Genomic DNA, 260899 nt, shown 5'->3' with positions numbered 1-260899 from the left:
CTCATCTACTAAAATGTTCATAGACACTGATATAAATGCCTGTTCAGACAGCAGTTAGTACAGCAAGGATCTGTTTGTGTACTCCAGGACTTTGATTCCATTAAAGATCTTTCCCTTTTCCTTGAAATTTTCCACGCTTCTAATCTATTACTCTTTCTAGTAACAGCCCTTCAGACTTCTACAAGTTAAAGAGTAAAACTAAAACAGTGTAAGCCTGAAATACAGTTGAAGTATACAGTAGATTTGAGTTAGTGATATCTGCAATTTGATATCTATAAATCCATCCACCACACAAATGTCCGATACTTGTAGAGAACACTCATTTTAATAACAACTAGATTCTTCCTTTTTATATAATTTTCCAAGAAATACTCATTCTTTTATGGGGATTTTGATAGATTTTATACCTCATGTTTGTAGGAACTTGAGGGCAAGATTGAAGTATTAATTGAAATCAGCAGAATGTTCTGGCCTGCCTTCAGCCAAACACTTCAATATGTTCTTTAACTGTAAATGCAAGGACAGACTTGATTTTGTATGGTTCAACACAATTTAAAATCAAGCATGCATTTAAATAAAAACTTAGATAGAGCCCCAATTGTTCAGTTGGGCTCTGAGTAATAGGTAGAATTGTAGGTTTTGTAACCAGAAAACAGATATAGGTTACTAGATACATTGAATAGTATCTGTCATTGTAGAAGATGATAACTTTAAAAAAACATTCGGAAGTTTACCGTACTTACAGTAGTAAGGAAAACACATGGTGGTTCTTTTTTTTATTATTATTATTTGGTTTTATTTTTTCCCCCTGAAAGAATCTTCTACATCCAGTCATACTTGCTCACACCAGGACAATAATCTTGTGAATAGGATAACCAAGTGGCCTGATCCAGAAGTAGAGACTATTTACCATAAGCTATTTTTGAGGTCAGTTTTCTATGCTAGCGTTATAGAATTAGCGAACCATAGAAAAATATAAGTGGCAAAACCTCTTGATGGGCAAGCCTCCGTCTTAAAGTGGGTCTTGTGCTCTATAGAATGGGATCACAGTCTTCAAAGTGCTGGTAAGGTTTGAATCTCATCTACTGGCCCATCTGCAGACTGCTTGTAATAAATATTTTATAAATTTTTGAGGTGTGTATGTTGTGAGTAAAAAATCCTTAGAAGCTAAGCAATATTATAATTTGATGGATTACGCGTGTAGCCTGTCAGACTTACTACCTGCACAGTGCTTCTATCTAATGAAGTGCAAAGTCTGTGTTCAGGATATATCACTGTAAATTTTTATTCCATTGAAATTTCATGAACTGGCAATGGTATGTAACGTGTTGCAATGGGACAATTCGCCCTGCAGTTTGGTAGGGATTCTTGGCTCTACTTCTGTCTTCTACAGGCATTTAGCTGCTTTTACTGTACTCTTTCTTTTTAGGGTTGCTGTACTTTTAAAGTTGTCTAACTAGCATTTTCCTATTAAAACGGGATTGGTAAGCCTAGTTACTAGTTCTGCCCCATCTGCTACCTTTCTTGATCTGTTGTTTCCTGGTTATGGGTCAATATGATGAAAGGTGCATAATTTTAAATACATGCAACTTACCTAAATTGTTGTGAGCTAGCCTGAAGATCTAAGAGCCAGTTTCTGAATGAGCAGCAGGTATGTACTGCTATATATCTGTATCCTTTAATAAGCATCTGTCATAAAGTTTATCGGAAACATTTTACACAGCAATGTTTTGACTACTGAAGTACTGACAGGCTTGATTGGAGTGTCCCATAGTGTGATCTACTACTCATCAGAAGCCCCAGAGCAGTCTTCCCAAGTCCCTTTTAATTGCTAGTCAGCCTTACATACCTGATTGTTGTTTTTTTGACCTCCTTAACACTTATTAAACTAAATTAGAGGTAAAAATACATGGGGTTCAGTGTCTTAGCTCCTAGCTGATAATGAAGGAAGATAGCAGGCAGTATGAAGTGAAAAGGCAGCAAAAGCTCTTGCTCAAAACTTGCTCATAGTAGGAATAGGAGGAGTTTCAGTAGTTTTTGAAATTTAAGCCACTTCTGTTGCTAAGTCATGCAAGATAGTTCTATACTGATACAGCCATGTTTGTTCAAGAGGAAAAAGTACAAGTAAAAAGACTAACTTTGTCCATCTCATTGCTTCCGATGCGTATTTTTTGTTCATTTATTAAAAAATAACAAGCAATCGTTGGCATGTACTTTTTGAATCCCAGTAAAATAAACGGCAGTTTTCTGCTTTTTATTTAAAAACAAAACCCCAAACCAAAAAACAAATGCAGATTGAATATCTTTGTATTATTTTCAGAATATGTGACTTAGAATATTAATACTAACATTTTCTCATTCTTATTTTGCTACAATATGTTACAGCATATATAAAAGTAGTGCATTATTTTTCTCCTGATATATTCTTGAGGGTATATAACTGGTTCAATGGCAGTACTTCTTGCAATTTTTGCTGTTTTACCTGCTGATTAAGTGGAAAAAGGAGGAGAAAGCTTTTTCTAGAACTAAGATTTTTTGAATCCATATTGGAAGTAATTATCAAAGTGAAATAGATTGTCCATATCTAAAACTTCTTCCTTAGTGTAACTTGAATTTAGAGTTGCTGACAGTGACACATTAGTTAACCTACAAATGCTGCTTCTTTGTTTTCTATTTACTTTTCAACTGTCAAAATGTATTGCCTTTTTACTACTTGTTGTCTCTTGATGGTATCTTTAAAATTTCATTTTAAACTCCACAAGCTCATATATCATTTTTTTTACCTTCTTATCACTTTTGCTTTTCACTGTCTGGTTTGTCCTTCATTGGCTTGGCCTTCCAATACTGTACCTCGTGCTTTTGAAGGCTACAGAAACTTGAGGAAAGCAGTCAAGAAGAAAGAAGGTTGGAATATTTCCCAGGTTTTTAATTACCTGTCATTTCAATTAACTGGTTGTCATATGTGAAAAGAAGTTGGGCAGATTCATGGGTACTTCGGGAGTAGTTCATTTGGCTTTTCAAAATTCTTTCCTGTTTTTTGACTTTCAGCAAGTGTTTTAACTGGAGAAGAAACCTATGTTGTGGAATTGAGGTTGACTCTGGATTGCACAGTGTTGAGCAAGCGTTTGCGGGGAGGTGGTGCCTTTAGGAATTGCTATAGAATTAAGTAAATTTCTTCCATGACCTGTATGGAATGAAAGGCAGGGTAAGGTGCAGTAGCTCATATGGTATGAAATGTATAGCAGGTGGTATATGACAATAATAATTTTGGCATGTGAGACCAAGAAGGTCTTGGACCTTCACACCTCATTTAAGTCTGCTTTTTTTTTTTTTTTTTTTTTAAAAGCATGTAACTGAAGCCTTGACCATTCCTTCTGCTGAGTTTCGGCCAAAGCAGTAGGTAGTTAGTCATAGAGAGCAGTTAAGCTGAGGGCTCTAAAAAGAGAAATATACTGTCATTAAAAATGAAAGTAAAGGAGCTTTTATTTTTCAGCTGTCTACTTTGATCCGATCCCCACCCACCACCCCGAAATCCAGAGATCGGTAGTACACAAATTAAGCAGTACAGTTCTGCCTGGGAGAGCCACCAGCTCTCTTTCCTCCTGCCTCTCCCCTTTGTTAGGCAGAACACAAATTCCCTGTAGTGTTAGCTCTGTGCCTTGTGCAGGCGGAAGGGAAACTGGGGATTTGCCTCAATCTGCATGAAGATTGCAGCTAGGATCTGTTATCATTTAGGCTTATTAACAAACATAAACCAGAACATGTGGGCTGAGTGAGATGAAGATCTGTGGAAATGAGATTGCGTGGCTCAGCGTTCCCTGTTCGACTCTTTTTTTTTTTTTTTTTTTTTTTTCCCTGTACAAATCTGGTTAGGCTTTTTACTTCCAGCCTCCCCAGCTGTTGCGTGGATACAGACAGTCCAGGAAAAGCCTTCTGCCTTGCGCATGGTCAGCTGTAGTTGGGTTAGGATTCACTGGTGATGAATGAGGCAGAGGGAACCCGTTAGCACTGAACAGGTTAAAAAATACCGTAACAAAGGATCGATCACGTGCACGAAGCAGCACTGTGTTACTTAACTGGCACTCTTCAGAGTAGAGCTTTGTTTTAAAGGTGGCTTTTAGGTGTCACTTGCCAAATTAGTGTCTCAAATCTACTGAACATTTCTTGTCGCTACACTGAGTATTGGATTTGTCTAAGAGTTAGACCTTGAGTCTGAGGAGCTTTTGATGTCAGTGGAGGAAGATGTGTGTTTCTAGTTACCCTGCCTGGTCAGTGACAGCACGTAACTTGCCAAACTTTTGTGCAGCTGAGGTTAGGTGAGGTGGGTTCCGCATTATGCAATCCTAACCACATTTTTTCATTATTACCCTCTATGGTGTCTAGCCCTGTTCTGTCATGATATCCCATCTATTGGGGGTGGTTTGGGTTTTGCATATGTTAGTGCCAGAGGAACTGACATTTGGTCCATGACAATTTGTGTAGTGCCGTTGATTTTTGAATTTTACATTTTGCATGTGATGTGTCAAACATGCACTTAAAACCAGTCCAACTTGTCCTAATAGGTAATACACTAAACCTTTAAAACAAAACACACAAAAAATCCTACTGTAATTTGCATAAACCTTCACTACATTTCAGGTTGCCAAAAGAGGAAAGAATATAGAGGTACTTTGGCTAAGTTTTTAGTATATTTTCATACTATGGTTCAAATCTTAACAGCTGGGGAAATTTTCTTTTTGAGACTGACAGTCCTATTGCAAAAAATTAGTATTTCTCAACTCTTTTTGGTTTTCTGTCAATGCCTATTTTGAGCATTCCTTTGACGTCAAAGTAGATAACTGATCAAAAGAGTAGTTATAGTATGATAAATTAGCATATTGTTTAAGGCTTATACATAAATTTTTCAGATGATTGTAAGCACAGTAGGCTCTGCTATAGCTTGAGAGTGTAGCCATACCTGTAATGTTTGTAGTACCTGCACACAATGTTCTTTCTTTGTTTTGTAAATGCTGTCCTGGGTACACTGCAACTTCCATGCAAAATGAGTACTGCTGCGGTATATGAAGATATGTATTCTGATTGTCCCAGTTGTGCAATATGCCCTAAATCAATGTGCTGATCATTAATATTATGTTGCAAGCTAAAATTAAGAGTAATTAAGCATTATTGTATTACCTGCCAGAGTTTGGAAGTTGTGTTTTACCCATGCCCAACACCTGTATCATTGTCTAACTAAACTTTGGTTTTCATCTTTATTTGGAATTACAACTTGTTGGTTTGGGGGATGGGAAGCCCGTGTCATTTCAGGTTGTGAATATTTTGTGTCTGCCTCTTCTGCTAGTGTTAAGGAGGATAACACAGATAACGAACAGGAGAAGAGAGATGAAAAAGGCACTTCGGAGAGAGAGAATAATGAATTGGAAGCAGTAAGTATTTAAAGTGTTTGGTTTACTTGTTCGTTGTCTGTTTAAAGATTTGCAAGGTTATAGAAAGGAAATTAGGAACGGGTCAGGTGGATACTGTGGCTTCACAGGGGTGGAAAAGTGTGGGTATGCTTCAGCATCTTTTATTTTATACATTTTGTAGGAGGAAACTCAGGAAGTAAGTGAACATGAGGATGATGAGGAAGAAGATGATGAGGATGAAGATGACATGGAAGTTGTTGAAAGTTCAGATGAATCAGATTCTGACTCTGATGAAAAAGGTGATGTCAGTGCAATCTTCTGTAGACTTTTACAGATATTATCTGTCATTCCTTGGGCTTTGGTAGGACAAGATAGCATGTTGTCAACCCACGGTCCATAATTCTCAGAGTTGCATGTTCAATGAATTCTTGTACTGTTCAATGAATTCAGTACTGGTGTCCCAGTACTGGCTTTAAAATTGATCAGAAGCCATCAGGTGTTTGAAAACATGTTTTTCTTGGTTAGAATATTGGAGTGTAAGGTTTGAGTACTGGGTTATTTTAATGTCTCAAGACTAATCACCAAGGTGATAGCTCCCATTCAGCTAATTTGGAAATGGGTAGAATTTAATTTTGAAAGGCTGGAAGACCATTAGCCTTCCTTATTTTCATGTGGCAAGCAAGTTAGGACTGCTAGAGTCAGAGACTGCATCACCAGCAACTCTCTCGTGTGAGTCAGGCCGAATGGGAAACCAAGTCTGTTGGTTCCTTCTTGTTTGAAAGTCACACAAACCATTAGCAGGAGTTGCAGAACCTGAAAAAAAATCGTCAACTGATCTCTTTATTCTGGAACATATAATCTTAAGCCAAAAAATGACCTAATTGACTGAAGAAATTAAACATTTATAAACTGATCACGTGGGTTAGTCTTTTTTCCTTACTTTTTCCTCCTACTTTTCTTATTCCCTTCACCATTCCGCTACCATGACTGAGGTGGCTCCTCTCTTCTCAGAATTTTGGATGTGTCTTTCTAAGAACTAGAGAAGGGAAAGTCTTCCCTTGCAGTCTGCCAGCAGTCAAATACTCCTTTTATAACCTGATGGGTTTCTGAATGACAGTTACTCTCCAACCCTGAGCCGTGACTGAAGTCTCACAGTCTTTTATATAGGGAAGGACAGATTACTGATGTTGACATTTAAATGTGAGTAATTACAGCATATGGACAACTGTGATCCAATGAGAGATATCTTTCCCTACTTCTTGCCCAGTTCTAGGATGGAGAGTGTTTAAGGAGCAGACTTTATTGTGAATGGCAGATGATAGTTTTGCTTGCTGAATTGTGCTTTGTGTAGAATTCTCCTATGCAAAATTTACACGTCAGGAAATGACCCCTAACATTGCAGGGGGTATCTATATTTATGTGATCCTCACTATTACTTTAACAGAAGTCTTGGTTTTTAATTACTCAAATCTTTTTATTTTAGAAAATTATCAGGCTGACTTGGCAAATATCACCTGTGAAATAGCTATTAAACAGAAACTGATAGATGAGCTAGAGAACAGCCAGCGAAGGTTGCAAACACTGAAAAAACAATATGAAGAGAAACTAATGATGCTACAACATAAAATTCGAGACACTCAGCTTGAAAGGGATCAGGTTCTTCAAAACTTGGGTAAGAAGTACAAAGTCATTTGATTCTAGATGCTGTGTAAGATATTAAAGTTGAATTGTTTGCTACTTCCCTCACTTATAAGAATTTGCAGAAAACAAAAATAAGTTTGTATCCGTAATACTAGTGAATCATACTTTACTCATTCTAGTTTCTGCCAAAATTGAGATATATTTTTTTAAAAAAGATATTGCTGCTGTTAGGTATTTGATTTGGTTGAGTAAACCTTTTCAGTTTCCTAGAACCTCTCATTTTAGCATTGTCCTTGAGAGAGTTCCTGAATTTAAAGTTCTTTCCTGCTCCTCCCTTCCCGTTTCTTTTCATTTGCATAAAAACAAGAACTGGGATCAGCAGCCTTTCAGAGATGTTTTACTGACCAAACTTTTTTGAATATGTAATAATATTGAGATGAAAACCTAAATCTTGACTGAGGAGGTCCTAAGCCTCAAATAGTTTAACTTTGGGGGAGTACTAGGGGAAGTGTTTTGTTTGTTTCTTTCTTTTTATAAAAACATATGTGCTTTATAGTAATATACTGTTATGCTTTTGCTGTTCCCTTATTCTTCCTTAGACCTTCCCTTTTGATCAGTGCCAGAAAAGGTATGCTAGGCCTGATGGCTCTTGGGACTGTCATTACGATCTTATGCACGTATGTGTGTATCTGTGTCTTCAGGTGCTCAGATATTTGTTGTCTAGTGCAAAGAAATCAGAAGGAAAGTGTTAATACCTGATCTCTTAGCTAAGAATGTATACAAGGTGGAAAGTTCGAAGCAGTGCAGGTGACAGGAGCTAGAGACAAATACATTTTTTCAAAGACAGTCCAGGTAATGCTAAAAGCAGGGGGAGCAGTCATCTGCTGTGGCTGGCAAAGTGAAAATGTCCCGAACAAAAGCAGATTAAGTATACCCTTTTGCTCTAGGTTCTGTAGAGACCTACTCAGAAGAAAAGGCAAAAAAGATAAAGTCAGAATATGAGAAGAAACTCCAAGCCATGAATAAAGAACTGCAGAGACTTCAAACAGCACAAAAGGAACATGCACGATTGCTTAAAAATCAGTCTCAATATGAAAAGCAACTGAAGAAACTGCAGCAAGAGGTGACAGAGATGAAGAAAACCAAGGTATGTTTCAGTATATTGGAGTGTTGTACAATGAATGCTTACTGAAAAGTGGGTTGAAATCTCCTGTGCATTTATCTACTGGTTAACTCTGTTCTTGCTGTCAGCTGCTTGGAAGTCTGAAAACAGAAAAGTTATGAAGACTAGGCTATTCCTGGGGGAGAGGGGTGGCTTTTAGGCTTAATGAACAGAAATTATACAGTATCAAACGTGGAGAAGCTTGCACAGCTTATTAGTTGTTTTTCAGCACCGAGTGAAGAAGACACAATAGGTAGAGGAGGTATGTTGCTAAAAGCATGTAATATACTGGAAGATGGCAATTTGAGGAGAAACTATGTGAGTCAGGGCAGGGAACAGCACTTCAGTGTAAACAGCTTTTCTAAGTGATGACCTCTTTACAGGTTCGCTTGATGAAGCAAATGAAAGAAGAGCAGGAGAAAGCTAGAATGACTGAATCTAGAAGAAATAGAGAGATTGCACAGCTTAAAAAGGAGCAACGCAAACGAGAGGTGATTGAGAGATAAAGAACTAGATAAGCATCTATCATTATGATGTGTATCTGCTTGCAGGCACACACCATGTGCATATGCATTCACTGTATTTTCAGCAAACATAATTTGGTTTGCCTTCTGTAACTCAGTTCCTAGCTTCAGGTGTTAAGTGCAACAAAAAATAAAAAGCTTATTGAACATGTATATCGGTATTTTTTTTTTTTTAGTAAATCTTAACAAAACTGTTGCTACCACCTTACTTCCATGCAAGTATTCTTTTTGGTAGAGAATTCACATAGTGAAACGCTTATTATCATTCTGCACCAGAAAGAGCAAGAAACAATTGTGGCTTGACCACTTCACATCACAACAGTTTTGCAAACTTGTTTTAGTATGTAAAGGTTTTTTTAGTACAGTTCAGTCCTTGTGGCAGATAATGGAAAAAATATCATGAGCTGCTTGTATTTTTTCACAGCATCAACTCAAGCTTCTGGAAGCTCAGAAAAGAAATCAAGAAGTTATCTTACGTCGCAAAACTGAAGAGGTATTGTGGTAAACCAGCAATTATATACATTGCTGTGACTTATAATGCAGTTTTGGGGAGAGGTAATTCTGCCTTCACACTGTTTCAGGTTACAGCCCTTCGTCGGCAAGTAAGGCCTCTGTCTGATAAAGTGGCAGGAAAAGTAAGTCGAAAGCTGAGTCTGCCTGAGCATCCTATGCAGGAAGCAAGTTCTAGCTCATCAGTCGAGCACGATGGTTCAAGAACAGCAGCGCAGCAGAAGATGAGAATTCCTGTTGCAAGGGTTCAAGCATTATCTGTAACTGCAACAAATGGAACAGGGTGAGGATTAAAACGGTTTAGTAGTCTCTTATGAGAAATGAAAATTGCATGGACGTCCTAGCAGATAATGTCGTGGTGATACATATTGTAGTTATTTTTCAAACTGCTGTCATGTAATGCTCATAAAATGGGGCATTTTACCAGTCTCAAATGCAATTTGAGTTTTGTGGGTGTAAGACAGTGTGGGATGATATAAAATGACATTAAAGAACATTAAGAAACCCCCAAATTTCAAAATCCAGTTAATCTGTTCTTCAAGAGTAATGCCCATGGTGGTCCAATGCCTGCAGTGTTCTTAAGTACAAAGAAAAATTTGTTGGAAAGCACAATTAACGTATTTGGTTTATTGGTGATCTTTTACTGTGGTTTGAAATCTTGAATCTGATCTCCTTGTTAAATAGGGAACAACTCTTAGATGGCATTTGATTTCAACGGTGCATCATATAGGATGCCACAGTGTTTGATACCTGTTTTTCAAATGCAGTGTATTAGAATGCAGTAGAGCTCAGGGCTGGGTGATGGTAGCTGTCTGACGCAATGAAAAACTGCAAGAAACTCTGCAAGAAATTTAAGTTGTCTGTGAAAAATATTCTGGCCTGTTCATGTCCACTTTCAAATGTGTAACTGGACTACTTTAGACTTAGCTATATGTTTCTCTTGAATTTATCACAGGAAGAAATATCAACGGAAAGCAGTGACAAGCAGAGTTTACTCCTCAAAGGCAGCCAGGATGAAGTGGCAGTTACTTGAACGCAGAGTGACAGATATCATTATGCAGAGAATGACTATTTCCAATATGGAGGCAGACATGAACAGGTTACTTACGGTGGGTGATCTACTACATGCTGTTGGCTGTATCATCCTATTAAATAAAGAACGAGCCGTGCATTTATGTTTGCTGTAAATGAGGTGCTGAGATGGTGGTGTAGGCAAATTGGCTTGGAACCCATTGCAGTCAATGAAGATGCTCTTAACTCCAGAAAGCATTTGAACATGGGATTGCTGTGCTTTAGTAAGAAATAAAAAGCAGATTAATGGGATCTTACGCAAATATATTAATATATTCATCTGTATAACTTCCTCCTATAGAAATAATGTTAGTTGAAGTATAACAAAGAAAAGAAAAGAAAACAAAACAATTCTGTGCTTAAATGCCCTAAGTGTTTACTAATTCCTTTTTATGTAATATTACGTCTTTGGGGAAAACAGCAACGTGAAGAACTTACAAAAAGAAGAGAAAAGCTTTCAAAGAAAAGGGAGAAGCTCATCAAGGATGGGGGTGGCAGTGAAGCAGATAGAAATGTCCAAAACATAAATGAAGAGATGGAATCACTAACTGCGAATATAGACTACATTAATGACAGCATTTCTGACTGCCAAGCAAACATTATGCAAATGGAGGAAGCAAAGGTAGGTCAAATATAAATGCAAAAATGGTAAAATGCAGAAAAGAAAAAACAACAGTGTAAGCCTTAAAAATGTTCTCATTTAAAAATGAATTTTGTTTTGGCTGTATAACTATTGAACGAGGAAGTAAAAAATGGTGAAAACTTAGGTGAAGTTTCAAATGAGTTTTCATACAACTGAACTTTGAAATCTGAGTTTTAGTGTCAATAGTGTAATGCAAGTTAAGATTGCAAAGCATTTAAATGGCAAAGGTGATGCTTTCTTTTCTGCTGCCATTGAATTAATATTATTTTTGGGACTGAAGGCTAACAGCTTGTATCCTTTTCCTGCATCTGTTGATATGCTTCCACTACCTTGAATTGTTTTTGTATACTTTGAGTATATTTAAATAGTTTTGTATGTGACAAATTATGTAAATTATTTATGTTGCATTTTAGTATATTTTCAATTATGAACAGTGGCTTTCTATAACTATAAAGAGCCTTTTCAGGCAGAGTTAAATGTTTAGGATTGACTTGTCAAATAGTAATTTAGTAAAAGGAAATTGTCTATTACGATTGACGTGGAAGTTTTAATATTGCCAAAAGCTGTGAAATCCATATGTGAAAATTCTTATAATATGCATCATACCTTCATGATCTGGCAGGAAGAGTCCACCACATACTACCTCATAGGTCTTGTGGCACATGGTAGCATGAAGTCTGAATTGTAATTATCAATATTTTTATATCATAGAATAATTTAGGTTGGAAATGACCTTTGAGATCACCAAGTCCTACTGTAAAACTAATACTGCCAAGTCCACCACTAAACCATGTTGCTAAGCACTGCATGCATGTGTAATACCTCCAGGGATGGCGATTCCACCACCTACCACCTCCCTGGGAAGCCTGTTCCAATGCTTGACTGTTCTTTCAGTGAATGTTTTTTTCCTAATATCCAATCTAAACCTCCCCTGGTGTAACTTGAGGCAGTCTCCTCTTGTCCTGTTGCTTGTTATCTGGGAGAAGAGACCGACCCCCCCTGCCTACAGCCCCTGTCAGGGAGTTGCAGAGAGCAGTGAGGTCCCCCCTGAGCCTCCTCCTCTCCAGGCGGAACCACCCCAGCTCCCTCAGCTGCTCCTCACAGGGCTTGTGCCCCAGACCCTTCACCAGCTCCGTTGCCCGTCTCTGGACACGCTCCAGCGCCTCAATGTCCCTCCTGAAGTGAGGGGCCCAAAACTGAACACGGGATTCAAGCTGTGGCCTCACCAGCGCCCAGTGCAGGGGGACAATCACCACCCTGGTCCTGCTGGCCACACTGTCCCTGACACAAGCCAGGATGCCGTTGGCCGCCCTGCCCCCCGGGCACCCTGCTGGCTCCTGCCCAGGGCTGTCACCCAGCCCCCCCAGGCCCTTTCCCCCCAGGCAGTTCCCAGCCCCCTGCCCCAGCCTGTCGCGCTGCGTGGGGCTGGTGTGACCCAGGGGCAGGACCCGGCGCTGAGCCCTGTTGAACCTCCTACAAGTGGCCTCGGCCCATCGGCCCGGCCTGCCCAGCCCCCTCTGCAGAGCCTCCTGCCCCCCAGCAGATCAGCACTGCCCCCAGCTCGGTGTCACCTGCAAACTGGCCGAGGGTGCGCTCGGTGCCCTCGCCCAGGTCATTGATAAAGGCATGAAACAGGGCTGGCCCCAGCACGGAGCCCTGGGGACACCCCCTGTGACCGGCCGCCAGCGGGATGTGACTCCGCTCAGCACCACCCGCCGGGCCCGGCCGGCCAGCCAGTTTCTGACCCAGCAAAGAGCGCAGCTGTCCAAGCGTGAGCAGCCAGTTCTCGCTCTCCCACCTTGGACTGAGCTGTGCTTTAGTGCATGTTACATCACTAGCAGCTTCTACTGCTTTACTTACATCAGGCTTTCTTGAATTTTGAGCAGTATAATGCAAGGTTACAGGACTCTATGAGTAAAGAAGTAGTGAACACAAAAGGCTTAACAATTTTTAAGGGTACCAGAATTCTTAATACTGACCGAGCATAATCAAAAGAAAAATGAGGAAAAGACTGGGGGAGAAGTCTTCAAATGCGTGAAGGCAGCAGGGAGTAAAGAAATGCACTCATTTCTGTATCCACTGTGAATAGCTTAACCTGCAGAAAGAAGGGCTCTGAGTTGGAGCTTGGTAAGAACTTTTGAATAGGAAAGGAACTGAAACGCTGGAAAAAGCTGGGAAGGCTGCAGAGTCTGCACTGTGGGATGTTTTGAGGATAGTCTGGAAAGTAAATTTTTCAGGTGTGGTTTAGGGGTACCAAGGGGGGATGCACTGGGTGATATTGCAGCATCTTCACTGTTTCTTTTTTCTATGATTACTGTAATGATATTTTTTTAAAGCATTTTTTACAATCTGGTTTTATTGTTGCACGTGTAGGAAGAAGGAGAGACTTTGGATGTAACAGCAGTGATTAATGCTTGCACTTTGACAGAAGCTCGATATTTGCTTGATCACTTCCTCACAATGGGTATCAATAAGGTAATGTATTAAGTGGAATCTTTGTGTGCCAGGACTATGGCATGTACCACAAGCACAGCTGTGCTGACATAAAGACTGACTAATGCACACTAGACATAGTAAAGCTGGTCAACACTGTGGAGTCATGCAGGTTCTCAGTGTGAAGGCCCTTGAGATCTGTTGTCCCCTTCAACCTGTTGCCGTTTTTTGACCCTCAGTAGAGCCTACTTCACTGTACTAATTACCTCATGTTGTTCCCATAACAGCAGTAGCTTTTCATAATCAAATAAACCTCTTTCTATGGGTTTCAACAAGCTCCTAAAGAGGGCTTTTTTTTAAAGACTAACTCAGCCATTTCCTTAGATATTTTTTTTTTAAAGCCTCGAAGTTTGTTTTAATGTATATATTGATGCATGGCATACTTGAGTTGAGCTTCTACTTTTGAGTAGAGCAATAGGGGCTTTTTCTGAAATCTTTGGGGATTAATATTTTCAAAATAAGTATTTGCAGTTTATAATACTGTGCACACATCATGTGCTCTTGCTGCTGCTTTTCTTTCTGTTTGGAGGCCACACTCAGTGTCATTGAATGAAATGAATGATTTCAAGGGTATTGGATTGGGCTTTGGCACAGTCCCACTGACCCATTCTGTTCTTTTTTTTGCATTCTTGATTAATCACTATGCAGGTAATCAAATTCTGTGTTTTTTTTAATTTAAAAAAAAGGGGGGAAAATAAAGTTCCCACAATCACACTGACTTCTGCAAATTTTAGTCTTTTGATTTTTTTTTCATCTGCTGGGTGAGTTGAATGGATACCTAATTCCTGGCAGTAGCGTTAATGTGAGAAAAGTGCCCCTGACTTACTCTGTTAACAATTTCTCCTTATCGTGATAAAAAGCTGCATTATTAAAGGTTTCTCCTCTTTCTCATAAGTAATTGTTGTGTAGAAAAAGCGAGAGTGCATTTTTTCTGCAAAATTGGTCATGTCTGCTGTCTATTGTTTGTTTCCACATGCAAAATGTGTCTATTGTTGTGTTGTTTTGGTTCATGATAAAATCAGAATCTAATGTGTGAGTCCATAGTACTACACTTCTCAAGTGCTAGCACTCAGTCCTCTGTTAGCCTACAAGTCTTTGAGAAGATGTGTTGTACCTTCCTTTTTCCCTACTGTTTCTCCTGTTCGGAAAGCATTCTCTCTAAATTTCTTTGGCTACGTTTTCTACAACTAAAAAGTTTCTACTAATCCGTGGTTCTAGCAAAGTTCCGTTAGAACTGATGATTAAGTCAGGCATGAGATCTTTCAGCAGAAGCTGGAGGTTCACTGAGTGGTTCTGTAGGAAAGATTGTGGTTCTGGCTTTGGGTGGGTTTTGTTTGGTGGTTTTTTTTTTTCTTTTCTGTTTGTTACAGATTATTGTAGGTAATAATGAAAAAAAAGTACTTGTTTGTGAAAAATAGAGCTTTTTTTTTTTTTTCCCTGATGCTTGCTGCTATTAAATAAATCAGTCTATAAACTGTACTTGGGAGTAATCTCCAACTTGGCCATTAGATGGATATTTGCAAGGCAGAGTCTGAGGAACACAAGTTAAATGATTGCTTAATAAGTCTTTTTAAAAGAAAAAAAAAGCAAAACCTTTTAGTCTTTTTAGACTTTTTTTGTAGTTGTTTTGGACACTTGATCTTCAAGATGTGAGAAGAAGGTTCAATGTACATATTTGTGTTGTAATTTTTAAAAAGCTTTGGCAATTCTCATTTTGTAACAAAAGAGTTGTGATAAAACTTTTCCTTCTCTCCTAGGGTCTCCAAGCAGCTCAGAAGGAAGCTCAGATCAAAGTTCTTGAGGGACGCCTTAAGCAGACAGAAATTACTAGTGCTACTCAAAACCAACTGCTGTTTCATATGCTAAAAGAAAAAGCTGAGTTAAATCCCGAACTTGATGCTTTGCTGGGTCATGCTTTGCAAGGTAATTTTGTCATCTTGTATTCTGAGTAGTCAGCTGCATGTCATGTTGCCTTTCCTGCATGCTATACTGGGCATTCTAGGCTATTTCTTTTCTGAATAGATGCTGTATTTTAACATCTTAAACGCTATTCACAATTGATGTGCATGTATGTAATTTTTAAATATAGCCCCTTGGCAGTGAAACGTAGGAAACAAAAAAGTGTTTTTATTATTGAGCCTTTTAAAATTCAAATAATCTGCTTGTTATTTTTACAAAAGACTATGCTTTTACAATTTGGTATGCTTTTAACTTCTGAATGTCAAATTCTAAATAAGCATTCTGTTCAATCATATGCTAGTGATTTTGAAAGTGGCATCATATGCCTGTTACAGCATCTATTCTACTTTTCATGAGATGATATTAAGAGAAATTTAGACTGCATTTGGGTACTTTTGTTTTATTTCTCTTTATAAATGGATATGTTTTGATTGGAATGTTGCTTTTGTTTCCTTGTTGCTGTTGTTTACACAGACCTAGATAGCATACCGCTGGGTAAGTATGTTTAGCTTTCTGTGTACTGTACAGCTGCATGAGTTACTAATTTGTTCACGTTCACTAACTGGTGCATCTTAGAATTTGTAAGCGGTGAAGTTTGCATGACCTATTCTGTAAATGTACTCATTATCATGAGCTTACAGAGCATTTCTTCCTTTCTGAAACCACCCATAGCTCTCATGTTAGTTAGATTTGTCAGATAAGAAGTGAACACAGTAAGCAGAGCTGTGTTGCAAATTTAGGACTTGCTGCTTACAAACATATAGTATGTTTAGACAACATAAATCTCTTTTGTGATACGTTACTGCTGTAGTTGTGACAAATTCTGCTTTTTTTGGTGACAAAATCTTTTTACATCTGAAAGACTAGTAATTCTTAACATGCGGGTAATTTTTAACCTTTTGCAGATAGCTCCTTTTGTCATGGAAATATTGTACATAATGCAGATTATATCTCACTCTTTCAATTGGGTTTAGTTACTGACTTCACTGATTTTGAGGAGATGAGTCTATTTTTTTGTTGTTGCTTTTAAATTGTTCCCAAATAAATTATACTTATTTTCTCCCCTCCACAAAATTGGCTATGTTTGAAACTTGAAAAAAATATTCCTGATGTTGGTAACAATTCTTTCTGTATTGTCTTGTGTTATTTCTAATCCCCTTATGCTGTCCTGTGCTAGTTTGCATAGGCATCTGAAACACGTCAAAAGCACAAGACTGCTGGAAATCATGTAGATCATCATCGAGGGTAAGCTGGTGAGAACTTTGCCAGCTTCCTGACAGGTGACACCTGAAGATCTGTCAGGCATTTTGCTGTGTACAGCCAGTATTTATTCAGGAACCTCAAAGGTTATTAATATCATAATGTATGTAAATAGTCCCCTAATGTGTGTGCATGTATGTGCTCACCCGTGTTTGAGTGAGAGCAATGTTTCTCCAGCCAGGAAGTTTGCATTTGCATTTTCTTTAGCTTTGGACAGCCTTTTACTTTTTAACAGCACCCGAACAGTGAAAAGACCCTTGTTAAATGCATTGAGACAGTAGCTCTATCATCAAAACTTTTCTAGAGTATGTCTCATTAAAGAAGCTTTTTAACACTTTGCAAGCATGATCTGAGGTTTTTAAAACACCCAAGCCACTCGAGGACTATGCTAACACTTTACAGGAAGGAAACTTTGCTGTCGGTGTATCTCAGCTGCCTATCCTGTACTAACCTCAGTCCACACTGAAATCCAAACGAAGTGAAAATGTGTGTTGCGCGTCACTAGTGGCTAAACCATTTGAGCTGCAGGGAGCTCAGACACTGCTGTAGTGAGGTTCTGAGGCTGAGACTACCGGCCTGGTTAGCAGGGACTCTGCTGGTGCAGGGGCTCCCTGGTAACCTGACGTGATTCCCAGAGGTGGAAGTGTGGGTGGCAGCAGATCCTGAGACTGGTTTCACCAAGATGCCTGACAGCCAAGCGGCAGTACCCATCCAGCCCCATCTCAAGGAGAGGGGTTGCACTTCCAAGGTGCTGGTGAACCCCACTCCCTTGATGCCTACTTTCAGCTCTGATACCTTCAAAAGTTTTTAGCCATTTGATTACACTTGGCTTGAAAAAGTTTGGGCATTCCCTAGTGTAGTTGTGCACCTGCATTCAAGCATAGATTTAAGAAAAGGGTTCAGTCTCCAGAAAAGTACATCAAGGGTGCAGGCTTTGGCCCTCAAAATGGGATTTGAGTGCACGCCTACCTTGTTTGTGGATGAAGTGGCTGCCGTTCATTACCCCATCTGCTCTTGTGGAGAGTTAAAATGACAGTGAAATTGAGTCCCGAGTAGTGCTGGAGTGACTCCTTCTTAAAGAATTGAGGGAGCTGCTTTTCCTTCCCACCTGTGACATCTGGAGGTTCATGGATGTGACTAACAACCGTCTATGTGCAGATCTTGAGAGGGCTGGTCAAGTGCTGTTTCTTCTGGATGAACTATGCTGGTGTGCTGCATTGTGCTGGTATTGTCCAGTTGTCTTTGCATGAGGATGAAGACAAATAATTAGAAGAGCTATCCACTGTTCTTCAATCATTGGTTTATTAGCAGTCGTTTCTGCCGCTCCTCACAAGCAATTTCTGCCTTTACTAACTTTATTGCTCCTTTCATCTCTTCTCACTTCTTGCAGAATCTTGCTTTTCTGCTTGTTCTAATTACTTTTTGTTGATTCTGTCTGCTGTTTTCTACCTGGGGGTTTTGTGCAGTCTTCCTGGGGCTGAATTGCAGACAAACTGAAGAAAAATACCAACGCATGTATTGAGCTTGGTATGAGCTTACCAAGAAAATCTCACATTTTGTGGCCATCCCCCACTTTCTACTTTGTTACCTGTAAAAGCTGGTCACAAGTTCTTTACAAGAAGGGGATGAAGTAACATCACCTTAATATTAATCTTATATTAAAAAAAAAAAAAATTATTTTATTGATGCTGCTTTTGTGCCTTGCTGAAAGGAGCAGTGCTCTAGTTCCTCTCTTTTGCAGAAGACCTAGAACAATAATGTGTATAGAATGGGTTTTATGTGGGCTTGAATCCAGGATAGAACAAAAAAGAAAATTCGGAGTGCTATTCCTGTGACCCTGCTTTCTTTATAATGTTGTATTTCTGATAATTAAGGTTACATTCTTTAATACAGCAGTTGAACACCTCTGAAGTGCATCATTGTTGCTAGATTGATGTAATGTTCTTGCCTATTTTTAGATGTAGCATACACAAGAAAGCAGCATTTTCCTTTCCTTTTCTTCATTCCTTCTCAGAATTCAGCTGGAAAGTATATGTTTCCTTCCTTTCTCCAGAGTGCGAACGTGCATTTAAAACATCTAGATGGACAAACCTATTTTAGTATAGGTACCCAATACACTGGTTCTGTGCATTACAAATGGTATCTGCTTTCTGGCAGAAATAAAGTAAATAAAGCATCTCTAATAACAAAGAAGAGATGTAATGGAATGTCACTAGGAGGTTATTTAATCCTTAAAATTTCATGAGTATGTTCAAAAACAAGGGACTTTGCTTGCAAGAATGCTTTACGTGTGTCCCTTAAACTTCTTAAAATGTACTATTCGAATAATATGCAAGTTGAGGGATTTGCTTACCCAGCTGTTTGGAATTGATTGTACATATGTACAATGGACTGATTGTCACAGCTTAATGTTTTGCACTGTTTGCATGCAGACGTTTAATCTGATGTCTGATGTTAGTGAGACGCATGCTGCTTTTGTCTTTTGTGGGCAGGTTTGTGTACCCATTTTACTTCAGGAGTATTTCTACTTAACGGCTTCATTTTACAGTTTACTTCAATACAATTAATCTCTTTTTTAGGAAGCAATTCTATAGCATTGAATGGTGGCATCATCCTGTTTTGAAATCTAAGTGCATATATACTAATAAAATGCTTGCTTCTTGTCATCCCAAATGGTGCTGTTCTATATAAGCTGAGGCTGAGCCTCTGCTCAGTAGGTATTTAAAAATACACTTGTTTTTTTTTTTTTCATTATACCAGGCTGATTCTGTCTTAGAGCAAGATTATTACAAAAAAAGAGGAGGAAGAGACATCCTTGCTGTTTTACATCCTCTTTCTTCCGTGTCTTGCAGTTAGTGTCCTTTGCTTTATCTCCTTTTCTTCCAAATTTCCTTCTAGAATTTATTTCTGGTCTTCTGTCATTCCCATTGCTCTGGTACAATAGATAGAGGGCCACATTTGGCACAGTATGCCTACTTGTATGATTTATTTAGATTGTATGAAAAATCTTAGTTTAGATACCAGGAAAATTCAATAGGGACTGGCTAGCAAATGTCAAGATGTTTTGAAAATACCTACCTTTTATATGCTGTCCATCTACATTCAGCATTCTGAGCTGTTTTGTATAGCACTTAAAACCTGCGTGTCTTGTTGTAAACAGAAAGACTAACATTATTTGTTTGGAAATTTTCTAGAAAATTTGGAAGATAGTACTGATGAGGATGCCCCATTGCATAGTCCTGGGACAGAAGGAAGGTAAGCAGTTTTTGTTAACAGGTAACTGGAGCTGGTTCTAGAAAAAATACTGTTACTTCCTTGTTTTGTAACACATCATGTATCCATTAGAAGATACCTCTGAGATTGTTTTGGTTTGTTATACTTTGTCCCCACGATTTCAGTAGACTCAAATAAAAATACGCATTCTGAAAAAATATGACTATTTTCTTTCTAACTGTGATGCAATTTTTCTTTCAGTTCGTTATCTTCTGATCTTTTGAAGCTTTGTGGTGAAGTCAAACCCAAAAGCAAGGTAGGGTGTACGATGATGATAATTCATTTACACATCTTTAAAATGATTCTGTGATTCTATGGCTCTATAATAATCCATACTTTAATGACGCCTTCTGGAGAATGCTCTTGCTTTGCTTTAGGGATATTAATGAACAAAGACATGCAAAAGATGAACTGACATACTGTTAATGTGATTTGTATGTATCATGCTTTTGTGTGATATTTTTCACTGAGAAGCAATGATAAAAATGTACCTTTTCAATATTTTGTGGTTGAGAATTTTTACAATTTTGGGAAGAGATACATTCTCCAATTACTAGCTTTCCAAACTGGAGTAGATTTGCAGTTTAGTATTAGTTAGGCTGCAGTTTAATGTTAATGGCAGTGGGAACTGTGAACAAGCTTATTGTTTATGATTTGTTTCTGTGGTCGTAGAAATCTAAGGGAAGTTTATAAAATAAATACAAGTTTGATCTCCAGGCTCTTAATTACAGTTGTCATTGGGGGAATATATCTAGGCTTGCTGCAGTTTAATGTTAATGGCAGTGGGAAGTGGAAGCATGTGCACTAATTGCAATTTTGCTCCCGAGTTTGCAAAGTAAATAGAAGCTCAGCCTCTGCTCTTCTTACTGCAGTTGGCTTGGAGGAATGCAGCTAGGCTGACTTGCATTATTTGTTGTGTTCGTTGGTGTGCAGCTCTTTGGGCAGTTAAACTGAGGGAGTCTGGTCTGAAAACGTTGGCATAAAATAAATGCTTCATTTCTGTAATGGCTCTGTTCAAACTGGCGCTTTGTCTTTGCAGTGGCCTTTCTTCCCCTGAGGAATAGATGATAATTTCACAGCATCATCACACCTAATATGTATGATCCATTTTTTTAAGAATTGGTGTGTTGCACAAAGCTTAGCTCCTTTGTGAGGTTTTTCCGTTGTTTTCAAATTGTTGAAATGCTGAGTGAATCTTAATTCATGTTGGCCTAAACTACTTTTGACATTAAGAAGCAGAGTTTGTATATCAGAAAAGTCACGCAAATATAATTGTAGCTATTTAAATTTACACTTTGCTTTATTCTCTGCTTTATAACATTTCATTTGGATAAACCTTAGGAGAATAATATTGTGCTCCTGTAGTACTGACAGGCACTTGTAATTGGTTGAAAGGATAACCTTGGAAACTAGCTGTCAAATCAGTGTTTCATGCTGTTGAATTTGACTTGCCTTCTCTGAAATCATTGCCAAAGAGTGGAGGTGAGCTCCTTGATTTTGTTTCCAAAGGTAGTTGCCAAGTCACTGAGGGGGATGCTAATTACCAGCTAGCGATAAGCTTAAATGTAGCACTCTTGACACATACTGTGAAATGTTTAAGTTGCAGCTTGGTTTTTATTTGTCTCCAGGCCCGCCGGAGGACCACTACCCAGATGGAATTGCTATATGCAGACAGCAGCGATTTAGTATCTGACATTAGTGCTGCAGACTCTACTTTGGCTGGCCCTCTTGCATCAGTTGCAGAAACCCAAGAAAGTGGGATGGCTGCTGACACAAATGATACTTCTGCTAGGGACAGAGAGTTTATTTCCCCACCATCTGGCTTACCTTCTAAGATAGGCAGCATGTAAGTTTGGCCATGCTGTACTAATTATCCTTTGCTTTTAAAAAGTGCATGTTGCCAATTTCTTGTAATCTATTATTTTAACTTTACAAAGGAGGTTGACATATTTGAAGCTTACTAAATAATACTGACAAAGCTCCTCCTTCTTTTCTACCACCACCACTCTAGAAAGTATAAATGCACTGTTGTAACGGTTTTCTTACTGAAGATGTAAGTTCTGTTAAGTTGCTTTGTCATAGTAAAATTATTGCAGCCTTGTTTCTAAGTAGTGGGAAAAACCCATCAAGTACCTTGGATACTTGGCATTATTAGCGCTGTGGGAAATGCACGTTCTAGGGAGGTAGTGAGAATCTGCTTAGAATAGCAGACAGATTAAAATAAAAAAACACCCCAAAACATAATGTAGTAATAGTATCTGTATATGGTCCTAATTATTAGGTAGAAACTTTCTGTGAGTCATTTTGTGTGGACCATGCTTAAAATGAAGTAATCTATAACAGTAAATATGCAAGTATAAAGTTGAAAGAAACATGTTGGATATTATGAGTCCTCAAAAATCCTTTCTATTTGCAGGTTACACTTACCTGCAGAACAGTTTTACTAATTCAAAGTAATACTTGACGCCAAATAGAATGAAAAAGATTATTTTTTGTTGTTTTACTTCGGGGCCAGCAGGTCTCTCTCACACTTTTGTTCCACTTGCTTTGGCTGTTGTTTTTATATCTGCCAATATCACTGTTGGTTTTTAGCCATTCAATGCTAGAAACCCTTTTCTTGGCTTTTTAGGTACTAGCTCCTGCAATGCACAAACTCACACGTGAACTGAATGAGCTTGCTACATTCAATGATACAGAAAAACTGTCCCATAGCTGTCTTCATGTTACAGATTCTGGACTTTTTCACTATCTGTCTATCCTATTTGCATAATATGTTTACAGCAGTCTCCATCTAATGTACATTTGCGATTTGTATTATTTTTACTATGTATTTCTAGCATGTGCTTGAGGTGGCAATCATGAACAGTAAAACACTGCTGACAGCATTTATTAACCCATGCTGATGGCTTCAGTGCATTTTACAAATAGAATCTGCTTGGAAGGGATGCTCTTGGGGGTGAGGATAGATGGAGAAACCCACTTGTTGCAGCAGTTTAGTGTAAGATCACTAGAGACATTTGAAGCTTCAAGATTTAAAACATCAAGTGTTATGACCTGGCATCCGAGACTCAGGTAATACCAACTTTTGCCTCACTCCATCTTCTAGAATGTATCCATTTAAGAAAGTGAGCTAGCAATGAGGCAAAACAGGATTTTCCCAAAACTGTGTTCTCTGAACGTAAAAGAATTACGTGCTGGCAGTAAATCAATTCAGTCAGCAGTAGGCTTCACATATATTTTGATTATTTTATTGGTTATCTTTTAGCAGATAAATGATCAAAAATTCCCACAATCGGTCTGAGCTAACTTTTTCAAAACTAGAACTCAGTATGCTTTATACAGATTGCTGATTTTGCTGGTCACTGGTCATTCTTGAAGAAAGGTTGCCTTTGTGAGCCATCTGCCCATCCTGTATGGGCCTGCAGTGCCATCATATCTCTTGTAATAAAACACATTCTTAAGGAGCAGATTGTGGTCTTATCTGCAGTAAACATTATCTCCCTTGTGCCACTTACTGAAGTGGTAGTCAGGGATGTAGAAGCAGTAACAGTGATCCAAAATATGCATTCTTGAAGTAACAGAAATTAATTCCATGATTAGGTGCAAATCTAGGTGTCTGCATATGTACAAACTGCTCCACTCTGGAAACTCCTTGGTTTTCTCAGATCTCTGGTGATTCAGGGAGGTATCTAAATGCACTTGAGCAACAGTTAGTCGGGTTGGAATTCTGTTTACAAAGATGGCTAGTGCTGTTTGCTTTTGATATGCTCAAATTGTCTACACCAGCCTCTTCAGGGTAGAGTGGTCTCCTGTAGGTCTTGTGCCAGCTCTGTTCAGATGTCTGATATCCTGGAAAATCTAAAAGGGCACTGGAAACTTGTAACTGGGTGTGTGCCTTGCTCCTTTTCATTCAGGTCATTGACATCATGCACCATTTTTTTACATCTATGCTTAGAAAGTTCATTCCAGCAAGACTGCTGAGTTTTTAGAACACCTGCATTTCCAGGCTTTCAAAAAGAATTCATGATGATATGATAAAGGTCTTTACACTTTCTTCTGAGGATGTGCCACTGTGGAGTCAGAGATGGAAGACTCAAGGGGCAGGCAGAGAGTGAAGAAGAGGGAACTGGCTGGATGTCTGAGCATGTAGGATGCTGGTGTGAGGCAGAGGAGCTTGGGTTCCAGTTTCTGGTGTGGTTTGTTTAATCTGGTGGGTTCACAGTGGACACGTAGGAAACCGTGGCAGTAGGGACTATAATCTGTTTGTCGTCCTTGCTGAAAGATCTAGCTGTCAGGCTGACCATAGGATTTGCTTTGAGAGCCCAGGACATTTGCCTTCCTAAGTGCATACTGGTCCAGCATTAAAGAGAGGGAGGCAGCGCGTCCTGTTCCACCTCTCTTTATGTCCTTTGCAGAGTATGCCTAGAGGTAAGGGAGGCCTGCAGAGAAATGGGTGCTCTGGCCTTGAGGAGGCAATTAAAGTACACAAAAAGAAGGTGAGAAAGTGTGTTCAACTGCTAGGCTTTTGTGGAAAACCAGCAGGTTATCACTCATCCTCCTTTTTCTGTCTCTTGAAGACTGTCTTGGCACTAGGTCCTACAGGTAGAGCCTTCGCCTTCCAGTTAGGGCTCGTGTTCAGTGTGCATGTGATCTCCTGAGGCAGTCAGTCTCAGCTACTTGAGTCAAGTAGCTGTCCTCATTAAATCATGTTACTCTCCATGCCAGTCCCTGGGTGAATTTTACATAGCATAGCCTTCCTCCCACGGGAAACTGGTGCAGCTTTTCTCATGTGGAGAAGTTGCAGCTAGACAGATCCAGAGCCTGCAGAACTCTGGCCAGATGCTAGTAACTGTGTCAGGCAGGTGTCCTGCCAACTGAACTTTGCTTAATAAAGTTGTGTGGCAGAAAAGCACCTTCAGAATCTGCTTTTTCTCTTTTAGTGAGTTTTTCTGGTCCTTCTATTCATAGAAACATCTTCTAAACACATGACAAAAAGGATAAACCAAAGCAAATGTTGATTTTCTGATTGTTCAGCTAGTGAGAAATGGAGTTCAGAAGAGTGGAAACCATCCATCCAGGTTCCCTTCTCTCTGTTTTGTTTTGGGTTTTTTTTGTTTTTGTTTTGTTTTGTTTTTTAATCTTACTGATGAAATGATGACATTTGGGTGTCAGCATTAATATTGCAGTCCTGAAATTTTTGCTATTTTTAACGGGGACTAAGAGGTTGGGAGAAAGACCACAGTGAGTGTGAACTGGAATTCTTTCAGAGCGAGAACTAGAGAGACCAAGGAGGGACAGAAAGCAAGGAAGAAGGGAAGGGTGGACAAAGAGAAGCAACATTATAGTCAGGCTGTCAATGGGAAATACTTTTTCTCACTTCCTAATTTTGAATGTGATAATGAAACATGAATATGCTAATGCAAAGTTTAATTCATATGTAAGAGTCATTGTGATTCTGTTTTTCATGTCTGTAAGTAGACTATTGTAGATGAAATACGTGGAATCTGCAATTGTAGATCTTAGTCAGAACTCCCATCTTCTCTGTGGTCTAAATTTGAGATGCATACTCTACTGTATTTTTATTTTTTTTCAGTCAGTCTGTTTTATTATCAAATTGGTGAATCTCCTTTGCACATTCAGTATCTGGCTCTTTATATGTTGATGAACTGTGTAGTTAATAAACTTGATGTTTTTTATGGAAAAATGTGAGAACAAATTCAGAGTCTGTAGACTCGAGAGACAGTAATAGATTAAGCACATTCTGAAATTTGAAATCTGAGTGGGAGAATGACAGCTAATGTAAGAAAAACAAGTTTGTAAAGCGCCTTAAAGTGAGATAATCATTGCTTTTACTTTTAGTTCTAGACAGCCATCTCTGTCAGAGAAGAAGATGCCTGAGCCTTCACCTTTGGCAAAGAGAAAAGCCTATGAAAAAACAATGGAAAAGACAAAGGCAAAAGAACAAAAACTGTAAGATTCTTTTAAATTTATTTTCTTTGACATAATTTAAACCTTGGGTGTATTTTCTTAGAAAATAAATTGTGTTTTTCCATTTCTTTAATTCTAGGACAGTTTTTATTGTTGACAGTGAAATTATTCGCTGCTCAACTTCTGTGTGTGGCTTTTTTTTTTTTTTTTTTCCCTAGAGAATTTTTATGTACAATATAACTCAGGAGCAGAGCCCTACAAAACTGTCCTTTGGAGCATTTGCAAATGATTATTTTTTTTTAAAGGAAGCCATCAATTTCTTTAAGGAACTGCAGCTTTGTAAGAATTTCTTCATTTTGCATATGTGTGTTTTCTGCCTGGAGCTTTCAATGTTAGCGCATAAACTTTGAACATTGTGGCATCTTGCACTCTGCAGCAGTTTGTAGTCTGAAGTTTATTACTTCTCTGGGGAATACCTGTAGCTAGCATTATAATTTTATTTATTTGCTTAAGAAAAGAGCATCTAACATTTGAGGCATGTTGCATTTAACTTCTCTAACCATTCATAACCTGTTAAAGAAGATGTTCTTTTTTTCTTGTAGCTCAGATTCTGGAGCCCCAGAGGCTAGTCTGTCACCTCCTACTTCCCCACCAAGCCGGCCCCGTAATGAAATGAATGTTTTTAGTCGTCTTACTGTTTCTCAGGGAAACACATCAGTTCAGCAGGATAAGTAAGTCGCAGATGAAAGCCTCAGCCCCCAACCAGGGAATTACAAAGTGTGCTCAAGTTATCAGTGTAGCATCTGGTAGATATTTTGCCCTTCTCCTGCAAGACAGGAGGAGACATTTCTCATGCTTTCATGTAGTTTTCGAAGAAAAATATTGCAAACCTGTGGAACGGTTGTAAAAATTCAAGAAAAGCAATTTCCTGCTGAACCTTGTTTCCTGTTGTCTAGGCCATGTCTGGTATTTCTAGTTCTAAACCCCAAATAGAAAAGAATGGTAGAAGTCTTAGATGTATGTGTATTTGTGTGCGTGTTTACACTTGAAAATAGGATTTAGCTGACAATATAGGAAGTAGTGCTTTTGACAGTTATTCGGTTACTCCAGCATTGCTCTGAGTGCTGTCACAACAGCACCCTGGAAGGACGGGATGTTGAAATGGATGGAACACAGTTGGCTAGAGATTATCCAAATTACTGAACAGACTGACTTTAGGAGGTGGTCTAGACAAGCAGATACTCGTACATGGTGAAGGTGAAGTTGAACTCGGTTTCCCTGTGTGTTAGGTGTGTCTTGAGAACCTTACTCCAAATTGCAGTGGACTTGGCTTTAGCAGGATCTTTATTGCAGGTTTCAGTACCGATACTAGTGCCACACAGTGCTTATGGACTGCAAGACAAACTTAGAATAAACCTTCAGTTCTATCTGTAGCAAGACGAGGAATTGATCTTACTGGATTATGCTATTTTTTTTATAAAAAATGTTTTTTTTCAGTGGCCTATAGTGTCACCACATACCAGGCAGTAGCTTGCAAGGCTTTCAGTAGTTTAACTGTGCTTGTAACTTCTTCATCTCAGCTATGTTACCTTTATCTTATTGCTAACTCTCACCTAACCCTTTTCATTTTCTCTGGAGTGACTTTGAAATCAAGCTGAAACTGCTGAATCTGTTTGATTTGAGTTGAAAATGAAGGACATCTTAAAACATACTGCAAATATTCATGCCGGGGGGGAATTTTTTCTTCGTGTCTGTTTTCTTTTTTTTTATTTACTTATTTTTCAGTGCTTTTGAAAATGAGAAGTGAAGGATTTTGAACGTAGTAACGTTTGCAAATTGCTGTTCTTATTTCAGTGGGCTGTCAATACATTTAATATTAATATTTTTATGATTAACATTTTACATGTTTCTTCTACACTTAACAGGCATCGATGTTCAAAATTTTTTTTTCCTTTTGATATTTTCAGCAAGTGCTATGTTACGGAGGTTAAATTATGCATCCATCTTCTTTTCCTTTTTTTGACTTCTGTAAGAAAATGTTTAGGAAACAAGAAATGGCTCAGCTGGTGTTACTCCGCTTCTTGGGCTGAGACAGTCTGCCAGGGTAACTTACTGCTGAGAGTGTTATTTTAAGATTATTTTTCCCTGCCAACCCCCACCCCCAGTATTATCATGGATATAAGGTATACCCTGAGCAATGCTGCATACTGTATGTGGATTTGCATTGCTTTTCTGAATTGGCCATGCTGTTGTTTGTTCTTCTCGTATGGAGGCATTACTTTGCTGATACCTATATTCTTTCTCCTCACAATTCCATCACTGTTGATTGTAGGTCTGATGAAAGTGATTCCTCTCTGTCGGAGGTACACAGGTACTCTGTCTTTCTCTTTTCTGTTTTCTTGGCATCTGTCACTGAAGTTATTCCAGTTCTTAGGAAATTTCATTTGGCTGCATGAATTTTCCTGATACTTGTGCTTTGTGTCTTTTTTTGCTTTTGCCAGAAGTTAAAAAACGTGAAATTTTGGTCAAGCATGTCTCACCCCTCTCCTCTTTTAGGGTGTTTTTATTGTTGTTGAGCATGTCAGGTTTTTTCTTTTTAAGTGAATTATGGTGTAAAGCTTTCCTTAGACATATTCTTTCCCTCTTCGTTTTCTTTAAAGAAAAGAGGGGCAGACATTTTCTTTAAGTTTTATATGCTTCGCTCTTTATTTTTCTTGTTCAGTTGTATGCTTTGATCACTAAAATGAAATTCCAGTGTAAATAAAAATGAGTAAGTATTTTATTACATCTTTTTGACAGAACATACAGAGGCTTAAGAGATGAAAGAAATGTCCCCTGTCATGTTCCCAAACTGTGGTTTAGGATTTTGGTCCTTAGTGAAAAATCAGTTTATCAAGAGAAGGGCAGTCAAAGGGCTAATAATAATGTGATGGTGGCTTTGTCAGGTTATTGGCGCAGTCATAGCATTTTTTTGTGTGTAGATTTCAGAGCACTGCACTTAGGTAGATAAGTAGATAGCTCTGGGACATGTATTTTACATGGCTCATCAAGGAAACGATTGGGTGAGAATAACTCGGTGTAGAAGCAGCATGATCCACCAGGGAATACTACAGAGAAAACCATTTTAGTTTTGTATGATGTTAGAAAACAAAAGCACAGTGACCTAAATTAATAATAAATTGTTCCTGTATTCTTGAAAGCATAAAAAGGTGCAGATTAAAAGGTGAATGCCTTTCCAAAATGAGGAAGTTAATGTCAAACAATTTAAGGCAAAATTAGTAAAATCTATAAAAGGATAGTGGGGGAGTAATGAATTATATGAATGAAGATGTCCTGAGCAGTAAAAATGTATAAAATAATAATTTCTAAGACTATACTGGATAAACCATCTACTTGTCACGAAGTTAGATTGTATCATGAAGGGCTTTCCTTCCTGTAGCAAGCTTCTGAGCAATATTATGGAATTTTTACATTTTCCTAAAACATCTGACACACTTTTTTGTGAGAGGGGGCTATGTCTTTGTTCCTTTTCCTCACAATTGTGTGTAATCCCCAGGAAGGCATCACAGCGAGTCTTAACTGCAAGCTGGTCAGATAACAGCATTGTGTTGCATGTTTTTGGCATTACTTTGAGGCTTTTCTACACTTCACAGAAAGGATTGGGGTTTGTGTGTGTGTGCAGTTGTATGCATGGGATTTTAGATTGCTAATAGATTTTGGTTCGGTGATGAATTCTGGTGGGGGTTTTCCAGGCTGAGTTACAGTCTTTTGGCATCACCACAGAGCTAGCTACAAATCCCCAGGAAGATTCCTTTGGGGTGTCTGTACTCCAACCATACTCCCTTTTAGCCATTTGAGTACAAGTGTGGCATTGGGTACAGGGTGCATTAGGAAACTTCGTCAGGCACACAGATTAGCAGCAGTTCTCCAAGCCTGCTTATAGAAGGCAGTCGATGTGAAATGCCTGCCGAGTTTGGAGTTGGCAGTGTACATTACACTTAGTCCACTTTTCAGGCATGCTATTTAGACTGAGGTGTCTTTATGGTATTTGCAATCTTAAGGTTGGTCCTACGCATTCAGGGGCTTTGAGCATCCTGGTTTTTTCAGCACTATGCAGACTTTCCCATGTAGCCAACGTTCAGCATCTTGTTGTCTTTTCGTTTGTTTGTTTTTGTATGTGACTTCCTCTAACTGATAGTCCAGAATTGACACTTGTTGAAGCTAAATAGTAAAAATCCTTACATAGTTTATGAAAGACATTCAGCTGTTCTACACTTAAGTGTAAGAAAATTAGGTTAATTTTTCCTTACGTCTAAGTAAATTAACTTTATCTGTAACTATTACTATGCCCAGCTCACGTTCTTTTTTTTTTTTTTCTTCCTTTAGGGGGATAATTAACCCATTCCCTGCTTCAAAATGCATCCGATCATCCCCACTTCAGTGTATCTATACAGCTGAAGGACATACCAAGGCTGTGCTTTGTGTTGATGCAACTGATGACCTTCTCTTCACCGGATCTAAAGGTTGGGCAAACTCCATCCATATGTGCTGCCTACAGAGGCTGCTTTGACAACTTGGGTTATTGTGAAATTCTCAGTTTGTGCTAGTGCTGTAAACACAGAAAATTGTAGGGATCCATTTTTGAAACATAAGCTGAAGAAAGGTTTACAGTAATTTTCTACAGGGTTTTCATTCTGATGTGTAGTATTTGTAGTGGAAAAAGTAACTATCAAGAATAACATTAATATTTGTTGAGTGATATGATGGAACCAATCATGGTAGTGTGCACACGTGATGTGCTGTGCAATTTGATAGCCTCAGGGTAGAGGGTAGAGGTGGGAACCAGCACATCTTTGGCTGTGCTACCTACAGAATTTGAATAGAATTCATGTCATAGTTGATTTTTCAAGTAGAGCTAAGAAAGTCTTCTGCTTCCCCTGTGCATCTTGTTGCCTGTCTCTTGTGGGTGTAAGCATTGTATGGCTGCTGTAGGAGAGGATGGATTTTTAGTAGTCACAAAATTCCTTACTGGATGGTGCAGACATTCTATGAACGCTTCAGGGTGGTAGAAACAGTGTTTTGGAAAATGTTTTCTTCTTTCTTTCCTGTCTTTGGTGACTTTCCATTGTAGTCACTCGGTTTCGCTCGAAGGTAACATAACCAGACATCAGTGGTCATTGATGAACACCTTTTCTCATGAACACCATTTTTAACATCACACACAAAGGTTTTTTTGAATGTTTTCTTTTTCTCTGGGCCTTTTTATACAAGTCATTTACAGTAAAGGACTTGCTATATTCTCAGTTGTGCAGCTGAAACTGTGGCAGACTCTTCTTCTCCCAAATAGAACCTGTGTGATAATTTGTGATTTCTTTTTTTTTTTTTTTAATTTCTTTGACGCATCAAAACTAAGGTGAACTAGAGTGGTGGCTGGGGAGAAGTTAACACCTACTGACAGGGAGACTCATTTCACTAGCTGACAAAAGAACAAACTGAAGTTTCAGGGCATCCTTTTTATGCCTATATTAACATAGTGATAACCCCGTCAGGTCTTCCACTGCTAACGTTCAGTTATGGTTTCTGTGGCTGTTCTACTACCTGGCTGTTAAAAACACCAAGACCAACTCTTTACAGTGAATTGGTAAACTTTTGGTCTTACAAGTTTTAAGCTAACATTTCAGCATTTGTGCAAGAGTATACAAATGCCAAAAAGGACACACATTTAGTTTCTGTAAATGTCGCTTAGTTGATTTGTATTGAGATTTTGTATTTAGTGGCTATGTGGGGGGAAAAAAAGACTTTTCAATTTTTTTTATATTACAACTAGATTTGTGTTGGTTGTTTTTTTTTAACATATGGATGCTTGCAGGTGTTTTAAATATTTGCTTTTTCAAGTCATTGCTAGCTTCCCATACTTAGGGAAGAATTATTTCTGTATATATTTTGGTAGGGGATATGTTTACAAAGTACGCTTGTACTCAAGAGCATAGAGAGCTGTTTATTTAAATAAGATTAACTCTTTTGGAGATTGTTGCTGAAGCAGAAAGTCTGAGCTCACTGATATCACATAATACTAGCAGCCTGTGCCAATTCAGGAATTGCAATAAGCTCTCAGGTGCCTTGCAGATATTAGGCTTTGGTCTTGATAGCTGGTATTTTTAAAGTGGCTGACAGTTCTTAGTATACTTACCACCTTCATTCCGTTATAAATACTGTCTACACATGAAGCTTTCTTTTCATCCTTCCAGTACTTACTCCAGTAAAAAAGTATTTTTAAAGTATATGGAGTGATACAGACATGGTGCAACAAGGAGAGTTTCCTGTGCTTTCCATTTGTGGAGGAACTTCGATGTGTTTGGGATATTGGTGCACAGAAGGTCACAGTATTTAAATTGTTTGCTACTGAATGAAAACTGTGACTAAAGAACATATGCTGGGATTTTGAGAGGTTCCTAAAGCACTGAGTAGTTTGGACCCCTTCTCACCTTTGTAGTTTTGTTGTGACAGTCAGCACTCTGTCATGCTGAGCCTCAAAACCCCTCCTGAACTATATAGTTGATGAATAATTCTTGAATTAAAAATTTGATTCTTCTCTTGATTTGTCATCCAAACTTTACAGCCTCTAAGCTGTGTGTAATTTTACTTCATTTTCCATGAGATTGAATTTTATCCTTTTAAAATGCTATAGGAGCTAATATGCAGATCTTGCACGCACAACATTTGATGATTAACCTTGTTTAGTTTTGATGATCGTGCCCATGTGTATTCTTTAAGACCTATTTAATTTAGTTGTTTTTCTACAGTGCTTGCCTAAAATGTAGCGATATGTATGAGTACAAATGAATGCACATACTTTCTTAAAAATTAGTGATTTTGGGGAAAACATGAGATTTTTCTGTTTGTTTCTTTTTTTAAATTATTTTTCCTCCTTTCTGTTTGCCTTTATTTAGACCGTACCTGTAAAGTCTGGAATCTGGTAACTGGACAAGAGATTATGTCTCTAGGGGGTCATCCAAATAATGTTGTTTCTATAAAATACTGCAACTACACTAGCCTGGTCTTCACAGTCTCAACCTCCTACATCAAAGTGTGGGACATCAGAGACTCTGCTAAGTGTATTAGGACATTGACGTAAGTATGCTAAACCTGAAATGCAAAGAGTTCAAATAAGTCTTAATTTTAGATAGATTTTATTAGATTTAATTCAGTAGTGCAGCAGAGTGTAATTAAAGTACACTGTTTCTTGGGGCTGTAAGCTTTCTTTACATGTTCAGGCTAAGTCAGTATGGGGCACTGGGAATATATGGAAACAAAACAAATTGCATCCATACTTACAGTGTTTTATCAAATGTTCAGTATTCATAATTGCCATATAGCTTTTTAGCTTAGGTAAGTAGGTTTGGTTTTAAATCGTGTGCAAAGCAGGGAGAACAAAATGTAGGGTTTATTTTGGATTTGATTTTTTTCCCCCTTTCACCCCCCCCCCCCCCCTTTTTTTTTTTTTTTTACTCAGGTCTTCAGGCCAAGCGATGCCTGGTGATGTCTGTTCGGGAAGTACTAACAGAACAGTCGCAATCCCAGCTGGAGAGAACCAGATCAATCAGATTGCACTAAATCCAACTGGCACGTTCCTCTATGCAGCTGCTGGGAACTCAGTGAGGATGTGGGACCTGAAAAGGTAGTAAGCACCAGCAGAAGAGAATGTTCTTTAGGTGGTTATATGTGCATATGAAACAAAGTCAGCGCATGTGAAACAGTCAATGAAGTGTTTACTCTCTATGTAATGTCCATAACCTGGGCAAAGTGTGGTCAAGATATGGATCAACTAATCCATAAGAAGCTGTGGTGGTGAACTGAGATAATGAAGGTGCTCATGATTTCCTCTTGTGTTAAGGTTATGGTGAATCATTTCAGGAAAAATTATTGGAAAGCACAAGGTTTTGTTTGACAGGCACTATAAAACAGGCTCTTGTAAGGTGACAGATGCATGAATCCTGACTTGTAATTGTTGATGAGATGATGAAAGCCAATTGATGTAATATAATATGGGGCTATGATAGCCACACTATATAGCACTTTTCCAAACAGAACCTGCACCCAAAGAGTGTGTTCAAAATACAGAGAATGCTTTATGGGGTCTGATTTGTCTTTAGTTTTCATTTTTTAAATTCTTATTTTACAGAAATAGAAGGTTTTGTTTACATTTAACATAATTTTACATTTACCCGTGGACAGGAGCAATAGCATATATGTAAACCGGAGGACGAGTAGTGAAAACATAGGGGAAAATAAAAAGCTCCATTGTGGCAGAAAGTGTGATATAGGTTGTATTGAATACATGGGGAAAATAACAAATCCTCATTTCTTCTCTTATCCTTGAAGATTTCAATCTACAGGAAAGCTAACTGGTCACCAGGGCCCTGTTATGTGCCTTACTGTAGATCGAATTTCCAATGGACAAGATCTTATTGTCACTGGTTCGAAGGATCATTATATAAAGGTAAACCGTTAGTATTTGCTTATTTTTTTTAATTCTTCACATCAGCATGGGGCGCATGCTTCAGCGGAAATCGCTCACATCTCCATATCTGATACATGATAGCCAAGATGGAGGTTCTTTCATCAGTTACAGATTGAGTAATGTTCAGTCTCAATAAACATGTATCACTTCAGCACTATTTGAATTTCATGATGGTACGTGGATGAATGGTTGTCAATAGTTAATTTTTTTCTTAAACCCCAGTAAGGTGGACATCAGATGTGTGAAGTTTTGAAGAAATATTCATAATACCTACTCCTAAGTAACATTTAGCTCTTGGAAAGTATCTTAAGTCAGTACCTCTCTTGGAGTGCAAGACCCAATCGCTTCAGCAGAGACACTCCATGTGCTCCCCACAGAAGAGAGTGGGATCTAGCGCAGACTCTTGCTGAAGTGTTGCCTGAGTTCTGAAGTGGGGAAAGAGAAAAAGGTCAGCGCATCTCAGCAAAGTGCCCAGTCTATTTGGTTGTATTCATTAGCGCGCAGGCTGCTCGGAGTTGTGTTCAAAGCATAGCCAGTGGTATTACAATACTTTCCTACTTCTTGGTATTATGTATTCACTCAAGGATAGGGAATCTGACTGGGGTGGGGTGAGAGTCTGGTAGTTTGTGTTTTGGTTTTTTGCTTGGTTGGTTTTTGGTTTTGGCCCATCTCAGCCAGTGAGTATTTGAACCCACAGGCTCCTGCTTCTCAGGACTATGCCCAAACCACCAGCCTATGGGAACTATACCTCATCTTCCTCACAAAGCTGACCCTCATGCTGCAAAGAACATGTGATTCGTGAGGCTAAGCAAAGAGTGAACAAGAGACCCTGGCTTGTTGTGAGGGGGTACCCTTCATTCTGGTCTTACGCTTCTCACACACTGCGTAAAGTGTGTAAACACAGCTGGGAGCAGAGCAGGAGCCAGAACCTGAGTGAGCTTTCTCACTGACCTGGGCTTTCTCTTTTTGACATTATCCTGCAATTTATGGATGCTTGGCTGTGCACTGGGCCAGCCTCAGAAGTCTGCCTGGGAGGTGGGTGCATAGCTTGATGGTTTGGGCGGTGGATTTGTATCTTATCAGCAGTTCCTATGGTTAGAGGCCAGATGATTCTTAGGCAGTGGGGCTACAGAGAGGCACTCTAATAGCTGCTTCTCTGCACAGCTCAGAATATTGAGTTAGTTAAGAGCTACACTGGCACAACTCCTGGCACAGTAATGAGTGTAGGACCTCAGTGGGGACAACGGGATGTGATCGTGTAATGCAAGTTTGTCATGCTACCAACTCATGTTGGCAAACAAGGAGGTGGAAGGGCTTTTGGAAAACTCTTGACTTGTACCACTAGAATATCCAGGAATATTTCAGCCGTGTATATGTGCTGCAGAGTAGTAGGTGTTCTGCAAGGTGAATGCCTCCAGAATTGTTAAGCCAAACAAACTAAACAAAATAGTTTAGTACATAAATACAAACTAAATGACCTGTATGTGCATGGTCAGTGCAGCAGTTAGGGAATTCTCAGTACTCCTCTACATGGGTAGGTCCACCGGGGGTAGTAGGACTGGTCACAGATACTGCTTTCCACTGCCCCAGGAAACTACTGTCCTGTCTACTGAGCCAGGAATATTAGTCACCTCTAAGTACCTGATTTTTCTGGTGTGTCACTGAACTCTTCTGTTACAACTGGAACTGATGCATGTTAATTCAATGGGATAACTTTTAAAATAACTTTAACTCACTTAAGGTATTCTTTTACACTACCAAGCTGTCCCTTTTTTACTGCCAGGCTTGTTCATTTTAAAAGGTCAATGAAGAGCAAATAACAGGGGATAAAGTCTGCCATTTGCTTGTGAAACAGAGGTAGCGGTTTAAAAAGTTATGGCTCATCTGTTCCCCTCAGCTCAGTCTAACTGGCTGCGTTCTGGCTCGGTACAATGGAAAATGAAACGGGGTTGCTTACACTGCTGCTCTGGGGACAAAGACCTGATGGGGTCGATTATGTCTCAAATTGTTAAACGGCCTCACTTAAAGAATCTGTTTTAAGATACCTGATTCTTGGAGCACAGGCAAGGAGAGAGGTGTGTCTAGTCCATGGAAAGCATCAGCATGTAATGGTGTGTAATCCTTGCCAAAACACCTTGTCCAGAAAAATGTATCTGTGGCTTTTCCTGCAGCTGCCTCTGCAGTTCTCCAGTGTGAGTCATGTTTCCCATGCTCAGGCATGAGCTTTGTTTCTCTAGCCCACCACATGGTGTATGTATAAACTCTTCCTATATAATCAAATATTAGCACTTCCCGGAGCAGTCTTCTCTGTAGTCGGTGAAGCGTTCTTGCTTCAGGCAAGAGGTAAAAGAGGAGAAAGGAGTGGTTCTGGTAGGTAAATTCTGATAAATATACATCACGATACAGTGACCTGTAATAACACTTTCCAAGTTTTTCCTCTAAAGTTGTTCACTGCATGTCTTCCAAGCTGGTTAGGTGGCAGATAATTTTGCTTATATTTGATTCTTTATTTATTTTAGATGTTTGATGTGACTGAAGGGGCTCTTGGGAGTGTAAGTCCTACACACAATTTTGAACCTCCTCATTATGATGGTATTGAAGCACTTGCTATTATGGGAGACAACCTTTTTAGTGGCTCCAGAGATAATGGAATTAAGAAATGGGATTTGACTCAGAAAGACCTTCTCCAGGTAATGGAAAAAATATCATGCGGCTAATGTGACAGTCGTGCTGTAGAACTGTTTTCAGGCTGTGCAAATGTTCCAGCTCATACAATGACTATTCACCGAGATACTGATGTTTTTAATGGGGAAGGCACAGAACACTAAGAAAGAAATTGAAAATGTACTTGATCTTTACACAAGGACACAGGTGCTTTTCTTTTCAGTGTATGTAGCGTCAGGAAATTCTGATGAAGTAGTTAGCCCTGTTTTACCTCTGAGTATGTGGGTTTTGGTTTTTTGCTTCAAAATGAAGGCAGCACTTTCCTCCTTTCTGATTGGAACCATCAGATATCATCCTTGCCGTTCACAAGTTGGTAAATTTTGGACTGGAACTCATTAATGACAAACAATGCTTTAAATTAGGCTGCAGAATATTTTCCTGTGGAGAGGGTTGACAATACTTACTCCACCCCATCTTTTTTGTGGAAAGCTTACTCCTTAGATCTGTTTGTCTTGTTTTACAATGCATATATTATGTAACATATACAGCACACACATAAAATCTGTTTGCTGTTGGAACATATTTGCTGTACGTTTTAATTGTCAAAAGAAAAAAAGGGCCGTGGGTCTAAAAGGACCTTGAATCCTGGGAAACTTTGAAATTCATTGAATTTGTTTGATATGGATAATTTTTTGGTTTTTACCTACCTGCAAAACAAAAAACCCAACTCAAGTTCTTTTAGATCTTATGAGAGGTTGTTGAGATAGAGATACAATTATTTAAGTTGAGACTGTGTGAGAAATGGAAGGCAGAAAAACAAATGCCAGAAGATATTGCTGTGTTTGCAAAGATTTGGTTAGATACCAGTCATTTAATAACTGGGGGGGGGAGGAGGAGCATGTCTCTTATGTGCATTTAATGTGCAGACTGATAGGAAGGAAACAAATAGAATATTAAAGTTTTGGGACGTGAAAGAATAGCGGACTTGTCACCTTAAGACGAAAATTTCTATATAGGCATACTTAGTATTCCATAAATGTACGAACTTTCTTTACCTTCTTTCAAAATTGTGCTATTGGGTGCCAGTTCCTTTTCAGAATGCTATTAAAACTTCACAGTTAAAATAAGGATTAAGACATTCAGCTTCTTACAGAAAATTTTCCCTTGTCCGTATTAGGATAGCTACCCTCATATCTGTCTGTCTAGGAAGTGTGCTAAGCAGCTTGTTAGTAAAAACAGGAGGACCACGGGAACAGGAAAGATTTTTTTTATTTTTTATTTTTATTGTCAGAATTACTTTACTAAAGTTGTAAGAAGCATCTTCAGTCTGGCATTTTAGGCTTCTTAAAATATTATGCAATGTGCGTTTTTGCTGTTGCAATTAATTTAACATCAGGAAGAATACAGGGGCAGGGGTGAAATAGTATGTAACAGTGGACTAGTTGTATTCCTTATTCTCCTTTTGATATATCTGCATTTCATAATTTCTATACTTCATGTTCCCCTGTTTATTTCTTGTTTTTAAAAGTGGAACTTGATAAAAATGATCTCACGCTTCCTTCTTTCTTCTTATTTTTATAAAGTGGTGTGTGTTTTTCAAGGAGGTGAGACTAAAGCATTTGACAAAACAACATGAATTTTTATTCACTGTTTCTTTCAGGGAATGAAGAAAAGTGCTGTTACTTTTGCTAATCCTGGGCTGATTCAGGGTAGAAGGGCCCACTGGAGGTCACACAGTGCAAAGTTGGCCCACTGGTCCAAGCAAGGCCAACTGTGTAGTTAGGTCTGGTTACTCAAGGCCTTGCCCAACTGAGTTTTCAAAATCTCCAAGGTCACAGATTGCACAGCTGCTCTGGGTGACCCATTGCACTCCTTAAATTATTCTTGTATTAATTTCCCCCTCACTCATATCCAGTCAGAATTTCTGTTGTTGCAACTTGCTTTTGGTGCGTACACCCGAGGGTTTCAGACAAAGGAAAAAAAAATAATCCTGAAATAGAGCTGAGCTGCTTTAAAGCACAAATGCTAACATTTCAACAGAGGTCCTGCTCTGGCATGCATGTGTTAAACAAGTCTGATCCTCTATAATTGATGAAAATCACTTAATAAACATGCTAGTCATCTAATTCTCTTGGTGTTACACATCCCAAGCCCCAAAACAGTGCTGTGACAAAATTAAGATTTGTAAGAACCATTCTCCCTCCCGGCCTTTTGAAGTGCTGCAGGACCAGGACAGCAGTGTTGCGACAGCAGTGTGTATTACAGATAAAAAGCCAAGATCATCCTAGAAAGCTGAATGTACTCCATAATATGAGCAAGGCAGCAAAGCAAAGCAGGTCCTACCAAACTGAACGGAAGAGCTGTTCTTGGTCCCCTTAAAAGACAGCAAACTTGGGCTATTATTGCCCCAGCGTTGGTACCAAATGGATGTTGTTCTCAGCTGGTCTGTGCAGCATTTTACTTTCTGAATTGGCAGCAAAATGCTAGTGTCCTTCCTCAGTAAAGAATTAATGTATTTTTGTGAAGTGCTACATCACCAAATCAACTCATAATGTGTAATGGGAGAAGAAGAAAGGAGAAGGGCAAATATAGAAACAGTTTCTGTCTCCCTGGTGTATTTTTTTGAGCAGTATTTTGGATTTTCTTTTTGTGTGTTTTATAGCTGTTTTACAGGCAGACTTGAAACATATACAGAGACCACGTGTTCAAATATACGTTCAAATATGCATTTGAACATATGCAGATTTAGCATTATCCCAACATAATTTCAGTTCCACGTCAGGTCAGTTGTGCATATTGGATTTTCTTCTTGTTTTGCAGTACTATTTCACAAAGAGAAACAAACCTGTGGCACAGGAGTAGCCTCATGGAAGATGGCACCCTCCTTCCTCTAAGGGAGGAGAACCCACAGGGCTGGGGTATACCCAGAGTCACGTGGCAAATCTGCTGCAGGACAGGAGTCAGGCTTAGAACTTGGGATTTTTCCATTTCCGTGCTGGTTTCTCCAGAAGTTTTTGCAGCCCTGTGAGACTTGCCTGCCTTCTCTTTTTTTTTTCAGCAAGTTCCTAATGCTCATAAAGACTGGGTGTGTGCTCTTGGCTTGTTACCCAGCGCTCCGGTTCTGCTCAGCGGCTGCAGAGGAGGCACCCTCAAGCTCTGGAATGTGGATACCTTTGCACCCATCGGGGAGATGAAGGGACACGACAGCCCTATAAATGCAATCTGCACCAACTCCAGCCAGATTTTCACAGCAGCAGAGTGAGTTTTTCTTCTCCATGAATCTTTCTTTTCTGTAGCTCCTGCTACAGTTCCATTCACGCAAATGCATTTAGGAGATCTTCAGTTCTGTAAGTCACTTCATAGCAAGCGTGGGGAGACGTAGTCCATGCCCCTAAATGCTAATAATCTACTGCAGTGATCTCTGAAGCGGGGTGCATGCATGCATAACATGATCCACTGGGGCACAGGAAGAAAATATTAGAACTTCAGTGGAGTACATGTGTGTAACTTATAAATCAATAAATACACGAGGGGGTGTGCTCGAAAATTTTTTTAGTGGTGGGATGCATGATCAAAAAAGTTTGGAGAGCACTGGTCTTCAGGATGGCAGGGAGAATCTGGAAGTAGTTGAGAACTTCACTAGTTTGTCTCTGCAGCTGGGTGATTTACTGCTAGGAGATTCTTGACCTGTGGGAATTTTTCTAAAAGCTATAGAATGTGGTTGTTTTTTTGGGTTTGTCTGTTTTTAAGTGCTGGTGAATAGCAGAAGCTTTGCAAGCTATCCTATTGTCCTTTAAACACCTTGATTTGAATATTGGCTTCCTTAGTGAAAGCAAGAAAATTGAGAACCTGAAACCTCAGGGAACTTAAGCAAGAAAAATACCTCATTCTGGAGAAAGTGCAGGACAGCAGCTGAGCCCACTTAGTGACATAGTCTGAGCACAGGAGAGCTGTCCTGTTATCTTTTAGTGCCAATTGTGGAAGTTTCTGGCCTTCTGAATTGAAAGCAAGTCTTTATGAGTCGAAGCGGCATTTCAAAGTTGCCAAGTTTCCATGTTTGGTGGCTGATTTTTATGTTTAAGCCTTAATAGATTGGGGTAGAGACTTCAAAACTTGTCTCTGTTTGCCTAAAAATTATGGTTAAGTTTAGAACATACATGCATCTGAAATTTATTCTGTATTACTAGCGAAAGACAATCCCAGCCTCTTGGCACTTATAACATTCTGATGAAGGTCTACAGAGCTTAGGGTATTCCTGACATTGTGCAGTGATGTGAAGGCACAAGTCAGAAAAACTCTGTACTGTGATAAAGTCTGTCCTGATTGCTGCCCCCTGGCTTTTTCTGAGGTGGTTATTTAAGGAACACGAGTCAATATTTGTTAGTCACAAAAGTAAATGTTTATGAGAAACTCTTAAGTTCTACATCTCTTTCACAGGATAAATTGCTATTTCACAAGACTAATTATTTTACTTTTTAATTATGATAATAGAGCTTTGTAACACAGTCCATCTGATAATTTATTTACACATACTTTAAAATTGTGTAAATAGTGGTGCCAAAAGTGCAGAATTATAGCATACCCTTTCTGGGCTTCTGAATACCAGCTCACTGTTACATGCTTTCCAGCACCTGGCAAAGAGTTTTAGGGGTTTTTTGGGGGGTGAGGTTAGGACTTTGTATCACCTTGTGGTTCTGTGCTTTTTTTACCTTTTCTCATTATAGACTGGCACCTCTTGTGCAGATGGAGCAGGTTTCAGGTCCTGTTTGATTTACCTCGTTGTAATTTTTCACACTTTTTTAATGGCAGGAAATAGTCTTACCCTGTTGAGCCCGTCTCTCTGATTCTGTAGGCACAGAACTGTTCTGGCTGTTTGCCTGTGGTTTCCTGAGTTGCAAACAGTTACATGATGGAAGCTCTTCTGTGATGTTGTTATAATTAAGCCTATGACCATTAGCTGTATTTTAAAAAAATAAGTAATAGCAGAGTAGGATTTTACTTTTCTGAACATATTAATCCTTGTACTTGTCTAGATAGTTAAAGGTAGTAGCCAGTGCTGTGATAAAGTTCGGGAATCTTAAATGTTGTGCATCTTAGATTACAAAGTCTCCTGGGGCTGAAATTACCCTTGTGTATCCATTAATAATAATTAGTTTCTGAATAATTATTAATAAATAATAATAATATGTCTGAATAAGACGCCCAAGCTATTAAGAAAGCTTCTGGGTTGTGTCCATCCCCGCTCCATCTCTCTCCCTCCCCAATTTAATTACCTAGCTCTAATACTGCTTTGTTTTGGTTTTCAGTGACCGGACTGTGAGGATCTGGAAAGCTCGAAATGTAATAGATGGACAGATCTTGGATACAGGAGATGCAAGTGAAGATCTTGCCAGTAATTGAAATAATGGGGATAAATGAATATATTGATGAATTTGAGGTGCACTCTATGCAGTTTGCTGCATGCTTATTAGGTAAAACACTGATGATGGGAATGAACTGAAAAATAAGAGTGAACTCTTCTACTAGACCTGCTGTCCTTAAAACATGTACTGTATTTAAGAAAAAAATAACCTCTTGGTAACATGCTTGTGTGTCAGTGGTCACATATATATGTCTATATATTATGGCTGAATTTGTGTGTGTATGTACCACTTGCAGTTTAACTGGAAATCAAGTTTTCTCTAATGGCCATCTCAAAGTTATGACCTGGAATATATAACAAAAGTGCTCTGCCGTATTACACTCACAAGTACGATCAGCTGTTTTGCATTTTAGGGTAGCAGGGGAATGATGATGTCTCGGTAATAAGCCTTGGATTACGACAGGCAGTTTCAAGATTCTAAAGGTCGCTTACACTGTTGTTAGGAAGGTAGAGTGAATAAAAGATGGAAAGGAGCTGTTAATGACATATCTATCTGACGTGGCTGTGTCCCGCTAACAGCGAATGCCATATGATTTGTGTTAATGTTAGCATATAACCCTTGTTGACCAAAGTTGTGCAGCTATGTATACTCTGTGCTCAGGACTAGAACTCAAATGCTCATAAATTGGTATGTTTTATTAGTGTTTTGCCTATATTCTGTAATGACTAGGTGTTCTTAATGTCATGACAGAAATGTATCTTAATCTATTTTTCTTATCGATTTGTTTCTATCATCTCACATTTTCTTTTTTGAAAGCAAGATGTCTTTCCTTTTTATCTAATTTTATATGCTGCTAAATGTATTTTAAATACACTGTTTTGCAGACCTTGGCTTTGAGAACTGAACCACATGTATTGGAAAAAAGCTATGTAAATAGATGGTTGTACAAAGAAAATATCTTATCTTGTGCCTGTATGACTTTTAAAGCTCTTAGAGCGTGGATATTGAGAGAGGATGTATAATTTACCCAACTTCTCTGAATATTAATTTGTAAATTCTGCAAACTTAAAAAAAGTAGATTCGGATACAGTGTTTGGATATTGAGGGGTTTTTTTTGTTGTTTTTTTTTTTTTTTTTGTTGGGTTTTTTTCCCCATAAAATATCAGTCTGTAAATTATAGTTTACGTAGGTAACACTTAAATAAAGAGGTGAATGTGAAATACTTCTCTTTGCCTTTTTCATCATAATTCCTTATGAAAAAGTCACTTCCCTTGCAAAGGCCCCGAATATAAAATGCACAGTTTTACACAATACAGTAGAATAGCTTGCTGAGTAGTATAGCCCATAGGTTGTTCTGGTATCCTGTGCCTGCATTCTTGTTGGCCGTTATTTGTGTTTTGATAGTACTTAGGAAGCCTAGTAGGATTCCCTGGTACTAAGTACTGTACAGACTTCAAACGAAGCAGTGGCTCCTGTTCCTAAGAGATGACAGTTCTTACCTTATTACATATGGTCTGTCAAAAAAAGAAAAGTTCTGATGCCTCTTACTGATCTTAGAGGAATTATTTCCTTCTCAGCTCAGCTCGAAAGGAAGTGAAAATGCATACTGCTTGTGGTTTGAGGTTGTTGATTTATTCCAGGTTTTAGCAGAAATGAGTAATGATACATATCGTTAAGAGCAGCGTACAGGTTAGTTAAAATAAACAGCAGCAATACCAATTAGTGTTTATCTGTCCTGCTTATTGACTGCTTGGGTGTACACACAGAAGACTGGGGAATCATATCACAACTTTGAGCAAAAACCCCAGTGGCAAAGGGGATTCACATGCAAGACTCACATGAGGGGCTTTGTGTGCATGGTGGAGGGTCCCTGTTCTGCCTGGCCTGATGGGTGAAGGCCACCCGCTGTCCCAAGCTACACAAATGATGCCAACAGCTTGGCGACCCGTGGTTTTGGAGCTGAACACTCATGGTTGTCATCTGGGAACCCTGGGTGGCTGCGGTTTTTTTTTAGTGCGTGTGTTTATATGTGTGTACGATACATCGAAATACTGTGTTTTGCAACTGCAGGAAAAAATTCCTTACAAACCTGGGAAGTGGCTACGTGCTGTCAGGCTGCCCGGATTTAACGGGTCCTATGGTGAGGGGCTGCCGTGGCAGCAGTCTGAACTGCAGATGCTTCTCTCTGGTGATGCTTGGCAGCACAAGGTGCCTTGTTTTAGGAAGCTGTCTCCGGGTAGGCAATACCAATATAAGTTAATGTATGTATAGATTATTTTTTTTTTTACCTTCAGAAAGAAGTTTCACCTAAACCAGATCTTGCCGTAGAACACAGCTTTGCTCTGAAAGTAATTGGAGGAAAATTGTCCTTTTGTAAAGGTCACAGTATCGGTGTCTTGTTTTAATGGAGAATTCTTCAACTGTTTGTTTTTCTCCAAACTTTTCATTTGTTCTATACAACTACATCTGTGACAAAAGATAATATGAAATTAGAAAAAGGTAAGCACTGTACTCCAATCGTCTGAAGACGTTTGTTCAAAAAAACCGGTGGTCTCTGAAAAATCAATTTTCTAAGAAGCGATGGGAAAATAATGTTCTTAAAGTTGGAATTCACAAGTGGAGCAAAGTTTGTGGACAGAACACTGACTATATCCCATCTTACTTCAGATACGTTCTTAAATACAGGCAAGGTCATGTGTTACAATTAACCTCATGTAAGATACGAATGCTGAGAAAATATTTGCAATGTTTCTTATTATGTATTGGAACAAGTGCTTATCGCACCCCTGCCTTGTATAAAAGGCTCCACGCCGCCTGCAGAGATCAGCTGTTGACTATGGAGCGGATCAGGGGGCTGTGCTTCTTGGCGGTTGTGCTAGCAGGTAAATGTATGGCCGGTGTGTTTTGTCGTAGGCTTTGAAAGCAAGGTATAAATGTGGTAACAACAGAAGAGCCGCTGGGGAGGCAGTTGTGTGATGTGAGAAAGGAGAGAACAGGCATGACTTGAACTCCACCTGAGGTGGCTGTGGGCAGCCAGCAGGGCTGGCTTGTTCGGGGCCGTACCCCCACCCAGCAGTGTGTTCGGCTCGTGGGCACCAGCGCGGGCGCGCTGGGGGCAGGGGGCCATTCAACTGCAGAAAGTTATCCTGTGATTTGCTCCTTTGTTTTCTGTGACTTTTACCCCAGTATATGAGAGGTTAATTCAGTCCAGAGTCTAATAAAAGGAGAATTTCTCTTATTATGTTGCTAGATAAAGGAAGAGGCAACTTCTGCAACGTGTCTTAGTAACATATGGATGAACCCAAATTGCAAAGACTAATACCATTAAATTAAAAGGTGTGTGGATTACCTTATTGCAGCATTTTCTAATCTAATTTCACAAAACTGAAGTCAAGATTTTAAAAAAATCAATGGGGATAATTTTTCACGTATATCTTTCAAACTACCTTGCTTTAGCTTCTGTTCCCATGGAAATTATCATGGAAAAGTAGCAAGTAGCCATAGCTGTTGCTATACTCAACTGTTTGTTTGCATTTCATCTTCTATGTGTGTTTACAGACATAGGCCATAAATGCAGTGAAAACGATGCAGAAATTTTAAAATTAAAATGCTCTTCAAAAGGAGGGAAGGAAACGCATCTTCCCTCTTGCTACTCTCCATTTGTACTGTAATAGAAGTAAATCCAGGAACAAGGGGTGAATGAAGTTGCAGCCTTGTTCAGCTGCTCATGTCTGCAAGCGCTTGTTTTCAAAATTTGCTGGAAAAATTAAGCTTCACCTTAAGGGTGGTGGGGCGGGGGATATTTCTTAGCTCCTGCTGGGGCAATTTTTTCCCCTCAAACTAGTTTTTTTAGTCACGATACTCTTCTTCTGAAGTATTTTGACAGTACTTTATTATATGAATGAGTTGATAAGTCTCCCGTGAACCAACGCTATGCAAACTGATGCCAAAGTTAATAATCTGCTGTAGTGTGTTCAGAATCACGTTCTTTGATTTCAGCAATAAAACCGCTGATGCTGCATTTGACTCCCATTAGAGAAAAAAAAAAAAAAAGCCAAAACCGAAATGAAATGGGGTAGGTTTACTCTATTTTGTGCGTTGTCTGCCAAGGTGTTAAACGTGCAAGGCACGGCGGTGCAAAGCTGCAGGACAGAAACCGTGCATCGACTGCAGAGGCGGTGCTTTGGACGGCACTTTGTTTAGCCTCTGCGGTTGCACAGGCTTAAGGACCTCAGGATCCAGAGGGCTGCAGGAAGCCTTTGAAATCCTTCCACCTCCCTCCGTCAGCGGGAGTATTCAGCGCACAGTGGCACCACGGCAGGGCAGTTATTTCCATGGGACTTGCAGTCTGTCTGCCTTTCCCCCACATCTGCAGCAGGGACACGGTACACTAAGTTAAGGCTTTTCCCACCCAGCCCAGAGCCTTCAGCGGTTCGTCAAAACTGATGAATCCTCCCTGATTTCCGCTCCAAGAATAAATAATTTAGGGATTCCAGAGGGATGTTCATTTTCCTACTATGTTTTGGGTGAAAATGAGGATCAGAATTTGGGGCTTTCCTATGTGACAGAACTCAGGGGCGGATGCTGGACAGGAAGCAGCCGGCCTGCGGGGCATGACTGGCCACTGCAGAAAAGAAAGGTGGGGGCAGCCTGTCTGTCCGGCAGCTGGCAAAGGTGAGCGGGATTTCACCTCTTAACTCCTGCCTCTAGAAGGTGGGATGGGGTGAGGTGAGGCGGCGCGGCAGCAAGGAGCAAGCTCTGCTGCCCGTACCGGCAGCACCAGACCTGAATGTCAGATGCTTCTGCATCAAAGTGGGGATGAGAGTTTTCTCACAACACAAATGTAGATGGCACTCAGCTCCTGCTTTTCTGCCTTCCCATCCCCTACTTGGAAGTCAGCTCTGGCATTGCAGCGTGATGGCATTTTCTAGTGATTCTAGTGAATTATTGTGTACATCTTCCCAGTATATATAATTATTGCTTGTGCACAACTGCTTGTAAAGTTCTTTATATGGATAAGCCCAGGCTGCATCAGCCATTATGTTTTAAGCTTTCAAGCACACAACAGTCCACCAAAATAAATAAATAAATTTAAAAAGCAGAGGTATTAGTCGTTTTATGGAAAAGGCTAATTATCATTCAAGTAGATTTAATCTTTCAATATTGCTGTGATGATTAAAACGACGTAAGTTAACTTCAAATTAAGTATGCTGCCTGCAGTACACCTGCTCTCTTTAAGAGTATTTGATAATTTTAAGAGTGTTCTGTTGGCGCAGCAAGGGGCTGGTCTCACGGTCCCCCTGCTCTTAGGAGGCTCGCTCCGTGCAGGGGAACCACAGGGCTTGACCTGCAGCTGCAAAAAGGAAAAGATTTAGCACCTTACTAAGAGGTTTTTGCCAGGATGATTCTGTGAATCGCTCATTTGTGCCTTTTGTTTTATTGCTAGCATCCTCCCTTCACTTGTAATCGTACCTGTATTAACACAAACTACTAATACTACATATACATAGTGGTTGTACAATATAGAAATGAAACTCTACACGAACATATACGAGCAGTATTTTTATATTTGTATATCTTGTACAGGTGCATGCTGATTTCACGTTTGTATCTATCTAGAGATAGATAACCTCTGTGTGTAATGTGAGAGAGAGAAAGTATGCAGAAAATGTAGCATTTTAATGTTGGTAACAGTTTTAGACCTTGCTGGAGGTCTTTAGACCTGTTCAGCTAGCCGGAAGCGTTGATTTCATGCCTCAGCGGCGGTTTCCTCAGCCTGCTGTTGAACTTCCCATGAGTATTTTGAGCAAGTTGTGCTTCAGCTGAGCACCAGCAGCTCTGAGACCTGAACAACACAGACCCACTGCCTGGGTCGCAAGCAGGCACGCTGCTCTGCTGTCACCTTAATCAAAAGAATCATGTGTATCGGCCCCAACGTGGGGGGAAAAGCACGCACACAAAGGTATAACTAAAGAAATCTGCATTGTTGGGGTTTCTTTAACGTGGTTCTTTGCTGCTCTGACTGCTTTTTCCCCGTGTCCAGCCCCAGGCGGGTGCCTCGGCTCGGGCCGGGACACGCAGTGCGCCGGGGCTGTGGCGGTGCAGAAGCGCATCGACTGCCACCCCCAGCCAGGTGCTTCCCAGGACGCCTGTGAGGCACGGGGCTGCACCTGGTGTGCCACCGACGTGGCCAACGCGCCCTGGTGCTTCTTCCCCGAGGACAGTCCCTTCGGCTACTCCCTGGGTGGGAACGCCGAGAAGACGGCCAAAGGCTGGAGGTAAGCGTGCGGCGGCTCCTTCGGTGCTGCAGGCTGGCCCTGCGTGGTGACCGCGCCGACCGCAGCTGCCGCCCTGGGGGCAGCTGGCCCGAGACCTTCCCCAAGCGGCTTCGCTGCCCTGTGCTCAGCTTGCAGCAAGGAGGGTGCCGGAGGTGCTTTCCCGTGTGCAAGCCACGCGGAGCCGGGGTCCTGCGCTCACACCGTGCTGCTGGTGAGGCAATCAGGTGTTGGCACACGGTGGTCCCTCCCTCCCTGGGATCTGTGTCTCAGGAGGCCACGAGATCTCCTTGCTTTGGTAGCACCTATTTTTCCGTTAACAGCAAGGAGAACCTACGCTAACCTCGGAGATAATGTCTCTCGATAAGCCAATGGTTTATTTGTAAAGAGCTGGCAAGGAACAGCTGAGTTGCTCCCCCCGGCTGGCGCCAGGGCGGTCGCAGGCAGCTGGCGGTTGTGGTGGGCACCAGCGCGTGTTTCCGCCGCAGGGTACCGCTGACCAAGCGCCAGGCCTCATCCCTCTTCGGAAAAGACATTTCCCCCGTCATCTTAGAAGTGGAGTTCCAGACAAGGGACAGGCTTCGGTTCAGGGTGAGTATTTGGGGGGGGGAATCACTTAACTAAAGCAACACACACTGACAGGTGAGCTAACCTGCCCCCTCCCTGCTTTGCTTTAGCTCTACGACCCCAGCAGACAGCGGTTTGAAGTCCCACTCCGGATCGACTCCCCTGGGGTTACCTCCGATGAGGCCAGCTATGATGTGGAGTTCACGGATGATTCCTCGCGCTTCAGGATCAAGAGGAAAAGCACCGGCACCGTGCTGTGAGTACCAGATGTCATTCACGTTGTTTTTCACAGAAATTAAGTGTGACAGGGCAAGCACTGTTTCCCCACGCCCTATTGCTTGGGTTGGCGTCACACAGGCTGGGTGTGGCATAAACACAGATTTTTGCCGTGTGTTTGGAAAACACTCGTTATTAACAACAGTGTGTACCTGTGCAACAGACAGTTATCTATGTGCATGTATGAAAAGCTGTTCAGCAAATCAAACAGCTTTTGAGGCTATGGTTTCACAGCTTGGGATGCTGGTAGACTCAACTCGTGAAAGCACTGAGCTAAGATTTTGAAATTCGAGGTGTTTTACTGCTTCAGGAATTGAGCACCAGATCTCCTGCCGCTCTGCAAGAGTTAGGTCTAGGAAACTAAAGCTCGGAGGCACAGGGGCCATAAGCCTCTAACTTGCGCTGATTTCAGTGAACAGCATTTGTGAGTCTAGTTTGTCACTCTGCAAAAATGCCAGTTGTATTCTTAAGCTGGTACTGGAAGTTTACCTTCAGCAAAAGCTCCCCTCACTAGCAGATGTCACCAGGTGTCATGTTTTCCCATTTTCTTGGCTTCCACCAACACATCTCCAGTGTGCAATGCTACTTAGCGAGAGTCCCAGTCAAGGCATGCTCCCGCTGGTTGCATTTGGGGATGCTACAGCGTGGCGTTAGCAGCAGTCTCTGGCTGTCTATGGTGACAAAGAACAGTGTTACAGACCGCTCTGAGCTATCACTGCTTGGCTCAGGCGTACGAAGGAGATGCATAGAACGCAGAAATACGGGTACTCTTTGCATCAGGCTGTGGTTGGGTCTATATTAGCATTTTAATTCAGATCAGCAGCACCTTTTGTCGTGAATCTCTTGATTATACCCACCCCTCGTGCATTGGCTAACCTTGCAGTGGTCCTGAGGAGCACGGGTTAGGTCCCTTCCACAAGCCCTTCCTGGCAGGCGTGCTCTGGGAGGACGTGATCCGGCTGCTGACAGGCTGCTTCAGAGCAAGCCCCCGACACGTGTGCGGCCGCTGGGTCCTCAGCACCAGCTCTGCCCGTCTTGCACCCCACCACTAGTGCAAGCACATTCCCAGAAGGTCGTTGGGATCCAAGTGGTTCGTTTTACACACTGGAAAAATCTAACAACCAATCAAGAAATGAAAAAATCAGCTCGGGTTTCCCCTCTCCCAAGAAATTCTCTGTTAAACAGATTTGAAACATAAGCATTACCTTGTGAGCAATGCGAGGCTGGCTTAAAACGTGTGATGCAAGTAAGACAGTACAGCCTCTAGAATGGTTTGAGTCTGCAGATGGAACCACCACACTGGGATTTTAATTAGCTGCCCATCCTTTCAAATTACGAACTTGTGGCATCTCTTTTTGTACACAACGCAGTCAATTCTGTGAAGTTTTCTTATTGCAGGCTATTGTAAGTGAATGCATTATGCATTACTCCGATAAAAAAAATAATTTAATTCCTCATTAGACTTAATAGCTTTGCAAAAACAGTGGGCTTACATTAAAGAGCCAGTTTTCTTCTCTTTATATTAAGAGATTTTTTTAAAGGCTCATTAATTGGAATGGTGATGTAAGAGGTGAATGCATAATGAGATATGGCGAGTGACGAGCTCATAGCCCCTTCCCATCTTCACCCAGACCCCAAGGGTTTAGCCGCGTCAGTCAGGGCATCCTCAGGCTTGGAGGTCCCAGCTAAGGGAAGGGCCCTGCCGTGGGGCAGACGCAGGGTTTGACCCTCCGAGTTGCCAAACGCACAACTCCAGCAAGGGGCAGAGGAGCACAAGCCAATCCCCCCTGAGCAGGTTTCCAGGAGGGCACACACGCTGGCCTGCCATAAGCCCAGGGAAGGCTCCCCCATACCCCGGCAGTGGGGTACCCCTTGTCCCCCCAAACCTGCACCCAGCAGCGGTGCAGGTGTGGGGTGCAGCAGCGATGTGCTGCAGAGGGCACTTGTGGTTAGTAGCACCCAGCACTTGGCAGCAATGCTCTGCTGGGGAGCATCAGCGCTGGAAAAGCATAGGCTGCCTCCAGGCAGGTTGAGGAGTGCTCCTGAAACCCATCTGACCCCAAAAAGAGGAAACTGGGGGTGAATATGATGTGCAGTTATCGGGTTTTATCCTGCAAACAGTGGCAGGGCTGCTACTTAAAAGGCTTTCAGCAGTAGAGACAGAATTTTGCATATAGAAAGGGAAACGATATATTCTTGGGAATTTTTGTTTCGTGTGAAATGGCACAGCCAGTACTTACAGACTGAAGGATGACATCCCAGCAGGGAGCCGTTCCTCTCACAGCTGAATCGTATTTGGAGTTAAATTCCCTGTGAGGAGCAAAAGTGCTTCCCTTTCATTTCCTTGCCTGTCCGTCCTGTCAGAGTGAGTGAATACAGATGCGAAGGGAAACCTCCCCAGCCTGACTTAGAGGGATTGGCAACATCCTTAGCCACCAGAAGAGCTGTGCAGGTTGAAGTTTTCTTTCAAAACAGGAAAGCAGGTTATATATCTTGGCCTAAAAGCTGTGGGCAGCTGCATTTGCTTGACTGGGGAGGATGAACCCTCAGCAAGCCGTGTTACAGGAGAATCCCCACCAGAGACTGCACTGGCTGGCTGGGTCTGGTGGAGCACTGGTGGCACGTGACATGTTAAGTAGATTTTCATGTTACTTCAACCTGCCCAAAGGCAGGTTTGGATGCGTGGGAGGTGGGTCTGAGCGTGCTCCACAGCTGCAGCAATGGCTCAGCAGGACCTGCTGCGGACCATCTTCATCATCGCCTTGTCCCCATCCCTATCCCGGGTGCAGTCACAGAGAAGGTGCTAAAACTCCTGCCTTTTCCTTTGGGCTCCGTCCAGAGGCGGGAGCTGCTGCTCCAGGGCACCCAGCACGCCTGCAGCCAGGTGCCAAGCTGCACAGCCGGTGGCCTCTGTGGCTGTGCCAGGTTGGGGCAGGCTGTGTGGGCAGGTGCCCCTGAGAAACAGGCAAGCACGTAACACCTGGAGGGACTTCACCCTCCTGTTTTAAGATGTGAACGGCCATGGCCTTGCTGTCCCAACAAACAGCTGACTCAACTGCTAATCTTCATATGCACACAGATATTGCTCAGAACAGCAGATGTGGGCAAATAAAGCTGTTTCAACAGGCGCTGCAGTTGCACTCCCCAGGTGGGGGTGGGGGGGAGTAATAACTCATGTCTACGCCAAACTGGGTCCGAGCGCTCTGCTGGGCCTTTCTAATGTCTCTGAGGAGGGCTTTCCCATGGCAAAGCAATCCCAAATCCTCAGAAATCTGTTTTACATGGTACTCCTTGTCCCTCACCAGAGCTTTGCACTGCTGGATGACACACCCTCCAAAAAAAAAAAAAAAAAAAAAAAAAAGCCTAAAACCCCTCATGATCTGTAGCGTGCTCTGGCACAGCTGACGGTCCACGTGGGGAGGGAGCAGCCTGTCCCGAGCAGAAATGTGGTACAGGTTGTAGTTGTTCTTTCAAAGTCCATGCTTTTATTTCTCTCCCCTTCTTTCCGTGCTGTAGTCCGGCCTGCTGTCAGCATCTTTGTGCCACAGACTTGGCAGTGATGGGGTGCTTGACAGCAGGTCCCCATCTGTCTGCTCCATGTAGAACCCTATCCCAGCTATGCCACTGGTGCACAAAGCCTCCTCCTCACGAGGAACGGTTTAATACCACACTGGGAATGCTGCAGGGCAGAGGCAGCGGAGACTCTGAGGTATTCCTGAATGTGCCTTACAAGCACTTCTCCTGCTTGCTGCATGTTGAGGACCCTTTGCCGTAGCCAAGCCACCCAAGCGCCAGCTCAAGGAGGGCAGGACAGATGCAGGGCTCCATGTAATCACAATAACAGGAGAGAGGAATGAATTATGTGAAGGAGAGGCATTAACAGCTGATTGCAAACCTCACGCAGAGCCAGGAGCAAGAATAAAAGGCTGGGTCCCACTACATTTTCAGCTTGCTCCAAGGTAATCAGGTGACAGCCACTGCTTCGCCTGCATGGGGTGAAATTTAGATGGGGCCATGCAGGGAAATGATCCAGGTGCTGCTGGGGGGTTCTGGGACCAGCAGCTCTTGGGCTGCGTCCCTTTCTCCTTCCAGTAACGTTTCTTGGCTTACTCCCTCTTACCTTTCTCGTTCTCCTCCACTGCTGTCCTTTTCTCCGTCCTACCTTGCTCCTGCTCCTCTTCTGTACCCTCTCCAATGCTCCTGCTGTTTCACTGGTGGCCAGGGAAGGTCCTTCCCCACGCCATCAGCTCTCCAAAACCATGGGGCTGAAGAGGGGCCACCTCCACGTGGTTGCTGGTGATGGGCCAAGGAGGTCAGATGAGACCCAGGGGCTGGCAGAACCCCCACTCCCACGCAGATGTCAGGTGTTTTCTGTTTTGCTGGGAAAACCAGAAACCTGCAGCTGATTTGAGGCTGCAAGTCTTAGATCTGAACCATGAGGGACAGGGACTGGGGCCTGAGCCTCCCACCCCAGAGGCAAAGCTCCCAAAGTACCAGCCTTGTGGGGCAGCGGAGGCTGCAGGGAACCTCTCCCCACTCCCACGATGGTTGGAAAATACCTGTTTTGGCAAATCGGTGTGATCAAGTGGCAAAATGTTTTGTCAAGAAATTTGTAACCGGCTTTAGTTTCATATACCCTCTGTCATGCTATCCTAGCTGATCTTGCAGCTCTACCAGTAAACTGGCCTGTCGCTGGCCAGGGCCCTACAGGAATAAAACCAGGAGAGAAAAGACTGGGTCGTAATGAGGCAGGTGAGGGAGCAAAAGAGACCCTCGTGTTGTTTCATGGCACGTGCCCTCAGGTTGAGTGCTGTTCTCCTTTCTGCTCCTGCCACTCGCAGCAGCAGCCGCTGGAGGAGAGGCAGTGTCGAGTGTGAGCATGAAGGCTTCAAGAAAGCACAGATTTCCTCAAGAACAGAGAGTAAAAGTCTGGGAACTGTTTGCTTTAAGGCAGCGATAAATAACAAAGGCATCCTCATGTTGCAGTGTGTGGCTACTCTGTGGGACTCGTTGCCCCAGGGCAGTACTGACACAGGAGGCTTAGCAGGGTACGCGTTCATACATAATAGAAAAGTCATATGTATCCAAAAAAAAAAAAAAGCCCAACTATTTTTGTCTCTATGTTTCACAACATGAGCTAATTCTATCAAAACGGCCAGAAACTTCCTCCATAAGGAGGTTATTGCAAGACTGGCTCTGAGTGACAGCTTGTGCTTTCCTCTGTGGTATCTGGCCCGGGCCATTGCTGGAGACAGGCTGCAGAGGGATGGACTATTGATTTGATTCTCCGCTTCAATATCTTTTCCTTCATGATGCCATACAAATAATGGAAGGTAGAACATTTTTTCCAAGCCAGATAAGTGCTCCTTTCTCTCTATTAAAAGTTTGGAATACCTCGTTTGTTATCACACTTGGAAAGATACGGCAGAAATAACCAAAATCTAATCAAGATTTTCCCTAATTTCCAAAAAGGCTGCTGCAGAGTTCAGCTGCCTTTTTTATTGATTGTGGTAGTAAGCACAGACGCCACTTACCATGAAGATGTTTTTACATAAGAAAGGCTATTAGAATGATTTATAACGCTATTGTCTTAAACTGTAATTTTGCTGAAAGCAACAGGAGCAAATTGTGTGCATCATGGGTAGCTTGAGTTTGCTTCTAGTTTGTAACAGCCATTATTTTAGTCTTCTAATCATTAAGATTTATGTTATGTAGCCGAGAAGTATTATAGGTATATTGCAAGTGTTTTTCAGAGCAAAACCAAAGAATTATATATCCAGCCACTTATAGGAGATGCTCTGATACCGTGATGATGAATACAGTAGAGGCAGAGCCAAATTGTGTCAATAAATGTAAATATACCTTGTAATTCTTTTTTTAAAATGTCATGTTTGTGGAAAATCTGTTGGTTACTCATGCTGACTTTCTCCACCTATTCCATAAATCACTGTAAAAGTAAGATAAGCATATAAAAATTCATTTTTGCTGTCCCAAACCCAGTGCTGCCCCCAGACTTACAGCTAATAAGGCTGTGGTGACACAGTGTGTCATGGTTTAAGCCCAGCTGGCAACTCAGCATCACGCAGCTGCTCGCTCACTGCCCCCTCCAGCAGGATGGGGGGGAAGAGGATTGGAAGGGTAAAAGTGAGAAAACTCATGGGTTGAGATAGGAACAGTTTAATAACAGAAATATTATTGTATTAATAATAATATAAATAAAAATAAATCATAATATTAGTAATGATGATGGAAAGGAAAATAACACAGAAAGAGAGAGAGAAATAAAACCCAAGAAAGACAAGTGATGCAAATGAAAGTGATTGCTCATCGCCAACCGCCTGATGCCCAGTCAGTCCCCGAGCAGCAGCCCCCTGGCCAGCCTTTGCCATAGTTTTATTGTTGAGCACGACACCGTATGGTCTGGGCTATCCCCTTGGTCAGTCGGGACCAGCTGTCCCAGCCGTGTCCCCTCCCAGCCCACCCGCTGGTGGGGTGGGGTGAGGGGCAGAAAAGCCCTTGGCTCTGTGCAAGCGCTGCTCAGCGGCACCGAAAACATCCCTGCGTTATCAACAGTTTCGAGCCCAAATCCAAAGCACAGCCCCACACTGGCGGCTGTGAAGGAAATTAACTCTATCCCAGCCAGAACCAGCACACTGTGGAAACATTTTTCAGCAGTCTGAGAGCAGTGGAAACTCATGGACATCTGGGCTCTTAAGATGATGCTCCCCAGCAGCTGGAGTGAGTCGGGGCCAATTACGTCTGAGGCTCATGTGAAAACAGGACCTGTGCTCGTCAGTCCTTAAGGTGCTTTACTGCTTTATAGGTGAGCTGCACATGGCCTGTGCCCTCTGAAAAGGTATGCCCAAGCTCTGCCAGGAGGCTGAGACCCACTTTTCTGAGAGCCATGTGAAGTGTCCACCTGAATTTGCACACAGATACTATATTCATTGTGCTCCCTTTCACAAGGCTGTGGTTTTCAAAGGGTCTGGAGGCCAAGAAAAAGAGATGTTAAGAGAGGACATTTTCTGCAAGTGCCTGAGTGGGACAGGCGTTCACACCTTAAAGTAATGAGCTAATTTCTCCAGGATGCATTGCAAGAAGACGAACAAAAACCCTCTCCCAATCTAAAATTATTTTCGAGCATCCAGATAATGCATGATTGCATGTCCTGACAACGTGTCATATATGTGTCCCAAGTCTGATTCTGGAGGTTTTCTAAGACCGCCTTTATACACACCACCAGCTGCTTGCTCACAGCAGGCGAGTCAGTGCTCCGAGCCGTGGCACACACTGCGGTTACTGGTCTCCAATGACCTTCAGCAAAACGAACTCATTCAAGCAGGTAAATTGTCACGACCAGTTCGTATTACAAAGGGCTGATAATTGCACTTCCAAAAACCATTTTATAGGGGCTTTTAGTCATCCCCCCCCTCAAACTTTGTGACAATGTTAGTCATAAGCTACACCCTCAGCATGAATGGGATGTTTTTTCTATCTGCCTACCCACCTTCCTTTAATGTTAGTTATTTCCCTGGTCCATCCCAGTTACATCCCGTTCCGGTGGCCTGGGTGCTGACTGCTGGATGTGAGACTGGGTCACTTGCTGGCCAGAAATGTGAATTTTCATACAGACCTTTTCAATCCTGAATGATTCTTTTTCTTCTGGCAGGAGGTAAAAAAATAGAGGGGCTTACTCTCAAGTATGGTGCGTGGTGTTTGGAAGAGGATGCTCGCTTTTGTCGTTCAGCCTTCCCAGACAGGCAGCAGGCAACTGCTTGCAGGCAGTGGGCCAGGCAGACGTGTGGGGAGGCCAGTATTTATTTCCACAGGCAGGAGTGTTCCCACCACAGAGGCACCAAAGGGTTAGGACTTTCAGCAGTCAACCCAAGTGCAGCTATTACCCCTTGGGCAAAGAAAAGCTTCTCATCTTCACAGGCTTTGCCATGTCTGCCGGCTGGTAGGGGCTGAATTTTTGACAGTGAAAACCACTCAGCTATATTTTTAGCTTTTTTTAGATCACTTCTGTTGTCCGTCCTGTGACACACGGTAATGGTGTATAGGACTGTTGGAGGAGAACCACACAGATCCCTGTGTACCTGGTGGCGTTTTATGCTCCCTCCTGTTTTGTTCCTTCTATCTGCTTTAAACCAGCAGGAGGGGAGGTGGGAGAGATATAATGTTTTCTTTTATTGTCTCCAAGGGTTTAAGGAATGACAGAGATAATTTTTTTGTTTAAATGGTTGCTCTTGGCCAACACAGCACAAGCAAACACATAAAGTAACACAACAGCTTACCACAGTGTGCTGCAGAGCACAAGGGCAGCCACTTGGGAGGGGAGGCAGAAGGGGAAAGCCTGTCCATGTTTTCCCTCAGATGGGGAAAACATAATGGTGCCCAGAAAAAAAAAAGAGCGCACCTTTACCAGTCTTTTTATGTTGTAGTTAATGCTATATTTAGTGCATGGCTGTTCTGGCAAGCAGAGATCTACTGAAAGATGAGGCTGAAGGAGAGCGATGGCTGGCGGCGCAGCGCGGGGGCTGAGCTGTTGGGAGGGGCAGCCCCCGGGGAACTGAGTGATGGAGGGGTGGGGAGCGGGGCGCTGTTTTGGTGATGCCATGCAGAAGCTGAGTGCGTGACCGTGGCCTGAGGGAATGTATGACATCTAAAACGGTTTCTCTGTGCCATTTAAAGATGCGGTGGGGCAGAGGGGTTGTTCCAAGGGTAGTGGTTTGCACCACCCCAGTGACCCTCTTGGGCAGGGAGAGGACTTGCTGAGTGGAAGGAGCGCTTTTAATGCCATGGTAACACTAATTGCTCTCTAGGATGGGAAATGTCAGCGCCATAATGTGGGTACCACGAATGTACGAAGCCTCATGTCCTCTGAAGAGACATCATGGAGAGTGCTCAATGAGTTAGGACAGATATTTAAGCTCTTCTCAAAGTATTTCCCCTCTGGCATCCTTTGCTTTATGCATAACCCCATGGTCTGCTCAGAGCAATGACCATGCCTGCCTTGGCACAGAGCAGAGCTACGTGACGGCGTTCCTTTGGATAGGAACATAGCTCCAGAGCCCATTCCCATCTGTACACAGCAGCATCCTCTTGCAGAAAGGCCTCTGTTTGCCAAGGGCTGGGTCCGATTCTCAGGGATATTTTGCAAGCGTTAACCTTGCTATAAGAAAATAACCTTATTCAGTACAGTGTGTAGGTGGAGGAGATGATGGAAGGGAGGGAGGGAGGGTTGCTGCTGGCAAAGAACCAGATCAAGACTTAAATACAAATTCTTATTTTTCCTGCTTGTGAGAAAGGTCAAATAGGCTTTTTAAAGAATGCATAGACCTTTCAGTACGTGTGCTTGGCTTAGGATTTGTCTAGGACACTTTAGGGATAAGACTGTGCCTGCTTTTTGCAAGGAGAAGCAGGAGGGTGCCTTGGGTCTGTCTCTGGGCATCGCCATGAGTGGCTGTCCTTGCTTCCTCATGGGAGGACAGAGCTGCCTGAGGCCAGCATGGTGGGAGCGGCGGTGCCTTCCCAGCCCTCCCAGCAGTGGGGTCTTGTCCCCCAAGCGGGGGTGCCGGTGGCACGGGTGGCAGCCAGGTCTCACCAGAGAGCGCTCCCCTCCTGGGGGTGGTGCTGCTCCCTGCCAACACAGCCTGTCTTCCACTTCTCTGATTTACCGGTCAATTTAATCAACCATTTAATTTTGTCAAAATCATTGACAAAAGACCATTAAAAGGAGAGTTATGCCACTTCTATGCTCTATGGCTTTGGCTCGTTTATTTTAATTAGCTGTAACAAATTCATGGTTAAACAAGGCTCAAGAGGGTGCTATCTAAATGTGGTACTCATGGCATACACGGTACCATTAACAAAACACTTCTCCACAGCTTGACTACGCTCTCCTCCATCTAGCTTGCAGCTCATTATAGCACTAGAGATAGGAAACAGAATGTAACACCTAATTAAATGTGAGCCTGTGTCTACAGTTGATTCGATAGAAATAAAGGCATTAAGCTGGTGAGAGAAGCAGGAGAGGGCCATCACAATAAAAACACCTAATTCAAGCAGAGTCTGGAGGAAGCTATCCCTCCGCTTTGGGCACCTGCATAAAGTCGGGGATAACAAGAGTATTCAGGTCCTGATCCAGCAAAACATTAAAAAGTAAAAACTAGTAACAACTAAATGTCTGCTGCTCTCATTAAGGATTCTGAACCCCACTGTGTAATAACAATTTTTAGCTGCCCTGTTGGTTGTCATAGAAATAGCACAAGCAACCACTTATTTTGGTAATAGGATTATAGATAGTGTCTTCTGTTATTTTAGTTGTTCTTTTCAAAATTATACTGATGCATTCTATTGTATGAGTAGATGAGATATCTGCAGCCATTGCAAGATGAATTTAATGTGTGATAGGTTAAGTATGTCAGAGGCATGCACAGAATTCAATGGGTTTTTAAACAGAGTTACTCTCCAAAATGCATAAACAATATAAATAGCCAAACGTGAACTTAAAATGACGCATACCAAATATAAGCAAATTAATCGTGTCTCCCTCTATTTATCACAGGTGGGACAGTCCCCTGGTTGATCTGTTTTTCTCCAACCAGTATCTCCAGATTACAACTACTGTGCCGACCACTTCAGTGTATGGGTTTGGTGAACACGAGCACCCATCTTTCAAACACAGCATGGACTTTGTTACTTATGGCATGTTCAGCAGGGATCAGGCACCAACGGTAATTCACTTTATGTAAGGTCTTCCCAAGCTTTTATCACCAAAAGAAGGTGGCAAGGCACAGCTTTTGCCAAGGGAGCACCTCTCTCTGTATGGTAACACCGCTAACGTGAACCAATGGTGAACACAGAGTGTCACAGGTTTTGCAAGTTTTAATTAAATGACAAAACCATGAGTCATTTTGAGGGGACTTTGAAACGTTTCACCAGAATCTTTCTCACGGTGTAGTTTTCAGATAAAAGTATTTAATGTGCCAAGATCTTTGTTCAGGAAAGCATTTAATTTCATGCTTGCATCAATCCCTGTTCATCTGTACAAGCTGGACTTCAGCAGGACTCATTAGATGTTTGGCTAAACTCTGGCCAGTGGCTGATAAATCTATTTTAGCTAGCAAAGCAGTTTTTACCGGTGCCATTTTGGAGGGTTTGGCAGAACGTGGTAGGTTTAAGTCAGGGAGACTAAAAAAGTAGCATCTTGATGAAGCAGGAAAAGTAGCTCTTTTCTATCAATCTGACTTCACACCAGTTTAGATGAAAAAATCCCCAACTTTTCAAAACGAGTCTCTAACTATGAATGAATTTATTTCCTTGAATTTGCATATGTACCTAGCTGACAAAACCTATGAAGAGTAGCCAAGTCAAGCTATACCTAATGCACTGTTTATGTTTCAGCCACTTGCCAACCTCTATGGAGTTCATCCTTTCTACATGTGTGTAGAAGCAGACTCCAATGCCCATGGTGTTCTCCTTCTGAACTCCAATGCACAAGGTAAAAAGATGTATGGGTTCCCTGTATGGGCAGAATATAGAAAGATGGTAAATTAGTAAATATAAAAACCTGTTTTACTGATTGCTTTTTCAATGTGGTACAAATATGAGTGACTGTTCTAACTGAGGTTCCAGGAATTACTATAAGGTTTTCATAGGGATGTCATTAGAATGACTGTTTGACAAGGTAAAGTATTTTCAGCAAAATATATGATTATTTTTTTTTTCTTTTTAAAATAGATGCACACACAGGGAAAGGTGAAGGTAGAAGAAATTTCCTCTGGGATTGGCATAACTGAATCAAATCAATTTAGGTTAGCCTTACATTCTGTCTGTGGAGAATAGTTTCATGTGTTGCCATGGTCACCTTACAGTATTAATCCAGTGGTATAATTTCAGAAAAGGGGAATCTTCACTGAGTCTATAAAATCAGTTTCCCCTGGCAGGCAATGACTTCCAATAAGAAGATTAAAATAGCATAGAGGAACCCTAAACACAAGCTTGTGGTTTCTTTTTATATAAACAAAACGGAGACAAATGGATCTGCGCAACCTACTCTGTGTAGGGTTCTGTGATTTATTGCTGCGCAGTGCCAATCTGAAAGCAGAGATTACAGAAACACTGGGCAACTGCTAGTCTATGTACAGGTCCTGTTTGCTCATCAAATCGTACCCACAAGGTGTCAGGTCGTGACTTGAAGCTGTAGCCATCTCTCCCTGGGGAAATATTTATGCACAGCACAGCCCAGCACGCATACACCTAGGGTAGTATAGGACAGGACAGGAGAGTTCAGTTGGAAGGGACCTACAGTGCTAAAGCGTATTATGAAGGTCATTGTCCAAATGCCTCTTCAACACTGACAGGCCTGGGGCATCAACCACCTCTCTAGGAAGCCTGTCCCAGTGTGTGGCCACCCTTTTGGTAAAGAAATGTTTCCTAATGTCAAGTCTGAATCACGCCTGGTGCAGGTTTGGACTATTCCTATGAGTAGTGCAGAGCTGGTTTGTACTGAGAGCCTGTTTTTTTCCTTCCAGATGTTTCTCTGAGTCCAAACCCATCTTTAACTTTCCGCACTATTGGAGGGATCCTTGACTTCTATGTCTTCCTTGGACCGACTCCCGAAAATGTTGTTCAGCAATACACAGAGGTTAGTAGAAAAGTGCCTATGTCACATGGAGCAGTGCTTTGTAACGAACTCCCGCCAGTATCTGGTAGAATCAGCCGGCAGTGCAGCCAAGGCTTTGTCCTGGGCTGTTCATACAGTCCGTAGCTTCGGGTCTGTGGGCAACCTGGTGGGTGCTCAAGTGTGTGCGGACAGTCTGTCTGAGTGCAGCAGGCTGGCCGGGCTGGGTGCTCAGTGCACATCTCCAGCCTGTCCTACCGCATTGACAGCATGAGTGCATTGAAAGGTTGCAATGATTAGAAAGAAATTTCTCCAAGCTTACTCTTGTCCAGGCTGTGGTAGATTTGCGGTCTTCACTACAACACTGTAACTGTGCTTCGACACTGTGAACAGAGAAAACAAACTAGGCAGAGCACAGATGGGAATATTTGGGAACTTTACATCTGCTGGACTTCAGAGATGTTGAATGAACTTCAAAGGCTTCAAGCCTCTATTTGCCAGTGGAATCGCTTGTTGATTTTGAAGCCATCAGCCCGTTTTTGCTAATGAAACCCCATGTAATTGCATTGGAGGGCACAGACATGAAAAAACATATACTGCTGTCTCACAGAGCATAACTACTTGCTTTCCAATTGCCCAATGTTTCCAAAGAACTGAGACTATACATGCAAATAGCTGTTCTGGGAGTGTACATGCAATTCTTACCCAGCAAGGGCTGCCCAGAAAAAAAGTAGCAGGTAACATGTTCCTCCTGCTCGCCAAATGCCAGGTGATGTATTAACTGGACCCTTGCACCCAAAATTGCCACCTCAGAACCAAGCTCTGTAGATAAAGAAACCAGTGCCAAGCCGAAAGAGGATGGAGCAAAGCTGAGAAGGGCACGTCACTGTGAGAAGGGTGATTCATGAGTGCAGATGTTGGGGATTAAGGTGCAACTGGAGGTGCTGAGCAGCCTGGAGCCGGGCATCCCGGAGCGGGGCATCCCAGAGCTGGGCATCCCGGAGCTGGGCATCCCGGAGCCGGGCATCCCGGAGCCGGGCATCCCAGAGCTGGGCATCCCGGAGCCGGGCATCCCAGAGCCGGGCATCCCGGAGCCGGGCATCCCAGAGCCGGGCATCCCGGAGCCAGGCATCCCGGAGCCAGGCATCCCAGAGCCAGGCATCCCAGACCCGGGCATCCCGGAGCCGGGCATCCCGGAGCCGGGCATCCCGGAGCCAGGCATCCCGGAGCGGGGCATCCCGGAGCTGGGCATCCCGGAGCCGGGCATCCCAGAGCCGGGCATCCCGGAGCCAGGCATCCCGGAGCCGGGCATCCCGGAGCCGGGCATCCCAGAGCCGGGCATCCCAGAGCTGGGCATCCCGGAGCCGGGCATCCCGGAGCCAGGCATCCCGGAGCGGGGCATCCCGGAGCTGGGCATCCCGGAGCCGGGCATCCCCAGCTTGCAGGAAGGTTTGCGTGTGCTCTGCCTTCCCCTCCGCCACCCCACCAAGGGGCCTGAGCTCTGATTCTCAGCAAACATTTTGTCTTTCCTGGCTTTTTAAAGCCTTCATTTCCTATGCTTGTCTTCTTTTCAAGTGTCTGAAAAGGGAACAGAAGTATTGTGGTTTGGACTGAGGGAAAAAGAGGATTTAGGCCAGAAAGAAAGTATTGCTGGGTTCTGTTCTGGTGATAGAAGGGAGAAGCAGCCTTGCTCATGATGCTGTTCGGGGAAGGCTGGAGCCTCCCCAGGGTGGTGGGCTCTGCTAGACTTTCCCTTTCCAAGCAGAGGTTCAGGTGTGCCTCCCAGAGAGGTGCAAGGCTGCATCCCGGAGCGACTGCTCTGTTGCTCAGAGGTTTCCAGCTCACTCTGCATGTCCTCTCCACCAGCCGCTTATGACCCCAGTGCCACAGGCCAACCAGCAAACCAGTTCTTGAACTTACACGTTGGCAATCCAACAACAAAAAAAAACACAAAGAAAGAAAGAACAAGTACAGTGACTCTCCCCCTCGCTACAGCTTTGATCCCTGCGATGAAAGCAGGTATTTCAGGGGAGTCTCTGTGGCAACGCGATGGAGATTAGAGCCATCCCTGTCTCTTTTCAAAGTCTTTCGCTGGTGTTTGAAGGCAGCATTTCTGTGGCTTAGCAGGTGGCCAGCAGCTGAAAATAAAATGAGAGAGTTCTCACTCCCCAGCTGATGGGTACTGGCAGTTCACTTTCCACCCCTGCCTCTCTGGAAATGGAGCTGGAGTGAAGAAAACAAGGTGAAGGGGAGCCGGTGGGTGTCTCCCAACCCGACATGTCACATGCCAGGACAAAAAATTCCCTGTTCTGTATTCCTCAAGCTTGCGCTCAGCTCTCTAGGGAATCTTAAAGAATGCATGGTAGCAATTTCACCGTGAAATAATAACTTCTTCAGTAAACATCCTGAAATTCCCAGATTGCAAATGCTACAATTACCATACTATTAGTCTCTAGGGTAATGATTTGACTTTTATGTACAGGATATGTGGGAAGGTGAAGAGGACAGAAAATACTTGATTTTTCAGTTGTATTTTCTGTCACACCAAGAGGACTCTCCCATGCAGTCATTGTCACACCCTGGGGAAGGAGAGGGGGTGGGAAGGAGCAGTGTGACTGATGTCTGCAAGGCGCTGACTCAGCAGCTCCCCTCAGTGAATTCAGCTGTTTGCACGGGTCTCCTCTGGGAAGTGGTGTTTTGGGAGCACCCAGCTGCAGGGGACTGTGGTAGGGCCAGGCTGCTCTGCTGCAATGAGCTGCTTGGGAGAACAGCACCCATCTCCTGCCTGTGCAAACATCTGCCCAAAACAGCTGCACGGGGCTTTTTGCAAGGACCACCCATTGCATCCTCTCCAGGATGGCCTCAGTGGCACTGCAGGGCGGCCAGGTGTCAGCTGGTGCATGGCTGTTGAAAACAAGGGGGCTGTGTCCACAGCAAAGTGCTCCACACCTTTCTCAAACTTTTTGTGCTGTTGCCTTCAAGTGCTGCTTCAAGACCTGAGCAACCCCCCCGGCCCCTGCCACGCTTGTTTCTGTGAAAGATTTCAGAGCTTAGCTCTGCTTAGTACTTTTATGCAGTTCCCTCCAAATGAGGCAGTTACGACAGCACTGTAAGGAAGCTCTTTACTGGGTCTCTGGAGCGTGCAAGCTTTTGCCGTGCACCTCACCAGGTTGCTGCCAGCACCCAGGGGTGGCCCACGGGCTCTTGCCCAGAGCCACGGCTGCGTGGCCAGCCGAGGGCAGGCAGGCTATGCCAAGAGCGGTGCTCCCTGCGTGGTGATCAGGGATGATTGCTGCTGCCCTGCCAGGGCCACCTCTCTGTGCATCCTCAGGGCAAGGTCAGGTGGCAGCAAAAGCTGTGGTGGCTCTGGGTGCCAGCCCGGCCCAGGCTGATCTGCTTTAAATGGGCTCCCAGAGCGATGCAGAGTGGGAAGGGAGCAGGGGACTGGATGCTGGCACCTCTCTTCCCCCTCTGCTGTCTTGCGTGGAGCAGAGATGGGCTGTAGGGTGCATCCTGCCAGCGGCACCACAGCCCTAGAGCAGTGACGGCAGTGACAGGGCATGTGCTGGGCATTGTGCAATGGGAAGGAGAAATCTCCATCCCGATTCTTCTGCTCCCTCGTGTCCCTGAGCCCAGCTGCGAGGAGCACTGCTCCTGACACATCAGACAGGGTCCTGTCACAGCTATATATGTATTTGACAGTAATCACACTTTTCTCCTGCCTCACAGAAGAGGTCCGGTGGGCAGAACAGTTATGTAACAGAAACCTCACTTTTTACGGCAAACGTCTCGGTTTGCAGGGGGATAGGAAAAAGCGGCAATAAGCTGAAGAACTCGGCCACTGAGCAGAGCCTAGCTGAGGGTTACGGCCAGACCTAATGCCAGGCTACCACTGCCAAGTCCACCGATGGCGTTCCAGGACAGAGCAACAGTGCGTAGCAGTAGTGTGTGAGCTCCATAACAAGACACTCAGGAAAGTAATAACTCAACAAATGGACATTTAACAGCTGTTGGGTGGAGTGAAGGCCATGAATTTATTACAAATTATCCAATGATAAGCTTGAAGAGAGCATACTGCACGTCTCCTGATTCTGTTTTGAAAGCAAATTGCTGCTTGCTTCTTCCTTACAGAACCGTAGGATAGTTCTGGGTGGAAGGGACCTCAGGAGGTCTCTAGTCCAGCCTTCTATTTGAAAGGCAACATGAGGAACCTGTTTGTACCTAGAGTTTATCACAGATGATTCAGTAAGAGTCTTGCAGTTGAATTCTTGGGTTCCCCAAGAAAGACTAAGCAGCTAGTAAGTGTTTGTGCAGCAAAGAACAAGGTTTGAAGACCTTGGGATTGAAAGTCCTTAAAATTTTTAAATTCCTGAGGTTGTGAGCATCCTTTTAATGGTTCAGCAGTTGCAGAGCCTTTCTTCTTGTGCTCCTAAAACAAAGTTCAGCTTCTGTGCATAGACTTTGAGTGAAGGTTACCCCCTGCCTGCCTAGGTGCTCACAGTACTCACATGCCTGCTGCAGCCACAGGGGATGAGCTGGATAAAGTATCTGGGCCACGGGAGCACCTGTGTCATTTGGATAGTTGTGTGACTATCCAAACACACTATTTCTGCGTCTAAATCCAGGGCATTAGCCCACTTGGACTTTTATAGTTTCCTCCTACAGTTCTTCCTTAAAGAAAGGAAGTTTAAGCAAATATCAAGCTTCAAGAGTCATTTTATATGGCTAATTAGGGTGCAAGATTAGCAATCTTTCATGGTGAGCCCCCGTACCTGCGTTCCTTTGTAAGCATGGGAAAGAGTATCTCTCTCTACAGGTTCTGCGACCTATAGGACATAACTCTTCAGCCACCTCTCTCGCATCGAAGTCTTTGGTCATGGTGTTAACAGAATAGGATCCTGGTTTACTATATGGCATTTTAAACTTAGTTGGTAACCTTGATGCTCATAGTAATGCTGTTCTTTGTCCCATAACCCAACACAGGGGAAAGTGAATACCCATCACCTGGGCACAGATTTTAGCTGCTAGGTATACATGTTTTCACTGAACTTTGTTCTTGCTACTAAACACTTCTAGGTTAGCTCCTAGATTCATCAGGTCTCAGGTGCATCTGAAAAAAGGGGAAAAAAATATGTAAAGCCAAGTTATGTAAACCTGGAAAAACTAATTTATTAAACACCAGGAGCTATTTCAGAACTAAGTGCAGGAGGAATTGTGGAACAGAAAATAGGATTATTTTTTTTTCCCCCACTTCTGTACTACTGTATCTTCCCATTTATTTTTCTCAGTTTGGATACCCCATATGTTTGCTGCTTCTGCATTTCTCATGTTTTCCTCCCTCAGTTCCCCTGCCATACCTCATTTACCTTTTCTGATTCTATGGAGTCAATTTTGCCAGGCAGGCTTTCTCTGCCTACTGCATTTTATGATCATTTGTATGCAGAGTGCAATCTATATGAATTAACTGGATCCTAAATATATATCAAATCCAACATGAGTTTTCAGGTTTGCAAAATTACATCCCTGCCTCTGCTGATCCATCTGTGAGTAGGTACCATATGTCAGTTACTTTATAAGGAAGCTTCAGGGGGATCCATTAGAGAGCGTCCGTAGCATAATTAGAAAAAAGAACATTTGTTTCCCCAGCTGCCCTGTTTTCATCCTTCCTCTTCAGATGTTTTGCTGATTTCAATTAAGCTCACCATAGATGCAGAGGCCTGGTGAACCTGGGGAACTAATTGCTTTAAAACTTAATATCTTGCTTGCAAGGTAGATTTTCTTCAGTTGGTTCAGCTGTAATCCCGAACATCCTCCAGGAATGCTGCCATGAAATACTGCCTTGCCATGGGGCAGCTCTGCAGTTCGCAGGTGGGACAGCACTGTCATGTAAGGGTGAGCAGCTGAACCTCAGCAAATGCCAGCTCTGGGGACGTGCCTTTTGGGAAGGACCCTGGCTGGCATGCTGGTGGCTACACTTCCACCTCCAGCCCCACTGGCATCCTCCTGGGTGCTCAATAGAAGCAAATCCCCACCCAGCTCTTGAACTACATTGTGTTGGCAATGTCCCAGGCTGACTGTCCTCCCCAGCCGGGAGTGACCCAGAATATCGCAGGACCCAGAGCAGGGCTGCCCAGCGGTTCCTGCTTTCTCTGCCCAGGGTGGTCCCCCCCACGGTGGTCCCCGTTTCCCAGCCCGCTCACAGGGAGGCAGCGGATGCCACGCAGACATCCTGCCAGGGCACGGGGCTCTGTGTTCAGATGAAGGATTAATATTTATCAGCTGGTTTTCCCTCTTCCTCTTGTCCAAGGGGAGAAGCCTGTGTAAAAACCGTTTTATTGCATTAGGGAGTTCTTTTGTTTTGGTCTGTCTTTTAAACCTTGTTTGTAGAGGTCAGTCTCTGTTTACAGTAGAGAAAGCAAGGGCAAAATATGCATCTGCTTTAGGAACACAAAGGGGTGGGCATCACAGAGCTCATCTTGCAGCCTTGGCTGGTCTAAAACAAGCTCTGCTGCTGCCTTAGATGAATTTGTCCTTAATATGGTGAGTGCAGTTGTGACGGAGGAGCAGACTTCTTGCCCTGAGGCTTGCCGTGCCCTGCTGGACACCTCAGTGGCAGCTCACCGGGTGTCTAGGAGATCGTCCTGAGCCACATTCAGCTCTCCATGGGAAACCCCAGCAGAGCTTGAAAGATGGTCTGGGGGACCAGGTCTATCCACACAAGCTGGAAATAACTAATGGCACGTGTAACCAGACGAGACTGCACCGTGGTGGCAACAGCATGTCTCTGCTCACCGCCCCCCGCCATGGTAGGGACCACCTAGGGTCTTTCCTGGCAAGGGTGCAGTGGCGTGCAGTGAAGCCTAATTGCAGCTGCGTCATGAGGATGCTGCTGATAGCTGCTCTTGCTTCCTCTGAAGGGCTTAGCCTCCAGCTAAGTTGGAGGTAAAGCAGGTGTTGAGGAGGATGAAGAGACTTAAGCCTGGTGGAATGGGACAAGTAGTAGGCATACAGGGCAGCTGTGCTGCTCAGCTGGAGCATCCCTCCTGGAGGGACTCAAACCATCAATTTCACCAGTTGTTCTGGCTTCCTCCTGCTTTTCCTGAGGTGAGACAGCAGTATCCCAACAAGCAAAAGCACATTGTAGCCACATTTGTAATTCCTAGTGCTTAAAATTTGCCTGTCTGTCCACAAGCCATTCTCATTAGGAAGCAGTTTACCCTGTTGGGGTGCATTAAAACACCCTCTGCTTTTCCCCACTTCTCTCTTGCATCTGTTTTTCTGACTGGTACAGTTTACACATCCCACCAGCTCTAGCATCTGTGACGTATTTTAGAGAAATTTCAAGTTCAGCATTGCTTTCCCAGGTCAGATCCTTACTTCCCATAGGAAGATGTGCCTTTATGCATTGCGATCTCTGGAGAGCTTAGCAACGCGATAGATACAGAGTGCCAGGAGTGCCGTGTCTTATTTAGTTAAAGTAGATGGGGTTTAGCTGCCAATATGCAAGTTTTCTTCTTTTTCATTTCTTAGCGTAATTACCGAACTATGGAGCTCCACAAGGAAATAAAGGAGAAACAGTTACTTAACCAAAGGGAGTCAATAGCTACAACTGATTAATAAGCCACAGGTGCTTACTAGCGACTGGATTTTCATGTATTGCCTGCAAGGATGTTAGAAATACTGGTCAAAGGCTTATTTTATGGGATCTGACTGTTTAAAACTGGAGCAAGGATTTCGAGCGACTTCCCCCAGAAAACACCACGCCAGTGTTTGCTAATGAGACATTGCTGGATCTCTGCTTATTTCCAGAACAGGCACATTGTGGTTGCTCGCTGCTTGTCCAAGGTTACCCGAGCAGCTCTCACCAGGGGAAGCAGAGCAGGATGCCTCAGTCTCCTGTGCTCTCAGTCGAGTTTCCTCATGCAATTTACAGCTGGATTATGTGGAGCCAGTGGAAATCAAATATTTATAAAACCATATTTGACTCATTACCTCATGTTTCAGTTGAGAATTTGTGGACCGAACAGTAAGTCTGACCTTGAAGAGGTCTGTCAATGCCTGGCAAGGCATTGCTGTTGGCCAGCAATAAGAGCAGGGGGTCATAAGTAGCAGAATTTCATCAGAGTGGTGTGTAAATATAATTAAAACTTCAGCAAGCTCAAATAAACATCAGACTCTGGATGAGTTAGTTCAGCTGGATGTGGCAAGAGCTGGTGTTGCTGTGCAGCATCAGGGATTTGCCTGCTGTTGACCAAAGGGTTAGTGGCCTCGGCATGGGTCAGGCAGGGCAAGGCTCCACGCTGGGTTTCTGCCAGCGGGCACCATGTGAGCGAAGGCACATGCTACTGTGTGGAGGCTGAGGCCTCAGCGAGACCCGTGTTTAATGTTAGCCTGGGTTTCATATGCCGTGTCTTCCACTGGGGCGTTCTTAGAAGTGATGCTCAGCGTGGGTGACACTCAGGGCCTCTGCTAAGGACAAGGGTCCGCCAGAAGAAGCACTTTTTTGAAGCCAGGCACGCTGTACAGGCAGCCGTTCTGAGAAAGGAAAGGGCATTTCTTGGGTATGTGATACTTGTGCCCTGATCTTCATGACTTAAGTGAGCTGGGAGCCTCTCCTGGTGGTTCAGAATAACTTCTTTTCATCTCACCCTTTGCATTTCTGTATTCCTCATCCCTGCTGTAGGCCATTGGACGCCCACACATGCCTGCCTACTGGTCTCTGGGATTTCATCTGTCCCGATGGGGTTATGGCAGCATTGATGTTTTAAAGAAAACTGTCGATCGCATGCACTACTATGATATCCCATATGTAAGTATGATTTTTTTTCACTGTGTATGCTAATTTTGCAATCCAAAGGGAGATGAATAAAACTGTAACAGAGGAAAAGCAATTATCCTAGAAAGAGAATTGTAGAATAAAAGATTACTCATAATCTTATGTAGTGGTTTTGCATGTAATATCTTTATAATGCTTAAAAGAACATTTAAAGCGGGCTTTGAACATGAGGTTTAAATGCTGCTCTTGCTGCATAGCATGCAATTCTGGTGTGGATTTACTGTTATGCAGTAACAGGTGCTAGCATTTAAAAAATAAATTATGGTACTTCATGTCACTGCTGAACAGCTGCTAAACTAGGACTTCAACATTTCCTTTTTGTCCATTGCTACCATGTAAGTTTATAGGAGCTGAATTTGACCTGACAATTATTTATTATTATTATTATAGCCAATCTCTTCGGTTTCATTTCATACATTACCTTTTAGAAATGCAGTTGCATACATTCTGATTTTGTGTATCAAATACTTAAATCGTAGAATAGTTTGGGTTGGAAGGAACCTTTAAAAGTCACTTATTCCAACCTCCCTGCAATGAGCAGGGACATCTTCAACTAGATCATGTCGCTCAGAGTCCTGTCCTACCTGACCTTAAATGTTTCCAGGGATGGGGCATCTACCAAGTCACTGGGCAACCTGTTCCTGTGTTTCACCACCCTCATCATGAAAAATTTCTTCCTTATATCTAGTTCGAATCTACCTTCCTTGTTTAAAACCATTACTCCTTGTCCTATCACAACAGGCCCTACTAAAAAGCCTGTCAACAACTTCAACTCTCTCAGCTTTTCCTCATAGGAGAGGTGTTCCACGCCTCTGATCATTTTTGTGGCCTCCTCTAGGGCTGCTCCAACAGGAGCTCCTGCTCCTGCTCTTTCTTTTGCTGAGGACTCCAGAGCTGGACGAAGTACTCATATAATGTTTACTTTAAAAATGTTTAGGATGTCCAACATCTTGATATCGACTACATGGAACGTCGCCTGGACTTCACCTATGATAAAGTGAATTATGCAGGTCTGCCAGAGTATATCCAACAGCTGAAGAAGGAAGGAATGCATAATGTCGTGATTCTGGTAAATTAACAATGTTGCTAATTATTTCTCCATTTATAAGAACTATTTACAGCATTGTGTTCATAGTAGTATCTAGGTGCTAAGGCATGCATGCTATTGTAGCAGGTTTTCCATTTTTGTCATTTGTTAAGAAGAGCTGAAGAACAATTTTCCCACAAATTTCATATGTAAATGTGTTGCATTTATCAGATTTCTGTGTACCAGCACCCTCTCTATACCATAACATTAATTCTCTTTCACTTTTTCACACTCAGTTATAAGAAATTTTGCCTCTGTTCACAGCTGAGTTGAGGTAGGATTGCTTTCATGCTATTCTTTTCCTGAAAATGAACAAATGAGTTTATTATACACCAAAAATAGCTGAATAATGGATAAAAAAAAATATTCGTAATCATTCTGGAATGTTAGAAACTACAATCCACATTGCCTTATACTTACTTTTTATCTAAACTAATGTAAAAGACATTTTTTTTGCATGAAAATTTGTTGAAAATGTGTTGAACCTGTAACCAAAATTGATGTATGATCAAAGGAATTAATTTGGGCAGATGAGAAAATGGGAGTTTTCCATCTTCCACCATCAATTTTCCCAACAAAGTTTGCTGTTTCTCTCCAGCAAGTCCTTGTGCCGAAATTACTCTTTTGTCACAATAGCTAAGTGCAGGCCAGTGGTGGCAAGGGATTTGGAAACCAATTAAATGGAAATTTAAATAAAAAAAATACAGAAATTAAGAAATGAATAAAAGTTCTTGACAAACGTGTGAGACCTTGCTCTTGAGGGTCCCCCGTCAGTGCAGCACTAGGAGGGCAGCAGGCCGGGGCAGTCACACTGCCTGGGGAGGACTGGGGTGGGAAGGCTCAGGAGTACCGGGAGCCAGAGCAGTGCCCGCAGGGTGTGAAGCGTTGTGCTGCTGAGAAGTGGCATAGTTTGCTCTTTATAGCCACTAGGACGGGATAAGAAGAAAAGTGCTTTAAATTTCAGCGGAAAAGCTTGAAGGCAGACATTAGGATAAAGCTGCCTGTCTGCAAGCGAGCGGAGCAGGGCGCCTGCTGCCCTGGGGCCAGGGTTCCCTCTCTGGGCTGGTGCTGCAAACATGTCCAACAGATGCATCAGGGATGGCTCAGGCTGAGCTGACCTGTAGGGGAAGGAGGAGGACACAATCCCACAGAGTCCCTCTCAGGACTTTTTGCTGTCGTTGTGGTCTTCTATTTTCCAGCCTAAATAGTCAGCACCTTTCTTTTGGGTGCTACTATTCTTACTTACCTCAAACTGCCAGCTTCTCATCCTTCTACTTTCTTTCTTGATAGACTTAATTTGAACAAGTGTATTCTCCCTTAGCCTTTTTTGCTAGGCTAAACAAACTGAAGTATTTTATTCGCTTTTTATCAGGTGAGGTCTTCAGATCTCTTTCTAGTAGCTGTCCCCGACGTGTGCCCCAGTTTGAATGCATTTACCTGTGTAGCATGTAACTGGAATTCACAGCACTCCAGGCGATGCCCCCACGGTGTCTGGAGAATGGCAGAAATATTTCCTTCTTGCTGTTAAAAATTGTCTCATAAGACAAAGCCCTGCATCACTTTTACCTACATTATATTGGTGGCTCATACTTGTAAAGAGACTAAATAATCCATCTGAATCATAATGGAGAGGCCACTAATGTTTGGGCCCTAAGATGATACGGTCTTTTTGTAACAAGGGCCATGTTCCTCATCTTGTCAAAGGCTCGTGGGAAGAGAGCCTAAACAGCAGAATCCTCAATTGTAGGACAGTTCCCTTTTCACTTGTGGTGGTGTATTAACTGAAGATAACCAAGAGCTGCTGCAGTTGCATCATCTAAAAATCACATTATCTTGTCAAATAGATAGATTTAGTCAGAAGTGCCTCCCTTCCTTATGTTTTCCTCCACAATTTGTTTTAAAGTTTAGCGTATGACTTAGGATGGACTAAGCAGCACCACAGGTATCCATATCAGCATTTTCTTTTTAAAATACCACAGGTATCCATATCATCATTTTCTTTTTAAAATACAGTTATGAGGTTTACTGTTCTTCAGTCTGCTGTGGGTTTTCTGGTAGTTTCATTAAAAGTACTGGCTCTGTATTTATTATTGGTCTAATCTTCACTTTGTCGTACTATAATTGCATTTGCTGCTATGAATCTCAAACAAAACCCCACAGCCCAAGTGATCAATCACATATTGGTAATGGAAATAGCAGCCTATATAGTGAGCTCTCTTTGCCAGCAATCTGTCCTCAAAGATACATTCCTATGATGGTCCCAGTTCTTCTGCAGCTGTAAATCATGAACAGCTCCAGAGTGCAGCTGTGAAAACAGTTTCCATCAGTGAACATCCAAGGCATGGAGTTTAAACAGGAACAGATTACTCTGATAGAGATCACTCAGATAGAGAACAACTTCAAGACAAAAATAGTCCAAAATTAACTGGATACATCATTGTAAATAACTAACAAAGTGGTAGATGAGCATGTCCGCTGCCAGGACTGAGTGCTTTTTCCAAATATTAGGCAGTTTAGGCTCCCTGTATCCTCAGTACCTCTCTAAGAAGTATCTAATCTCTTAGAGCCATAACATGAAATACCACCTGCCTGTTTATTGGTTTGCCTCAAAAAAGTTTGCAAGACATGTATATATCAGCAAAATGCCATGAGTTTGGGGTAGCTTTTCCCATGCACACTCTTGCCCTTCGGTAAATACATGGTAGTCACCCCTTAATCATCAAAGCTAAGATGCTTCCAGTTGTTTTGCACTTGCTGCTGGGTAAGAAGCTACAGGCAAGCAGTCATGGTTTAGTGGATGAGCTACATTACCTTCTTACTTGTGAGTTTAACTTCAACAACATTTTTAAAGCCCTTTCAGTTTCTCGGATGGCACGTGCTAGAGCAGTGTAAGGAGTGTTGCTGTATAAATATGGCTGTTAGGCAGATGCAAGGGATATAACAATTCTTAATTCATGAAATGAGCTAATGGGAATTCAGATAGGAATTCCTTCTTTCCTCCTTCCACTAACCTGTAACTAAGGACTGACTTCTACTCTAGTTCTTTAGATAAGCTTGTGAAAAAGAACAAAAGCTGATCCAGTTTGTCCTCAATTTTTTAAAAGCTAACAGGAAATATAGGTTGCACTGGTAGTGAAGTTTTTTATTTTCACTTCATTAAAGTTGCTGAAATTTCTGTCAAACTCCAACTGTTAGCATTCTTTAGTGATGTAAGGCATTCCTGTAAGTTGAGTCATGAGCTGGAACAGTATGAAGGGTTTAATTCCCAAGTGATGGCAAAGTCATGCTGACTGCAATCGAGGCAAGTGTAGCCTAGTTTGATACTGAAAGAGCAATTTTCTATTTACATTCCCTTTGGGTACTGACAGTAATGAGTGAGTTCCCCAAGTGTAGCAGATTGTTGCCTCCCTCATGATGACTTCAGGAAATGGGCTCTGATCGCAGTCACTTAGTGTCACGTAAAACCTCCAGTAAACGGATTTAGGGGAGGTGGGTTCAGTCCACCTTGTCTCAGACCGCTATGGTCACAAGCAAAACGCAGATCCTGACAGCCAGCAGTGTTAATACTGGTTACCTGCCTGAGGACGGGACCCTGAGCTCTGTTGTGCCACCACTGCTGGGGTGGCTGATTCCACTTCCATCAGGAAGTCCAGTCCCCGTGCTTGCCACTAATGCTGAGAGCCCTCCGTGCCTATGGCCACCTTGGTAGCAGTGTGGTCCCATTACGGGAATCTCTAAATGCGGTCCTTCAGCACTTCTCTCTCCCGATTTCTTTCAGAGGCCACCTCCATTTAAGGGAAATTTTGCCTAAGAGTGTCAGTACTTGGTTATCATTATTACGCTGTAAAATGTGCATGCTTCAGCTGAGTCAGAACAAATACATTCTTCAGAAACAAAAGAAGAAGTTCTAAAAGTAACAATGACTACAATGTAAAATAATAAATGTTATTACTGAAGAGGAGCTTTAATAAAAGACCTGGTATACCTTCCATTAAATCACACTAAAAATAGAAACAGCTCGGAATGACGTGAGTGACTAATTACTTAAAAGTCAATAGCAACATGGTCATGATTCAAAATAATGTTTGATAGCTTTAACATTTCAAAGTCCAGCTCTATGAGCTGTACAGGCTAACATTTCCAGACATGAGTTTTTATGGATGTGCATCAAAATCTGTCTTTGGGGCTGTAGGTAGAAGTGTGTCAGTCTAGGTAAGTGCTGGGTGACCCTGGGTCTCAGGACAGTCAGTTGGAGTTAAGGATGCTCAGCACCTCCTCTCCAAGAGCTGCTGAAAAGATGAGTTGGGGAAGATTTAAGAGACCTCAACTTCCCCACAAACAACATGTGAATGCACGGGAGGGGTTTGTTCTCTTTAGGATGATAGTAAACCTGCATAATGTATTAGATTTATGCACTGGGATAACCTTTCAGCTGAAAGAAACTAGAAATTTGGATTAGGAGTAGCTAATTAAGATGACTTCTTCCAGCCTTCAAGTCCCTTGAGAGACATCTTTTCCACAATTATAAGATAATTATTGCAGATGGACAGTTTTTTCTTTTCCAAAGCTGAATTATAAAACAAGTTAAAAATGCAACGGACACTTATATTCTTTGTGGAGGTGACACTGGGGCTAGATAGTTGAACAGAATTTTGCACTTAAGGTAGGGATTTAGCAGGGGATTTTGTTTGTGAGGCATGGAAGAGCACACTTTCTTCACCAGGGCTGTAGCTATCAGAGGGCTTACGAGTAAATCAGGCAATTAATTCAGGTATTAAAATGAGCTATAAAACATGCCTTTAAAGAAATTTACCATTTGGGGGATCAGATACTTTTTGTTCTTGAGAAGTTTATTAGTTAGACTTCTATCACATTTTAATTAAAGTTCACTTAAATTATTGCACAAGCTATAAGTGAATGGAAGAATTGTTTCAGTGGTGTTTTTCTCCATTGTGTTTCATAACGGAAAGGTTTTGCCTTAAGCAGAACCTGAGGGAATCACACTTTCCAAAAGAAAAGTAAAGATATCCCTTCTTCTAAATGGCTGCTATCTTCCTCTGTTCTGAACAACACAAAGCAGATAGGTGCTCCCAATTAGGGACATAGCACGAAGCTCACTTACCTCCTTTTAGTTCCAGCTGGCTGCTGAGCAGAGTTGAATAGTTTCTCCTCACTCGCTGGCATCTCAAAGTATTCCTAACTTTATGCATTACTGGCATGGTACGCCACCATCTTCCCCAGGAGCGGATTGGGCTGCCTTTGGATGAGTTTGGTGGCTACCAGTGGCCATCCTGAGGCAAAGAAGCTGGTTTGTGTTAACACTGCTGGCAGCAATGTGAGGTGGTGATCACCCCGAGCACTGAAAGGGGCAGCAGGGACAAGCCATGGGGTGTAAAATGCTGTGGTTTTCACACTGGGGAGAATAGAGACGTATAGCCCCGCAGGCATGCGTGAGTTGGGTTACTCCGCACCAGACTGGAGTAAAACACCCTTGTCTGACATTGGATCTGAAGGGCAGGCAAACGAGGTGCTTCTGAGGTTGGATGTGTCCCAACTTCAAGCCCCTTGAGAAGTTTTAGTTATTCCAGCGTTGAGCTGCTGATGCTGGAGCAGCTGGAGTGAGGATTGCCTTGGAGGAAACCCAGAGGTGTCCAAGCATGGGAATGCCCAGCGCGGCAGCCTGCTCTGCCCAGCAGAGACCTCAGCAGGGGGGAAAATAAAAACTAGTTCTTCTCCAAAGTCATTTGAACATAGAATGACTCATATCACTTTTGGCTTATACAAGAAATACTCATGCCGTATCTTTAATGTCTTTTCCCAAATTATTATGTGCTCTCAACTCTTACTAAATTTTAACGCTGTTTTCTTCCAATATTATTGTAATCTGCATTATGAATATAATCAATTTTTTTCCAAAATATACAAGTAGAAAAGTAGTTGTTACCACTGGGATTTTGATAATGGAAGTGTGATCATCATTTTCAGGACCCTTTCATAACTAAGGACGAAGAACCAGGCACTTACAGGCCTTATGATCTCGGAGAAGAAATGGGAGTCTGGGTGAACAACTCTGATGGCGTAACTCCTGCTGTTGGAAAGGTTGGTTTATTAAATTCTTTCATGCATTTGGTCTAGTGCTGCTTCAAAGTGAGGAAGCAGCTGCGTAACAGAAATGAGAGGATAACCAGGAATTGTACCTGTGAACTCTAGGCCTGGCCGCCTGGAGACTCGGTATTTCCTGACTACACCAACCCCAGGACAGTTGAGTGGTGGACCCAGATGTGCCTGGAGTTTAAGGATGTCCTTGACTATGATGGGATCTGGATTGTAAGTCTCATTATATTTGCCCTCCCTTCTTAAAAAAAAAAATAAAAAAAATAAATGAGGCTTTTAACATGTATCTTACTCTCTTTATTAAAGGATATGAATGAACCATCCAATTTCTTAAGAGGCCAGTATCCTGGATGTGCTGTTAATGATATCAATAACCCTCCTTATGTTCCTAGTAAGTAAAGGCTCCTTGACAATCTTTTTTTTTTTTTTTTTTTTTTTTTTTAAATAATCTTGGATAGGCTTAGAAAAAAATCTCAGAGTTTTTTTTCTTAAAAAAGAATTCCATCCTCTCTTTTCCCATCTTTCCCTGCCTGTTCTGCGTGTTCAGTTGCATATTTGTTCAAGACTCCACTGGCTCAGCTTTGGTGAAGTATCAAACATAAGCCTCTTTCCTCTTTCACTGGGGCTGCCTTGTAACAGGGCTAGAAAAACATCCTTCCCTGCCGTTCTCTGAGCAACTGGTCTGCATCAAAGAAAGTGCAAGATACTGTATACTATAACTCAGCTATGGATTTATGGAAGGAGTAACCCTTCTGCCTCACCATCACCACTGCTGGTCCCAAAGATGGCCAGCCTCTGCCTTTTCCACAAACCATGACGAGGAAGATGGCACCTCCTTGATGCCTTAATTCAATATCTTTTGTTTCTCTTAGGAAATGGGCTTTCTTAATGGGCTATCTTAATAGAAATGGGCTAAAAATATTTTTTTTAAATGCCCAAGCCTATGGGAGACTGATAGGAATGGGAATACCTCTTCCAGTAGCTGCATTAATGACATGCACATTCTTTCCCAGGAAGCTATGAGTACTTATACTTAGTGCCAGTGGTCCTGGAAATTAATCCAGCCAACATTTCCCTGGGAAATCCCAGCTTGCCCGAACAATGTTAATATGCAACAGGAAGTTGATACATAACTGAGTTATTGACCGTGAAGTATGGGAAATGACCCCTTGTTCCCTTCAGGCTGTTGTACTGTCACGTGAATTCTTCATTTTATTTATTAAATCTCATTTCTTCTCAGTTCAAATGCAAGAGAAACATATACATAACAAAAGCACGACAAAATATTATTAAAAGATTGTAGATTACTGAAACTAGAAGCAGAGCTTTTAATTATGATTTTGGTATTTTCTCTCTTTGCGGGGAAACCGCTGGTTGTAACTCTTGTATACTGGCCCCATGGCTCTTCTCATTGACCAAAGCCAGGAAGTGGTGAGACATTTCCACCTTTGCCTTAAGTTACTGCATTTTTGTCAGCATTCAGAGCTTCAAAAAAAGGTGTGAGACTCTGGGGGAGACGGCCAAAACAACTGAGCTTCCTTTGCCCTCACAAATAAACGACTGAGTGACAGACCCGTAAAGAGGCTTCTGAGCCACGAAGCTGAGTTTTGTGGCAGCTAGTGTTGAAGTCTGAGCCGTTATAGAGGAGTCAGACTTGGAGACCTATATATCTACATGATGAGTAAGGATAATGAGGGATGCTGAAGACAGGTGTGTTTTGAGCCCCGTTTCTCTGGCTTGCTCCTCATGCGCGTATGCATCTACTTCTGTTTGTAGCTCACAGTGTCAGAATTGTATCATAGAACGGTTTGGGTTGGAAGAGACCTTAAAGATCATCTTAATCCAACCCCCCTGCCGTGGGCAGGGACACCGGCCACCAGACCAGGTTGCTCCCAGCCCCATCCAGCCTGGCCTGGAACACTGCCAGGGATGGGGCAGCCACAGCTGATCTGGGCAGCCTGTGCCAGGGGCTCACCACCCTCATAGTGTAGAATTTCTTCCTAATTATCAATCTAAATCTACCCTCTTCCAGTTTAAAGCTATTCCCTTTTTCCTATCACCACATTCCCTTGTAATTCTCCAGCTTTCTTGTAGGCCCTCTTTAGGTACTGGAAGGCTGCTATAAAGTATCTCTGGAGACCAGTGTTGGTCTTTCTTCTGCAGACGGGAGCCTAAGGCATGTTTTCCAAGGTGTAGAAGATCTGTTTTCAACCAGTGTTTCAGGCCTATCTTTTACATTCCACTTTATGCCAGCACTGAGCACGCCCTTGGCTGTCCAAGCCCTCGACTGGTGCAGGTGTGAGGTGTGACTTAAGCTGCTTAGTCCAACAGGACATTAGGACCTTCCTGGGATTGGCAGGGTTTGGGGAGCTTACTGTTGTCCTTTAGGTGACTGAATCGATGCAAGTCCCAGTCACTGTGCCTCAGTCTTTTTGACCATGTAGCCTCCAGACTCCTTAACTACATTATAACCATGATTACAGGTAACCATGGCTTGAACTTCCACAACCAGACGCCCTTCAAATCATTTTTCCGTAAGACACTTTATACTGAAGATTAATATGCAATTGTAAAATAATTGGTATTACTGAGGCAGAATGTGAAATACTCAGAATAAGAATGAAGCACGAAAATACTACTCGTGGCAGCATTTTCTTTCATGTCCCAACTTAACTTTATGGGGCTAAGAATTAATTGCCACTGGGACATTAAGTGTGACTTTCCTCAGAACCTTAGTGCCTTCAAAGCCGTATCAGTCACAGTTACTTGAAAATTGCCTATAAATTACATTATTTCTGACGCAGATCAGTCACACTGGAGCCTTTGTGTCTGAAGATTTGAACACCAGGATACCAGCTGTGGTAGCACAGCAGAGCAGGGAGGCTAATGGGGTTTCAGGTACAGAGAAATGCACTTTGTAGTAATGAACTGCAGACACAAAGTGCAATTAGGCAGTGAGATTGCTTGCTCATGGAGGAATATTTACAATAACACGTGCACCTAATTAAGAATGCAGAAGAAGAACATTTGAGAAGCTACCTTCTTTCTTTTTTTGAGAAGATTTTATAACATTTTCAACTCCATCTCTAAACTTAAATACATTGTATAAACCAAACATCTGACCTGACCAATTCCTGCTGAATTTCACATGACATTTTCATGGAGGCTACCTGCAGAGGATGAGAATCACACTTTCTGCATCAAATGGGCTTTGCCAGCATCTCCTTAACATGAGATCAAAAAACCAGGCAGCACCTGTGCAGCCAGTTTGTGCCTCATGTTGTTTCCCCTTGGCTCAGCTAAACCAGCACTGCGCCAGCAATATCAGGGCTACCCCTGACTATTACTGAAGGCAAAAAGCTGCTGCTGCCTCCACTGCCTGTGACCTGCAGATAGAGAGAGTTACGAGATGACCCATCCGCGTGTGGATATACCCCTTATAATCTGTCCTTGCTCTCTTCTTGCAGCCTATCGGGCCACAGCAGGTGGCACCCTGTGGACTGCTGCACCTCACGCTTTTTCCTCCCCTGCACACCTCCGACACTCATCACTCACATTGCTGCTTGGTGCCGTGCCATCAGCCCTGCTGTCTTCTAGTCCTAGATGGCTCAGGGGAAAACAGGGGCCAGAGCTGAGCTTAGGTGTGAATTTTACCATGACAGGGCAGAATCGTGTTGCCTACCTACATCTGCAGCTGAGTGATATGCAAACTGAGGTCTTGTGATTTCATACAACCATACAAGTTCCTCGGGCATCTGAATTTCTGGGTTTGTTCTTTTTTTTCTTTCTTTTTTTCCCCAATGTTTTGGCTCTTAAGCAGAATTTTTCACTATGTACACGGATATGTAGGTGTATCCTTAATTCAGCAATGTAGAGATTTTCTTTCGGGCTATTATTTACTCGATACCTTATACCTGTACGGATGTTTTGAATTATTTGACATATAAATTGGAATTAATGAGCAGTGTTTACTCTGTCCTCTAACCCTCCTGAGGACACTTGTCCTTGTCTGCCAGCAGATATTCATGGCTACATGCCAATCTCTAATCAGTGAAAGGTCCGGCACTGCTTCAGCTTTTCCTTCTCCCCAATCCTTTGGTGTTTTTACCCCTAAATGTGTAGAAATATGAAGAGATTTGAATTGTGATGTATATAATTTTACAGTGTTTTTTGTCATCCTCAGGCATTTCTGATCGTTCCCTGGCACAAAAGACATTGTGTCCCGACTCCAAGACTTACCTAGGAGAGCATTATAACACACACTCTCTCTTTGGCTGGTCACAGACAGCACCAACTTTCCAGTAAGTTTTATAAGTATTTTTAAGCAGATTTTTAAGCAAGTGGTTGAAATACATTTTTAAAGCCATTGATGTTACCTGGGAAATCTGTAATAGCATCTAGTAAGAAACAGCCCCATGCTTCGTTTTACTCCTTGTCATCTAGTAAGAAGTTTTCAGAAAAGAGAATCTTGGAAGAAGAAACAGAATCTTTTCTGATTCTACTTTTCTTAGTTAAAATCAGGATCTGCTCGTAGGGCCTAACCCTTCAGCTGCTGCTTTTGTGTACCTAGAGCAAGATGTTCCTAGCCTCCAATGGAGGTGCTCATGTGCAGCTGCTGCAGAAGCAGCCGCGTGTGGCATCAGGGGAATTTTCCCACCCCTTTGCTACTGTGGCCCAAGCAGTAGAGTTTCCATCACTGCTGGGGAAGGACACAACTGCGCAGCTCCCCTGGCTGCTTCTGGAGCTGCCTCTGGTTCTTGGTAGGCAGCGTCTTGCATTTTGGCTTGGGGCTCAGTCGGTGCAAGAGGGCAGAGCTGCATTGCAGTACAGTTGCTGTGGGCTACTGTAAAACTAATTTTGCAGCTGGGAAGCGCTTAAACTAGCTGACGCAGGCAGACTGTTGCTGTGAAGCTGGAGTGACAGTGGAAAGCTAGCTGTGGGATTAAATCAAATGGGCAAATTATGCCTTTTCCAGCAGAGACTGAGCTAAAAAACAGACGAAGTTTAATTCCGTGATGTAAGTGCCAAAGCAGGGGTCCTTGTGCTGGCTTATTTCAGTATTTAGCACTCTGTTTTCAGCAGTTGTATTGTGATAGCATCCAGAGGACATGGCTAAGTGAGCCTACTTACGGTGTTGATGCACTTGTATTTTATATGCCAAGCCTGGGGGAGGGGAAGCCCTGGGTAAAAGCCAGCAGCAGTTTGCCAGCTTTTGTGGGCCTGGCTGAAGAGCAGTCCAGCTTTCAAGAAAAGCAGAAAGCCCTCGAACCCTAGACCTCGCTGGCCACCCAGCCCAGCTAGGACGCATGGGACTTAGCACGGATTTTGGACTCCTACACCCCAATCTCAGCAAAGATCTTCCCATCGCTCGTCTCTCCACCAGGATTTGTCCTCTGCACACTGGGGTCCACATAACCACACATTGTCTTGGTAACACTGTTCGAATAGAGACTTCGGAATTGTTTATCTACTTGAGCTGTCTTTTTTAGTTTTATTCAGGCTCTGTGCCAGCCAAGGCAATTGCCTGAGCGAGACCCTGTGAATTTAGCAGGAAGAGCTCTGTGTGCTGGCACATCTGCCCCAGCCCCTTCAGCCGCACGCTGTCCTGACTGCATTAATTCGGACCAATGCCGTTGGGACCGTTACTGCTGCATGGCTCCTTGCAGCCTCCCCCAAGGCTGGGAAAACCTGCCCCATTCCTGCAGCAGCACTAGCTTCCAGGGCTCCTTCCAAAAGAAAAGCATGTTTTGCTCCACAAAATGTAGGGTCCCTCAAGGCTGGAACACCACCAAAAGCAAAGGCCAGATTCACGGCATAGCTGGGAAACTTTGGTGAAGGATTTTTCATACATATTCTTTTGGATTTCTCAAACATATTTCTTTTCAAGGCTGTTTGTATACCATTTCTGCATTGGCTTTTCACAAACAATATACTAAATCAAATTACTGACAGGAATATTTAGTAACCAGCATCAATTGCAGGATATTGGCTGAAAACGAATGACAAGTTCATAATCATATAAAAAACAATTCTAAGAATTATTCTAATGCAGCCAGAGAATAGAAAATGTGTCATCTGACCCATGTCAAATGGCTTGAATTTGGATACATGAGCTAGCAGCAATCAGCTTGTGCGTAGCATAACACCAAGAGTTATTTGCACATGATATTCTGTAAATAATTTCAATCAACAAATACATTTGACAGTGTTAGGACCTGTTCAGCAGTGCTTCACAATAGACCAAAATATATTCAATAAATTACTTGTTGCAAATTGTTTACGCAGCTCTGGGTCATAGTTGAGTTGACCTGGTGTTGCCTTCATTAGCACCTGCATCTGCAAATGGAGCCAAAGAGTTGTGCTGCCCAGCTAGAGGAGAGGACTCATGACATCCATGAAAGGGCTCCAAAATGTCATTTATACAAAGTGCATGGAGTCTTGTGTGGCTATGGGGTCCAGCAGTGCACCTACAACCCAGAACCAGCAGGTCCTGCATGGTTCAAGAATCGCACCTCTTGCTGCATATGGCCCATATGGTTAGTATGTCTAGGCTTGCACGAAAGCTGTTGGGTTTTTTGCTGCAGAAACAAACGTTGAAGCACTTTGAAGGCTCTGTGCCATTACAGAACAATACTGAATATTGGCCATTATGAATACAGGTCAAAGAGCTCTTGATCAAATTCATTAAGGAAATGGGGGTGGATGGCGAGCAACATGATTAATATTTCACGCTAGAGAATATTGCCCAGAGAATTTATGTTGTGTTGCCTAAATCATATAAAATCAGAGATGAATTTAAGTTCCTGCAATATATAATATTGCAATATCCTATGTTGAGGAATTTTGTAATGGATTTGATAATAAGGCATGTTGCACTTCCTTGATTTTCTGGTGATAGAGCAAAATTATTTCAAGAGGCAAGGAAAAATTCATTACACCACTAATTCTGTAGTGAAACCTCATATATGAAGCAATGACAGGAAAACAGAGGAAATATTACATGGATGGAGTGACATTTTGAATTATTACATTTCTGCTTTCTATATTGATTTTTTCTTAAGATGTTCAGATATGGTTTGGATATATATTTTTTTTTACTCTTAATTCAATTCCATGATATTAGAACCTTATTTGCCAATACAAATCTCTAAATAAATCCTATATTGAAAAAAATACATATTATACTAGGGTTTAGGAACCTGTAGGGCACTAACTAGAATGTACTAACACAGAAAGGAAATTACGTTTCAACTTTTCAGTTTGAGACATGGTTGAGAATAAATTAAACACAAATTATTTTTTAGGAAAACTAAAAATACCTGAAACAAATTGTTTTGTGGAGCAGATATATTTTAATCTTTCAGTCACTGAGTAAACCTTCCCATTATTTGCAGTTTTGCATCCACATTTTCATGTGACTCAGGATGACAACAATACACCCTGTATGGGGTCTGGCTGAGCCCCGCAGCAGCCCCCGCAGCGCTGTGCTTGCATCGGTAGCGAGACAGGCGGTGCCAACACACCAGGGTTTGGCTGCTGCTGAGCAGGGCTCGCCCAGCACCAAGGCTGCCTCTCCAGCATCCCACCCCTACCAGCAGGCTGGGGGTGGGCAAGATCTCGGGAGGGGTCAGAGCTGGGACAGCTGACCCAGTGGCCAGAGGGATATTCCATACCGTATGACGTCTGCTCAGATATGAAAGCTAAGAGAAAGGGGAGACATTCATTATTTATGATGTTTGTGTTCCGGAGTAAGCTCTACGCGTACTGAAGCCCTGCTTCCCGGGAAGTGGCCGAACGTCGCCTGCAGGTGGGAAGTAGAGAATAACAGCTTTTGTTTTTCTTCACTTCCATGTGCTCAGCTTTTGCTTTTGCTTCATTAAACCGCCTTTATCTTGACCCACAAGGTTTTTTTCATCTTAGTTTCTCCCCCTGCCATGTTCTGCAGAAGGGAGTGATAAAGCAGCTTGGTGGGCACCTGCCGTCCAGCCTTGGACAACCCACCACACCCCCCTTTGGATAAAATTGTGCCTGAAAGCTCGTGTTGATCAGGTGACTCCTTCAGTTACCATTCTTATTTACAATGTTGTTGTTGCATTTCTTCACAGTGTTGCCCAGCAGGCAACTGGAAAACGAGCATTCGTCTTGAGTCGGTCTACATTTGTTGGCAGCGGGAAGTATGGAGGTCACTGGCTGGGTGACAACTTCTCTCGGTGGAAGGACATGCACCAGTCAGTCATTGGAATCCTGGAATTCAACCTCTTTGGCATCCCCTACGTAAGTCCGGTGCCCTTCAGGGAGCTGCTGTCTCATACACAATATCACTTTAAATTAACTCAAATGTTTTCTGAAATAAGCTGCTTGAGATGGCCAGCAGTAACGGCCTCCACAGCATAAGGATCTGCAGATTAAAAAAAAGCTAAATGTCATCAATCTTGGCTGGCTGAAGAGAAACAAAAATAGCACAGTTAGATTCAGATTAAATCACTGCATGCCATCCAAACCCAATCTCTTTATATTATGTATTCTATCATCGAGGTCCCTTCATGTATTTCTGGTTTTGCAAGCTGGGCTGAAGAATTTGTAGTTATTGAAATGCAGTCAGATCTTCCACAGTGATGTTAATACTCTAGGAGCCAGTACAACCTCAGTCCTGGCAAAATCCATATCGTTATGGAGCATTCTTATAAAGTCACCGGAAATAGGTATCTCTTTCTGAAAATCATTTTTATTTTTAAACTTGTAGTTTCTCAGTTTTGGGCCTCAGTCACAATCACAAACGCTTATCCAAATATTTTATTTTTTCTTTAGATTGGTGCTGATATCTGTGGGTTTAACTATAACACCACGTACGAACTCTGCTTGCGCTGGATGCAGCTTGGCTCTTTCTATCCATTTTCCAGAAATCACAATGCAGAGGGAAACAGCGTAAGTAGATGAAGTTACGCAAAGCTGTAATCTATGACTGTGGTAATGATGATGGGGATTTATATTACCTTCTCAGAAATTAACCTGCCATTCTCGGGTAAACTGGAGTGGTGGGTGAAAAGGAATGCTGCACCGAGAGCTGGAATTACACAGTGACGTGTAAGTTTTTCCCATCCACAATGTAAAAATGGCATAGAAGTGCTGAAAAACACATAGCATCTAACATCTGAAAGCCATGCAGAAATATGTGCCGTGTACTTTGAATGACAGAAAATGGTCTTCCCACACTGCTGGTAAGACTCATCCCCTCCATCTTTTACCAAATGAAGGCCTGATTTTATTTAAGAGCCAGTAAGTATCACCACATCTTCCTACTCCCTTGTTCAGTACATTTTTTGTTTCAGTACTTCTGTATCTATAATAGATATTTCAGGAAGGGAAGAGAGGTTTTAAACACCATCCTTGCTGTTTAAGAGCAAGTTTCAGACAAACGTCACAGTCAGAAAGTCCAGGCAAACTCCAATGTGAGAACTCCAAGGAGAGCCAGCAATAGTGACAACATTATCAGCCAAGAAGCAACAAAGACTAAAAAAAGCCACTGAGCCCATGAGAAGAATGAAAACATGCAGTCTCAGTCCAGACTCATGCCCTGGCTTCGACTTAGCATAAAGTCCTTTCAAAACTTGTCACAGATAGAAAGAAGTATCAGGTTGTTTCTAACTATGAACAATTTGAAGGTCTTGCAGCCTTTGTTAAGTACACTGTGTTTATTTGAAATTGTGATGAAATGGTTCTGCTAGTTCAATAAATGCCTTTTCCCCCCCCTCCTCCTTCTGTAAACTGATCCCTGCAATGCTGAAGCTTGGGTTATTAGCTAACCTTCAGTTTTCTTTGAAGTTATGTCATCAAAATGTTGCAACATTTACACCCCCAGAAAGGCCTCTGTCTCTGCGTGAAAGTATGGTGGACATTCAGCAACTGGCCAAATGCAGAAATAATAAGCTACAGTGCTGTCATTAGGAGGGTCAGGAATTACCCTGTAGATCCCTGAGATACGCTGAGATATTTCTCTCCAGGAGAAAAATGTCTATGAAGTGTCAGCTGCTGCTCTTGATAAATACTCTCTGTTTACCTCTCCGCTAAAATCAGAGGTACCTTATCTACATATGTTTGCTTGGCCCTTTGGGCATGCAAATGGGGTCTGACCTGGGTGAGTGGGTGTTAATCATATATACACAATTAACGGGCAGGAAAAGAGTGTGACGGGAGCTGCAACTCAACATTGAGTGAATGACAGAAGATACATTTGGTTTTATTGGATTATTTAAATCCTTTTAAAACACTGTGTTCACTGAAAGAAAAGAACAAGGCATTCTGGGTGACTCAGCATCACCAAAGAAGTTTGGTTTTTTGTGAACTTAGGCAATATTTGTACAGTGTCAGAATACCGGTAAAAATACAGTGTGATTTTTGAAATAATAGATAGATGCTCTGGAGTTCAGAGTCAGCAGGGAGTATTATCAGTGACTAATTCTGATGTAAACATAATGATGGAGAAATTTAACTTAAATATTGAATTTAATTAATATTAAGTTAGTGTTAAAATAAAACCTTAAATATCCACTTTGCCTAATCCATTGAGGATTTCAAATGGTTTAATTAATACTTTTCTTGTCTGAAAAGCACTAGATAATATAAAAAGCTTTGTTACTTCTGTTCCTTTTATGTTTCCTTATCCTTGGAATTCATCATACGTTCTTCGATTTTAATGAGAAAACTGAGTACTCCGGGAAAATTTTGCGAAGGAGGAAGGGAGCCGTGCGACTCATTAGCTGGCTCGGCTGAGTGCCGGGGAAGGTCAGGCAGGAGGAATAACGGGAGATGTAACTGTGTCCCAGCGCTGCCCTGGGCTGCGCGCTCTGCGCCCCGTGGCAGGGCAGGGGCAAGGTTGCCTCGAAGCGCATCGGAAGCAGTGAGCGCAGGCAGATCGCTCCAGCCTGCCCTCTCCCAGGACAGCATCGCTGGCAGCAAGGAGGCAAGCAGCAGGGCTGACGCGTGGGTGTCCCCTCAGTCGGGGCATCCTAGAATGGTGGGCACAGGAGGAGAAATCAAGTTTCTTGGTATGAATTAGTTTTCCCCACCCCATGCAGTGATTTCGGTCACTCCTGCTGGCTTCAGCAGGGCCATGGGTTTACTCTTACTTTTAAATAGATTTGCCTTTATGTTCCTGGCCAACATAATTATGTTTCTGCCTTTGTTTTGCACAATATCAGTCTTCCCCTTTTCCTCTGTTACACCTTCTTTGTCCCAGAGGGCTTGCAGCTCCAGGATAAACTAATGTCTGGAGACAGGGTGTCTGTTCCCACACATGGACGTGAAAGCCCAGCTCCCCTCCCATCACAAGGCTAGGGGTGGTGGCAGAGGGGTCACATGCACCGTGCTGGGACCTGGTCTCTCTGAACTCATTGGAATTTTTCAAGTAGGAAAAATTTATGCAAATACTAACTTGGTGATAACGGGTGTTGTTCTTAATACATCTTTCAGTTTGCAAATTGGTGCTTTTTCTTACGTAAACACTCACTTTTGCAGCATTATGTCAGTCACAGCTTTCCTTAGGTTGCACATGGGTTCTCTGTTCAATTTGCAGTCCCTAGTTATAATGCTCAGTACAAATCAAAAGCTTTTCCTTAACAGGAACAAGACCCAGCAGTGTTCGGAGAAGAGTTTGCCAAGATATCTCGCACCACCCTTCGGATCAGATACTCACTGCTGCCATACTTATACACCCTGTTCTTTGAGTCTCATGTTCATGGAAGCACGGTGGTGCGGTCACTGATGCACGAGTGAGTTTGGAGTCTCTCTTTTTTATCGTATTTTACCCACAGAAGTGGATGAACTTCTATATACAAACTAGTCAATGTCTGTTTGAGAATAGTCACAGCAATGCTGCTGCATGCTCTCCCTTAGAAAGAACAGTTTTACAATGAAATCTAAACAAATTACATGCACAAACACCCCCTCTTAATATACGTAATAGATTTTCATTAAAATATAACTTATATTTGTTTTCAGTGGGGAAAAACAACGTTAAGTAATGAGAATTCTGAAAATACCTTATCTTAGGAAAATATGCAGGTTTCTTTATTTTTAAAATAGGAATCACATACCTGTATTTTCTCTATTTGAATGGAATCTATGAAATCTCTATTCTAGTCCAGAATGCCAAGGCAGCCTCAGACAGAGAAGTCTCAATTTTTCAATCATCCACAGCATTTGCTTTTTCCAACTTAGCACTTGCATCTGCATGCTATGTATGAAACTTACATCTGTGTCCACAAATTGCACAGACAAAACACGAGAGATGTTTGAGCGTAGAAGCAGGTGCAAACCCGAGATTAATAAATACAGACTGAAAAATCACATGGAAAATGTGACTCAGATTTTTGGAACAACTGATTTTTTTTTATCTTTGGAAGAAGCAGGAACCAAAGTGAGGTTTTGTTTTCCCCTCAGCAACTCTTAATTAGCTTTTTACCCGCTTTTGGTAAGTTTTCTACTTCAGAATGCTTTAAGCAAAGACTTGAGCAAAAAGAGTGCAAATAATACATAGGAGAGGCTAATTACTGCCCAAACCTATGACACAGTTTAGTTTCATTGATGCAAGCTACGTCCTGGTCTGTTTAAAGTTCTTTTTCCCAGTAGGTTAAAAACATTTTGGTTAAAGGGTAAGGCTTTTTTTGCAAATTAAACTGAGATTACACTAAAGTGCAGACCATTCAAGTATGGAAAGGATATGCATAAAACCTGTTTGCCTACTCAACATAATGGCTAACTGATAAATTTTAAAAGTACTATCCCTCCCCTTCCTACTCTGCTACCTTATTTAAATGTGTTCGTTAGCGAGAGGTTTCATAGGTGCTCATGTCTTACAATGGGCTGTATGCTATTTCGAGTATTTTAGCTCTGTTTTTGCTTCATGAGGTTTGTATTAATATTGGAAATGACAGAGTTAATTTGGCATTCATATTAGCTAATCGCTGCTCTACAGAATTACTTTAGTGATGCTAAAGCTGCCTTTCTGACCATTCCCAGCATACTTTTACTCATCTGGGCCACATCTACATGAGCAAATTTCCAAATTTGCTTTGATTTGAATTGCAAAGCAGTTTCACATGCCCCAGTGGAGACTTCCATTGAGTGAAACTGAGCCGAAAGTTGTGCCCCAGCCATTGATGGCAGTTTAGTCAGCGATCAGACTGGGATTACTAGGAAATAAAACCTCTAAAATGCAAGCAGGGAGTGTAGGCATTGGGAGATCAGTACAAACTGTTTCACTACCCAGGTCCCACCTTGGCGGGCACATCACTTGCTAATGTTGTCATAGCTAGGTCCTAAAACGGCTTAAAAGTATTTCTTACTATTATGAGTTAATTCGGGTTGCTTTTGTTACTTAATGAGTATTTCTTACTATTTCTAATTAATATTCATTGGTTTAGTGGGTCTGCTCAAGTAGGGAAAGTGACCCAGATACTAACAGGAGGAGAAATGTGGGTTTTAGAGAGAGAACCAAACCAGAATTTTGGATGTATGGATGACTGAATTTTATATCAAACCTTTCCCTTACTTGTAACAAATACAAAGGAGATCTAAAAAAAGGGCATTGTTATTTTCAGGTGGAGTTCTTAGGAGTTCACAAGCCTTACTGTGAAAACAACTCTGCCGGGGCAAGGAGTCTCCAAACAATAGTTAATTCATATGATCATTTCATATTTTTCATTTGATTTCAAATATGCAAGTGCTCATTTCAAATAACAAACAGGAAAACCATCCCAGTAGATTTCTATAAGCACTTTGGGTGCCTCTGAGGCTTTCACTTGGTGAAACAGAGGTGCCGGTAGCTCAGGGGTACAAAAAGAGTGGGAGGTGGTAATCCGTTACTGGAAGGAAAAGCTCTGCTTCATGGCAACAGGAAAAATAAGACAGAATAGAGGCCAGCATCTAACCATCAGAAGCACGTAGATAGAATTAAGCACCTTTCATAGATCACGGATATGGCTTAATGGCTTATATTTTCAAAGTGAGGAAGTTCATTTCTTTGCTGTATTTGTGCTCATGGTTGCTCTAATTGCATGAGAAAATAATGCTGAGTTAGATGGTGAGATGTTTCTTTCCACATGCAAATAAGACCCACTTCTCTTTTGTCATAATGTCTTGATCAGCTTTTTCTCCTGAAATCTCCCACAACAAAGTATACTGAATCAGTATTTTATTACAGCAAAATTAAAAATACAGAGAAGTTATTGAGATGGCAAGAAAAACTAATGTTTTATGTTTCAAAAACTTCAAGATAAGGTAATTCATCAAAAACCACACCCCACTTTAAATATTTACGAAGCATTATGTCAAAATGCAGTAATGACCAAGATTGAAGTGTCCAAAAGAGCTACTAGTTTTGGCAAAAAGAAACTCTGAATAAATTGAGTTTTCTTTCAGGCAGGGCCTGGGGCATGTCTTCAAGCACATTTTTTCCCCCGAGTTCCATGTACTCCTCTAAACGTCCAATATTTCAGAAATCTGAAGTCTTTTTATTGCCGAGGAGGTTTTCCTCATTTGGGGTAATTCCTGTAAGTCTGGGCTGGGTGCAGCGTGTGCCTATGCCCCGAGCAGGGAGGGTGTCAGAGCAGGACACCGACACTGAGCTGCTCTGCTCTGGCCACAGTACAACAGAAACCTGTCTTTAGATAGGGGCAGCTGCAAAGGCAGTTAAACAGTCACAGTAAATAATTTTTTAAACCAATTAATTTGGACATCCTTTGGGAAGAACGCATTAATATGCAACAGCTAGTGTGATTTTGTCAAAAGCAAATGGTGGTAAACCATTCCACATGCCATCTTTGATGAGGCAGCAGGGCTGTTGGGTGGGAAAAGGGGGCAGAAGAGCAGGAGAAAGCAGGAGGCACAAGGTACCTTGATTTTAGGAGGGCTTGAAACACACTCCACATGCCATTCTTACAAGCTAACTAGGGAAGGAGGATCCATTATGAATTTCCTCAGAGACAGGCTTGCAAATGACTGAAAGCATATTTAAATTCTTAATGGTTTTGTGCCAGATGAGCGGAGGTTCCTGAGATGGGGAGGATCTCTCCTCTTTGCCAGGTACTATTCCGTATTTCCATTAGCTGATGCACGGTGGCACGGAGACCTCTCCCCAGGCTGGCAGATAATGCCGAGTGAATGGGGCTGTAAGCACTCTGGAGGACATGACCAGAATCCCAAATGATTGCAATGTATTGAATGAAATGAACTTAATTCCATCAGTTTTCATCCCTTCAGGAAAGGCAGCTAAAAAGCACAATATATATGAACTTAGTTTTGTGTTTGCCCTGCAGAAGATTTCTAATGTAAATTTGCGAACGGTGTGGGAAGCCAGATTCAAGGATTTTTACAAATGCTTTGGTTCCTAGAGCACGGTGTTATTCCTCCGTGTTCCCTCTCCTGGTCCTGGCCCCTATCCTGCTCTTTGGCTCCCTCGATGAAGTCTCAACTCACTGGACAGAAATTAAGTTAGTAGTTTTCCCACAGCTGCTATTCTGAAAAGAAATCAGCTCCAGCATTTTGTGAGGGTTCTGGTCTACTCCAGTACGGTAGGTGCTACTGTAATTTCTGAACCTCTGTCCAGCTTTTGGCATTCCTTCAACTGGGAAAAATATCTGGCAGCATTGAAGGATGCGTCAAGGAAGTAGATTTCTTGTCACAGTGAATAATATCAAAAATATTCTGCAAGTTCTACAAAAAAGTGAATTAATGTTGTGCATCTCACTTTCAACACTAGATTTACCTCTGATCAGCAGACTCATGGAATAGATACTGCCTTCCTTTGGGGACCTGCTTTTATGATTGCTCCTGTTCTTCAAGAGGCAAGTACTGTAATTAAAAAATGCCATCGTACTCAAATAAAAGAAACAAACTGTGCTTAGGGCACTGGATGACATTCAGGGCATGTTTGCTTAGGAATTCCACCCATTTCTTCCCTCCACTGTCAAAGCCTACAGAATGCATTTCTGAGCAGCACAGACAGTACAGAGCTGCCCAGTGCTTGAAGTGGGAGGATGAAAGTGAGGGCATGGCTTTTCCCTGCTACTCCAAGCGCTGAATGGATGTAAACAGGCTGGATGTTGTCCCTCGTGTGCTCCTGTTATCGTGCTGACAGCTCCCTCCAAGGACGCACGCAGAGCAGTAATTGTTAAGCTAGGAAGAAACACGCAGATATTAAAGCAAACTGGTTTCCATATTACCAGTCACCCACAGCGTTTTGGAACTGCAACATCTCAGGGGCTGTGATAGGAGTTTCCCAGCTTCACAGGCAAATACAGTCATTATGGAAGCAGTAATGGCAATGTTGGCTGCTAACGTGACAGGTTTTAAAAAGCAGCATTTCCCTACGGCTGTGCTGGGCATGGCTCTCACTGCTCAGCTGGACCAAGGGTGGGTTTCTCTTCTTGCCCCACTGGCTGCTGTCAGCATCAGAAAGGTATGTCTGAGAAGAGCTAGATAGTGTTTGTGATCTGCATGCTGTCAGAATATCTGATATGTTTTCTAGACACTGCTGATGATCAAACATATAAATAGGCCACTGTTAGTCACCTTTTTTTAACAAGCCCTTGTGCCTCTGTGAATTTAAAAAGAAATTCTTACTCCTGCACCTAAACCCATTCTGACTCCACTGAGGTGCTTCATCCATCAGTCCTTCAACTCCAGACTCCCCCAGGTTTCTAATAGCTGATGGCTAATGAGATTTCACAGGGTCTCAGACCGGAGAGATGATGTAAGATATGAAAGAAACCTTCCCATGAAGAGAGGCTGATAAACCAGGAGTGGCTTTCTGCAAAGATCTGAATGAAAGGGAATATTATAAAAACATATATAATGATAGGGGGACTACATAAGGGATTCCTAACATTGTTGGGGGGACTGCAGCAGAAAAGAAAGGCCGAGTGCCTGTGGCTTGATGGGGGAAGCACAGCTCTGGAGGCAACACCTTGCTGGGTCTTGCAGTGGGAAAGAGGTGGCAGCCAGGGCTTGTGCCAGCTAGCAGGGCAGGGGCTGAGGTGAGCTCTGAGCCCCTCACCGTGGCACTGCGGGCCAGCAGTAACTGGGTCAAACCAGCATGGCACCAGCTTATCTAGAGAAGATGGGTCAGGGCCAGCTCTTTCCCTCTGGGTCAGGGCCAGCTTTCCCTTCATTCCTTGAGTCCTAGGGTGTGAGCAGGTGGGACATCCATCAAAACCAAAATGAGCCTTACACATTGGCTTGTTCTTTAGGGAGTCACGAAGGCAAGGCTCATCACAATTCAGATTACACACTTTTCTGCAGACCAGAATGTCCAGGGTTGTCATAATACTGCAGAGAAAATATGGAGAGAGGGGCATCTTGACTTTATAGGGTTTTTCCTTCAAGTTTTAAAGGTGCTTTGTAGATTAAGCCTACCTTTATTTGTTAAACAGCTAGTAAGATCGAAACAAACTACCACAACCTTCCTTACTGCAGCACTGGGACACTTTGCCTGAAATACTTAGCACTGTCCACTGTGGGAGATGGGCTGTGGGACAAGACAGAATTCCAGTTTAGCAATTGTTGCATTCTATTGTGAGATTTGCATACTGTAATAAATCAGTTATTTCTTAGTCCTTCTATAAATACATACATATATCTATCTATCTATCTATAAAAGCCCTAAAATGTCAAACAGTAACTTTGCCTTAACTCTTCTCCACCTTTACTCTTCATGCTTCATATGCTCCCTGGGGTAGACCTTGGGGGTAAACCATAATTCAGCAAAGGGGCAGACATCCATGTTGAGAATCAAAATTAATCTATGAAAATAAGCAACTTGTGACAAAAAAGGAAGTATGTTTTGATTTCAGCTTTTCCTGGACTTAATAATGCAAAGTGCCTTTAACATGATTTCATCTCTGCAGCAATATGATACAATGCACGCTGCAAAATGAAGTACAGCAATTGTGCAATTAGCAGCACATTATTTATTATTGTTTACCGGCAACTTCAAATTGTTGCCAAAAAGACAAATGGTTGTGTATCCTTGCCAGACCTTACACTTTGCCTATTTCTGCAACGGGAATGGTGCAAGAGGCACTGAGCAGTGGTGTCCCCACACTCCATTGTCAGATGTGAGGATCTGTCTTGCAAAGGCTGCTGTAGACCTCACTGGGATTGCTCAGATGTCAGAGGAGTGCATCTAGGCCAGTTGCATTTGCAGTACAGAGAGCGATGTACTAGACGAAAATAATCATATAACATTGACTCATCCCACGGAATGTCAGTAAAATACCCCAGACAGGGTTGGTTCATCTATTTAGTGTTATGGGTTAGCCAGCACTAGTCCACTGCTATGGTAATAACTCAGCCATAATATCCAAGATTTGATGTTATTAGAATATTCAGCATACATCTCTCCATGTGCAAATATAATAAAGCTAATGTAATATCAGAAATGCAAAAAGAAAAAAGATTTTAATCACTTTATACCAATTACAGGGAGCAAGATCTGTGGATGTATACTTCCCTGAAGCGCCATGGTTTGACTACTATACCGTATGTATTTTTAAGATACAGTTTCATACATTTTTTACATAATTTAAAATGGTACGATTCCAGCAAAATAACTTTTAGCAATGTTCAGCAGTATTTTTACTTCAGCATCTGTGTTTAAGAAAACTAGAGCACAAAAAGTCTACACCAGGCTAGCCGGGAGAGTAAATTACACAGCTTTCAGTAGCATTTTATTTTCTATTTTTGGATTGTAAAGCTCTAAGACACAGAGAACTGAATTTTCAAGAGCAGTCTAAAACTCAAGATTTCTTTCTTTTCCCTCCTTTAGCGTATGTTTTAATTCTTGTACTGATACACTTCCCTGCATAGAAACAGTGACAGAAACGTGAGTTGCGCTCCTGAGAGCGTGCTGCAAACCATTTTGTGCATGCAGTTTTGCACAGGCATCACTTTTGACAGAAGGCATATTTAGAGAGCAGGGTGAGGCTCTACTCTGAAAGATGCTTCCAAGAGATGCAGAACAATCAGCTCTGTGGAAAATGCCAGCCTCTTCCAGTTTCAGGGACTACAAGTATTGACCTTTCCAACACCATCCCCAGTACTGCATTTCTAAAAGTGCTCAGTTTCAACCTAACTATGCCCGGCTGCAATCTGCAGGGTAAGACCAGCGTTGGCTTCAGCAGCAGTAGTTAGGCTGATGCTAAAAGCTCTCAGAAATGGGAGCCCAGGAGCATCAGGCTGCTCTGCTCTTAACTACCCTGAGCAATGCTGGCAGAGGAGTGGGTAGGACAGAAATGCTTTCAGAGGAAATTCAGACTTATTTGTAAAAAAGTTTAGTCATTTTCAGCATTTGGCTGTTGTCCTCAGATGGAGGTTCATCCAACCCTTTCCCCCCTTTTTTTTTTTCATAAGACTGTGGCACTGCAACGGCAAGGATTTCATTCAGCTCTCCTTGTTGTGGTTCCCTTTGAGCCCCTCTTGCTGGGCTGGGCATGGGGATGGCAGCCCTGGTGTCCCTTGTCCTGCCTGTGGGGCATGCCCCGGGCAATAGCAAAGCTCGCCTCCCAGCATTTGGCACGTACTTGCCATACACATGGCGCTTATCCAAAACCAAGGCTGGTTTACCATTTACAGAGGGCAAGAGCAAAGCCTTTCTGGTACCTACTCTGTACATAAACCTTGTGTACACCTGGTTTTGAGGCATTAAACCAGAAAAGAATGATGCAGAGAACTTAATGCTGGTTGTCTACACATAGATGAATTTCACTCATTGAATGATGTAATTACTTTTTGAAAGGGGAAGACTTGTTCTTAAAAGAGAAGAAGATCTACAGTTTGCATTCCCAAATGATTATGAATCACATACCTTAAACTGAAATGTGACAGGCTTCATATGCATAAAAAGAGGAAGCAAAAGTTCCTTTTGCTTTATGCACAGTGTCTTGATGAGTTTGGTGTTGTTTTTTTTTTTTTTTACAATATAAGGAATAATGATACCATTTTTAAAATGATTTGCTGTCTTTCATTCACGATGCTTCTATCTCATGCATATGCATCACTGCAGGGGCTAGATCCTCTTTCATGTTAAAAAAGGAACTTGAATAATACCCCTGAAATCTGCTTTTTTGTTTGCATTTTCACTGACATAATTGAAATGAAGATGCACCCCTTGGTCACCTTTTCGGTTGTATATGGTCACAATGTACAGTGCCTGGATCTGTGGGTTTTTAAATTGCATTAACTTTTGTGGTAGGGTAATAAAGTGCCAAGTACCTGGATCAAGAACTATGCTACTGTGGCTGCCCCATTGAGCAAGATCCCTCTGTTCATCCGTGGAGGCTACATCTTGCCAGAACAGGCACCAGCCACGACCACTACTAAGAGGTAATGTCATCTATGTCTGCCATCAAACAGCCATGGTGAGGGTCAGACCCACAGCCAGCAAAAAAAGCAATCAAAAGAAAGTGCAGAAGAGAGGCTATCTGCAGCTCCCAGCTGCCATCCCAGGTGATAAGGACAGCACTTTTATCCCACTATTCAGTCTATTGCATTAGAAGTCACCCCAGAGGTGGCCCACGTCATCATTTGCACAGCTGAAACCTACTCCTGGCTCTGCGGTTATGCTCAGGAAAGGTTTTGCACCTCTCACTGTCACGCAGACCGGCTGTCGGTCATTCAAAGTAAACACATGCAAAGGGAAAATGCAAAACTCTTCTCCTTGGATGAATTTATAAAATGCCACGGGCAAGGTGGAAAACCTCAAATCTCTTTTGAGGAAAATGATTTCCCCATGCCAATGGGTAATGTACTGGTCTTAAGTCTGAACCATGCTCAGAAGCTAATGTGAGTACGGAGGGATGGGAACAGCGCTGTGCAGCAACCAATCCAAACCATAGGAACGTGGCACTGGCAAACAGTTGCTTCCTCGACTGCCCAGTTATCATACATTAAGGCCACTAAAGAAGGGAAAACTGGTCACACAAGCACTCAAAAAGTGGGAATTCTACGCTTCAGTGGCACAGAGCAAGGCAAAGTTTTTGTCATCATTTCAGAAGACTGTAAATAACTTGGAAGGGGCAGTGCCCACAAGTTTGTATTGACACTTCTCAACGTTTGTCAACAGCCGTCTGAACCCATTTGGGCTCATTATTGCCCTAGATGAACAAGGAGAAGCTTCCGGATCTCTCTTCTGGGATGATGGTGATTCAATTGGTAAGCCTGGTCCCCTGCTATGAGGCAGTGTCTGTATACAGGGCTCTCCTCAGGCCACCCTTCCAGCTGTATGATGGCGCTGACTTCTGCTAGAAATAGCTGGAGAACCAACCCCAAGTTGAATGTTACAGAGGTGAAATGCAGATTGCTCTTAAGTCAGTGTTTTGATATGAGAAAGGTGTGACACGGAACAGCTGGCCTGCCAGAGAGGGCAACCACTCGTGTCGCGTTCCCCTGAGATCACCCTAATACTAGAGGAAGAGATTAAATAGCCCACAAATCGTCTTAGTCTGATGTTAGCCACTCACTACAATTAACGTGAACTGCTTATGGATTTTGCTCCGTTTTGATATCAATCCTCCTTGCTCTGTTTTTTGACAGATACTATTGAAAAGGAGAACTACTTCTTGGCTAAATATACATACAGCAAAGTAAGTAGCAGCGTGCAAGGTACCTGCATACATACAGATAGCTAGCCATATTTTAGCGTGGCCGTTGTAAGGTGCTGATGTCTGCTATTCTCTGGAAAGCTGCTTTCTTACAGCTCAGCCTTTAAACCTGGTAAGCCACCTAATGCTTTCATTTACAGACAGCTACAAAATAATCCAGCTATGATGCTGTAGTTCTGAGTTTGCTTCATTATCATAGTGACACATCGTTAACATCCCTGCTGTGATGTGAACATGAAAATTCAGCTTTTCAGCTCTTCTTCTTTCCCCCCCCCCCCCCCCTCCCTGAGTCACAGCTTCTGGGTACAAGGGACCTTTTTCCTTGTCTTCTTCCTAAAGACACTTTTAATCTGATGGCTGGGAGAAGGCTACATTCCTCTCTTCAGGATATCCCAGCAACTCCTTAACTCTAATCACTTGAAGTTCTTATTTTGTGGCCCAGAGAATTATGCAGCCTCACTTCTTTAGCTTGTGTTTCCTTGTCTGACAGCACAGAGATTGCTCTCATGGTCGGTCTCCCACGGAGCTCTTCAGCATGCTGCTGGCGACCCACTGTGCTGATCAGCTGCCCCATGCAGCCCAGGAATGGATTAGCTCAGGGTCAGCGCACTAACGCCTTGCACACAGTGCTCACTTCTGTGCAGACGTGTCCTGTGAGAGCTCTATAGAAAAACGCAAGTGTCTAGGCTTCAATTGTGAAAAATAGGATAAAATAACCTACCAGAAGTTCATGAGTGTACATGATAGTAAGCTGTGGAAGTTATTGTAAAAAACCCTACCCAACTTCAACAATATATACAGATCATATTTCATCTACATTTCTAGCATTTGGTAAGAAATAGGATATTGTGTGTAGACCGTGGCATGGTTTTGGTCAAAAGCCAGCTGAACATGAGCCAGCAGGGTGCCCGGGGGGCAAGGTGGCCAACGGCATCCTGGCTTGTGTCAGGGACAGTGTGGCCAGCAGGACCAGGGCGGTGATCGTCCCCCTGCACTGGGCACTGGTGAGGCCACAGCTTGAATCCCGTGTTCAGTTTTGGGCCCCTCACTTCAGGAGGGACATTGAGGCGCTGGAGCGTGTCCAGAGACGGGCAACGGAGCTGGTGAAGGGTCTGGGGCACAAGCCCTGTGGAGAATGGCTAAAGAGGCTGGGGTTGTTTACCCTGGAGAGGAGGAGGCTCAGGGGGGACCTTGTCGCTCTCTGCAACTCCCTGACAGGGGCTGTCAGCAGGTGGGGGTCGGTCTCTTCTCCCATGGAATGAGTGATAGGATCAAACAGCCTCAAGTTGCACCAGGGGGGATTTAGTTTGGATAACAGGAAAAATTTTTTCACCGACAGGTTGTCAGGCATTGGAACAGACTGCCCGGGGAAGTGGTTGTCACTATCCCTGGAGGTACTTAAAAGACGTGTAGATGTGGTGTTTAGGGACGTGGTGTAGTGGTGGACTTGGCAGTGTTAGGTTAACAGCTGGACTCAATGATCTGAAAGGCCTTTTCCCACCTAAATGGTTCTATAATTCTATGATTTTCATGCTGTGTATTCCTAAAAGCCCCAAAGTAGTCTACAGAAAATATTCAAAAGAATAAAATCATGTTAACCTCTACTGTGATATTGCTCTTACAACGTATGTCTTCCAGGAGCAAGAGCAAGCCAGGGTAAGCCAAAGGATTTTATGCTATAGTCTTGTATGTTTGTGAGATATTTTGCTGGAACTAATACCACATACTTAGACTTTAAATTTAATTTTTAATGTATTTTCTTCTTGGTTTACCAAGAAAAAAAAAGTTCTTCTTCAAAAAAAAGGATATTTTAACAGCAAAAGGAAGAAAAATCACTTCAGCTCTCTGTAGTCTGTGTATAAGTAATTTATTGCAGGAAGGCTACAGAAAAACAATATCGAGTTTTATATTAAATTCTGATCTGTGCAAATTAGATTGTTGATTCACTGGCACTTCCATTTCTCATTGCTCATATTTGACTTCTGCCTGTAAATCCATGACTGAAGTCCCTATATGCATTCCAATAATCTCCAATGTTGATTTTTTATTATGTGTTTATAAAGAAAACAGTCCATCTCAAATAGCAAATTGCAGATGTATGAGAAATATATGAAGTCTTGGTATTTGTTGCACATTTGTATAGTCTTAAAAAATTGTTAGTGAATAAATTACTCAGACCTAGTTTTAGGAGAACACACAAGTTTTGTTCCCTAAGACATTTACTGATAAGGTTTGACATTGCAAAATTTGCTCTGAACCCAGCACAAGTGTTGCACAGGTAACAGCAACAGGATTAGACTCTCTCATTTATATTTTCACGTAAACAACCCAGAAGTACAAAGAAGAATTCAAGGCTAGTGCAGGCACTTGAGAACGACTCAAGTTGCCTGGTACTGTCTCACTGCGACTGGCATTTTAGTTCCCTTGATACCTCCGTTTTGACAAGCATAATGGCTGAGTGCCCCAAGTCAAAGTGCCCCATATATTAAAACTACCAGTCTAGAAAAATATGTGAGCCAGATATGTAAGATCCTCTGTACTTCAGGAAGGAGCAGGGAGAGCCATAAACTCTGCCTTCATCCCCAGATGTGGCAGAGAAGGCAATGTGCTCAGACTGTACCAAGTGAGTCCAGACTACGCTAAAGGGATGGTGACGGGAAGGCCTGCCCAAGGAGATGGGAGCTTCTGAAAGGATACGCTACCCACTGGGTACCTGAATAGCCTGAAAGCAAGTTCCTCCTAAAACTGGTCCAAAAAACTGGTGAGGGGAAAAAAAAAAAAAAGTGAAGTTCATAGGACCAGAGCAAGATAGTTAAGAAACAAAAATCATGACTGCTGCTCAGAAGTGCAGAAGGAAATCCTGGCTTCTGACCTCACATCTAAGGCTTCTTTTTGCTTCGCATTTATCGGGCTTTCAGTGATATCCAGAACTCAGAACCTCCCTGGGTCTAATTGCTTTAATTACCGGATGCTTGGGGAGGAGAGGGTCACTCATTCCCCCAAACCATCACTTCCCTGTCTCCCCAACACCTTCAGTTCTAGTTTTTGGTCAGAGGGACAGTGGTGTCTACTGCAGAGTCCTGGCTCAGGGCCTCAGAGCTCGAGCGCAGCCTCATTTAGTCATACAGTTGCAATCACTGAGTTCAGCATCACACTGAGCTCACCGGGTCTATGTGGCCACCTTGAGCTAGATCTCCTGCTTAGCCACAACTGAGGCAGCAATAAATCACCGTAGCGAGGTGGTCTCTCTATACTGAACCTCCCCTTATGCTGCAGCTCTGCCCATGGGGAGAAGACACCTCACATAAGTACCCTAACAAATTCTGAAGAGGCTTTTAGAGGCCTCTCCCCATTTGCTCCTAATAGCCAACACTCCTTATTTAGGCAGTTTAAATCAGCGTGCTGGGCCTTAGCCCTTATTTTTAGTGTGGATGCCTGAAATAAGCAGTCTAAGCGCAGCCCTGACTTACTAACACTGTGATCTAGCTTCTGCTCCCCTCCTACTGTGCACCATTGAAATAACATAAGCTAATTTATGCAAAAGGTTCCATCATGAATTTCTCCTTGGCATATTTTTAAAAAGTCATGATTGCATAGTAATTCATCATTTCCTGAGCAGTGTAATTCATCTTTATTTCCTTAACAACTTTGATCACATAACAAATGCAATGATTCCTCTTCATTGCTTGCATGGGAAATTACTGTCGCTGGTGATCCAAATGAATATGTTTAATGACTTTGTATGTCCTCTTGGTATATCCCTAAATACAGGATATATAGTAAATAAGAAGTACAACAAACAAAGCTCTGTGGACCTGTGCTCCTTCAATGTCCTTAAAGCTGGGATACATATAACAGCAATTTCTAGCAGGAGCTGTGGGGATGTGGGGCATAAAATAGGGGCAAAATATATAGCAGGTGACGTTTGTGGAAGATGCAAACAGTTTAAAACAGTTCATTGTGGATGTTAATTAAATCTGCCTTAGGGTCACTAATTGAATCTCCTTATCTGGATTTTGGCTTTGCTTGAACCCTGTAAATGGGTACAAGAACCAAATTTGCATTGATTACAAGTAGAAAAAACATGTCCAAGAAGATTCCAAATGAATGGTGTAAATGTTATTTTGTTTCTTCATTTGGTAGTTTATAATCACACACGAAACCTTTGTTATATAAAAATGAATGTGACTGGTTTTTCTTTATGATCTCTGACTTGAATATCTATGTCGGAAGACATCCTGTGTGTTCATTGACAAAGATGAGACCACAACAATAACAGTATGCAGTAAGTCACCTCTAAAGAGTTGTAGTGGCCCTAAAATATTCTCTGTGGCTTTTTCCAGGGAAACCTGAAGACAGAAATACTTAAAAATGGCTACCGAGGGGCTGACACTCTGAAGTACAACAAAATTACAATTCTTGGCCTGAAACTGAGACCTCATGCTGTTGTTGTGAATGGAAGAGCCATCCATGGAGATGCTTTCGCTTATGAGCTGAGTGGGGTAAGTGCACTGAGCAGTTATGAAAAACTTTGGGGAAAGGGGGATAGTCAATGAATAACAGGAACAGTTTCTCATCCACACCTCTTTACATTTCCAAGTGTAACCAGATACAACAGTCTGAGTTGTAGGGGGTGGGGGCAGGGGAAGCAAAAGCAAGAGTTGTTTTAGGAAAGTTTAATCTTCGCTATTACACATATGCTCTCTTCTGCTTAATGTCTCCCCCTTATACAAGTTTTTAAACTAATGAAGTAATGAAAAGAAGATCCAGCTCCACAAACTGGGGGGAAATGTTAGCAATTTTATGGTCATTATTATCACTCTGGTAACATGAGAAAACTTGTCGACCCTCTCTATCAGCTGCTGAAACGAAGTGATAGAGAACTTTTTTCACAATTACTGAGTGTCCAAAAATGATTACAGCATCACTGGCTCTAACGAGTGTCATCCTATCTTCAGAGGAGGGAAGGGCAAATCTCAGCTGTACCTTTGTGTTCCTAAGTGAGACAACAGTTATGGTTTCAGCATCTTAAAGTGTCCAGCCTCAGAGTCTCAGGTCAAAAATGCATGACTTGCTTGTGCAGTGCTCCCCCAGCACCAACAAGAAGATGCTCCAAAGGGGACAGACTGAACACCCCTAACGAACAGCTGCAACAGCCTCTGTGGTCCCAATTGCCTTTTCCACAGGAGAATAGACAAAAGGAGCAACACTGGGTAAACTTCCTTTGCTCTGGTCATTTATCCTACATCTGTCACCAGCCACCAGGCTGAAGTGGGTTGTGCACACTTTGTATGAGAAGCGTTGCTCGCTCCTCAGCACTGGTCTGCATCTAGGAAACTCCCAGTACTAACACTAAGATGCCACTAACTCACCATTCAATCAAAGATAGCTGAGGAACAAGCAATGGATGTCACCTTTTATGCTACTTTACCCATTTGGCTTAATGATTTAAGTTTATTTGTAACCAAAGTGTGATCCCTATTATACACACCTGATTCTAACAGTTATTTTATTGAAGGAATCTGTAAAGGAAGAAAAATTGCTGAGAACAAATTTCTGCCTTGGAGAATCGTAAAAAACTCACTTTCAGAGACGATGTCATAAATGTGTAACCAGTATTGCCTCAAGGGAAGAAATTGTTTAACAGCCAAACTGCCTCTAAGCAAGTTGAAAGCGACATAAATGTGGCAGGGTAACAAAAATACTCCATTGAGATGTGCTTGAAGGCACCAGTCACAGAAATCCAGAAGATAACTGCATACTAACATCATCACATAAAAAAGATGATTAAGACTAAAAGGCTTGTCACGGAAGTATCGTTTAAAATGTGATTTAAGCACAAAGATTATCTCAGTGACTTAAAAACTACTTTAAATAACAGAGAAAAAACCCACCAAGCTGCTGCATTAGGGAAGGTCCAAAACTACACAAAAATTACATCATTTAAACCAGCTAAATATATTCCTCTCACAATTCTAAAAGATTCAGTCAAACCTCTCCCGTACAGATGTTGTAATGCCATTACCTATAATCCTCTCATGTTTGACTCTCTATGAAAAAAAAAAGCGCTAGCAGCTTGGGTTTAGATCTTGGAAACTTACAATCCATGTAATTAAAAAAATAACAAATTCTAAAGGGCAAAATTGCCACTTTCTCACAGGCTTAATGAGATTACATAGTGTATAATAGTTTAACAAGCACAAAGACGTACTGTTTGAAGGGATGTAGTAGAAAGTAACTTCTACTACATTGCTTTTGCTATACAGAAAGCAAATTTGCCTAAAAGCAGTGCTTAAGTGCATAATTGAGCCGTAGTTATTTGTATATAAATAGAAGCAGTTTGCTTGGTAATAAGCCACTTCTTTCTCTCTGATTCATGCAGTGCTACCCTGGTCTGACATTTGTAATACTGCAGCATCTTCCTATTATTAGCAGTCTCTTATCTTCCCCCCGCCCCGCCCCGCCCCTGGAGTGTGGTACCCTAAAAGCCACAGGAATTCTATTATGACTGCAGCAGGAATGTTGGAAGAGCACATCTGTTGGCCAGGCTTGTGCTGGCAACAAAATGACCCGGGCATAGGAAGGTTCTCCTTTTTCTTCCACTTGCATTCTCTGCTGGGAGGTGCAGGGAGGTTCCCAGTGTCCATAATTCCCACAGTCCGCGCAGTAGTGAAGTCTGGAAAGGCCTTTCCAGCTGCCTGGCACTTTTAGGTCAGAGTTTGGATGGGGTTGTAGTATTTTTGTTTGGATCCGGTGCTGTATTTGAATAAAAGGAAAATTATTCAAGAAGTGGAATGCCTACTTACCAAGTAGTGGGAGAGAACTGTTTTTGATGAAAGATGACAATATTACATACTTTGAAGAAGTGATCTAAACATAGACTGTTAGAGTGATGATAACATGAATTTGTGGGTGGGTAAAGAAATAGCTAAGAGGTGTGAATGGATATCATGCATTTTAAGAGATTATTAATTCTGAAACCTAAAGATAAAACTGGTGAAGTACTGGAAATGGAAATTATGTGAGTAGCATAAAGTACACCAACTTTAACATTGAACAGAGAGAGCAGGACAGGTATTGTATTTATGATTTCATATTTAATTCATTAATCAGTTTTAAACTGTTCCTGAACTTCTAAAAGGGATGTTGAATTGGATAGAGCAGTACAAAGATGCATACTTGCCTACCAGATGATGTTAAGGGAGTCATGAAAGTCTAAGCTCAAGTTTCCCTTCTTATTCTCTGCTTTGAGCTGGTCTTTTTTCAAGGATTTTTCATTATTTTTCATATTAGAAATAATTTTTTCATTATTTTCCTGTCTTTTATCTTCACAGAAACTCACTTTACGGATTTCTGCCCCACTTACTCAGGAGCTCAACATTATGTTTTATTAGAATGGTCAGAAACAACTGGCATAATTTAGCATCCTTGGCCCTCAGATAATGATCTTACTTTGATTTTAATGTAAAAAAGCGTTTATCCATAAAATGTTGCTTATGCACCTGATTACTGATCTTTTCCTATGTAGTATTCGTAAAGCAGTATTCTTCAAATAAAATTTTCAGTAGTAGTTATTGATATTACCATAAACTGATGTGTCTTTGAAATATCATAGAAGAAATCATCCTGAAAGTTCTCTCTCACTGCAGATGGAGATAATTGGAAATGTTTTCTATGGGACCATATTCTGGACAGCATACACTGTTGTTTTGTTTATTTTCAAACCTATGGTGGCAAAAAAAACAACACCCAAACCAACAAAGGAACAACTGGATAGTCAGCTTAATGCACATAGCCCTGTTCTGCGGGAGGTGATGTGTGTTTGTCAGGAGAATGCATGGGAAACAGCTAACCAAAGGCTGGGGATGCCTAGACCTGCTTTGTACTTCAGCTATTTCTAGCTGCTGAATGATGTCCCAAGACTGTAAGAAGCTCCAGCTTGTGGAAATGGTTCTGAGTAGTTGTTGGTGTTTTAATAATATAATATATAACCCGCCATGAATACATTATATAATGGATAGCCTCTATAATATAATAAATATTAATACAATATTATATAACGTTACAAAAACAGCTGGTACAAAGCAGCCAATAGTCCAAGACTAAAAAATTTACAGCTGTAGTGATCATTCACTTTTGTGTCCTGAACTGCGATAAATGCAAACCCAGGCATGCCTTGGTATCCAGTGATCATAAAGAGAATTTGTTGAAAACTTGGGGGATTTCTTTCAGGAACCTGGTTCTCTCCAGACACTGTTTCCAGTGTTAGAGTAGCTCTTACCACAGCAAATGGTTGGTGCCCTTAAACGTACACTGTGACTTCTGACAGGAGGGATCCACATCATGGCAGGGTCAGAGCTTCACCAACTCAGCTGTTCCCGTGCTTTTGACCCTACGCTAAAAACCTCATTTTACCTTTGTTGATATTTACTTATGAGAAACACGAGTCACAATTTGTTTTAATAGTAAAGAGGTACTCCAGTAAAGGAGGTTGGGAAGGGGCTGTGATCCAGTTTGGGCTGCTAGCACCAGCTCTCCCTTCCCCACCAGCGATGTGCCCCCCAGAGCACCGCAGGCAGTGTTAAGCTTCATCTCAAGCTCCTTAAGGTGCTTGTGACTCTGCCTGTTCCTGTCTGCCACCATAACAAAAATGTACAGAAAATCATTCTCCTGGCAGAAATGCCATGTCAGTTCCCAGCAGATTAATTCTGCTTCCAGCACTCTGCAGGGAACGGCCTCAGCCAGTCTACTCTTGCCAAAATCTCTCCAATGCCACTTCTTTGTGGAAAACTGCTCCTGGCATACAGACAGGAGTGCAAGTGCAGCGCATTTCACCAAGGATGTCTTATTTTCACAATGATCAGTTCTAGACCATTCAACAATAAGGATTTCATCCGGGTGTTTCTACATGATCACATTTCTTCTGAATTAGCCAGGACACACAGCACAGCAGTACAAGTGTCTCCAGGTTTTGCCAGCTGCAGGCAGACAAATGCAGCTCTGGCTGGCTGCTTTCCCAAAGCAAGTCAGGTCTTGCGGAGAAACTTTGAGAGCTGGGTCTCTTCAGAGCCTCTGCTGGCTCTGATCTGAATAATGCGGAACAAGCAGTTTGCTCATCAGCTTTTTCTGTGGGAAGAAGCTCGAGAAGATACAAAAACGTGTAGCTGAAGATAGTGAGAAAGGGTTGAGGAAGAGCAGAATATGGGCAGTGGGGTGAAAGCTGATCTAAGGTGAGGGATGAGACAACCATCCTCCTTGCTTAAGGATACAGCACATAACTAGACTGCTTGATGAAATAACACTTAAAAGCATGCCCCTCTGCATCCGTGGCCGGGGCAGACTAAGGACCTTGTGCAAAGGAAGGATGTCAGTATGGTTTGTGAGAGCTCTGTGTATTTGAGAGAGAGGAGAGCAGGAGAACCTCTGTCAGAGCAGACACCAGAGGCAGGCAGCCAGAAAGAGCAGTACTTGTCAAATAAATCTGAGGAACAGCAGAGACCCAGAGGACACGTGTGTTCTGTGTGTCACGGGTCTGCACCAGGGAGCTCAGTGGGGCCAAACAAGCCAGAGGCTCCAGCTGGCACAAGAGGTGCCAGCCCTGCTGTCACCAGCTGCACACATGTTGTCCTGGGGCTCGGCCATCCTGCCAGTCACCCTCCCCTGCTGCCTGTGCCAGTCGCGTGGCTGCACGCCCCGCGCGTGTTGCAGGCACAACCAGAGAAAGCTGCTGGGTGGCCTGACAGTGTGGGTGAACCAGACCAGTCCTGTGCAGGATCCAGCCTCTCCTGTGTCCGGCGGATAGCTTGAGATGAAGACTCCTTCGCAAAGATGGCATCAAAGAGGTACTGCTCTCAGTTTTCCCCAGAAAGAGGGGATGTTAGCATCTCACCGTGGCAAAAGAGCAAAGAGAGAGAGAAATCCGAGCACCAAGTCAGAGAAAGCAAATTTGTAAACACCCTGGCTGAAAGTGGGGGGAGGTGATGTTTTGGATTGTTTGAGGGGAGGGCTGGTTTTTTTTAGTGAGGAGGGTTTGCCTCTAATCTGCCTTACAGTGGCTAAAAGCAGGAGTGGGAGATGAGAGGGGAGGTGGTAAATTTGCTGACAAATGGAGAAAAAAGGAGATTGGTGTGGAAGTTGGAGCTTGGATGTGGCTGGAGAGAAGGGAAGAGGTCACCTCTGTGAAAAGCTCTTTGCTGTATAACCACATGCAGCCAACCAGTGCTCACAGGTTTTCTGTGAAATCAGTGACTAACCTAGCAACTCCATATATATCTTAATAATATAAAAGCAGAAAAATGCACTCCTACCTGCATCAATATGCTGTTCAGGCTTGTATTACAACCTCAATTTTATTCCTTTCTTGTTATCTTGCTCCTTGTAGTTTCAGTGAACACAACAGGAAATCACTAGTCAGTAACACAGCCACCTTGGACTCTGATTTCACATATTTATTTCATAAAAGTAAGCAAGACAGCCCTTGGTCAGCACCTGTGTTAGGAACATCAAAGAAAAACAGAGTTTGTGCACACATGTGTGCATATCTGGCTGTTCATCCTATCTAAGCATCAAGGTGCAGGTGTAATTTTAGATCTTCTACACTTTTTTGAAGTTCTGATTACCCTGCTTGTTCTTTCCCATCCCAACAATTTCTTTCCTTTTTGTTTTTGAGAAAAGGATAAAGACTTCTACAAAAAATATAGAACGTGTTATAAGTGATATGAGCTGGATCCAAGAATCTACAGTCAAATATTTTACTGTCTTTTAAGAGTAGATTAGATTAAACATGAACTTCCCCAGATGTTGGTGTAGATTAAATTTATTACAGATACGGATCTTCAGTGGAGAGAGAACACCTCAGGCTGGGATTTAAAAACATTCATAGTCAGCTGCTTTCTCCAGCCTGCTTTTGTTAGCCAAAAAACCCACCAGCTGAGTCCTTCAGAACCTGAAGGAGCTGAAACATAAAGGGAAAAATCTTACTTTGCATTTCAAAACCCTGTTAATTCTACACTCCTGCCTTACAACGCCCTGAAGGGAACACGGAAAATCACCAGCCAACGTACAACGTACAACCACAAAGAAGATGCCGTTAGGTTCCACTTCTACAGAGAAAGAAGTAAACGTTCTCCATTGCTACTCCATGTACACTTCTCTCTCTCTCTTTTTTTTTTTTCCCCCATCTAAAATGGGTGATTCTAGGTTTAATCTCAGAGGATCCTGCTGCCTGTTCTTGCAAAAGGTTCATGCTGATTTTGTGTAACATGAAAAGATGGTGGCAGCCTGGATCAGTTACATTGAAAGGAGCAGCACAAATCAAATGAAGGGGACGCACACAGAGGGCTCTGCTATGCTCAGTAAGCTGGGCACAAAACCCATGTTTTGATATGGCCAAATGTAGTATTGTATGTCTTGGAACAAAGAACAGACAGAAGATGGGACACTGCTACAGCAAAGAGACGCTGGGGAAGTTTTGGGGTCCAGTTGGATGACCACCTGAGCATGAATTTCCAATGAAAGGTTTAATCAAAAAGGAGGTAGAGCAACCTCAGATAGACAGACAAGTAAAGGAAGAGATGTTATAATTCATTTGTTTGTTATACTGGTACCATCTTGATGGAACATCCTGTCCCATCCTGGTGTCAGAAATGTGTAGAATATACTGAAAAAATAAGCTTGCTACGAAGAAAAGCCAAAAAAACCAAAAACAAACCAACAAGTCTGAAGGACTAGAAAAATGCGTTTTCCAGGGAGAGCACCAAGGAGCTCAGCCTGTCTCTGATGGCCAAGAGAAGGCTCAGGCCCATGAGAGTCTCAGTCTAACTGTGGGGGCAGAAATGCAGTGGCAGAAGCTCTTAAAACTAACAAAGGTAAGAGTCAGTGTCTGGTAATGAAACTAGACAAATTCAAAGGCTGATACTTTAACTGTGGAAACAGCTTGTCAAAAGCTGTAGCGAATTCTCCTTTAGCAGAAATTTTTAAATGAGAAGGGGATGCTTTTCTGAAATAAATGCTCTTGCTCAATAATTCAGGAATTTTTTGGAACTGTATCCCTGTCCTGTGTCACACCAACTGATCACAGCAGTCCCTCTTGGGTTTGCAATTATGAATAATGAAAGGGGTGTTTTGTAGGTTTTTTGCAAAGCATATTTAGACTTCTGTGACAAGTCAGTGCTTTTGAAGGTCTCCACATAGTTACAAAGATCATAAAATGTCATTGATATAATTGGCTTTTTGGTAAGTTTTGATAAGTAATATATTTTGAATGTTTAACTTCTTGTGAAGATTCTGACAATTACTTTTTCCTATCACCAGGTGTAACCAGAATCTTCTTGAAAGTTAAAGCAATTCACTACCATTCTCATGCAGGGACTGTTTGCCACCTGGGTTGCCAACGTATCCAGAACAAAGAATAATATCACTGGGTCTGTCACGAGCATGAAGTAGAGAGCAAGACAGCCCTACCGCAGAGCTGCTGCCTGGCTGTGTGGGGCAGTGACCCCTTTCCTGGCCCTTACCCCTTGCCCAGGGGCAGGTTTGCAAAAAACCACTGAGCTGCTGGTATGATGCAGAAAGGTGAGTGTGATACCCACGCAGGCCAATTCCCCCTGAGTGTGAGGTAATGTCACCAGGAGTGGATATAGGAACAGTCAGATGTCAATGCTCAGCACCATGAAGCAAATGAGAATGCAACCTCCCCCAGATGCCCCCAGGTGCAGGGCCCCTGCCCTGGGCTATGAGGTGGCTCCTTGGCTTCCCTGCTCCTAGATCTGTGGGTGCAGGTGGCTGGAGCCCCAGCAGCAGCACGTAGAGACCTGGCTGGGAGACCTGTCACCGTGCTCACTGCAAATGCATAAAATGCAAATGCTGCCCATGGAGGATTATGAAACGAAGGTGAGACGGGCACATGGGGCTCAGAGGGAAGGAGACTCCCAGGGCTTGCTCTTGTGGGGAGCATTTCCATCACAAGGAGAAAAAAGAGCCGCCAAAGGATGTGTTGACAAAATTCAGGTCTCTAGGGACTAACAAACTATAGGGATTAAGACCAGAACAGATGCAGAATGCTGCCTATATAAGCCCTAGCAATGCTCCCAGGCCATCACAATCGGCTGGAAGAAGCTCCAAGAGTGCAGAGGCAGGAGAGGGGCACGGCTAGCAGGAGCAGAGCCTGGGAGCTATTCTGAGCAGCTCCAGACCTGAAATAGAGGGGGATTTTCCTAGTGACCCAGAAGGGATTGTGTAGACCTTGTAACAACTAGATAGCCTTCACAGGTTGTTGCAAAGTTGCACCACAGAGGAAGACCCAAGTGGAAACAATCCTAAAGTAATGAGAGTTGTAGGTGAGTCTTCTCTCTTCATTGAATTTTGCTCAGGAGATCGTTGCAGTTGCAGCTTGTGCTCAAATATATTGGAGCTTCAGGGATTTACCAAAACCATTTCGGGGTGCTTTTTGTAATGAAACGGCCCAGAGCAACCCAGCTTCCCGCTGAGGGTTTTCTGCTCCACTGCTTCTTGGTTCATGCTGCTTCACCTGTGCTTCCTGAGCACTTGAGCACTCGCTAGCCGCCTTGCCTCCTCCTGGGGTATGTGACGAGTCTAGCACTTGTGGGATACAATAGCATCTTCTCATGATCTTGCTGATAGCTCAGAAGGACTACTCTGCTTCCTCCCACCTTTTCCCTCCCAATCCCCCATATAAACATACAAGTGTAGGGGGGATAACGGGAATGTGCAGAAATTAAATGTGCTGCTGACCTTGTACAATCTCCTGCAGACCCTGGGATTATTTGGCGCATGAATGACCTCCCTCTTAGATGGAAAAGTGCTGTGACATACAGCCTATTTCTTACTTATGCTATCATACCTAGCGATCAAACAAGGATTGCAAAGCACTGCAGAGCTGGGATACTGCCGAAACTTACACCTGAAAGGCTGCTCACGTTAGGAAGGCTGCTCAACATTTTACCCTTTCTCTTCTTTGGCCCTGCTTTTACTCCTTGGTGTCCCCCCAGATGGAGCTCCTAGTTGACCTTGCATCTTCAGGAGTGATTAGACTACATTGTGTCTGCCAAGTGAGACGTTTCCTTAACAGGACATCTGTGATCTCTGAATGCCAATACCAAAACTGTCATGAGAAATATCCTCTCAGTTGCTAGATGCCTTCTCCAGATCCTGTCTTCATCCATAGGTGATAGTGGATATTGAAGTTCCTTTCAGTCCTGCCATGGTTTCCTGCTCTAGGTCTGAGCTTTTTCCTTTAAATGTTGGTTCTGATGCCTTCTCCAAGCAGTAATAACACCATTTCGGGGTATTTTCTCTCTCTATCAAGAGTCCAGATCACAGATTTGTAACACTTCTGTGGTAGGCCATGAAGTCACAATAGTTTTCCAATCATCCATAAAAGGTCTCTAAACTAGTTTTAAAATGAATTTTAAACGCCAGATAAAATATAGACATTTCAGCAGAAATTCAGAGGAAGCAAAAAGGAAAGCAATAGTGTTCTCTGCTCTTTGAAAGGGTGTTGATCAGGTTTTTTCATCACCCGATTACGCTTTCTGGAGAATAAATCTGAGAAAGCTGAGATAAAAAGCATGGCAATTACTGGATCTATATATAAGCATATGTACATATATATAAAACTTTACTCAATAATTTTGAAGATACAAGCAATGTTCCTCTCTTTTTTCCTTCCATGGGCAAAGTCTGAAAGGAAAACTGTTATGAGCCGTTGCCGAGTTGGTAAAGACAAAAGAATGCTTCCTTAATACTGATGTGATTTTAGATCAAGCAGCTGGAGGTGCTGTACTTTCTGGCAGAGAAGAAGCAAATTTTTCAGTAATCTCTAAAAGAAAATAACATAGTGCACAAACTATGCAGCATTTCATTATTTCCTAATCTGTTTCATGTGATCATAGAGGTTTAGAGGCTAGAAAAGGAGAAGGCATTTGAAAAACTCCAACTTAAAACTCCTACAATGTTGGATTAGCGTGTAGCTGAAAATCAATGGAAGTGAAACCAGTGTTTACTGGGAGATGCCAATAGTCTGTTTGCTGATATGAAATAGATGCTTCCTGTTCTTCAGTGCCTAAGGGGAGTTTCAAACCATGAAGCAACAATTTGAAGATGGCTGTTTATGTCTTCAAGAGCTCTTTTGTGTGTGGATGAACCTTCTTTCGTGTATGCTTACCAAAGAACTGTATTTTTGTGTGTATTATATGTACTTTTTTCTTTCTTAGTGAATCACCTGCAGCTACACGTTTGAGCCCTGTTTTGAAAAAGTAGCTATATATATTTTCATAAAATATACTTGCACATTAAATGTTCATGTCAAGCTGACAATAAAAATAGAATAACAGAATGTTTTATTTAGGATTTAAAAGGAGATTATGAAACTGCTGTTATACAAAATATTTGCATACATTCTTAATTTTAAATTGTTGGAGGGTTAAAATTAATATTTTGGGTGATGCACAGCATTCCTACTGACTTTTCTGCAAGTGATGTGTATGACAAAGGTGCCCCCTTGTTAGCATTTCAGTTCAGATGAGGAGCAAGCTTTTGAAGTGAACCTCCTGAATGTCTCCTTTTAGTGCACTTTGGCCTGGGAGCATGTGAAGCAAATTTCTCCCACATGAGCTAAACTAGAATAGGTTCTCCAGGACGGCATGCAATGCACTCCAACCACCAGGGAGCTTTCAGGCTATATGGAAGTAAATTGTCCATAAAGTGGATGGAGTAGGTTTTGGCTCTTCAGCACCTAGCCTTTCCATCTGTAGTTCGGTCCTATTGCACTGTATTACTTTCTAAGGTAGACGTTGGCTTCAAGGATGTATTTAGCTCAGTAGTTGGGCTAAATAGCCTGAAATTTTTTTGAAGTTTCCCCTAAAGTTTAGTAGAACTGGTGGGGGGTACAGAAACAAATCAGAAAAAATAATTACAGAGAAACTTTGGATTTCTGTTTCCGTTTGAGCTCATCCTTATACACCAGAAAGGAGGGGTTAAGACACACATGTTGTGCCTTTTTCCCTTCTGAAACCTCATCCGTAACAGAAATTTGAAAAACTTTCAGCCTAATTGCTGGAGAGACAGTGTGAACCCAGCACTCCCAACAGTGTTAAAATACTCCTAGTGCTCCTCCTTCTGCTTCATTAGTTTAGCCTGCTACTGCCTGTTTTTCTGGGACAGTGAATCAACTTTCATGATTCCTGTATATATCTATATATCCATATCTATCTATCTATCTATCTAATCTATCTATATATATATAGATATCTATAATACTGTTACGCTGTTTTGTTTTGAGGTGCAGGGGTCTCATCAGCAGTTACTGAAATACTTTATGTGCTTTTATGAAGGACACCCTTTTGAGCATTACTTCAATTTTTGTTTTAATGATACCCACAGATTTGTGAAATATATTCTACTGTAGGCAGTACAGGTACTGGTAACATGGTAGTTTTATTAACCTACATCAGATATTCTTTAATAGCCTTCTGGTTTGCTGCATTTGGCTTCCAAGCAGAGCAGTTTCTCTCTCATTTTTGTGTGCTTTTACTGCTCCAAATCACACCCTTTAATTGCAAATTTTGTGAGACAGGACAACTGTTGATTATTTGTCTCTGTGTTCTTAATAGAGGCGTTATTAAACATAATATCTCCTGCTGAACCTTACAAAGCAATAATTATTTTATTATAGGTAGATCTCAAAATCCACCTCTTCAAGCTCAAATGCTTTCTTTATGCTTTCTTTTTCTTTGTACCTCTAGAAAATAGGAGATGCTCTTTTAGAGACAGTATGAAATTAATCTTCCCTGTAGTTGTTATTATCACTGACATAGTTACAGTAAGTTTTATGTGCTATTTCCTATGCAAACAATGCTTGCGTACGTTTAACAAGTCAAACCTATTACAGTTCCTTTTCTTAACGCTGTTTGTTTCATACCATTTAGGACTAGAAATTGCTGTGGGCTTATTGGTATGCACTATGCTTTCTTTGGTCTTGGTGAACACAAGGAATAAAAAAATACGGAGTGAGATTCCTCCTGGTTAAATGCAGGTATCTGCAGCCCAGGTTTGGAGATAAATGGAGTGCCCTTTGGTGTCAGTGCAGACACCGGCGCCTCCGCAGTGTCTCGCCCCGCTCTGAAGCAGGGTCCTGCTGCTGGCTGGGTGAATCCCACTCTGGATCTCATTGCTGGCATTTACTAGGTCTCATCACAATAGGAGCTTAGACGCCTAGCCCCGCATACACACCCGCTCTGTAGACTAATACTAGATGAGACAATTTCCATCCAAGTAGTCTCAATTGAGTTTCATCTGCTTCTAAATTGCAGCTATTCAGATCATCAGGCACCAGACTGGAACTGGATTGCAAATCCCGCTGTGATATTTTTTCCCTAGATGAATCTCCAACAGAGTATAGGAGGGAGGGCTCCTTCTTGAGATGGTCCTTCACTTCCCAGGAACTGATCCCTAGAAGTTCCCAGCTGAGCCAGCTTTGCATAGCAGGTAAGAGGCCCACGGTCTTCCATATACTGTCCTTCGTCACAAAATACATGGTGCTGCAGAAAAATAATGTAAATTAAAACACTGAAAAGTGATCACAAGGATAAAGTAGTTTATGCTACTCATCCTATAAAAGTGTTGTCAACAGATAGGAAGGAAGACGGTGATTGTGATGAGTAGAAGGATTATGGGTGGGGGTGGATTTATGAGACGGGAAAAGGGCTACAGTTTTCCTGTTAGCATTGTTGAGAATATCACAGCTAGTCACATATCATTAGTTTTATAACCTTTCCTCTCCTTCCCATTCAACCTGTGGTTTTGCTTCCAGTCTTGCATGGTTTGGGGCACCTAGCACAAAATCCATTACCCTAGTTTTAGAGTCATCTCTGTTCTTGGAGTTCCTTTGAAAATGAATGTTTAAATAAAATTGATCTGAGGAAATAAAGAGCAAGGCTAGTGGTTTAAGCATTAAATTTGAGAGATATTTGCATCCTGTACGTATGACAGCAGTGACTGTCAAACTGGTTTTCCCAGCTAAGGGATCTAGAAGACCACTGCAGGGTACCAATTAAAGGTTAGCTCTAACGTTTTGTGGGATAACTGGTTCCTTAATCTTGCTCTGACCACCAGCCCAAAACAGGCAAGTTATCAGTCTTACTGATGCTGCCTAACAAGTTTGCTCTTTCCCTGTTGCTTCAGTACTGCAGCAAATGCTACAGAGAGGAAAAACCAGACATTTTAACTATGCAGTTGAAGTTTTAGGAAAACCAAGGAACTACGACTACTTCTTGCAGAGATACACTGCACATGAAAAAAAAAAACCAAACCCACAGTCTGAAGTATTCTTTTACAAGGATATTTTTGCTTTTTGTTGTGTTAAATACTAGTACGGGGACATATTGTCTGCTAGGGCTTTTTTCTTCTCAGGTAAGCCTGAGCTGTGGGGAGACCAGTGGACCTTCCTTGGGAGCAGCAGGCTGTTGTGTAGAACGCACCCACTCCGGGGACCTGTAGGACAGTGGGAGCTGCTGAGTACAACAGACAACATGTCAGGCCTTAACAGATTTAAATCGCATAGGTATTTTGTAATATTGACAGCATTTCTGTTAAAATCAGCCAAGGTATAGGATGGGAAAAGCCTGGGCAATCCTACAGATTTACAGCAAATAAGTGCTGAAGCAAGAGTTGACAAAGAAACCCCAGGGAGAGCCATCTTTAAGAGACAGTATTTGGGGACACTCCTTTCTGTGGCAATGATTCTACCGCATTTCTGCACATCACTGAACCTTCCGGAAGAGCTGAAACACCCCAGGCACTGCCATGTGATAATCCAGCAACACACCCGAGCAGCCTGCAGCTGAGCGAGCCGAGCAGCCACTCTGCCTGCTAGTGACATTGCAGAGCAGCTTGCAGGCAGCCAGCACAGCTCATGGGGACAACTGGCAGAAAGCACAGCTGGCAGAAGCAGCTCAGAGCCAGTCCAGTGGCCATGGGGTGGTGAGGAACCAAGTGGATTTGCTAAATTCAGCTTAGAGCACAGAGTCCTTTCTAGCTTCTCTGTACCAAAGCAGAGTGGTGACATGTTAAGCTGGTAAAGCACCAGCTAAGCTCTGTCTTTTGGGACAACAGCTCGACCCCCACCAGGTGCATTATATGATGAAAAATGAGGGATGATTAGAGGAGCAGGGTTGTGCTGCATATTTTTGCTCTTTAGGGCGCACCAGCTCAGGACTGCAGCCAGTATGTTCTGAGGGAGAGTAGTTCTGTTTGCAGTAAATTGTTTCTCACACAATCCCTTAAAAGTTGAGATTATTTAAACTCCTGTGTGCAAAATATTGTTTGTCAATGGGGAAAAGTTTTCCTGACTTAGGTGCTTTAATTTAATATCCCTGAGTCTCAGGCTGACAGACTCCTGTTCTGTATTTCCTGAGGCCCCTTGCAAACAACCTCCGCTGCTTGTGGCCAGTCTGTGCTTGGGGAAAGGGCTACAACTCACCTTCTGCTATTCTACAGCACTATAAACTGCTTATAGTTGTTATTCATTTTGTCTCCAATCCCACGTTGGACATGCTGCTCTCTAAAACAGAGCTCTGTATATTAAACATACAATCTGTATCTTTGCATCTTACAGGCATGTGTTTGCATTCAACTACATCACACCATTATTCCAGGGAACCCAGTTTACCATGAAATTCCAGTGACTTGATAGAACTACTTTTTTTCCTATTAATGGTCTCCATTATGTTTTATCTGTGAAGTTTCCCAGTAAGTGATAAATACGTTGAATAGAACTGATCCTTGCAACATGCAATTGTAAATGTTCTCTAGAATTACTTTCTGAGTCATAATCTTTTTAGCATGTGCTACATTCATTTTGTATAGTGCTAATTTTTAATCAGCACATCATTTGGTAAGAAATTATATCAAATCCTTTAGTAAAATCTAGATGTATTACATTGCATTGTCTCCATTCACTGATTTTATCAATAGAAGTAATTATCTGGCATTATTTGTTTTCTGTGTGCTCTCTGTTGTGCATCCTCTGCAGTTATCTTCAAAATCCACATGGTGAACCTTAGTCTAATTTAATCTCTTAGAGGCAGGAACAATTCCAGTATTAAGACAGTGCAGAGCACAAAGGGAATTCAGAGAACTACTAATAATAACCGTATGCTGACTATTCTTCAGCTTTCTGCTGTGATCTGTTGTTTCACATTTATTGCACTACTTCAGCCAGGACAGAATTTGAAGTACCAAGTCCAGAAAAGGACTTTGGTACCTACAGGTTACATCTTGAAGTGTCTATATTACAGGTTTCTCCCTCAAAGAAGAATTTTAAAACCTATGTTAGAAGCCCATACTTTTTAAATGGAGCATATATACACATGGATGCCTGGAAAAGACAGCTATTTCGAATTAGCCTTTAAGAAACACTGAAAAAAAGGGCTGTATTTGAGATCCCACCACTCCCCATGACAGATGAATTTTGCTGCACACCAGCTCACTATCCCGGGGTATGTATTCTTTTAGAAACAGAATAAGAATCACTCTTTTCCTGTAAACCACAAAGAACATCCTTCTCTCCTGTCCTCTGCATACAGGTGCAGTGATCTGGGCACTGAGACAAACAGATCCCTTTCCCTCCTGAGTCTGGAAGTTCAAATCCGTGTCTTGTGTCACGGGACTGCGTTGCAACATCAAGCTGCCTTGACAGAGGCAAGCAGTGGCTGCGTGCTGAGGCTGTTTTGTTTGGAAAAGGAATGTAAGATTCTCAGAGAAGAAGGGATCTTACAGACAGTCAGGTTGGCTCCCCAGGAGGAAGTGTTACCCCCAGAAATAATGGCCAAGATACAGATATGAAAGAAGGATCTCATGTAGCCCAGCAGCCTAACGCTGCTAGTGCCAGGGACAGGCCCCAGGTTTAACTGAGCAAGGGCTCAGGACCTGGCAGGTTTCATCTAAACTTGTCTTTGCCTACATGGAGCTTTATTAGGGTTTGCTTAGCTGCCGCAGCAGATTTTCTAATGACCAGGTATCTACCACCTAGTATCAAACCATAATTTTTCTACAGACAGTAGCAAGTAGTTACTCTGTGTATAATGATGTATTTGTGACCCTCAGAAAATGGTGCAGTGCAGAGGAGCATCAGCCTGGTGTGATAGCAGAGACCTGGCAAGTGGGGACACAGGATGCAGGAGGGGAGGCTGAACAGAGGAGGCTCGGGATGCCACTGGGGACCCCAGTGCTGTAAAGAGTCACCAGTGGTCAGTAGAGAAGGGCAGGCTGGGAGCTGGGCAAAACTGTTTTTTTGAATAGCAAAGAGCTGAAAGAGCAATTCTCAAGCAGACGTAAAACACGCCATATAGAGCAAATTTGGATGTAAAATGGAGCTGCAGACCAATGAAGCAAGTGCAAGGTGTAACAGCGTGTTGGAGAAAGAGCCCAGGTGGGGGTCCTCAGAGTGGGGAGGAGGAAGCCGTCAGCATCATAGTCCTCCTTCCAGCAAAGAAGTGGAGGAAACTCCATCATGAACACCACACTTCTCCTGGTAAAGGGCAGGGGATGCTGATGGCTTGCTGCAGCTCCCAGCTTCTCCTCTAACAATACTGATGCCATCAAATACAGGACCAAGAATGGAAGTCTGAGGGACAGCCCAACAGCAGAGTTAGGTACTAGGAAGGTTTTGTACAAAAGTTTTAACTCTATTATTAATATTATTCTGTATTAATCAGATAATTTGTACTGTGACAAGTAGTATTACTGTGACTAGACTAATCTTTTCAACTGTCCTATTGTAATTACTCTAAAGGTTTTCATTAGGCTAACAATAAATTCTTAGTTTCTGTCCTGGCTTCAGCTGGGATAGAGTTAATTTTCTTCTTAGTAGCTGGTACAGTGCTGTGTTTTGGATTTGGTGTGGGAACAATGTTGATAGGACAGTGATGTTTTTAGTAGTTGCTGGGTAATATTTATAGTAAATCAAGGACTTTTCAGTTCTTTGGGCCCTGCCAGCAAGAGGGCTGGAGGGGCACGGGAAACTGGGAGGGGACACAGCCAGGACAGGTGACCCAGACTAGCCGAAGGGATATTCCATACTGTAAGGCATCATGCTGAGTGTATAAACTGGAGGAAGAAGAAGGAAGGTGGGTACATTTGGCATTATGGTGTTTGCCTTCCCGAGTAACCGTTATGCGTGATGGATCCCTGCTCTCCTGGGGATGGCTGAGCACCTGCCTGCCCATGGGAAGTGATGAATGAATTCCTTGCTTTGCTTTGCTTGCCTGCGTGGTTTTTGCTTTACCTATTAAATTGTTCTTATCTCAATGCCTCCGTTTTACATTCCTTTCCGATTCTCCTCCCCATCCCTCTGGGTGAGGGGGAGTGTGCAAGTGGCTGCATGGGGCTTGGTTGCTGGCCGGGGTTAAACCACGACAGCTTCCCACATCTTTTCTGCTCCTAACAAGTTTTTGAGTGCAACATTGGTCTCAGAATTCACTTGCATGCAATAACCATGGTAAGGAACAGTGGCAACATATCACAGTTTAATTCTATAAGTTTTAAACTTCATTTTTATCTGAAAAAATACTCTTTGAAAGTTATGATTTTTTTTCTGTAGTCATAGTTCTACATATTTAGCTAAATAACCGCTGCGATACTACACTCCGCAGTAAAAATTATTTTTATAAAATAGAAGCTGTCCCTTTTTATTGCAATGCCTTTATTATATATTTAATCTATTCCTCAATATTCCAAACAGGTCACAAAATATTACTTTCAGTGTGACTTTAAATAAAGTATATGCATTCCATTGACATCAAGAAAGAAAAAGGATTAAAGAAATAGGACTCAGTTAAAATCTGAACAATTCTGCAGCTCTGTAATGAGATATTTATGTTTCAAAGGTCTCTCTCCTCAAAGGGGAAAGGGTATTCAGAAATGTTTTAAATATCAAAAAAAAAAAAAAAGAGTTAAAGAAACCTGTATGTCTTCTATTTGGTTGGTAGAACTACTTTTATTTTTCATTTCCATTGCAGAGGCAGTTTCCCAGAAAGCATACTGGGAAAAAAAGCCTTTAATGGATATGCGATATGTGTTAGTATTTGCATTTCTCACACTATCTGTCTTCCTTTAGTACAAAAAAAGAATCAAATTAATTAATTAGATTTAGATAGCAAATGTCTGTAAGAAGCTTATTTTGGAAAGCAACTATAAAAAGAATAGCATATTTTAAGAGAGCTTTTCAAAGATAAACTAAAAGGGTAATATTAGAAATTTGGTTTCAGACAATGCGAAGAGTAGGGTAAATGTAAAGTGCAAAGATTCATTGCATAGTGAAATATATATCTAAATTTTGGAGAGGAATTCAAATAGACTCTTGTGCTGTATTTACTTTATAGGAAAACCAAAAGCCATGGGACAGACATAAGGCAATGGTGTAGAAGGTGATTGTGGCTTGGCTTCTACAACCTTCTACAACTTAGCACAGTAAGTTCACAGACTGGTTGGGAAGTCGCACCAAGGCTGATATTAAGACTAACACTACATTCTGCCTATGGTTTGGACTTCTGAATGAATGAAATAAAAATGAATGGTTTAGTTAAAAAGAACAAGTTGAGCTAATTTTTGTACTGTGACTAATGTTTATTTCATCACCGTATGTTGTGCTGTGAAAAGCTACTACTGGAAACGAAAGAATATGATCGGGTTTGAGAGAATAACCAGTAAAGACTTCTATCACATTGATTTGCTGTGTCGAGTGAGGCTCCCGTGCAACAGCTAGGGTTAGTTAGGGTTAGGGCTTCAGCATCAAGGGTGCTGACCTGCTTTGCAGCCTGGAGAACTAGACCAAGAGCAGCCTCCCGGGTTTCAATGCAGACCGATGCAAAGCCCTGCACTTGGGATGGATAAGCCCAGGCACGGGTACAGGACGGGGTCTGAGTGGCTGGATAGCAGCTCTGCAGCAAGGGTCCTGGCAGACAGCAAGCTGAACATGAGTGAGCAGGGCGCCCTGGCAGCCATGAAGGTTAACGCATGAGCGATAGCAGTGATTTCCACGCTCCCACCCCCCCCCCCCAAGTCACATCTAGGCACAGCATCGAGACCCCTGCTGTAAGACACTCAGGCTTCAGAGATGCCAGCGCAGGATCATGAAGATGATCACGGAGCTGACAATTAGAACATAATAAGCAAGAGGGAGCTCTCCTTGTGTAGCCTGGAGATGAGAAGGATGAGGAGTCTAACTGCTGCCTTCCGTTACCTGAGTAGAGCTATCTGATAGCGTGAGAGTTGCCTCCAAGGTACACAACAAAAAAGTACAAGAGGCAACAGCCACAAGCTGCAGCAAAGGCAACCCTGACTGGATATAGGGCAAAATTTCACAAGTGGTTAAACATTGGAAAGGGTCACCCGGCAAAGCTGCACAATCCCTGCCTTGGAGAGTTTCAAAACCCAGCTGAACAAGCTCTGAGCAACTTGACCTAGCTTTGAATTTGACCATGCTCAGAGGAGAAGTAGTAGATGAAACAGAGGTCACTTCCAACTCAGTCATCCTACCATTTCTTGATAAAAACAGCAGGTTTCCACATTTTGGACAACGTGAAATAGTGCTTTCCCTGCCAAGTTAGCTACCATGCTGAGATGGCCTCATGATGCAAAGCTGCGTTTAACATTCATGTTTTAGATTTAGAGTTGGACAGACATTACAGCAATAAGTAAATTGAAAGTTACTGAGTTTAAAAGTTGGATAAAACTGAGGTTTAGGTAATAATGAAGAGTAACTAATTTGCATCATTAAGATTCTCTGCCTGGAACAACTATCAAAACAAGACTAAATACAGATGTTAGAATATTAGAACCGTAAAATAACTTGGTAAAACATGTTTTCAATTTGCAAGAGGGTGATAAAGTAGGTTTTGAAGCATGACTCCTAAAATTTCCTTGCCATACTGAGTATCTGCAGCATGAGTGGCTTCTCAGCTAAAGGCAAGGGTTAGTCTTGCAGAAGGTAAATTCAAGATTACTGATGAAGCAGAGAAAAGAATGCTGAGTTACAGTTCAACTACAGCAGAGAGTCACCGTTTCTGATAGACAGTTCATGATCCATTTCTTGGGATCTAGATGTCACCAAGGAGAATGCTTGTGTTGGCAGTCTGCTCCTACAGTATGCCAGGTAGCAGAGGAATTTAATTCTGTATTGAATTTATGGGCTGGTTCTTGGAATTTGGCATGCTGCAAGGCTAAAACTGCACTGAGGGTTATGATTAGAACATCTTCAGCAATTATGTATAAGGAATTATCCTTGTGATAGGAGCCCAAGCTTGTTGTTTATAGAGATTAATACTGAAGCATGTATATTTTTCCAAAAGGCTTTTAAAAAGTACGAACTTTTTAAGTGCCATGCCCTTTTAAAGGGTTATCTATATTTCTTGGGAAGCACACAAACTGGACTAAAAATATATCTTGTAATCAGACTTCTTCTAAATTTACTATATAACTCCACATAGCTGTTCTAATTATATCACTATGAAAAGATACACTAAAACTGTAAATGATAAGGACCTGAAGTTAATATTAATTAATTAACATTAATTAGCTCATTGTTAATTTCTGTTCTGCTGGATTCCTATAAGGATGAATTTGGTCTAAGTTGTTTAATTTTCTGCAATGATTTATATACCAAATATGTTTAAGAATCATTCTTTTTCTAATTCTTCTCTTAGTCACACAAAGTAAGATCGATTTACCATTTTTAAAGCTACCGAACTAGCAAATTTATTTTTTTTATTTATAGTTAAATTCTAAATCAAATATGTAAACATAAAATACGGAGCCGCTATTCAAATAAGTTACCTTTTGTTTATTTATTTCAGGGACTTTGTGTTTACCTTTGAGGAAAATTCAGAATCTAAACCATATGACTATTTGAAATCTTCCTTTTACTTTTGCTTTACATTTGTTTCAGCATTTTTTGGTTTGTTAGTTTTGTTTTGTTTACCACAAAAAAAATGAAGCGTTCATAAAGTTACTTTCTCACCTTTGAGAAATGTTGGTTATGCTGGCAGCTAGCCAGCATTTTTTTTTTTTTTCAGAATAACTTTAAAACAACTGTGCTATGGTTACCTAAATAATAGGATAATTTTCATAGAATTCTTGCTACTCTGACTCTGGAATGTATGCTGCTGGTATCTGGCCATTGTTCCAAACTAATTAGTTCTTTATTTTTGAGGATCAATGTTTATTCCACAGTTGGATAAATATTATGTATGAAGTCACTTTAGGAAAAAAATACTTTTATCAGGATGCAAGACCGTTCTGAAAAGAAGAGGAAACAAAAAGTTCTCGTTTACCGCAGCTAGAGAATTAGAGGTTCTGACAGCCATCAGCACAGCTCAGTGTATAGTACAGATACAATTTAATCTTTCATATTCTCTTAAGTAACAGAATCTAATTTACCTCCCATTTGAGAAATACTGTGCAATTTTAAGTGGTGTTTTAAAACTGAAAATAAGTAATGGATCAAGTCTCATTTGAATAATTTGTGGATGTGAATGAGTACATTGAGACAGCAGAATGTGACGTGAGAAAACGGAAATACCGTACTTGTACTTTTCACACAGGCAAAGAAATAGTACAAGATATCCTCCAAACTCAGAAAATGTTAAATGTGGGCTACACCTTAGTTAAGTCAGGCAGACTGCTGCTACCCAAAAACACAGTTATGAATTCAAGCATATGGTTAAATGGACTCCTGCATTAGTGCGACAGTTGTTCTGGAAGATAGTCAAACTCATTACATTATTTGGGCTCCAAGTTTTCAGACTCATTAAAACCTTAATTCCTTGAATGTTGCCATGAAATGAGGAAAACCTGATGGACAGCATTCCTAAAAGATAATCCACATGCTAACAACTGTTTAATGTATTTTAATGTCATGGAAAATAATATAAAATCAAAATTCATGAATGATGGAAGAAATGAGGATTGAAAAAGAAGACGTATTTCTTAAAATCCACTTTCCATCTGAGGTCCTTTTCTGTTTCCATGAAAGAAGGAGAAACAACACTCCAAAGTTTTAATTTCTTCTCTAGATATTTTAGTGAGTTGCTGAGTATCATTACTATGTCACACTGCCTTTTTGATTGTTCATTAGAAATGCAAAATCAGCCTATAGCATAAATTCATGTTTGGTAACTAGGACTGTAAGTGTCATTATAAAATGTAATCAAAATAAATACTGTAAAGTTGGAAAATTTAGTTCATAGATATAAATGAGTCACAAGTGATTAAAATCAGCTTCTCAAGAGTTAGTGTATTCACTTTGGAGCTTGCTTCTGGTAAATGGGCAGGAAGAGAAGACTTTGCCCCACAGTAACTGTAATACTTCAAAACATCTTGTGTACAAGGACCTCACTTTTGCTGCAGAGATCTCCCAGCTGTGTCTGCAATAGCCAGGCTTCCACCTCACACCGAGGAGCAGAGCAACCCAGACCACTGCACAGCTCCTTCCCTGCCCAGAAACCTGGTGTCTGCATGCTGGGCGAGAACTAAGGGCTCTGTAGAACCCAACCATACCAAATAGCTCAGAAAAATACATTTACTTTAAACTAATAAACTTCCTTTGAGCATCTGCACAAAAAGACCTTACTGCTGGAGGCCTTTCTTGGAGGTTAAAGCTGAGGTGATTTAACGGATTAAAGTTTACTTCGCCAAACTGAGCATCTGACCTTAAAGCTCCTGTGGAGGAATACTGATTGATAATTATGGGAGTGGAGGTTCTTAATAGTATTGCTAGTATTTCAGTTACTGTTTCTTGAGTCCTTGTAGACTGAGACATAAAATCAATTGCAGAAGCCAAATCAGCATCATAGATGGTACCGGTAGGGTCTGTTAGCTACTCAGAAAGTCTTTCAGCTGGACAACAGAGAATCCTCTGTTTTAGATCCTCTCATGATTTCACAGATTGTTCCAGACACAATTCCTTCTCTTCCCAGAATCCAGACAATAGGACCCCATTGTGTGGGAGAGGCTTGCACTTTCTGGTTCCACGTCTAACAGTGGGTTATCAAATAAAACAAAGCGTTAAGGCGCTGTGAAGTTTTTCCTCTATAGAAGTAGAGCCATATTCTCTTTATACCCAAAGGGCATTTGCTGGTTTCTTCCACAAAACAAGTGTAATGTTGGGAGAAAAAAATGAATCAAGAAGTTAATAAAGTAATTAACATAAAAATCAAACACAGCTGTCAAAACAAATTTGGGCCAGAGTTTCGCTGTAAGCCTGACTGAATGAAAAATAGTATAGGGGGGCGGGGGGGGACGACACACCTGGCAACATGCTGCAATTTCATTTATCTTTGAAGGAATACAAAACCACCCACCACTTTCTTTCAAAATGATGAAGCAATAGACATATTGTCTATTGTCAATGTGGTGACAGGTTTTTTAAAATTCCACTTTTGTGGCTTACACTGAGATATTCCTGAAAGAAACTGTTAAAAAGCAATTGACAGAAAGGTTTGGGTTTGCTTCTTGCTGGCTATTTGGTACATATAGTGTTACACTGACTTCACTGCAATCTTTTTGGGGACCTGAAATGATATGTGAACCTGATGTATCATCCAGATTATATATTTGAGTTCAAGTGTGTGACTATTGACAGGCAGTGGGTCCAACACTAACCCAGACTAGTCCAGGTTATCAGCCTCACCATATATACATTTGTCTAAGTATTTATGGGTAGGTAATAGATCAGCAGTTGGTGCTCCCTGATGAAATCTGTGGTGGAGTTTACTCTCAAAGATTAAATTTGTGCCTATTTTGGCAGAGATACTGATTTCCATGCCCAAAACAGTGTGAGATGATGTCTCTTCTATGTTATTAGGAAATAAATGAAGTCATGCACATGAGTAATGAAAGGCACAACCTAACTGATGGAGAAGGACTGCTGAAATGTAGCAGTTTGGGTATTCTTGGGTTCAGAATTGATGTAATGACTTTTTTCCTGAAAGAACTGAGTTTGACTTCAGCTGCAATGAATAAAATAACTGGAGAACATACCTATTAGCTGTAGAGGCTGAGCGTGCTAGTTTCTTCTCCATTAGCCAATTCACAACGCAAATTTTACACACGAAGACTTTGCATCCAAAGATGCGTTGCTAACAGTGGCAGTGATTTTATGAACATTCTGGAAGCAGGCTGAGGGAAAAGATGTGGGTAAAGACCGGGCAGAGAAAGAAACTGTCAAGTATATTATTCCTAAAGATTTGTAACACTCACATATTTTCTGTAAATCAGCTGATTTTTCTTAGAAATATGAAATGCCTAGAGGTGAGTGGGCATGGCAGGGAAGGGCAGAAAAAATAATTCTAATCATCAAGAGTATTCCAAGAACATGGGAAGTGACTGAAGAGGAAGAAGTATATATTTCATCTTCAGAAATAAAAATACTTTTCTTAATTGCTCAGCTGATCTTGTGATGTACACATGGAGGTTTCATTTTGGGCCTGTCTGATCTTATATTCATTGACAAGAATGCCGTTATTTAGATTTTTTGGGATGCAGATGATCTTTTTGTCACCATCCTTGATGCCATACCAAACACTCTTACTTTAGCAGCACTTGAAATTACCTGCTGCCATGAACTAGTCATGAGTTGTCTTTCTAGAAAGATGGCTTTAAATGCATCCTTACATTTTTCTGGCAACCTGTCCAGAAATGAAATCAGTCTGGCCCATGGCTCAATTGAAGGTGCAAGAATAATATTTCAAAGAGACCTAATCAGTTTATTCCTTGTCCTTTAAAAAAGAAATCTTAACTGTAATCTGACTTCATTAACTGCTAGAAACTAGTACAAAAAAATATTCCCAAGTCACATTTTTAGAACTTGAGATCCATGCTACATGCTTCATTCTGAAATGAGAGCCAGAAAAAGTGCTCAATAGATCTAAAATTCCTCTGTTCATGGATGTCAAGACCCTACTATGCAGTATTAAGTGTAAGACATGGACTTAAGTGTAAGACACCTCCTGCATGACTCTGAGAGTGCTTCAGGGGTCTTTGCCAGTTTGATGAGCTCTTGAACAAACTGCAAACTCAGGAACTGATGCTACTTAACCTGGAATGGCTGTGCTGATGCTACAGAAGAATGCTTTCCTTAGGATGTGGAAGGAAGGAGCCTTATGCTTGTTCTGCTGCTGATCTGTCTCTTCTGGACTGGATGAAACTGGAAGAAAGTTTGAACTAACCCAGGACACAATCTAGTGCTAAAGGTGCTTTGATAGATAACGTAGCCATTTCTGGTCTAGATAAGTATAATACAGTGAGATGATAGTATTTGTTGGATAGCTATCCTTTGTGTCTTTGGAGAGGGGAAGTGGTATTTATACTTTGTGATTTTGTTCTTCATGGAATCGGTAGAGAAGTATACAAACACATTACTAACTCTGTCGTGGTAGAGAAATGGTGAAATCATTGGCTGTCTCTGCACTGATGACTCACTAACTTCCTTATGCTTATATCATGGTGACAAGGTGCTCTTTTCTCCTAAAAGAAAAAGCTATCCTGAAAGGATAGCTTTCAAAGGCTTTGAAACATAGACCTAGATACTTTTTACCGAAGAATGTATTCTCATTGACACCTGTGACACTGCAGATATTAAGCCCTTGAAAAACGAGTATCTAAAGTGAAAACATTGAAGGAGTGGCCATTTTTTCTTGGTGTCTAACCTCTGAGGCAGACACCTCCTTCAGACTTCACTACCACAGAAACAGAGCTTTAGAAGTATTTTTGTGTTTTGAAAGTGGATTACAAAATCACAGAGTTGCAGGAGATAATTCATACTATAAGAACAAAGGCACTAAACATACGCATCAGTACGTTGTACCAGGGATGGTTTTTAAGCCTGTGGTCTGGATTAAGCCACAGTGCTTGCTGATGGTTCCAGTAATGATGGTGGTGCTGATGGTTCCACTTGCCCTAGCAATTGTTAAATGCATTGTCTTTGGTCAATGGATTAAAACAATCAGCAGTAGCAAAGAAAGTGGAAGCTTAGTAATCAAAGGCAGGGAAGAAAGATACAACAATTCTCAAACTGCATTGTGTATTAGGATATTGGTATTGTTTCTGTGCTATGTTCAGCTATCAGAAACGACCAAGTTGTGGCCGAGTTCACTCCATTCTTTAGGCTCTTGAAAGAAATAGTTTGACGGCAGCCAGGATAAAAAGATGGTGTTTGTTGGACATTAATTAAGGGAATTACTGAACAAATACTTGAGGAAGAACCAGGGAATACCACCTGTTCATCACAACATCAGGCTTATTAAGCAGTATCTTGGTTGTCATGAAAATGGTATTGTGTTATATTCACAGTTGTTTTTTTCCAATAATGCTGAAGCTCACTTCTAAGCCTGCTCCTGTACTCATCCACATATTCTTTCACATCCACAGAAGAATAGGTGCCATTTCTATTTCCTTTACTTCCTACAAATTAGTTTGTGTTGGTTTTGTGGTCTTTTTTTTTTTTTAGGAGTACAGAGATTGAATCATAAAACTTCTTTTCTTGAGATATCTAATAATGATCTACAAGGCAGAAAGCTGAGGGGTGGAGGGGAGTAATCAATGTTTACAACCTGTGGCATTTGGGTTCAATTACACTGCTGAAACCTGGAAGCAGTGATGTTTTAAAGAAATCATTCAGTGTTAGATGTTATAGCTATTCTGGAATCTGTAGTTTGTTCATAGTTTATGCTGTAATTACTGCAAGCATATCCCTCATTCCTTAAATTAGGTTGCAAATAATGAAACAGGTTATGTAGGTACCTGATAATTAGCAATAGCTAACAATAATAAAGTAACAATCACAAAAGAAAGTGAGGAAAAACGTCCTATTTTCCACTGCAAAATTTTCAAAGTCAATGATGTCATTCAAATGTCAGCATAGCATATACAACACACAGCCCTGATGTTTCTTTCACACTGTAATCTGATAGCTATTTTGTACACAAATTCCAGATACTGCCCTAATACTTAGGCATTGTTCCACTCCCCATGCCTCAGTGCCATTTAAGAATGAGCAAATACAGGTTGCCTCTCTGGAATTATAATAATGTATATTTACTCTCATTGCTGCATATCTTTCAACTATCCCTTGTTTTAATTTTTAGTTCCTCTTGCCCATAGAAGTCTCTTAGAGGGCAAGGTAGCTGTGCCTTTGTAAACATGATGAGAGAAGATAGATTGTAGCAACACTGAAGACTTGAATTTCCTTAACTCCTCCATTATTTTCACAGGATGCTCTGTTTGTGGAATCACCAACAGCCAACTATTTCCATTTTGCCAAGCAGAATAAAACATTAAGATCAGAAAACATAAAAATGATCAAACCAAACCCCCACCCAACCCAAAGCAGTGATCTAAAGTGGATTAACAGGGAAGAATATAAGATCATATCACGCTGACATGTTACACCTTTAAGTTACCCATGCCTATAGTTATTATAAGTTATATAATAGATAGCAATATACTTATCATATTAACTATTCATGCCTTTTACGTTATTCATGCCATGTCCTGTGAGATCCACTGATCACGTTTAGATTTTTACAGTAGATTATAAAAGAGGGAGGAACAGTATTATAATGGCGGAAAAGAGTTTTAATTTCTTCTTAAAAACTGTTCTTTAGTTTTTAGTCATCTAATACCCTATTTTTACTCAGCATTAGCCTCTCAAGATACCCATCCCTCCACAACTGCTGTATGGACAAAGGTAATTTTGAGCTAAATTCGCCTTTGTTTTCTTTTTTTAGTAATTTCAGCTGTAGGTTTACTGGTTTGGCTGCCTGCAGACACACCTAGAATACTTGTGAAGTTACATGGTTTCTTGGCTGTACTGAAAACTTCAAACAGGCTGGTTTAAGAGGAAATAATTTGGTAACACCTGACAGGAAATTGCTTTGTGTTCAACAACTGGACAAGAGAAGGAAAAGCAAGAAGAGACTTCAGGTAATAATTTCCTGAAAACAAAGAGGCAGAGGATTAGAAGTAGGGTGTGAAGTCAGAAGCTTCTGATAAAAATGTCAGTGTTATCTTCCTTGAGTTTCTGCCACTGAAGTGCTGTTTCAGACATGTGCTGCGCACAGGGAGTATAACACCTGCAAATAAGTCCCCATTACTGCCTTTGTGTTTCCTGCTCAACCTGTTGGCTAGGGGCTAACCAGGTATTCACATTCAAGTTCTCTGATCATTATTTTGATGTACTACCCAAGACGATGCATCAAATTTGAATTGCATCAACAAGATCTCAAAATGAAATTCAAAACGAATGTATTACGATAACATTTGTGGCTTTAGAGTTACATTTGTCTTTTAAAAATAAACACATTAAACTTATTTATTTTTGCAGGTAAGACCATTAACAGCCAGAGGAGTAGGGCACTTCTGTCCAGGGTTTGGGGTGATATCCTGTGATCTTTGGCCTGTCCTAATGTATCGTGTGACTGCGCTCCTGCCATGTAGTTTGCTGCGCCTCACCTTCCGATGTGTGACCTGGGCATGGCAGCGCTCCCATCTGCGGTGGGAAAAGAATACTGGGGCTACCGAGGTGCCATGACACAAATTAAATGCACGAGACGTAAGATGATGGAACTGTTATGACTACTGTGAATTCTTAGCAGCAGATACAGGGCAACCGTGGTCTTCAAAAACAGGGCGATGGCCCGCACAAGCGCGAGAGCGAAGCTCCCATTTGTCAACGCCTCACTTAATGCACGCAACGACCCAGGTAAGACACCGCATCTTTCCCCTCAAGTCTCTCCTAACAATAATTACTGTTCTCTTTAGAGGGTAATTAACGTTAACGTCTAATTTTCCGGGCCGGCTGTTGCCGCTGCCGGCCCCGCACGGGCGCTGGGGAGCTGCGAGCGCGCGCCCCCTGGCGGCACGGAGCCCGCCCGCCCCGCAGCGGAGCCGCCGCGCCGCGGCCCGTCCCTGCCCCGCCGCGCCCCGGCCCGTCCCGGCCCCGCCGCCTTCGTTTCCCTCCGCGGGCCGGGAGAAGCAGCAGCCCGCCCCGCCGCGGGCCCGCGCGCAGGGCGCTGGAGTTCGGGACGTTGCCGGCCGGGGCGCGGCCCGCCCCCGCTGTACCCAGCCGCCGGCTCCCGTGGGGGCTGGGAGTTGCTGGGGGCCCGCTCCCTCAACCAGCGGCGCACGAGGGGCTTCCCCGGCCAGCCCGCGGGACGCGCGGGACTTTCCGCGCAGACGCCCGGGGGAAGAGACGGGGAAGGCGCGGCAGTCGAAAACGCCCGGTGCCGCTCCCCCGGCCCGGCAGCTCCTGGGGCCCTTCCCCGCCCCGCGCCCTCCAGCGCCGCGCCGGCCCCGGCGCCGTTTCCCGCCCGGGGTGCTCCGGCTCCCTCACACCGGCCGCCCCGCGGGCTGGGGCAGTCACGCGCGGCTCCCGCGCGCGGTGACGTCACCGCCCCGCTCCCGCCTCGCCGCCTCAGTCGGCGGTGGCAGCCCGCGGGCGGCAGGGCGGGCCGGTGCTCCGCGCCTCGGGCGGCGGCCGGCGGCGTCGCGCTGTGGAGAGCCCGCCCGGCGCCGCCTCCTGCCTCCCCTCCCTCCCTCCGCCGGCCGGCCCTCCCGCCCCGCGCTGCGCTGCCCCATGCTCGGGCTGGAGAAGCCGGCGGGGCAGCAGAAGCCGGGCGGGAGCGGTGGGTTTCCGAACATGGCGTCCGTGGGGGATTTTAACGTGCTCAGCTCCAGCATCCCGGCCACCAAGGTGGAGCTCTCCGTGTCCTGCAGGTACGGCGGCGGCTCGGGGCCGCCCTGCCCGCTCGCCCCGGCGCGTCCGAGGGGGCAGGCAGGCGAGCGGGCGGGTCCCGGCGGCGTGCCGGGGCAGGGGGCCCCTCGCCCCGGGCTTGCCGCGGGCGGGGGCGGAGAAGGGGCAGCGGCCGGGCGCGGGGTCGCCCTCCGCATGCCCGGCGCTGTGCGAGGCGCTGCCCCCCCGCCCTCGGGCAGCGTGCCCGGCGCGGGGGAACTTGTAAAGCTTCAGCCTCGGGCCGAGCCTGGGAGCAGCCCGGGGCCGCAGCCCGCCCGCCGCGGAGTGCCGCCGCCGGACCCCGGGGCAGAGGCGCCGGCTCCCGCAGCGGCTGCGGGCAGCTGCCGGCTCTGCGGGAACGGGCAGCGGCCGCCGCCGCCGCCCCAGGCCCTTCCCCGGCCTCTCCCGGCAGCGGGGAGCGGCAGCCGCTCCGCCGTGGGCGCTGGGCGCGTTCTCCGGCAGCTGCTGAACTTCTGGAGCTGTCCCAAGTGCCGCGGTCGGGGCGGGGGGACTCCTGTCCGGAGTAAGCCTTTCGTGGGTTCTTTGACTCTCTCTCGCAACAACAGTGTTACGAAACCGGGCGTGTTACTTCGTCACGTTTCATCGTAACGCTGCTGCCGATAAACTAAAAAAGCCAACCTGTAACACAAAACCTAGTGCGTGCAGTATTGTTCCTCGACGTTTGTTTGCCTGTGGTTTGTTTATCGTTGTTTCAAAAATCCTGCTTTCCCCCTTGCAGCACAGAGAATTTCCCATTAGTGGTGTAAAAGTGTTTTTATTTGTGGACTTTTGTATTCATATCCTCATTCACATTTTGCAGCTTCCTGAAGTATTCCCTAGTAGTTGCAGAGCAGGAGTTCCTTTCACCAGCAGAGTTGGCAGCTTCTGGTAGATAATTTGAACAGTTGGTGGTGTTCCCTGATGGGAAACGAGACAAAGTTTGTGCCACAGCCCCATTGCCTCACTTTCTCGTGTAGTTGCCCAGGAGTTGCTGCTGTTAAACACTACTATGAGGACAGAACAGCAGCACTTCAAAGTAAATTGTCAGAGTACTTTCTCTCTTTCCTTAGTAAATAACATAGGATTTGATGTTTTATCAAGGGTGCATTTCAAAAGAAGGCTGAAATGATGAGAAATAGAGTAAGATTGAATATGGAGTACTGAAACAGTCACTAGGTTGACATATGAACATGCTGATGTACTTACTGCCTGTTACTGCCCATCTCTGCAAAGTTCACTGGTAACAACCATAGAAAACCCTGGTCCTGTGAAGGGTGTGCTGCTGTGTGTAAAAGAAATCCAGGACCTTTAGTGTGACTTCTAGGTTCTTCAAGTAACACATGTCAGAACATTTATGCTGGGTTTGACCCAGTTCACTTGTAGTGGAACTTTCATTCTAGGTATTGTTTGTATATACCTGCAATATTTTCTTCAAACATTAGTTTTGTGGTGATATGAGGATCCATCAGATAGTTACAAAGAATCGTAGGTATATAAGATATTGGCATAGCAATCAATTCTGACCTTAGTTACCTTACTTGTAACTTATTTCTGTATGTAGTTCACAATGTTATTTGCTCTGTAAGTATCGTCAAAAGCCAGGTCTGTTTTGTTAAAACTGCTTTTTTCTTTTGTTCAAAAAAAAAGGCCTCCCATCCTGGTATGTCTCGATGTCAAGTGCAGAAAGATGGCATTTTCCATGCTGATTCCTTTCTTCTTTATGTGCTGGAATGACAGCTTTTGATTACAAAATCATGATTCAGAATTGAGTGTAAAATGAGTGGTTGGGGCAGAGGTTAATGATTAAAATGTTTGTGATTCATCTGTAAGCACATTCATTGGCTAAAGCTCTCAAAAAGTAGTGTTAAATGAAATTGTGAAATACAGCAAGTGAAAACTACAAAGTCCAGAGAATGCTGAAAAATTCTTTAATAATTAGCAGTTGTCTATTCCTTGACACTTGGAGAGAAATCCTTTTAAAATAGTTTGGGTCATGACGTGAGTTTTCCTTTGATACCTGAAGAAACGTAGAACCAATTTGGTCATGAGTTTACAACAACAATTATCAGCTAACAATTCTTTCTTCCTGGATTTTTATTTTTTACTTGTTTTTCATTGTAGGCAATATGGGAACTTCTTCCAGTTTGTACAGGTGGTGTAACTTGGTGGCCAGTGAAGCAGTGCAAGGTGTTTCTGCCACAAAATAGATTTGTGACTTGTAGACAACAGTCTGAAGACTCGCTCTTCCTTTCCTGCTTTTATCTCCTCCTTCTCTCCCTCTCACACACTCTTTCTCTTGCTCCCTCTCTGGTGTCTTGTTCATTCTCTTTCTTGTGCTCTTGCGCTCTTTCCCTCTCTCACTTTTGTCTCCCACCTCCCCCTCTCCTGCTTTTGCTTCTCCCTCTCCTGCTTTTGCCCCTCCCCGCCCCCCCCCCCCGCTTCCCTTTCCCCCCCTCTCATTTTTGCTCTCCTGCTCTCCCTCTCTTGCTTTCTTCACATGCACCCCCCCAAAAAAAAAAAAACCAAAAACAAAAACTTGTTCTCTCTTACTTTATCACCCATTCTTTCTCTTTATTCAGGAAGGATACAGTTTCTGTTCACTTAGCTTTTAATTCTGCATGGTTTGTCAGCACTTCCAAAGTTAATTTGCCCTGCACACTCATACTGCCGATGTTACCAAATTAACCAGGTTCCAGTACTATGCAGATGGCATTAGCTGCAGGGGCACATTAGGTAGCCTTTAGGAAAAGTGCATCTCATAGGTTGAGGAATTGTCTATGAAAATTATAAAATCCAGAAATGTTTTGGATATCAGGTAATGCTCTTTCTGGGGTTTCTTTATGACTAAAAACTTTTCACGTGATTCCCATGGCTAATTGAATGCCAGCATTGGCTGTAGTTTTACAAATGCCGGAAAAGCAAGACATGAATGTAGTTTTTTCTAGTTAATACTACTCAGTGCCTATCTAACAAAATGTTTACGATTCTTTTCTGACTCTAGTAAGATGTAGATTTCCAAATCTCTGAGTTTTTTTAATGAGGTATCTGTATTCTTTGGCTCAAGAGCCAGATCTAATGTGGCAGAACAACTGAAATGTGTCATCCCAGAGTGTTTGTAATAGTCCACTATTGTCTGGATCAATTGTTCTAGTAGCCATCTCCTTCTGCACCCTGTAGCTCCCTTCATCACATGCCCTGAAGGGCATCCATGGTCTGATGAAAATTTCACTGTCATTTGCTATGTGATCCTTATTTGTTGTGGTGTGGCATAATTTTGCACAATTGTCATGTGGTGAAGGATCGGGACCTTGGCCCTGCAGGCAATATGGAAGAGGCAATATAGCCTGCTCTTTATATTTTGCTCCACCACTGTTTTCCAGCCCAAAGCTTCCTCTTTCTCTCAAGGGGTATTTGCACTGCATACTGATTATAGACCTGTGCCTAGACTTGAATCTCCACTTACCAGCTGTGTGTAAACTTGTGGTCCCATGTGAGGTTGAGGTAAGCTTCAGGCCACGTGTCTGTCATCCTGTGTCTCCCTCTCTGGTGATGTTCTTCACTGATTCCAATCTAGTTAAATCTTGGAAAAACTTCATGTTCTGTTCTCATCTTCCCTATTATCAGTGCAGTTACTATGTGTTGATTGAACTAGGTATTTAATGCTGAAAACACAAGTAGATAATGGTTATCACATATCCTGCAGTTTGTGCTATGTGCGAACATAGGAAGTTCAATGTAGTTCAATGGGAGCTCAAGTTTTTCACTTTTTTTTCCTCATCTGTATAACGGTGGTTTCTGTTCCTCATGGTTACTGTGTGCACCGACCTAGTGTTTTTCCTGTAGGCTCCTGATTGAACCACAGCCTTTATGAAACCTTATCTTACAGGAAAGGCCAAGAGTTTCATTATGCCTCATGTTAATGTTTATTTACTTATTGAATGAGGAGTTATCAATCAGAATTGTCTTCTTGAGAGTAATTTTTTAATATCTGTGGGAAAGTGAAGCTGTAGTTTGATCACTTTATGACTTCTAGTAGTGTATCAAAGATGATGTGGTTATCTAAAAGATGGTAAAAGTGTTGTAAAATACTGACACAGTACAGAGTCACTTTGCTAATTCATGAAGTTTGTTATGATAGTATTAGACTGCCTTATTGAGCATAAAGCCTAGCAGAACGTCCTCATCGTTCTGGGTTTATGCTGGGTAGGGTCTGCATTGGGTGTATCCCCACAGCCAGCATAATGTGTGTAAAGGCAACATAAACTTCTTATCATGGTTAATTCAATAGAAATACAATTGTTTGCCTATGCCTGGTTTGGATCAGTTCTATGTCCCTTCACAATTTATACAGAAACCTAATACTAATGAATGGGCTGAATGGAATTAAGCAACTCCTATTCTCAGTAATGAAGATAATTTGATTTCAAGTTTCTTGCACAGAGGAACAAACATACTACTTCAGAATTTTTGCCTTCCTTTTTGTTTGGCAGGCTGAAAGTCTTAACCAGCTACTTTCTAGTGGTTGCAGTACCCAAAAATATGTTTAATTATATCTTTGATTGTCCTAGGCATTGATTTCTGGCAAGATCACTTCTGTCCAGCCAGTGTACTTACTTCCTGGGTTTTTTTAACTATTAGTAATGTGCTAGAAATCCCTGTTGCAGAAGGATGCAATGATAAAAGAGATATCCATAACAAATTACTTGAGCTTATAACTCTGTATAGTACAAAATACAGAAGATAAAATTAGTTGTGATAAGTCTGTTTTTAATTTTCCTGCTTTCTTAGTGTATGTGTGTCCAGGTTGGATTGAAAGTCTGTGGAGTGGTTATGTGTGACCGACAACAGAAAGTTGATCTTAACATATTTTTTCTTTGAAATGAAACTGCCTAGACAATCAGTTGGCTTCAACTGAGAAAAATGAGTATATTGGGAGAAAAAATATGAGTGGGTGACAGCGTCCATCAAAATAGCCATGGAGAGGCATTGCTGATAGCCTACACAGTTTGGTTTTCCATGTGTTTGTATTGTTTGAACTTTAATCATGCAGCCATGTGACTTCTACAATTTAAGGCAAATCTATTGCTCTGTAAATTCAGTGTTGTGAATGCTAGGAACAGGTCCCAGGTTTCATACTAACTGTGCAAGTCTCAGGACTTGGCAGGTTTTCTCTAAACTTATCTTTTACATGGAGCTTTGTTTGGGTGTGCTTAGCCGCAAACCCAGCATTTTTTCCTAATAACCAGGTGGCTACTGCTTAATTAGTTTCACTTTGTCTTGTCTTTGTGTAATTGTGTGGTATAATCATATTTCTTTCTACAGATCATTGTTGCAAGTAGTTACTCTGTGTATAATGATGTATTTGTGACCCTCAGAAAATGGTGCAGTGCAGAGGAGCATCAGCCTGGTGTGATAGCAGAGACCTGGCAAGTGGGGACACAGGATGCAGGGAGGAGGAGCAGGAGGGGAGGCTGAACAGAGGAGGCTCGGGATGCCACTGGGGACCCCAGTGCTGTAAAGAGTCACCAGTGGTCAGTAGAGAAGGGCAGGCTGGGAGCTGGGCAAAACTGTTTTTTTGAATAGCAAAGAGCTGAAAGAGCAATTCTCAAGCAGATGTAAAACACGCCATATAGAGCAAATTTGGATGTAAAATGGAGCTGCAGACCAATGAAGCAAGTGCAAGGTGTAACAGCGTGTTGGAGAAAGAGCCCAGGTGGGGGTCCTCAGAGTGGGGAGGAGGAAGCCATCAGTATCATACTCCTGCTGAGACGCCCTGCTCCACCTCTGCCACCACGGTAAACTTCATGCTTCTCCCCAGACAGGACGTGGGACACTAATGGACAGCTCCCTGTAACACCCCCCCACAGCTGAAGCCAACAATCTTGGGCCTCAGAAGGGTGGTATGAAGGAAAGCCTGACAGCAGGAGAAGGTCTAGGTACTAGGAAGTGTGTGACAACTTTAAATGTATTATTATGAAGGTTTTCTGTAATAGTGTTATTTTCCTAATTTTCTTGCTTTCTCTGCCCATCTAAGCAGTGCCTCACCCACTAACAGACCCCTGCGATGGCTGAGAAAGGTTGAGGTGTATTGCATTGATGGTATATGTTTGCTTTCTAAATGACTTCTTTTATGTGTACCTTTTAAAGAGTTGTTTCGGGAAAACTGTGCAAAACCAATCTGTATGTTTTGTAAATTGTTATACATTAATGAAACACTGCATTAAATACACATTCCTAAAGAATTCAGATCTAAAATAGGATAGCATATCCATGGATTTGAATGGGCTGGGTGAAAGTAGCTGGAAGGGACTGGTGAGCTCACACTAGATTGAATAGGTCTTTTGACCACCAGCAGTCCTTAGTGCCATCCCCCAGGATATATCACTAGTAGCTCAGAGCCAGAGGCTGTTTACTTGCCCAGCCTTGGAAACATAAATGTAGCTGGTTTGTTCTGTTGGTTTCAAATCATAATTCAGTTGGTACTGAAGCAGAGTTCAACCAGTCAGTGATATTCCTAAATGGACTTTTTTAATTTAAACTGGAACAGCCCAAGATCATGTTAAGGTCTGCTTCATCTTCATGAGTATCTTTTCATAATTCAGTACTTCCTGTCTGTTTCCACAGAATTCTTGCAAAACTATTGCTATGTTTAGGTAAATAAACTTGGCAATTGATTTGTTTTTTTTTAACCCCCAGGCGTAGTGAGCAGTTTTAATAGAGGCTTCATCCTAAAACTCTTTGTGTACATCAGGGATCCTCAAACTACGGCCCGTGGGCCAGATACGGCCCCCCAGGGTCCTCAGTCCGGCCCCTTGTATTTACAGACCCCCCCCGTTGGGGGGGGGGAAACCAAGCAGCCACAGATGACTGCCTGCCGCTTCATCCGCGCGCCAGCCCCCTGGTTAAAAAGTTTGAGGACCCCTGGTGTACATCTAGCCAGAGAAGATTTTCTGTGGGTTGTCATAAAACTCATGGAAGCACTGCTAATCTAACTCTTCTCATTGCTTCTCCCTTTCTTTTTCCCTTAAGAGAACAGCTTCTGAGCTAATATATGTTTAAATTGACAATGAAAGTTACTAGGAGGCTGAAAATTCTTTCTTTGTCTTCTTGTGAACAAGAAGAGTCAATTACTTCTGCAAAGGTTATAAGGAGGTATTGTGGATGTTTTCTTAACCTTGTGTATCAGAGATATGTTTGCTTTCTTCCCAGCTCTTCCAGTGCCCTGAAGAGTGGAGACAACCTGAACAGAAAGGGAGAGGTCATCCTAATTGCCTCTTAGACAGGAGACCCACCGTTTCCTCGCCTGTGAGCCTTTCCAAGAGAACCAGTTATTTTGACAAGAAGATAAAATTCTGGGATATTGTCTAATCTGCTTTTAGGTCCAGGGCATTTCAAATCTAGAGATCTGGAGGCTAATAGCTTGCTCTTCATTGCATTCTAACAGAATACAAAGAGAGAGAGAGTAAACACCTATGGAAAGGTGACTACTTAAGCTAACACTACAAATGAAAAGTTGTTTGTGAAATTACTCTGCAGGAAGTGAAGTGGACTCTTCACTCAAGTAGGCTCTTTGGATCGTGCGTCATCTTACCTAGGACTGACCGTTGCAAGTCCAGTAATGTCAGTTAAGGCTGAGGGACAGTGACTGCTAGGATGTAATATAGTTATGTTACCATTAGTAGTAGAATGGATGCTATTCTGCACAGTAAAAAGTGAGGAGATGTTTGCTTTTTTTTTTTTTTTTTTTTTTTAACCTTCCTTGAAAAAAGCACAGCATTAAGTGAGGGAGACAGAAATGCATTTGTTTAATCAACTGTTAAATGAACTCAGGACAATTCCTTTTCCTGTGGAGCAATACAAGTGTGCTGTGAGAAAAGTAGTGTATGCTTATATGAAAATGTAATCTATTGAAAATGTATACTTTCTAAAAATTAAAAATTATTTTGCATGGGTAGCAAAGTTTTGTGTTGAATGCTTGATTTCACAACCCAGGAATCTTTGCATGCATTTAAATGTAATCTAAAGATGAAGAAAAACATAAAACCTTAACAGCCAGAGAGATTCTGACAAATTAATCTGAAGTAAACCACATTTTTATCATTAAGGATTTCTGAGCTGTTGAAAGCAATGTATAAATAGATTTTTCCAGTTATAGGAACACAGTTGGTTTTGGTTCTGAAGGTGTTTTTGTTTGTTTTTTTGAAACTAGAGAAATAGATTTTAAACTATTCAGTTCTATAGTTACTGTAGTCTGTCCTTCAGTGCCAGAATTCTGTCATTTGCGAAGGGGGAATTGAATTTACTTCTTAGCATTTGGGTTTAACAAAGGATTAAATTTAAAACAAAAAAATTACAAAGCAGGAAGTTCAGATACTGATCGTTAAAGTAAAGCCAAATTTGAAGCAAAGTCTATGTGAACAAGGCAAGTAAATGTTAGTTTTTAACATAGGTCAGTCTTTGTCAACATACATATAATGCATAGAGTATATGAGATCATACAAAGCAACATAGACTGTAATGATTTCTGCTTAGCTACCACTGCTAACTAGGTCAGAGAAACCTGAAGTATCTGATTTGTACATACGAGATGTTTTTACATTAAATGAAGTACAAAAGACTTGACATTAGGAAACATTTCTTTACCAAGAGGGTGGTCAAACACTGGGACAGGCTTCCTAGAGAGGTAGTTGGTGCCCCAAGCCTGTCCCAGTGTTGAAGAGGCAATGCCCACGCTTTAACATTTTGTCAACCCTGTAATGGTCAGGCAGTTGGACTAGAAGTCCACTGTAGGTTCTGTCCAACTGAACTATTCTATTCTAAAACATTTTTTTCAAGCAAAGCACTGAGCAGAAACTGTTATTTTGACAGATCTTTATGAAGTTGATGAAACTGTGTGGACAAAATGATTCTGCAAGGCATAGCTAAATATCTTTTACCTTTTCTTATTTACTGATTACTTTCTCTCCCCTGGGGAATTTGCTCTCATTTTACAGAAAAATAAATCTTTATCCCAACATTTTTAATCTGTCTTGTGCTTTCCAGTTTAGACTAAGTAGGCGTTATTGTCATGGTTCCTATTTGTTTTTTTGTTTTTTTCCCTGAGTCATCTTATGCTATTGCAACCATTTTGGAAGGTCCACTCTGGAATGGGCAGGTGTAGAATGAATTCCTTCAGGATTTGTGCTGGTAGAATAATGCTTTCTGCACAGATGTTCCTAGACTTCTTTGCAGTAGGTATTTGATGTGTGTGTTTCTACTGGTAAAAGCATGTGTCTCCTTTTTTTTTTTTTTTTTTTTTTTTTCTTCTTCCTCATAATTGATATCAATTCCTTCTCTTTTTGCATTCTTTATCTGAAAGGCTTAATGACCATAGAAAAAGTATAGTCACCATGTTTAGTCAAAATTGGTATTGATTAGGAGGAAGAAACAGAAGTTTCAGGTATTTCTGGTTTCTGAGTTTGTGAGCTTTCCTAGAACTGATTCCTGAGACAAAAATAGGGTACTACTAAAAAGAATGCTTTTCTCAGGAAAAAGGGAAAGAAGTACACCTGGTATCACTCAGCCTGTGAAGAAGTGCCATTGGCTATTACAGGGATAAAGACTACATGAAGTTCCAGGAATGCATCCAGTTTCTCCTTTTGCTTTTAACATTTCTGTTGGTTGTAGACTGTCCTGTACTTATGTGCCATGCAGTTTGCATATATTTAAAGGACCAGTTTGTTTGTGTTCCTCTTGAAATGAAGATGCACATATGAAATTGAGCAACCTTTTCAGCTGTTAGGTGATTTAGTGGACCGATCTGACTTTTTTTTTTTTTTTCCTGTTGGCACTAGTCTTTAAGTTCCTTCCAAAACTGGCTGCATTGGTTGAACAGCTTGTTAAGTTCTTATGTTACTATTTTGGTTGGTTATTAATGATTTGGAATATCAGGCATGTCTGCAAACTTTGCTGAAAACGTTGTTTATTTATGGTAAAATGCATGAAGAGTCGAACTGAGGATATTACAAGCTGTATTAGTTCAAAACTGTGAATGAATGATACTTACTGACCTGAATTACACTGTTAAACTTTGGTATCTCAATCCTTACAATCCTTTGGGGGATACTTTCTATGTAGAAATGTTCCCAAGCAGCTGATAGCTGGTGACCAGGAACATTTTCAGGAAGTATTACAGATTCTTACTTTGTTCTTACACTGTTCCCATGGTGGCTCCTTTGTGCCACTGCTGGAGTAAGAGTATCGGGACAGACTGAGCTTTATAATACCCAGTATAGCCAGTCTTTATGTTCTTATGTATATGGGAAAATAGAGGAAGAAAACTTAAAAAAGGAACAAAATAAGAGTAGGAAATATTTAAAAAGCTCCAAGCACCTTAGCTTAGTATATGAGTCATTAAAATCGTTTAATCTTAATCTGCAGTCAAAAACATTAACATACCAATTATAAGGTCATTGTACAGTATTTATGCAGAGGAATTAAAATTGCTTGGGATTCTGATGGTGAGCATGGGAGGCCTATCCCAAAACTTAATGTACCATTTCTTTCCTATAACCCTAAATCTAGGGTTATATAGCAATTCATTTTGGGATAATAAAACCAATTCTAGTTCCTGTGAATTAATGGCATATCTAGGTATGTATAATTAAAGAAGTATAGGAGGGAATTTTAATCTTGGATTGCAGATATTGCAGAATTTACAGTACTGTCTTTTAAAGCAGTTTGTAGTCATTGTCAAATACAGACTTGTAATCACTGATTTTCCTGGGTTTATTAATATTTCAATTTGTATTTCCACGTTTTTGGTTAAGATGGAATACAGTCTCTCTGAGTATAATTAAATGCATATATAAACATCCCACTTCTGAATGGATTAGAGAGGTTCTGAAGAAGTAGCATGTACAGACTTCAGTTCAGGTTCATTCACAAATACTAATTTTAATCCTGCTGCCTACTTTGGCTAAAGTAAATAAAACATGCACCCCAAGTTCTTTTAAAACTATCTTTTGTTCATATTGATTGTTCTGAAACATGGAGTTGGCAGTACCTAAATTGGGAATGCAGTATCTTTTCCTTGTTGAAGTCTGAGTAGACCACTTAGAGCGCCTGTGTTGAACTACATGCTAATGCACTTTTCAGCACTGTTCAGTAGCACAAAAATGTGATTTTGATCTGCATGAGACTAAAGAGTTTGAATACACTGTACTAATTATTAAAAATAATAAGCTGTAAGGGATGTAAACTGATTATGTAATCCTTCCTCTTGCTTCAGGTAGCATCAAAGGACTTACTAGGAGTTGTAGCTACCTAACAAGTTCTTAAAGACCCTCAGTGGAGATTTTATATCATATCTGGCCACGTTTACAATGGAAGATAGTAAAACGAAATAATAAAGTTCAGCTTCTGCACCTGCAGTGCAGAAGGTTCAATTTAGGGTTAAACCTGTTTCTACTTGCTGTCTACAGGAAGATCAGCTTCAACTTGCAGCAGTGTTTGCCTCATAGATATATTCCATAGATTTCTGATTACTTCTGCTTCTGCTGCACTCTGGTGGCTACATGTCTGTCTTAGATTGCAAGAAATTGGAGTACCCAAAACATTATTGCTTGACTTGAGTGTTTACCAGTATTATGAAGACCAGAGAATTACTCTAAAGTATCATTTTTCTTTATGTATTCCAGTATGCCGTATTCCCAAAGGCTCAAGATTCCTGACTTCGGTTCAATTTGTGATCTACTGTGATGCCTAGAACCATTTTTGACATAACTGTTGTATATCCAGCTATGCTGCATTTTTGCTGTTGATTAAGTTTAATACCTAAATTTAATACTTAAACTACCTGTCTAAGTTTAATAGCTTTTTCTTCTCCCTGTTCAATGGCATCCTGTTTTCAGACCATTTTTCTAGTTCGTCAAGATAATATAATTTATTATTTTATTTTAAATTTTTATTATTAAATGATGAAATGTTGGTAACTATTCTGACAATGGTTTTCTGCTCAGTCCTGGTTATCTAGGCTTATTGTTAATTTGAGTTTCCTTATCTGTGTATGGTTCTCAGTTGGCTGAAGTGTGGCTACAATATTGCATAACAAGAGATGAATTCTTACTATTATTCCTAGGTGTTTTGTAGATATATAGAAAACTCATAATTTTGGTGTATGTCCTGTGTATGCTTTAGTTCTCTTTACTCATCTGTGACAGATGCTTACAGATATGTCCTGATGGTTCTGAGATCTCATAGCTATTCCTTTAAGTAAAGTCTGAAAGTTTTGGGTTCAACTAGCAAGTTAATCTCTGGTAGACATTTGTGTTTTAAAGATATTTCTACTCCTGATTTCTATTATATATTTAATGTGCTTGTCCTGTGTTCCTTTTCACTTCATAGTATTGGTGTATATGAGCCACAGTTTGCTCAAATCCAGAATGTATAATAAAATTAAATGTAAGATGACTCAAGGGTTAGTGCTGACTGAATAAATCTTACATATTAGGAGGGCAGAAAACTAAGCTGACTCTGATCAAAATTGTTGAAAATATATATGCTTTGGTATCTGATTTGTATCTTTCACCATTTTTTATAAATAAGATTATTTTTCTCTCTTTTTTTAACAGAAATCTTTTGGACAGAGATACATTTTCTAAATCTGATCCGAGTGAGTATATAGCACTTTATTGTTTTTCTCATCATATATTGCAAATATGTAAACACTGGATTAAAAATTAGGTGGGTGATTTTCTTCAGTGTGAGGTTTACATTGTTTTTGTGACAATTATTTAAAATAACTAAGTTACACTTAAGTTACACTAATAGTTTTTGTTATATGGACTGGAATTTTAAAGACTGTATTCAATATTGCTTTTCTGAGCTACATAGACTGTTATTTAGCAATCAGCTTACATTTTCCTGAAAACTCATAAACGTGGAAATGTATTTCTTTTTTTTTTTTTTTTTTTGTAGTATCTGTTGTTCTAGATCTCTTTCAAAGTTAGTAAGCAAACTTCTAAATAAACTAGAAACACTTGTTGCTGCTAGTGTCTACTAATCTCAGAGTCAAATGCTGAAAAATTAAGTAAATTTGTCTCTGGGAAACATGGTCTTTACTCATCAAAAATAGTATAACTGGATCCCCAAAACCTCTCATGCCTATGGATTTCTGTATGATGGGACTTCTGATTTAAAATTTATGACTATTTTCCTGTATCAGACACTTTATAAAACTTCTATCGAGGAACTGAGACCACGAAAATTTTCCTTTTTTTTCTGATAGTGTTTAATCAAATTACTTCTGTAGTGTTAATTGACTAGTCCTTAGATTATGGTATCTTGGGTCATGTTGTCTCCTCTACAACTCTCCATATCTTTGTCTATGAATTCACTTTTTTTTTTTTAGCCTGGGCTTTTCTTCCTTAGAATACCATGTATTGTGCTTACTGACATTGGAAAAAAACTGAGACACATATACTTCTACCAAGTGTCTGGACATGTAACCATGTCCTGATGGGATATACTTGAATGCTGAGTCATGTGACAGTATGAAACATTTGAGTACTTTTGTGAGAGTATGTTTGTCTGTTCTTAACCAGAAGCTTCTTAAGAGAGATTCCACAATAGACTTTTGATGGGAAAAGCTTTTACTTCCTAGGGAAAAAAGTTTTGCCTGAAGTTAGAAGTACCTTTGATATTCTTAACCTAACCATTTTTTTTTAAGGAGACATAGGAAATACCATGCCTCTGGTGTAGGTAGATCATGCAGAAGCAAAATTGAGAATTTTGCATGTTACTAAGTTTATTAGCCAATTAAAAACCAAACTCACTTGTCTAGGTTATGCAATTTTGAAGGGTGGTTCTGATAGACTGAATTCAGGGATCTCTTTATTAAATCCAGGCACCTTTCAACAAAAGTGGTGAGGTGTCTAGTTTTTAAGCTCAGGTATTATTAGGGACAAGTGCTTCAAGTTTTTATCAGATAGGGAATTGTATTGGGCATAAATTGCAGGGTTTGGGTAGCTGAGGACTGCAGTGTGATCTTTGTGGGAGGAGGCCACGAACCACCCTGTGGCTGTCACAGCTGGTTCAAGTCAGCTCTGAAAGCCATGTGAGTAATGACTGCCTGCCAGAACTTCTGCCAGACAGGGGAGCACGCAGTGCCCCTGCCAGGACATGTTTTAGAAAAATGTGGCAGCAGCTAGGAGCTAGAGACACAGCTGCCGAAGATACTGCCAGAGCCACACGTTGGAAAAATACGCTGTTGGAGATGCATTCTTGGAAGGAGACACTCCGTGCAAAAGGCAGTACCTCTGATGGGTCTGTGGCTTGTGGGCAGCCCAAGCCAGGGCAGCTGTGCAAACCCAAGTGATCATGGCTGGTGGTAACCCATGCTGGGGAAGGGACGCAAGTAAACAGAGTGGCAGGAAAACCTAAAGAAATTTTAATAGCTATCTTTAAAATATTTCTGAGAAGTAAACTGGTGGTATTTTTTATGGATTCAAAGTATATGGATTTTTTTTTTCCCAAGTATCGTAATCTTGCCTATCAATTCAAAACAAACTGCTTTCTAGTCTCTGAGTGGTAAAAAAACCCACACTCAAATTGGTAGTGTGCTTTAGAGACCTGGTCTCAAGTTGGCAGTACCCAGTTATGCTGCCAATCAGGCCTGTCTGTCACACAGTAATGCTGTCCTTGGTAAAAGAGAGAAGGGGGAAACTGTTGGCTCTGGAAGTGCTCATACTGTATTTGCACTCAAGAAATTACCTGGCAAAGTATGGGTATTTGATTATGGGTGCTCTCCAAACAGTGTACCTTCAGTATTCTGCAGGGGGGGGTTATTAGACAATTTAGTTTGTTTGCTCATAGTGTCCTTCAGCTGAGCACAGTTACAGGCCCTACTGTAAAAGTGAATGGGGTAAAGATGTAGTATAAAAAGTGCTGTTCTTTTCTGTAGTTGGAAGTACAGCAGGGTAACGTTCCTCAGTGGCTCTTTGCCTGGACAAAGGCCATTCTTAGGCTGGCCTGTACACAGTAACTATCCTGTTAGCTAAAATGGTATCAAACCCAGCATCATACCACTTTCACGAGATCCACTTTGAGACCTACTGAATTTGCAGCCATTAGCTCTCATACAAGATAGAACCACGTAGAGTCGCTCTGTATGTTGAGGTCTCATTGGATTTATCTAGTGCAGTTCTAATATACTTTTCAAACTAATGCAGTTATCTAGGGATCGTACCGATAGTGAAAATCTGATTTTATCCTCTTTGTCTTTTTCTCAGAGGGACACGCATGAATATAGTTGACTCCCATGTCAACATAAACAGCCTTCTCCTGAAATTAAAAAGGAACTTGTGATTTCTCTGGTTCTCTGAGGAGGTTTACTTAGCCTTTGTTGATACTGTAATTGCTTCTCAGCATTTATCCAATTCTGACCACTTTTCTGCAATCTAGAATATTGATGCCAAGAGGAAGCTGGCACTTTGCCTCCCTAGAGGCAAGTTACAGAAATAATGTAGAGATATTCGATATAGATGGAACAGACTTGGATAGCCCTTGTTCATGAAGTATTTTAAACAATACTGAAGTCTCTTACTGACAGCGCTTTCTCCTCAGTGGAGTCAAAGCAATCATATATCTTGATTACTGTACCATTTGGACCATTCTGTTCTTCCAGTTTGGAGACTGTTTTTTCTAGGAATATTTTTGAGAAAACCTATTTGAGAAAACCTATCTTGGAGGAAATAAGCTAAAGCAATGCTTTCCTGATGAGACAGGGATAAGACCTGCAAAGGACATATAGATTAATGAATTTGGCATGTTTTCTTCATGTAATCACAGCACAGGCAGAATCATTTTCTTCCCATGCATTGGCTTTTCCTCTAAATGAATTTCAGTTCTATTCTCAATTGGGGTAATAGGTATGAGAAATTGCTGATTGAAAATTTGGATGTAAACTCTTGGCAAAATGAATACAATCCATAATTATATCTGCTTTTTAAATTAGTGAGACATTTGCGTTCTTGGAAACCACTACGGAAAATATTCATTGTTGCAGAACTGGTAACATTAGTTTAAAAAAGTTTCCAATGGGTAAAGTGAAAGGAAAGTTTGCCAGAGCCTACCTGATTATATATAAGCAGTAGGGGTATTTCCAGAGAAATTTTTTTCTTGTTTTTTATCTGTGAAAACTTCCTTTGACAACATTTCCTTCTCCCAGGATTACCTTGGCACAGATCTTACTAGATGTAAAGGTTATTCAGAAGTTCAGTAACCTTCAACACTTTTGTAGGTGATTTCATGGCTTCCATTTCACTGTATTGTCTCATGTTTTCTGATTTAACTTCATTCTTTGTGTAATATAGTTCAGCAATCTACTCCAGAGCGAGTTGTGAAAATAGGCTTGTTGGTTTGGATTCATCCTACTCTAAGTAGGAACCAAAGCTAGGAGCATAATTGCTCAAGGATTCATTTAGATTAAATGGAGACAGGCAAACATCTCCAGAAAAAGATTTTTAGGGTTTTTTTTTTTCTGTTTTTCTTCTACAAGACATCTTATTTGGAAAAAAAATGTTGAATTGTGTTAAATTTTAACTTCTATGTGAGCTAAAATATTGAACTTGCATTTTTCTGTTCCTCCTTATTTGCTACTGCCTAATGGGTTTTTTTTTTGGGTGGGTTTTTTTGTTGCTTTGTGGTCTGATATTTGTGTGTGTGTGTGTAGCAAATACCTTTTAAGTAACAAGAAAATGTAGTTTCAAGCTTGACTTCATTTCTACTTTGGTCTGATGATTCTGACTTCATTGAGAACAAAACCAGGCTTCTACCTTTATTGTTCAAGGCTGCAACCCAAAACAGTATTATTTTTAACCTTCTGCTGAAAAATAAGGACTGACACCGGAGAAGAATTTGTGAGAAAAAAGTTTTCAAATATCTTTATTTCCATTGTTCAGAAAAGGGTTGTAGTGGAGTTTCACATAAAAATTGCTTTATGGTCATTAGCTGCAACTAGTTCAAGACTGTAGAAAATAGTTTATAGTGCTCCTTCAGTGCAAGTGATTTGTACTTATACAAGTGTTTAAAAGACCTGATCATAGTCACTGTACCTTTGTCATCAGTCCTGTGATGGAGGCTACCAATTACTGTGTAGTGGGTTCTGTTCTGGAAAAATGGATCTGTAAGGAGAGTGATGCCTGTGGGATTATGTTACTTGGTCTTTCAAAAACAGCTTAGGTCAACAAACTTCTTTGATTCAATTTTTTGTTAGATTTTGTGTATTTTTTAAAAAAGGGCTGCATATGTAAGACATTTATCTATAAATAATCTGAAACAGAATTAAAGAAGAAAACCTGAAAAGTTTTTTTTTTTCCTTTTTCCACTTTTATTTCCCCTCTCTATTTTTCCAGTAGGGTCCTCCTTTGTTTTCACTTTAATTCTCTCATCTCTTGAAGGAAGCATAATTTAGGGTGATTACGCATTAGATTAACTAGGATAGCCAGACCATCCACGTTTAATGAAGACCTGCTTTTATCCAATTTTACTGCTAAGGATTGCCAAGTGATTTGCTGGAGGTCAAGTGTAAGTGTTGCCTCCCATTTTAGAACCACCTTATTTATTAGCTCATTGCTGTAACAACTAGACCATATTGTTGCCAGTCTGCTTAGGCATACCGAAAACTGAGGGAAAACATATTACTATTTGATTGTCCTCATTACTAATTTCAACAGCACAACAGACTACAAAATTGGTTCACTTAATTTAAGAATATGTTAAATTCTGAAAATGACCTAACTTTTTTTTTTCCCCACAGTCTGCGTTTTGTACACACAAGCCATTGGAAACAAGGAATGGAGAGAGGTAAGATACTTATTCGTAGATGTATAAAGGCTTTGAGTATGCTTAAGGCTAGTCATTTTCTGTAGCGAAGAGGGTGTGTCATAGCCTCTTTAATGCCATCCTGAACAATGGGAATCCTATGTAGCAGTGAACACTTAAAACCTAGTCACATTAATTTCAATTTCCTTATCTGTATTGCACATTTCCATCAAAAGTAAAAACAAAGGTAGAGAGAATACATGACTTTCCTGTTTTACAGTCTCCCTGAGATAAATGAAATCAAACTTAGCTATCAATCTGGAGAAGGTTTGTGGCTATAAAGAGAAGAAGACAAACAGCACAAGATCTATGGAAGAATTTGGCTATGGTGATGGTCAGTGTCATCAAAACTAGTCTGTAGTTGTGGTGGAGATCTACTTTTCCTATGTAGTTTGGGAGAAGCTAGGTGCTGTTGAGTAGAGTATACACCAGGCAAGAAGGAAGCGAGTGTATTATACTTAGGTTGGATTATGTCTTCTTAACCCATCAGTGTGAACAGTGGAGTGGTATGTCTTAAGAAACTAAATCAAGTACCTCTACACTGAGTATCTACAACAGATCAACATTTGTAGCTGGGAACTCTCTCCCTGTACTTGGTTATCTAATTTTTCTCCTTTAAAGTTATTCTTTGAAAGAGTTGACAGTGTTGGGGGAAGGGTGGTCATCTTTCTACTGATAAATGCACTATTTAGCTGCCTTACAGAGAGGATTGATGGAACTGTTTTTCAGTGTAGGTGGTCTGCTGTGTGGCCATTCATTCTAAGAACAGAACCATTAGAGGAATGAACTATCTTATTATTTTTCCCTGTACAAGAGAGGAGGTCTGATGTTCTTGTTTTCAGAATGGATGTTTTATGTGACTACTACTGTGTAAAAATTTCAGTGGAGGGGCCAGGAGCACAGGAACCAGACCTCTTCCCTTATATTTGGTGTCCTTGCCAGTTGGCTGGGGAAATGTGTTTTCTGCTTTCCTGAAACATGGTGGATGTGGGTTTTATACTTGTCGAGATGAGAGAATTTGTCTCCTGCTTGGAGAAAAGCTCATATAACTGGATGATGCGTGAAACATTGTACCTATTTCATTTGTAGTTTTCAGTTAAATTGCTGTGCTCTGTTCTGAGCTTTGTACTAGATGTCCTCTCAGTATACCTGGTGGATCACATCCCTCTGATGATTTGTGTGAAGAAATGTCAGTTTGGGGACCCTACATGGGAATTCACCAATCTTAAATTGGCAGAAGTAATATACATATGCAGAGTTCTAAACATCTGGGTAGCTAACTGAAAGCAGAGGAGTCTCTTCAGGCATTCAGTTGACTTAGGTGGCTTGGTGTGGTTTGGTAGTCAGGCCTAGATCATCACTAAAGCATTTGGGTCCTTTTCTGATCTAAGGTTAAGAGGATTTTGTCAGAAATTCTGGCTTTTATTGTTGTTTAAGGTTCATATGTAATTTTGTGGAATTTTCATACTTCTCTGGTCTAACTGTTGAAATAAATATTACCCATTTTTAATATCATACTTGTCCTGATGGTAAAACTGTAATATCATCACCTTACTTAGAAAATGTTCTGTGTGCATGTTTTGAGGTGATTTAGGAGATTGTTGATGGAAAGATTGCATCTGCTCTCAATTTTAACAGAGCCAAGTTTGTAATGGTTGAAGTGCATCACCACCGTATAGCTTTGTATTGTCTTCTGCCATTTTATCTCCTTGACCAAAGCAAAACCACCTGAATAGGGCAGTGTGCAACATTATTTCTTGTATTGTATCTTTGTTTTGGTTAGAGTATCTTGGTTAGATGATGCACTTTGGCATGTGCTTATAGTATCATATGCAAGTTTGGGAACTGCAGGGGTTAAAACGGACTTTTGACATAGCAGTTTCTAGAAAATCTTACAGTTTATTTTCTTTTAAGACATAATTATCTTGACTGTCAGGATAAGGTCCAGGTATAGGTATTTACAACTCAGTTGACTCTTTAAACTATTTATAGTTAATGGAAAAATACAACTTCCTGAGGGCAGTTCATCAGACCTAATTTAGGTGTCTGCATTAGAACAGATGAATCATTCTTTAGAAATGCCTCCAAGTGATGATCAAAAGCCTACACTTTTGACTGTCAGACGTAAAGTTCAGTGAGTGGAATCCCATTCCTAGTAGCTGTTATGACAATCAAAATTCAGAGGCTCGCATGATAGAGGGGCTGAGTCAGGATTGCATTTTATATGTTTTGTGTTATATTTATACCAGTGGTAAACAATAAGGTGGTAGGTAGAAGGTTAGTTGATATATACATTAGATGGGTAATCTCATATCTTTATTTTTGTGCTTTTTCTGCCTGCAGTGGTGAATGCACTAATAGTGGGGTTTTCAAAAAAATTCTGTGTCCATTTTGTTGCATTTCAACACTTACTTAATATTTTACTAGCTTGTAGAGATGGAATTCACCTGGAACTGTTTGGAGAAGACAAAAATGAGACAAATAATAAACCCCTGATGATATATGTAGACAGTAAAGAACGTTGTTCAGTCATGGCAATACTTTCTTTTTTTTCCATATCCTTATAAGCATAGTTCTCTTCCTTCATTTGCCTAATTACTTTCTTTTGAACACTGCAGAAAATGCTTGGGGATCGTAAACACAGTAAATAATTTCATAATCTCCGTAATTTCCCTAGAACTATTGTAGTAGTGTGCTTCCCCCCCCCCCCCCCCCCCTTAAATTAAGCTATTCAGATGTATTCAATACAATAGTTAACCATTCATTCGATGAAGGGTACATGTTTTCTGGGCATTGACTCCCGTTTGCCTGTGGTGCAGATTCCCATGATTTTACTCAGTTATTCTTGTCCACCAAATCATCAGCAAAGAATTAGAATATTTTGTTCTCAATTCAGAAGGGTGGGTTTTTTCAAAACATTTTCCCTGCTTTCATTTACAGTGTGATCATCAGGTATTTCAGTTAATATAATAGGCAACAAATGCATCATCAGAATCTGAACTTTGGTTTTAAAATATTTACTTCTCCTTACTTTGTGAGGACACATTTGAAATATGGGTAACTATAATTTGGTTTTATCTACAGAAACCTTAAATAATATCTTTTAAGAATCTTAAATTCTTCATCTCAAAGAGGGTGCTAATTCTGAAAACAAGAGGGAACACTTCAAAGGTGGATCTTAAATAAATAATAGACGTTATGAAATACTCAACCAACTGCAGTTTTACTGACATTAGTCACCATCAGTAAGTGTTGAGGAACTGCTTATGGAGTGAAGCTCTGAGCCACTGGTCTCTCTACTGTAAGGATGCATTGGATGCAAATAAATTTGTGTACCCGCCTGGGAGTCTGTTCTCTTACTGGTCCTCATCATGCTGATTTCCAGTTTCAGGAGCTGCCAAATGTTATTTTATATCCTCAGTAATTCCATTGTGTCTAAAATTGTTCATGGCTTCCTGTTCTTCAGGCCTTCCTGTTCATGAATACTGTTCACTCTTTTTGTTGGTTTTTTTTTTTTTTTTTGTAAATCTGGAGTAAATATGCTGGAGACAAGAAAAAGTATCTTTTTTGACTGAGTCATCAAACAGAGAGAAAACAGGCAAAGTTGCAGTGGAATTCCAAGACAGCAAAGGTGACCAGTTTGTAGGGAAATTAAAAAATGCTGTCATGATCTTTGCCTAGTCCCTATACTGTAGTTCATCCACAGTAAAACTTCTCCTTTTATGTGCTCTCATTGCTTATTCAGCCATCCTAACTCTGCGTTGTCGGCTGTTACTTTTTTTCCTCATGTAGATACAGTGTTTCAGTCATCCATATGGAACTTCATCTGCTGTATTATTGTCTGATCACTCAGTATGAATAATGTTCTGCCAAGTCCTCATAGTTGCCCTTTATATATTTATACTGTTTAATTCTGTAAAGATCTATTTGTTTTGTAACTTTTTTCAGTCCTTGCTTCCTATCATTTAGGTATGTATGGTACTGCATGGGGTGCATCCATGGATATCCAAGTCCATAGGAAATCTTTTCAAGGAAGTCACGTTTCCTTTCAAAGGAAACAGTTACTGGAGAAAAGCCAAAGCACAGAAAAATGAGGAAACCTTTCTGAGTTTTATATATTTATGATTGTATAACCATCAGTTTAAAAAGGGTTATATAGAAATCACCATTACGTGTACATTCAGTAGATAGATTTCATATGAGTGTTTGCGTGCACATTAGAGAAACGTGTTTTTTTCTGATAAAAGCATTATTCTTTCTTTGGGACAAGCACACTGCAGAACATTTTATGACTATGCTTTTTCTAGAGTGGGGTTGGCAGCTGTGAATTTTTTGTTTGTTTCCTTGTAGTTTCTGTGATTCTGCTTATGAGACTATTATTCATCATTGTAACAGGCTCATTCTATTCATACTGCATTTCTTTCTCCACAATTCAAGTTTCTTATTTGTTCTGTTCACAGGTAGTGAAGCTAGATTATAATCCTCTTCTCAGAGTTTGTCTTTTGTTGTGTTTATATACCATTTTGCACAGTGAGCTTCTAACGGAGAGTGTTACCTGGAGCTTCCTAAACAATTTTCCAAAGCCATTTAGATCAGAGCCAAGAACCTAGTAACAGTTTAAGCCATTTTTTAGTTCTTTAGTTTCCTAGAATTGTGACAGAATACTAGGTTCTTTTCAAGATGTTTAAATGACAAAAGACTAGAGATAAAAATACTGAATTATTAGAAGATTAAATTACATATGCTACACTGAAAAAATAAAGCTCAAATTATTTTCCTAATGAAAGACTGAATTAAGGATAATTGTAATCAGCTATAAATATCAGTGCTAAGAACATAAATTTCGTAATAGAAAACATGTCTGTCTCAACAGAGATATAGAAGAATCCAAAAGACAGAAAAGGAAGTGAAATAAAAATCAGGCAGGAAACAATAACTTATTTTTCAGAATGGGGGCAATTACTTTTTGGAACAACTTCAAAGTGATAAAACACTGCAAATTTAAAAAAGAAAAACACAAAAAGAGAGCTCACTAGATGTTATTCTCAAGTTCACTCGTGGCCATAAAGTTGAAGCAAGAATTAATTTAGAGAATTAATATAGAAAGTGTTTAGCAGAGGGTTGGGTTAGACCCTCATCGTTAAATAGTTGCTTTGTATTGTTGATATTGGACTTACCGAACTTGCTAGTCTTTTATAACTCTGAATTTAAAATTCAGGTTACAATTTTCCGTTAACCTTATAGCCCCTTTTAGCTGGATCACTAGATTGAGATGCTATACAATTTCAAATGGCTAAATACATTTTAAAAATCCCCTCCTACCAGGAGAGCTTGCATTATGAGGCAACAAAGACTGTCCATCTCAGGAAATCCAGAAAAGGGATTCTGTTCTTTATTTTCTTTGTTGAACATTTATTTTCTTTTACAGGGTTAAATTGATTCTGTTACATGCTGAATGACATTTCTCAAGGTGTTTGCTTGTTGGCCATGTTAAGATTTCAGCTTTACACAACTGTTAGTGGGGGAAACCAGGCCATGTGGAGAACTAATTAATTAGCAGTTATGTTATTAGCCATAAGTGACTGGATTATAGAAATAACCTGTTCTGCTTAAAAAAGGCAATAGGTAATTGGGAAAACAGATTTAAAGAGACGATGCTTTGTTCAGCTGAAAAGTGTAGACTGGTGATTTTTTAGAGGCTAGCATTTTAATGTCATCTATAAGATAAATTTTAATAGTAATTTTTCAGTTAAGTAATTAGTTTTTAATTTAATGTGAAGGAATAATTTGTATAGCCCTTGGGGGGAAAAAAGTAAACAGACCATAAAACTGAAGCCTCAATTAAAAAAAAGTAATTTGAAATAATTTAAAGTTAGCAGTGCCACTGAATTCAGTCTCTTGAGTTTTGTAACAATTTCGGTATAACTGATAGGAGATTAAGGTAGCAGTGTAATTGCTGTTCTGTTAGACCTTCTCTGGTCTCAGTGTGATTTCATCATAATCATTTTGCGTATTTATTGCGTATCATAGGGAAACACTCTTCCAGAATGAGTGATTAAGGAATGGGTCGCCCAGAGAGCTGTGCGGTCTCTGTGCTTGGACGTACTCAAAACCTGAATGGACAAACCTTATCTAGCTGATACTGCTTTGAGCAGGAAGGTGGAACTGGACAAACTCATGAAGTCCCTTCCAACCTCAAGTATTCTATGATTCTTATCTGTTTTTCTTAGCCATTAATCTTCTTTTCCTCTGAGTGGCTTTTCCAAAGTCAAGTGTATCCTCCTGTTGTGCAAACTGCCTTTGCTATTTCAAGAAGGATCATACTGTCAGAAAATGATCTGTTTATGAAGGTGTCAAGACAGAGGTATTAGTGCCCCTAAATGGACTCTTTTGACAAGCTGTCCTCTGAGCTCACTTATTTTGGGTTTGTGCCTTTCAATTTAGATGATGACTTTAGCAGCAGGAAGTCAACTTTCTTAGGCTGCAGCTCCCTGTGTTCTTTGTTTCTCTGTGTCTTCTGTGTATATAGAGGTGGAAGTCATACATGACTGAAGATCCTTTTACTCTCCTTTAAGCTCATCCTAAACTGAGGATTTAAAGAACTTTGGTAACCTTTCTTTTCCTGCCTGGTGGTTAAGGAGTCTCCCAGGACAATATTTTTGTGGATATCTTTGTATTCTGATTTTATTGGATGTAGCATGAGAGACTACCAGGACTTAATACATGTTCTTTGCTTACTTGCTGTGCCAGTTACAATGCAATCATCCTTAGATCTTCTTTTTGAAGGCACAGAGTTCTTTGCTTCTGGAGTTAGGCCAGTGTTCATCAGCTTTCAGCACTAAGGGTAAATCTGTTCTTTATGCAGCTGACTCCAGTCTTTGAGAGAATTCGGACAGTTTGCTGTAAGAGTGCAAATGGAAGAAATAGGACACTTGAGGGGGGAAGAATAAATACACAGATGAGAGACATATTCCTATTCAGAACTGCAAAATGGATGGTCCTTATGACCCCTTTGTTTTCATTTCTCATCCCTGGTCTGATGAACTGCTTTTTACTGGCTTGTGTCAGAGAGTGGCTTCTCATTTTCAGGGCATAACTTCAAACAGTGCTAAATTCTTAGTTACTGCTGCATATTTCATTTTATCAGCCATTCCAGCTTTCATTTTTTCCTGGCTTCAATATTGTTGAATATTGTGTTGTAAAGCATGCAGCTGACAGGGGAAGGCTTTATTTATAAACGTTGAGATTTATTTGACCTGGAAACTGATTGCAGACTTTGAATGTATGTAAAATTTGAATGCTACTATTTAGAGGGGAGGGAAAGGCCCTTTAGCCCAGGCTAGTATTGCGGTCATACATATTTCCATAGAAATGCCAACTTTCTACCGCTGCTGTCATTTTCCATTGTTTAATACTTGGCCATAGTAGTCACTGGTGTTTGTTGAAGAGGGTGTTTTTTACAACACTCTGCCTGTCAAATTTATCCCAACGTTTCAGAGAATGCCTTCAATAATTTCTGAAGGCGCTAACTTTTTTCATCCAAAACAAACAGTAAGCATCAAACTATTTGTTCATGTTCTGGTCTGTTTCCAGGATCATGTGCATCCTCTGCTAGTCCTATCTTAAGAGGCTCAGAGACTATTTCATTTTGAATATCCCGTATCTTCATCACTCTGGAGATTTCTCCGGCCCATGTCTGTATAATGCTTATTCTTTTCTTAGCTATTGCTTTGACTTAGGAGAGCTGAAAAAATACAGTGATTGCTAATGAGAAAACTTGCTTTCTGAACAGTTGGTGCCTTAGGACGTATTCAGAAGCCTTCTTGTAGGGGATATCAAGGTTCCAGTGAGACCAGGAGAATCATTCCACCTAGGTTTTAAGAAATGATGTAAAGTCTTGGCAAAGGAGTATGCTAATGACACTATATATTAAATATTCTTTGCCTTTTTATTTGGAGATGGCATTGTTCATTGGGAAGATAGTTTTGCTTCTCTGTCTTTTATAGGAAGTGCTGGAATATGGACATCTCTGAATAAGACTGTCCCAACTGAACATCTCACAGCATAGCGAAAGTGAAGGTACCTAACAGGATTCAAGCACACTCTGTAAAGATGCAAGTCACCACTGTGTCACTTCTGAGGATTGTTCCTTTTCCTGAGACTTTATAGAGCTGTGTCTTGAAGATGTGTTAACTTCCGTTGAACATTTTATTGTACCTGAGACCTTTGGGTGGGTAGGTGCGTTCGCCAAGCACTCATCCTCTTAGATACAGGCCCACTTCTCCAGATGACCTCTGTGAATGAATGGTGCTTAGAGTCAGTCCCCTGCAGTTTGAATGTATGTCTGCACAGTCATTCAAAGGAGAAAAAAAAAAAGTTACTGATGCTAATGGAGTTTCTTTGAAGCAGACAAATAATGTGGCTGGAGTTCTTTACCATTTTACTTTAGAAAGAATCAAGCAATGAAAGGAAATTGCTTAGTTTTGAGAGGAAGAGACAGTGGAGTATGCTCTGTTCCTTCATACCACATGTTTGTTAGGGATGCAGGGGCTGGGATAGGGAGGTTCCTGTTGGAGGCTGAGGGGTTCTGTGCAGGTTGTAGTGGTTAGATTCACATCTGTGATGTGAAAACATTTTCAGGAAATACATCTCAAAAGCCTTCAGTTACAAGAAGGTTTATTCTTTCTTTATCCATGTTCATTGCTGTAGTTAAGTCCTGTCAATGCAGAGGTTGGCAGTCTTCGAGTCATTCGAAAGTCTGTACTCACAGATTGCAGTTTTGAGGACTCCTTAATAACAGTCTTTCACCGGACTGTCAAAAAGCTTTTCAGTATGCTATATTCAGATATGTGTTGATAAGCTCAATGTGTAGGACAAAATTGAATGATCAATTCAATAATAACTCCTTTTTTGTTTTGTTTTCTGAGTGTCTTGAAAGGACAGCTAAAACAAAAAACAGCTAAAACAAAACAAAAATTGTCACATTATTATTTTATGATCATTTATATCTGTGATGTATATAAACTGAAGTCAACCAAAGTGGTATTTTGTTGTGTGGTTTTTTTAAAATTAAAATATTTTCAGCTTGATGAGAGCTGAGGCTCTTCCTGTAAACACCACGAAAGAACAGGCATTTTGCAGAAAACTCAGAGAGAGGAGAGATGAAGGGAGAGGTGAACTAAGGTGAAATAGGAGCTGGATAATGCAAAAATGATACACTTCTAATGATTGCGTTCCCTAATATTTAAACCTATCTGAAATAAGCAATATATGTAAGCTTTTGCTTGATGTTGTAATTTTTTTTGAGGAACCGGTGGATTTTTACGTTACTGAATTTCCTCCCAAAATTCGGATTCTGATCTGGGTGCTGGTGTTTATAAAGTTTAGGTTATACGATACAGGCTGTGCACCACTCTTTATACTGAAGTATGAGGTCTTCTGCCAGTCTGTCTTCATCCACAGATAACTGATCTATTCATGTGAACAGTCATTTTCTTTCATGACATCTGTTTAAAAGATTTTTTTACAGGCTGTCTTGTATCTCATATATTGCTGGTATTGACAGTCTACTTAATTAAACTTCATTATAGCATGTGGCTTAAACTTACAATTCTCTTTTACAGTTTGGAAGAACAGAAGTAATTGATAATACTTTAAATCCAGATTTTGTAAGAAAATTTATAATGGACTACTTCTTCGAAGAAAGAGAGAATCTGCGGTTTGATTTGTAAGTTAACAATCTTTGACTCTAATATTGCAGCCTCTGTAAACACATTAGGTTTCATCCAGCATAAAATTAACTTGAGAAGAGGTAGTATCTATTGACATGGATTACGTTAATAAACATGATTAATTTAGCATTGCTACCTCAGAAATAAATATGTAACATATGAATGACTGAGTTTTAAAGAAATTGGCAGGTATTAACTAGTCAAAATATAATCTTCTTCACAACCATTACTTTTAGAAGATAGAAAGCTAAGGGTGTCAAAATGTTAAATATGGTGGCAGTATAGCTGATAAAACAGGTATGGGCATAGTGTCCAGAAAAAAATATTGTAGAAGTAGTACAGAGCCAAAACTTTCTTTACTAAAATAAATGCCAGTATTCATCTAAGTATACCAAATTTTAAGATTTTAGAATGAAAGCGGCTGCTCTAGAATTAGAGGGGTTTTGACCTTATTTCAGATGTACACATTTCATTCCACTGGTGAAATTGGTTTGGTTTTCACTTTGTTCTTTGGAAAATAGAATCGAGAGTCCAGTCACTACATCACCTTGCATGTCATTTGTTACATTTCACCTCAATCTTGTTATTTCAGTCTTTGTGATAATCAAGCTTGTCTTGTTTCATTGGTTATCATCCTCCTTTTTTTTTTTTTCCCCAGCAATTCTTCCTAATCTTGCCCTATGAGAGAGCACTTGAATAACCCTCACAGATAATTAAGGGAAAGCCATTCACTCAGTTTTGCAGTATAGTGTGCATAGTGGCCACAGTTTTTCTTTAAGTGTCCTTTAAGTTGAACAATCCTTTTCCTTTTTTTTTGTTTCCTTTGCAAGATGTACTTTAGCTTAAGTTTTGTCAGTTCTTATTTTGTGTTCCTAAGATTTCTGCCTTCATGTGTATTTCTTTTAGTTTATTTGTTCTGAGAAATATTTAGGGGAATCATCTGTTAAGTTACTTACCAAATAAATATATCAAGAAAGACAATGTAGTCTGCCTTCCTATACTTTCTAATCCTGAAGACTGAGCTCTCCTGATATGTGTTATGGAGTTGTGACAAGTCATACTCAGGTGTTTATAGTAGTGGTAAGTTGTAAAATTATTGCTTCCCAATTTAAAGTTATGCTGCAAGTTTGCCTTGATATAGAAATTGCATTTATTGCATTTCTGTCTTGTAGACAGCAAAACAGATGAAGAAAGACTTCATAATTTGCCTAAAATCTCCTAGCAAGTTCATGGTAAATCCATTTTTAAATCTTCTAGGCTTTAGTGTCAATGTACCATTTACTTATCGAAGTAGTTGCTTTAAAGCAACTCTGACAGTCACTTGCTTTTGCTTTTTTTTTTTTTTTTCCCCCACCCCCCCACCCCCACGTTTCTGGAATGGAAATCAATCTGTACATTAAGCAGGGCATAAAATAAATAGTGCAGTAGTCACATTAGTGGAGATTCTTACTGTAGCAGTAGAGGAAAAAGTATGATGGCTATTAGATGTCTATTAGCAATGTTAATAAAATCAGGTGCTGATTTTGTTTTAAGTTGCCAGCAGGGTGTACTGAAGTGCTCTTGAATGGCAACATTTCCTGTATTGTGAAAACAAAAGAAAAAAACTCATGTCTTTTTACAGCATGCTATAATGCTTCCTAAGTTAACAAGTGTTGGAGGGATGAGTGAGGAAAAAAGTTCCGTTGTGTTCTATACACAGGTAACAGCTAGCTGTTTCCATCTAGACTAAAACTGTTTCGAGGAATGATAGGAAATAACTCAATGCCAAGGTAGATTACAGAGTGCTTCTAGATGCCTAGGTACAAATTCTTTCATCTTCACCATGGAAGCCTGGTGCAGACTTCATTTTTTATTTTAGAAGTTGGGTTTAATGTCATTAAATCTGCTGAGTATAACTGTTGCCTGCTATTTAAAATAATTTTACAGAAGAGCTAGTCCCTTTGCAAAATAAAGGATTCTTCTCCAAGTGCAGGTAAAGCATTGCTGAAATAAAGACACAGTTGGGGCTGTGTAGGAATCTTGATTTGATGGCCTCTGGCTCCTCATAGGATGCGTGTATGTTGTGGGGAGGAGGCAGTGCAATAGAAGAGATGAGCAAAAGAAATGAACCAGAAAGAGAAAGCTAGGCTCACTTCTAGGCAAAGGAAGGAAAATCTGTAAAAAGCTTCTGGATAAGTGCTATTTGAATAGGACTTGGAACTGGAAGGGAAAATAGTTTCCTGTTCGATTCTTCATGTAGTCAGAGAAATGGACTCCTGTTTGTTTATTTTCAAAAAGTTGTAAATACCAAACATACTCCGTACTTATCAGAAAGACCTGACTGCTTTCTGCTGCAGTTCTGGATTACCTGGACACAAGTGTATTCTGAACTCAAAGCTGAATAACTGTTTTTAATGTTTGCCTGCAAATGACCATATAGCCATAATCTGTGAATTTATTTTAGAGTCTTATAACAGTGATAGATGAGAAATGAAATACTGTAGAACACAGAGTTAAAAATGTGACTCTTGTATAGCTACTCATGGATTAAAACTCTAAAGGAAAGAATAATCTTTAGAAAACTTTCTGGTTTAAATTCTTCAACAAAATTGTGTACTGCTATTGGCCAAAGTGTTATTTTTCAAAGAAACAAACTCCTGATACGATTCATACTTTTTGCAACAAAAAGAAAGTGGTGAGTGTAGCTCTGAGCCCACTCCTAAATTGTACAGCCCTCAATGTCTCAGGACCCTTTCTGTTTATATTTGATTTTGCCAGTGAAGTTGTTTTCCTTGTGTAGCTCGTCCTCAGATCAAATTACGAGTTGTGTTTTTCTGTTCAGTTTCTCCAGACAGTATGCAATTTTTTTTTTTTTAAATAAACACTCAACCCTCATGTTAGTGATTTTTATAGTCATTTCTTTGTTTACAAATATGTTTCTAAAACTTTGACTGTGCTGCACCATATCCAGCTACGTTATGGTATTCCTGTCCTCCTGACTTGTGATATGGTCCAGAATGACAGAATGGTCAGGGCTGGAAGGGACCTCTGGAGATCATCTAGTCCAACCCCTGCTAAAGCAGGTTCACCCAGAGCAGGCTGCACAGTCACATCTGGGTGGGTTTTGAATGTCTCCAGAGAAGGAGACTCCACAGCCTCTCTGGGTTCCAGTTCCAGTGCTCGGTCACCCTCAAAATAAAAAAAAAAAAAATCTTATATTCAGGTGGAACTTCCTCTGTTGCATTTTGTGCCCATTGCCCCCTTGTCCTGTCACTGGGCACCACTGAAGAGCCTGGCCCCGTCCTCTTGGCACCTGCCCTTAAGATAGTTGTATGCCTTGATAAGATCCACCCTCAACCTTCTCCAGGCTAAACAGTCCCAGCTCTCTCAGCCTTCCCTCAGAAGGGAGATGCTCCAGTTCCCTCATCCTCTTTGCAGCCCCGCGCTGGCCCCTCTCCAGTAGTTCCCTGTCTCTCTGGAACTGGGGAGCCCAGCACTGGACGCAGTGATACGTGATGCATCCCGTCAATCAGTTGTGGCAGCACAGCCACAGGGATAGCATAGCATGCAGTGGGAATGGAAACACACAGGGGAGGCTGAGGTGTGGGCACAGAGGATACTTTTTCAAATTAGTTACTGGTATGGAATCTGAGTGTAGGATTTGTTAAAAATATTACTGTGGATTATTTGATAAAGATGGAAGACTCTGAGAGTATAAAGATTAGAAATCCCCTGAGAAGTTCTTATATTAAGTTCTTTAATCTCTCTTGAATTCACAGAGTAATTTTTTTTTTTTTTTTTTTAATCTGACTGAAATATAGCAGAAGGGAAACAACAGCATTTTCTAACAGGAGGAAGAACAAGATTATGATAAGCTGAAACAAGTCAAACTCTTGCTGAAAGCAATTTAACTTATTGTCAATTATTTCTACTTAATTAGTCAAATGACTGAAAAATTACCTAAGAAATTAATTTAGCAGTTAGTATGCTAAGATTAATTTTTAATTTTTGTTCTGGTTTTTGGCAGGTTTCATGGTTCAAACAGGAATATCAGAATAATTTCTCTTAGTAGCCTGCACTTTGTTGAAAAATATTTCATTTTAAATAGCTAGTGAACCATAATCCTGTAATCTGTGGTGATTCAACTTGCCTTCCTTACTGGTGAGACTTCCATTCATATATCTGATTGTGTAAATTTCACACACTGAAATAGGTGAAAAAAATTGTCTGGGTTTTGTTTCTTTACTTATCCTCAGATCTGTCATTTGGCAACTCTGATATAACATTCCCTTTTTTTTTTTTTTTTTTTTTTTTCCCAAGCTACGATGTTGACTCAAAGAGTCCTAACCTGTCAAAACATGTAAGTTTTCCTTGCTATTATACTTTCTTGTGCTGAAATATTTACACTTTTCTAAATATGTGTATTTTCTTTTGACTGTAAGTAATATCAGATACATAGAGACAAGTACAATGATTGTGCTGTGGTTAGTAATATACATAATGCTCATGAATATAATTTCAATGGGACATTCCTCCTGTAAAGGGCATATTTGAGCACATGTGTATACCTTTTCAGGTATGTGATATGCTGCCTTTTGTTGATACTTCTCTGGGTCCTAAAAATCTTAAAATATTTCGATTGTGTCCCAATTAATATTAGTAGAAACCTTTTATGCTTATGTCATCTTGAAGTGGAAGGGATTAAATACTAACTGTAAAATTTAAACGTGTGAGAGTAGAATTCAGAGGGGTTTGAGTGAATTTTTAAAAATAAATACAGGGAGGCTTTGGTAAGAGAATTTTTAAGAATCTGGAGCAAAGGAAAAGAGAATAATGGAAGGAATGTTGTATGTGTGTGCTTCACTGTGAAGAGATAAGACTTTTAGCCGTTGATCTCCAGTTAAATCATCCCTGTAAAGATTTAAAGGCCTTGGCAAACTGTTCTCTATCTCTGTCATCATGGAAAGGTGTTCTGAATAACTGCAATGCTAGCTAGGAGGACGCAGAAAATAGAATCTTTCCTGAACTGTCTTTAACAAGAATAAAGCCTCATCCTGGGCTTCTGCCCAAGATTGTGTGCACTTCTGTAGTTACCACTTTGTCTGATTATTATTGTTTTTTTTCCCCAAAACATACTACTTTGTATGAAAACCTCAGTTAAGTTTTTTTTTTTAAAAGGTAAGACACAAGATAAGTTAGTCACTATGGAAGTGCAAACAAAGATTATGCAAATATATAGCCTAGGTTTCATTGATTACTGGAGCAAGAATGGAAGGTTTGAGTATCTTGCCGAGCCCATGGAAAAAAAAAAAAGGACAGAACGATGAGGAAACAAACCAATGTTCTTCTGAAGACTATTCAGGTAGATCTTGAATTACATATGTGCCTGTTGCATTCTAATTGGTACAGGCTAAGCATACTCGGGTGTGTTAGGTCCTGTTTTTTAAACAGTGCTAATTTCCTGAAATCTTCAGTTGTGGAGGGGAACTTTATTCTATAGACATTAACATTAATATCAGAAATACCCGTTTCCCTCTCTTGTCTTTAAGAGGAAATCTGTACAAGTCGGTGTAGACTTGGTATCTGTACTGAAGACATCCAAACTATGCCATATATTATGCATATGAAGAAGAAGAAGGCTCTGAGAACCCTGTGAAAGATGGTACCTAGAAATGTGTTTCTTAACTACAGCTATGCATTTGCATCTTTTCCGAAATGCTCAGGGTTGGTCTGGACTGTTCCTTTTGCTGCCAGTTTCCTGTGTCTCTTCCCGGTAGCTCTTACGAATTTGGACAGTGAGTTGGACATGAGCAGGGCTTTGCTCGTATCCATGCGCTGGGAGCTTAGTGTTTCTGAAAAATGTCAAGCTAGTAGTATTTGCATAGCTAGATTCCTCATATGTTCAGTCATCTCATTTGGAATAAGATCTTCCCTGTTCCTAAAAATAGCTGTTGACCCATTCCTTTGAAAATACTGGGCAGCATCGTTTAGTAGAAGAGTTTGTGGGATGGAAAAAGAGTCCTGAAGAATCTCAATTTTAGTGACTCAGTTTTGGCAAAAAATGGGAAGCAAGTGAAGCAAGTTCCGTAACAGATGTATGAAGTAACCAGACTAGACAATGCTGCCGTTGTAGCTGGCTGTAATGATGTTCATAAAACTGGCTGCCTGAAATTAGACTTTTATGTTCATGGTAACTTCCTGATTTAAGAAAAAAAAGAAACCCCAGAGTAATGAACAGTTGTCATTAATAACAGATTGTGGAACTAATAGGCATTAATCATAGAAACTCCACCCAAAAAAACCCCAAAAAAACCAAACAACAACAACAAAAAAAAAAAAACCACAAAAAAACCAGGAAAACTTGTGGAATACATGGTTTTGGTGCAGAAAATGTTATTATTTTAGAATATGTAGTGTCTGATGTTTTTGGAAATGAATGAGGAGCTGAGTATTTTCAGATGAATTTTAGCCATTTAAAAAGACTTAGTCTTCATGGAAATAGTGTTGCAGTGTCAGATCAGTTAAAGAACATATTTCAAAAATTTATTTTTTGAAGGGTTATTTTCCTCTTGAGTGAGCTTCGTTCTCAGATCCAATTCACTATATGGACCCATAACTGACACAGCTCAGAGGTGAGAATGAGTGGCCTGGACTGAGAGAAGAGTCAGAACTACTTGTACAGATATTCATTACTGTACACAGTATCATAAAGTTATGGTTTGCTGTGTTTAAGGAATTAAAGTGTCTCGATTCTCATTACTGTCTGTGAACAAATCTAAAAAGCTACTGTTATGACTACTGCCAGTGATGCTGGAAGAACAGAGGTAGCAATGTCTTGTCGCCTGCAAGATAGAGTTGGACTGCAGCATAACATTTTTTTCAATACACATACAACAGATTGATATTCCATTCATATCTTTATAATACTTGTTTTACAGGGAGATGTGAAAATTACCTGATTTTTAGTTATACAGTTAAATTATAAAACAGGAAGATAAAGTCTGTTGTTAAAGTAATGCTTGTGTATAATTGTGAATCCAGGATGCTCATACAGATCCTGTGCAGTCTTGAATTTCTGCCAACAAAATTAACTTTCGTGAAATTCATAAAATCTGTGTAGAATCTCTTAATAAAAGAGAAATTTATTAAAATGCTCTAATTAAAGAAGGTAAAGAAACAGTCATGTTTCTAATGCTTTTAAATTTTTACCCTTTCAGTTTAATTTTTGTTGCTAAAAAAGATAACATAAAAATAGTGGAGTGCATTAGAATTACTTCTATAAATGCAACCCAGTGTTATTTGAAATATGTATTAGTGTCTGCTTTATGCTTTGTTATTGCATAATTATTATTAAGATGCAAAGTTCAGCAGAACGTGTTCTTACTATAGTGAATAGTCCAGATAAATGGGAAACCACATTTGTTTCAATGTGAGACATGAATTCTCAGGTTTTATGTTAATGCTTTTCAGGATTTTTTGGGACAAATGTTTTGTACGCTGGGAGAAATAGTTGGATCACAGGGGAGCAGACTGGAAAAATCAATTGTGTAAGTATGTCATTCTTGAACAGTGGGTAAATATATACTGCTTCATGAGGTGAGAGTTGTGGTTTTTTGCTGTGAGGTATCTTGATATACGACGTTGACAGACATGGTCTCTAAGAGAGAACAGATTGTTAGGTACAACAGAAGCCTTTCTTTGTAGACGATGGTAATTTAAGTTTCAATTTGGACAGTTAGGAAAGGAATTGACTCATCCAAAATTTTTGTCAGCCTCATTACATCCTGCATTAGAAGTAGTTTGAGTATACTAATTTTTAAAATATATTTCCTTCTAGTTTGCCGATTAATACATCATAAATCTTTATTGCCTTTTGTTCAAGCATCAAGGAAGAAAATCCTCACTGTTTCAAATAAAAACATTCCTACTTATGTTTCTATTGTTGCCAAGAATACAATACCCAAACAATAAGGCAATCTGGAGTATTAAATATTTTCTATTTATCCTACTAAATTTATCAAAACTTCCTTATGATCAGTGGATTTTTCTCCCACCAACAGGATTTTGATGTTTGTGTACTGTTGTTCATAGGGGCGTACAGATTTTTAAAATATAAATTTTGATCAATTTTCATTTTCTATTCCTAAATAATGTTTGAATAATTGAAAATAGTTTACAATTTTTGTTTAAATGTATGCTAAAAAATCACATATGACATTAAAAGCAAATATTTAAAAGTATAGGTGGACATTTCACGTGATGGTAATATCTTTTGATTTGGAATTTTTGTGAGTTTTTTGTTTTGCTTTTAATAGTAATTGCACTGCAGAGAATGATCATGAATTTGATTACTCTGTCTGATGGAGTGTTTCTTGTCCTATTTTACTGGGTTCATTATGAGTTATGTACCAGGGTTACTTCATTTATTTTTCTTCATCACTGATTTCTTTTTAAGGGCAGATGAAGTTCTCAGGCTTAGGAAGCTTTATATTACTGTGGGCCAAACTGTGGTTGAAAACACCACGTGGGGCACATATTCTGACTTGTATTCAAATAATAAGAACCTGGATCTGGACAAACTACAATAATTTGCAAAACTCAGAATATATGTAGATATTATTTCAGCATAATTGCAAATACAAGAAAACTCCCTGATCAAGTTATATTAATGATGTGTTATTGATCTGGTGTAAAATTCTTAAGAAATATGTTTCTAGCTGTAAATTTTATTTTCTATGTATATATTTGATGTAATTAAGCATTTCTGTTACACAGGTGACCCTTTTATATCTATCTTTAGTGGTTTATATGGTTTATACACTACTTTCCTTTTCATGTACATATCTTGTATCCTGTACCTGTCAACTACAAACTTAAACATTAGTTTAAGTAGTAGCTTTGAAATCCTGTGAAAAATCTCAGAAGTCAGTATTTTGTTATCAGTGCCCAACATACACCAATGGTAATCTTTTCCCCTAGATTTTATTAGAGCCTTTTTTCTTGCTTATGTAAAGAAATTAATGTCACTGGTAAAATATTTTTAAAAAAAATAATTTCTTTAGTTTGTATCAAATAGTGTGGTGATGTCATGTGGAGGTAGCCCTAAACTGAAAACAGTGGCCAGCTTCAAGGAGACTCAAGTATGACAGCTATCATTTTCTCTTTCAAGAACTTTGAAGCATTGAGCTGTCATGTTAAAAACTTCTCAATACTTGAACCCAATTCAGTTTTTACATTTTTACAATTCCAGCGCAAGCGTAAACTTGGAAAAGCATCTGAAGGTTTCCTATTTCCATGCCAAAAATAATTTCATGTTGTCTCGAGGTCTCATTCTGGATGAAATAACAGTTCAGGACAGACCATTTAAATTGATAAACTGAAAGACACTTTAAAGCAGGGGTCCTCAAACTTTTTAACCAGGGGGCCGGCGCGGATGAAGCGGCAGGCAGTCATCTGCGGCTGCTTGGTTTCCCCCCCAACCCCCGGCGGAGGGGTTCTGTAAATACAGGGGGCTGGATTGAGGACCCTGGGGGGCCGTATCTGGCCCACGGGCCGTAGTTTGAGGACCCCTGATTTAAATTAAAACTATGTAATCTAATGGTCCTTATGAAATCATAAGAGCTTTATTTTGAAGTAAAAGAAATATTTCCATTACAAAAACTATGGTAAACTTTAATTATATTTTAAGTTTAGAAAACATTTTAACGGGATTTAATCTTCTTGAATTTCTGAGACTTATACATACCTGAAACAAATCCTTTGAATCATAAACCTCAGGGGTTGGCTAGCACTGCTTTGCGGGGAGGCATTCCTGTAATTATGCCCTTCTAGTCCATTAGCCTTGACAAAATTCTGTCTGTAAATGTCTTCCAATCATTTGGGTTTTGTACGAGGGAAAATTTAAGATATTCAGCAGGACTTGTTTATCATACAGCTCATGCTGACAAACTGAATAACACGAAAAAACTTGAAAAGTCTGCAAAGCATTTTCACTTAGCATTTTGTCAAAATAGGCCTTTGATTTAGTTTCCCTAATTTACAGCCAACTGCAGATGTTTCAAATTGATTTGTAACAAGTGTAAGCTGTTAGTTCTCTTGCTGAATTTCATGAGTGCTTGTGGTGGTTTGACTCTGGCTGGATGCCAGGTGCCCACCAAGCCGCTCTATTGTTTTTCCTTAGCTGGACAGGGGAGAGAAAAAGTATAACAAAAAACCTCATGGGTTGAGATAAGGATAGGGAGAGATCTTTCACCAATTACTGTCACAGGTAGAACAGACTCGACTTCAGGAAAAAAATAATTTAAGTGATTACAAGTCAGAGTAGGGAAATAAACCCAAAACTTAAAAATGCCTTACCCCCACCCCTCCCTTCTTCGCAAGCTTAACTTTACTCCCAATTTGCTCTGCCTTCTCCCACCCCAGCAGTGAAGGGGAACAGGGAATGGGAGCTGCAGTCAGTTCATCCCACATTGTTTCTGCTGCTGCTTCCCCCTCAGGGGAGACTCCTCACACTCTTCCCCTGCTCCAGTGGGGGTGCTTCCCACGGGAAACAGTCCTCCGTGAACTTCTCCAACATGTGTCCTTCCCATGGGCTGCAGCTCTTCACACACTGCTCCAGCGTGGGCCCTTTCCATGGGGTGCAGTCCTTCAGGGACAGCATTCCATTCTGCATCCCCCATGGGGTCACAAGTTCTGCCAGCACCTCTGCCCCAGCCTGGCTTCTCTGTATGGGTCCACAGGTCCTGCCAGGAGCCTGCTCCAGCATGGGCTTCCCATGGGGCCACAGCCTCTTTTGGAGGTATGCTATCCCAGAGGCACTACCACCATTGCTGATGGGCTCAGCCTTGGCCAGCAATGGGACGCTCTTAGAGCCGGCTGGCATTGGCTCTGTTGGACATGGGGGAAGCTTCTAACAGCTCCTCACAGAAGCTGCCCCTGTAGTTCCCCTGCTACCAAAACCTTGCCATGCACACCCAATACAGTGCTGTGATCATTACTGCGGCAGCATTCTTTAACAATATGATTCATATTCTGTTTAATATACAGAATTGTGGTTAGTAATAAATGCATTTTTTCTGCATTTTTTTCAAATATGTTTACTTATTGCATTTTGAGGGGTTCCAAATGCAGTTCAGTTGCCTGATCACCGTCACTCTGTCTTTATGACAAGTCCTTAGTAATCTTCCCTGCATGCTCCACAACCTCTCCTGCCCTTCTCACCTTCCTTCCCCAAGGACTATACCAGTACTTATTACACTCTTTATTTTTAAAGCAAAAGCTTAATTGTCCTATAAACAATTCTATTAATACCACTGCATGTTCCTTATTATTTCCCTTTTCTGCGCTGGTAGGGCTGTGCATACTGAGAACTATACCATTTTAAGGGTAAATAAATTCTTCAACTCTGCAAGTGAGGCAGGTTTCAGTATCTGCAGTATAACTCAGGAGAAATCTCACAAACATACTATTCAAACTTAAAAACATACCTATGCAGACAGTAACAATATATGTTAGTAGTAATCCTTCGCTGTATCACTTCCTTAAGTTACTTGAAAAACTGTCCAGAAGAAAGGTACTTTAAAACTGTCACTTTCAGTTGTCATCAGGGTTTGCAGATGAATCTTAACTTTTAAGATGTCCTTCAATTTCAGTAGCTAATCACAAGCTGTCTGCAATGAAATATTGTCTAAAACTTAACACTAAAAAAAGGGTTAACAAAACCCCCAAAACAACCAACAAGAGAAAAAAAAAAAAACAACCAAAAAAAAACCAAAAACCCTCTGAAATTGACTGCATCAGTATCACAAATGTTAAATTATTGTTTAATAGATTATGGCTACTGTAGAACAGTAGGAAACTGCGAATTGTAATCTAGCTCCTGCAAAAAAACCCTGCATAAACAAACAATGCCAAATCAGATGGTCATATTTCTAACACAATCATACAAAATGGTTAACTTCAGCAAATATTGTGGTTATTAGACAAAGGTGTCTCGTGATTCTCTTCTTAATTCCATTCTGGATATTAAATTTCTAGAAACCTGTCAGGAAATAGCCTTCAGGTCAAGTATAGTAAGTGGCATAATAAAAGAGGTGTGTTTGGTTATGTGATTAAAAAGCATGCCTGCAAAGGAAAAGAGAGGCACAATGGCAGGTGGGGGAGCCCAAACAGTACCTTGCCCTGGCCACTTCCAGACCCATCCCAGGAAAGCCATCAGCCCACTGAAGTCCCATCTTCACACCCACATAGGAGCACGGAGGTACAAGGCAGGTGGGGGAACTCCAGTATCCCAATTAGAGAAACAGCTCCTGCCAGCTCCTACCAGGGTTGTCCTAGGAGAGCTTCAGCACCACGGGGTGGGGACACACACTCTCCACTTGTTCTGGACATGTTTTTAGTTCTTGATGGTGAGCAGGTTGGTCACATAGTCTCACTACTTGAGCACGCTAACACTACCGTGTCAATCGGGACAACAGGTGCCTTGTTTTGTTTACTTCTACTAAAATAAAAGTTCCCTTCCTTTTCACTCTCTAGGCCTAACTTATGCTAACTGCCACAGCGAACTGTGTTGTTGCAACTCCATTGACTGTTTTGACTAGTTGTCAGTTGACTTTATGGGAAGCCTGTGGTGATTTGGTTGAAGAAGATGCAGACTTTCAATACCTATTTATTAAGACAAATCTTACTGATTTCTTGAAGGTCTTTATAGTTCTTTCTGTCTTCAGAATGGTAAATTATTCAGCACGCTATGCTTTCTTTTTCTGAAAAAATTCCTGAAATTTATTTTAAATGTATAGATTAAAAATCATCCATTCAGCAGTTTGTTGTCACTTGGTACAGGTTAACTAAAGTCTGAAGTAAGTAACAGATGAAGTTTAAAGTTTAAAATTAGCTATGAGAAAGGAAAATATATCAGTGAAGACTCTATAGCAGAAAGGTCTTTAAATTTTTTCACAATTGTGTGGGCCTGCAATACATTTTCTTTTGGGTGAACAAGCATTGCTCAGGTCTGGCTTCTGATACTCTGTTACATGGCAGCTACTAAATGGACCCAAATCAGTTATCCCCCTGAAAGATTTTTACATATACCTTCCTTTTTGTGTATATGGTGTGGGTAGGTATTTGTTAATGCTAATGAGAAGGTGTTCATGACTTTTTATCCGCTCTTCCCAACGTTCAGGTTTTATTTTGTCATTGGTTCTTTTGACAGTGCTGTGGCTAGATGACTGCTCCTGGTTGATTGTTCACTCTGGGCTCTCTGAAGCCTGGATACCTTGGTGTCTAGGAGATACTTGTTTTATTTTTTTCATTAAACCATTGCATTGCATTTCAGTATTGTTTGCTTATAGGTGTGTGTTTACTGTCTTTCAGTATTCAAGTAACAATAATTAAATTGATAATATTGTATGTCTTCCATTCCTAAGGACATTTACTGCTTTAAATTTGCCATTCTCTTTAGAAAGTCAAGTTCTCGTTCACATAACTTGAATGTTCTTTATGATCTGTCACGTAAGATCAGAGAGCTTTTTCTCTTCACAGTATTTCTGAAGTTCATTAACATTTTGCCTTTTCTGTTCTCTGCTGATGGATGTACAAAGAAGAGAATGCCCAGTGCTGTTTTAGTCCCAATCAGCTACCCTACTGAAGTAGCACTTTTTGTACTTCAGCAGCTTGAGAAGCACGAATTCCATTTTCTGATTGGCATTCAAGTGTGCTCTGACATTCTTTCAAAATAAAAATAAGAAAGACTTTAAGCTTAAACCTCAGATCTATCTGCTTTGGATATTTACATGAGATTCAGGACTCCATGGCTGCCGTGAGCTGGCCAACTCCCAGTCAGATTGTGTATCACCAGGGAAAGTTCCCTTGGAAAGTCTAGCATGAAAGGATACTCTTGTCCTTCATCAAAATGAAGGTAAAACATCTCAAGCCTAGAGTGACACCATTGCAGTGGTCTGTCAGGCAGGCGGAAACATGCCTTGCTACTAGCCTTCCTGGTGAATGCAAAAGTGAAGATATACATGCACATTTTTCTTCTTTGCCTTCATGACAGGCATGACTCTTAGTTTCATTGGTTTTATAAGCACCAGCAGATTATGCCGCTGAGGCATGAACCTAATAGTATTTGGTCCTGGCATATATGAGGATGTCTCCTGAGCCTTCCTCTGCTTCTGCCACCGTTAAGGTCTTTGAATTTGATGCAGTCTGTCACAGAAGGCTCTTGCTTCTGGTATGGTAGTGCAGTAGCTTGGTATCCCTGTGACTATGAGCAGTTTTGTTCAAGAACACACTTCAGTGTTGCACTTTATTTTACAGACTGGCCAGGTACAGAGGTGAACATTTGCTCTGGATAATTTCTCTTGGAAAATAAATCTATTCATACAAAGCAGGTGAAATGGAGAATCTGACATTTTAACAGTAATGTTTACTTTCTTTACCTATTGGGTTACTAGATTCATTAAATGCCTTCTCAAGACAAGCTCCGTGTGTAAGATTTATTCAGATGGGCCTTGTGTGCCCCAGCATGAAAGGATGAGGTGCAGATGTATCTGCTTCCAAAAATGATACAGCTTTATTTTTCTCTGAAGAGAGCATCACCTTCCCAGACATTATTCAGAATTAGATATTTGCCTGTTCTGTCTTCCTAAACAGAAAATGCTAGCCACGTTTATAACTCTGAGCAGTGCTTCTTTCAGGACCTACTAAAAGTGCATTCCTGTAGGGATTCCCTTTAATGAGGAGGCAGAGCCACTGCAAAGCTTAATGAGCATTCTATGCTAGTTATTCACATCTGAGTGCCATTGCCTGCTAATGAGGCTGTACTAGAGCCAGCTGGCCTATTTTGGGAAGTTCTTTCTCCTGTCATCTTGCTGTGAACATAATTGATAGAAAAACATCTGAACACTGGAATTGGGACTTCCTATATATTTGTCCTATCCTCTTATTTGTGGTTGTGACTGGCAGAGGGCTAGGTTCTGTAAATTCAGAGCTGACTGTAAATTTTTGAATGGTCTGAAAGTTGTTCCATCCTCTGCCTCATTGCAGTTTCAGCTTGCAAAATTGGAGGTTTAAACTCTCAGGTTTGAATTCCCAAATAAATTTTCATCTTTTTCTGACTTTTTACCAAGTCAGGAAAGGTCCTCCTTTCAGTCCTTGTTAAAGCCCAAGTGGTCTTCAGAGTGTCCTTTCAAACTTCTCTAGGTGCTGTAGATGTGGTGTCTCAGTCATGGAATCGTTTGTTCTAAAGAGACAATAATTATTCCTCAAGGCTGTATCTTGTCTAGATACATGCAGGTATTGTTGAGGACCTTTCATTTGATGATGGCTTTCTGTTCAGTTCCTCTAACAGTCAAATTATTTGCTCCCTCAAATACTGTCCAAAAAGGTGACCACTGTAGAACACCTACAGGTTCTGGGCTCTCAAACTAGTAGAACCAATTGAAATGTACATCTTCCTCGTATTTTATCTTCTTTTATTCAGTTTGCACCCTATTCACACTTAGACTGGTAGATTTTCTATATCTGAGTATTAGATAACTAGCACTGAGTGTTGGGAGTTGACAATGGTTATGCAGTACAGATTGCCTCGTTATTACTCCGCAAACCCTGATCTATAACTCTTTCCAGAGAAACTTACCCTGAGAAATTGGTTCAAATAAACGTAAACTCTATATTGTCACTTCAGTGCTATAGAACCAGTTCAAGGGCAGCTCAATACTAGCTATTCCTTAAAGCTAAAGAGGATGGGCAGTGGCACTGCGTTCTGGATTTAAACAAGTGGAACTCTTACATGCTTATCTTCAAGGTAATAATAGTCAGTATTTCAATTGGAAGGTCTGGTCCATAATGCTGAATGTCCGAGTAATGTATTTTCATACAATAAGACCAGCTTGAAATTAATTTATTATTTTCTCACAAGGCATTGTTGCTAGTTAAAGGTCTTTCCATTAGAATGATCTGTGACTGCTGAAGTTTTTGTCAGGGTGCTGACTTCACATTTAAGAATTTCTTTCTTAATGAATTGTTTGTGAGGTAGTTTGTAAGAGAACAAACACTTTAGTGTCTGCAAACGGTCCAGTACTTTTTTTCCTGCATGTAGTCTCAAGGCAAGAATACAAAGTTTGTATTTAATAGCATCACAAACTGCAGAGGTCATTTGGTAGAGCTTTTAGTTCCTGAATAATGAAACCTTTCTGTTCTGTAGAGAAGTTCTGTGCTACTCTTATTAAGTATTTCACTTATTTGCCAGCCATGATGGTAATATTATCCTTCTTTTATAAGGCACATGACCTTGAGAACCTTGGTAATACATCAAGCCAAACCTTACCCCAAGTTGCTCTCAGATATGACTATACAGTGTGTACCTTTCACGTCTGCTCAACAATCAAGAATTCCTTTTTTTTTTTTTTTTTTTTTCCTTACATACCGCCCAAATATCTTCAGGGGATTGCCTCTCCAGTTTCCTCCCATCCTTCAGAGTGATTATTCCAGACACATGTATCTCTTGGGGCTGGGCATCTCTTGGCCTTCACGTCCATAAGATGAAGTAAAGCATGTCTTCCCAAAAATGTCTTCATGTGCAAATCTCAGTCTGAGACAGGCAGGCATTGTCTGCCGTGTGTTATAACCGCAGGCAGAGTGCACAAGGTTCTCTATCAAATGGCAACTGCTCAGTGACCAGTTTGTCAGAAATGGGGCTTGCTTAGCAGCATTTTACTTCAGGCCTCCAGCTCTTCAGGAGGTGATCAGAGTTGTATTTTTCACAATCTAGCATCTGACACAATAATCTTTTGGAAGTGGGATAAATGTATTTGACTTTCATACCAAAGGAAATGCTTGATGCTTTTACTTCGAAGTACTGTCCCTGCCCAGACTATGTCTCAAATATGTCCCTAATGGCACAGATAACTGGCCTCAAATACTTCAGTAGGAAGAATTTTGGTTCAGGTAATGGTAATTCTGATACCAGTGCTTTCCATTTGTGTTGGCATAACCTACAGAATTGTAGTGCTGGGAACTTCTGGTTTTTTACTTACACTTCTGACATTTCTATTTCTTCCTTCCCTGTCAAAGACGGGGTCACGGTCATTTGTTCCTTGAAACATTTTACCATGTAAGGTCAATATCACCCTGATCACTAAGTCATTTCTGCTACTGCTGTTACTACCAAATTTCAGAAGTTTTTGAAGCTTTAAGTAGTACTGTTCAAAAGAAAAAACACAGCTTTTTCATCTTTTGAAAATCTGAGAATTCAATTTCAATATCTCATTGCTACAGAGACTAAGATGGGTAATTTTCAGTCTTGAGCTGTTGAAGCATGGCAGATTTAAACCCATATGATTTGAAGATGCTGATAAAACTGTGAATCATGCTGTGTAACATTTGGAATGACCAGATTATTTTTTTTCTGTTATTTGAAGAAAATTCTTCTGTTTTGTCTTATTGTAGTTTATAAAGCATACCAAATTAAATGGAAGAGTGCCTTGAGTTTTGTATGTATTGAAATTGTTGTTTAAAATTTCACAACAAAGACTTGAATAGTTTCCCTATCCACTATTTTCCTCGTGAAATTCAAACTTCCCATGTAGCGCTGAGGACGTCCAGGAGAGCAGTCATGTAGCACTCTGATTACCAGCAAATGACTGCAGCAGTATAGGAGCAGGATTCCCTGATGTATGCCGGATAGACTTTAACATCAACTTCTAAACAAGAGTTTCAGTGAGCTTGCATAAATTTGCAGCGGTATTTGCTCCTCTATTCATAATTTCTAAACTTTTAACTTCTTCTAAGAACTGTTTTCCCACCAGTTCTTTATTTTACCAGTCTTGCTAAACTTCTCTAAAGTTGTAGAGCATTGTAAAAAAATTTCAAAAGGATAAAGGAACTTATTAAGTAAAATAAGAACAACACTAAATATTGACATTAATGCTTTGTCATAACAGAAGAACAGGAGTGCCCTCTAGTTCTCTTAGAAAAACCTAAAAAATATGATCAATTTGAAAATACAATTTTACCTTAATGTCTTCTTGGAAAGTAATTTTATTAAAATAATTATTTTCAAGAAAGAAGTAAAGAAATAAAGAACTAGAAATAAAATGAGCATAAGCAATAGCATTAGTTTTGAAAAAAATCTAGAAGTAATTGCCAAGGTGTATGCTAATGGACACATTACTAGATATTAGGATATTGCAGAACTTCTCATTAATAGTATAGCATCATGCAAACAGTTGCATCCTAATATTTGTACTTCCCTCTGCTGTCACCCGTCGTCCATGTCCCCCCCGCCCCCCCAAAGGCTGCTAGCATTGAATACTATCCGGTTATAGTATCATATTATAGTATCAGATTATGTGTGTCTTTTATGTTCCTATATTATTCTTTATGCTAAGGATCTGGTTTGTGCTTTCTGGTGTTGCAGCAGCATGTTTTGATTGCTGTCTGCGTGAATTATAATTATTATAATTTACTTTGCAACTACTGTATCAGACATGATGGTGAGATTATGATGTGTCTTCATAAACATTTCAGAATAATTATTGTAAAATAGGGCTGGCGTATAGTATTAAATATATTTTAGGAATTTGGTTTAAGGAAAATTTGCAAAAGGATGCTTTTCACAAATCAGTAAGTTGTAGAGACATCTCTAAAACATCAATAGGAAGGAGAAGGAAAGTAAAATTTTGATACTGTTATTTCATCCTATTTAAACTTTTTCAACCATTTCCTTTAAAATTGAAACTTGTTTCTTGCTTGTTAGAAGAAATACGTGTCTTGTTTACCAATTCACTTAGGATAAACCAACTTTTTTACACAGAACAAGTGACAGAAAGGGGAAACTGTATAGCATGCCATCAGTTTTGTGACTTGAAAGCTTACCTTCTGCTTATCTGTGTCACCTGTAACTTTCATAAGTGATATTAAGGAATGGAGGTGATGTAGTTGTATTTTCTTGCAGTGGAATTCCTGGGAAGAAATGTGGAACAGTCATAGTCACAGCAGAGGAACTAGGTTGCTGCCGAGTAAGTGTGTGTTTATTGTTTATTATAAAATAAAATGAAAATTATTTTGTGATTTACACTGCACCAGATTGTCAGAGGTATAATGTATAAATTTGCATTTTGTGATATATGTAAGAAGTTATGATACGTCTTTCCTATCAGTTACTCTTAGTTTTAGACAGGAGAAAAAGGAAGAAGCCAAAAAAAATACAAAGCATAAAGGTTTTGATTCTTAGATGGATTTTAAATTTATTTTTTGTTTTCTCAAGTATTTAATTACATTTTAATCTCTTGGTGTCCAATTTTTAACAATGATCCATTTGTTTCAGCCATGGAATTATATTTGCATTATGGAATATTGACATTACATGAACATCAAAGTATTTTGGATTTTTACCCTTATCATTAAAAGATTTTATGCTAATAGCAAGGAATTTATTTTAAAAATGTGAAACTAATATTTACTGGAAAAAATAGTAAGGTATTTCAAGGAATCACCATAAATGATGAGTTTAAACTGTAAAGAAAGTAAAGATTTCCGTGGCCTGTTAGTGGCAGATGCCTACTTATTTAGTTGAAAACAGAAGAATATCGGGGGGTGGGAGCGCAGTGGGCGATTTGGCTGGTTAAGGGGAGAGACCTGGTGTGGTCATGACCTTCCCCAGTAGTTTCACTGCTCCTCCCTCTCCTGGGGTTCGTGGAGAAGCGGACTGGACAGAGGAAGAGGCTTAATGATCAGAAGACACCTGACAGTCAGGCCAGCTCAGTTGCTTCCCAGCATGGAATGAACTAGCAGCTACCTGTAAATCATAGGGAAACAGACTGGAAGAAAGAATAGCAAGTGTGATAGGTATGGGGTGGGAAAGACTGGCTGGAATTTGAGAGGGGGGCAGTTTGTCAAAGCATGGTATGTACTGGATGGGGCTGTAGGGTGTATCTTTTGAAGAGTTTGCAATGGCAAGGTAGCAAATCTGAAATGAGGAAAGCAATAGTATTAGACATGGTGGGAACGTACAGGGGATCTGGAGAGTACAAGATTAGATATATAAAGCTACAACAATACCTTGAGGCTTGAAAAGATTTGTTTCTGGGGCTTAGTTTTTGTAATTTGATGGTGTTGAGGAAGTAATGCTTTGCCTTATGTATAACTTCTAACTTTTATACCATGTCATTAAGTGGTTAATTTTTTTCTACATAGACAATAGTCATGTTTCGCTTTTTACTAATATAACCACTAGCTAATCTGTTTAGGCCTTATTTCCTTAAGTTTATTACATATTTGAAGTAAAAAGAAGTCCTTAATTTTGTACCTTATTTCCAACTTAGTCAATTTTGTATTATTTCTCTGCTAAAGTGGTATATTTGAATAGCACACAGGTTCCAATCTTATTTACGCTTTCCCGGCAACCTGCCAATCCTGCACAGCTAACGTTAATATGGTGCACCAACCCAGTCTCATTGAACTGCCATTTAGCAGTAGGAAATTCCCATGTTACTGGTATAAATGAATAAGTATGATCATAGAATATGCCTGTCTTTCCCCTCTGTTTTACATTGGCTTAAACTTTTGTACGTAGTACATGATCAGAATGTTCACACTTTTATCAGATGACAAAATGGATGCATCATTTATTGCTTTCCTGCAGAAATCGTACTTCTACATTTCTTAAGAAGTTAAGCTCCTACCATTCTTAAGAGGTGTTTGCCATCACCCCAAGCATTTGTTAGTTACCTTAAAAAAGACTAAAGACAATATTTTCCTGATACTCTGGGTTTGTCTTCCAAGACCGGTATTTGTATCTAAGCTGTAACAAACATATTTAGAAGTGGCAAATATGTTATTAAATCTGTAATCAGAAAACCGGGGGGGGGGGGGGGGGGGGAGGGAGGGATTTTTTTCTTTCCCTTTTAATGAAGACAAATACTAGGTGCCTTCCAGGGCCTTCATGTTCTTCCAGATTCACCCCACTCAAATTTTACATATATGATGGCTAGTTCAAAATCACTGAGGAGAGCTTAGAAAGAATTTGGGACTCAATCTCTCTCTCCTGCATTCTCTGTCATGTTCCTTCATGTGCGTACTCTCTCACACAGCCTCTTGCACTACCTCATCAGCTGTCACATGCTTCCTCTGTGATATTTTCCTACCTAAGTTTATGTAGTATTTGGGTTAATTGTTATCTGACATTCTGAGATTTTTTGCTAAACTTTTATAGCTCATGTTCAAAATGACAAAGATTTTTAGTATTGCTGAATTGCTGAGGTTGGAAGAGACCTTGGGAGATCGTCTAGGTCAACCCTTCTGCTCTTCTTAGATGATGCCATCAAGTTTTGAGTATGTGCAAGCAGAAAGTCTCTGTTACAGTGTTTTGCCACATTTGCAGTAATTTTTTTTTCTTTTATTTAAATGGAATTTCCTGTATTTCAATTTGTGGCTATTGCCACTTGTTCTTCCACTATATACCCCTAAGCAGAGTCTGTGTACTGCCTCTCATCAGATGTTTATACACATTTATAAGATGCCCCTGAGTCTTCTCTTCTCCAGGCTAAATAATTCCATCGCTCAGCCTCTCCTCATATGAGAGATGGTCCAATCCCTTAATCATTTCACTGACCCTTTTTCTGGAATCATTCCAGCATGTCCACGTCTTTCTTGTACCGGGGAGCCCAGAACTGAATACAGCACTCCAGGAGTGGCCTCACCAGTCCTGAGTCACTTTCTCCAACTTTTTTGTCAGCACGCTTTATAACGCAGCCCAGGAGGCTATTGGTCTTCTTTGCTGCCAAGGGAACATTGGACAACTTGGTGTCCACCAAGACCTCCAGTCCTCTTTTGCAAAGCTGCTTTCCACTTTTTTGGCCTGCAGTCTGTACTGGTGCATGGGGTTATTCCCCTCCAAGTGCAGTATTTGGCATTTCCCTCAGTTGAACTCCATGAGGTACATGTTGGTTAGGTTTTCCAGCCTGTACAGGTGCCTTTAAATGGCAGCACAACCATCATCTGGTGTATAAGTGGCTCCTTCTAGTTTTGTATTGTTTGCAAACTTTCTGAGGATCTATTCTGTCCTACCATACAGGTCATTAATGAAGCTGTTCGATATTATTGGCCCCATTTTTGACACCTGGGATGCACCATTAGTGACTGGCCTCCAGCTGGACTTTGTGCCACTGATCTTGACCCTTTGAAGCCAGCAGTTCAGCCAGTTTTCAGTCTGCCTCACTGTCCAGTTATCAAATCTGTAATTCGGTCAGTTTGTGAACAAGGATATTCTAGGAGACGGTGTCTAAGGCCATGCTAAGGTAAAGAATAAACAACATCCACTAGTCTCCCCTCATCTACTGAGCCATGCATTTCATACGGGAAAGCTTCAGGTTGATCAGGCATGAATTTCCCCTTTGTAAATCCACAATGATGGCTCTCAGCCACATTCTTGCCTGTCATGTGTTTGGAAATGTTTTCCAGGATTATTTGCTCTATCATCTTCTCAGACATTGAGAAAAGACTGGCCTGGATCCTCTTCCTTGCCCTTTCTCAAAGACAGGAGTGACACTTGCTCTCTCCCAGTCTTCAGGAACCTCCCCTGAACATCATGACTTTCCAAAGATAATCGAAAGTGGCCTCACAGTGACGTTGGCCAACTACATCAGGACTCACAGGTGCATTCTGCCAGGTCCTATGGACTGCTGTATGTCCAGTCTGTTTAAATGTTTCCTTACCTGGTCCTCCTATAGCAAGGGCAAGTCATCCTTGTTCCAGACTTTCTCAGGTGTGGGTCTCAGGTGCCCAAGATTCTTGAAGGCAAAAATCTTACCTGTGAAGACCAAAAGATAGAAGGCTATGAGAAACACAGACTTTTCCATGTCCTCTGTCACATGGTCCCCTTCCCCACTCAGTGGTGAGCCCATGTTTTTCCTAGTCTCCCTCTTGCTGCTGTTACATCTGTAGACCTGTATAAACAGTCTTCCCAGCAGACCCCACCCCAGCTAGCTGGTGAGTCTGCAGGTTTATCTTTGCATTTATAATCCTTCTCACATTCTTACCTCTTCACAAAGAGGTGATCATGTGTGACTAGCAGTTTGCCTGACAACAGCAAAGAAACTTTTCTCCTTATTTGTCATCAGAATGGGTGTTATTTGGTATCTTCCAGGCTCATTTTCTTAAAGCTTCTAGACTCTTAATAGCAAGCTGCCAAGCCATTTGCTTTACAGACAGCAGGAGCAGACAACTGCAGGTTTAAGTCACTGAAGGAACAAGAACAAGTCTTGGTTGTGTTTCACTGGAGTTTTTAAAATTAGTTCTAATATGCGTTCCTTGCCTGTGCATCTACTTCCCTCAAAATGCAATTTTAGATATCGGAAAATACTAGAAAAATCCTGAGGCATTTAGCATAGAAATCTATCCTTCCTTTGCAGACCCCTACAAGGGAATTCTTGGTTGCAGCAGTTCAAACTGCACTGTAAGGGCATTGCAGGAATGCAAATACGTAGAGGGCATCTAGAAGGCAGATACCCTCATTTATTTTGTTTTCTTTTTGTATGGCTGTTAGTCAATGATTTTAATCTTTTTTAGTGTAGTAAACTGCAAGCTGTATGTAATTTTTCTGTATTACCCATTTCAGGATTCAGTTTTAATGCAATTTTGTGCGAACAAACTAGACAAGAAGGACTTCTTTGGGAAATCAGATCCTTTCCTTGTATTTCATCGAAGCAATGAAGATGGCAGGTAAGGCGCCTGTTAAGTATTTCTGCTGCTAAACAGTAGGCAACTTAGTTATTTGCAGATGGTAAAATAGATTTCATTTTTTTTTAATATTTGTCGGATTAAGCTGTGTTTCTTTTATGTTTGTTGGATTTAAGTATATCATGTTATGCAGTATAGGAATAAAACTATTGTAACAGATCAAATATGGCAACTAAAAGTTTTAAGAGTGGAATGTATGATAAATATAGAGCACTATGAAAGTTAATTGTAATAATAATAGTTAAATAGTGTTACCTTTGCTAAGATACAGTATGCCTTTAAATGAAATGGAACTCTCAGAGAAAATAGCTGCAGAATATGCTAATTCTCAGAAATTGTTTTAGATAAAAACATTTCATACTGAAAATTTGGAAATACCTTTCATATTTTTGACAAAGTTGTAGAAAATAGATTCAAAAAATACCTTAAATAGATGATTTTTTTAAAATATATTTTTTTACAAGTGGCTGTTTGCTGCATTCATACTTTAATTTGTTAAAATAGGTTTATCACTCTTGGTCTGCTCCTAAGACTTGACATACTAACTTCTGGTCAACATACTACTTCTGTGGCAGTCTACTGGTACATTAAGTTTTCTTGGAAACCGATAAGCCTCACGTATAACACGGTATCAAACCAAAGGCTAGACTTATAGGATACTACTTGTTTCAGTAGCTTAGCTGGCACAGTTAACATAAACCTGTATATAGGTATATGTGTGTCTGTTTCCTGCTCTTTTCCTCTTGGAGGAAGACTGTAGGAACAGTTTCCTGAATATAAGCTGAGTGTCTTAAATTGCAAGCCTGGAGGAGTTAGGGCTCCTTTGCGAGTGGCATTATGGTCATAAGTGGAATTTCTCTGGGCATTACTGGGAGTGGTGCTATATGCTGTTTCTCTTGGCCTTGTCATGCTTCTCTGCTTCCTTCCCAGAGGTGAGTGTTGAGCCACTGATTCTTTATTGCTTTCGTGAATACTCTCCTCCAACAGGAGGTTCAGGCAGTACCTCTGCACCCGTGAGCAGAAGGATGCTCCCTTTTCTGTCTTTTAGCTTCAGGCATGTCTTCTGAATCATAGCCAGGATAAAAACATAGGCCTTTGGAATATAAGGAAGATATTCCCTCAAAGGACAACTGTAGTTATGTCTGTATGTAGAATTTCAGTAGTGATTTCACCAGTGACTTTGCCTCCTATTTTCTTTTGAACAATTCAGTCCCCAAGATGAGGATTCAAAAGAATTATTTTAATCTTGCATCATTTAGAGAAGCAAAATGCATTAAAACAATTCATTGTATTTCACCTGACAGAAGGTGATCATGTGATCTCACAGAGGCTTATATGTTTTACCTGAGGCAGCCCCAGTTAAAATCTCATAAACATAAAATGGGGAACAAGAATCAGAAAGCCATGGCTTCCTTGGCTCAGTTTCTTAATCACTGAGCAGAAGTCAAATCCTTACCAGACCATTTTCTTTCTGGTGACTGATTCCTGGCTGCACAAGGCCTGTTTAAACAAGTGGGATGGAGACTGCTCTTGCCTAACTCACTAAATGGTTGTAATTCTTGTTAAAGTTTTGGGTAAAAATGTTTTAGGCTTACAGTTGTTTAGCACCCTAGTCTGTAATCTCTCTCAAACAGGTCTGTCCTCTTCAGTTGTCCCTTCTCTTTGATTTCACTGCGTTTCTTTTTTTCTTATCTGAAATTTGACTTGGACATTGTATGAGTGAATACATATTACAGCTCATTTGATTCCATGTTTGATGACACGAAAGAAGTAAATAAATATAGATTATATCTTTTTTATTACAGTTTTACAATCTGCCACAAAACAGAAGTCATAAAAAATACATTAAATCCAGTGTGGCAGGCATTCAAGATTTCTGTCAGAGCACTGTGTAATGGAGACTATGACCGGTAAGCTATAGGTTAAGCTTTCTTAGCTTAACCTTTTTTTCTCCTTACCTCATGTATTCTTTCATATGTAAGTTTTTCTATGCAATTCAGTTCCTGATGTTATTTAGGTTATTTAATCAGCATTTTGAAAGGATAGTATGTATTCAAAACCATTCATCACGTTAGAGAATTTAGAAAAATAAAGTCATTATGGTAAATCTGTAGAAAAAGTTAGTGGTGATTTCTGGAAAAAAGTTCTTTGGTCTCTCTGGTGTGATTAAGAAACGGTTACAAAGAAAAGACCAATTTGAATAATGGCCACTGTTACTAGTGTGCACAAGTATTTTTTAATAATGTTTCAATGGAGGACAATAATGATGTGTCTTCCTTGCATGACATTGTAATGTCAGAGGATGCTGATTAAGTAGATGAGAAGCACAGAAGTTAATCATCATCTCTTCAGATTTGAAGCTTTCAGTGATCCCAGGCAGAAGGATCCATCTTAGAAAAACATGGTAATAATACCATGTTTTTAACCAATATTTTACCAATAATAACAAACAAATTAGTTGAGGAACAATGGATATTTTTAGATTCCTTAAAAATGGATGTTAACATCTAATAATATCAACGGGAAAAATGTTTAACTTCCTGTTGATGACTTCTTGTTGTCACCATTCATGTTTTTGAAATGCATTTAGCTCTTGCTGTTATTATTAAGTACCCAGTTAAATGTCTGGTAGTTTCTCTCTTCTTCCTGGAATCTGGAGTACTGGAGTTATTTTAGTAAGACTCTGAAGAAGTACAGATTTATCAATTAGTCATAATACTTTTAGCAGTGTATAGTGTAATACTTAGTTTAAAAACGTGAAGGAAATATATGAAGACTAGACTAAAAATATGCATAATACGTAAGCTGAATGTAGTAGATAGATGGATAGATGTGCTAAGGTTCGATTCAGCTTCACAGAGACTGTGGAAACTAGAGAGATGCAAAATGTACTGGTCTGGGTATTTTGAAGGCAAAAGGTCAGAAGTCTGGTTTGAATGCCTTTAACCCCTAAACACCTGGTTTATTTTATCACGTTGAGATCGGTATGATCATATCTTGTTATATTATATAACAGATATAAAAATATAAACGATATTTTATCTTACTGATTAAAATAAGAAGTTGTTTAGTATTGCATTTTTCTAACCATGAACTAATGTTCCCATCAGGAGAAGCTAAATCCTTTGTTGAAACATATTGCTGCTTGTAGGGAAATTAACTAAGAGTTTGCTCAAATTGATCATTTTCCCATGAGAGTGTCTTTGAAACAATCTTCAGTTTGGAATTTAAGTAGTTACTTTTCTACCTCAGTTTTTGTTTTCAGCTTCCATGTACATGACTACCATCCATTCATGTACATTTTATGTTACTGTAGTACATGATTTTGCCATGTCATAACTATTGCATTTCTTTATCAGGCTGATGATAGACAAAATTCATTTTATGTGTACACTAAAATTATTTTAATTGGTTACCATGCAAGCCTAGTCTTCTGGGGAGGCATTTCTTGAACTTTTAATTTACTAGCTAATGCCAGGGGATAAACAAACCAACTCTTGAATCAACTGACTGAAACTCAGTAGTCAATATGAAGAAGCAGGAGAGTAAGAAGTGCTTATATTCACTAAGCTAAGCAGAATGCTTTCACATTAATAGACTTAAAAATCTGTCTTTATAAGTCGCTTATTAAAAGGTCAAAAGCTAATTGACTTGTGATTTCTTTTTTTGTCTGGGGAAAGTTGTATTTTTTAATGATTTTTCAGGGGAATGGCCATTTTTCTATCTTTCCTACGAGATCTTAGCTGCTTTATTTGATCTGTGAAACTCTTACAGTACTTGATGTTGTGTTCCATCAAACTAAAGGAAAAAGGGTTCTCCTACGTTGCTGACACTCCTTGTGAAGTACTTGACGTCAGCCATGTTGGTATTCTTCCAATTAGGCACAACAGAAATACAGCAAATTCATAAGTTCATTCTAATAAAATAGAATTTTTAACTTGTATATGGGTTCATGTCCATAATGCATAAGCCTAATGGTGCTCATGAAGCTAGTCTCTGGACGCTGCACTGTTTATCATATTAAAGAAAAAAGGTTTTCATAATAATTTCAGAGGATATTATGGTAGAGGCATTTTGAAATAATTGTGGCATTCCAAAAGAGAATTAAAAAGTGTAATAGCATGCCTCGAATTATTGTGTAACTACTGTTTTCTCATGTTGATTCTACTTTGAATGCTTTTAAGATAATGTGCTCAGTGAATGCCTTAGGAATTTAAAGGCTCTATGGAACTACATAATCCTGCCTACATGTTTCAGATTAAGAAATACTTGTTAGCTGCCATATTTATTCAAATTAGTGTCTGCTTATAGTCCAGAAAAAGAATACAGAGATTGGCGAAGTTTGTTTGAAAAATTTTCTTTCTAAAGGTGAGGATTAGATTCCTAAAGTCAGCATGGTAATACACAGAAACACAAACCCCAGAAGTCTCTTTCAGATAATGACAGTCTCACAGATCAAATTTTGGTGCTCTGGGTTTTGTGATAGATAGGAATAATATTATTAGTAGGAATATATCACAGTAAACATTCATTCTGGTTTCAGGGAGATTAAATCTTCAGTTAGTGTATGCTTCTGAGTGAGCTCTGTCACTTTTTCATTGTGAAAAGGCCAGGATTTCCTTAATTTTTCTCAAACTATATAATCATACAGTATGCTTTCAGCCATCACAGGGATGGGATTTCAGTACTACAGTAGTACTTGGTATCTCTAGTGTTTTTGTTCTTTCATTCTTTTAATATGAGCTCTCAAATAGCACTTACACAGTTATTTTCTGCATAAAAGTTTTAAGACTGAGATACCCTAAACCCCAACATTCTCTAACCTTGATTTCTTTGTAAATTAGATCTTTTAAAAACTAAAATAGAGAACCCATCCTCTAAACTGTCCTTTTAAGATAAAATAGCAGTTTAGAGAGAGCAAAATATCAGTGTGTGAAGATTTGAAAGGCCTTTTAATATGTTGCATGTCATGCAAAATAGGTAAAACTCAAGATCTGTGATCAATCTTTTTAATTTGAAATAAATTTCAGAAGAGAGGAGCTGTATTCAGGGAAGAATTGTTCTTGTTGAAGTTGTATGTCTGAAGATCATTCTCAGAAATTTATCTTGATAATCTTAAGGATTTATCTTATAATTCATGTTTTCTCGCTGAGATGATTTGGTTATTTGAACACAGATTCATAAGACAATTAAAAACTTAAGTCCCACTAAACCTTATGTAAATCTAAACTTACTAGCATGTCCTGTCTATCTTAACAATAACAGGTTTTGAAACTTGGAAATAAAATAATGGGTCTCTAGGGAAAAAGATACTCTGTGATACTGCTTTTTTTACTAAATTGCATGTGGTCTCCTTTCAAGGGTCAAATACTTGGTGGGATAAAGTATGTTTGGACTCAAGAAAACTTCATTCCACAGAACAGCTTTCACTTTAAACAGTTTTCATTCTAAGGTAACTTAACCACAAACTGAAATTCCACAAAAGGGATGAAATGTTACAATGGTGTGGTCAGAGCCATTAAATCTGAGTCAGAAAGAGAAACTTCCAGGCAAAGCAACTCCTTCTGTGCCTATATTGGAATATCACATAAAAAATGTGAAAAACATCTAGGCGTGAATTTGTTCTGTGGAAGCAAATTATAAAGCAATTGCTTGGATTCCTATCCCCTCTATTAGTAACACAGACCTGATGACTTAATTTCAAGTGAAACTGTTCTGAAGAATAACAGTAAGCAAGTAGTTTCTTAAAATATAAGAAGTCTGGAGGTGTTATTTTTCTGTTCCATGTTCGTGCATTTTAGGCTGGATAGGATTCATTATTACTGATTGTTTAATTTACATATATGTACACTCTGTAGTAAAAGGAGATAAATAAAACAGTATGCTATCTCTGTCGTGATATGTTTCCTGTTTCATTAATGATGTTGATGACAGTACGCTCTATAGTATTTACATCTTAAGAAATCCACTACTCAAGTAAGTATGTAAAGTAAGATTGATCTTGTACATGGGAGACTTTTATTTTCTACATTCGTCTGTTTCCCAGTCATCGCTGAAGCAAGAATAGTTAGAGCTGTCCTCAGAGGTTCCCTTTACTCATAAGAAAACAGTTCATCTCCATATTCATCTTCCATTTGTAACTTTTACATGTGTAATAGAGTCATAGAACAGTTTGGGTTGGAAAGGACTTTTAAAGATCATCTAGTCCAACGCCCCAGCTGTGGGCAGGGACACCTTCCACCAGACCAGGCTGCTCAAAGCCCCATCCAGCCTGGCCTTGACACTTCCAGGAGCTTCCACAGCTTCTCTGGGCAACCTGTGCCAGTGTCTCGCTATCCTTGTTGTAAAAACTTTCCCTGATGTCCAGTCTGAAACTACCCTCCTTCAGTTTAAAACCGTTTCCCCTTGTCCTGTCACCACAGGCTGTGCTAAAAAGTCTCCATCTCGTAAGCCCCCTTTATTGAAATGACACAGTAGGGTCTCCCTGGAGCCTTCTCTTCTCCAGGTTGAACTACCCCAGCCCTCTGAGCCTTTCTTCATAAGAGAGGTACAGTCTTGTAAATGTGAAGTACTGCATAGGAGGTACATGATCTTGTTTTTTGGATCATGCGTTTAGTTAAAACTGTTCCCGTATCATGTCTTAGTTTCCAGATTCACACATGCGCTGGTTCTGGCTGGGGTGGAGTTAATTTCCTTCACAGTAGCCAGTATGGGGCTGTGTTTTGTATTTGTGCTGGAAGCAGTGTTGATAACGCAGGGATGTTTTAGTTATTGCTGAAGCCTTTTTCTGCCCCTCACCCCGCGCCAGCAGGGAGTAGGCTGGGGATGCACAAAGAGTTGGAAGGGGACCCAGCCAGGACAGCTGGCCCCAGCTGACCTAAGGGGTAGCCCAGACCATATGACATCAGGCTCAGCAATAAAACTGGGGGGGAGGCTGGCCAGGGGGCCACTGCTTGAGGACTGGCTGAGCATCGGTTGGTGGCGAGCAATTGTTTTCATTTGCATCACTTGTATTTCTTGGGGTTTATTTCTCTCTGTTAATTTCTTTTCAGTATGATTTAGCATTATTATTATTATTTTATTTTATTTGAATTATTAAACTGTTCCTATCTCAACCCATGAGTTTTCTCACTTTTACCCTTCCCGTTCTCTTCCCCCTCATCCTGCTGGGTGGAGAGTGAGCGAGTAGCTGTGTGGTGCTTAGTTGCTGGCTGGGGTTAAACCTCAACGCAGTAGCCAGTTGCAGATTCATCAGAAGGGCTCAAGAAACTGTATGAATCCATTATATACATAACATTTTTCATTAGGTGCTTCCCTGAAAATTTGCTAGTTACTGTTTTATACTGTGAAAAAATATTATAGATCCATATATTATTTTGTCTGTATAATAATCTACTAGTTTGGCTTTCAATTCTGATTAAAAGGAAATTATAGTTAGTTTTCCTATTGAAAAACTTTTGTGCTAAGTACTTGTGTCTTGGCAGACTTCAACATTTTGTTACCCAGCTTGCCCAACAGCTCACTAAGAGGTGGGTGAGTATTCCCACAGTGTCCAGGGCAATCTGTCAGTTTGGGAAGCCTGGTACCCAAAACCTGCCTCTCATGTTCCCTCCCACACCCCACAATCTGCTTGTCTCATTTCATTCTAGGAAGTCAGAATCATGGTTATGTTGTATAATCTGATGGTTATCTAGGGTAGCCTGATGAAAGAACTAAACAACTCTCTCGTTGACTTTGTAAGAATTAAATAAATAAATAAATAAAAATGCTGTGATTTCTGTCCTCTTTGGTCAGTTAACTAAGCAGCTGCCGCCTCTATTGAGAGCTGGGGGGAGTTTAAGAGTGGAAGGGTACAGTCTTTAAGGAACTATAAATTCTTTCATCTGCAGCCACAGCCATGGCCTTCACAAAATCTTGGGTGATCCCACACAGGTTTCATTTTTCATCACTGCACAATGTTTAGAAGGGGTTAATACTGTCTACCGTATTGAAGTTTGATTGTGTTCTGGAGCAGCTATTTTCATTTAAGAACCAAATATATGGAGTAGAATTCCTTTCTGCTTTAAATGTGCTTTACTTCGTAGTGTGAACGTTGCTTTTACTCTCTACTGTGCTGCTTAATAATTTTGTTTTACAAAGGCCCTCTCAAACTCTGCATGCTTCTTCTCAAATATGGATGTATTACTTTTTCTGTAAGATGTTATTACCCTGCAGCAGATACCCTTTTCCAGATAATAGAATATACCAAAGAAAGCTTCACAATAAGTTCCAGTTCATTAATGTTCTTAAAAACCTTGATAATACTTTCAAGGTTTAAAGATTCTTTATAAAAAACACAGAAAATTCAGAGCATCAGCAGGTTAAAATATAGTGGTTAAACTTCCAATGTGTTTAATTGTTTCCTTAGCTTCCACTGTATTTTACTATTAATTCATGAAAACACGTAGGGTAACCTGAGTGACTTGCTATTTTCTACCCCATGAGAAATGACTGGAAAGTTCTGCCTTCTGGATTTGGCACAACTGATGCACCCATATGCTATTAAAATGCAAGAATTAAATGCAGACCTGGTACATTTTAATATATATATTAATAGGCTTGTATTGCTTTGTTGTTTATTTTTTTAGGACAATTAAAGTCGAGGTGTATGATTGGGATAGAGATGGAAGGTAAGACATTAAATCTATTGTTAAACCTCAGGGTTATCCATGCATATTTATATACGTGTTTTGAAATGTGTAGATATACAGGGCCAGAACAGGTCTGGAGAATGGTATTTATTAGTATGCAGAGGCACAGATACTGGAAAAAAAGTATTGCTATCATTCTGTTTTATTTTGCAGTTGTGGTAAATGCTGATGTATTAGCCTATTTCAAACACGATGTGTGCATGTTCGTACATGGAAGAAGCAAGATAGTCTGCTTTGTGATCTGCAAAATCAGTCTTGTGAACCTCATGTCATCAGTTATTGTACATGTATGAAGAGAGGCAAAATCCATTTTATAATTTACTTTGCTTTGCTTAAAACACTGCTTGATAAACCATTGCTTTTCAAATATGATAAAATGCATGAGCCTGTAATTGCTACTTCATGGTTGCCTAGATATTGCAATGTAGAAACTACCTATTATCATAATTTCACATTGGGTTTGAATGTTGATTTCCGTGCCTGTCTTCATCAAAACGTTGTTGTAAACTCTAGAGTTGGAAGACCTGGGTTTTAAATAGCTCGTTGCTAGAAAGAGAATGGTGGAACGTACATGGAATTTCTGTTGCTAAATTCAAGAGGAGCAATCTTACTATTCAAGCTTGCTGTCTGTAATGAGTGTACCTCTTTTCTGAAGAAATTAGCCTTTCAAATTGCCTTTATTTTGACAAACAAAATAGAATTATTTTTTATCAGACTGGATTGATACTCCTTGTTCTTTTAAAATTATTTGAGCTTGTATCTTAATACTTTGGTTAGAAACTGTACTCATGAATCATGGTACTAGAACTTGTATGTAATATGTTGATCTCTCTTTATTTTTAAGTTGGTCTGTCTTAATTGTTTCCTTTTGCTCTCAAATTATATCTTTATATATATGGATATGCACATACATTTGTATTTTTAAAACAATATTATTACACAGTAATGTCTTTAATATTGCTAATGCAATTTGCTTCTAGTACTATAGCTAATGATATTGTGCTTCTGTGGCCCAACAGAACTTGTAATCGTAATGGGCAAATTTATCCTGTTCTGCCATTCATTTCCTTGCTGACAAGGTCCAAAACCAGTTTCAGCTTTCTCAGCTTATACTTTTGTCTTTTTTGTTCCATCATGAAGCCTGGTGATTTATAAGCATTCTTATCATGCGCTTACCTTCTGTAAATACCTGCTAGTGTAAATTCATCCTTCTTGATTAGATATTCCCTGGAGAGACAAAATAACATTACCTGGTAATTAAAAATACAAGGATTGAAATTAACAAAGCCATGTTAACAAAAAAATCACTGCATCACTATAATGATGAATTTCTATTTAGGTCCTCTGTTCCTCACTCAGATTTGCCAGATCCTTAAAATCTGTGATATAGCTACACTTTTGTGTATAAACGACAATGTTTTTTTAAAGTAATCTAATAATGACAAAATATATTGCCAAGTTAAAGAAAATAGAATTGTATGTGCCATCCTATTTCATCCAAAATCTGAAACTGAGGTATGATTAACAAGAAGAGAAAGAAATCTAACAAAGAATATTATGTAGCTGCAATTCTGAGTGAAATCTTCAATATACTGTGGAATTCAGGCAATCATTAGCCCCTAGATTCTCCCAGACAGTTTGAAAGATTGTCTGCTTTTGCTCACAGCCCACTCTGAATAGCTATAAAACTAATATCTAAAAATCAAAAAGGGAAGGATAATATTTATACGTATTCCTTTTTATTCTAATTCTGTGATAATTTTTTTTGCCTTTTGCTTTCTACCTTTTCTGAATTTAGAAGCAGCAGAACATGGACATATTGCATGTTAAATTCCTCATAAAGATGAGACAGCACTCATCTCATGTAACTTCAGACAATGTAAAAATCAGACAACTAGATTGAACTAATCATTTAAGCTACTGCAGTAGCTTACCGGGGAAAATGGTCTGATTGAATCCATCCTAACTGGAATAAATTGCCAGCTGGTGGTGCCTATGACTTAGTAGTGATGGTAGCAAGAACCTAAGTGCCTAATTTAACTTTGAAATTGTCAAATGTCTCTGAAGTGGATCCCTTTAAAGAATTCGTCTATCAATTTTTTTGCACAATGTTCCTGTTAGTTTGTATTAATTTCCATCTTCAATGGACTCTTTGTTTATAAGCAATTGTTATAGTTAGTAGCTGATCACCTCACTATGCTGAGTCTGTTAGCTCCAGAGATGTGCACGCTGGGCAGAAACAACCTTTGAAAGATCATCAGAGAGCCTACTAGATAGCAAAGCAAGTTATACAGAGTATTGCAGGTTATTCTGCAATCAGTAAGGCAATGTTCCTGTGCATATATACTTGATTTCTGAATCTTGACTTGATTTGACTCTGACTTCTTGAGTCTTGACTTAGAGGTTTTTTTCCTTTTCCCCCATTCTGTGTTATCTATGCTTTGAAAAAACAGCTCCAGGGTACTTTCGATTGAGCTCTTACTGTCATATTAATGAATTACATTGTTAAGAGTAACTGTATATTCTTAGCTCTCATTTATTTTCCAACATGACGACTAAATTTTTCAACAATTTCTTGACTAAAAGCAATACAGGACTGTTTTAATATTAACACTACTAGTTATTAAACATTTCTTTGTCTCAAACCAGTTTTTGCACAAAAAATGTCAAAATACAAACCACTTGTTCTAATTGATACCTTCTGTTGCTTTGAAAAGCTGTGCCAAACCCCCCAAATATTTGATGGTATAAGAAGTCACAAAATTAGGTTTTGTTACTTTGGACAAGCTGACTTGTGTGAAACAGAGTGACTGGCTTTTTGGTGTGGAGTGTCCTTATCAAGGAAGTACTTGCAGACAGGTCTTACAGAAGGAAAAATAAGGGGATGTGCAGCCTTACCTCAGCACATCAGCAGTACTCTGATGTTTTCATTTCTCCCTGAAGACTTTTTCACTAATTTCAGAGAAATTGTTACTTAGCATACATGATGCAAAAGCTATTTCACAGTCTTGATTTTTATGATCTGTTACGCAGAAGTGGGTTTCTTCTTGAATTTTAAAACTATAAATATTGCCATGCTAACCTGGGGCCACCAAAACATTCATCCGAGAATCTAAACACTGATTGTAAGTCTCACATTCTAGGCTCTTTCACTTTATTTCTTGTCCTCCATCTTCATCCTCCTTCTCCAGCTAGACAGTTGGATTTTAAATTAGTGCACTTTTCCCCTTACTCATTGACATATTTCTAGTGATGATTATCCTTTCCTCCATTGTTTTTTTCCCTTTAGATCATTCAAAAAATCAAAGTTAATACAATTCTGAAAGTGATGTTAACACTTCAAAGCATAGTGTCAAAAGTGGAAGATTTAGGAGGATGGGGTTCAAGTGATTATTTTATGTGCTAAAAGTCTCTGATTCAGTGTTCTGATATCCCAGTCATGGACAAAAGTCTTCAAGTCTAATAATATTTGGTGTTAGGAAGGCAAAGACAATAACTTACTTGGATTCTCAGTCTGGAGACTAATAAGATCCATTTGATGAAGTGTGATCATGAATACTGGGAGGGATCAGTGCCTTGTTTTTCTCAATGAGTTATACTTCTGGCAGAGGCAAATGTCTGAATGGCACTCATCTTTCAGAGCCAACCTAGTGGAGGGATGTACGTCCATCTGAATACTGAGTGTTAAGTGTATAAGAACATTCAGGTTGATGGTCTTTTACATGCAGAGAACTCTGAGACTGGTTATATATGCTGGTACATTTTTAACGTGATTAGTCAGAGGAATTATCTTTCTACCTCAGTTCTTGTCAGCCTTTGTATATTGCCACAAGGAAAGGAGGCCTTCCTTTGTCTTTCAGAATTAAAGAAATGATTACTTTTAAGCAGTACAGATACTTTTTTCCCCCAGAGACAGCCCTATCTGAAATTGCTTATGTTTCCTGTTTGCTACAGCATTTTTATAGGTAGCCACTGAGCTATTATTTGAATTTCTGCCTTTGAAATATACAAGCCGACTTGAAAATCTGAAGTAAGAATTGCTATGAAAGGGAAAGGTTCCTTTTTAACCAAGGTGCATTTTTCTCCAGTGCCATGGTTACCCAAGATTAAATACACCTTATATGCTACAGCCTGTATAGAACTCAAGTTCCATAGCCTGTATGGATGGCTTCCTCTGTTCCCCTTATCAAAATACTCATTGCATTCTGGAGAGCTTTTAATCAAAAGAGATGATACCTCCAAAATAAGTTTCTTCTTACGAAAATTCTTTGTCTCAGAAGCAATTTCCGCATCTCCTAACTGTAAGGGGACTGTTCCATGAGTGGTGGTCCCTTCTGAATCTGAGTAATCAGGAGTATCATCACCATATAGTATTTCCCAAGCTTCCTTAGGATGCTTTACTTATTTCATATGCGTTAGCATGATGACTGGAGCTTTTAATTGTTTGGTTTACGTATTTTGTGAATTCATGCTGGTTTCAAAAATTGAGGTTTATATTTGGAGTTTGATTTTTTTCATTTCATTTCAGTATGAATAAACCAAAAAAGAAATACCATGTTGCTGTGGATTGTTTCCACTTTTCATCTTCTTGCAACATTCAAATATATTTAAATTTGCTTTTAATGTTTATAGCTTAGTTAGAAGTGTGCTGTATTTCTTAAAAAACAGATTTACAAGTAACAAAGTGATGAAACTTCGGCTTTCTATTCTAATTTACCACTGGAGGGAAGGTAAAAATGTTTCATAGCTCACAGATGTGGAGTCAGAGTGTAGAGGAGATACAATGCCTTGTAGAGGGAACAACTGTGAGAACGGAGGGAGATGAGGCAGTGGGGAATGGGAACTGGAGCAGCAGTGAGGAAAGTTTGGCTGGGAAAAGTGGAGAATGTGAACAGGTCTTGTGACGGCTGGGAGTTGTGTAGTCAGCCGTTAGGCATTCAACCCTGTGGTTGCTTCCATTCCGGGTACTTGTCTGAGATAGGAACCTGCAGTTCAGTCACTTCTGGCAGCCCTGTGGTTTCTGTGCCCTAGCTCCTTGACTCCAGCCACCTATCTCAAAGATGCTTCATCCGCTACGCTCCCTACGGCCACCCTGCTCACAGTGGGTCCTTGGCAGAATGCCATCCCCTGCTTAAGAGTTGACAAAACAATTCTGAAAACACGGGTGACAGCACAAGAATGTCGAAAGTATTCTTGGAGCAGAAATAGAAATTAGGAAGGGGACACTTGATAACCACTGCTTTAGTGTTAGGTCAAGATCTGCTTTCCAATGGTGTCTAATACCTTAAGCTGTGTAGCCCCAGTGATCGCTTTTCTCCTCCCAGATGGGAAGCCATAGCAGCTGAAAAAAGCTTTGGGTCTCCCCATGAAAGTACCACTCAATGTCACATTGTACAAATTGGTAGGACTCGTCTTTTCTGGTTTAAGTTACTCCTTTCACACTTTTAATACCTCCCTTTCTCTCACATAGTCTCGCACACAATTCAGAGTCTGTGATGCTAGTGGTCATGCAGTGAGAAAACCATGATAGTCTTTGATGGCCCGCTCTGGTTTTTTGGATTCTGTAAGCTTACACTGGGGTCAGATCACTGATTTATAGTCTAGTCCTCAGTGGTTACTAAGTGGTACAGCTAAGTTAAGCAGAAGCCATCAGAAAAATTTAAGTTGATACTCTTAATCTCTAAGTTTTTATTGCTAATAGAGTGAACACACAGCAGAGGGGGAAATAAAGATTTTAAAGCAAATTATATCTTTTGCCATTGCTTCTTTTTTGGGTATCAGTTCATATTGGCTGTGCTTCTCCTTTTCATAAATATATGTAATACATGTTTAAATTACTAACTGCTGTGCATTTGATTTGAAACCTTTTTTTATACAGCCATGATTTCATCGGAGAATTCACAACAAGTTACAGAGAGTTGTCAAGAGGGCAATCTCAGTTCAACGTATATGAGGTAAGTATTGCGAGTTTTCGCTCACTTTCAGGAAATAAAAGGAGAACACTTCTAATGTTTTCTTGGCAAACTGGTCAAATTTGCACAGTGCTTGTGAAAATAAAACTTTGAAATTATTTCACATTTCTCCTTTTAGAAAGAAGAACAGAGAATCTAGAAGTGTTGCTTCATAAAAAGATATAAAGTGGGTATGTGTGCACGTGCATGCACACTGAGCTGTGATAGGGCAAGAAGAGCACTTCAAGCAGCTGGGTTGGTATGACATAACTTGGAGTAAATAGTGGGTTACCCCCGTTTGTGTAGGAACAATTTGTCATTTATTTCTCCTTTTGCCAGCTGTTACATGCATTGTATACTATTTTCTCCTATCCAAAGAATTATCTGGTGATGCCTATATTCAGATGCAGAGTCACATGCCGTTGTGACTTCAGCATCTTTAGAGTTTTGATGCAGGGTTTACAAGTGACAAAGAATTTATCTTACTTATTGGTAGGGTTCTTCATGTGGTCAGTTACTACCTTTGCTTAAAAATTTGCATCTCATTTCTGGTTTAGGATTCATACATCTGTCAGCTACTGGGATTGACAGGCAGCTGTCAATTCAATTACAGAGTTTTATATTGTTAGATGACATCTAACTGTGGTAAGACCTTATTGAGGATCCACATTCCCTCGTAGTCTTTTTTTCTCTTCTCTGTTTTCCTCAGGGTCTTGTGGACAAAATTGTGCAGACTTGTTTATTTGAGCTCTAATAAGTCCCTAGTTTAAGACTTCTTTCTTAATCTGAGATTATTGGGATTTTCAAAACAGGAAACTTTTCTTTTCCAGGAAAAAAACTTTACTGAATCTTCAAAATATGCTGCAATTTATTCTCAGAAGCAATAAATGAGTTTGTGCAAACAAAAATTGAGATGTAATTTTGGGCATTTTTTTTTCTTTTTTTGGAAAGGTCCCTTTAAAAATTATCCCAGATTTGGGCACAAAAATTGACTGCATAAAAAAAAAAAGAGTCTGAGCATTAAGAGTCCTTCATTAAAACTTCATTTTTAAGTTAATATCCCAGAAGAATCTCAGTCTGGAATAATAAATGTATCGTGAAATTTCAAAATGTGTTAAATACAGAGAGGGAATATAAGGAAAAGATTTAAAACGTATTTTGTCACTGAGAAGAAGTGTCAACTTAGAGACTTTTCCTAGGGAAATACATTACATTCTGGAGTGTTAAACTTCAGTTTATGTTTTCATAGATCCAAGAAATGTCTTATTCAGTTTTGAGTCCCCATTATTTTTATGCATAACTTAGATCATTTCAGCTTTATCTTCAGGAGGTAACAGTCTGTAGTACCGTGACCTCACATACTGCAAATGTGCTCCCCAGCTAGAAGCAGTACAGATGAGTTAGGGTCATGGAGCATCTGAGCTAGTAAGTTCTGCCTGGATTGTCTTAAGTCTCATGTTCTGGTGCTGATACAACATGGTTATCCTCCTTTCAGGACCAGAGTCTACCTGCATTATGCTGTGTGCGCACACTGGCACGTCTAGGTCTGTGTCAAGTGTCTGCACTGTATTGCATTGTGTACTTGGAGTTGTCTTCCAGAATTCCTGTAAAAGGAATTGGTTTCTTTCCCATAGTAAAGCAATGTGGAGTGTTTCAAGTTCCATCTCTTTTGGTTTTGGGGTTTTTGTCATGTGTGAGTGTGAGCGTGCGTGCTTGTGAGTGATAGGCAACCAAGTGTAGTTGCCTGATTGCCCTGTGTTCTTTTTACCATTCCTTTTTCACCCAGCAGTAGCCTAGTGCTTAGGTGCACAACAGTACTAGGCATCTATCTGATTCACCATTCTGATGATAAGCATTCTTGACGCATTGGCTCAAAATCCCACAGCTGTCTTGTGATGCAGATGTGGTGGTGGTGTTTGGGAAGAGGTGGTCTTCTTTAGAGCAGTGTAACCATAAAGAGATACTTACTCCCTGCAAGGGCTCAACAGCAGCAATTTTCACATGGAAATAATGCATGTGTTACGGACACCTGTGTGAAAATGTATGCTAAAGCATTTTGATATACGTATGCATATGTCCAGCCATTTGTGTTAAAGCTTTTTAGCACCTTCCATCTCACACGTGCTCATAGGCAAAGTGTATGGATTCCACCAGATATTTTCAGTTTCTCTAAGGTGAAGTACTGAGTCTGTAGGTTTTGCTCTGTAGGTCTTTCATAGCCTCACTTACTGAGACTTGCAAAGAGCCTTTGCTTTCTTTGGACTTCACTATTTTGTTGTCTTTCTTGGTCAATTCTTCTCTCATTTTTGCTGCCTTCCATTTCTGGTTATGAGCATTCATACAACACGAGAAAACTACTGTTTAGGCAAGGTACGGTCTGTGCTGTATTTGCTGTCCTAAGTTGTTCATATACTGGGAATAAAGGAACCTTAGAAGAGTCTGAGTATGAAGTTCATATTCAGTACTTCAGATCAGAGTCATGAACCCAAAGAACTGTGTGTTACAGGTAGACATTTTTGGTGTGCATTTTTTTTTTTAATGATTTCCAGGCAGTATATCTGTCTGATAACTCTTTGACAGATCCTTTATGAAAATAAACTGATTATAAAATATGAGATCTTTTGTCCCTTTCAGAGTTTATAAATAGTATTAAAGATAGGAATGGTCCAGTTTTGATTTTAGTTGTGTTTTCTTTCCTTTCACTTTGAAGAGGCTATAGGCTCCTAATGCACTTACAAGGTGTTTGTATCAGTTTAGCAATGAACATAACTCAGGAGAATACAGCATCTGCCAAAGTGCCTAAGGGAAATATAGGAAAGGTGACAGTGCATTCTGCTAGAAATTGCCTCCATTTTGCCTTGCTTCTTGGAGCCTTGCTCTTCTGGGTTAGACCTTGACTCTTATCCTCATGCGATAGATTGCTGTCATCACACGACAGTACAAATGCCCATTCCTGGGTCTGATTACCAGCAACATTATTCTAGTTAAAAGCAGCCCTCTCTTGAAAAATGCCATCATATACAGAGCCCTCCCACACTCTAGAAGTTCTGGTAGCGTAAAGTGGCTTCTCTTAACTGCATCAGCAGTTTCAACCCTTGTCTTATATAATGCAGACCAAGTACAGGAACTGAAAAAAAAAAAAATAAAGAACTTAGCATTTCTTTTCCCTTGTTGCTTTGAAAATCCCTGAAAGTATTTCTTCTTTCCGGTATTCTAGAGGTCCTTTCCAGCTTCTACCTGGGGCATTGTGTGTGATATTTTTCTTGGTATTTCTTAGCAACTCTATCTGTGATCAACAGTGTTGCCAAAAGCCAAGATTTTGATCTTATCCCTCCCTCCCCACCTTCCCCAGGGGAAAGTAATATCTGAGTCTCCCCATCATCAAAAATGGTCATTTGTACTATCTGAAAAAACAGGAATTGTTTTTTCCACCAAATCTCCCTTTAACATAGTCTTGTTAGTATGAACATCTCTTCTTCCAAATTAGCAACTAATTTGCCTTCAAGTTATATTGCAGGTGATCCAGGCATTTCTGCTATGTGATGCCACCTGGTGACATGTGGATTCATATGGGCTGTAGTTCCTTTTGGGCTGGTTCCATGACTAGCTGTCGGGAGGCTGCAGTTCTGTTCCCTTTGTCCATTCTGGTAGGGGAGCCTATTCCTGAATGTAGGCTCACATATGTGTTGGGATTGGTGGAACTCCTGACCAGCTTGTCTGCAAGATCTTCATTGATGCAATCTTAATCCCATGGGCTGGAACTTCTTTCAGTTCTGCTTCTCCCAAGGGTGATTCAGGTGTAAGACAAATCCAGCTCATTAGTCTTGGTTATCTTGGTAGACAGTTTAATTTCAAGACCTCTTATCTCCCTCAGAATACATACTTAAGGCCTTCTTCCAGGTTTTAGGTATGCTTTTTGAAGGATTTAGGTTAGCTTCCACACTTGCACCATGAGTTCCAGCATCATGCAGTTTCCGTGCCTGGTGTCTCTCAGAACTGAAATGTGGTTTTTCTTCCTCATGCAAGGATATTCTTGCTAATAATGAGAAGACAAGCCTATGTGGCTATAGCCTTGGTTTTTTTCTTTTGTATCGGGTGCAGATCTTTGTCATTCCTTAAGCTATCCTTTAATTGGTCTTGGACTACTGCCGTTAAATTTCCAGTATCTTATAAAATTTCATATTCCTAATATAGGTCATCACAAATATGATGATTTAAGCAAGCATGAATGCAAGGTACGGAAAAAGGCTGCTCCAATTATATGCTGCACTTTTATTTTGAAGATGAACAAAAATGCTACTGTGCAAAGCAGGACAAAGATAACTGAAAGCCATAATTTTTTTTCTTATTTCGATACAAGATCAACCCCAGAGTTACTGTGATTTACAGCGGTTTCCTATGGATAATGTCACAGCAGAGATTACTGTGTGCAGTGAAAATGTCCTCTCCTGTCGTATCACTGACATGACTCCTACCCTACCAGGAATATTCTGTCATAACATCTTAAGTAATTTTGTGGTTTCTTAAATATAGTATCAATACCTTACTCCCAGCAATAGCATACATTTCCTGAGCATCTCATGTTTGCCTCCCCACATTACAATCCTCTGTACTTTGGTAGTGCTTCTACATAATCAGTCTATGCAATATGAGAATAAAAGAGACTGGACAAATTCTTTTGTAATTGTTTTGTATTTAAAAAGTGACCCAAGGCAGATAGAGAAATTTGTATTTGAGTGGGTGTTCCATATTTTCAGATTGCTAAAACAAGCTCTTTTCAATTGACCTTTTTTAGTAGGTAAGAGTTCATGCATCTTCCTAGATTACTGCAGGGGTGTGAGACTTTCAGAGGCTAAAAAGTAGTGTTTTATTTATAAAGTGATCTGAATTTTGAGACAAAACCACATAAATGTTACAATAATCATAGTACCTGGAATTACAGGAGAGAGATAAGCCATCATTAATTCATCTTTGAGCCCAAGTAGATGCCTTGTTTTCCCATGATATTTCACTCCAAGCTGTAGTGCATTTCCTAGCAATTCCTAAGAAGCCAATTGTCAAGTTAGCTGAAACAGAAAGTGCAGACGCATCTCCATTTTGGCATTTAATGACTGCTGGCAAAAAATATGCTGCTAACTCAGGCCTGACCACTGGATTCTGGAGCGCTGTGAATGAAGGGCCACAGGGCAGGCAGGCAGTCTGTTACCGTCACCTTCCTCTTCTGGGCGATCGTCAGCAGGAGCCACTTTCTGGCTAAGATTCTGGTTCAACAAGAATTACTGCATTGTTTGTAAACCACCGTTACACAGATTTAATCCATTTCTCACCAGTCAAGACACTGTTAATAGGAGGGACAGGGGTTATTGGGGTCTTTTTTGAAGTGTTGAAAGGTTTATGTGTGTGTAAGGCAGTAAAAGCTTTGAGGAACACTTACCAGATGGCTGTGTGGCGTACTGGGGGGAAAGAGTCACTCTCATGTAGCCTGTTTGGAAAGACCTCAAATGGTAGTTCTGTCTTTCTGCCTTACATTGCACAGCATTTCTGTGACCTTTAAATATAAATTCATTTTGGTTGAGTGGAGAGAATTTTTGGAAGACATGTATTACTATGTTTCCAATTTTCAGGCAAAATTGTTTAAATATTTTATAGCAGTTTAGTGACTAAAATTTCAGCTGGGAATGTTTTCGTTCCTTGTCATTCACAGAACATCTGTTAGTACTTTACAGTAAAACTTGGCAGTAAGCCGCAAGGATTTAAGTTTCCTAGTTACGTAGGAGATAGTTGATCGACCAAATAAACAAAATAATGTTTTGCTTCCAATTCCACGTGCAATTTTGAAAAGAGCAGGAGTATGTTTTAATGTGTATGCAATGAGACTGACTGAGACTTGCCTTTGAATGGGTAGGTATTCAGAAGGGAATCAATTTTTATTGCTGACGACAGTGAGAAATTGTGTAGGTTCCAGACATTCGAGAAAACTGTTAAAGGCTTTGTGGTCCAGTTCTATGAAGATTCTTGTGTATGGGGAGTGCGTTGAGCCCCCACAACTCCTGTACATCACTCAGGTGGTGACATGTGCCATTTTCATGAAATTACTGACCAGTTTCTATTCTGGCACAGTGTGATCTGTCCCCCCATTTGCTCTTCCTGTCAGCCTGTCATTGCACCAAACACAGAAACTAGGAGTAGAACAGCTCTCATTTTTCTCAGATAATACTGAGGAGAAGATGGAAACATTAACTGGAATGCGAAGAGGTGTATTGTGAGATGAATAAGCGGTGACACAGTACACTGAAACACTGGAATCAGGAATGCAGAAAAATGCAGAATCTTGTAAAAAATCAAAGACGTGTTTCACTGAGCGCTCAGATTTAATGAACACTTTCCCTTCTGCTGCCCCAGTCCCCTATTTGTCAAATGTGACTAACAACACTGTCTTACCTAGCAGGTGCCATGAAGATAAATTCGTCTGTCTTCAAGTATGTATATAACCCAGCACTGAGGGGCCTAAGTAAACAGTATGCTGAATAAATTTAGAATTCATTGACAATAGACTACTTTCTGCAAAGTATCTTAACACTTATCTTTATGTTGAATCATAAATCATGCAGCTTTAATATTTGTGTCTGTGTTTCTAGGTAATAAATCCAAAGAAAAAAGGAAAAAAGAAAAAGTATGTTAATTCTGGAACAGTAAGTAAATATATTTTATGTTACTGGATGCTTTTCTATTGAAATGGAGTATAGTTGACTTGTAATTTAACAGGATTAGAATAGAACCTTCTGTGAAGGCCACAACAATAAAATACTTACTGTTATACCGCATTTATTTTCAGATTTTTTTAATTTGAAGAGTTTGATAGAAGCTGTGTCCAAGTGTGCTGATAAGTTGCCAATGATTTCCAAAATGAGTTATACCAACATTTCAGTAAAATTCTTGAAATTATTGGACTACACACTGTTATTTTTAATGTGAAACAGATCTGCACTTTTAAAAGTAAATTTTCTTCTTAAATTTAGTTGCTGAGCTAGCATCAGTAGAAGCCAGTATGCTTATCATGGCTAAACCAAAAAGAGTCAACATTTTAAATTACCAACAGTTTTTTGTGAATTTTTGTTGAAAGACCTGTTAGTATTGTTTGGGATGAGAGTTTAATGTCCTTTTGTTCATATTCCATGTTCGGTTTTACAAACCTTTTGCTAGCAATGGGAATAATTCCCCTCAGCACTTTCTCAGCTCCGTGTTCTGGCATCCGTGATGTTCGAAACATCTTTTACAAAGAAATTAAGATAAACGTTGAAGAACTGTGTATTGGAAAACATAATCAGATATTTTGTTCAAAAACACATCCAGCATGTGGGTTTTTTTCCACGTGAACGGTTCCACTGCAGTCAGTAGGAGTACTTTCACTCTGAACTGTAGTCTTGAAGGAATGTTTTGTCATTCTCACATTGTTGTATAAGTCTGTTCACCAGTAGGAAAATAAACACTTATTTTATACCTCTGCTTTAAATTGTAAAATATAAGCAGAAGCTGCTTGTCCGTGAAAATTTACCATATAAGATCTGATTCATTAGATAATTTATTTTTTGCTAACATATTCCTTTTACTACAATTCAGCATGTTACAATAAAGTTCTATTATGCTATATGAGTAAGTAATAAACTTATCAGAAGCGATTATTTTAAATCAATACTAAAAGTAACTGTACTCAAAATTGTAGATATGAAAACTGGCTTAGGGTACAGAAGATTGAAAAATGTATTTACATATTCAATTTCCCTATTGATTTTGGTTTAAAGTATTTCAAGACCTTCACATATACCTGTCTGCATTTGAAAGAATGTGTTTTACTCTTGTTTGGACAGACAAAATCAACTATGTCTTTTTATCTGTTGCTTCAATTTACATGCAAATTTCCAATAAACAGTTGTTAGCAACTTTCCTTCTTTGCCAGTGTTCTTTGCTGTTGGTTTTGTAACGTAATTTCTTTTATTTATCAAATCCTCTTTGTCCGCGATTACCCTTACTTCTGTTAGTCCTTCAGGCTTTCCTTATGCTTCTCCAAATGGTCACTTTCCGATGTGTTTGCCTGCAGTTTTGGGTTTTTTTCTTCCTGTCATTCACCCAGGATACTCCTTATCCCACAGATTTCTAGATTTTCAAGCCAGGTACCAAGAACATCATTCTCACTAAGAGGAAGTTGGCTTCTGGAGAACTTTAAGTAAAGTGGGTATAGATCATTGACTGCTAGCTCACTGCTGCTTTTAAGAACTATGTACATGCAGTAGCCTTCTTAATTCATTATTACGGAAAGGGTCATTTTTAATTCAGACAGGCAAACTACATACTAAGCAGAAATGTTTCAGAATACATGGTTAGTTTTGAACAAAGCAAAGTAGTGAAACTTAAAATACACTGTATAAAACTTGGAACATTGATAGTCAATGCCTGTATGAAAGTAAACACTTTGGCTGCTTTGGAAGGATGTTGTGTGTTTCTGTTTTTTACCTTTTTAAATCAGGTTCAGTGAAAACATTTGCTTAAACTAATCAGGAACGAGATGACCAGCCGTAATAACAGATTAACCATTAAAAGGACTGTGTCCAGTGGGAAAATGCAGATATTTCAGTCTTATATGCAAGACTACTGGTAGTCTGGTAGAACTTTGTTACGGTCTTCTGTTCTCAACTAGAAGGGTAATTTGATGGTTTTAGACTTCGTAAGTCACTAAGATTCACAGAGAACTTGTGACAAAGGAAGTAGGACAGAGGACAGAATTACTACCTATAGTCTCATTCTGAGTCCAAGTTTACAACATAGGAATATTTTCAGGTTTTATATTTTGCTGCAGTTAAAGGCAAATCAAATTTTGTGACAAACTTCCATCCTCTTTTTATTCCTTGTATTATTATCAGTGAATTTGCTTTAAACAGTTACTTGAACGGTTTTCACTGACTACCTGGTGCACTTATGTTGTAAGAAAGTTTTGTGTCACTTTGTAAATAAAACAAAAATAGTTTGGATTTAATTCTTTGCTTCATAAATGTTATGTAATATGTGATGATCTTAAATGCAGGATCTTTTCCATTTGAGTTTATACCTCTATGACTCATGTTCTGGGGGTGCCAGTCACACCCTCAGACCACTGTCTGTGTTTTTGACTTTATCATTTCTGAATGAGCAAAGCTGGGACTGAAGAAAATTTTTTTCTTTGCATCTTTATTCATTCCACTTTAAAATTTTAAATATATTTCATATATATATATATATATATATATGTATCATTTACTAGTTTTTTGCATTCTTGGCTTGCATCAATACTCAATACCACTTTTAATGTGAGGTGAGAAATGATATAAATAATTGTAATTGAGTTCTTTTAATGGTGTTGAAGTACTCATAGGATAGATGCATTATAATCTAGCCTGTAATATTCATGTGTAGATGTAGTGCACAGTGATCAGAAGACATACATCTGGTAGACTGCCCTGGAATACAGTCTTCCATCCTTTAGCTTAAAAAAAAGGCAATTGTAGTAGACTTCCAAATTTATCTCTTCCCTTTCAAGAACGGCCTATTGAAATAGTTTCTTTTTTTTTTTTTTTTTTTTTTTTTAATTTTTTTTTCCTCTAATACTGTAGGAAACCACATCTTAATGATACAACTCCAAAAACATTTTGCTTATGTCTCTACTGGTTCAACTGGGAAATGACAATTCATGTCTGACTCTCTTTTATTTGCTTTCAGGTAACATTGCTTTCCTTCCTAATTGAAACAGAAGTTTCATTCCTTGACTATATTAAAGGCGGGTATGTGATTGGCAACAAACCTTTCCTGTTTTCACAGTCTCATTGTAATTCACTAATAATTTGTGTATGTACTTTGCATATGATGATTCTAAGTAGTATCTGTAAAGAACTGTATTGTTTCCTCATTTTAGAGGCTGTACTTTCCTGCATAAAACCTGCAGATAGTTATTGACATAAGTTAAGTTGTGGAACTTCACTTATAATGTTGGAATTGGTGTTGGTTCTAAAAAAACTGAGATTAAATAATGACCTCTGACCAGCCAGTGAAAATTGGATTAGCCGAAAGGGAATTATTGATATACTATTAAATTAGTAAATGCTGTTTTATTTTTTCTGATTATACTAACTTTTGATTTATTTAGAGCCTTTCCTTTGCAAGGGCATTTTTGCAATACTAATTATGTAAAATGTGTAACATGTTCTCTTTCTTATTTATTGCCATTTTCCCAAAAGGGAAGTAGAGACAGAAGCATCAAATGGCTTACCCTAGAACATGCCTGGAAATGGGATCGAATCTCAGAAATTCCTGGTTCTTAACCTCCCTGCTAGAACACAATTCTTCTCCAAGATAAATGGAAATAATTTGTTATACATTCCTAGGCACTTAATATGGATTTTTGAGGTATACCGTCTGAATATACATTCCACGCATATTTTAGAACATCGATTACATGTGAAGAAAGAAATTACTTTTTTTTATGCCAGTCTTCAACCAGGCTTCAGCTGAAATAAAAAAGAAGTCTGTGTTGTGTTTTGACACTAGCAATATAGGGCTTTGCCTTTGTTTCCAACGGTGGTAATCCTGCAGATGAGAATATGCTCAAGGTTTATTCCTAACACATTTATCACTGAAGTTCACTGAGTTAAAGTGATGCCCCCAATCGTAATTGTTAGCTACAGGAGAACTGTCAGTAAGCTATCCCGACTGCTATTGCATTCGGGGTTTTGAAAAAACACAACCTGAGGTTGCACTCCATACTGAAAGGATAACTTGCAAAGGGGATGGATCGTCATTAAGATGTACTCCAAACTGTTGAGCCTAACCGCTGGGCTGCTGCACAGTATAATTTTTTTCTCTCTCAAGGACTAATAGCCTCTTTGATGTTTCAGTCCTCCCAAACAGTTAAATTCTAAAGGTAGAAAACCCACTGCTGTTCAATCTCCATCCAAAAAAAAGGGATATTTTCATTTAAGGGTGAATTCAGTCTGTTGTATATCTCAAAACACTGTGTCTTTTGGCTCATTAAGATTAAACCCAACAAGAATATTTTATGCATAGTACTTAAAAATGGGAATGCTTAATTAGGGTTTTTAACATGGAGGTAGAAATAATTCTGTTTAAAATTCTTATTCAATATCTTTGGAGAAATTTGTGATTTGACTTGTCCGTTTGCTTGCTCTTTGGTGGCCGAGCAGATTTTCTCATTTGGATAGGACACAGAACCTCTGTATCATTTCAGATTTGATTGTTTCATATTATTACAATGTTGTATGGTTATAGGTGACCTTTAGAGGGTCCTTTAGGCCCACCATCAAGGCATGTAATTAGTGGGACAGATTCGTGGAGGGGATGGGCTGTGTCAGGGAGCAGCTCTCCCTCCCCAGGACGGCTGGGGACCTGGGAGTGGAGCTGGGAAACACAGCTGGCAGGGCAGGATCTCACCACCCAGGGCCCAGCAGTACAGTACGTGGGCAAGGCAAGCGGAGCAGACCCAGAGGTTTGTGGCCAGGTTCAATTACGAGTCCAGATCGTAGGGAAGTTTGTAGTGATGAGGCAGACCGAGGTCAGGCTGGGCAGGCAAACCACAGATCCAGGTCAGGATCAGGTCCAGCAGTTTCCAGGCAGGTCTGTGGTGGACAAGGCAGAGTGGTCAAGCCAGGAATTCAGTCCTTGGTTCAGGATCTGGATTAATGGTGTCCACGGCCAGGCACAGGCTTGGCTGAGCTGGAGACCTATACTCCTCTGGCGTATGACGTATGGCCCCTTCTCAGGCAGGGGCTGAAGGCTGAGCTGAAATGGGGCTCCCAAGCCAATGGGGGGCATGTGGTGGAGGGCCAAGCTGAGTTTGTTTAGGGACATTAAAGGGCTTTTTAGTACACTCAGGACTGTGACACTTTGTTCCAGGATGCTTCTGGAGTGCAAACTATTAAGCTCTTCTAGAATTAATATCCTTACCTGTCCAGTTCAGTTAACTGGAAGCATTGCTACCGGAATACTTCTTGTCTCCGTTTGCACTCTTTAGATCCTACAGTTTCTCCTGAAAGACGATTTCATTCAGTTGTTGACTGCATTAGAATCTGTTACATATTAGCAAAGTAGAACTTCTTCATATAGATCAGGCCTGTTGTCGAGGTACTACTACTGCATCTTCAACACCTGAAGATTATATCAACTCTTTCTATGATAATGAATTCTATCAGCACATTTGCTTGACAAGCTGTTCCTGAGGCACCTAGATTGCCATGGTTAGGAAACCAGTTATTTCTGTGTTTCTAAGTCCATTTCCAATTATCACTATGGCTTGTGCCTGCTTTGAGTCCCTGTGTCAGGTAGACAGCTGCTTGAGGTAACAGAAGAGTACTCGAAGCACTAAGGTTCTGGATGTGACTTCCGTATGAACAGTCATGGTCGATCTGTTGTGGAACCCTTCTGATTTGTGCAAGTGTTCTGTTTCTAGCAAAGAATCCTAGAGTTTGAGCGAAACAAGTTACTTTTATTAGGGCTGTTGTTACCTTTCTCAGGAACATTCCTGTTGTCAACTTTAACAAAGAAAATGGCCATCCATCCATGTTTACCAAAAGTTTGTAGTGAATGAAGTATATGTATACACAAATGCATGAAGAAACAGTTTTACCTGTAGTGTATCTGTTTGTTCTTTGACGTGTGTTGTTCATATATGCCATAACCATCTTATTCCCCATTCCTTCAAAATTCATGTCCGCAAGAAATGTGTATAAGAAACTAAGGCATTAAGTTTTATATCTAAATTTGGAAAGAAAAGAACACAGTGGGTGCATATGTAATCTTTTCAGGGTCGTTTTTCACCTTTCTTGCTGAGATGTTACAAGTTAATGAACCTAATTATCTACATTCTATAGACAAACAACAGAAATTTTGAAAATATATATAATACTTTGGTTTTCTTAGTGATATTTTGTTTACATCTCTGTAACTGCAAGTCAAGGAAGACTTGTGATATTAATAATTACCACTTAAGCTTTTTTCCTCCCTTGTATATAAAAAGAGTATAGTTCAGTAGAACGCTCTGTGCTTGAACGCATGTAATACTTACAGTTTAATTATTTTATATAGAATCTTGTTTAGTGATTCATACAGTTATTTCTATGTATATGCCAGTAAAAACTGTAGAAGTACTTGTATACAGGTTACCTTTCTGCAACTGTGCTGTTTTGCACACGTGACCAGGAAGGTGAGACTCAGAGCCATTTTCTTGGCTTCTCTCTTTCTTAGTTCATCTCGTTTAATACTACTGCATATCAATTGCAATCCAGCTGACAGATTTTGAAGGAAGGGAAAAAGAAGGTTTTGTCATTAACCATTCTGTTTTGCCATCAAGTATGTCCTCCAAAATTGTTTGTTTAGTTCCCTGTTTTTCTTCAGTTTAGGAAGGCAAGGAGAAGAAAACACCGATTCTGCAATAGGCACAATATTGGCTCCTCCATAAAGGGATGTTTATGAAATACTTCACGTTCAGAACTTCCTTTGTAATTGATTTGAGGTGGCTAGAACTAATCCTGATTTAATGGAAGTCTTGACAGCTTTAACTGCGACAAATCAGGATTGCAGTATTGATTTCATTTATGTTTTGAGTCTGCATCTCTTTAATTGGGATATTCCATTATAAGGATCATCAATATGATTCTTGTTTTTCTGAAGAGCTTTGAAGAATGAAATAGAAATTTATCTGTAAAGTCTAATTTCATTTTACTACATAACACTGGATTTTATAGCAGTATGGCAGGAAAGAGGTGGATGTCTCTTTTGCATCCGAATATTAAATCAACTAGTGCCATCTTAGTAGCTGGCTTTTCCTTACATCTTGATACTTAGTCACATATTTTGCCACACTGACCTTCCCACATTTAAAATGGGTACATTATGCTAAAAATTGATGTGTATTTCAAAATCAGATTTTTCCTGCCACTTATCAATTAATAATATATTCCTGTCAAAACACCTCCAAATACATGAACAAAGCTCAGGAATGTAAGGGATATGGCCTTGAAGAGGAATGCAGTTGAATTTATCCTGGAAAGACAGGAATTACAGGAATGACTGTCAAGCAGTTAGTTTATAGTCTGCTCTGGTTTTGTCTGAAAGAGAAACAAGGAACCAAAAAGCTGCACTGGAGTTTCTGTGCTGTTTGACTGATTAGCGTAGGGAGTGAGCTAACAGGTTACTCTAGGCACTTGTAAATAAATGAAATTCAGGAGCTGAATCCTTTTGGACCTCAAAAATATTAAGCCATCTCTTCTGTCCCAGGTTAGTGGAGCATAAGAGGAAATATTTTCCTCCCACCATATAAAAAGCCTTACCTTCATGCAGGTTTTTGGAAATACATGTTGTTTGGATTCTAAGGGCTTTGGACATACATTTTTAACTGCGCTGCATTGAATCATTGATGGTCAAAATGGAAATCTAGAACTCCTTTCATGACAGCTGTTTTCATCCAACCAGTACACCATAACATGTAATGGCATGTCTGTTTGATGTTTGGAGGAGACCTGGTGTGAGGTACAGTTATGAAGCAACAGCTGTCATAACTGTATATTTTGGAGGCTTTACCATATATTTCTTGTATCCTTGGAGAGTAATAAGGAGTAATTAGACTATATAAAAGGAAGACCTAGTTGAGCCTTTATCAGAAAAATCTTCTTTATCTTGATACAACATTTGGCCAAGCAAGCATATGCAAAGGGGAAATTATGAAGTAACTGTCACTGGGGACTTAAAATGCCGTGGAAGGGATACAGCTTCTTGGTAGTCTTAGTTACTCCATTAGCTCCATTGCAGAGTTCTGCACAGTAATTGGCCCTCAAATGTTGAATAATAGCTCCCCCCTGCTAACAGAGCAGCTGGTTGTCACTCTGAAGTCACAGGAGGAAACTCATGTTTCCTTCCAATGTACTGTTTAAAAAAACCCTATTCATTACAAATGTTTTCAAGCCTAGTTAAAACCTATGTCCAGGCTTAATTTATTCCCTTATGTATACCAGTGCTGATAGAGCTCTTATTATAAAAGACAAGAGATTTCGCCTTGCTCTCCCAAAGAAACAAACAAAATGAATGCTCTGTGGTTGTGAGGTGAAGATTACTGTTCCTTTTAAGACACTTTCTTCATTTCTCATGGTAGTATAGGATAAAATCACCTGTCCAGGTGTCAAATAGATCATGTCTTTCTATACCAACTAAATTCTGGCAGCGTAGTTGTGAGCTATCCAGCTCTAAATCCATAAGGCACGTTGTTGTGCTTGGGTATTCTGCCCGAGTTCTCCCTTGGGAAAAGACGTTCAGCAGCTCAGCCTGCCTAGCCAGGTGTCAATGCTTTAGTGGCTTTTGTGCAAAGCCTCGTGACTTTGCAACAACACTGATGTAGCGAGTGTCATGAGCTCTTTGGAAAACTATATAGCTGGAAAAGCAGGGACACAGCCTTAGCCAAAGAATTTCCTTATCAGTTTTGTTATCTTGTTGTGTTTTAAAATCAGGCACCTAAAATTGTCTTGAAGCCTTCTATTTTACATGCTTTTTTAGATTTTGAGCATCCTTATTCTGAATTAATCATTTTTATAAAATATATTTTATTTTTATATATATAAATTTATATATAATATATAAATATATATAATTATATATAATAGATTAATTATTAAGTTACTGTTATTATCAACAGATTAACCTTCATAGCAATAACCTTTTTTTAAATGACTATCGATTACTGTATTTTGTGTACGGTAATGGATAGTCATTAAAAAAAAGGTTGTTGCTATGAAGGTTAATCTGTTGATAATAGCAGTAACTTAATAACGTGTACTTGATACAGCCTAAGAATTAGTCTGTTAAAAAGAAATAAACATGTCATAGAGATAAAAACAGGAAAGTAGACTTTCAGATAGATTCATCACATTTAATTTGTTTCTAGACTAACATGAGTTACCATGAAAACACTTCTTAAAATGTCATCCAGATTAATTTCCCAGTCATCTCATTTGGTTTCTAAAATAGTTGTATCTAATGTTTTCATGACACACAGCTTTTAAATTAGCCTTCCTGGATCAATTTTTTAGTTACCGCTTATTAATTTTTTCATTAATAAAAGTTAAAAAAAGTAGAGAAATTAATAGCTTTTCTTAATAATCTTTCAACAAAATACAGGTTTACAATATTACAGCTGCTTTTGAAAATACTTTCTCCAGTGGTACTAATTTGAGGTTTAATTGTTTGTTTGAAAGACCCAGCTTTGTGTTCAAAAAAGGTTTCTGTACATTTTAAAAATTTTGACTACAATGATTGACCTTAATTTTGTACCTTTTTGCAATTTATTATTCCTTTCCTCAGAGGACACTGGTGTCGTCTTTAACTTAGGCTTCTATGTCTCTTTTCCATGAGAACATATTAGGAGAGATGTTTTTAATATAGGGTCATAGAATCATTTAGGTTGGAAAAGACCTTTAAGATCATTGAGTCCAGCCACTAACCCAGGACTACCAAGTCCACCACTAAAACCTGTCCCTAGGTGTCACGTCTGCATACCTGTTACATACCTCCAGAGACAGTGACTCAACCACGTCCCTGGGCAGCCTGTTCCAGTGCTTGACCACCCTTTCAGGGAAGAAATTTTTCCTAATATACAATCTGGAGCTCGCCTGGTGCAACTTAAGGCAGTTTCGTCTCATCCTATCACTTGTTACCTGGGAGAAGAGACTGACACCCACCTCGCTACAGCCTCCTGCCAGGGAGTTGGAGAGAGTGATAAGGTCTCACCGGAGCATCATTTTCTCCTTACCGATGTTGTATGATTTATACGAAACAAAATGGTCATTGAAAATGTAGGGCAATAGAGTGCAGGTTTACCCTAACAGCATTTGTTCTAGCTCTCCTTGTTCTCTGTAAGACATGAGTGGCTTTCCCATAATACAAAGCAACCGTTGCATTAAAAGTGGGATCCAGTTTCCTGAATTATATAGGCATTTAATGCCATTTTAGACTCCCAGAAATTTCATAGTGTGCTAAGTACCCTGGAGGCTCTAAAATAGCCTTAGGAACCTATATTCAGGAAACTGAAATGTAGTCTATGTACAGTCATCTATAAATCATTGAAATCAAGTAATTGGTTTAAGTTCTTGCATGTTTTTCTGTAGCAGTATCATTGCGATGCACATACAGGTAGAAACAAATTTTGGAGATGTAGACATCTGCTTTGTTTTATAGTTGTTAAATTGGCAGATACTGTCATGTGCATACTGTTCTGCTTGGACAATAGTCATAGTCCAGCTTATAGTGGATTGTAAATGGGGGAGGGAGGGTTTTTTTTAGTTTACCAGGTGGGTTTCTGTTATCTAGAGCAGTATACATTTAATACAGATACACCGCTTTGAGGAATACTCCAGAAACTGATGCTGTCAGTCATTACCTGTAGTAACATGAAAATTGACTTTGCTCTTTTTGCCATTAGGTGTGGGTTTAATATTTTTCTCTTACTTTTGTTAGCCATTTTTCGTTTTAATCTTCTTTTAACAGTGCTTTCTCTTGCTTCTGTCCTGAATTCAGAATCCATGAAACCCTTATTTCTTCTTACCTATTGGATCAGAATAGCTGATAGAGGAAATGAGTTTACAAATAAGTTTTGCTGTTCTTATGCAGAAGAAAAGCCTTTTGAGGTTTTTTTTTTCCTCAGTTGCACATTCTTCAGCAAGCTGAAGGATTTCTGTATTTGATGTGTCTGACATGTAACGCTTGGAGGAGTCGTCTTTACTCTCCAAAAATTGCACCACACCAAAGCCCTTAAAATCTAAGTACAAGGAGATTATAGCCCAAAAGCAGTTTTGCTTAGCAGTGCCAGTAAGAACTCTATGCATAACGCTAGAAATGGTATTGTATTAGACTTTGGTTGTTGTTTTTCCTAATCTTTCTTACCTGAGGAAGAAAACTAGTTGACATGCACTTCCTAGGATCTTTATTCTTACAACTACCTGACAGTGCAGAAGGTCATTGTGATTAAGAAGCTACAGGGCCTGACATTTGGGTACAGATCAAACAAAATCTGACTTGTCATGCCATTAAAAATTTTTTGGTGAAACTGCATAAAGTAGAATGCAGAATTATTGGCAGAAAACTTCTGTCATAAAGCTTCAATCTCTGGAAAGTTCAGAGATAGAAAGCAGCAGCTTTCACTGGTTTGGTTTTTTTGTTGAAGTCCACATTGAGGCAACAGCGTTTTTAGTTGTATTCCGGGTTGACCGTGTTCCAAGGACTCTTCCTGATACTGTGGGCATTGGTGGGCTTTTACTGCTTTTTGGAGACAGTCCATCTGTAACCTAGCTTAGCGTGTGTTAGCCTTGATCAGTATGATAAAATGATTCCATGTGAATTGTTTTCATACCCAGCTTTTTATGAAGTCAATGGCATTTTCTCTGGGCATGTCAAGTTATTTGAGCAGTAAAAACACTACTGCAAGGCCAGATGTCAGATTGTTGATGTTTAATCTAAATGTGCATGAGTTAAATCTGTTGAGTAACTTTCAAAGAGATTTGATCGTTGTTAATTTGGTCCTTAAATTCATAGATGCAAACAGAGAGGCAGAAATTTGAAGGAAGATGTAAATAACTCATTCTGAGTAAAAAGTCAATTTTCAAACTCATACAACCTTTTCCTGATAGAATCTTACTAGCTAAGAGATTATCTCCAGAAAGACAGTTTTTTGTCCTGAAGGAAGTTGCAGAACAGAACTGCATTTAATTGGATTAGACTGTAAAAGTCTAATGGTTAATTTTTGGTCTATGCTAACAGCTAATCCATTCATAATAATGGTTTTCTTTAGCTACTGCTCCAAATACAGATATTTATATTCCTGCTTCCAGATTTTACTTTTGTCTTCCAAGAATTTCCTTGATATGCTCGCTCAAAGTATCGACTGTGTTCACATGAAAGAAATCCATTGCCAAAAGCTATGATATTTTGTCCAAATATTTTATCCAATGGAAGACACAGTTTTATTGTTAACAAAAGGAGCAGATTAATAGAAGCCTACTTCACTAGTCAAAGTCTTGCATGACTAGGGCTAAAATACGTCCAATGAAAAATCAGTTTTGCTGTTCAGAATGAATTAATAATGTTTATCGATGTTAACCTTATTAATGATTTAGGTTTTTTCATAAACAGTAAAAAAAAAGGAAAGGTGAAGTAACTTTGCAATGTGGTGTTAAAATAGCTCTGTTGTGTAGCTCTTGGCTGGCACTTCATAAAAGAGTATTTTCAGTGTTTATTTCCTGTATTAGCAATTCAGTGTCCTACAGTTTGTCCACAAACCATGTTATCATCTCTGGTTTATTTTTCCACATAACAGTAAAACTATTAAGATTTGTATTTGCTTTTTCTACAGAACCCAAATCAATTTCACAGTAGCTATTGATTTCACAGCCTCAAATGGTAAGAATAACAATAAACATCTTGTGAATTTATGTGCTATGTTCAGTTTTAAGCGTACATATGTGTATGTGTATGTATCTATATCAGTATTCTGCTTAACTTCATTGTATTATTGAGTATCTGTATTGCCTGGCACCACCTGGAATTAGGATTCCATTTTGCTGGGCAGCAGACTAGAGGCCAGTTCCTGTCCAGAAAACCAGAGCAAACAGAACAGATAAAAATGTGAAAAGCTACATATAGAATTGAATAGGTAGGAGCAGTTTGCAGATACTTGTGTATTTTCTGATTATTTTGTTTGTTTGTTTCTGTATTATTGCTGGGAGAAAACTGGCTGACTTAGAAGACCCCACTGAGAGGGGCAAAAGAAAGAAGTTTCAGGTGGAATGAGGCTAAAGTGGGGTATGGCAGAGATAAGTTTTGATTCTTCTCCAAAGCTGCTTTGAGAATGCCATAATGCTTTTCTAAATTTAATCTTAAAAGTGCGTATCATATTATAAAATGACACAAATTTACAAGTCTAATCACAATTTCTTGCTGCCCTTTCAATGCTGAGAAAGTTTACAGCTACTACTGTTAACCTATTAAAAATGTATTCAGAATATGCATTTTTACCTGTTACAACCATGGTTATATACATAGGAAATAAGTTCATTTTCTTATCATGATCTTTTGATTTCTACTGTATTAGATTTTTAGCATTTTTAAGAGACAAGATTTTGAACTGATACAGTTTTAATCTGGTCCTTGCTTCAACAGGTAACCCTTCACAGCCTACTTCACTGCACTATATGAATCCTTATCAGCTAAATGCTTATGGCATGGCACTGAAAGCAGTAGGTGAAATAATTCAGGACTATGATAGTGATAAAATGTTCCCAGCTCTAGGTTTTGGAGCTAGACTGCCTCCAGATGGAAGAGTATCACATGAATTTGCACTAGTAAGTAAATACATGTTTATATATTGTTTGAATTTTTTTACTACAACAAAATTTTGGCAATTAAAGTTGTAGTCTTAAGCAATTTCTGGACAAATGAAGAACAGAGAATGTGCTAATTCTTCTGTCTAAAAGGCTGTTTCAAAATCTTTCGTCATAGTGAAGTTACTGAAAGAAATCCAGAGTCAAGAAGTCCCTGTAGACCAAAAATAGCAATAAAGCAATCATTTTTAACCTCAGATGCAGCCGCACAAGAAACAGAAGCTTGAAAGACTTCAGATTGAAGCTAATCTATCTTAAGAAGCAAGTGAATCATGCTTCAAGATAACCTTTCATTATTATTCTCTCTCATTTTCTGGGATCTCTTTATCTTTTACAGGCTGCTAGTTTAGAGATAATATAGATGACGAAGTGGGCTATAAGCCAAGGTGACAAGAAAAAATCTGAGACTGGTCCATATGCCAGTTAAATTACAAACCTAAAATCTAAAAGCATTTGCCAGAAAGGTTATTATGTTGTAACTGATGCTTGTGATTAGTGTGGATGTTTATCTGTTTGCTTATTTTGAGGTTTTTGTTCTGCTCTGACTAGGATAAACTTGTCAGAATTACAGCAAGTGTAGGTATGTCAGGAGAGTTTTAAATAGGTAACATTGCAGAAGACTGGTGATTGTAGATGTGTATTTTATTCTGTCAGCCTGTGCTAGAAAACCGTGCCACATGTCTTATCTCAAGGAAAGGTTTTCCACATGGATAGTAATTTAAAACAGGTGTGATTGCACATATTCATTTAAATCACAGACTTTTTTTGGACTTGGATGTAGCAAGTTCAAATATATTGATACATATAATCTTAAGACTGTTAAAACAGCAGGCTTATTCCTGGCTATTTTCAGTTTTAAAAATTGTTTCTAAAATTGATTGAGTTAATTCATGAGGCATTGTGGTGGTTTTAAAGAGGAAAAACCAGTCTTTTTTCCCGTCCTTTATATATAAACATGTATAGGTGTCTGCCATTTAATACTAAGCAATGTTTTTAGCACCCTCTTTTTAACATTCTAGATCAATTTCATGAAAAATCCCCTTTCATTTTCTACATTCTCAGGGAGGTATACTCTACCTCAGAATGAGATACTGGCACATCAAACCAATGAGTTGTTGGCACATGAAGGAGAGTAAGGTGATTTGGAAGGTTTTGAAGCCTTACATGGATCATTTGTCTGGCCTGACATTGATCTGGGATTTAGTTTATGTTTGTATTGTCACCTGTAAATGGGTATCTTCATTGTAGAGTCATTATGGAGATAGGTAGTAAAATGCCTATCCAAAGAATTTACAGTCCCAGCCTTTCAGTGGGTTCCCAAAGAGTATGTTCCTTTCTTCATCTCTTAATACCAGTTTGAAAATCAGTTTTCCAGTAGAGAAACATTGTACCAAAACAATGAAGAGTTTACAATTTAACTTACACTCACATGGTGTATGAACATCAGGATCTGGCTACCATTTCTTTTTTTCACATTTTTAAAATAAGAAATTATTGAGCTGGAAGTGTGCTCCTAAACATGATTCCAGTTTTACATCTGCCCTGTAATTCATACCTTAAATCTACAGAGGGAATTGTCTGTTACTGATGCATGTAAGAAAGACTGTTTCATTCCCTTTCGGACAGCATTCATGTCTAGTAACCAGTTCCAGTGGTTCAGACTGCATATAACGTGAGGCTGCTAGAACCTCCTTCTTGAGGCAGTTAACACTCACAGCTAGCTGTGGGACTTACATTGGGCATTTGTAGTAAACTCTCTGAATAGATCCTAGAATGCTTAGGTCCTTGCCATTTAAAAATGTACACTGGGTAGCGTTTACTAACCTACACATTGATTTTGCTTCATAATTACTTTTAGTGATTAATCATTTCTTGTTTTCATTAGAATGGAAACCCTCAAAATCCGTACTGCCATGGAATTGATGGTGTAATGGAGGCCTATTACAGGAGTCTAAAATCTGTACAGCTTTATGGGCCAACAAACTTTGCCCCTGTAATCAATCATGTAGCCAGGTAAGCGTCACTACAGGTACTCTGCAGAAACTTATTGTCAGTACAGCTATCACATACAAAAAGGTAACAGTTACATGATGCTAAACGTTGGAAAAGGTATTTATAGTTGTTTTGTTTATTCAGTCTAACATGATTAACTTGTACCTTTGAGTAGTTTGAAGACCAAGTGCTAGTGCTATGCAGAAAAGAAATAGAAGTGACCCAGGTGATGCACCTTTTGTTAAAATTGCAGGAGAAATCATAATGAAAGAAAATGTTTGTGAGATCACTCTGCCATATTCCTTTTTTGTCCTTTGGACAAAAGCATATGTAGTTCCTTTAATCTCAAAATGTCAACAGAATTTTCCAGGGCTGTCTGTGGCAACAATTTCCAGCAGGTAGTGAGTGGTACTGTTAAGGTGATAGTACAGCAACCACCGCTGGGCAACCACAGTGCTGTGTTATGCAACTTCTCATCTAACTTCTTAAAGGAAAACCCTTCCTGTCTTTGTAGAAGTTTCTTAAGAAAGATAATACTGCCTTATGTGGGCAGACAAGATCTTGACTTATGGTATACCTCCATGTGTTGGTATAACAAAAATGATATGGCTCAGATAATTTAGCTGAGCAATTACCTGAACAGGTTTTATTTTATTTATAGATACAGAGAAAGAACTAATGTTTATAAAATAAAGCAGTAGGGATGTGTAAATCACTGTATGTTAATCTTTTATTTATAAGCTTGCAAAATAGTTAATTGTTGTAGCAAGATTTATTTGCTATTTGTTCTTGTTGATGTTAGTTCTACAGCCCAATGAAAAATAATTTCCATATTCTATGGTGCAAAGAATTTCTGTGCACCCCAGTGTGACTAGATAGCTGATTTCAGTTATTTATCATTAGGATTAGTTGTTCCATCTTCTAATCATACCATTCAAATTATGTGCATGTATTTTCCATTGCTTGTCTTTAGCATCTAGCTCTCTCCTTTTAATCTTTCCTTTGACGGGATCTCTCTAGTAGCAGTGTTCATACTGAGGAAATATGCCAATCCTTAGGACAGCTGAATTTCATCCATGTGGCATTCCACGTCTGCGTTAACCATGTTAACTCGAAATCTAACCCATTAACTTTTCTGGCTCTTCTTTTATGGAACTGATCATATCAGCTGAGCTGGCTGGTTCAGAATTTGGCAATTAACATCAAGCCTTCTGTTCATTGCAAAAATTGAAATTCTTGATCCAACACCATCAAAGCATTGACATAAATTGAGTTCCTTTTCTTACCGTTGTTTCTCAGGAATATTTGTCAGCTTTTCCAGAATTACAGAAGCCTGTCACCAGCATTTGTAGTTCTTCCACTGAACTTTTGTCTAAATATCAAACCGTTGCAAACTTTGGAAACCCCTTCTGGTAACAAATCACTTTACACTATAGTGGAAAAGCTAAGTATCTTCATGAGGATTTCTACTGCGTGATCATCCTTAATACAACCCACGTACCAATCGAGTTCTCAGTAATGCCATTTCCCTTCAAGGTTCAGCTTCTTGGCTGTTCTATTGACTCTCATAGACATGGTACTAGAAGTTGTGATCTAGCCTACCTGCCATCAAAGAAATTTCTTTTTCCCACATCCCTCCTACTTAAAATATGCCTCTGACGAAATCTCTGGAAACAATGTCAGATATTACTATCCTGTTGTGATCTCAGAACTCTTCAGAAGCTCTTTAAGCAGATAATGAGTTTATTGTCCTTCCCCCAGCTAAAGAGTTATCTAAGCTACACTAGATTCAGTCTAGTGTCTTCTGTCATCTCCCTTCCATATATAAGATCTTTCTTGCAAAAGACTTCAGAATGTTTTACTCTGTGGAAAATATGAAATAACCAAATTTCTGTTCCATTTCTTCAGTGTAGGTATGTTGACAGTATTAAGTGCTCAGAAAGGATAATGGATTTTTATTTTACTCACCCATCATCCCTTGTCACTGCAGTCATCATTGAAAAGATTATAAGTGGTGTGGAAAAATGAGATATGTCTCCTCATCGTAGTGAAAATCTATTCCACAGTAGGTCTTGCTAATCTAGACATTTAACTACCAGTCCCTACTGCCAGCGTGCAAATAGGTTAAGTTCAGCAGGTTCGTTGTCTGTGTGGCTTTTCTACACATCTGTATCTTGGGGAGGGAGAGGGAGGACTGTGATGGCTTTCTGTGAGTTGTAGATTCCATTTCACACACACTCCTCCAAACTCCTGTAAATGTTGTGGTTACAGCATCTTATTTATTGGCAGTATTTGCTTGCAAAAGCACTGTGTCAACTCAGAGTTTGAATTTTCTAAGCACGTGCAATCATCATGAGCATCATTAGAACATATCCTGTTAAGTGAGCCAGGCCTTTCATATTCAATAACCAGTAAGGTGGTGAGTTCTTTGACAGTCATATTCTGTACTTGAGCATCTATTCCACAGTATTCATATGGAGAGTAATATTTTTATTTTTTTTTACTGCACTCCATACTATTCGTTGCTACTTTTACTCCAAGGTTCTACTATTTGACTCCTTTACAGCACCAAGCCTTCATGAAAATAGGAGCTATACTGTCTGCTGTCAAGTGAATCAGCAAGTTGAGCAGCCTGCTCCACACACACAAAAAAAATCTTCTTTGACTACATAGGACACTTTGACCCTTAGAAGTTGAAGATAAATGAACCTGAAGTCTTAGTTTCTGGTATGCAGGCCACAAAGTTCAGTGAGGCTGCTATGGACTCACCATCTTTCAGGACTTCCCAGATCTTCCAAAGCTGCTCATTTTCAAAGAGCACTTGCTTCTCGGGTCCTTTGGCTGAGGTGGGATTGAAATGGCACTGGATATATTTTTGTCTTGTATTTCTGTACAACGCAGCGAGAAGCTTGAGTCTTGAAAGAGCATCTATGGGTGGTGTGAACGGATGAATATCTAAGCCAGGGTTGCAGAGTGCATGTACATCCATTTTACAAATATGCACACAAATGTGAACTATAAATCTGCAAGCATGCTCAACAGTAAGCAAGCTGGTTTTGTAAGACACACAGAAAAATTTTAAAATTGCTGAAAAATTATGCAATATGCTGATTCCTGATAATTTTTATCTGTGCTATAAAACCAACCATTTCATATTAATGTATGCTCTTCATACTAAACTATGTTCCCCAGAGGTAATAACTGTTAAATAACTAAGACTTTCTAACAACTCATGATTCTATAAAGGACATTCTGTCCATGTTCCTCTTGGTAGTGATATAGTTCCCATTTTTCACTGTTCAACACATGCAGATTATCAATATCAATATTGTATTGGTTACATTTTTCTAATATTCTCATTTGAAAGTAGAATGTCCATCTTAATTATGAATGTCCTTACTTTCGAAATCCACTGCATCATGTTTCTTTATTTTTATTAGTCCTTAGTAGTCAAATTTTTAAAATACAGCTTCTTTTCATAATAGTTCCTTTGTATAAAGGGTTTTTTTACTATTATAATGTTGGTTTTTTTCTTCCCTTAGATATGCTGCTTCAGTAAAAGATGGCTCCCAGTATTTTGTTCTTCTCATTATTACAGATGGAGTTATTTCCGATATGGCTCAGACAAAAGAATCCATAGTGAATGTAAGTTTTGCTGAAAGTGTTGAAATTTAAAAGACATAGGTTTCTAGGAGTTCCTGCTTCAGGCAATAAACTGTATCAGTTAACATTTCAGGCACTAAACTGTTCCATAAAGTAAACATCTATTCCAAGCAGCAACTGTTTATCATGCATAAATACAAAAAAAAGCAAAAGTTGAATCTCCGCTTAATTAGATAGTGTTCTGTGAGAAATTAGACTCTTCTCTCTAACACTGTGTGTTCATATGACTTTCCTCATCTGCTTCTTGCCTCCTCCTTCCTCATGCACATCCCACCATGCAGTTTTTCACAGTGAACTGTTCTTTATCTTTTTAGTAATTGTAGACAGCCTTGATCCCCTGCTTTTTAAAAATTGCCCCAAACTTTCTGGCAAATGGCAAGCATACCAGTAATTTGATTTCCTTCTTAGTCCCCTAGAATTCTGAAAATTCTTAATCTGTTCTCAGTTTCTGCATTATTTTCAATATTTTTCTTTTCAAAACTGCTGTGCATATAAGTAATATTCTGTATTATGAACAGGTTCCATTTTGCTTTTGCCCCTGGGAAATGTCAGATGTACACACAGGAACAACTTCTAGACAGGGTTTGAAAAGTTTTACACCGATAGTTTTGAACATACCGTAGTGGATCTTGTTAATAGTGAAGCGGTGAGTGAAAGGCCTACAATAAAATAATTAAACATCGTTTCAAAATGAGTAGCATAGAATTAGTTGGCATATTTTTGAAGGCCCACTTGTACTACCTCCTGTAGAGATTCAGTACCATTCCAGTTTGTGGGGCGCACATGAAAATATTATTGAAATGTTCTTTACTGGAAAGCAAGGTGCCCTCAAGTTCTAGCCTGCAACACCTAGACAGAGTCTGTGTATAAATAAGGACTCTGGCAGCCATCTGGTAAGCTTTTACACCCAAAGTTATAACTGTTTGAAGGTACCAGTTTACTTCCTTTCCTCTTCCAGCTTCCAATATTAAAATAGGATAAAATGACTCTCGCTTTTAAAGGAGATAGGCAAGCTTCTAGCTTGGAAGTTCATCCTGTAATCTAGCCTAGAAGGGTGGAGTATAGCTTCTCTTAGATGACAAAAAGGCACCATGGAGAATAAAGAGCAACTCTTGATTTAACTCACCCCTCAATTTGAAATCCATAATTAAAAGATCAGCAAGTCCAATTGGCTGATATCTTGTAAGATTAAGTAATTTGCTACTAGGTCATACAGAAAAACTTTGTTTCCAGTAACAGTTCGTTTCCAGGAATATAGCTGTTAGTCTGCAACTGTCTGGAAATACGGCAGATGTGTTGTTAGCTTGGAATGAGTAGAAGTGTGGGCATATTTGCTGTTTTTTTCTTTTTATGAAGATGTATTCATTTTTCTGTGTGCTTCTTGAAGTGTGAGTGTAGAATACCATGACAGAACTAATTAAATGCTATTCAATAATAGGTTTTTTTCAGTCTTAATAATATCCAAAATTAAAAAAAAAAGGCAGTGATGTTCAATGCAGCTTGGTATGTATGAAACTCAGGAAAAGCATATTTCATTTTAACACTAATTGTGCTTTTAGGCATCTTTCTCATTACAGCATGTGTGTAGGATACATTCTGTTTTACCAAACTGTTTAAAGGTTATACTGTCATTCAGGAAATGGCGACACTTAAGTTTATGTGCAGAAGTTTAACTCTTTGTCTTTATGCTGTCCTTGCCACTTACTGTTCTGTATACATTGTGTCACATAATATTGTGTCTCTGTGAGTAGGAATCTCTTTAAAGGATGTTTTCTTTACAATCAAGCAATAAGATTCTAGAAAACACCTAGAAAACAGAAGGTGTTCTGTTCTAAGAAATGCCTTCATGCCTCAAAAATATTTTATACTCAGTATTATTGACTTACGCAGGGCACTGTGATTCAGTTACAGTTACACTGGATTTATGGCTGTTACAGAATCACAGATAGGTTTAGGCAGAAAGGGACCCCTGGACATCATCTTGTCCAAAACCCCTGCTCGAGAAGGGCCACCTAGAGCTCTTTGCCCAGGACCATGGCCAGACAGGCTTTTACTGTTATCTTCAGTAGTATATTACTATTTGACTTAACATGGGATTATTAATTTTTTTTTTACTCTGCTACAGAATTTTAGCTGGAAGATTGGCTATGTAGTAGCACTTTGTGATGAATTTTCAGTCAATGTATAGTATATAGCATATAATGTATAGTGGTGTAGAACATGAAATAGTGATTTAAAGAATGGCATATTTTCATTGTTTTAAATAGCATGTTTACAGTAATTAACTGTAAACCTTCTGCTTAAAGAAAATTGCTTTTATATGTAGTATTATGACAGATGAAAAATGGGAAATGGTGATGATATATCTAAAATGAGAATATATTTTAAATAAGGGAGAAAACTACTTTATATTCCAAAAGAAAAGGATAACACTGTGTTCTAAAACCACTTAACTTCAGACTTCAGTGTAGCAGAGTTTAATTTAGCAGAAACTGTACATCTATGATTTTTGGCTAGTGCATAGTCCTGTTTAAAATGAGCATAGGCATTTCAGAGTTCATCAGAATATCTCAATAAGGAGCAATTGTCAACCCTGACATTTGGTAAAGGTTTTTCTTTTTCCAGTTGTTACCCTCCTCAACAGAGGCAGTTTCAGGTTATTTCTGTAAACTAGCAGATATCTGGTGTTCCTATCAGGGCATGGGAACCCAATATTTATGATACTGTCCTCATAATTTTAAAGGTTTTACAGAGAGTTTATTCAGGAAAAGCCAATTATCATCTTTGCCTTGTTTCATTGAATTAAAAAGATAAAGTAAAAATCAAAAATGTTACCATAAGCCAGTTCGATATCTTATTTTGTGGCATGGATGACTGAACTGAAAAAAATTTCGTTCATGGAAGAAATGTAAGATACATATTGCTCAAATAGATAATTTATTCTCTTGAGATAAATTGGCATTAGGTCTATGTGAAACATATTGTCACATAGTTCCAAACAGCTATGTAATATCAAGAAACAGCAAAGTACATTTAAATGTATGTCAAACTGTCATTTGATACATATTTGCAATTATTGTCAGTTTACAGAAGTTTCTAAGATAAATGTGTCATCTTAGTTGTCATATTAGCATTAAATCTTAGCATAGTTTGTTGTGTTTAATTACAATCCTATATGGTTCAAACACTTTATAAGAAAAAAAAAAATAATCATCTGCCTTTCTATCTTCGTTCAAGATGTTTTGTACCACTTAGGCAGACAGTTTACACCACGCAACATTTTAGGTGGAAAAAAAAGTTGCTTATTAAAACATAACTTCTGCATGGTTTTTATTCAGATTGCCCTCAGATCTCACGTACTATTGGCAGAGATTATATAATGCGTTAAACCTCTTTTTCTTCTACTTTTGAAGGCTTCAAAGCTTCCAATGTCAATAATTATAGTGGGTGTAGGACCAGCAGAGTTTGATGGTAAGTGTTCTAGTGTTTTTCCTGGAATTTTTTATGTTTGTTTACGTTTTGGTAATATGTTGCTTTTCAAACAAATATTGTTCTTTAAAAGAGCGTAATATGGAACAAGCAGTAAGGCACTGTTGACATTTCCAGCTGGATTGATTGATAACTCAGTATGATTACAAGCTACCATGTGGAGCTGCGTAGCCCCTTAGGCTCTCTGTTCAAGTCACAGAACCATATGGGGGCTCAGCATTTACAGAGCTCCAGAAGACAAGTGGAAAAAAAAATCCACAGGAAAGCAAGTATACTCAAGTAATATTGAATTTCTTCAGCACAGGTATTTAGTTGCCTTGTGAAATGTCAGTTGAATGGAAGTATTCATCATCTCTTCTTACTGCAGTACTAAAATACTGAGAAAAATAAATATATTTGAGGAGGTGATCTGGGTTAAACTGGGTTTCACTAGGTAGCAGGAGTGAGCCTTACTGTGTAGCAGCATTGAGAGAATATTACAGCAGGAGAGAAATTACCAGAATTATCTACATATTCTTTCAGAGCACCATTCTCTATTGCAATAACTAAGCTGCTTCCATTATTTGGACCAATTTATTACATGCTTTTGTGTATATCACTGCACTATGAAGTGTAGATGTTCCCTGTATATCTATTTCTCAAAGTCCTACATCTTTTCTTTTTAATTCTAGTACTTCTGATTAGACAGTATGCCTTCTTTTGTACATACTTAGTTCTACCACAGATGTATAATGTAAGTAGTCACTAAAGACTGTACACGTTAATTCTTGTCCAAATATTCTAAGAGTATGAAAACAAGAGGAAAAAATAACACAAGAAGAAAAACATTTACTGGGGATTGACTTTCTTATGCTTTTTGGCAAGTGGTATATTAGTGATAAGTATCTTATTCCTTGAAGAGATTGTCCAAGTGGATGCTTACACTTCAGATGATTGTATGCCACAATCAATGAGAAAAAAGTTTGTCTTCGTAAATGTATATGTCGGAAATTTACAAACTTCATTTTTACCCCCGAGAATTCCAACTTCAGTTGTGTGTTCCTTACTTTTCTTTCACCCCTCCTTTGCCTTTTCCCTTTCTCTCTGTTTCTCCAGTCCTTGGGTTTGTCCAGGCTCCCCTTAACTCAGTCAGGACATGTAGATTCTGTCTTTGTACTTCTGGAGGTTGTCTTTGCAGAATTCTTGGGGTATTATCCCTGTTGTTTTTCTTAAGGTAGGATTCTGTTTGTACTGCAGGATACAGTTTCCATTTTTGGACCTACATTCCTTGAGTGTACTACCTCAGTGAAGTTCGCCTATTAAAGAATCATAGAATAATATAATTGTTTAGGTTGGGAAAGACCTTTAACGTCATCAGGTCCAACCATTAACCCAGGACTGCCAAGTCTACCACTAAACCCTGTCCCTAAGCACCACCTCCACGTATTTTTTAAACACTTCCAGGGATTCCACCACTTCCCCAGACAGCCTGTTCCAATGCTTGACCACCCTTTCAGGGAAGAAATTTTTCCTGATATCTAAACCTCTCCTGGGCAACTTGAAGCCATTTCCTCTTGTCCTGTTGCTTGTTATCTGGGAGAAGAGACCGACTCCCACCTGCCTACAGCCCCTGTCAGGGAGTTGTAGAGAGCGATGAGGTCCCCCAGGAACCTCCTTTTCTCCAGAATAATCAACCCCGATTCCCTCAGCTGCCCCTCATAAGATTTGTGCTCTGGACCCTTCGCCAGCTTCGTTGTGCTGGTGTATGCCAAATCTGTAGGCAGAGAAATTACTTTTCCATCTGCAGAAATTCCTTCTGGAAAAAACAACAGACTCCATGTCTGATATGGATGCTGAAGTGTGTGTGTAGGAGGGTTCCAGGCACACTGTCTTACAATTCAAATGTCAGTCAAGCTCCAGCTCTGCTGTAGAGAGACTAAGCTACTCCTCTCCAGATACCACTGCCCCCTTAGATCTCCCAGCCCCTGGGGGCTACCAGAAAGGTTCTTAAAAGTCTGGAGCTCAGCTAGATGGCACATACATTTGGCAGAGCATTGCTTAAGGATGTGAAGATGACTATAACAGGTCAGATCAGGGGTCTGTTTTGCCCAGTATTCTGTATCTGACATGGCCATGGGTGGTTATCTAGAGAACATGAAGAACAGAATAAGTAAATATGATACTTCCCTGAATACTGTTTTTAGATTTGAATTTCCTGAACGGGATGTGCTTTATATGTCTGTTTTGGAAATTTTCAGTGGCTCTCTCCTTCAAATGCTTGTTCAGTCTCCTCATTTCAACACAAGTACATTTTTTGCATTATCAGCATTATCTGGCAACGTGCTCTACAGACCTACTAATTTTTTCTTTGCATAAACATGCTCTTTTGTTTGGCTTGAGCTTGGCTCCTGATAGCATCATTTCTGCTTTCTAGTTCTTACATTGGAAGAGCTAAGTTTTGAAATGCTCTTAACTCTTGGGTTTCAGTGAACTCAGCCCAGTTTGCAAACCCCTGAGAAGCTCAGAGATCAGGGCTTTGATCTTCATAGTGTATGCTGAAAGGATTGTAGGACAGCAATTCCAAGAGCTAAGCTGTAATCTGTGATCCCAAATTCACCCATTTTAACACAGACCAGAGAGCAGGTATGCCTCTCTACCAAGAATGGGTTCTGGGTATCTGGATAATTTTAGAGTTTTCCTGGATCCTGCTCAGAAAGATACAAGAAAAGTTACCCAATAAATGTAATATTTTTCTTTAAGAACTCCTCATTCCTATGCATTAACAGTCATTACTTTTCCAGTACGAATGTGAGTTACTACCTCTTTGTGCTGTATTCTGTGTGATATCTTCTGTAAGAATAATTGCTAAAGATAAATTCTTCTCCACCTGTGAAAGTATAAATATAGCCTTACCAAAACAGATATACTTTGCTGGTTTGAGTGCTGGAAGGGTAAGAACCTTATCATGGTCTGTTTTGTTCTGAAGATGGCAGTAAAGGCAAAAAGTATGTTTTGTCAGCATGAAAAAGTATAAAATAACTACAAAGCATGATGGTTTTTATGGCTCAAATGATCTTAAAAACTTACCTAAATAACAATTGGTTTTGTTGTCCTAAAGTGTACACTGACTAAAGTTTTTCTCAGTAAGATTGATTTTGTTGTGTAGCTGACCTCATAGATGAATTAATTTTGTTTCTTTTTTTAAGCTATGGAAGAACTGGATGGTGATGTAGTGAGGATTTCTTCAAGAGGAAAGTTTGCAGAAAGAGACATTGTGCAGGTGGGAGAGAAAATTTACTCTTAACAGATTTTTACTGATCCTGTTGGTTTTGAATTCTTGTTTCAATCTGTATTCCTGCCTTTCAATTTACCTTAACCCTGAGCACTGAGATAACTTATCTTGGGGTGTTCGTAACAAGCTCAGAAAAAACTCTCTGTGATACCTATAAGCCTTTATATAGTGGATCTGCATTAGGAAATGACCCCTAACTGGCAGCACACTGATAAAAGTCTTATACAGAGTTATACAGGCACGGGAGAACAGTCAGTTGCCTCTGCACTGCAATCTCACTATGATTCCATAAAGAAAAAATGCAGCTTTTGTGGAACTCGGCAATACCTAGACTTCTAAGAAGTGCATTTGAGATGCCTGGGGTATCTTTCCTTGCCTTTAACTGCCAGTCCAGAAAACTGTGAGTGTCTCCCAGTTCCTATGTTGCATCTGCCACATACAGCCATGCACTTGTCTCATGCTTTAAGGAACTTCAGATGATAGCTGGAACAGATTGCCCAGAGATGTTGTTGATGCCCCATCCCTGGAAACATTCAATGTCAGGTTGGATGGGGCTCTGAGAAACCTAGTCTAGTTGAAGATGGCCCTGCTCATTGCAGGAGGGGTTGGACTGGGTGGTCTCTAAGGTCCCTTCCAACCCAAACCATTCTATGATTCTATGATCTGACCCAATCTGTAAGAGTGCTACTCTGATCTGCATTCCATGGACACCTCCATTTCTTTGTCGAAGTCCTCTGGTTCGGTTCCTGCTCTCTACAGTTGTTCAGTCAGCCCAGTAGTTGTCATTCAAACCTGTGCAACCACTGTCAGGGTGGTACAGCGGTTCTGTATGCATGTACACAGCCACCATAATCCCCCTTTCCCTGAGAGCTGCAGATTTCTAGAACCCCACAGATTGTCCAAACTATGTACTTCATCAATGCTCCAGGCACCCCGTCTTGTTTCCTGATTACCCATCCCCCAGACAGACTTATTTCATAATTATTTTCTTGTTCAAATAAAATTAACTAGCTATGCATTTTTCATTTTCATGGAATGCTACAGCGGAACCAAACAGAAAGACGTTTGGTGGCTCAGCACGCTAATCCCTGCTTGCTAAAGTATTAAAGAAGTTGACATTTGAAAAGCAGAAAACTACTGAAAAATTGGATCAATCTGATGACTGTAGAAAGAATATCTGTCTAAAACAAAATTTTTATGGAAGGCATGTTTTTCTGGAAATGTCTGAATACATCTATAAAACAGGATATTTCAATCAGAAGGGACCTACAACAAAGAACTAGTCCAACTGCCTGACCACTTCAGGGCTGACCAAAAGTTAAAGCGTGCTATTAAAGGCATCCAAATGCCTCTCAAAGACTGACAGGCATCCTTAGGTTCAAACGTTACCTTAGTTCTGCCATTTCTTCTTCTGCCTTTATTCCTCCTATTTGTCAAAATTCATAGTGTTCACTTATTTTTCCTCCTGCTTGTTTTCACTGATTTCTCTCCAAGCCAGATTGGGTTTTTATATAATTGTTGGTTCATAGGATGTATATATTTATTGAATAACTGAGCTATATGAATAGCTTATATTGCAGATGAAAATGTTTTAATAATGCAGGCCAGATTGCAGCTGATGAAGTGTGGAATGTGTATATTTCTTTTCAACTATATATGCAGGAAATGAAACTTCAAAATGTTTAATGTTACAAATACTGGTATGTGAACATTTAAGGATTTGGTAACTGCTGGTGGATACAATACCTCAATCCAAGGAAGTGTTCAAAACATATATGTGACGCCTGATTTTATAGTTATTTTTGTTTAGAAGACAAACTATACAAATCTACAGAAATATATGGAAATTAAAACCATCAGATCTCTTTTTCCAGTCTTAAAGTTTCTCAGTGCAATAAATAATACATTAAAATTCCCTCTCTATTTTTTTTCCTAAATGGGGATCAGAAATGAGTATAAGATGACAGCAGTTAAAAGACTCCCATAATCTGTATGGATATACATTGAAGAAAGTAATAGATTCCTTAATTACTTTTTCTAATAGTTGAAAATGAGACTTTTTTAATTTCTGCAACATACAGAGAAAACAACTGAAGGGAGGGTGACATACAAAACTCTTAGAGTAAGGCATGCTGGCTGCTTTAGTCAGTGTTGTCAAAAAGGTAATTATAAAAGTAGAGATGAGAAGAGGGACAGCTGAACAGGAGGCAAGAAATGATGTTTCTTATTTTGTCAAAGCCTTTATAATGTTCCTTGTAGTCTATATTGGGCTAGAGAAGGACTGTCTGTAAGCTGTTATGCTATATATGTCAGTGCTTTCGACAGAGCAACATGTGGAGATCTGCCTCCAGAGCTGGAAATGTTTCTAGACCCCAAACCAGTATTTCTGCGAAGAAAGCCCTATGCCATGTCAGAATTTTAAAGCTAATTCAGATATCTCTGGCATGCTTTGCACTTATGTTTAAATGCATTTAAATATACGCAATGTAATTATACATAATTTCTCTGAGCAACAGCAGCTCCAAAAGCTGCTGGTTTTACATTCAAAGAGCATAAACGGATAGAGTTCTTCAAATGTTATAAACAAGATTTGTGAAAATGTTTTGCATCAGGAATATTCCAATTTCTCCTGAGAAATAAAAAATGTGTTGAATACCCCTTTTGTATTTCTTTAGAATTCACTGCATATCAGAAATGTAATAAAACATTTATTTACTATTAACATATTTCAATCAGAACTTTGCCCTAAGACATATTGAACTACCTGAAGGCAGTATTACGCACTTTTTCTGTCTAAATACTAACAAACACGTTATAGACTAGCTAAATAAATAAAAAGGGATAATGTCAAAGCCTTTAGGTTTGCTATGACCTTTATTTTATATCTGGCAGGATAAAAAACAGTTTTGCTTTTATAAAACTAGCTACTCAAATACAAAAAGTTTATCTTTTTTGTGTATTAGGTTAGTTACTGAAATTAACTGTTTTATTAAAGTTCTTAAATTTTAACAGTCAGTATTGTGAATTTTTTTAATTAAATTAGGAAAGAAAAAATTTGCCTGCTAACAGTGACTCACTGTATCTATTATATTTACTACTGACTGCAATCTGTGTAAAGACGTGACTTTCATTATTCCCTGCTCGCCAGTAAACATACATATTTTAGGGACTCTTTATTACATGTGTACCAACTCCTCCTCAGTGTATTTAATTTCTTCTCCTTTGTTATCCTTTTTCTATTTAAGAAGTTCTAGGAGAAATACTCAAAGTAATGTACCTTTTGTTTCTCTTGAAAAATTTTTATATCACCCTTTTAAATTAAACTCTCAAACTATGGAAAAAACCACTTACATTCCATCAGTTTCCCTGTGGTTTCTCCTTCATCTTTCATTCTTCTGCCACCTCTACTCCTTCTACATGTTAGCTCTAGGCTTTGCTGCCATTGCCAGCTGTCCTTGTATTTCTGTATGTATGCTTATCTGTCCATAGCTCCTCCAGCTCCTCCGACATCTATATTCAGCGAGCAGAGGGGAGCGAGAAGTAATTTAGGCCATCTATATTGTATAATTGCATTTCAACAATTTTTGCTGCAGAACAGTGGTCTGAGGTTTCACGTCTGCAGACCACGATGATGGCCTTATAGGTGATCGCTTGGGATGGGACACATTTTGTTCTTTAACTCAGACTGCATGTGCTTTTTACATAAGACTGGCATTGCATTATAAAATAAATAAGCACAGGAGGGGGAAACGAACACCAGCCTTATCCCTTCCCAGCCGAATGTGTAAATCAGCAGGCTACCGAGATGCTTGTTTTGTTTTGTTATTCTAACTTCATGCTTCTGGGGACAGTCAGATCTGTTCTTCCAGAAAAATTGATGGAGTTTTAGGAAGGAACAAACACTTGAAACAGGGCAGTGCTGGGCTGGCTTCTGAAAACTGCTAGAGCTTTTTTAGTGAAATGGAGAAGTCAGTGCTAGTAAATGTCACAGTATGTGCTTGTCTTTTTTATTGAAGAGTTACTGAATAAATGCAGAAATTGTTAAGACAGCTAATTATGGAACAGCTTGCTAATTATGGAACCTTGCTTCCTGGCTTAATACCCTAAAATCAGGTTCCTTTTTGCCTGCTGTTCTCCTGCCCTTATGCCTGATACATTCTTGGACACAACACAATGAAGTGGTAAAGGATGCTCCTGTCCGGAATAAAGGCTGGTCCCGTTAAATAGTCTTGCTGACTACTCTTGTAGTCTTGCTAACTATGACAGCCTGCACTAGCTGTCTGCTTCAGCAGCCAGGGTGGACTAACGGATCTCTAGAGGTCACTTCTAGCTTCAACAGTTCCATGATCAAGTGATCTTCTGTGATCTTTTAAAAAACCGCCAATCTACAGCTCCCTAGGGAAATGCCCGAATCAGTAGCTGTTGGTCACAGGTTTCAGTTTAATTCCACATAGTTCAAATACCCAGGCTTGAAGTCTTTTTTTTCCTGGCACTTTAAGATCCTTTTCAGGAGGGTTATGCAAAGAGTCATCTCTTACTTGAATTCTAAACACCTTTTAGTAGGAGACTGATGCCTAAATAAGTTTCTTAAGTCCTGGATGAGAAGTGTTTTCCAAAGTTGTTGTAAAAACAATTAGATTACATTCAAGTTCTTTATTGCTGAAATGTTGTCTTTGGGTTTGGTTGGTTTTTTGTTCTGGTTTGGGTGTTTTCCCCAAGATTTTTTATTATTATTATTTTATTTGCCTAATATATTTAATAGTTCTCTTTATTTCTGTCTTTTTTGGAAAACTCTCAGGATCTCAGAAATACGGTGTAGGCTAAACTCTCACTGTTTTTCAGTGTTCCCCTAAATCTTGAAAACATTGATGCTTTTTAGAAAAATGGAATTTAATCTGTAGCCTTGGATGCTGTGCATCCAAGAAAGCAAAAATTTTTCTGGTTGGTATAATGGGCAAAAGAGTCTTCAGATTTTAGTGTTCAACCAGCAGATGAGAGATCTGTTGGTCTGACTTATCAATCAGTTCTAGTTTTATCCTGCAATACAACAGTTAAGAATTAAATTTTCCCTGTTTTGCGAGAGGGTGAAAAGGCACTGTTAGGCTTTGAATTCCAGCATAGCACAGCCTAGCACATCAGTTTAGGTATTGCAGATCTGGGTATCATGTAACAAGTTATTTTTTTTAATCCAATCCTTTTTGCTTAGATTCTTTATGCGTTTGTTAGTATCATATAAAAAGTGGTTCATAGGTTCAAGTGGTTTGTAGTTCTACTAGGTATAATGCAATATGGTCAAGAATATAAAATCATCCTTTCTGTTTTGTTCACTTCAGATGGCAAAAATTCTGTTCACAAACTGCTGGAGCAGAGGCAGTCTGGTAGGAGAGCCCCACAAGCAGGAAAAGTAAGCTAAGAATAGCTTTCTGAGACAGAATTGCCAGCTTTATGAAAATGATTGAGAGTGAGAAATAAACCATATATACACCAATGAAACACATCATTAGCAATCTGAGCTAGCCACGCCTTATGTAAAGAACTTCACCTGAGTGAAAGTATGACACTGTTTCTATTAGAAAGCAGGTGTTTAAAAATTGAGATACAATGTGTATATATAAAATAGAAAATATCTATATGTATATATAAAATGTGTAAGGTAGCATATTCATGTACTCTAACTCTCTAGATAAAACTTTCTTATTTTTGTGTTGTAAAATGTATTCTGTGCCTGCATAATTACCTGTGTGAATGTCTCTCTTGTTTTGTAGTTTGTGCCGTTCCGCGATTACATTGACAGAAGTGGAAACCACGTGTTAAGCATGGCAAGACTTGCTAAAGATGTTTTAGCTGAGATCCCAGAGCAGTTTCTGTCCTACATGAGAGTCAGGGGAATAAAGCCATCACCTGCACCACCACCCTATACACCCCCTATTCATGTGTTGCAGACTCAGATATGACTACTCCAAAGTGCTCAGCATTTATCAAAAGTCAAGAGTCTCTGGATGCAGCAGTAGCTTCTGGTAACTTTTCAGAGCTAGAAAAATTCTCTTCACATACCAAAATTCTCCTATGGTTGCGTAAGCAACTGGAAAGCTTTATGCTAGGAGCAAAATGTTGATGTTCTCTCCAAGTCTTTTTTTTTTTTTTTTTTTTTTTTTTGGGGGGGGGGGGAATGACAAAAAAAATCTAGTTTTTGATGTATTTATTGGAGGGGAAAGCACAAGTCAGGATTTCAACTCAAAAAAGATTGTCCTCTCTGAATACTGTGTGTATATAAATGTATAGGAATGCTATTACTCTGTATCAATGTTTACATGTTACTATTTTTAAATTTCAGTACTTTTATAACTATTCTTAAGAATAACAGTTTGGAATATTGACTCACATGTCTTCTAGCTTGCAATAGTTTGTCACAAGATAACAAGAGAAGCAATATCTCTTTGAACGTTTCTCCAAACAAACACAAATGAAAGCTAAGAAAAGGACAAATACGTATGTGTTTTCCAATACCTGAATTGCTTCAGTCAGTGCTCAGTAATCCATCTCACGGTTTGAGAATAAATTCCTAAAATGTGAATAACACAACTGCATATAACTTTTAACTAACCCCAAACTTTGAGGGGGGAGGTATGTGTATTTTTTTCAGGGATGCTCCAGTTCCTAGGTTTATCTAAGTTTACAGGTTTTTAAACTAGTTACTGAAGCAGATTAGGAGACTTACTTGCTATAAGTAATTAAAGAAAATTACCTCAAATCAGAACTATCAGAGTATTATAGTTGAGTCACTGAGCTCATTAAATCTTATCATGCATCCCTTAAAGCACTGGAAATTTTGCATCAGAAAAGTCTTTTGGAGTGCTTACAGCAGATGTTTTATAATGGACTGTTTTAGACTTAATATAAAATCTTAACTTTTTTTGTCTAGATTGCCCATTCAAAGGGATGCTGACTCTTAATATTTGGGTTTAATATTGTCACATTTCCATTCAGGGTGCATGAATGATAACATTAATTGACTGGTTTAAAAATTGCACAACCATGTTGCTTTGTGCACTATTTTGTGTACAGAACTACCCAAAAATTTTATTATATGCCTGTTCATATATAATTATAAAATGGTTTTGCATGTATACTTTTTACAAAATACACAGTTTTGTGAGTTTGTGTCAGATACATTTTATTTAGAACTAATGGCCTTAAATTTCACAGAACTCCTGAAATGATTGTGAATTGCCTTCAAATACTGTTAAAACTGAACATTTTAATTTTTTTGTGTCACAGTTGTAACTGTCTGGTAATGTAACTTTTTTTCTTTGCATATCACCTGTTTACTACTTCTGTTTCTTTCTACTGTATGTTGTAATGTACAGTATGAAACTAAAGGTGCGTTTTTTAAGCATGAGGAGTTTTTTGCCAGAAAGCATATCTTCAATATTAATGGCATATAACTATGTAAATGCAGAATCTTCCACTTTTAAATATATTTAACTTCCTTTAACTATCTTATGTGGGAAATTACTTTTTCCAGATAATTATTCTGTTGGTTAAAAAAATAATAATATTTTTGTTTTGTAAAAATAAATCTTGTTTTATTTTTATTTCAAAACAGTTTTTACATAAATATGGACTTTAATTTTCTCACCAGGATATGTATTTCTTAGTGGATTGATGTTGCATGAATGAAATTTGATACCTGGCAACTACAGATTTTGATGAAAAGTGCATCATAAAGAGTAAGTTTAAATCTACTGAACGGTGGTGGTGTTCTCCTTCCATCTTCTGCATTTATTTTTCATACCTACAGTGTTGACACTTCAGAAATAACTGAAATAATATTATATTTCTGTTGTTTCATTTGGTTAGCCAGATCTTTATGCTGACATTTGTATTGGTTCCCAGCGGCCCATGTATTTACCAGGTGAGAAGGTCAAAGCTCTAAGGTCAAAATCACAAACTTATTTTATTCAGTGTAAAGTAATAGCTCTCATTGAACCGGCACCTTTTATTAATGGAAAGATCAGTATCAAAATTAATTTAACAACTCATTTAACAAGTGAAGGAGCTTTTAAAGATAACTATTAGTTGATCAAAATTATTTTTTCGCACCAGCCTAAGTACCATCCTGTGCTGCTGTTTTTTCTTCTGTTTGGTATTAGATTCTCAATCTAACATATGTAATGGAAAGAAATAGATGTTATCAGTGGACTAAGTATTCTAGTGGGAAAAGGAGAATTTTTCCAGACTTGTGACATTCCCTATATGTTTGACATCTCGATTCTGTAACGTGTATGAGAATCATTATGTAGACTCACACGGTAGCTTCAGTCATTCCAGTAGTAGAGGTGAGAGTTAATGGTCAACACTTGAATTTCCTCCAAATATCATATGCAGCCATTTTTACTTCTGCCTTTATTCTGAAGAATAATGGAACATAAAACTCATATTCCTTCCTAAGAAATGCTAGCTGCTACCAAAACTTGATAATTTTCTGTGACTGAAGAGTAGCACAGAGTATTTCTGTTTAAGGAAGGTAAGATGTGACGTGTTAGGTGCCAGATGAATTGCCCTGAAAGGAAGACTGTTGGCCATGATGAAAGCTCTCTTCCTTTGGCATCCGTCTTGGAACAGATGTTTTCTTTGTAATACATGCAGAAAATGGTACAACAGGGTGCAGACTGTACAAATGTTCCTACAAATGAGGAAGGACATTGTCTCATGGAGTATGTAATTTGAGAGTGACTATTTTGGGTTTGATTCTGACTAGTGAGGAATTGTTTGCTAATCTGGAAAAAGAAACTGGTTGATCTTAGTTAGAAAAAAGATTTTTGTAATTTTAGGCAAAAATGGCAACCTATACAATAGAATTTAGATGGACTTCAAATCAGCTCACTTCTATACACATACCTGTGGTCCCCCAGGGAGGTATCTGAATGAGAGGAACAGAGTTCAGGAGATCAGGTGTTCTCTGAAAAGATGCATTTTGAAAAGCTGGAAATTCTCCCCAAAGTAGGAACACATTAAATTCACTCCAGAATATTTGTAAAATGGCTGAAAAAATCAGAATGATAAATTATTATCATCTTTGAGAACTAGTAAAAGGACATATAATGACAAATTATGCCAATGCAGTGGGAAACCAGGGAGCATGGTAAGAGGCTGTTATGACTGTATCAGTTCTTTAAATAGAAAAATCAACAAGAATAGAAAGGGAGGATATGTTGCTATGGATAAATGTAAAAGCACAGATACGTGTGAAAAGGGAGAGAAAATCACTAAATTATAACTGCTAAAGCCTAGTAAAACCCGTAATAGAAAGGGAAGGAAAGCTGACTCCATTATTTAACAAATAAACAGAGAGTAAATCTCAGGAAAACTGAAATGCTCAATGTCTTTTTTTCCTTCAGGCTTCATAGAAGGGGGATAATCATTGAATTAAATAGTTAATTAAAAGAAAATAATCTACAGCTAGGTTTACATCAACCAATAAAGATTTGCTAATGATACACACTTTTGAAACAATTTCCTTGAAAAGCAAAACAATGAGCTTCGGGATAAAAGAGAAACAGCCACTTTAACGTGACATTTTAAAAGCAAAATAGGAGATAACGGCCTCATTTGAAGTATTATGAAATACTACAAAACTGGTTAGATCATTCAGGAAAATGCTAATATTCTTTCATCATCAATGCTGGAAAAATACAGCAATTGCTGTTCCATTGGGACCTGTCTTGCTTTTGGTGTAATTCAGTCATTTTCATCGATGACATAATATATTACAGATGTTTATTAAATTAGTGAATTATATCAACTGGAGATAGTTTAATCACTTTCAAAGATGGGATTAAAACTTGCAATTATTTTTATGAATTAGAAAAAATACGTGAAAGAGGAGCAAAATCAATCAGGGCAAATAGGTAAAAGTACTTGGTAACAAAAACCTACCGCACAGTTGCAGTAGTTTCTGGCTCTGCAGCAATTCTGTAAAACAGTGTGTGAGGTTACAGGGGACTACAAAGTAGTCGTTGAGGGGAAGGTGTCTGAGTAGAAGTTCTGAGTGTAGGCCACCTGAGATCATCCTTTCATGGTTCTTCATAAGATCTCAGCTAATGTGCCAGGTCCGGTTCTGAGACTTCAAATAACATGTGGGTCAACTGGAAAAAGTCACCGAGGACTGTTAGGCCACCACTGTTGGAACAAATCGGGCAAATGATCAGGGAAGGTTTCCATGGGGTTGGCCTCCCTCTTGTTGTCTCAACTCTTCTTGACCACAGTGAACTACCACAGCAAGGGCGACTGCATGAGATCAGGGCAAGCCCTACTGATGTGAATGCCTGTGGGGGAGCAGGCTGATGCCATCGTGGCAGAAATGGTTTTGAGGAAGGCCTCACCATGTCCGTTCATGTTGTTAGGTTGTTGTTTCATACTGCTCAGGTTTTTAAGACGAAATGCGTTCTTACTTTCTTTCAAAGTGCTCTATGGGAATAGTACACATTTTCTTCAGCATTCCATGATGGGCTGCTGCTTCTTTGCCACTGAATTGATACAGTATGATTTCAGGTTTCATTTCAAGCTGACATTGCACATTTATGTTCATTGCCATTAGAATGAGTGACTGCAAATGGCTGGCATTTCCAACCTGGCCACCAAAACAAACGGTGTAGAGTACTACGTTTCTGTGCCTACAGCCAAACGTTTGACAGTAATAAATTTCATCATTGAGATCCTTCTCTGGTGGCTTTATTTTGCAAACAAACAAAGGCGTTGGAGTGCCTGAGCTTCTCATGGACATTCCATGCTACGGCAGGCGTACGAGTGCTGTGAGACAACTGCCCCGCGAGCACGCAGCGTGGCTCCTAGCGCTCTGTGTGCCATGGGTGGTGGGACAGCTTTTCCAAGCCACAGCGGGCTGGGGCTGTGCACTGAGCAGTTCCATCACCTCTGCATTGGTCTGTTCCCCAGGGAGCAGGAGTTCTGCCCAGCCCCGAGATGAACATGATCGTCATAATAACTGGGTGGCCTGTGCATCCCCGTGCCACACACAGGCTGTTATGTAGTTGGGTTTGCTTCAAGCTGATCATGAAATCAAAGCAATTGACTGCATGTGCAAAGTGATTAGCTCTGAACGTGGTGGCTTCAAGTGAGGGGGCCATCACGCTGCAATCACCAGCCGAAGGGAATTCAGGGAGAAGCGAATTGGCTAGTTTCCATGAGCACCGGAGTACTGCAAACTGGGGCACTTCTCTGCGAAGAAGGGAGTGAATAATCCCCTCACAGTCATTAAATACTTCTACCGGCACTGGCAGAAAGCCCCCAAAACTATGGGAGCGAGCATTGATTCATTGCTTTCTGTGAGCAGGAGGGAACGGAAAATATAAATAGGTTGTCAAACATGGAGGAAAGGAGGGGAGCCCAGCAGGAGTCTCTCATGGCCGTTTCTGGGAAATGTCATCATTAATGCAATTAACAAAGGGATTAGAAGCTAAATTTTTAAAACCAACCAGGGTATTGGCTCACCAGGGTTGCAGGCTGGGAGGCCTGATTAGAATTCACAAATGGTTTTGATTAATTGGAGGGAAGGTCAGGAATCAGTGAGATAAACTACTGGGGGAAAAAAAATGGAATATTCTGCATTCAGGAGGGAAACAAATAAGCACAAATGAAATGAAAATAAAAAATACCTGGATAAACAGCAGTTCTGGATTTAATAATCTGCAGATTACAGCTGGGCTCCAAACAGGATATGAATCAAATTGTGACAGTGCTGCGTAAAAGGCACAGATCACCACGGCGGATGTTAACAGCGGCCACGCTCGCGTGGGGAGGGAGGTAATCGTTGTTCCAGGCCGAGCCATGCCGGAGCCTTCGCCTGGCACTGTGTCTGGACTGTGGGGCCACACTTGCAGGGTGATGCAGACGATTTTGAAAGACTCCAGGAGAGAAAAAAAGCAGTTGGGTTTTAACCTGTGAGGAAAAAAATCAAAGCACTTGGGTATGTTTCATACGCAAAAGACTAGAGGGAGTGTGCTAACTGTGTGTCTGTGCAAAGGGGTGCTATAATGAGCTGTTCTCAAAGGTCAGCAATGACGGGTGATGTTATCACCTTTGGCAGCCAGGAAGGCTGATAGGGGCTGATAGAGACACCTCCCTAACTGGAGGCCCCTTCTAGTGCGTCTTGGGGAAATTACATCATATTCATCTTAGAAATTGTTCAGAACAGCTGTGCTGGACCGCCGTTAGGGATGGCCTAGCTGTGTGGCCTCCCTCTGAGCAGGAAATAATACATTAAATAGTGAAATATCCTCCCGAAGCCCGTTTGTCAGTCCTGCCAACATAGGCAGCCTAACTAAGGTAGAAGCAAGGATAACATACTGGGAGAGGAGGATGGTAGAGGAAGACTGGAGTGGGTGGGCGGGTAGGAAGGCACTGGGAGGGCTGAGGAGGCCTCTGGTGAGATTTAGTCTGAAATACATGTATGCTTCCAGTCACCCATTTTCAAAGTGATGGACTCAGCGGGCTGGTGAAGAGAGAGGCTTTTAGGAGATTTCCATTCAGCGGACAGGTGAGGTGGCCAGCCCCTGTGCGTGACCAAAGGCTACAAGGCGGGAAAAGTCTCATGGTGGTCACACCAGGATGGTGAACGTCAGGTGAGGAACAAGAAATGCCAAGTGAGTTGGTATAAGAGGACAGCAAGGTCGGAGTCCCTGTCTGCACATCTGATGTTACTAAGCGTAACTACGATGTTGCCTGCAATACCTGGGAATTTAATTCCCCAATGTTCCATTTTTCTCACTCACCTGCAGCACAGGACATCTCCCCTCCACCAGATTCCTTACGGAGGCTCACGGAGCAAGGGTGGTGGAGAAGGCAAGCAGGAAGGCCAGCTTGCTGCTATTGTCAGTGCTTCCAGCTGGATGCAAAAGCATGTGTTTAGGGAAGACCAGAGAGTTCAAGGAGTCTGAAAAATGAGCTCGAGGCAATGTGGCCAGAAGGATCTCTGTGTCCAGCATGGCCTACAACATGGTGCTGGGTACTCCAAGAAGCCAGGTCACGGCATTGCAAACTGGGCACGAAGAAAACCTGCGTACTTTAGATCAATGTCACTGGCCCTCCATTCCCATTGATAATTAAGTACAGTCAAATCTAAAATCATGACACCTTGCCTCGATGTACTGAGTCAGTTGTCGTTACCTGTCTTTTAATAAATGAACCTCACACGTGTTACCATGACTGATGCATAACAGCTTGGGGGCTAGAACTCACATTTTAAGCATATGGGCTTAAACAAAACGAATCAACAGAAATACTGCCTACTATTCCTTTACAGGGAGGGACACAGGCTATGCTGTTGGATCCTTGGGATTCATAGTACTGGGCTGAAAGACTCAGTTTCTTCAGTAACAAGAACTGGTATTTTCCTCATATCTCTAATTCACTCACTCATAATAGAAAACTAAGTCTCTTGATAAAAGAATTGAGGCATTTAAGGGATGTTAGAATAGAACTATAATTGGATTAACATTATCAGATGCCCTTAAATCTGTGCTTTGCATGTTCATCATGTAAAATTCAGAGATTAATGACTCCTTGGTGTGGAGGTAAAATGATTTTACAATGCAAGCTGTCGATTAATAATGCTCTCCCCCACTGACCTTCTGTTGAGCTAATGGTTTGCTCTTCTAGTTGGAGTTGCAGACACTCCTTTGTAGCAACCATGACAAGTGTTTGATAAAAGAAACCCCACTGGTTTTAAACCTGAGTCATCCTCATTTTCTCCTATCTAGACCTCCTCAAAACTTGTCAGCTTTCTCTAACTCAGACCTATGCAAATGCCACTTTGGTAGCCCTTCAAAAAGCTTAGAATGGAACTCCTTTTTACCATTTTACTCCATGATTCAATCAGTAGAACTCACAGTACATAGAAATCACATCTGCTAATGAAATTAGCTATTTAACCCTTGCCAAATTCCCTCCAGCATAAGGAGAGGTGTTACAGAAGATAAAGCCTTATAAAAAAAGCCCCAAACCCACAAGTCAATTGCAGACATGCTGCAATTGCTTCTGAAGTAGCATTTCTCATCTTGCTAAGCCTCTTGGAGGAATACAAACAGGAAGAAGGTGATGCCATTGAGAGTGTGGAAAACCATCGAATCGGAACATTTCATTACTTAAGAGATGCTGTCAGCTGCACTGCAACATTTCCCACTGCCCTGGAAGAATTAGCAAGAAAAGAAATACATGTTTTAGCACACAGCCACGGTATTAGCAAGGGTTTTTTCTGGCACTGGTAGGTATTTCACAGTACAGAGATTTTCAATGCTTGTTAATGCATGCACTGTGTCATTATCAATGGATCTGTCTATTACCTGTCATTGCAAGGAAGTACCAGACTTCCAAAAACTCTTTTTAACAATGGCAAAACCAGCTGAAATGTTGCTTTATTTAAAACCTGCTAGATTGAAATAGGAAAAAGAGGATATTGGAAGTATTGCTGTACTTTGTGGGCAGGTGCTTCCTTCCACTCCCTCCCTTTCCTCCCTTCTTTTTCACCCGCAAGCCCATTCCACAAAGGCAAGCTCCTTCCCCCCAGCTCTGCGTGGTTATTTGCCCTCATCTCATGCCAGGCGGGGGGACCCCTGCAGATACCCCCTCTGGTGTCCCAGACACCACTGGGAGTGATGGAAAGAAACCACATGAAATGAACGTTGAACTCTTGGTGCTGCAGAAGCGCTGTATGGGGTCAAGGGCACAGGGCAGGTGCCACTCTCCGCCTGCCCGGCGGCTCCCAGCAGCGATGGCAGCCCAGGCAGGAACAGTCAACGAGGTGCTAAACGAGCTCAGAGACCCAGCCAGCGCAACACTGCGCCTGGCAGAGCTGCCAAGTTGTGCCCATAAGGTGGATGGCGATTCAAGAAAGCATTTCCCTCCCAGCACACGTGCCCTGGGCATCCCCTGCCAGCGGGGCTCTGCGGCCGGTGCTGGGCGTAGTGCGCACAGCCCTAGCTCTGCTTCGGGAAGGGCAGGACAGTGCTCGGGTATCAGGATACTCACACGAGCATCACAGCAGATAAGGTAAAAGCCAACCATCTGAGACCATTTTCTCATGGAATAGTGCCCTGTAAGGCCATCCTGGGGCAGCAGGGACATCAGTGAATGAAGGAAGCTTTGGGAAGCAAGCAGAAAATATCCACCATCAGCGAGCAGACCCTGGTGCTAAATACGGCACTTAGGGCTTGCTTTTGTATTGTGGGTGGAAGCTAAATGACTAGTGACTAGCTGTGATTACCAGAGAATGAGGTAGTCATCTATGTTTGTAAAGGGAGAAAATGGAGAGAGGGAAAAGGTAGTGGAAAGTTTATTCCTCCCAGGAGTGCAGGCAGACAAGGGCTGGAAGCCCAGCACTTCCCGGTGGCTGGGGTTGGGTGGCCCTGCCGCTGCCCTGTCCCGAGTCGGGTGGTGCAGGCAGTGATGGGTGCTGGGGGGCCATAACCTCACCCACCTCTCCAAGAGGGGCAGCCCTGATTTTAAGACCAGTTTTACAATGAGGACTCATAGCAGCAAGCCTAATTAGTGTAAGACTGCAATTGTAATATATATCTATTTCAAAATAAATTAGTAACTGCCGTGGACACAGGAAAGGACCCCAACAGAAGGTGTTAATTTGCCATCCTCTACCACGGTGGCATGCAAAACCCCTGCCGACTTCATTGCATTGAGGACGTCAGAGCTGGGGCCCTGTGGCACCGCTTGCCCCTGCTCCGTGGACAGCAACGGGGACCACGGACCATGAGCCCAGCTCTCCTCTGCGACAGCGCTGGGCTGTGAGTAGCACAGGAGGGATTGAGGGATGGAAAAAGATCACTGCCAGGAGCCTGGCAGGCACCTTAAATGTGTCTGGCAGCTGAGACACAGTGGAGAGCTGACGGGGTGATGTGAGAGAGGGTTATGAATGGCAATTGAAAAAGCTGCTGAAAGAAAACACAGTAAAAAAAAGATTTGTGATTTTTGTATCGTCGGGGAGCAGATTCTCTCTTTGAAATACCTCTGGCAGAGCTGAGACCCCAGCCAAGAGCCCCAGGGCCCCGCCGCAGAGCTATCGGGGCCTCTGCCTGCCATCCTCCCCTCAGGACATCTTCCAGCGTGGGGGGTCTTCCTTGATGGACACGCTTCTTCCTTCATGCATGCACGCTGATAGATTAAGCAGCTTGGCCCTTGCTGTGCTTCGCAGCTGGCTGAGATTCCCAGATAACTCTGCAAAATGATAAACTGGATTTTTAGGAGGTGGCTGAGACTGTCAGGGCGGGATGCTGTGAGAGGCACAGGCTTCCATGGCAAGGAGGCAGGGCCGCTTCTCAGCCCCGCACAGCTCCGGAGGGGCGAGGAGTGCTACTGAATTAACACCAAGGACATTCAGAGTCCCCAGAGACAGCAGGTGGTTGCGGGTGTGAGTTTAAGATACCCTTTACTTTTCCATCTACATAAAAAGAAGTTACTGCTGGAGAAACCAAGGACAGTCCAATGGTACTGCACCCGCGTTTTTGATGAAGCTGTAGAAGCGTGAGGGTTAGGGGAAGGTGATACCAGTTGAATGCCAGTCCCTGCCAGAGCAGCTGGCAGCAGTGCTGGTGCCTGAGCCGATTTGCTCCCTGCGGGGCTGGAGGCAACGAGGCCCCGACCCCAGGCGCATCCCTGGAGCTCTGCACTGGGGAGCGGGGCGGTGACCCCCAAACCTCCCCGCGCTGGTGGCCCCCAAGAGCCTGCACGGGGCCTTTGGCCACTCTTCCCGAGCCCCACTCGTCCCTGCAAACCCCCGGGAAGCCGCCAGCAAGAGGTGGCAGTGGGTTGCTGGTTTCTCCTCGCTTTCGCCTGCTGCTTTTTCCTGCAGGTTCAGGAGGAAAAGGCAAAACAGCAGAGTTGCCCTGCGCGAATGGTGCTGGCAGCTGCTCACAGAGGGGAAAGGCCAGGCCCTTTTCTGGCCTTTTAATCAGTAGGAAGGACTTTCTGCGGTAGGCAAGGGTGCAGCTTGGCTGAGCTCTGCACTATATGGGATATACGCATTAGCTGCAGCTCCTTCCCCGCTGACAAACACCAGCCCTGCTCTGATGTCAAGGGAGCCAGATGAGCGTTCACAGGACAGCACAGTGCAGGAGGGATTTTCTTTGGTTCACAGAGGTAGCTGAGGGTAAGTCTACGTATAAAATATGTAAGTGCACCAAGCTCTGCATTCGTGGTTTGCAGGTAAAATTCCCCAGCTTGGAGGCAGCGCTCTGCGACGCAAGCCAGGACTTCCCAAGGGCAGATGTACTTCAGCGCTGTGGGATGCTCAGGCTGCTCTGGGCACACACTGGGGTGACCAAGGGCCTGCAGAGAGGCCCAGCCAAGCCCGTAGGAGCTGAAAGACGTGCTGTTGCCTCCAGCAGCCACTAGCTTTTGCTGTGTGCTGGGCTGCTGTGTGCCACGAGAGGTGCCGCCGGGCGGCCGGGGCACTGAGGTGTGGGCTGCAGGGCGGTTCTGTCTCCAGTCGGCACGCTTGGCCAGCGAGGACAGCAAGGCACATTTTATTGCAAGATAGGACGGCAAAGCTATATTCCCAACAGAGCAGGACAGGGCCTGCCTGACTGCCGTGTTGCAGCTCATCAGGCCTGACAAACCAGCAAGCCATTCCGGTTGCCATTCCCTTCTTGCTCTTATTCTATTACAGAGCATCTAAATTGTGATTACTGTACAGAAAACTGAATGATGCTGTCCTCCAGGCGTGTCATTACAGCTTCTATTAGAAACAAGCTGATGACAGGTGGAGGAAGCTCCAGACATCTCAATCGCTTTCTAAAACTTGCATGAATTTCATCAGGAGCCAAAGTGCAGGAGCTGGGGGGATGCACTGCTCTACCTTCCTGCCAGGTCGTGCCTGTGCCCACTGTCCTCGGGCAAGTTTCACAGGAGTGGAGGAGGAGGGAGAAGTCCCTGCATGCTCTGAAAACTCTCCCACCTGCTTGTTTAAAGTTTCTGTGCTGTGTTTAACCTCAAATCAGAGCTTCAGTGCAGACTCAGAGCAGTGGCAACTTCCTCTGCTGCCTGCTTCTGTGGTGGTTTTCATCCCTCCACCCTCATGGCTCATCCAGCACCTTCGCCTGTGCCCAGGGCTGGAGCGTGGGGACATCACTGTGACAGCCACTCCTCAGTGCATCACAGTCACCTACCTCAGCCCCACATGCAGATGCCTGAAGGAGCAAGCCCTGGTGGGGGTTCGGTGTGCTCCAGGCAAGGGGAGCAGGGCTGGCGGGGACCCCCTCCTGGACTCCCATCTGGCTGGTACATCCTTCTGCTGCCTCCACCCTGTCCCAACGGGTTGGTTCAATTCCTCCTCTCCTGGGTTTGGGGATTTTTTTATAGAGATTAAGTCATTATGTAGAAAGACTCTCTGTTGTATGGACAGTCGTAGAAGAAGTTAATAGCCCTCTTTACCCAGAGCAGCCAGCTGTACCTAAAGCTAGACTCAGCAGGAGCGTGAGGGACACACGGCTGTTCAGCGCCACAAAGGGAGGCACTATTTTTGGGAAAACGTTTGTTTCCTCCATCATTTCTATCTGGCAGAGGCAGGAAAGCTGATGTCCAGAGACCTGTGGACTGGGTGGGGGAACGGGGCAGGTCTTGCTCTGGCAGAAGTTGCAGACAGCCCAGGATGTAAGGCAGCATGAGCAGTCATCTCCCAGATTTCAGTTTTGAAGCTCCTCTTGAGAGGGGTCTCTGACCTCCCAGCCCCCCTGGCCTCAGCTCTGCCTCCTGGGAGCAAGAAGTCCGCACCAAAGCAGCCAAAAGGAGCTCTCGCCAAATGGGATGAGATGTGGAGATTGAATGAATCAGGCACGAAACTATTTCTGATTTACACCTGTGTAGCTGCTGACAAACCTTCCATTAAACCCAAGTAAAACCTAAATAAAATGAAGGCAGAACCAGAGACCTGATGGTCTTTGGAAAGGCACTTTTCTCTCAAGGAGATCACCGTTGTCCCAGTTGTTGGTGGGAGGTGACTGGAGAAGAAGGGATAACCCCCCATCCTGCCACGTCAAAGGGCAGGAGGCAAATTTCACAAGGATCAATCCTATCAAATGGGTAAAATTCAACAAGGTAAGTCTTACCTGCTGCCAGAAACCACCAGTGCTGACATTTTCCCTCACAGGAAAACTGAGGGTAAAAAACCCCAAACACCCCAAAACAAAGGGATTAGCCAAAAAAGTGCTTCCCTTAGGAGGCTTCATATAGTAACGATAACCATGAGAACTGTCTTGTTCTGAGCCACCTTCAGTGGGATCGTGCCTGGAAGCCTCTGCTCAGTACAGGCCGTCCTAGGACGTGGCGCTCTGCAGAGCTGGGGCTTGGTGGCTCTGAGGGCAGGAGCACCCACAGTGGCCCCAGGTAGGCAGGGACAGGGCTGACTTGCATTCCTGCCTTTAAAAAGTGTTGGAGCAGAAGGCCCCAACATCAGCACACCAATGCTGTGCAGCTGACAGCCCCAGCACCGCCTGGCAGCATTCCTGGGAGAAGACCATACCCCAGCTTAAAAAAAAATAAAAATAAAAATAAAAAGACTATAACATTTTCTCTTCTCTCCACTATTCATTTTCAAACTGCTATAGGATCACTGCGTTAATATTTGTTGTTTTCTTATGAAAATAGGTGGGCTCGGCCAACTTTGTAACAAAGGCCTATGCCAAAAGGCAGTGAGTTCAAGATGTTACACACACACCCGAGGGAAACTTTCCTTCTGATTTGTACACTCATGGGGCTGCTCCGTGCCTGGTCTCCTCCAGGTATGTGGTGAGACCTTCGGGATCCTGACATTCAGCCAAAGCTGCCTCTGCCCTGATGCCGTGTAAGCCCACAGGGGCATGCTCTCTGAGGGGAGTAACGAGACAAATATACGTGGGTGACTCAGGCTCCCCATGAGCCTCAGCTCATCCCTGAGTACCACTTGGCACAGCACCCCTGAGTGACACCTTGCACAGGTGTCGCATTTAAGTGCCTGGTACTAAGCATTTTACAGTGGATCCTCTGAGCAGAAAGGTCCTACCAATGTGCTTTGCCCCTGTGGTGTACCCTGCTGCGTGGTGTCCAGCGCAAGCAAGGCTCTGCACCGGCTGTGTCCTCCTGGAAGACTGAAGCTGAGGGCTCCTAGACAAGTCTTTTACAGGGAAGAAGAGAAACAGGTCTGCATCTCTCTGGGTGGGATTTATGGTGTTCTGGACCTGCACTGCACTGTGTCGTGGGAAACACTGGCAAGCTCTGGGGCTGCCAGAGCAGGGTCTGGGGCCAGTGATGGCACCAGGGCAGGCTGAACCCATCTCTTGAGAAGACTCTTGGCCAATGAGATTTTTCTCAGTTCTCCACCCAAGCCAGGGAACATGAGTGTGAGAGCCATGCCAGGCTGAAGGGAGACCGATGCCCAGGCTGGTCTGTGCAGCAGTTTGGAGGGGACCAGCGGGCTGTTCGGGCTGTTCACAGACTCGGGGGTAGCCCTGGGCTTGAACAGTCTGGGAAGGGTGAATCACAGTACTTCAGATCTGTCTCAAAGCTGAACTGATGGGATGTGTCAAACTGCCATTGAAGGCTGCATCTTCAGGAAGGCTCAGCAGAGCCTGCTGTGCATCGTCCCCTGAAAAATTAGGGCCAGCAGTGTGCATTGTAGACTGGCTTTTCCACATGAAAGACCAACTGCCCCATTCACCTGGAAGGGGGTGCAGGTATGGAGTCACATTGCCACTTCCAGTGACACCAACAGCTGGAGGCCACCAGTGTTGTATTTATATTGCCTCTGCCACCCAAAGGCCTTCTGAATCCATACCAGCATGGTACAAAGCCTCCCCTTTATTTCAGTCTTTCAGTTTTGTTCCTCCTTCCCTCCCTGCCTGTGCTCCCTGGGAGCTATATAGCACATGGAAACCCTCACGCACCCCCTCAGCATGATAAGGGTAAGTGTTCCCATCAGCAAAGCTTGTTGGCCCAGCTTCAACCCCCAGAGAAGTGAGACAAGGAACCCTATGCCACCTGCAGGTGCTCCCCACCTTAACCAACTCCCACCCGTCCCCCCTTGGCTAGGAAGGGAACCAGAAGATGCTACGAGCTGAGGAACCTGTACAGGTATGGCTGGCAACCAGGATTTGCACTGGTCCTCCTCCTGCAGAGGACCTGAGCGTTTGCATGACCTCACCGCCTTGCATTTGCAATGAGTGGCTGGATGCTCAAGTGCCTCGTGCTGAAGCAGAATGGTGGCTTTTCCCACAAGGCACGAATAGTGATTCCTGTGATCGTGGAGCAAGGAAGGGCCCCTGGGCATGGGGCGGGAAGAGTGAAGGTGGCCTATGCCAAGCGACAGCACCTCAAAGCTGTGCACCCCACGTGAGGCGCTCCGAGGCATTTCAGAAGCAGCAGCAGCGCTGTTCAACTGCCTGTGACAGGAGACTCTGCCTGGAGCCTCGACTGCTGTCCAGTTGTCACTGGAGGGTCCGAGAGTGATTGCACAGAGAGCCCCGGCCTGCAAAGAGCCTCTCCAAGGAAGTCTCCGGGTTTAAATTCAATAGAAGCACTTGGCACTTGAAGTAATGCTGTAATAGCGCTCTGTGAAGCTGATGAAAATTCCTTCTCGTGTTGACCATGATGCAAGTAAATGTTGTCTGGAGGGTTTCAGCTGTTGTCATGGGCTCTAGTGGAAGAAGCAGGACAGAGCAGAGGTGCTTGCACTTATGTGCACACGAGCACCTGTCTTGGGCTTAAAGGAGGGCAAGGGGGTTTTCAAACACAGTCGTGCCTCCAAAGGGACACAAGTACTCCCATCACTTCTTTCCCAGATCAGAAGGCAGGGTTGCAACCAGAGGGTCTTGGGTAAGACCGGCTGCCAGAGCGGTGGTGAGCTGGCAGCTGGCTGGGTGCACGGTCAGGGGGTGGTGGCAGTGGGTGCTGCGGCAGGGACGTGGGAGGTGATAGAGGAACAAGCACGGCACGAGGACAGTGGTGCAGCCCGGCCACCGCAGTGGCTGGTGGGCACTACAACACTGGTGACACCAGATCCCACAGAGGCTAATGCTGGTGATGCCATTGCCCAGTGACCCCAGCCTGCAGGAGAGCAAGCTGCTAAGGGGGGGTCCCTTAGGGGACAGGGGAACCTGTGAAGGTATGAGTGCCTAAGTCTTTGTAGTGCCAGGGAAAGAAATTGAGCACAGCCCCAGTTCCCAAAAGGGATAGCAATGCCACAGAAAGCTGTGAAGGGGGTATTAAAGGGAGAAAACTGATGACTTGTTGCTGATCTAAAACCAGTGGTGGGCAAGCTGCTGTAAAAATGGGTCCTCCTGGTGCTTGCTGTCTGGCCAGGGATGTGTTCCTGCTGCAAGGGCAGGAGACACCCAGCTGAGAAGCAGATGGCTTGGGAAGAGCAGAGAACTGTTCAGGCAGATTTTAAATTTCAATTAACCATTGGGTTTTTTTCTCTCTTTCAGCATGTTCATGCTTTGCTGAAATCAATACTAGACTCAAAGAAAAGAAGCCTCCATGTATTAATTACATATATTAGTCTATATATTTATCTATAAAAATAAATGAGGATAAGCTGTTCTAATAAGCGCATTTTCAGTTGTCCAAGGTTGGCAGAGGGTTCAGTAAGTCAGCAGCTGGCATTTATCACACTGATCATGTCAGTGCTGTTTATCTTTTATAACCAGATCTGAAAGGAAGATTGTGTACAAGACATTTCCCCTGGCAGCATTGCTTGCTCCTGCCCAGGAGGTAAAAGGCTGCGCTCCTCTTATGCAACAAGTCCAGGCATTTTCTTAATTAAGAATAAATAAAAAAAAAAAAGAGAAAAGAGCCTTCTTTCATCTCATTAAGTAGATAATAAAAATACAGACTGCCCTTAAGCGCAATCACTGATTAAACACTTGGATGCCAAACAAATAGATGGAAGAAAATTTTAACATATAAACAAAAGAGTCATCTACTAAGTAGCCAAAAAACTTTCACTAATTGGGAAGACTCTATACAAGGCAAAAGGGAGACCGAAGGGGAAAGTGCATCGTTTCTGTAAACAGCAGCTTCCCTGAGGGTGAGGGGGGCAGGGGTAGGTGGTTTGGGCTGAGGACAGGTCCCCAGTGCCACCGGGAGGAAGCATCCCCATGCACCCAGGAGCAAGCCTGGAGGACCTTCCCACTGCTGAGGCAGCTGGCGTGGGTAGGGGTCTGGGGGTACCCCTGGGCCAGCAGCCCAGCTGTTTGAGCAGCAGGACTGGGGAAGGGGGAGCTCAGCACCTTCGCAGCCCTGTGGTGGGACTGCTGGCAGCGACATCCTTCTGCTCATCGTTCACAGGGGTGATTTGCCAAAGGCCAAGTCTGGTTTTGCAATATTTGGAGGAGTTTAGGTGGCAGTATTAAAACTCTTCTGGATTTCAGTCAGAAAAGAGACCTCCACCGCTAATTTGTCACTTAGTGTAGTGCTTGTTTGGGGCAAGTGCGGCGGGATTTCCAGCATGCCGGAGAGGAGCACTAAGCCTTCTGAACCGAAGATCTCTGTAGTATTTATCTGCTCGCAGCACACTGCATTGCCATCCACCCAGAAGTGTCAGATAGGCTGGGATGCACCAGCAAGCCCTTTGCCCTTTCCTTGATAGCACTGTTTCATTGCCGAGCTCTGGTTCCCATTCCTGCTCCCCTTTCAGGTCCTGCTGTTCCACTTTTAAGCACAAGCGGTAGCAGATGTTACTGGCACCAGCAGTCGCCATCCTGATACAGCTGTCAGCAACTGCAGCACCAAGAGGCTCGGGACTGAGAGGCTGGATCCCGGTCTGCACCAGCAATGCCATGAATCATGTGGGCAGTGATGAATTTGAAGGCAGCCATGGCAGCCTCCTGACCAGAAGGGCACAGAACAAAACCTCCTGCAACCAGGGGTACATGACAAGGCTGAGTGTAAGGGCTCTTTCTGAGAACAGGCTTTGTTCGTTGTCTGGGTGCCAGGCTGCAGAGTGATTATGCCTTAAAATGCAGCGAGGAAGCAACTAGCACTAAACGTGGCTCTCTGAGCTCACCTGCAAATCAACCCTGTGCACACCTGTCTGCAATGAGGGGCTGCCCAAAGCCTCCCACAGCTTAAATCCTGATCTGGGAAGCAGAGGCCTCCTCAGATGAGCATGGAGGGAGTAAACAGCTCCGTAGAGCGTGAACTGGCTGCAAAGGTGCTTTGCTGCACGTAGGCACCTTCCAGGGCAGAACTTGGGTGGGTAAGTGATTGTATATGACCAGCAATTGTGTATGTAATAAAGGATCTTACTTGGAGTCTGTGCCTTCATATGCCACAGCTTAGCTCTCACCTAGCTGAATTCAGGATGGCATCCCATGTTTCCAAGTGCTGGGAAAACATTAGCTTTCTGTTCAATTACTAATTGTAGGTTTTGTTCATTCTTTTAATGACTGAGCTTAAATAGGAAATTTGGAGAGTGTGGGATAACTGAGCAGGTACAAACCCAAGCCAGTGACTTTGCTTAGCTTGTTCCAAAGCGTATTTGCAAGGACATTAGCCAGGACAGATCAGTTCAGAAAACTTTGCCTTTCACCTGGACAACAGCTAATGTACACCAAAGAAAATATTGTCTTGCTCTCCTCTGCATATTGCATCTCTTAATTAGTGTAATCTATTTAATCTGCTCTGACTGATTTTACACTCGTGGAGGCTACAAAGCATCTGCTCTTAAACTTGAACTTGTGATCGTCTCCTCTGGGTATTAGCGAGGTCCCTGTGCCACAAGGGCCTCTCTTCAGAGGAGATGGGAGCAGCAAGGGGAGCACCATACCTCACTGCCTGCCTCCTGCTGACCTCACCATTCAGGAGAAAGGGCAGTGGGGCAATCCTTGCTGCAAGCAGGTCAGTGCTAAGGCAGAGAAGGGCTCAGGCAAGGGGCATGACTGTGAATATGTTACTGATAACGACCACACGTCCCTTACATGTCTGTGGCTGCTCTTTGTGTCTCAAAGTTTTCACTTTATCCTCAGTGAAACACTGGAGGAAGCACTGCTGCAGTTTCCACTTGGTTCTACACCTTCGTGGCACATCCCTGCCTGGTGCAGGAAGGCAGAGACCTTTCCATTTGGAGGTACAAGGACAAAGACTGGCTCAGGTAACTCTGCAAGAGGTTTCTGTATGAAAGAAGTCTCTTGTCTGCACAACTTCCATTGCTACTAAAATAGTTGTTAGAAGGCAATAAATGTCCTTCGAGTGTCCTCTACCTTCACTGTTCATGTTGCCTTCACTTCTTGTACTTGTCTCTCTTCTGCTTTGTCTTGCTGTCATGTCCTATTTCAGCTCACAGCTCTGCCATCCCTGATTCCTCTGTCCTTTAGCTGTTCATTCTTAGAAAAAGCAGAGTAAGTATGTCAGGAGAGTATTTGCTTCAGTGCGATGATGCAGTCCTGCCGAGAGTGGTCCCTAGATTGACATTCAAGAAATAACTGTGATGTTTCATAGCTTTGGTGTCTCTCTTCTCCCAGCAGTCATCAATGCTTGCGGAGACGGGTAACTATATGGGTACCGTGACTGCTCACACGGGTTTCTCACCTGCATGGGCTGCGTGACAGCCAAAGCAGCTGAGGTCCCATCTCTGCCGCAGCATTTCAGGTGCCTTGCCCTCCTGCTGTAGGAGGTAGATTTAGGGTGGAGCAATGGGGGCTGATATGATATGATATGACCATAATCCCTGCACGTGCCATAGCAGCAGCATCCCCCTTTTCCAGACTGGGGAATGGATCTGCTCCCAAACTCCCTTCTGAGCTGATGAGAAAATCTGTTTGCTTGACAGTGACTAAGGAAGGGGGGAGGAGCACTGAACAGGGTAATATGTGGAGCTTGCTCTACGTATATCAGCCAAATATAAGAAACCCTGGTTGGGTATGCTCATGGGAGCTCCCTCCTCTAGCCAGCTCTTCAAGGGGGTGCTGAGCCCACCATATGCAGCCCTGACACAACTGTGTTATGCTCAGAGCCGGGGCCGGGGATGTCTTTGAGACAGCAATGTCATGGCCTTCTGAAGCAAGCTCCAGTGATGAACACCTCTTTGCCTGCAGGTGGGAAAGCCAAGTGGTTTCAGTGTGTCCCTATATTTGCATCACATCTGGAAATCATGGACATCTGGTGACCCTCAGGTTCTTGCAGGCCCTGTCATAGGGCATACACCAAGCACTGGGTGACTTGAGCACTGCAGTGGGACCAGCTTGCTGGCTTCAAAGGCCACATTCAAATCTCGTGCCTGTCCTCCCTACTGCACTGGAACTGTGCATTTCTTCCAGTGAATGCCATAGTTAGAAATCCAGGATCATTATGTATGGCAAAATTCATATATGGTATGTATGCTGTGTAGTTTTAATTGTGATGAAAAACACGTCAAGATAGCAAGCATAGGGTGCACAGCTGTTGAAAAGTGCAAGTCCTTGTACACTCAGGCAATGGAGATGAGAGGCAGCAGATGTGCTGGGGCTAGTCCCACCTTACCACCTTGTTCATCAGGTTTCACTGGGCATCCTGAAGCCCTAGAGCGAGCTACGTTATTTCTAACTGTTTTGAGGCTGAATTTCAGATACGCTACTCCCCTTTTCTTTTAAAACCTGAATACTCGCCAACAAGCAGCCAAGTGTTTTGACATGGTTACACAGGTGATAGTTGCGTTTGTTATTTAGAAAGTGGACTTTGAAAAAAAAACTAAGAGGGGGAACTGTTCTAGCAGCAACGCTTCAAATATTTCAGCTGTCTTACTTCAGCGTTGTTGTTTCTTTTTTTAATAATCTATAAAAATGGCCTATTGTTCTTTCACCTTTCTGTTCCTTCTTGCCAGATTTACTCAGATTACAGGTCAAAACAAGTTTTTTTTTTCTTCGGTTCTGTGGAGTAGCTTTGCTGTCAGAGAAGAATAGGCCTTCCTCTCTGTTATAAATATTGTAATAGACAACAGACAGATGGTAATAAACCATGTTGAATTTCCAGTGACTTACTGGAGGTGCAAGAGCTCACAGCTCTGTCTGGAGAACCAGAAATTGGCCAGGAGTGGAAAGGTTTCAGGTGAGACTGCACTTTGTTGCGCTGGTTTTGGCCATCACCAAGTATTTTGGTTGACAGAGCTGGTTCTTGGCTCATTTTCTGAGCCTTGTGGGCCAGGCCAGGTTTAATCTCTGTTCTGTTTTCCTGTCTGTGCCTTGCACAGAGCAGGTCCTTCAGCTTGAGGAGGAGTCCTTTGGTGGAGTTCATGAGATGTTCATCAGACGGACCTGCTATAGGTTCACGTCTTCTCCTCCAAAGCACTTTCACTACCAGAAACACTGCCAAGCAAACAGAGCACGGAAAAGAGTTTGGGAGCAGATTCTTTCCCAGTCTGGAAAATGGCAATGCCGCTGCTC

The 260899-nt window shown here is 40.7% G+C and overlaps 2 protein-coding genes across 3 annotated transcripts in view; both read left to right on the top strand.

Annotated features, from left to right (window-relative positions):
• KIF21A (kinesin family member 21A) overlaps nt 1-43622 on the top strand; it is a 91014-nt gene extending 47392 nt beyond the window's left edge. The window contains exons 10-36 of the mRNA XM_080391578.1: nt 816-927; nt 2866-2904; nt 5342-5426; nt 5587-5704; nt 6889-7077; nt 7994-8193; nt 8592-8699; nt 9157-9225; nt 9314-9525; nt 10198-10351; nt 10735-10935; nt 13330-13431; nt 15207-15372; nt 15883-15903; nt 19863-19923; nt 20143-20197; nt 21570-21787; nt 25801-25911; nt 26472-26600; nt 28202-28240; nt 30256-30392; nt 32820-33000; nt 33383-33547; nt 34252-34369; nt 36910-37080; nt 40113-40312; nt 42361-43622. Coding sequence (XP_080247704.1) covers nt 816-927; nt 2866-2904; nt 5342-5426; nt 5587-5704; nt 6889-7077; nt 7994-8193; nt 8592-8699; nt 9157-9225; nt 9314-9525; nt 10198-10351; nt 10735-10935; nt 13330-13431; nt 15207-15372; nt 15883-15903; nt 19863-19923; nt 20143-20197; nt 21570-21787; nt 25801-25911; nt 26472-26600; nt 28202-28240; nt 30256-30392; nt 32820-33000; nt 33383-33547; nt 34252-34369; nt 36910-37080; nt 40113-40312; nt 42361-42454 — 3455 coding nt within the window. The 3' untranslated portion in view covers nt 42455-43622. The remainder of the gene's footprint in view (nt 1-815; nt 928-2865; nt 2905-5341; nt 5427-5586; nt 5705-6888; nt 7078-7993; nt 8194-8591; nt 8700-9156; nt 9226-9313; nt 9526-10197; nt 10352-10734; nt 10936-13329; nt 13432-15206; nt 15373-15882; nt 15904-19862; nt 19924-20142; nt 20198-21569; nt 21788-25800; nt 25912-26471; nt 26601-28201; nt 28241-30255; nt 30393-32819; nt 33001-33382; nt 33548-34251; nt 34370-36909; nt 37081-40112; nt 40313-42360) is intronic.
• Nucleotides 43623-130812: 87190 nt separating this feature from the next.
• On the top strand, nt 130813-241228 carry CPNE8 (copine 8). 2 transcript variants are annotated; one of them, XM_080391755.1, is made up of 20 exons: nt 130813-134641; nt 147269-147309; nt 152455-152501; nt 162143-162246; nt 166550-166589; nt 169700-169776; nt 181185-181248; nt 185847-185950; nt 187774-187878; nt 194596-194637; nt 200537-200612; nt 207248-207301; nt 210360-210421; nt 220042-220088; nt 220848-221029; nt 222954-223081; nt 226603-226705; nt 230137-230194; nt 233398-233471; nt 239249-241228. In XM_080391755.1, exons 1-20 carry the CDS (start codon nt 134502-134504, stop codon nt 239435-239437), a joined length of 1737 nt encoding a protein of 578 aa, XP_080247881.1. In that variant the 5' UTR covers nt 130813-134501; the 3' UTR covers nt 239438-241228. The 2 variants fall into 2 exon arrangements, with proteins under 2 accessions (XP_080247881.1, XP_080247882.1); XM_080391756.1 differs by lacking the exons at nt 130813-134641; nt 147269-147309; nt 152455-152501 and adding an exon at nt 159179-160598.
• The last annotated feature ends 19671 nt before the right edge of the window (nt 241229-260899 follow it).

This window comes from Falco punctatus, assembly GCF_963210335.1.
Source record: "Falco punctatus genome assembly, chromosome: 6".
NCBI classification, from domain to species: Eukaryota; Metazoa; Chordata; class Aves; order Falconiformes; family Falconidae; genus Falco; species Falco punctatus.
This window is presented reverse-complemented; position numbering and strand designations above follow the sequence as displayed.

Excerpts from the sequence above, each read along its gene's own strand:
- CPNE8 (XM_080391755.1), top strand. The coding sequence starts at position 134,502 with ATGCTCGGGCTGGAGAAGCCGGCGGGGCAGCAGAAGCCGGGCGGGAGC. Across the intron at positions 152,502-162,142 it reads GAAACAAGGAATGGAGAGAG|TTTGGAAGAACAGAAGTAAT; the intron begins GTAAGATACTTA and ends TCTCTTTTACAG. Across the intron at positions 207,302-210,359 it reads AGTATGTTAATTCTGGAACA|GTAACATTGCTTTCCTTCCT; the intron begins GTAAGTAAATAT and ends ATTTGCTTTCAG.